The sequence below is a fragment of the Patagioenas fasciata genome, chromosome W, assembly GCF_037038585.1.
Source record: "Patagioenas fasciata isolate bPatFas1 chromosome W, bPatFas1.hap1, whole genome shotgun sequence".
Taxonomy (NCBI): Eukaryota; Metazoa; Chordata; class Aves; order Columbiformes; family Columbidae; genus Patagioenas; species Patagioenas fasciata.
In genome coordinates, this window is record NC_092559.1 from 61,526,582 (window position 1) to 61,814,939 (window position 288,358).

The 288,358-nt window shown below is 42.2% G+C and overlaps 1 pseudogene; it reads right to left on the reverse strand.

Moving 5' to 3' along the window:
• Positions 1-110,793: 110,793 nt before the first annotated feature.
• On the reverse strand, positions 110,794-230,347 carry LOC136114557 (fibroblast growth factor 10-like; annotated as a pseudogene).
• Between the last annotated feature and the right edge of the window lie 58,011 nt (positions 230,348-288,358).

Consider the following 288,358-nt stretch of genomic DNA (forward strand, 5'->3'; position numbering starts at 1 on the left):
CATATTTCTTAGGTTTTGGCACAGCTGAGGAAAGAGCTCATCATTTTACCTCCTTGCTGAAGTCAGTCTTTTCACACTGGTCAGCTTTTGGGGGTCAGAGCGCTCAGTGCTTCTCTGGGTCAGACTGGTACTGATTTGGGTGTGGAGTGGAGCCAGGCTGGTTTGATGTGGAGTTCAAACTGATTTGTTTTCGTGCTGAGCTGGACGTCTTGCCATCTCAGATGGGGGTGAGAGGGAGGTTTTATTCCCCCTCACGCCCCTCCCCTAAGCAATGTTACTGCTAGAGAACTGTAATACTGCATGAAGGAGTCTGAGGGTGAAATTTAAAGGCATCACCAGTGGATCCATAGTTCTAGTGAAGCTGGGAAATTAAACAGAAATATTATATATATATCTATGTATATATATAGACTTATTCTGTGGTAACTGGTTGTAAGAGACTTCTTAGTAAATTCGCTGTGCTAGTTTTTGAGGTCATGGAAGAAAATGAAAGAAAAACTGTTTTTTGAGACTAATAGAATGCCAAATTTGGAACAAAGTTTTAATACATGAATTCTTGTAGTTGCCAGAAAGCCCTATACCTCTCTTGGGTCAAGATTTGTTAAGTAAATTGTAAGCTGAAATAATGTTTTCTGAGAATTCTGTTTAGTTGCATGTCCTACAAGAAACTGCTTAGATGGTGCAGATCTACTTGTGCAAGTGAAAAGTCTCCAAGGAAATTTTGAATGCTGTATTTCCACTAATATTAAGAGCCAATGTTTCAATAAAGCAAACACTGCACTGATAGATCTGAAACAGGACTTCGATCCGGTAAGGGGAAACAATATCCAATAAATACGACAACCAAAATGGAGTTAGAGATTTTGAGGAATAAATTTATGACAACCTTACAGGCTGACTGCATTCGATTGGACTTGCAGATTTGTCTGTTTATAGCTACAACATAGAAAAAAACTGTGGCTCTTGTGGGACAGTATGATGAGATTGCTAACAGACTGATATACTGATTGTTACTCTGATCAAGAAAAGCAGGGAATGAATTTAAGTCTCAATAGACCATGATCCTTTTGTCCTACATGTACCATTTGTGAAGTTTAATTTTTATTTTTTTTATTTGCAATCTATGTCTTTGTAAATTGCACTAACTGATTTTCTTAACAGCACAGCTTTTGGCATGCATAAATGTAAAATGTAAATTGCTCAGAACCTGTAATTCTTTAACATCAGGTCATAGGCCATACTTGTATCTGGTCTGATTCTACATACTTGCACAGTTTTTGTTGGTGGTTCTGGGACATCTGGTAAAGCTGTAGTGGTTTGGTGTGAAGATAACAATCGGCATCATGCTGTAATAATTATTGAAGGTTCAACCCAATTAGTAGAACTTGGCGCAGCTTTACATTACTTAGAGCTTTTTAAGGAGGAACCTCTAAATTTGATTTGTGATTCTGAGTACGTAGTCAAGGTCCAACGTACATATCTGATTCTGAACTGTGTTTTTTTTTTTTCTTTTTTTTTAAAAAAAAGGGGGAGAAGTAGGGAAAACACCACAAAACCAATTGTCAAAAGTATTGTATGTGATGAAACACTTTGCAAGTATGACCCAAAAACATGCTAAATCAGAAAGAACCTACATTAGTTGTGGTCAAATCACTAGTTAATGGTCAAAGGAAAAGGCCACATCAATTGATAACCTGGGGGAGAGGCTATGCTTGTGTCCTTACAGATCAAGGGCCGCAATGGTTGCCAGCATGAAATGTGAAATCTGTGTTATCTTCCTGACAATGATTGCTGCATCTGCTGCGCTTTGGATGCCTGCACAGACAAAGACTAACGTGGATTACTTTAGCCAACATGGCTGGCCAGGACTCTACATGCCTAGCTATGGCATCTCCGGAAAACCTGTTCCACACATGCTTGGTTGGCATCCCCCTTGATGACTACAGCAGCATCACATGACTGTTTCAAAATAGTGGTCGGTGCAAAGGCATTGCAACGAACTGTAATAATACCAACATGGCACTTTGGATTAATTGCCTCCTGGAAGCAGATATTGAACCACAGGAACTGGAATTGCCTGCATCTATGTCAATGGACGCTTGTATCAACCTGGTTTGTGAAAAGTGTCAGAACAATATACGAGAACATGAATGGATAAGACTGCAAAATGTTAATGCTACCCTTGGTGACTATAGAAATGAAACTCGTTGGTGCAACACCTCGCAGAAGAACCCAAGGGGTGTCATTGATAATGTGGGACAGCGACCCCAAAAACCTCCTGTATGGTGTATTCTTGATCTGTGGAGATAGAGCCTGACCAGCAATTCCTTCTAATGCTGTTGGAAGACTGTGTATTTTGGGACTATTAACTCTCTTAACGCCCAATGTATCTATGATAATAGATCACAGAAGAGCAAGACGAGAAAAATACTTTTTGCATGTATATGAGTCAAATGTGATGATAATGTAGACTTTTGGGGATCAGGGTTAAGGGTTTTAGAACCTCATGTATCTGGTGTTGGCACAGCTAAAGCTTTAGATACTTTAGAAAAATTAGGATGCTGGTTAGTTAAGCAAACTAACAGAACTTCTAAGGCTTTAAGTGGACTTTTGTTAGATGTAGATTCTGTAAGCCATGCCACATGGCAGAGTAGAGCCGCGATAGACTTTTTGTTATTAGCATTGCTTAGTGGTTGGGGGTTTTTAGGATGGTTGCTATCAGTAGTGAAAACGGGACTGACTGTTTTGATGATTGTTGTGGTTGTGTTACTAATGTTGCCATGCATGATTTCTCTGCTGCAAAGGGCCCTGCAGTGGACAATGAAGGCAACTTTTTTTAGCACAAAAACAAAAAGGGGGAATTGTGGGGGACTACGGTGGGTCCGTGGATTCCCTGACGGAGGACATGGGAACAGAAATTAGCCTTGAAGATATGAAGGCCTACCCATGAGAAAGATGGGAGTAAAGGAGTATCGGGAGATATTAAGGATGTACCCGTGAGAGAGAAGGGAGTAAAAGAGTAACACTGATGATAGCAAAATTAGCCAATGAGATTTTACTGCTGTAACTTGTAACCAATAGTGAAGAGACACATGAATTGGTAAAACTGTATAAAAATGCACTTGTGGCAATAAATGGCATCTACTACTTTCATCCTGGAAGAACTTGGTCCATGTCGTTTGTCCGTCTCAACCACGACACACAGGACAGGCAGGACCCTCGGTCAACAGAAAGGGTCTTCAGCCAAGGAAGTGCCCAGGCCCAGAGAAGCTGAGAAGCTTCTGGACCATTCTTGTAATCACCACACACAGATCTGACCAGACTATTGAAACGGAGAAATTGGTATACATGAATTTGGCAGCTTCTCTTCACTATAATGTAGGAAACAATTACCTTGCCAATGTAATAGGCCCAGGTAGGATCTCTCAGCATAGCATATTCTAATAACGATTTTGCAAGACTGGGTGTTCTACCTTGATGTACAGTTTAGTAGAAATTTACTGTGTAGACGGCAATGTATTGTGTAACTCGACACAGTTAAGAATGTGTACAATGGGGTCAGCTTAACTAGCAGAGATAACCGGACCCTGCATCCTTGGTGGATGAGATAACAGGAGCCTCCAGCACGCAAGGAGGAGACAATCCAACCAGGTCTGCAGTTTGGGCTTCAGCCAACTCAGCATACCAGACCAAAGGTTAAAAGTTTACAGTGAAGGAGACTGCGAGCCTTCATCCAAAAGACTCCAGCCCGCGACCACCAGATGACAACGTGCATGCGCCAAGAGGAGAAACCCTATGATAATGAGTTCTGAGAAATGATTATAATAACCACTCCTGTTCCTGGAACTAATCCAACCCCTATTCTGAATACGTATGATGTGTTAACATAAAATAGCTACCTTTTGAAGCAAAAGGTTTGAAAGCTTTGGGAAGCAATTCCCTTGCACCCTGGTGCCAGAATAAAAATACCTGCTTTGTAAATCATCTCGAGTTCTAGAGTTTATTCCACACGTCAACCTAAAGGTAGGCACACATAATAGGGTAACCCAGGTGCAACCTGGAAAATTGTGTTTCTTATGGTCATAGCCTTAGCACATGGATGGGAGGAAAATTGGCGTGGGCAAGATCTGAATAAAACCATGGGGGGGACGCTTTAAATTGGTGCTTTGGAATCAAACCAATCAGAGTATATATATTACATTGCTCACTTCTGCAGGAGAGAGCTTTAAGTTTGTAGTAATTAACCAAAACCTTTCTGAAATTCTATCAAGGAAATTAAGTTATGTCCACCTTGACATGTTTTGGTCCATCTGGACCTTCTGGGTGACCTTTTGGTCCCTTTGGTCCTTTTGGTCCTTCTGGGTGACAAGCCTGGGCAGCACTTACAACCTCAGCAAGATTCTGTGATTCTGTGAAGAAACCCAAAAGAGAAGACAAATGCTACAGCTGCAGTGACCGGGGTCACCACGCCAAAGAATGCAAGCTCCCGTCGCAGCCCAGAAGATGCCTTTTCTGCTGGAGCACTAGCCATATGGTTGCCAGCTGCCCCAAAAGAGCTTAACAGCACAGCGGACAAATGCCCGGAGCCTGACTTTTGCATTAACATTAAAAATCTGTTTAAGGATAGAGATGGGTTTTCTCAGGTAGAAGTAGCCTTCTTACCTGTGGCCAGAGAAAACATAGGTAAAGAATCATCACATTAGTAAAAGAATTTACTAACCTCTTAGAAAAGGGGAGAATGATATAGGGAATTAACGATTAACTAATTAACACTTAAAGAACTAAGGAGCTAAGACTTAGAAATCTAACCCTTAACCCACATCACTATTGCCTAGCCTTGCTTAGCTTTGTGTAACTTATTGTACGAGAAACAGGAGTTTGCTGACGCCTTGCAAAGATAAAAAACCTTGGGTGCATCCTTGGTGCATCCTTGGGTGAACTACATAACAGAAACTTGGGCACAGGAGAGGAGATACACCAGTTTTAACCAACTCAGCAGTTTGAGTCCTAACCAACTCATTACACTGGACCAAAGGTGACCATGTACAGAGAAGGAGACGTGAGTTCATGATGACTGCGCAGCTGCAACCAGGAGGGGCCAGAGGTGGAGACTATGGAAATGGTCTCCCGGAACTCGTAATAAGAATCGCCTTCTTGGGGACGGGTTATGAATATGTATAGGCGTTCCTAAAACTTTCATGAATATGTAACACTTTACTGCATTTAACCAAGCTCACAGCTACTGAAAATTTACACGTCTCAGGTGGAAAAGATTCCCCCGTGTGTCCAGTGCTGTAAATACATACCTTCTTTACAATCTCAAGGGTTGTAAGGTCATTTCCGTGCCTCACTTCCTTAAGCTTTCCTTACAGTAAAATGGAGCCCCGCTGAACACGCCCTTTGAGTTGGTCTTCTTCGGAGCAGCGAGTATGAAGTTGTCACGGAGGCACCCCAAAAATCAACTCAGGCAGGCAACAAGCTCCAAACAGACTTTATTCTAACCACAGCTGTTGAACAGAAACCACCTACAGACAGGGTTTATCCAAACTTATTCAGCATTCTGATAACATTATACAACACAGGTTCGGATACTGGTTAGGAGTTCAATAACTATGCTTTTTTAGTCGATGTACACATAATTTTAATCAAGTAAATCCAAATTAAATTCCAGCAAATAAGAAGATTCTAGCCCATGGAAGTATGGAGAGATCTTTTACCTAGGCAAAATGTGATTATCTTTGCAGAGAGTCTGACCAACACAGTAGGACTAATGTGTGTTCCAAGTTAGAAGGGTGGTGTTGTGGAGAGTTTTTGGAAGAAAGAGGACATGGGCTGTGTGCTGTGAACAAGCCAGAGCGTGATGTGGTTGTGGTGCAGGCTAGGACCTACACGGAAGGTTTTTCTGGAGACACCAAAGACAGAATGGAAGTAAACAGAAGCTGGTCTGCCCTCGACCCAGGCTGCAGGAGGGGCGCTGTCATCACTACGCATGAACAGTTTGTGGACAGTGCCCTGCAGCTAATCACCATAGTGGGGGGGGGAGAGTGACTGTAGAGAGTAACCAATCGTAGCCTGCGCTTGCCGCGTGGCCATTGGGTAAAGAGTATATAAGGGTTGTAAAAACGTGCTCTCGCGGACATTGATATTCAGTGTTGTTAGACGTTCATTAAAGGGTATTGATGTTAAACTCACATTGAGCTAGATTCATTACTCTCGCCGGTCCGCAATTCTGTACTCAAAGAAATCCTGCCGTGCCAAGTTTTTTCATTCTCCCACATTTTGGTAGCAGAAGATGGTTCGCAAAAGCAGGATCTCCGGAGTGCCATTTACTGCGGTAAGCAGCATTCATTAAAAGACGGAGTCAAATCGGGTTGTAGGAGAGTGTGCTTTGTCCAGTAACAAAAGACAAGCACCAGACGAGCTGGCCACTCGCCTCCAACTTAAGACCGCGTTGATTAGATAATGGAACTTGAAACAGCTGCGGCACTGTTGACGACTATTCTCTCTAAGAGAGGTATTGAATTGTCACAGGAAAAATTAATCACATTGATTAGATAAGCCCAGAAGTGGGGACAATTTGGAGAAATTCCACTTTTGTTTTCCCCAACAGAATGGAGATTATTGGGGGATACTATGTGGGATAAGACTATCAGAGGGGAAGAAGAGAAAGAAATTAAAGCTCTGAGAGATTTGTGGAGAACCGTGTTAGAATCATTGGAAGTAATGAAGTCAGAACAAGGCGCTGCCCTGGGAGCCGTGAGGGCGCTTGCCCCAGAACAAACCTGGACTGATAAAACTTGTCGGCCAAAAGAGAAGAGGGGCCTGTGGGTTACTCTGTGGGGTCTGCCTGCCGTTCAGGGTGGTCGAGGGGTCCCGGTTCAGCCAATACTCTCGCAATCCGATCTGCGGTGGGAATTGGAAGCTTTACCGTCCTCAAACAAAGAACCGGAAGTTTCCCTGTCTGAGTCTCTGGGGCAATGTGAGAAGAAAGCGGAAGTGCAACTAGGGGTCTGTCCGGATGTGGGAGGCCCTGAGTGCCGCCCTCCTCCTACAGCTCCGCCTCTGCCCTACCCCGAGTCAGACACGCCCCCCTCTGAGACTATCCCGTCAGCCGGGCCAGGCCGCGGCGCCAGGGGCTTTCATATTAGCTGCATTTTCCTGGAAAACCAGATACATGTTTTGGTAAACATAGCAATGGAATGTAAAGTTATTGATAGGCATGGATGTACCTCTCGCGAGAGAAACAGGTTACCAAGAAACTGACCAATGGAGTATGACATCCCAGTCACGTGAATACTTCATATAAAAGTGGGAGATCACAAGGATCTCACCCCTTTTTCCTCATGGCTGACATTAGGAGAGGACCTTGCTAGTCGTCCCTGCGAACTGAGGCCTAGTGACAGAGTGAATCCAGCTCCGGTTGGTTGCAGAGTCCAGTCCAGGACTTCAGGTGCTGGCTCTGCAGTTGCTGGGACTTAGAAGATCGGTTTTGTATATTTCGTATTATTTTCTCTATTCTTATTAGTAGCATTAATAAAACATTTTTAACTTTTCCAGCTCTATTCTCTCTGTCCTTCTTTCCCTCCCGATCGCCTGTCCTTAGTGGGAAGGGGGGAGAGGGAGGGGCTGAAGGGGGAAGAGGGGGAGAGTGGGCTAACAATACATCTGCCATGGTTTTATTGTCACCCCGCAATCAAAACCTCGACACAGTGGAAAAATAGCTTATATGATTTAATGCTTTAAATATTCTGCAGAAAGTGGAGGTTCAGAATCTCATTGGTGATATAGCTGCTTTAAAGGGGCTCTTGAGAGACTTATTTTCTATAGTGCAGACACTGTGGTAGTCTGCTGTAATGTCATCTTTGGGGATCCTTCTGGAAGTCTTGTTGTGAGAGGCAAACTGGAATGGAGTTGAGACCAAAGAACCTGCTGTGATATGAATACACTGTGCAGCACTGAAGAGTCTGGGAGACTCTGAGGTCAATATAGAAATCCTGGTGCCACCTGTCCTGAGATGTGAGTAAAAGGTAACGTCTGAGAGGTCTTGAGACATCAGAGTAGATCCGGAGGAGCTTGCTCATCTCACTTGCCACCTCACAAATTGTGCTATAGCTTGCCTGTGCAATGTATATGCATACGACACACATCCGTCTGCATCCATTGAGAATGCATCTCACTTTACTAGACTTAAACTAACAACCCTAAAGCTAATATGTAAAGTCTATTGGAAGTCTAAATAAGCAGTGAAAATATATGAGTGAATGCTACAGAAAACAAAACATAGAGCGTTTTCAGAGATAATGATAAGGAAAAATAATGAGACATATTGTTAGTCTCTGACTCCAAGAAGCAATTTGGGAAGAAAAAGCTCATGGATGGATCAGGATGTTTAAAATTCTAGATTCACTGTGCCTGGAAAACTGGTACTTTATGTAAAAATCAGCATAGGAAAGTAAAATGTCATATGGGTTTCCTTTTCAAAGTAGAATCACACCTGAACATTGCATGAAGGACTAAAGACTTCAGATGAAAGATTCAGAAAATTCTTTTTTTTCTGTAACACAGCAGAGAAATTTATAGAAAACAACTTATGGATAATAAGAATAAGATCATTGTCAATGCTTTTTCCTGGGATATACTCCTAAAAATCTAATTAAATGTTTTGCTGATTCTGCCTTCAGATCTTCAGTTGTGGAAGAGATAATCAAAGCATCACAGTATTTATTTCTAGTGCCTTTGATAACTGCCTGTATCTGTAAGTTGTGCTTCAATGACTAAGATGTGAAGTCTGCTTGTTTTGTTTTAAGTTTCATCCAGAACTGTTTGTTTGCTTTTTCCATTCTTGCTATAATTATTCGCACAATTTGTGAGGTCAATGCAGTGCAAGATATAGAGATAAGAAATCTCTGGCTGGTTTCCTAAAGATGCTGACCACCTGTTTTGCCATGAATGTAAAAGGAAATGTAGGGATTCATCATGTTTCTGATAGTAAGGACTCATTCATTTTACGCTATTTGCTTGATTACTGAATATTTCCAGACATTTCCCACAGTTATGGTCAGTCAATCAATATAAAAGAGAAGCAAAAATAGTAAAGAGAAAAAAAAAAAAAGGAGCAATAAAGGGACCAGAAAGAAAAGTTCAAATCAAAGGAAAAAACAAAAGAAAATAAAAAAAAACCAAACCAAACAAAAACCAAAAAACACCAAAAAGACCCCAAATCAAATCAAAACAAATAAAAATCCAAACCAAAATAAAATAAAACGAACAAAACATCAAAAATAAACAAAAAAACAACAATCAAAGAAAAGCAACAAAAACCTAAACCAAACAAAAAACGGGCAAAAAACCAAACCAAACCAACAAACAAAAAAACAAACCAAACCAAACAAATCCCAAACAACAATCCAAAGAAGAAGAAGGAAAAAATCAGAACCTTACCAGGGAGGTTTTCAGAAGAAGCAATATGTGGAAGAGAGAGAACCATTATATATGTAACAAGGTGGATGGATGATGGCAGGGCGGTGGATGTGGTCTACCTTGACTTCAGTAAAGCCTTTGACAGAGTCCTTCACAGCATCCTCACAGCTAAATTGAGGAGGTGTGGTCTAGACAATAGAGTAACGAGGTGGGTTGAAAACTGGCTTAAAGAGAGAAGCCAGAGAGTGGTGGTCAATGGTGCGGAGTCTGGTTGGAGGCCAGTATCTAGTGGAGTGCCTCAGGGGTCAGTACTGGGGCCAATATTATTCAATATATTCATTAACGATTTAGACGAGGGAATTGAGTGTACTATCAGCAAGTTTGCTGATGACACTAAGCTGGGAGGAGTGGCTGACATGCCAGAAGGTTGTGCTGCCATCCAGCGGGACCTGGACAGGCTGGAGAGTTGGGCGGGGGATAACCTGATGGAATTTAACAAGGCAAAGCGTAGAGTCCTGCATCTGGGCAGGAACAACCCCAGGTTCCAGTATAGGTTGGGGAATGACCTATTAGAGAGCAGTGTAGGGGAAAGGGACCTGGGGGTCCTGGTGGACAACAGGATGACCATGAGCCAGCACTGTGCCCTTGTGGCCAGGAAGGCTAATGGCATCCTTGGGTGTATTACAAGGAGGGTGGTCAGTAGATTGAGAGAGGTCCTCCTTCCCCTCTACTCCGCCCTGGTGAGACCCCATCTGGAATATTGTGTCCAGTTCTGGGCCCCTCAGTTCAAGAAGGACAGGGAACTGCTGGAGAGGGTCCAGCGTAGGGCTACAGAGATGATTAAGGGAGTGGAGCACCTCCCTTATGAAGAAAGGCTGAGGGAGTTGGGGCTCTTTAGTTTGGAGAAGAGGAGACTGAGGGGTGACCTTATTAATGTTTATAAATATATAAAGGGTGAGTGCCACGAGGATGGAGCCAGGCTCTTCTCAGTGGCAAACAATGATAGGACAAGGGGCAATGGGATCAAGCTGGAACACAAGAGGTTCCACTTAAATTTGAGAAAGAACTTCTCAGTGAGGGTAACAGAGCACTGGAACAGACTACCCAGGGAGGTTGTGGAGTCTCCTTCCCTGGAGACATTCAAAGCCCGCCTGGACACGTTCCTGTGCGACCTCACCTAGGTGTTCCTGCTCCAGCAGGGGGATTCGACTAGATGATCTTTTGAGGTCCCTTCCAATCCCAAACATACTGTGATACTGTGATACTGTGATATACAGAATCTGGAAATGCATACTAGGCAGATATACAGCTTTGGCTTAACAACAAGAGAGCCTGAGACCTGACTCACTGTTGGATTCATATACCTCCTATATTACTCAAAACTGAGACCCTGGATTTACAAGCTCAATCTGCATTTATTGAGACTGCAACAATGAATGCTCTTAGTCTCAAACCAGACACAGGGCTGTGCCACAGCTCTGTTCCCACTTCACACGGGAGTGCAGTCATGGACCTAGTTTCAGTCCACATTGGGATGAGATCAAGTCGCTAAGTTTGGAATTATATTTTAGCTCATCTGTTCCTTGGTTATGGATCATTTATATCCAGGTTTTTAGTTTGTACTCTGTCATCTTTTGTCTGTCCATTGCCCCTCTGATTATTGATATTGAGTCTGGGGACTGGGCTGGGTTGGGTTTGGGTTGGGTTGCATCCATACTCACTTCCATTGCTGGTGAATTTTTAATCATTTCTCTCCCAAAATAGATGGAAATATTTGTTTACTACAGTCTTATGGCAGGAATCTTACAGAAAATAAATTAATTTTACTTTAGAGTGAAAGCATCACAAAAGCCTGTGCCAGTAGGAAGGAGAGTAGACATCACTAAATGAAAAACCTTCATGTTACTTCCAAACAGTGGTGTCACATTAAAAATCCACAGGGGCGTGGACTGCTTGTAAAAGGGTTTTTTCCACCTTGAAAAAAAATTCCTTTTTCCATAGTTTCCATTCACAATTTAATTTTTTCCCAAAGCATCTTTTATAGTTGATTTTCTTATTCCTGTGCACCAAAATGAGGATCTTGGATTGAAGGAGGGTTCAAAACTACTTTAAAACCTTTTTTGCATTATTTTCTTGGACTGATCATCAGCCACAGAAAAAGTGCATCAGTAGCTAAGCCTTGTTGCTTATTCTATGGTGTAGGAAGGACTGTGATTAAAGCTGTTCTTGTTATAAAATGATGCACTTAAAATTGAAGGAAACAATTTTGCTCATATTCAGTAGAGCTGCTAACGTAGTTCTTCTCTGTAATGTACATTTTTTTCATCAAAGCTGGTGGAGCAGTTCTGAATAGCAGACCTAAGGTAGTATCCCTGTAGATAATAACTTGGCTAGGGAGAATTATGTAGCAGAAAGATTGATCCGAGACATATGTGGGTTGTTGTTAAACTGGATTTGTTACTTAGACAGTAAGCTATCAGTTATTATGTTTTCTATTAATTCACAGGGCTGTTGTTTTCTGAGCCGAGAAGGACTTGTGGGCAATGTGATGGCTGCAGGCTGTCTTAGACACAATTATCATGAAATGATGGAGTTTTCGACTCCTGGAAAAGTAAGGAGGGAGGTCAGAAGAACTGCTAACTTGGACTTCCAGAGGGCAGACTTTGATCTGTTTAGGAGATTGGTTAACAAGAAGGAAAACTTAAAGGTGCAGGAGCAGGCTGTCCCCATGTGGACAGAGAGATGACTGGAACTCAAGAATAAAAGGAGCGTTACTTTATGACCTTTGGAAGAAGGGGCAGGCAACTCAGGAGGATTACAAGGATGTTATGAAGCTATGCAGGGAGAAAATTAGAAGGGCTGAAGCCCACCTAGCACTGAATCTGACTGCTGTCATAAAAGGCAACAAACAAATGTTTCTATAAATACATGAACAACAAAAGGAGGGCTAAGGAGACTCTCTACCCTCTGGTGTATGCAGGTGTGAACATAGTGACAGAGGATGAGTGAAAGGCTGAAGTACTAAACGCCACCTTTGCCTCAGTCTTTAATAGTAAGACCAGTTGTGCTCTAGGTACACAGCCCTCTGAGGTGGGAGACAAGGACAGCAAGCAGAATGAAACCCCCATAATCCAAGGGGAAATCATTACCTGCTACACCACGTAGACACACACGTCTATGGGGCCAGATGAGATCCACCAAAGGGTTCTGAGGGAGCTGGTGGAAGTGCTCACCAAGCCATTTTCAAATATTTATAAGGAGTCCTGCCTAACTGGGGAGGTCCCAGTTGACTGGAAGTTGACATTTACAAGAAGGGTCGGAAGGAAGATCTGGGAAATTATAGGCCAGTCAGCCTGATCTTGGTGCCAGGGAAGATTATGGCACAGATCATCATGAGTGACATCACGTGCCACATACAGGACAACTCGGAGATCAGGCCCAGCCAGCATGGGTTTATGAAAGTCAAGTCCTGCTTGACCAACTTGATCTCCTTCTATGACACGGTAACCTACTTAGTGCATGAGGGAAAGGCTGTGGATGTTGTATACTTAGACTTCAGTAAAGCCTTTGACACTGTTTCCCACAGCATTCTCCTGGAGAAACTGGCTGCTCATGGCTTGAATTGGTTTACTCTGGGTAAAGAACTGGCTGGATGGCCAGTCTCAAAGAGTTGTGGTGAATTGAGTTAAAGCCGGTTGGCAGCTGGCCACAAGTGGTGTTTCCAAGGGCTCAGTATTGGGGTCAGTTCTCTTTAATATCTTTCTCAATGATCTGGATGAGGTGATCGATTGTACCCTCAGTAAGTTTGCAGATGACACCAAGTTGGGTGGGAGTGCTGATCTGCTTGAGGGTAGGAAGGCTCTACAGAGGGATCTGGACCAAAACAAATATGTGGCCAAAATCCCCTATCCATATTGCCTATGCAGTAAGTTACTTTAAAAGTTTTCAACAATTATTTGTGTTAGAGATGGCTTTTAAAATGTGGTGTTCTTCTTTTAGTGTTTAAGTGCTTCAGATATCCCTTGGACAAGTGCAGATAATTAATTAAAGCAAAGATTTCCCAGAGTCTCATGAAAGCACACTTGTCAGGCAATCTTTACTATTATTTTAATCTCCATTGTTTCACAGATTTTTTAATGTTAATCTTGTCTTCCCCTTTTTACCGTTCCAGGCAATTTTGTGACAGAATTGAAAGTGGAGGATGTTGAGACAGACAGCACGAGGCATGACACTGCTCGAGCTCTCCTAGCCTATGTACAGTTTTATGTGCTTCTAATTATGAATGTGTGGGAGTTCTGTCAAAAAAGCTGGGCATGTAGTTCCTTTTGTTCTTCTGTGTCTGTTGCAGTTTATACTTTAAATGGGATGCAAATGTGATTTATAGTGTATGGCATGATGCAGTTAGGGAAAATTGTTCTTTTCAAGGCAACACAAACATGATGAGGGGAAAGAGTGCACATGAACAACATGTTCCTCTCAATGGAGAAGAAACACTCCTGTAAAACTCACAGAGATAGAGGAGAGTAAAAAACATGTGAGAAAGTCCTCTTCAAAAAAGGAGAAAAATGTCAATGGCTTACTTCCACTGCATCTAAAAATACATACCATTGCAAGGCAGAGCTGTGAGTGATCAAAGATAACAGTCTTTCAGAATCACACTGAAGTGTGAGAAGCATCGTGATGACATGGAAAGTGCTATATACTCACCAGCAAAGCATGCATCATAACACCAGGGGTTGCCTTCTGATGAGCCCAATGCTGGGTAGCACAGCTTAAAGCAATCCTGCATGAAGATTCACATGGGGTCCTATCCTGCCCCCCAGTAATGTAAAAAAAGTGTTTCCAGGCTTGCAGTCACTTATCCGATCATAAAAGAGGAAGACACAGTACTGTGACAGGGAAGAAAATATGGATAAACTGTGTGACCTGGGAAAGGTAAAGCATAAGAAAAACATGCCTATTCCTTTTAAAAATATCACTACATAAACAGGCAGAAGATTCTTATGATTTATTCCACATCACAATGGGCTACTAATGAAGTGCACTTCACATTTAATTTAACAAATATGAAGTATAAGGTATATAAAGAATTAAACATATTTGACGGCTTGTTCTTTATACAACTGCTGTTTCCTGATATATACGCTTAGAAAAACTGAAAAAAAATTGCAAGGAAAACTAATAGAATACACTGCTTTTTCCTTCTCTAATTAAATGGGAGATTATTTTGGACCAAGGTGCACAATCTGAAGTGCAGGCTTTCAGTGCAGAGGTGATCATCCCAAGCAAAGGTTTGGAAAGGGAAAGCCTTCTAATTCTAAGGATATTATAATGCAGAGTGACTTGAAACTCCCTCAAAAAGACATAACTCAAGCTGCTTATTTTGCAGAATCACAGAATGGTTAGGGTTGGAAGGGACCTCTGGAGATCATCTAGTCCAACTCACCTGCTAAAGCAGGTTCATCTAGGGCAGATCACACAGGAATGCATCCAAGCGGGTCTTGAATGTCTCCAGAGAAGGAGACTCCACAACCTCTCTGGGCAGCCTGTTTCAGTGCTCTGTCATCCTCAAAGTAAAGTAGTTTTTTCTCATATTCACATGTGTTGGAGCGATAAAGGACTCAGTATTCCGATTCAATGTGAATCACGCAAAACCATTTATTACAGAAACAAGCCTCCTTATATACACAACTATTCTCTAATCACGCGTCCACGCTCCAAGCATGGATTCGCTAAATGAGTATCACGGGCAGTCCACACGCTGGAGCCCCACCGATGATAGGTCCGACGACTCACGTCATGCTGAGGCCCTGTTAATGAAGAAACGCCCCTCTTTCTCACAGCAGATTCTGTTCTCAGCTTCTCGAAGTGGCCTTGAGATTCCTTTGGACCTGACTAATTCAACAACATATCTCCTTCTAACGAAACCCCTCCACACACATGGAACCTTCTTTGCTTCAGTCTGTGCCCGTTGCCCCTCATCCTATTGTTGGGCATCACTGAAAAGAGTCTGGTCCCATCCTCTTGACATCCACTCTTGAGATATTTATAAGCATTTATAAGATTCCCCTCTCAGCCTTCTCCAGGCTGAATAGATTCAGTTCTCTCAGTCTTTCCTCATAAGAAAGATGCTCCAGACTCCTCAGCATCTTTGTAGCCCTCCCCTGGACTCCCTCCAGTAATTCCTTGTCCTTCTTAAACTGGGGATTCCAGAACTGCACACAGTTCTCTAGATGCAGCCTCACCAGGGCAGAGTAGAAAGGGAGGATAACTGTGGGGGACTACGGTGGGTCCGTGGATTCCCTGATGGAGGGCATGGGAACAGAAATTAGCCTTGAAGATATGAAAGCCTACCCGTGAGTAAAGGAGTATCCGGAGATGTTAAGGATGTACCCGTGAGAGAGAAGGGAGTAGAAGAGTAACACTGATGATAGCAAAATTAGCCAATGAGATGTTACTGCTGTAACTTGTAACCAATAGTGAAGAGACACATGAATTGATAAAACTGTATAAAAATGCACTTGTGGCAATAAATGGCATCTACTACTTTCATCCTGGAAGAACTTGGTCCATGTCGTTTGTCCGTCTCAACCATGACATATGGTGACCCCGACGTGATCCTGCCTGAAGAGGATCTCGCATGAAGAGGAGACAGCGTGAAGCTGTGACAGCCGAAGAAGAGCTGTGGAGACGGAGCCCGGTACAGCTGATAGAGCAGCTGAGGAGAGCTGCCGAAGATCCGGATCGTTGAAAAGACACCACACTAAGAGTTGGTGAGCTACTGGGAATGGGGCGGGGTGGAACTTACCTAAAGAAGAGGGTATTATATTATCTACATGAAAGTTGCTTCTGAAGAAGGAGGGTATTAGCCCTCTGGAACTGACTTTACGAAGGAAGGACTGTGTTACTATGGGGCAAAGCACTAGTGAAAGATGCAAAGAAACAACTGAACTGTTTACAACATGTCACTTGTTGCTAGAGACTTTCACAGGATTAAAAGAGCAACGGGAACATGCAGAGACAGCAGGGAGGAACGGTCTTTCTGGCTCTCCTGGGCCAGATTCGGAGGAAAAGGCGAGATTAAGTATTACTCCGACCTCCCCTGTTACTAATGATTCGTCAACACCGCCCAAGTCCATATTACCTGATACGGATAAGGATCCGCGACACTTTCTTGGAAAGTTAAAAGGAATTGAGGAGGAGTGTACGTGTGGCCCCGAGATCAGACAAAAATTATGAAAGAGTCGTATACATATGTGTGGCCCCGAGATCAGATAAAAGCTATGAAAGACTCACATAAAAAAAACAGTGTTGGGTTATATACAATCTCGGGAGGGATCCCCGGAGCACCGGTCAGAGCAGTGCGTTCAACCGACTGCTCCGCTGTCATCAATCACGGTTCAAACGTCTGCTCCACCATCATCAATCACGGTTCCGCCGTCTGCGTCACCGTCATTAATCACAGTTCAACCGCTACCTGGCTAAGCAGTAAGTTGTTCAAAGTTGCAATGCTAAAATCGAGATATCGTCTTGAATAAGTGTAACTCTGATGTGTCTGCATATTTGAACTTGGTATTTGGTTTTCATATCTGAGCTCAGCATTTTAATTTGCATATTTGTATTTGGTACCAAAAAGAATTTTGTTCGGGGAGATAATTACAAAATAGGAACCGGTTCCACTGCTAAAATTCCACCTTGCTCCCCCTTAGGATGCATCCTTCCGCATTAGAGTAATTGCTTATATTGTTATGTAGTAATTTTGAGACCGGAAAAGAATTTAAATTGTTAAACTCTGCTTTGCATTGGAAAAAAAAAAAAAAAAGACAAGCACTTAAATGGCATGATGGATGTGAACTTGGTATTGTATGAAGTTGTATTTAAAAGTTGCTAGAATATGAACTGATTTGGATGTAAGAAAGTGGAATAATGGATTGATGTTTAATATGCTGTTTTTTGACATCTGTAACTGGTGAAAGGTAAATGAGACTGAGGAATGTAACTATTGCTGAGCTACTTGGAATTCCATATGAAGTGTATTAAAGTTGGAATGAAATGGGAAAAGAAAAAAGCAAAATATCCCAGGCCTGTGTCGAGCTGCGAGGAGTTTGCCAGAGCCTCCTACTTCATACCAGCGATTACGCCAGCTGCGTGGCCTTGGCTATATCTAAACTGCAGCAAGAAAAAAAAAAAAAAGGAAAAACCTGTTTTCCGGCTGCTAAACAGAGAAAGGGGGACTTTACTACCCCCGCTCTGTCTTTTATTTTCCCTGGAGTATTGTCATCAATCCTTGTTGTGGCGCTGTGTTGCTTCTCGGCTTTGAATCAGGAGTTGTTGGTGTTGTTTCATTTTGCTTCTGTCTTGTTTCTTAGCTTTTGGCACAGCTGAGGAAAGAGCTCATAATTTTCCCTCCTTGCTGAAGTCAGTCTTTTCACACTGGTCAGCTTTTGGGGGTCAGAGCGCTCAGTGCTTCTCTGGGTCAGACTGGTACTGATTTGGGTGTGGAGTGGAGCCAGGCTGGTTTGATGTGGAGTTCAAACTGATTTGTTTTCATGCTGAGCTGGACGTCTTGCCATCTCAGATGGGGGTGAGAGGGAGGTTTTATTCCCCCCCCGCGCCCCTCCCCTAAGCAGTGTTACTGCTAGACACCTGTAATACTGCATGAAGGAGTCTGAGGGTGAAATTTAAAGGCATCACCAGTGGATCCATAGTTCTAATGAAGCTGGGAAATCAAACAAAAATATTATATATATATATATATGTATATATAGACTCATTCTGTGGTAAATGGTTGTAAGAGACTTCTTAGTAAATTCACTGTGCTAGTTTTTGAGGTCATGGGAGAGAACAAAAGAAAAGCTGTGTTTTGAGACCAATAGAATGCCAAATTTGGAACAACGTTTTAATACATGAATTCTTGGATTTGCCAGAAAGCTCTATATCTCTCTTGGATCAAGATCTGTTAAGTAAATTGTAAGCTGAAATAATGTTTTCTGAGAATTCTGTTTAGTTGCATGTCCTACAAGAAGCTGCTTAGATGATGCAGATCTACTTGTGTAAGTGAGAAATCTCCAAGGAAATTTTGAATGCTGTATTTCCACTAATATTAAGAGCCAATGTTTTGATAAAGCAAACACTGCACTGATAGATCTGAAACAGGACTTCAATCCGGTAAGGGAAAACAATATCCAATAAATATGACAGCCAAAATGGAGTTAGAGATTTTGAGGAATAAATTTATGACAACCTTACAGGCTGACTGCATTCGATTGGACTTGCAGATTTGTCTGTTTATAGCTACAACATAGAAAAAAACTGTGGCTCTTGTGGGACAGTATGATGAGATTGCTAACAGACTGATATACTGATTGTTACTCTGATCAAGAAAAACAGGGAATGAATTTAAGTCTCAATAGGCCATGATCCTTTTGTCATACATGTACCATTTGTGAAGTTTAATTTTGATTTTTTTTTTATTTGCAATCTATGTCTTTATAAATTGCACTAGCTGGTTTTCTTAACAGCACAGCTTTTGGCATGCCTAAATGTAAAATGTAAATTGTTGCAGACCTTGCAATTCTTTAACATCAGGTCATAGGCCATACTTGTATCTGGTCTGATCCTACATACTTGCACAGTTTTTTGCTGATGGTTCTGGGAAGTCTCATAAAGCTGTAGTGGTTTGGTGTGAAGATAACAATTGCCATCATTCTGTAAAAATTATTGAAGGTTCAACCCAATTAGTAGAACTTGGCGCAGCTTTACATTACTTAGAGCTTTTTAAGGAGGAACCTCTAAATTTGATTTGTGATTCTGAGTACGTGGTCAAGGTCCAACGTACATATCTGATTCTGAACTGTGTTTTTGTTTTTTTCTTTTTTTAAACAAAAAGGGGGGAGAAGTAGGGAAAACACCACAAAACCAATTGTCAAAAGCATTGTATGTGATGAAACACTTTGCAAGTATGACCCAAAAACATGCTAAATCAGAAAGAACCTACATTAGTTGTGGTCAAATCACTAGTTAATGGTCAAAGGAAAAGGCCACATCAATTGATAACCTGGGGGAGAGGCTATGCTTGTGTCCTTACAGATCAAGGGCCGCAATGGTTGCCAGCATGAAATGTGAAATCTGTGTTATCTTCCTGACAATGATTGCTGCATCTGCTGCGCTTTGGATGCCTGCACAGACAAAGACTAACGTGGATTACTTTAGGCAACATGACTGGCCAGGACTCTATATGCCTAGCTATGGCATCTCCGGAAAACCTGTTCCACACATGCTTGGTTGGCATCCCCCTTGATGACTACAGCAGCATCACACAACTGTTTCAAAATAGTGGTCGGTGCAGAGGCATTGCAACGAACTGTAATAATACCAACATGACACTTTGGATTAGTTGCCTCCTGGAAGCAGATATTGAACCACAGGAACTGGAATTGCTGGCATCTATGTCCATGGACGCTTGTATCAACCTGGTTTGTGAAAAGTGTCAGAACAATATACGAGAACATGAATGGATAAACTGCAAAATGTTAGTGCTACCCTTGGTGACTATAGAAATGAAACTCGATGGTGTAACGCCTCGCAGAAGAATCTAAGGGGTGTCATTGATAATTTGGGACAGCGACCCCAAAAACCTCCTGTATGGTGTATTCTTGATCTGTGGAGATAGAGCCTGATCAGGAATTCCTTCTAATGCTGTTGGAGGACCATGTAGTTTGGGACGGTTAACTCTCTTAACGCCCAATGTATCTATGACAATAGATCACAGAAGAGCAAGACGAGAAAAATACTTTTTGCATGTATATGAGTCAAATGTGATGATAATGTAGACTTTTGGGGATCAAGGTTAAGGGTTTTAGAACCTCCTCTATCTGGTGTTGGCGTAGCTAAAGCTTTAAATACTTTAGAAAAATTAGGATGCTGGTTAGTTAAGCAAACTAACAGAACTTCTAAGGCTTTAAGTGGACTTTTGTTAGATGTAGATTCTGTAAGACATGCCACATGGCAGAGTAGAGCCGCGATAGACTTTTTGTTATTAGCATTACTTAGTGGTTGGGGGTTTTTAGGATGGTTGCTATCAGTAGTGAAAACGGGACTGATTGTTTTGATGATTGTTGTGGTTGTGTTACTAATGTTGCCATGCATGATTTCTCTGCTGCCAAGGGCCCTGCAGCGGACAATGAAGGCAATTTTTTTTAGCACAAAAACAAAAAGGGGGAATTGTGGGGGACTACGGTGGGTCCGTGGATTCTGTGACAGAGGACATGGGAACAGAAATTAGCCTTGAAGATATGAAAGCCTACCCGTGAGTAAAGGAGTATCCGGAGATGTTAAGGATGTACCCGTGAGAGAGAAGGGAGTAGAAGAGTAACACCGATGATAGCAAAATTAGCCAATGAGATGTTACTGCTGTAACTTGTAACCAATAGTGAAGAGACACATGAACTGGTAAAACTGTATAAAAATGCACTTGTGGCAATAAATGGCATCTACTACTTTCATCCTGGAAGAACTTGGTCCATGTTGTTTGTCCGTCTCAACCACGACAGATAACCTCCCTCGACCTGCTGGTCATGCTCTTCTTAATGCACCCCAGGATACCATTGCCTTCTTGGCTACAAGGGCACATTGCTGACTCATGGTCAACCTGTTGTCGACTCCCAGGTCCCTCTCCACAGTGCTGCTTTCCCGCAGGTCAGCTTCTAACCTGTAGTGGTGCCTGGGGTTATTCCTCCCCAGATGCAGGACCCTACACTTGCCCTTGTTGAATTTCATCAGGTTCTTCTCTGCCCAGTCCTCCAGCCTGTCCAGGTCTCGCTGAATGGCAGCATAGCCTTCTGGTGTATCAACCCTTCCTCCCAGCTTGGTATCATCAGCAACATTGCTGAGGGTGCACTCAGTCTCTTCATCCATGTAATTGATGAACAGGTTGAACAAGACTGGACCTAATACTGACCCCTGGGGAACCTGACTAACTACAGACCTCTAATTACTACTGGTCATTAGAATAATAGACAATGTATGAACCTGAAATGAAACACAGAGATGACTTGTGGAAAGAATGAATACACAGATATGTAATCCGAAAGACAAAGATAGGAAGAAAATATTTAATTAAAAGCAGGTATTCCGAAAATAGTGCTTTGTAGTAAATGCCTGAACTCTGCAAAGCTCAATCAGTGAGTGGCAGGTTGTTCACAGAGGTATTTTTTCTCTGTGTAATTAAGTCTTATCTTGCAGTGGGTTAAAAAAAATCTTCAGGGTGTTTGGATTCTTACTGGACTACCTGTTTGGGAAGGACAAGACTGGATCTATGGGTAACTCCCAGCCCTGAAACGCTACAGCTCTCGGTTGCTAAATTCTTTGCTTTAGAGCTAGGGAAAAAGAGAATAAAGAAAAAAGTGGTTCCGAAAGAAAATGGATTTTTGAGTATGACAATAAGAAATAAACAAGCAATACTAGAAGTATACATTGTCTGCAATATGCATTATATTTGCTTGCAGGAAAAGGCAGGAAAATAGTTTGGTGTTTAGAAGAGAGAGGAAAGTGAAAACATGTGAGGGAAAGCAGAACTTTTTCAAGGCACTTTGATATATGGTTTGTAACCCTAAGCAGACACCTGCTCTTTAGCACCAGAAATATCTGGAAAGACCTTCTAGAATTTTGCTCAACTCCTTGTTTCAAGTGTCCCCTATCTCACTCCATGAACACACACATACACAAGAAAATGCTGTGCTATGACAAGAAAATTAGAACCACTTCTGCCTCATGGTATGCAGATTTTACTGGTTTATATTGCTTCATTCCTGATGTTTCACCCACTTAAATAGTTCACAAAACATTTGGTTTGTGTACATTAATGCAAAACACAGTTGTCCTGGTTTTGTTAAAAAAAAGATCAGTTTCTCTTTTAGTGAATTTTCCTTTCAGCTAAGTTCTTCTAAGTAACTGTACTTTTTCTGAATTTGGTTGCATGTTTTTTCAGACGCTGTCGCTCCGGAACTGATAACGGCAGCAATGGTATGCAAAAGAGACCCAGGTTTAGACTTATTGCTATGGCAACCAAGGTTACTGATAAATTTTGCACGTCCCATAAGTGAGAGGGGCGTATTTGCAAGGAGAGGTGAACAGAACAGGTGACTAAAATTGACCAACTAAGTATTCCATCCCATACATGTCATACACCCTATACACACTCTACTGGAAGTTTCATGCGTTCTTACTCTCCCCATTTCAGGTATTTACTGTTTACAGCTGTGGAAATTCCATATTTTGGCACCTTTCAGTTGTGAGATCTAGTGATTTTTAGATTTTAAACTGATTTAAATGAATATATACATGTGAATTTTTGAAGTAGCTTGGTCTCAAAAACTTACAGTCTCCTTTGTTTAAGGTGGCAGCCAATGTACATGGAATGCTCCTTCTAAGCTGAAAATTTGAAAACCTATAATGGCAGAAGGAATACTGTACTAATTTGCCTTTCCTTTTAGAAATCTACTAACTTTACTAAAACTCTTTAATGTGAAGAGAAGCAGGAAGATCCCCTGTGAAATACGCAATGGTTTGTGCCATTTGTGGCCTTGTCTTGATCTCTGCATAATTTGATTCTCAAATTAGCACAGGGATCTGCAGTTGTATATCTAATTCAAAATATTTAAGTATGGACAAGTCAGTTATTTTGTGGGATAATAAATTCCCCCAACTCCACAGATGCTCTATTTATTTTTTTGAACTTTAAAAGTGGGAATGGAGATAATTTGCCTTTGCAGAAATGCCACAGAATGCAGTAAATTCACCTGTAGTTGCACTGGGAGTGAGCTTAGCCCATGTTTCTTATGCCTTTTCTGAATGATGTAGGCAGGGCATTTAGAGTGAATCTAAGAGTAATATTCCTAGCAATCTGGTTTGTTGTAATAGTGGTATTGCCTTGTCCCCAGATAATTCCTCCTCTCTTCCCTGCTGAAATCCCAGTCAAGCAGAGCTCTGAGGTAGTCAAGTCACATGTTTTCTCTTCTTGGCTGTGCGCTAGGCTACACACCATTGCTGAAACCTGACCCTGTCCCCACAGCCTGGCTCCAGAGCTCCTGCATCCTGTTGTCCTTTGCCTCCATTTCCAGCTTGTTCCACCTGCAAGGCAGCACCCTCACCTTGCATTTCACTGCATTCCTGTGGAAACCATGATTGCCCAGCCCCTCTGTCTTTGCTCCATCCTTGTAGCATTTTGAGCCATGGACTGAGTGAGGAGGACATCTCCAGCCTCACAGACACAGTGACTGTGGCTGAGGCTCCCTGTACAGACAGTGCCACGTTTTGCTGCCTCAAGGACACTGAATTCAGGTTTGCAGTGGTGGGCCCACAGCTCCCCAGGAAGGTTGGTTTCAGGGAGCTCTGCGAAATGGCTGTCAATAGGATTTTGGGATCTCCCTTTTCCCTGACTGCTCCCCTGACTTCCCATATACTCTGATTTGTTGGAAAGTAAAACGTGGGAAAGCAAGATGTGCGGTTCCAGCCACCTGGATGATAAAGGAAGATCAACACTAACATGACCATCTGGACGGTCAAAGACATAATACTAACATAATAATATATAAAGGGCCTTGGACAAATTATTTTGAAGTACATTTCTCATAACTGTAAAAAGTTATAGCCCAGACTCATGAGAATGGTATCTTGGGCCAGATAACTGCCCCCAAGTGCATGGGTTGTGTGAATGTCCTTGGGCCTGGTCTGTGAATGAGTGGAAAAACAAGTGAGACAAACATCACATGAGTTTAGTGTGTTCTTAATAACAATTAGTGGAAAACCACCTTTTGTAAACATCTTAGTCCAGGACCGTACCTGTAAATCCTATGAATTGTCAATGGTGAATAAAGAAGGCGGCCTAGGTCAGCTCTCTGTTTGGTACGAAGTGGGAGGCTTTGGCAAACTCCTCAGTTACAATGAGCTGAGTTTTATACATAATTCCAATTAGCTCAACAGTTGTTACGTTTCTCAGCCCCATTTACCTTTCACAATTTACCGATGTCAAAATACAGTATATTAAACATCAATCTATTATTCCATTTTCCTAGATCCAAATCAGTTCATATTCTAGTAACTTTTAAATACCACCTCATACAATACCAAGTTTACATTCACCATAGCATTTAGGTGGCTTTTTTGTTTGTTTGTTTTTGTGGGGTTTTTTTGTTGTTTTTATTTTTGTTTTTGTTTTGCTTTTCTGGTCTCAAAATTACTAGATAAAAATATAAGCAATTACTCTAATGCATAAGGATGCATCCTAAGGGAGAGCAAGGTGGAATTTTAGCAGTGGAACCGGTTCCCATTTTGTAATTATCTCCCCAAACAAAATTCTTTTGGTACAAAATATAAATATGCAAACTAAAATACTGAGCTCAGATATGAAAACCAAATACCAAGTTCAAATATGCAGATGGATCAGAGTTACACTTACTCAAGACAATATCTCGATTTTTGCATTGCACCTTTGAACTGCTTACTGCTCAGCTAGGCAGAGGTACCGCTGGGTCTCCCTGACAAAACAGGTCAGTGTGCACTGGAGCCCAACCGGCACCCGCCCCCCCCGCCGCCGCAGCAGCAAGCTGGACCGGGTAAGTTTTTTATTAGTGTCTCATCTGGTGTGCTACAACTGTTATTCCAAAACCAGGATTCTTTACTTGGTGTGCATACAAAAGAGCCAAGTTTAGTACACCAAGATGAGACATAGCCTATCACAGAGTTGTGCAAGTCTGAATGCTGGAATAAAGCTAGCATGCTAGAAAGAAAAGTAACAGCTGTCACGCACAAAATCTTATCACATTCATGCAGTAAAGAACTGAATTACTCACGATCTTCTGTATTATCACAAAACGCACATTCTGAGTCCATGGATTCTCATTAGCGGATTCTCCACTAGTATGGGCAGCCAAAGTATCGGTAAAGCCAACACTACACTGACAGAACTCAAACAGGACTTTGTTCTGGTAAGGAAAAACAATATCCAATAGACATGAAAGCCAAAATGGTCTCACAGCTAATGCCATTTAGCAGACTGCTGTTACATATGTCTCATCTTTTGGTCGTTTGAAACATGTACATGTTTCTAGAGATACTTTTTCCGGTATGCTTTGTGCATCTGCGCATACAAGTGACAAAAGCAGAGATATTCAGCCCCACTGGACCTGCTGTTTTGCTATACTGGGAGTGCCACAACAGATTAAAACTGACAACGGTCCTGGATACACTGCTAGATCCACGCAATATTTTTTACAGCAATGGGGTGGTTTGCATGTCACAGGTATTCCACATTCTCCCACTGGACAGGCTATCATTGAAGGAGCACATTCCACACAGAAACAGATGTTATTAAAACAAAAAAGGGGGAATATGATGCCTCAAGAACAATTAGACAATGCACTATATGCTTTAATTTTTTTGAATCGTACTATGCCTTCCTCTTCTATCGCAGCAGTGGAAAAACACACATGTTCCATATTCACTGTCTCAGAGACAGTTGGCTTTATCGAAACATTGGCTGTTAATACTAGTGGAAATACAACATTCGAAATTTCCTTGGAGATTTCTCACTTGCAGCAAGCAGATCTGCACCATCCAAGCAGCTTCTTTTAGGACATGCAACTAAACAGAATTCTCAGAAAACGTTTTTTGAGATTACAATTTACTTAACAAATCTTGACCCAAAAGAGGTATAGGGCTTTCTGGCAAATACAACAATTCAGCTATTAAAACTTTGTTCCAAATTTAACATTTCATTGGTTTAAAAAAATGGTCTTTCTTTCTTTCCCATAATCTCAAAAACTATCAGAGTGAATTTACTAAGAAGTCTTTTACAACTAGTTACCACAGAATAAGTCTATTAACAAATTTATCGTTTAATTTCCCAGTTTTATTAGAACTACAGATCTGCTAGGAATGCCTTTAAATTTCGCCCTCAGACTGCTCCATTCAGTATTACAACATTGCTGCAGTTGAGGGGAGAGAAAACCCCCTTTTCACTGCCTTGAAAGTGGGCAGCCAGGTTTTTCCATATTTTTTTTCTTTTTCTTTCTTGCTGCAGTTTAGATACAGGCAAGGCCACACAGGTGACGTGTTGGAACGACAAAGGACTCAGCACTCCGATTCAATGTGAATCACGCAAAGCCATTTATTACAGAAACATGTCTCCTTATATACGCAACTATTCTCTAATCACGAATCCACGCTCCAAGCAAAACCCTTGCGGAAGGCGTAAAAAGTTCAAGACATATAATGCTTTGCTTAGTCTGTCATGTGAAGTAGTACAGTCAGTTCCCCCTTTTTGTTTGTCAAGCTGATGCTTGAGAGTTCGATTCATCCTTTCTACCAAGGCCTGACCAGTAGGGGAATTTGGTATCCCTGTAATATGCTTAACACCCCACAATTGAAAAAAGGTGGCAGTAGCTTTGGCGATATAACCAGGTGCGTTGTCTGTCTTGACCTGTGCAGGAACTCCCAAAGCTGCAAAAGCAGAACGTAAATGTCGTTGCACATGTGAACTAGTTTCACCAGTCTGAGCAGTGGCCCATTTGGCGAAAGGATATGTATCAATAGACATATGCACATACTTCAGCCTGCCAAATTCGGGGACATGTGTGACAGCCATTTGCCACAATTCCAAGGCTCCTAATCCTCTTGGATTGACTCCTGCACCCAGTCCTACTGAGATGCGCTAACAATCTGCGCAACTTTTAACAATACCTCGGGCTTCACTTTCGGACAATGAAAATTGCTGCTGTAAGAGCTGAGCAGACTGATGGAGGAAACTATGAGAGTGTATTGCTTGCCCAAACCTATCTATTGGAGGTGGAACCCAGGCAGGAGATACAAGAAAATCAGCTCGGCGGTTTCCTTCAGCTAAATCGCCTTGAATTGTCAGATGACTACGGATATGTGTTATGAAGTATCGGTGTTGTCTCTCTTTGACCAACAACCATAGTTGCTTGAACAAAGACATCAGTTGTGCATCCTGAACCTCTTTGAGCAATGATCTTTCAATGCGAGCTACCACACCTACCACATACAAAGAATCACAAACAATATTCACTGGGCTATGAGCAAATCTGATAAACACTTCTATTACAGCCCTGAGTTCCAAATGCGGAGTTGATCCTTTCAGTTCAGTTAGTATCACATCTTGCCATTTTCCATCTGTTTTCCATGTAATTGCTGCTTTCTGCATTTTACCCCCTGCGTTAGTGAACACTGTGGGTCCTTTAACAGGAAATTCTGAGAGAAGAGGGGGACCCTCCTCCATTGATCCCATATTCAAAACTGACATTAACTTGTGTGGAGGGGAAAATGTCTTAATTGAAGCTTGAGAATCTAATAACGCAAACCGAAAAGGTAAGGAGTTCTGCAAAGCCCACTGTAACTCTTCTGAAACGAGGGGAACAATGATATATGCAGGCTCAGCCCCTGAAATTTCAACTATTCTCTGCCTACCTTTCATTATAAGCTGAGCAAAGACCTCGACCCTGGTTGTAATGGTTCGTTTGAGTCGAAAATGCAAAAACACCCACTCTAAGATCTTTAGCGGCTCCTTACCAGTTGTCCATTGCATTATGAGAGCAAAAGGATAGTTAGTATTGTTTACAATTAGTAGTCCGATTACATAATCTGGGTTCCACCTATGGCTGAAAGCTTTTACAAGTTTGGACATAATCTTTTTCAGAGCAGCTTCCACCTCAGCAGTAAGCGTTCTAGGAGAGCTAATGTCACTATCCCCTTTTAGCAGTTTTACAATTGGAGCCAAATCCTCATTAGTGATCCCACAAATGGTCCGGACCCAATTCAGATCACCCACTAGTTTCTGCACATCATTTAAAGATTGAATTACAGGCCGACATACTGTTTTCTGAGGTTTCACTGTGGACTGAGAAATTTCCCAACCAAGATATTTCCATGTTGGTTGAATTTGTACCTTTTCTGGAGCAATTTGCAATCCTCTATGCTGCAATGTATCAGATACTTCATTTATCAACAAATCAGTTGAAAAAGTTTCCCCAGCTATTAATATGTCATCCATGCAGTGGTAAATCACTAACTCAGGATGAGATTTTCTGATTGATTGCAAGACCCAAGCTACATAAATTTGACACATAGTTGGGGAATTTTTCATTCCTTGTGGCAAAACTACCCATTGATACCTTTTTGCAGGTTCAGCCTTATTTACAGAATGTATGGAAAATGCAAAACGTTTACAGTCATCAGGATGCAAAGCAATGGTGAAAAAACAATCTTTCAAGTCAATTATTAAGATCTGCCAATTTTCTGGAATCATGACAGGGGATGGTAATCTCGGCTGTAATGCTCCCATGTCTTCCACGGTATCATTAATTTTTCGAAGATCATGTAACAACCTCCATTTCTTTGATTTTTTCTGAATAGTAAACACAGGAGTATTCCAGGGACTTGTAGACGGCTCTAAACGTTCTTTTTCAAGCTGTTCCTGTACTAGCTCTTCAACATGGGCGAGTTTTTCTTTACTGAGTGGCCATTGATTTATCCATACTGGATCATCATTTTTCCACTCTAATTTCAGTACTGGTCGCCCATCATCAGTGGTCGCTTCTAGAAATGCTGTTGTTTTGTCACCAGAGTTGCTCCTAGTTGTCCTAACACATCCCGTCCTAATAGAGAAACAGGGATAAACATCACATTCATGCAGTAAAGAACTAAATTACTCATGTTCTTCTGTATTATCACAAAATGCACATTTTGAGTCAACGGAATCTCATGATTTAACAGACTGTGAACTTATCGTACCATATAACAAAGACCTATCAAAATTGCAACATGCTTAAACAGATACCCACAAAGAAAACAGGTTAATAAGGAAAGCATCTTGCAGACTTTAACAAGTTTTCTGATCTGTGTGTTATCAGTTAAGTCTCTCTCAGCTTGTTGAAGTTCAAATCGCCCCACCTGTAAAACTGTCTGAAAAGATTTAATGATTTCTTGTCCGAGTGCTTTCCTATGTTTTAAAACACCTCCCAATACCGATTTTTTAGGAACACAACTGAAAACAATCATTCCTGACCCCATCTTGCAAGTAAAAACCTTGAGGGGGCGGGGGGGAGGCAGGGAGGCGGGGGGGAAGCACAGGGTTGCTTGCAGCCTGAGTGGGAAGAGCAGGCAGAAGGTTTTATGGCGCACTTAAAAACAACTAGTAAAACAATTAACTCACATTCCTGACAAGCTGCTTGATTTTCAGACAGACGGTACACAAGAACACATAATATGTACTGTAAAACTCGCAAATAACATGCTGATAGCAAACATTAGCATTCTCTACCGCTAATTTCAACACCAGTGCTTCCTTAACTTCTAAGTTTTCAACCTGCTTATTGATGATCTCTTGAAGGTGGTCAATAAATTGCATGTAATTCTCATTGGGACCCTGATTAATAGTTGCAAATGATTTGGCTGCTTTGTTGGTTTCAGGCACCTCTCTCATAGCTTGATATTGCTGACTGTTGGATTCACTCGCTAATAGCTGATCTGATCTTTCACACAGTTCTTTTGCCCAGTTCTTATCCGGTGACTCCTTCTGTTCTCTTGTAGGAGTTAGAAGGGTAGAAGGCGGTAAAGGCGGACACGAATCAGTAAAAGAATTGATATTACACTTATTTACGAATTTAGTATTCTCAACTTTCACCAGTCCTTTTGACAAATTATCTGACTCCAGTTCTTTGGGCTTCTTGGTCTCTCCAGGGTCGTGTGATGGTACAGGAGGCCATCCACTCGGTAATTTTCCTCCCTCCGCCTCAGACTGTTGTATCATCGGGGGTGCCGAAGGCACAACAGGGCATGGAGCAGGAAGGGTATCGAAAACACGAACTGGGTAAGCTTCACAGTTATTTTTAGAGTTCTTATCAGGCTGTAACGCTGCAAAAATTCCAGTAACCGCAGCCCACTCAGCCTTAAATTCTTTTAAGGTGGAAATTATAAGCTTCCATGTAGTCGCTAATGATTTAGCTTCTTTATCTCCGTCGCTAACCTTATCCCATAATTTCTGCCCTATATCGTCCCAAAGTTCAATTTTAAAAGCTTTCTCAGCTTCTGTCGGGTAGCCGTTAGTTCTACACCAAACCAACAGTCTATGTATGTTACTTTCTTCATATTTAAGTCCTCTCATAGAGAGAATATGCAGGAGGATTTTAACTATAGCTTCTTCCTCAGAGGATATATTCTGCCCCATGACTTCACTCTTCCCTCCTCCTGCTCCCAGCCGCTCACCTTTCCCGGGGCCTTCTTCAACAAAATTTATCCACGGAACGTCCGTACGTCTCCGCCCGGCTCTCAGTCCAGCTGATCCGCCTCCGGCTGGGCCGCTCCAGGCTTTTCCCCGACCTTAGTGAGACGCCGTTCGGAGTATCACGTCGGGGTCACCATTTGTTGGAATGATAAAGGACTCAGCACTCCGATTCAATGTGAATCACGCAAAAGCCATTTATTACAGACACATGTCTCCTTATATACGCAACTATTTTCTAATCACGAATCCACGCTCCAAGCATGGATTCGCTAAATGAGTATCATGGGCAGTCCACACGCTGGAGCCCCACCGATGATAGGTCCAATGACTCACGCCATGCTGAGGCCCTGTTAATGAAGAAACGCCCCTCTTTCTCACAGCAGATTCTGTTCTCAGCTTCTCAAAGTGGCCTTGAGATTCCTTTGGGCCTGACTAATTCAACAACATATCTCCTTCTAACGAAACCCCTTCACAGTGATGTTAATTGCTGGTGCTAATTGGGAGCTGCCTGGGAGCTGCCAGGGAGCTAAGTTTATCTTGCATATTGACACAGGCCTGAAATTTATGTTCAAACAGTACAGCACAGGCCTGGGATATTTTGCTTTTTTATTTTCCCATTTCATTCCAGCCATAATACTCTCTATATGCAATTCTAATTAGCTGACCAATAGTTACGTTCCTCTGCCCCATGTACCTTTTGCAATTTCTTACATATGTCAATAAACAGCATATTAACCATCAATCCATTACTTTAATTTGCCTAGATCCAAATCAGGTCATATGCTAGCAACTTTTAAATACAACCTCCTCCAAGTTCACATCCATCATAGCATTTAGTTTTCTTTCCCATACCTCCAACAAACACACAAATTCAATGCAAATCAGAGTTTAACTACTTAAATTCTTTTCTGGTCTCAAAATTATTAAATAACAGTAAGAGCAATTACTCTAATGCATAAGGATGCATCCTGAGGAGGAGCAAGGTGGTATTTTAGTAGCGGAACCGATTCCCACTTTGTAATTATCTCCTCAAACAAAATTCTTTTGGTACCAAATATAAATATGCAAATTAAAATACTGAGCTCAGATATGAAAACCAAATACCAAGTTCAAATATGCAGATGGATCACAATTACACTAACTCAAGACAATATCTCGATTTTTGCATTACACCTTTGAAAAGTAACAGCTGTCACACACAAAATCTTATCACATTCATGTACTAAACAACTGAATTACTCATGGTCTTCTGTATAATCACAAAATGTCCATATTGAGTCAACGGATTCTCATGATTTAGCAGTCTGTGAACTTACTGTACCATGTAACAGGCAAACACTTATTTAAACTGTAACATGCCTTAACAGATACCTACAAAGGAAACAGGTTAATAAGGAAAAGTATCTCGCAGAGTTCAGCAAGTTTTCTCTGACCTGTGTGTTATCAGTTAATTCTCTGCCAGCTTGTTGAAGTTCAAAGCATTCCACCTGTAAAACTGTCTGGAATGATTCAATGATCAATGATTTTTGTCCTGCTCTTCTCACTTTAGAAACAACAAAGTGTTATACTTCAAGGTTCTATTCTCCAGACACTTTTCCCAATCATTTAACTTATACAGCACCACGATTGATTACAATATTTCACAAGATCTTTCTTCCTCATATTTCCAAGTGTTTTCCTATGTTCTAAAACACCTCCCAATACTAATTTCTTAGGAACATGACTGGAAACAGTCGTTCCTGACCCCATCTCGTAAGTAAAAACCATGAGAAGAGGGAGGGAGGAGGGGGAAGCATGGAGCGGCTTGCTGCACAAGTGGGAAAAGTAGGGAGAAGGCTTACAGTGCACTTGTAGAAACAATATCACAAGGAAACAACTGTAACAACAACCAGTAAAACAATAAACTCACATTCCTGACAAGCTGCTTGACTTTCAGAAAGGCGATACACAGAAGCACGTATTCCGTCATGTTCTGGTGGTTGTTATGGTTTGTAAGTAACTGGAAAGGTGAAAAAAAAATTGCCATGCTCCATAGCCTTTTCACAGCATTTTGCATCACCCCTTTGTGTTCTGCTGTCTTAGTCATGAAGGGGTTACTGGGTGCTGTATAAGTATCATTAAAATCAGGCAAAGGAGGTGCTGAGGGCAGAGTTTTAGACTCCTGACCCAGCTCCACACAAATTCCGGCCTTATCTTTACACAGCTGTGATAGCATTAATGATTGATGTAAAACTGACTCTTTTTTGAGATCTACAGAGTTTGACTCAAAAGAATTAGTGCTGTCAAGACTCAAATCATTAGCAACATGCTCATTTGTGTCTTTCTGTCCATTCTCCCCTGTTTGCCCTTGCAGTGTGTGCTCTGCTCACTGCAACTGCGATAGTGCAGAGTACACAAATCTCCAAGTAATGTGTAAACTATTGGGAACTGAATTGTTTTGCGTGTGTAGATATTCCCCGACCTGTTTCCAAATTTTACTGTCAAACGTCCCCTCACTCGGAAACCAAGCACAATGCTCTTTCACCCATACCAGGAGCAAAGCTACCTGCTTCTCAGACATATCATACCCAGAAGAACGTAATAGCTGCAGCAAAACCTGCAAATACAATTTATGTTCCTGAGAAGCGGCTTGCCCCATACTAACGCAATCCCACAGCTCTCTCATTCAATGAGGACTGCTTGCCCCTATCTATACCGTAACAATTAATGTAGCTACAAATAAAATTTACTCACCCGTCGGATTGCATGGTCACCGCCAAACACACTGCTTGATGAAGAGCCTCCAGGGGTCACACACACGGGGCACCATTTGTGGCGATTAGGAACGACATATACCAGGACGCATACAGAAATTCACGCAGAGACAGAGATCTTGTTCAGGAAGGAGCGTAGAGCCTGGCCAAACAGAGAGCTGACCTAGGGCACCTTCTTTCTTCACCATTGACAGTTTATAGGATTTACAGGTACGGGCCTGGACTAATATGTTTACAAAAGGACATTCACACATCCCATGCACTTGGGGGTGTTTATCCAGCCCGAGATACCATTTTTGCGAGTCTGGGCTATAACTTTTTACAATTATGAGAAACGTACTTGCTTAGCTCCATCTCGTTACGATGTTTTCTTACATTCAAATGCCATTTTCTTTACTCTTATTGAAGAGGCAGCTTTATGCTTTGAAGTGTTCAGGAATAAGCTGAAGAAGGGTTGGAAGGTCAGCCAGTGAGCTTAAAGAATGGCAGTTTCCTTCTGTCTCACCTCATTCCTGCTTCTTCAGAGCAGCAACACAACAATATTTTAAATCTATTAGGTTTGCATTGCTGAAATTTGCTGTTTGATATTGGAATACATTGTTAACTAAATGTGGTTATGTTATACATCATTTTAATGTGCTTTTCTAGCTTGATTTTTTTTGCTACTGACTTACTACATGCTGTTTATTTTATATTTATTTTAGACTATGGAAATAATGTTAGGCAAAAAGCAAATCCGAGTGATTTTCTTATTCACATAATCACAGAAAATCACAGAATCACAGAATGTAAAGGATTGGAAGGGACCTTGAAAGGTCATCTAGTCCAATCCCCCTACCAGAGCAGGAACACCTAGATGAGGCTACACAGGAAGGCGTCCAGGCAGGTTTTGAATGTCTCCAGAGAAGGAGACTCCACAATCCCCCTGGGCAGCCTTTTCCAGTGTTCTGTTACCCTCACTAAGAAGAAGTTTCTTCTCATATTTAAGTGGAACCTCCTGTGTTCCAGTTTGAACCCATTGCCCCTTGTCCTACTGTTGGCTGTCACCGAGAAGAGCCTGGCTCCATCCTCGTGACACTCAACCTTTACATATTTATAAACATTAATGAGGTCACCCCTCAGTCTTCTCTTCTCCAAGCTAAAGAGATCCAGCTTCTTCAGCCTTTCCTCATAAGGGAGATGCTCCACTCAGTCAATTCTGTGTCTCTGCACTGGACTCTCTCCAGCAGTCCCCTGTCCTTCTTGAACTGAGGGGCCCAGAACTGGACACAATATTCCAGATGGGGTCTCACCAGGGCAGAGTAGAGGGGAAGGAGAACCCTCTCGACCTACTAACCACTCCCCTTCTAATACACCCCAGGATGCCATTGGCCTTCCAGGCCACAAGGGCACAGTGCTGGCTCATGGTCATCCTACTGTCCACCAGGACCCCCAGGTCCCTTTCCCCTATACTGCTGTCTAACTGGTCATTTGCCAACTTATACTGGAACCTGGGGTTGTTCCTACCCAGATGCAAGACTCTACAATTGCCCTTGTTATATTTCATTAAATTTTTCCCTGTCCAACTCTCCAGCCTGTCCAGGTCTCGCTGGATGGCGGCACAGCCTTCTGGCATGTCAGCCACGCTTCCCAGTTTTGTGTCACAGGAAACTTGCTGACGGGGCACTCTATTCCCTCATCCAAATCACTGATGAATATACTGAATGTTACTGGTCCCAGTACTGACCCTTGAGGCACTCCACCAGATACAGGCCTCCAACTAGACTCTGTCGCATTGACCACAACTCTCTGGCTTCTTCCCTTCAGCCAGTTCACAGTCCACCTCACTACCTGATCGTCCAGACCACACTTCCTCAGTTTAGCTGTGAGGATGCTGTGGGAGACTGTATCATATGCTTTACTGAAATCATGGTAGACCACAACCACTGCTTTGCCATCATTCAGCCACCTGGTTATGTCCTCATAAAAGTCAATGAGGTTGGTCAAGCATGATTTCCCCTTGGTGAAGCCATGTTGACTGCCCCTAAAGACCCTCTTATCCTTGATATGCCTTGAGATGGCACTAAGGATAACTTTTTCCATCACCTTTCCAGGGATGGAGGTGAGGTTGACTAATCTATAGTTACCCAGGACCTCCTTCTTGCCCTTTTTGAAGACTGGAATGACATTTGCTTTCCTCCAGTCCTCAGGCACCTCTCCCATTTCCCACAACTTAGTGTCAAAGGTTTGATTGCAGGGTGACAATAAACTGTGGCAGATGCATTGTTAACCCCCTCTCCCTTCCCTTTCCCCCTTTAGCCCCCCCTCTTCCCTCTTCCCACTAAGGACAGAGAGGAAAAGATGGAAAAAAATAAAAATGTTTTACTAATGCTACTAATAAAATAGATAAAATAATACAAAATATACAAAACCAATCTTGAAAATCCTAGCAACTGCTCCAGCAGATGTAGGACCAGCACCTGGAAGACCTGGAATGGACTCTGCAGCCAACCGGAACTGGATTCACTCTGTCACTAGGCCTCAGTTCGCAGGGGCGACTCACAAAGTCCTCTCCCAGTGTCAGCCACAGGGAAAAAGGGAAGAGAACCTTGTGATCTCCCACTTTTATATGGGATGGAATACTTGGTTGGTCAGTTTTGGTCACCAGTTCACTGCTTGTCCCTCTCACGGGATGTGCATCCTTATAAGCAACCTTGCATTCCATTGCTATGTCTACCAAAACATGTATCTAGCTTTCAGAAAAGTGCAGTTAGTAAGAAGACTTTAGGTGACAGGAAAATTCACTAAAAGAGAAACTTGGTTTTAACAAAACCAGACACTTAGCAAAGATGATGGAGAGTGGCCTAGCAATAACTTCAGCCAGCTCCCTCAGCACCCACAGGTGCATCCCATTTGGACCCATGGATTCATGGATATCCAGATTGCTTAATTGGTCCCTAACCCAGTCCTCATCAACCAAGGCAAACTCCTCCATTGTCCTGACTTCCTCTGGGGCCTCTGGCAGTGTAGACAGAGACAAAGAAGGCATTCAGTAACTCTGCCTTCTCTGTATCTTCTGTCACCAGGGCACCCACCATCAGTGGGTATGCATTGCCTCTGGGGTTAGTTTTATCTACCATGTATTTGAAGAAGCTCTTTCTGTTGTCCTTGACTCTTCTCACCAGGTTTAATTCTAAGGAGGCCTTGGCTTTCCTAGTTGCCTCCCTACACCCTCTGACAACAGCCTTATATTCTTCCCAAGTATCCAGCCCCTACTTCCATGATCTGTAAACTCTTCTCTTCCACTTGAGCTTACCCAGTGGTTCCCTGTTTAACCATGCAGGTCTCCTGGCTCCCTTCCTTGACTTCCTACATGTCGGGATGCTCTGATCTTGATCTTGAAAGAAGCAGTCCCTGAATGCTAACCGACTGTCTTTGGCCCCTTTGCCTTCAAGTACCCTTGCCCACGGGATTTCCCCTAGCAATTGTTTAAAAGGCCAAAATTCACCCTACTGAAGTCCAGGGTTGCAATTCTGCTTGCTATTCTGTTCCCGCCACATGAGATCCTGAACTCCACCATTTCATGGTTGCTGCAACCAAGGCAGCCCTCAACCTTTACCACTTCAACCAGATCCTCCTTGTTAGTAAGGATGAGATCCAGCAGTACTCCTCTCCTGTTGGAACGATAAAGGACTCAGCACTCCGATTCAATGTGAATCACGCAAAGCCATTTATTACAGAAACATGTCTCCTTATATACGCAACTATTCTCTAATCACGAATCCACGCTCCAAGCATGGATTCGCTAAATGAGTATCATGGGCAGTCCACACGCTGGAGCCCCACCGATGATAGGTCTGATGACTCACGCCATTCTGAGGCCCTGTTGATGAAGAAACGCCCCTCTTTCTCACAGCAGATTCTGTTCTCAGCTTCTCAAAGTGGCCTTGAGATTCCTTTGGGCCTGACTAATCCAACAACACATCTCCTTCTAACGAAACCCCTCCACACTCTCCTAGGTAGCTCCTCCACCATTTCCATCAGGAAGTTATCATCTATGCACTGGAGGAACTTCCTGGACTGTGGACGACTGGCTGAGTAATCCTTCCAGCAACATCAGGGAAGTTCAAATCCCCCACCACAACCAGGGTGTGTGACTATGAGGCTGCTCTCAGCTGTCTGTAGAAGGCCTCATCAACTTCCTCACCCTGATCTGGTGGCCTGTTATAATAGCTTTAGTCCTGGGTTGTGTTTCACTGATTTATGTGATTTTAGTTAAGTCAGTGATGTATTTCTACTCATTGTTAACATATGTTGGGAGTATGCATTTTTGGAATTCTTCGCTAGAAGCAAAAAAAAATTAAAGACACTTGTACCTTTTGTTTTCTCAGTTTCAGGAGTGAGGTTTTAGGAGAGCTGTTTATCTATTCTCTACCTGTGTCATTAGAGCAAATTACAGATGCTTTTAGGAATTTTGAATATCCCTGGACCTTTGAGAGAAGCTTGTTGGTATTATTTGGTCTCTGGAATGTGTGTCAATCTTTGCTGGTGATAAAACTGTTTAGGAGGACTGCAGCAATTCAAACTTCTGTGGCAGGAGTTGCCACTTTTAAAGCTACAAGCATTGCAGTCACTGAAATGCCCGTGACAGCTACTGCACACCCCTCGACAGACTCTGCAGCAACTCCAGTTCCTGACTTGGATACAGCAGCCACTAGAATTGCAACGTCATTTTCTGAATTCACTTAAACCTCCACACCATGTAATGTGGCCATTCAGACTTGAGCAGTATTAGTTGCCCCAAAAACGAGGAAGCAAAAGAAAGCACAATTGGAATCCATTTTGAAGGAAGATGAAGAAGAAGAGCAGGGAGAGGAAGCAGAGGGTCCTTCTACAGAAGAGCAAGGAGAGGGAATAGGGTGTACTATCAGCAAGTTTGCTGATGACACCAAGCTGGGAGGAGTGGCTGACATGCCAGAAGGCTGTGCCGCCATCCAGCGAGACCTGGACAGGCTGAAGAGTTGGGCAGGGAAAAATTTAATGAAATATAACAAGGGCAATTGTAGAGTCTTGCATCTGGGTAGGAACAACCCCAGGTTCCAGTATAAGTTGGTGAATGACCAGTTAGAGAGCAGTGTAGGGGAAAGGGACCTGGGGGTCCTGGTGGACAACAGGATGACCATGAGCCAGCACTGTGCCCTTGTGGCCTGGAAGGCCAATGGCATCCTGGGATGTATTAGAAGGGGGGTGGTTAGTAGGTCCAGAGAGGTTCTCCTTCCCCTCTACTCTGCCCTGGTGAGACCCCATCTGGAATATTGTGTCCAGTTCTGGGCCCCTCAGTTCAAGAAGGACAGGGAAATGCTGGAGAGGGTCTAGCGCAGAGCCACAAAGATGATTAAGGGAGTGGAGTATCTCCTTTATGAGGAAAGGCTGAGGGAGCTGGGGCACTTTAGCTTGGAGGAGACTGAGGGGTGACCTCATTAATGTTTACAGATATATAAAGGTTGAGTGTCACGAGGATGGAGACAGGCTCTTCTCGGTGACAACCAATGATAGGACAAGGGGTAATGGGTTCAAACTGGAACACAAGAGGTTCCACTTAGATTTGAGAAGAAACGTCTTCTCAGTGAGGGTAACAGAACACTGGAACAGGTTGCCCAGGGAGGTTGTTGAGTCCCCTACTCTGGAGACATTCAAAACCCACCTGGACACCATCCTGTGTAACCTCATCTATGTGTTCCTGCTCCAGCAGGGGGATTGGACTAGATGGTCTTTCGAGGTCCCTTCCAATCCTAACATTCTATGATTCTGTGAGAGGTTGTTTCTGGAATAGAACAAGGTGATGATGAAGAAGAATCAGAGGAGGAAGAAGGGGGCCCTTCTACAGCTCCTACTACAGCCCTTCTTAAACTCCATCCACTGCTACCCCTGTATTTTATAGCAAATCAACCAGTGGGTCCTTCTAAAACAAAGTGACCAGTAAAGGACAAGCTAATAGAACGGTCCTTATGTCTGAAGGAGCTGAGGACTGTGAAACAAGACTTTAGTTGTTGTGAAGGCGAGTCAATTGTCACTTGGCTCATTCGATGCTGGGATAACGGGGCTAATTGTTTGGACTTAGATGTCGGTGAAGCCAGTCAGTTGGGATCCCTGGCCAGACATGGTGGCATTGATAAGGCAATTGCAAAGAAGAAACAAAGTCAAAGCCTCTGGATAATAATTTTGTCAGCAGTAAAAATCAGGTACCCTTTAAAAGATATCATATGCCACTCAACCAAATGGACTACTATGGAGAGAGGTATTAGGTATGTAAGAGAACTGGTGTGTACACATACGCAGGCACGTTGCAAGAAGAGCCAGAGGCCACGGATGCATTTGCAAAGAGCAAGTTTTATTTTAGTTACCTCTCTACTGAGGGATCTCCGAAACCACACCTAAGCTCCCAGGCAGAGGTGACTCAAGTGGGGATGCAGGCACTGGTGAAGTTCAGCCCTGCTGGAAGAACACTGGGTCTGCTGAGCTCGCCTGTATTTCAAGGCTTCAGGCAGGCGCAGCCTCCTGTTCTTTTTCACAACAAAGCAGGAATCTTAGACATAGTGATAAGGTGCCTGGAGTTTCTCACAGGCCTATGTTATCTAACACAGAGGTTCTACTCATCAAGCACACAAGGTCAGTAAAACAATTAGTGTGATGTATGTGCTTTTTCTACAGACAGGTGCAAGTCACTTGAGCGTATTTACATTTAACTAACCTCCTCGCCAAATCTTCCACTATATCCCCATACAGCTGGTTGTGGGAGAAATAATTCATAGTGACCCACAGACAACTATAGATCCTGATGAAGTGCCCTGTACCTGAGTGTTGAGCATTGATAAGGATCATGGCTGAAAACACTGTGACTAGTTCAGCCAGGAGAAGACCCATTCAGGGCAGGGGGAACTGCAATCTACACATGAACAACGAGCTAACGAGCCACAGATCAGGCCGGCTGACTGACAGGAGATGGAGGATGTGCTGGAGGGTACACAGCCCCATCTCCCGATATGCCCAGCTTGGCAAACAAAGGGGAAAAGTTGAGACCCTTTATCATGGCTCAGGACTTGTCCAGACTTGTCCCTCTTTCGCAATCACCGCTTCTGCCCACCCCCCCAGACTTTACTCTGGGAGCTATAAAAAACTCACCCAAAACCAGCATGATCTGGGAGGGAACACCAGTTTCACCAGGGCCTATCAGTCTTCACCAAGGGAATACCAGCTCGGCCTCACCAAGAGAATACCAGCACCCTGAGGACCCTCACTCTGAACCAGACATCGGAAGACGCTGCGCTCCTGACCCCAGCATCCTCAGTGTGGAACACCAAGGCCACACATCATCGTACAAGTCCTGTCATCCACACTGCGGGGCCGTAAGAGACTGGATCCCTCACTCTTTTCTTTCTTCTAATCTTCCTTTCTCTCTGCTCTTTCCTTCTCTCCTTTTTTCTATACCCCCCACTTCTCTGTCTCTCCTTCAGTATATATATATTACTCTCTTTCTCTCTCCCTTATACCTTAGTTTTCTTCCTTCCCTACCACTCTCTTCCTCTCTTTCCCTTTTGAACATATAAGGATAACACCATCTTTAAGCTCTGCTGTTGATTTCTGGTTAAATTTCATATTATAGCTACTGATGGTTGCCAATATATTGCTCGTAGTAGGACTTTCACTGTTAATGTGTTGATAAGTTCTGTTATACTTTTGCCAAGTCACCATTCGCTGTAACCAATATTCCAACAAGTACTTTTAGTAAAACTCACAATTGAATTGGACCCTGGAGGTGATTGTCTGTCATTCACTTCACATAACCGCGCAGAATTAACCCAGAGATAACTCACACCTGGTCTCATCTGTTGAGCCAGGACGCGTGTCGCGTCTAGAGTTAAATCATTCCTCATCCCATCTGTTGGGATGGGACACCGAGGTATGCGGAAGTTTGTGCAGAGCACACCACTGTCTTGTGCCCACACTTTAGGATTACTCACCCTTTCAAAAGAGGATCAGTCAACTGTGGGTGAAGTAGCAGACATGTTACGGCAGTATGAGGACACTCTTTCTTCTCCCCTACAAGCCTGTGTCGCAGATGTGGAAAAACTGTGTGACAAATTGTCCAAGAGGGAGGACAGATCCTACTCATCACATGCATGGGCCCCAGTCTCAGTTATTAGGAGAAGACGCCCTTCTGCAGCATCAGTCTGAGAGAAATGCAACATGTCATAAGGTGAATTATGTTTTTTTCTGCATGAAGGGAGAAGATATGAGTAATTGGCATGGAAAACCCACTGCTGACCTAGAGGCACAAGTACGTAAGCTGAAAAAGAAAGCTCCCAAGGGAAAAGCTGCTCCAGTTCCCAGTGGGAGGCTTTCCAGCCAGAGTAGGAGGGATTCTTGTGTCTCCCTACCGGAGACTGTGCAAAGCACCAATTGCATTGATCTCACAACGGGCTCGAATAGGGAAACCTAATCATCCGTGGATCTTAGAAAGGATCACAGACTGGCCGGAAGGCAAAGATTTTGGAGTATCACCTGAAGAAGAGGAGGTGATGCGTCCTGAGGAAGCCCCACCCTATAATGAATTACCAGAGACTGAAAAGTAATATGCGCTGTTCACTGATGGATCTTGTCGTCTTGTAGGAAAACATCAGAAGTGGAAGTCTGCTGTATGGAGTCCTACGCAAGAAGTCACAGAGACTGATGAGGGACGAGGTGCATCAAGTTAGTTTACAGAGGTAAAAGCCATAGAGTTGGCATTGGACATTGCTGAAAGAGAAAAGTGGCCAGTACTTTATCTCTACATGGACTCATGGATGGTGGCAAATGCCTTGTGGGGGTGGAAGCAAAATAACTGGCAGCACAGAAGCAAGCCTATTTGGGCTGCCCCAATGCAGCAGGACATTGCTGTTTGACTACAGAACCTGACCGTAAAAGTATGGCATGTGGATGCCCATGTGCCTAAAAGTCGAGCCACTGAGGAACATCGAAACAACCAGCAAGCAGATCAGGCTGCTAAGATTAAAGTAGCTGAGGTGGATTTGGACTGGCAACATAAAGGTGAACTTTTCCTAGCTCAATGGGCCCACGATGCTTCAGGGCCAGCAAGGAAGGGATGCAACATATAAATGGGCTCGGGACCGAGGGGTGAACATTATTTCGCATGTTTATCCATGACTGTGAAACATGTGCTGCAATCAGTCAAGACAAAAGGTTAAAGCCTGTGTGTTATGGGGGGCAGTGGTTGAAATATAAATACAAGGAGGCCTGGCAGATTGTATATATTAAACTCCCTAGAACATGCCAAGGCAAGCGCTATGTGCTTACAATGGTGGAAGCAACCACGGGATGGCTGGAAACATATCCTGTGTCTCATGCCACTGCCCGGAACACTATCCTGGGCCTTGAAAAGCAAGTTCTGTGGTGACATAGTAGTCCAGAAAGAATTGAGTCAGACAATGGGACTCATTTTAAAAATAGTTTCATAACCAAGTGGGCCAAAGAACATGGTATTGAATGGATATATCATATCTCCTATCATGCACCAGCCTCTGGGAAGATTGAGTGATATAATGGTTTGTCGAAAACTACTCTGAAGCCAATGGGAGGTGGAACTTTTAAAAATTGGGAGAAGAATTTGGCACAAGCCACCTGATTAGTTAACACCAGGGAATCAATCAATTGAGCTGGCCTTGCTCAGTCAGAGTTTTTACATACAGTGGAAGGGGATAAAGTCCCTGTGGTGCATGGAAGGAACACGTTAGGAAAAGCTGTCTGGATTGTTCCTGCTTTGGGCAAAGGCAAACCCATTCGTGGGATTGTTTTTGCTCAAGGGCCTGGATATACTTGATGGGTGATGCTTAAGGATGGTGAAGTCTGATGTATACCTCAAGGAAATTTGATTCTGGGTGAGAATAAAAAATTTCAAACTGTATGAGGGAAATTGCTGCATGACACTAAGAGTGCTCCATAAGTGTCTTTCAGGTTGATGCAGTGGTGGTGATGAACCCTGAGCTAACCTCATCGAGTGGTGTCCAGTAACTTGCCTGAGACTGACATCTCTGACTTAAAATTCATGGGCACAAACTGCACCAGATTGTGCATCATCTCTCCTGCCTAGAGAGAGACTGCTGTGATAGAGAGACTTGCACTCATGAACTAATGATATACATATTTTTGTGTGCGTGTACATACATTTGAAGACAGGCAGAAAGCAGTAGTGATTTGGGTATGACTCAAATGGTATGGTATAAGGGGTGGAATGTCCTGGTTTTGTTAAAAACAAGAGCAGTTCTCTTTTAGTGATTTTTCTTTCAGCTAAGTTCTTCTAGGTGGCTGTACTTTTCTGAGTTTTAGCCTGCATATTTTTCCTGGGATGCTGTACTCGGTGCTGATAAGAAGACCAAAGGAACGCTGAAGAAGTTCATGTTTAGTTTTATTACTATGGTAGCCAAGAAAGATTGATAAGTTTTCCCACATTCTGTTGTGAGAGGGGCGTGTTTGAGGAGGGGTGGATGGAACAGGTGACTTAAATTGACCAAATGAGTATTCCATCCCATAATTGTCATACCCCCTATGTAAGAGGGTGATCACAAAGGTCAAGCTCTCTTTGATTATGGCTGGCATCTAGAGAGGACCCTGCCTGTCTACCTGTGGTCTATAGGCCTCAGGCCCTGTAATCCCTGCAACCAGTTTCCTGTTTGCTGTGAAGTCCCACCCATGACTTCCGGGGGCCTGACCTACACTTGCTGTAGCCATGCCAGCTCTGGACACCCAGCTCCGCCGCTGCTGGTGTGACGTCAACTCCACACTGAGCACTCAAGATTGGGTTTGTATATTTTGTATATATTCTGTATTTATTAGTAGCATTAGTAAAAGCCTTTAAAACTTTCCAACTTGAAGTCTAAGTCTCTCTTCCTTCCTCCTTATCTTTCCTATCATCTTTCTGATCTAAAGGAAGGAGGTGGCAGAAGGTAAGGGGATAACAGGGAGCATCTGCCTTGGTTTATTGCTGCCTTGCCTTAAACCTTGACACACACCCACAACAGTATAATCTGTACCAGCCTGCTCCTTAATTCTCACCCACAGACTCTCAACTCGCTCCTCATCCGCCCCTGGACAGTACTCAATACATTGAAGTCGCTCTCTCACATGAAGAGTGACTCCACCACCTTGCCTGGCTGGCCTGTCTTTCCTGAAAAGGACATAGCCATCCATGACCACATTCCAGTCATGTGAGCTGTCCCACCATGTCTCTGTAATTGCCACCAGATCATAATCTCCTGCCCCAACACAGGTTTCTAACTCCTCCTGCTTATTCCCCATGCTGCGTGCATTGGTGTACAGGCATTTCAGGGAGCAAAGTGAGCACACTGATTTCACCCTAGGGGTATGGGAGGCCTCCCAGTCTTCAGCAATTCTAGAGTGCTGCTCCACTGATGCAATCCCAGCTACCACCCCACCTCCCTTTGAATCTAGTTTAAAGCTCTCCAAATGAGCCCTGCTAATTCCTGTCCCAGCGTATTTTTGCCCCTGTGAGATAAACTTTTCCCACGTATCACTGTCTGGACTGGCGTCTTATAAAACCAACCGTTATCAAAGAATCCAAAGCCCTGCCTGTAGCACCAGTCTGGTAGCCAAGCATTTATGGACTGGATTCTTCTATTCCATCCCACGTCATAACCCAAAAATGGAAGGAGGGAAGAGAAAATCACTTGCGCCCCAGACTCTTTCACCAACCATCCCAAGGCCCTGAAGTCTTTCTTCATTCCCCTCAGACTACAGGATGCATCTTCCTTCCCATCTGTAGTGGGTAGTAGTCCATTGAGTACATCAGGCTGGGGAGTGCCCTGATGATATCCCTGATCTGGGCTCCAGGTAGACTACACACTTCCATATGATGAGGGTCAACTCTGCATATTGGGCCCTCTGTTCCTCTCAGAAGGGAATTATCTACTACAGTTACCCTTCTTTCTTTCTTCTCAGAGGCAATCTTGAGGTGTGGAGTCAACTGCCTCTTCCTATATGACCTCATAGGCAGGCCTTCCACTGAGGTGCGAATGACCTTACAACCCTTGAAGTTATAAGGAAGGTATGCATTTATTTACGACGCCGGACACACAGGGAATCATTTCACCTAATGCGTGTGTAAAATTACAGTAGCTGTGAACTTGGTTAAATGCAGTAAAGTGTTACATATTCATGAAAGTTCTAGGAACGCCTATACATATTCATAACCTGTCCCCGAGAAGGCAGTTCCTATTACAATGAGTTCCAGGAGACCATTTCCAGAGTCTCCACCTCCGTCTCCTCCTGGTTGCAGCTGCGCAGTGATTGTGAACCTGAGTCTTCTTTCTCTGTACACGGTCACCTTTGGTCCAGTGTGATGAGTTGGTTAGGTCTCAGACTGCTGAGTTGGTTAAAACTGGCATATCTCCTGTCCTGTGCCCAAGTTTCTGTAATCTAGTTCACCCAAGGATGCACCCAAGGATTATTATTTTTGCAAGGCGTCAGTGAAGTCCTGTTTTTCATACAATAAGTTACACAAAATTAAGCAAGGCTAGGCAATAGTGATGTGGGTTAAAGGGTTAGCTCTTTAAGTGTCTTTAGTGATGTGGGGTAGGGTTAGTTCTTTAAGTGTCAAGTGTTAGTTTTAAGTGTTAATTAGTTAATTGTCAATTCCCTGTATCATCACCACATCCTCATCTACCTCTCCTTCAAGATTCAGGGCCTCAAACCTATTACAGAGGGGCACCTGGGGAAGCAAAGCTGGTAGGGAGGGGGGTTGCCCGTGACACCAAACTGGAACTCGTCTTTTTGGTCCCCTACCTCTGCCCAACAGCAACAGGGCAGGGGCTGTCCCAGGTGTCCCCCCTCTGTCTGATAGGGTGGGGGGTCCATCACCTTTTGGGGGGGTATCTCCCTGGGGTCTTTCTGGATGGCACGCCAGGGAGTTGCTCCACCAGTCTATCTCATTTTAACGTTCCCTGATGGTCCTCAGTCTCTTGACCTCCTCCTTAAGTTCCACCACCATGCTGAGCAGATCTTGCACCAGCTCACACCTCACACAGGTGGAATGCTGGCCTTCCTTCCCCGGCAGCAGCAGGCTCTGGCATTCCTTGCAGCCAGAGACCTGAACAGCCACAGTTCGGAGCAGGCCCTCTGTCTGGATTGCCACAGTCTTTTTGTGACAAGCTCTCTGTCTGGAGGACACCATGGTAAACTGCAGTCTGAGAGACTGCCAATAGGTGAGATGGTCTACCAAACAAGGAGGGACAGAACCTCTGCACACTGCTGCATGAGCTACCACACCCACAGCTGTAGTACAGTGTGGGTGGTACTCACTTGCTTCACACACTGGTCTCACTTCCCAGCACCTGGTGGGCAGCAACACATCACTGCCCTCCCCGAGGCTTTTTCAAGGTTAGGGGGCGGGGGTGTGATCGCTATTACCGTGGCAACACCCACAACACAACTGCTCTAGCAAGAGCTGTCAGGTGCTGTCGAGTCCCACAACTCCCCTGTACCTCGGGATCTGCTGATGTGCCTCTAAATCACAGAATCACAAGTTCAAAATGGGTCGTAAAGCAGCAGAGACAACTCACAACATCAACAACACATTTGTCCCAGGAACTGCTAACGAATGTACAGTGGTTCAAGAAGTTTCGCAAAGGAGATGAGAGACTTGAACATGAGGACCATAGTGGCCAGCCATTGGAAACTGACAACGACCAATTGAGAGCAATCATCAAAGCTGATCCTGTTATAACTAGATGAGAAGTTGCCAAAGAACTCAACATCGATCATTCTAAGGTTGTTCGGCATATGAAGTAAATTGGAAAGGTGAAAAAGCTTTCTGAATCCCTGTGAAACTATTCCATCTGAGAAGGATGCTCAGCAAATCCATGAGATACACTGAAATCTGCAACACCTGCAGCCATCATTGGTCAGTGGAAAGGGCTTGATTTTCCTCCACGACAACGCCCAACTGCATGTCACACGAGCAATGTTTCAGAAGTGGAACAAATTGGTCTACACAGTTCTGCCTTATCTGCCATATTCACCTGACCTCTTGAGGTAACTGAAATAAATTTGTTCTTTGCAAACTCTATTTGTCCCATGTTTATCCTGCTGTTTATTACCAATATGCCCTACCAAACAATCCACCTTATCCTGCAGCCCAGAGCATCGCTCTGATTGAGATGCAATTACTTCATGAGTGATCATCTTTGCCTCTTTTGAAGTCTTGGTTGCATCCTTTAAAGTCACAACTTCCTTCTCTAAGTCCGCCACTTTACTCTGTAATACAACAGCTTCATGGTTAAGAGATCTAAGACCACCAGCAAATAGACATCCCAATCTCCCCGCTAATTTGCGAGAAGATTTACAAGCCACTCTCCATGGAAACTTTAGCATGGCCGTGTCAATTACTTGGGGGGTAACAACTGCCCCTTCATCAATCTCTGGCCATGCCTCTGGCAGAGCCAATTCATATAGGAGAGAAGCCACGGGGGTCCAGGGCTCCGTACTGGGCCATCCCAGAACATGGGGAGTCACCCTCAATGCCTCCCCTGTACCTGATGTTTTTTTAAAAAGCCATAGCATGGCTGTTTCTAGCGACTGCCGACCATGCCAAATGTGAGCACAGGTGCAGGTGGGTCGCAAGAAGAGCCAGAGACCACAGATGTAATTGCAAAGAGCAAATTTATTTTAGTTACCTCGATACCAGGGGATCTCTGAAGTAGCACCTGAGCTCCTGGCCAGAGGCAATGCAAGCGGGGATGCAGGCACTGCAAATGTTCAGTCCTGGTAGAAGATCATCGGGCCGGCTGCATTCACCTGTATTTCAAGGCTTAGAGCAGACGCAGCCTCCTGGTGTGCTCTGCTCTTTCTCACAACAAAGCAGGAATCTCAGGCACAATGATAAGGTGCCTTAGAGTTTCTCACAGGCCTATGTTATCTAACACAGAGGTTCTACTTGTCAAGCACACAAGGTCAGTAAAACAATTAGTGTGATGTATGTGTTTTCTTTATACCCCAGCTGCAGGTCACTTGAGCATGTTTACATTTCTCCTCCCTGCTACTCTTCCACAGTTTCCATATGTACCCTCATTGTAAAAAATGTCTTCCTTATATCTAGTCTGAATCTCCCCTCTTTTAGTTTAAAACCATTACCCCTGGATGGAGTATTACAGGTGGGGTCTCACCAGAGCACAGTAGAGGGGCAGAATCACTTCACTTGGTCTGCTGGCCATGCTTCTTGTTATGAAACTCAAGAAACAGTTGGCTTTCTGGACTGTGAGTGCACATTACCAGCTCATGTCCAATTTTTCATCCACCAGTACCCTCAAGTCCTTCTCTGCAGGGCTACTCTCAATCCCTTCATCCCTCAGACTGTATTGATACCAGGAGTTGCCCAGATCTTGCACTTGGCCTTGAGGTTCATATGGGCCCACTTCTTGAACTTGTTCAGGTCCAGGTCCCTCTGGATGGCATCCCTTCCCTCAGATGTGTCAACTGCACCACTCATCTTGGTGTCATCCGCAAATTTGCTGAGGGTGCACTCAATCCTACATGTACATGTACAATTTAAAATATCTTTTTCTTTATTTCAAAACTTTGTTGTAGTCACCTGAATAATTTTCTTGTGGATAAATATCACTTGGATGGAGGAGTTTGCAGGATCACCTTTGGTCTCCTTGAAGTTGCCCAGGCACTTTCAGTTGGACAAACTCTGCACAGCCTAGCTTTTATGAATTATGTTTGTTTTTTATTTTTCCCTTATCAAGATGACCAGTCATATGTTTCATAAGTAGTTTTTTGATTAAGAGTGTGGCAAATGAGCTCCATTCATTCCTTGTTTGGTTTGCCACCCTTCCTGGGTACTAACACTTAATTAGTCATTGTCCAATCTGAGGAATTTGAGTGGCTTGTTGTTTTTGTTTGTTTATTCCATCCCATCGATAAGTAGAGCAGTGTAAGATGTATCTTCAAACATAACATATTCCTGCTCTGGCAGGGGGATTGGACTAGATGATCTTTCAAGGTCTCTTCCAATCCCTAACATTCTGTGATTCTGTGATGATGTGAAATGTCCATGTTGTAAAACTGCTCATTATGGATAACAGAAGTTAAAACATTGCACCATTATTAAATTCATATTGATTGTGCAATGAGAGACAACACTCTTCTAAATTACTTCTCAGAAAAAGAGAGGGACAGATTGAAATTGTAGCTAGGAATATCTCTGAAGTTTGAAGGTGAAATTAAACTCTCTTCTAGGAAAAAGGAAAGTAGGATAAAATTTGAAAATACAATGTATTTAAGCCATTTTCAAATAAAACTGTCTGAAAATCAACAACTGCAGTTGTATAGGGCTCATGCAACTGTTGTGCTGTCAGCCTAGACACATACTACCCATTCTTCTGAGCATTAGTTTTCTAGTTTGGGTTTCACTGAATAAAAATTTAAAAATAAAATTCAAGTTCTAGAAAGATTTCTATGTAGGCAAAAATACCAGCCTTGTTCCCTTTTGTTAAAGTCAACATCTGCTAAGCTTCACAATTTCTGGCTTTATTGTGAATATTTCCAGTTACTGCAAACTAGGTAATGCTTTGTTTTTGTTTTTTTTTTTTTCCCCTTTTACTTAGCATATTTTGCTGTAGTGATAAGAAAAGAGCCAAGTAACGATGTTTTAAAGTACTATTTTGTTTGGATCAATTCAAACCAAGACTTGACAGCTTGTATTTCTATGAACTATTTTCTTTCACTTTTTTTTTAAATTAAAAGAACTTAAAAATCTCTTCTGCTGGAAGCTAAGCCTTTTGGTACCCACTGATAGTGTCCAAATGTGCATAGTTTTTTGCACATTCAAGCATTTATAGCTGCTGTCCAGAAAGATATACCAAATAAGTTCATGCTGCTCACATATATTGCAACTTCAGAGCATATATTGCTCTCTCTCCAGAGAAGGAGACTCCACAACCCCCCTGGGCAGCCTGTTTCAGTGTTCTGTCACCCTCACTGTGAGGAAGTTTCTTCTCAAATTTAAGTGGAATCTCCTATGTTCCAGTTTGCACCCATTGCCCCTTGTCTTACCATTGGTTGTCACTGAGAAGAGCCTGGCTCCATCCTCATGACACTCACCCTTTACATATTTATAAACATTAATGAGGTCACCCCTAAGTCTCCTCTTCTTCAAGCTAAAGAGACCTAGTTCCTTCAGCCTTTCCTCATAAGGGAGATGCTCCACTCCCTTAATCATCTTTGTGTCTCTGTGCTGGACCGTCTCCAGCAGTTCCCTGTCCTTGAATTGAGGGGCCCAGAACTGAACACAATATTCCAGATGGGGTCTCACCAGGGCAGAGTAGAGGGGGAGGAGAACCTCTCTCACCCTACTAGTCTTGGGAAGTCTTGGGAAACAGGAGAGGTGCTCGAGGACTGGAAGAAAGCAAATGTCACTCTGGTCTTCAAAAAGGGCAAGAAGGAGGACCCGGGTAACTATAGACTGGTCAGCCTCACCTCTGTCCCTGGGAAAGTAATGGAACAGCTTATCCTTGGTGCCATCTCAAGGCATATCAAGGATAAGAGGGTTATTGGGGCAGTCAGCATGGCTTTACCAAGGGTAAGTCATGCTTGACCAACCTCATAGCCTTTTATGAGACTGTAACATGGTGGATGGATGATGGCAGAGCAGTGGATGTGGTCTACCTTGACTTCAGTAAAGCCTTTGACAGAGTCTCCCACAGCATCCTCACAGCTAAATTGAGGAGGTGTGGTCTAGACAAGAGAGTAGTGAGGTGGGTTGCAAACTGGCTTAAGGAGAGAAGCCAGAGAGTGGTAGTCAATGGTGCGGAGTCTAGTTGGAGGTCGATATCCAGTGGAGTGACTCAGGGGTCAGTACTGGGGCCAATATTATTCAATATATTCGTTGATGATTTGGATGAGGGAATAGAGTGCACTATCAGCAAGTTTGCCGATGACACTAAGCTGGGAGGAGGGGCTGACACGCCAGAAGGCTGTGCTGCCATCCAGCGGGACCTGGACAGGCTGCAGAGTTGGGCGGGGAATTGCGAGGGAGAAAACTCATGGACTCCACACAATCCAATATGAATTCAAGTGAAGCCATTTATTACAGAAACCAGCCTCCTTATATATGCAGTTGTTTCCTGATCACGCGTTCACGGTCCAAGCACGCATTAGCTGATTTGATATTGTCCATGGTCACGAGATGTCCATGCGCCCGAGTCTCACTGCTGTTTTTCAGGGTGCTGTTTTTCAGCCTTCGAGCTGACCTTGAAATTCCTTTGAGCCTGGCTCGTTCAGAAATAAATCTCCATCTAATAGAAACCCATCCACACAACAACCTCAATAAAATCCCTCAAATCTCCCACAATTCCCCCTTTTTGTTTTTGAACCAGTCAGGCCTTGTTTACAATGCGCGGAATCATCTTTGAAATACACTGCAGCATGCAACATATGATTAACAACGATTACAGGTACATATAACGTAGCAAAGCCTTACATAATAAGATCAAACAACTACCCACTGTTGGAACGATAAAGGACTAAGCACTCCGATTCAATGTGAATCACGCAAAGCCATTTATTACAGAAACATGTCTCCTTATATACTATACCATAGAACAGGCAAAGACTTATGTAACTGTAACACATGTTTAAACAGATATCTACAAAGAAAACAGGCTAATATTAACGCTACAATCAGTACTAATAAACCTCCTAGAATACAATTAAATTTTTTATAAGATTCTATTTCAGTCCAAGTGCAATTCATTAAGTTTTCTTAAGTTTTAGTTTTAAAGGAGTGATCTCTTCTGATTTCCACCCAGTCTCTGTACTTTTCTTTCTTCTAGTGTAGTGAATCTAGGAACTGACTCCAGACTTGATCTCCAGGTCAGAAGGGATGTACATGCATATCCATTGCCACAGGTGCTTTCTCCTGGATATACATATGTAATTGTTGGAACGATAAGGGACTCAGCACTCCGATTGAATGTGAATCACGCAAAGCCATTTATTACAGAAACAAACCTCCTTATATACGCAACTATTCTCTAATCACGAATCCACGCTCCAAGCATGGATTGGCTAAATGAGTATCATGGGCAGTCCACACGCTGGAGCCCCACCGATGATAGGTCCGACGACTCACGCCATGCTGAGGCCCTGTTAATGAAGAAACGCCCCTCTTTCTCACAGCAGATTCTGTTCTCAGCTTCTCAAAGTGGCCTTGAGATTCCTTTGGGCCTGACTAATTCAACAACATATCTCCTTCTAACGAAACCCCTCCACAATTCCCCCTTTTTGTTCTTGAACTAGTCAGGCCCCTTAAACAGCATGCTGAATTGTCTTTGAAATACAATGCAACATAGGACACGTGATTAACAACATAATTACAATTACATATAATGTAACTAAACCTTACTTAATAAGATTAAACAGCTATCTGCTTATACTCAAACCTTCATATCATATGTAAAACCTTAATTCTACTTATGACAGCCTTACCAACGCACTATTTCAGAATAGTCAGACAACTTAATACAATATATTCTCTTAAATTCCTAAAAGATCTATAGCTGCGCAGTTTATAGAGTAACGTACTTAATACCATCAGCATATGCTAATTATTGACTTAATATCTTAAAACTTATATTAACCTATTCATATGCTAATTATTGAGTTACTATCTTAAAACTTATATTAACCTATTTAAAAGATCTATAGCTTAATCTCAATATCTCTTTTAAAACCTTACCAGTTGCTAAATTAGGTTACCATGGTAGAAATATCTTATACTTTTACCTTATCTATGCATAGGTTATCTAATTGTAATATCACCCTTTTGGAACTCTTACTATCTGTTCAAATTAGCATTCTCTATGGAAGGTACCTTATCTGTTTACTAATAAGCTTTTAGACCACTGGGTCTAGGAGCATCTATAACACTGAATAAGAATTCATGGTTTACATTTGAGACAATTCTCACAACTTATCTCCCTCCTGTCCTTCTGCATCTGTCGAATCTTTGTTGTCTTTATTCAGCCATGGCTTGATCCATTTCGCAGGAATCCATTTTGATCCTTGGTCTGTAATGACACAAGCACAACCCTTTCCCCAAGTTATTAATTGGAAAGGACCCTCCCATTCACCAGTAACTCCATTGCGTATTTTGACCTGACATTGATTTTCTCTAAGGTCTGTCAAGTGTCCTTTTAAGCTTGTTCCATGACGAATCATAGGTGGAATGTCGAACCCTTGCGGAAGGCGTAAAAAGTTCAAGACATATAATGCTTTGCTTAGTCTGTCATGTGGAGTAGTACAGTCAGTTCCCCCTTTTTGTTTGTCAAGCTGATGCTTGAGAGTTCGATTCATCCTTTCTACCAAGGCCTGACCAGTAGGGGAATTTGGTATCCCTGTAATATGCTTAACACCGCACAATTGAAAAAAGGTGGCAGTAGCTTTGGCGATATAACCAGGTGCGTTGTCTGTCTTGACCTGTGCAGGAACTCCCAAAGCTGCAAAAGCAGAACGTAAATGTCGTTGCACATGCGAACTAGTTTCACCAGTCTGAGCAGTGGCCCATATGGCGAAAGAATATGTATTAATCGACACATGCACATACTTCAGCCTGCCAAATTCGGGGACATGTGTGACAGCCATTTGCCACAATTCCAAGGCTCCTAATCCTCTTGGATTGACTCCTGCACCCAGTCCTACTGAGATGCGCTGACAATCTGCGCAACTTTTAACAATACCTCGGGCTTCACTTTCGGACAATGAAAATTGCCGCTGTAAGAGCTGAGCAGGCTGATGGAGGAAACTATGAGAGCGTACTGCTTGCCCAAACCTATCTACTGGAGGTGGAACCCAGGCAGGAGATACAAGAAAATCAGCTCGGCGGTTTCCTTCAGCTAAATCACCTTGAATTGTCAGATGACTACGGATATGTGTTATGAAGTATCGGTGTTGTCTCTCTTTGACCAACAACCATAGTTGCTTGAACAAAGACATCAGTTGTGCATCCTGAACCTCTTTGAGCAATGATCTTTCAATGCGAGCTACCACACCTACCACATACAAAGAATCACAAACAATATTCACTGGGCTATGAGCAAATCTGATAAACACTTCGATTACAGCCCTGAGTTCCAAATGCGGAGTTGATCCTTTCAGGTCAGTTAGTATCACATCTTGCCATTTTCCATCTGTTTTCCATGTAATTGCTGCTTTCTGCATTTTACCCCCTGTGTCAGTGAACACTGTGGGTCCTTTAACAGGAAATTCTGAGAGAAGAGGGGGACCCTCCTCCATTGATCCCATATTCAAAACTGACATTAACTTGTGTAGAGGGGAAAATGTCTTAATTAAAGCTTGAGAATCTAATAACGCAATCTGAAAAGGTTAGGGATTCTGCAAAGCCCACTGTAAATACTCTGAAACGAGGGGAACAATGATATATGCAGGCTCATCCCCTGAAATTTCAACTATTCTCTGCCTACCTTTCATTATAAGCTGAGCAAAGACCTCAACCCTGGTTGTAATGGTTCGTTTGAGTTGAAAAGGCAAAAACACCCACTCTAAGATCTTTATGATTGCATTATGAGAGCAAAAGGATAGTTAGTATTGTTTACAATTAGTAGTCCGATTACATAATCTGGGTTCCACCTATGGCTGAAAGCTTTTACAAGTTTGGACATAATCTTTTTCAGAGCAGCTTCCGCCTCAGCAGTAAGCGTTCTAGGAGAGCTAATGTCACTATCCCCTTTTAGCAGTTTTACAATTGGAGCTAAATCCTCATTAGTGATCCCACAAATGGTCCAGACCCAATTCAGATCACCCACTAGTTTCTGCATGTCATTTAAGGACTGAATGACAGGCCGACATACTATTTTCTGAGGTTTCACTGTGGACTGAGAAATTTCCCAACCAAGATATATAGTTGGGGAATTTTTCATTCCCTGTGGCAAAACTACCCATTGATACCTTTTCGCAGGTTCAACCTTATTTACAGAATTTATGGAAAATGCAAAACGTTTACAGTCATCAGGATGCAAAGCAATGGTGAAAAAACAATCTTTCAAGTCAATTATTAAGATCTGCCAATTTTCTGGAATCATGACAGGGGATGATAATCCCGACTGTAATGCTCCCATGTCTTCCATGGTATCATTAATTTTTCGAAGATCATGTAACAACCTCCATTTCTTTGATTTTTTCTGAATAGTAAACACAGGAGTATTCCAGGGACTTGTAGACGTCTCTAAATGCCCTTTTTCAAGCTGTTCCTGTACCAGATCTTCGACATGGGCGAGTTTTTCTTTACTGAGCGGCCATTGATTTATCCATACTGGATCATCATTTTTCCACTGTAATTTCAGTACTGGTCGCCCATCATCATCAATGGCCGCTTCTATAAATTTTCTTGTTTTGTCACCAGAGTTGCTCCTAGTTGTCCTAACACATCTCGTCCTAATAGAGAAACAGGGATAGACATCACATAAGGTCGTACAGAACATAGTGAATCATCAGATAACTTCATTTGTAAATGATATTTGCTCACCTGGATACTCTGCATACCCCTAACACCCATGACTGGTATTTGCGGAGACTCGAGAGGCCACCAAGCTGGCCAATCTTTTTTGCTGATAATAGTCACATCAGCACCTGTGTCTACCAGAATTTCAAAAGTCTGTGAATGGCCAGTTTTGTCTAAAAGAGTCACCTTTTCCATTGGCTTTGCCTTACTAATGTCTAGAGCTAAATACAATTCTGCATTGTCAGTAGAATCAAAGCTTCCTTCTGCACACCCTTTAATTGAAACTTTTGGGACTTTTGCTTTAAATGGAACCAACTGACCTATCTTTGATCCTTTGGGAATGTGGACTGGTGGACTAAAAGAGTCCATACCATAACTGAAATGATACCGGCAAAATCTGCATCAATTATATCTGGAAGTATCAAAATGCCTTTTCTAGTGACAGATGATCTCCCTAGAAGCAAAGCACTTAAACCACGCCCTAATGGTCCAGTCATGTTTGTTGGTATGCATTGTACCCGAGTGTCAATTAATGTTACATCTTTCACAGTTTCTACATCCACTCTGGCACTCCCTGAAGTGGCAGCGGTGACTGTGTCCAAGCAGCCTGAGACCTCACTTGTGTCGTTGCGCCAGGTCTCGGTGCGCTCGTTTCCCCGTTTCCCGGTGCCTGCCCACTTTTATGAAGACTAGACTTACAGTCTTTAGCTTTGTGTCCAAATTTTCCACAGCGGTGACATACATTATTGTCTATTGGACCTGTAACCCTCTTATCTGATCTGCGGTAAGTCTGATTGACATGACATTGGAATCTGTAATGCCCTGTTTTTCCACATTTGAAACAAACTGGGCCTGGTCTATTCAGATTGTGAGCTAACAGGGGCTCAATAGCAGCCGCAAATGCAGAAGCCATAAGACCAAATTTTTCTTCGTCTGAGCCCACCCTGGCACAAGCATCCATCATCTCAGCTATTGAGCTATGCTTTGGTAAAGCAAGCAAAATTCTCAACTGCGAGTGTCATAAGCAAAGGTTCTTTTACATTGGTATCAATCGGTGCCCTATCCAAGGCTTCCCTTAGGCGGTCAAGAAAAGCCATATACAATTCATTGTCCTTTTGCTTTACCTGAGAGTACGGAGGGACTGCTTTACCTTCTTCCGGTAGAGTTCGGAAAACATCTCTTGCAAGAGAGGAACTCTGCCGCAAGATCGCAGTATTTAACCGTACCTGCGCTTGAGGGTTAGCAAATTCTCCTGACCCTATCAGCTTATCTTTCAAAGCAAGGCGTAAGGGGTCTCCCTCCTCACGGTCTAAATTAAGAATAGATGCTTCCTCACAAGCATCAATCCACCTACTTCTCCAGAGAACTTCTTGCATTGGTGTTAGGAGCAACGTAGCTAGCTGACGACAATCTTAAGGAGTTAATATTTGCCCATCAAAGAGAGTATTAATAAAGCCTTGTGTATATTTTCCATGTAAGCCATACTGCTGCACCACTTTTCTAGCCTCTTTTATCTCCTCCCAACGCAACCCAGCCCACCCAGGACTTTGATTACCCTGTTCGTCTTGCTGGTAAATGACTGGGTATGTACTTGTTATTTCACCTTCTATCATTGCATTTCTGATAATTCCTCGCCAATGTTTTTTAAGGTCATAATTATCCGTAGAACCGAAGCCCCTTGACGCACCCCCCGACGCACCCCCCTTCTTGTCACCATCAAAACAATCGCCTTTCTGAGTGCTGGATTCTTTCACTAATAACTGATATATTTTTTCACACAGTTATTTTGTCCAGTTCTTATCCGGCGACTCCTTCTGTTCTCTTGTAGGAGTTGGAAGGGTGGAAGGCGGTGAAGGCGGACACGAATCAGTAAAAGAATTGATATTACACTTATTTATGACTTTAGCATTCTCAACTTTCACCAGTCCTTTTGACAAATTATCTGACTCCAGTTCTTTGGACTTCTTGGTCTCTCTAGGGTCGTGTGATGGTACAGGAGACCATCCACTCCGTAATTTTCCTCCCTCCACCCCAGACTGCTGTATCATCGGGGGTGCCGAAGGCACAACAGGGCATGGAGTAAGGAGGGTATCGAAAACACGAACTGGGTAAGCTTCACAGTTATTTTTAGAGTTCTTATCAGGTTGCAACGCTGCAAAAATTCCCGTAACCGCAGCCTGCTCAGCCTTAAATTCTTTTAAGGTGGAAATTATAAGCTTCCATGTAGTCGCTAATGATTTAGCTTCTTTATCTCCGTCGCTAACCTTATCCCATAATTTCTGCCCTATATCGTCCCAAAGTTCAATTTTAAAAGCTTTCTCAGCTTCTGTCGGGTAGCCGTTAGTTCTACACCAAACCAACAGTCTACGTATGTTACTTTCTTCATATTTAAGTCCTCTCATAGAGAGAATATGCAGGAGGAGTTTAACAATAGCTTCTTCCTCTGAGGATATATTCTGCCCCATAACTTCACTCTTCCCTCCTCCTGCTCCCAGCCGCTCACCTTTCCCGGGGCCTTCTTCAACAAAATTTATCTGTGGAACGTCCGTACACCTCCGCCCGGCTCTCAGTCCAGCTGAGCCGCCTCCGGCTGGGCCGCTCCAGGCTTTTCCCTGACCTTAGTGAGCCGCCGTTCGGAGTATCACGTCGGGGTCACCATTTGTTGGAACGATAAAGGACTCAGCATTCCGATTCAATGTGAATCACTCAAAGCCATTTATTACAGAAACATGTCTCCTTATATACGCAACTATTCTCTAATCATGAATCCACGCTCCAAGCATGGATTCGCTAAATGAACATCATGGGCAGTCCACATGCTGGAGCCCCACCAATGATAGCTCCGACGACTCACGCCATGCTGAGGCCCTGTTAATGAGGAAACGCCCCTCTTTCTCAGAGCAGATTCTGTTCTCAGCTTCTCGAAGTGGCCTGGAGATTCCTTTGGGCCTGACTAATTCAACAACACATCTCCTTCTAACGAAACCCCTCCACAACCCACCATTTGTCAAACCCTAATTCTACTATGACAATCTTATTAACATGCTGGGTTAGTTTTTCTAAGGTACTATGAATAGATCCAGAATGATTAAACATGTTAATACAACATCTTTCTCTTAAATTCATCACAACCATGTCCTTACGATAACAACAAAAATCTATAGCAACATGATTTTGAAGTATAACATGCCTAATACCATCAACATGTACTATTAATTGAGTTAGTATCTCAGCAGTTAGATTAGCCTGTTTAAAAGACCAATAGCTTAACTTTGATACGTCTCCTAAAGCTTTACCAGCTGCTAGACTAGGGAGAAGGAGTGCAGTATATACTATGGTAGGAATGTCTCATAATTTTACCTCATTTTTGCATTGACTATCTAAGTGTAGTATCACCCTTTTGACTCTCCTGCTGTTTGCTCAAATTGCCATTCTCCACAGAAGGTACACTACCTGCTTACTAATAGGCTTTTAGACCACCAGGTCTGTGAGCATATATAACACTGAATCAGGATCCACGGTTTACATCTGAAACAGTCCTCACAACTTCTCTCTCTCCTGTCCATCTGCATCCATTGAATCTTTGTTGAATCCACTTCAATCCTCGGCCTGTAATGACACAAACATAACCATGGTTTTGGGCCATACTTGCAAAGTGTTTCATCACAGGGCAAATTTGGGCTGCACCCCTTAGATATAAGTGATTCATCACATACAATGCTTTTGACAATTGGTTTTGTGGTGTTTTCCCTACTTCTTCCCCCTTTTTGTTTAAAAAAAAAAAACAAATACAGTTCAGAATCAGATGCATGCATTGGACCTTGACTATGTACTCAGAATAACAAACCAAATTTAAAGGTTCCTCCTTAAAAAGCTCTAAGTAATGTAAAGCTGCGCCAAGTTCTGCTAATTGGGTTGAACCTTCAATAATTTTTACAGAATGATGCCAATTGTAATCTTCATGCCAGACCACTTCAACTTTATGAGACTTCCCAGAACCATCAACAAAAACTCTGCAAATATGTAGGATCAGACCAAATACAAGTATGGTCTGTGACCTGATGTTAAAGACTTGCAGGTTCTGCATCAATTTACATTTATGCATGCCAAAAGCTGTGCTGGTAAAAAAATCAGCTAGTGCAATTTACAAAGATGTAGATTGCAAATAAAAAAAATCAAAATTAAATTTCACAAATGGTACATGTATGACAAAAGGATCATAGCCTATTAAGACTTAAATTGATTCCCTGCATTTCTTGATCAGAGTAACAATCGGTATATCAGTCTGTTAGCATTCTCATCATACTGTCCCACAATAGCCACAGGTTGTTTCTATGTTGTAGCTATAAATGGACAAATCTGCAAGTCCAATCAAATGCAGTCAGCCTGTAAGGTTGTCATAAATTTATTCTTCAAAGTTTCTAACTCCATTTTAGCTGTCATATTTATTGGATATTGCTTTCCCTTACCGGATCGAAGTTCTGTTTCAGATCTATCAGTGTAGTATTTGCTTTATCATAACATTGGCTGTTAATACTAGTGGAAATACAGCATTTGAAATTTCCTTGGAGATTTCTCACTTGCAGCAAGCAGATCTGCACCATCCAAGCAGCTTCTTGTAGGCCATGCAACTAAACAGAATTCTCAGAAAATGTTATTTGAGCTTACAATTTTCTTAAGGAATCTTGACCCAAGAGAGGTATAGGGCTTTCTGGCAACTACAAGAATTCATGTATTAAAACTTTGTTCCAAATTTGGCATTCTATTGGTCTCAAAAAACAGCCTTTCTTTCGTTCTCTCCCATGACCTCAAAAACTAGCACAGTGAATTTACTAAGAAGTCTCTTACAACCAGTTAGCACAGAATAAGTCTATTATAAAAAAAAAAAAAAAAAAAAAATTGGTTTAATTTCCCAGCTTCATTAGAACTATGGATCCACTGGCAATGCCTTTAGATTTCATCCCTTAGACTCCTTGATGCAGTAACATTGCTGGGGGGGAGTAAAACCTCCCTCCCTCCACCATCTAGCATGGCAGGATCTCCAGCCTAGCATGAAAACAAATCAGTTCGAACTCCACATCAAACCAGCCTGGCTCCACTCCACACCCAAATCAGTACCACTCTGACCCAGAGAAGCACTGAGCGCTCTGACCCCCAAAAGCTGACCAGTGTGAAAAGACTGACTTCAGCAAGGAGGGAAAATTATGAGCTCTTTCCTCAGATGTGCCAAAACCTAGGAAACAAGACAGAAACAAAAAGAAACATCACCAACAACCCCTGATTTAAAGCTGAGAAGCAACACAGTGTCACAACAAGGATGTATGACAATACTACAGGAAAAACAAAAGACAGAGCGGGGGGAGTAAAGACCCCCTTTCTGCGCTTAGTGGTGGGAAAACAGGTTTTTTCATATTTTTTTTTTTTTTCTTTCACTTCTTGCTGCAGTTCAGATATAGCCAAAGCCACGCAGCTGGTGTAATCGCTGGTACGAAGTGGGAGGCTCTGGCAAACTCCTCGGTTACAATGAGCTGAGCTTTATACAAAATTCCAATTAGCTCAAGAGTTGTTACGTTTCTCAGCCCCATTTACATTTCACAATTTACAGATGTCAAAATACAGCATATTAAACATCAGTCCATTATTCCGTTTTCCTAGATCCAAACCAGTTCACATTCTAGAAACTTTTAAATACAACCTCATAAAATACCAAGTTGACATCCATCATAGCATTTAGGTGTTTGTTTTTCTTTTTTTTTTTCCTTTTTCTTCTTCTTTTTTTTTTTTCTTTTCAATGCAAAGCAGAGTTTAACAATTTAAATTCTTTTCTGGTCTCAAAATTACTAGATAACAATATAAGGAATTACTCTAATGTATAAGGTGGAATTTTAGCAGTGGAACCGGTTCCCATTTTGTAATTACCTCCCCAAACAAAATTTTTTTCGTACCAAATACAAATATGCAAACTAAAATACTGAGCTCAGATATGAAAATCAAATACCAAGTTCAAATATGCAGATAGATCAGAGTTACACTTATTCAAGACAATATCTCAATTTTTGCATTGCACCTTTGGGCTGCTTACTGCTCAGCCAGGCAGAGGTACCGCTGGGTCTCCCTGACAAAACAGGTCAGTGCGTGCTGGAGCCCAATCGGCACCCGCCCCCCGCCACTGCAGCAAGCTGGACTGGGCAAGGCTTTTATTAGTGTCTCATCTGGTGCGCTACAACTGTGATTCCAAAACCAGGATTCTTTACTTGGTGTGCATACAAAAGAGCCAAACCCAGCACACTGAGATGAGACACAGCCTATCACAGAGTTGCGCAAGTCTGGATATTGGAATACAGCTAGTATACTAGAAAGAAAAGTAACAGCTGTCACACACAGAATACTAATATCACGTTCACACAGTAAGGAACTAAATTACTCATGATCTTTTGTATTATCACAAAACGCACATTTTGAATCAACGGATTCTCATGATTTAACAGTCTGTGAACTTACTGTACCATATAACAGACAAAGACCTATTAAACTATAATATTCTTAAACAGACACCTACAAAGAAAACAGTTTAATAAGGAAAGTATCTTGCAGACTTCAGCAAGTTTACTGTGACCTGTATGTTATCAGTTGACTCTTTCTCAGCTTGTTGAAGTTCAAACCGTTCCGCCTGTAAAACTGTCTGAAATGATTTAATGATCTCTTGTAGGGATTTATTTTGTCCTGCTCTTCTCACCTTGTTAGCAATCAGGACACATAACCACGGGCGTAGTTATATGCGGTGCTTTATTTCAGCGCTGGGAAACCAGGGGTTCGCACCCAAAGCTGGCTTCAGTGGTCAGTTTAAGTTGCACAGTATTTATACAGTCCATTCACATACATATTCATATATTCATTAGGATCATTAGTAATAGTTACTCAACATTTATTGCAACATCGATTGCAACACCTTGGAACTACTTTGATCATGCGCAGTGTCCTCTGGTGGTCTTTCGGGGAGCCTTCAGGATGAAGTAAGTAGTCTTCATTGCTTCTGTCCTTTTCACCTTTGGGTATCGCACATGCGCACTACTCTATAATTGTGTAACTGCTGACTAGCTTAATTTCCAGAGATACTGTATATATTTCTTCTCATTCTAGGCATGTTTGGGCTAAGATAAAAGCTAGGTTGATAAGATAAGAGTATACTCAAATCCCTTATTAGGTAAAACACAATATGCAAAGGATGAATCAGTTTTGTACCTGTTCCAGAAGGGAACATCTTGTAAAATTGATTCTGTTACTAACATTTCCCCTCTTTGAAAATGCTTTTCTATTCTTAGACAATGCATTTTCATCTCAATCAACTTCTTCAATTATTGATTCATTTACTACTATTTGATTGGTAATTAGGCAGATGTGACAGTTCGAGTCGCGCTTCTTCATAAGCTGGAGGGTTATCAAATATAGGATTAACATAATTCCTACTCAGGACACTGAAAATGCGATTATTCCTAGCATTTGTTTGACTAATTACACACTTAATACCTACATACAATAAGCAAAGAAGTACAATCACAATTGCAAGTACAACTACGCTTTCTAGTAGTGAATGTACCCATCCTCCCAAATTTAAACCAAATGTATTCAACAGAGCTCCTATCCAGCTCTGTTCTGCATCCTGCTTTTCTTTTTGCAGCTCCATCTCTGTTTGGGTCAGTTGGGAAATGTCCTTCTCAACCTCTGAAGTTACGTCTGGAATATAGATGCAGCAACGATCAATTCTGTCTTTCAAATACCCACAGACAGCATTTTCTTTCAATAACATTATGTCAAGTGTCATTCTATTCTGCAAGGTCATTTTAGTCGTAGCCTGTAATTGTATATTAAGTTCCCAAAAACCTTTCTTAGTTATTCTAGCCAATCGATCCATTTGCCTGATCAGTTCATCAATCATTTCTCTGTTTTTGTATGCCACAATTGGTGCAAAGAAAGATTCTAGTGCTCAGCCGAATTTAACACTGCTTGATGGTTCGTGCCACACATCATCTTCATCTATTTCTTGTTTGTGCCTAACATGTAGAAGTTCTTGCCTATTTTTCAAGGGTGACTTTTTCCAAATGGGACATAGGGTTGGCAGTCCCAAGGTAATTTCCCTTACTGGTCCTGCTATTGGTAACTGTGTTGTCCAGGTTCCATCATTTAAGGCCCAAACTAGATGTCCCACACTACCTACAACGCCTCTACAATCAATTCTATCTCCATCGATGCCTATCTTGGTTGCTTCCTTTGGATCCAATTGTTTCTGACAAATGCAACCCGCAATTACTGCAACTTTAACGATGGATATAGGTACCTCTCTCATATCTGTCTGGCAGGTTATTACTCGTGAACAATTCCACCATGGTACTGTCGTTCCTCCTGTTACATTGGACCACCGTACACACCATGGAATTGCTTCACTATATTGATATTGTTGTACAATACTCAATGTCCACATGTTACTCCATGATTCAGTTATATTTTTGTTATCCTGATCTTTGCATTCCCAGTAGGTCCGTTCAACCTTTTCATATACCGTCTCTTTGGTCCATCTTTCTTTGAGAGCTACTTTTCCTCTGATTCTCACTGGTTTGTGTCCTGTTTTCACCCATCGTTCAGTTGGCACTTGCTCTATTTTAGTGCGAGATTCACATGCTATTTTACCTGTTCTATTTGTTTCTGGTAGGGTGGTAGATATTATTCCCCACTGTATTGGGTCTTTGGCTGATTTTGGAATGGGAAGGCAAGCAGTGATGCTACTGGTATTCTGAGTCAATGCAAAGTCTCGAATCAGTCCTATCATCATATTCTCTGCCTGATTCTGTACACTCTGTACCACCTGTGGTATTTGGGTGCTTTCGTTATTATCTACTGCTCTTCGTGGCCTAATTTGCAATTCCGTTTGAATAGTCTCATTTTCCCACTGTTTATCAGAGGCCTTGTGGAATAGAGTGGCACTTCCCCCTCCAATTTTCAAAAGTACAAACACTCTAACCAAAATCAAAGCTCGGTAATGTAAACCAGACATTACTGCAATGTAATCTTGAGTGTGGTAGGACCCACTATTTGCGATTGCAACAGCCTTGGGACTCTTTTCACTTGGGTATAGTGTATCCAGGAGTCTATTCCAGCAACTTTGACTGCGGTAAATGTAGTTAGGAGTACTTGATAGGGTCCGTCCCAAAGTTCTTTTAAGGGTTCTTCATTCCAAGTTCTTATATACACCGTGTCTCCAGGCTCTATATCATGTACTGGATTCTCAAGCGCTTGTGGGCGATTCCACACTAGTGTGGATCGATTCAATGTCCTGCCAAGAGACAACACATAATTGTACAAGTCTTGATTACCTTTTACATGGACACTTGGATTTGGATCCGGTGCTTCATATGGCTTGCCATACAGAATTTCGTATGGACTTACTGACATCCTGCTCCTAGGTTTAATCCTAATACGCACCAACGCTATTGGTAAGGCCTGAGGCCATTGAATTTTTGCTTCCTGACAGATCTTGCTAAGTTGCCTTTTTAGGGTTTGATTCATTTTCTCCACTTGTCCACTAGACTGGGGTCTCCATGGGGTATGTAACTCCCACTTAATTCCCAAACATCTGCTGACCTCCTTTACCAATTGTGCAACAAAGTGCGGTCCCCTATAGGATGATATCCTCAGTGGTACCCCAAATCTAGGGATTATTTCCTTTAGTAACCATTTTACAGTTTCTTTTGCCTGGTTGGTGCGACAAGGGAAAGCTTCCGGCCATCCTGAAAAGGTATCTACCCCAACTAGAATATATTTAAATCCTCGAGTTCTGGGGAGTTCCGCATAATGTACTTGCCAATAATATCCGGGTTGAATGTCTGTTTTAATTTTCCCCATTTATATTTTTCTTTTTACTAAAGGATTATTTTTCAAGCAAATTTCACACTTAGCTGTAATAGACTTTGCCATTGTTAACATCTGGACCGAGATAATTTGTTTTCTTAGATAAGCTACCAATGCTTCTGCACCCCAGTGACACTTCTGGTGTTCCGTCTGAAGTATTCCTCTCATAATAGTGGTTGGCACCACTACTTGTCCATTGGTGGTTACATACCACCCAGAATTATTCTTGCTGGCTCTTACTAGACTTGCCAATTTTTCATCTTCTATTGAATATTTAGGTGGCTCTGAAGGTAATAAATCAATTGCTCTTACCTTCTGGGAGACAAGACCCACCATTGTTCTCACTTGCTGTGCCACCGACCAAGCTGTTTGATCAGCAAGCCGATTTCCCCCAATAATTTTCGATGTTCCACTTTCATGAGCTTTACAGTGCCTTATAGCAACTTGCAATGGTTTCTGAATGGCATTAATCAAGTTCAGTATCTCCTCCTGGTACTTAATGTTTGTTCCTTGTGAAGAGAGCAGTCCCCGCTCTTTCCAAAGGGCTCCATGCACATGAACAACTCCGAAAGCATATTTTGAGTCAGTCCATATGTTAACTTTCTTGTTCTCGCTGAGTTCCAATGCCCTGGTTAAGGCGATTAATTCCGCTTTTTGTGCTGAGGTGTTTGGTGGTAAGGGTTTAGCCTCAATTACTGTCTTGACATTAGTGATCGCATATCCTGCATACCGTACTCCACTTTCCACAAAGCTACTGCCATCAGTAAAAAGTTCCCAGTCAGTTTCTGCCAGCGGGGTATCTTTCAAAACAGGGCGACTTGCATGGGTGTATTCGATGACTTCCACACAATCATGTTCCAGATCTCCTTCTTCAGTATCTGCACCCAAAAACTCAGCAGGATTCACTAGGTTAGTAGTTTTTAGAACAACATCATCTTGTTCTGTCAGAATTACCTGGTATTTCATCATTCTGCTTGGGGAAAGCCAATGGCCCCCCTTTTGTTCCAATACTGTTGTCACTCTATGGGATACAAACACTTCTATCCTTTTTCCCACAGTTAGTTTTCGGACTTCCTGGACTAGTATTACTGTAGCAGCTACCGCCGGTAAGCACGCCGGCCACCCAGCACTTACCGGATCTAGTTGTTTAGAAAAATAGCCAACAGGTCTTTTCCAGGATCTCAGTCGTTGGGTTAATACTCCCAAGGCAAGTCTTTGTCGCTCGTGTACAAACAACTGGAAATCTTTGCTCAAGTCTGGCAGGCCCAAAGCAGGTTCCTGCATCAAAGCTTGTTTCAATTTTTGGAAAGCTTCTTGTTGTGGTTTTCCCCACACTAAGGTCTTATTCTTCTGTGCCTCATATAAAGGTTTGGCAATAAGTCCATAGTCCATGATACAGAGCCTGCACCATCCTGTCATTCCTAAAAAAGATCTTAATTCATATAAGTTTCGTGGTTCTGAGATAGCACAGATAGCATGCACACGGTTTGTACCCAATTTTCGCTGTCCTTGAGAGAGCTCGCATCCTAAATAAATCACAGTCTCGGATGCAATCTGAGCTTTATTTTTCGATACTTTGTACCCATTCATTCCCAATTGGTTCAGTATTTCAATCGTTACCTGGATGCAGAGTTCTCGTGTCTCAGTCGCAATCAAAATGTCATCCACGTATTGTAGCAACAGGTACCGTTGTCGAGGGATCGCGATGTGACCTTTCGTAGTCCATTCCTCAAGTTCCTTGGCTAATTGATTTCCAAAGATGGTTGGGCTATTCTTGAATCCTTGTGGAAGGCATGTCCAGGTTAATTGAGTTTTCCTTCCATTGTGTGGATTTTCCCATTCAAAGGCAAATAGCTTTTTGCTTTCCTGGTCGAGGGGTATGCAGAAAAAGGTATCTTTTAAATCAAGTACTGTAAACCATTTATATTTCTCTTTCACAGATGTTAACAAGGTATATGGATTTGCAACTACCGGATAAATGTCCTTAGTGATCTGGTTTACAGCCCGCAAATCTTGGACTAATCAATAATTACCATCAGGCTTCTTTACTGGAAAAATTGGAGTATTATATTCTGATTCACATTCCTCTAGAATTCCATACCTCAAGAATTTTTCAATTAGAGGCACTATTCCTAACCTAGCTTCTAGTTTCAGTGGGTACTACCTCAACTGTACTGGCTTGGCATCTTCCTTCAGTTCCACTTTAACGGGCTGGGCTGTTTTCGATTTCCCAGGTATGTCAGTCTCCCATACCGTAGGGATCACAGCCTCCTCCACAGCTTGTGGTACCTCCGCTACCGGGTTTTCTCTTAATAGCAGAACTTGTCCTACCTTAGATTCTGGAATTTTCATTACCAGGTTTCCATCCTCGAATGGTATTACAGCATCCAATTTAGTCAATAAATCCCATCCTAAAAGGGAAACTGGACAGTCTGGAACATATAAGAACTCATGGGTTAATTCCTTTTCTCCAAAACACAGATCTAAGGGTTGTAGGAATGGCCGTACTTCTATCTTCCCTGTGGCACCAACAATCGTTGTCGTTTTATGACCTACTGTTCCCTGTAAAGAATTTAGCACAGAATAAGTAGCCCCTGTATCCACTAAAAATCTCACATCCTGGTCCCCCACTTGTATTGTCACCAGGGACTCCTTATTCTGGGCATCCATTTTCGTGCTGCCATATAGTCAGCTGTTGTTACTATATTCTCCCGACACCATAGTTTGTACTGCATTTCCTACTTCATTTGGTACCCAATTCGTAGAACCCGGACGGTTCGAGCATTCATTTTTCCAGTGTCCTTCCTCCCTGCAATAAGCACATTGATTTAAACCAAGCCTTACAACAGGTCTCAAAGGAGTTCCCTGAACATTCCGAAAACCGCGCCCTCGGCCGTCTCTAGTTCCTCTACCACGGACTCCTATTCCTACTCCCCTGACTTGTCCTTGGACCAGGGCCAACAAGTCTTGTTGATGACGCCTCGACTATTCCTTTTCTCTATTATTATAAACTTTGCAGGCTGTTTCTAACACAACATCCAGATCTCGTAATTGCGCTCCCTCCAGTTTCTGTAATTTCTTTTGAATATCATCCTGAGACTGTCCCAAAAAGATTAAAGCCATCTGAACCCTTGTTTGTTCTGTTTCAGTATCTAAATCTGTATATCTCTTTGCAGTTTCCTTTAATCTTTCTAAAAAGGCTGAAGGGGATTCGTTCTTTTCCTGCTTAACACTATACAATTTTGACCAATTCATTTGTTTTGGCATAGCAGTCTGAACACCAATTAATAACCAGTCCTGATACCTCCGGAGGTGAAACTGACCACCTCCAGTATTATAATCCCACCGGGGATCCTCCTTTAGAAAATTTTCATCAACATTACCGCCCACTATCCCATTTCGAATATCCCCCCTTACTTTATCTCTTGCTACCCCTATAACCATATCTTTTTCTATAGAGTCCATTAATGTGTCAAGAATCACTTGCAAATCATCCCAATCAGGATTCTGCGTTTTAATTATCATTTTAATTACCCTTGCAACCTTGTCTGGGTTTTCCCGGTAAGGACCAGCTGATTCTTTCTGGATCACTAAATCTCCTGGTGAAAATGGGACTTTTACATAAACCGGCTCCCCCCCCACTCCTACCGCTTGTCTTAGGGGTGCTATTACATTTGACGGTCCACCCCCCTTTTGGGCTTCCTTTTCTCTGTTCCTAGTCCTGTGGGATATTGGTGTAGGTGTTACTCCTTTTACACCGGCTGCTGCCCCCTCATCACCACTGGAAGCGGTATCACTTTCAGTAAGACGCACGGGTGCCGAGGGTTTAAGGGGTTTAGGTGCAGAGGGTTCTGTTTCTGAAGGCGCAACATCAAGACACGGCAGATCTAATTTTAAAGCGTTACCGCTACTGTTCTCTACAGCCAAACACGTCATGCATTTCTTTTCTGCCGTACATCCCATACATTTATCATTAGTACCGCTCCTCCGGACTAACATTAACCCACATTCCTTCCTCCAGTCCTGTTTTTGTTCAAGACAGAAAAAGAGATCCACGTACTGTACCTCGTCCCATTTACCTTCCCTTTGACAAAACCTCATTAATTCAACAATAGTTCCATGTTCTAAAGTACCCTCCGGTGGCCACCGTACTTCATTAGGCAAGTCATATTCAGGCCAGCAGTGAGTATAATATTTAATTCATTTCTTTTTACTCATTGATTGTCCAAATCCAGCCTCCTTCCAATGTTTCAACAAACAATCTAATGGTGACATTTTTGTACCACACATATCAACACAAAGAGTAACACACAGACGATTAATACGGAATGATAACACACAGATAACTTTACCAGAACAACCGTAAATACAGATCAAATCACCAAATTCAACAGCAAATACAGATCAAATTACCAAGACTACAGACCAGGTGCTGAATAGCATAAATAACCAGACCTGGTGCGTGCAAATAACCAGACCAGACCAGGTGCTGAGCCTGCGGCATAAATAACCAGACCAGATGCCGAACCTGCAGAGGTTTCCCTCTGTCTAATGAACGGCTGCCTAGGCAATACCCCGGGAGCTCCCTGCCCAACCGAGCGTGGCTTTCGCCATGTCTGACCGGAAGGCTACCAGATGCCTGACCAGCAGGCTACCAGACCAGAACCAGACCAGAAGGGTACCAAATAATCCAGATAAAGCAACAGATAAAGCACCTTCTTACCAGCCAGAGGTCCGTCGTGAGCAGCGGAGGGTCGGTCGCATCCGATGCAGTCCCCAAGTATACGTTGGTGCTAGCCGGAGCAGGATCGAGACGCGATCCGTCTCAGTGCTCGCGAGGTCCCATCTGGGTCGCCAAAATGTTAGCAGTCAGGACACATAACCACGGGCGTAGTTATATGCGGTGCTTTATTTCAGCGCTGGGAAACCAGGGGTTCGCACCCAAAGCTGGCTTCAACGGTCAGTTTAAGTTGCAGAGTATTTATACAGTCCATTCACATACATATTCATATATTCATTAGGATCATTAGGATATGTAATAGTTACTCAACATTTATTGCAACATAGATTGCAACACTTTGGAATTACTTTGTCATGCGCAGTGTCCTCTGGTGGTCTTTCGGGGGTCTTCAGGATGAAGTAAGTAGTCTTCATCGCTTCTGTCCTTTTCACCTTTGGGTACCGCACATGCGCACTACTCTATAATTGCATAACTGCTGACTAGCTTAATTTCCAGAGATACTGTATATATTTCTTCTCATTCTAGGCGTATTTGGGCTAAGATAAATGCTAGGTTGATAAGATAAGAGTATACTCAAATCCCTTATTAGGTAAAACACAATATGCAAAGGATGAATCGGTTTTGCACCTGTTCCAGAAGGGAACATCTTGTAAAATTGATTCTGTTACTAACAGCCTTAAAAACAACATTAATTGCAACAAAGTGTTATACTTAAAGATTCTATTCTCCGGACACTTTTCCCAATCATTTAACTTACACAGCAGCCACCATTAATTACAATATTTCACAAGATCTTCCTTCCTCATATTTCCAAGTGCTTTCCTATGTTTTAAAACACCTCCCAATACCAATTTCTCATGAACACAACTGAAAACAGTCATTCCTGACCCCATCTCTTAAGTAAAAACCATGAGAAGAGGCAGGGAGGGGGGGAAAACACAGGGCTGCTTGCAGCACGAGTGGGAAAAGTGGAGAGAAAGTTTTACGGTGTACTTATACCACAAAGAAACAATTCTAACAACAACCAGTTAAACAATTAACTCGCGTTCCTGACAAACTACTTGATTTTCAGAGAGAAAATACACAGAAGCAATTAATGTGTTCTGTAAAACTTGCAAATAACATGCTGATCGCAAACGTTAGCATTCTCTACTGCTGATTTCAACACCAGTGCTTCCTTAACTTCTAAGTTTTCAGCCTGCTTATTGATAGCCTCTTGAAGATGGTCAATAAATTGCATGTAATTCTCACTGGGACCCTGATAGTAGTTATAAAAGATTTGGCTGCTTTGTTGGTTTCAGACACCTCTACTGTAGCTTGATATGAAAGGTCTCAGGATTTCAGAAACTAATAGCGCCTGTAATTGTGGTGTGTCAATTAGTGTCTGTTCCAAGAGCTGGGATACCTGCCTCTTTCAACGAGTCCCCATTGTTCCATTCTAAATGATCTATAGCTGTTACATTGCATAGGTCTAATTTTGCTTGAGTCTTTCATAGTTTTTATCTGATCTCGGGGAACATGTACACATGCCCTTTTTCCTGTTAACTCAAAAAAAAAAATGCTGCAGACCTTCATCCGAGTCCGAGTCCTCAGATAATGCGGACTTGAATGGTGCTGGAGAATCGTTGGTAACAGGGGGGTTCGGAACAGTGCACATTCTTGCCAATACTTTCTAGCATCATAATTATTCCTGTAACCCGAGTCCCCAGGAGCACCCCCTTTCCCGTCACGATCATCATGACTGCATTGCTGACTGTTGGATTCACTCGCTATTAGCTGATCTAATCTTTCACACAGTTCTGTTATCCATTTCTTATCCAGTGACTCCTTCTGCTTTCTCGTGGAAGTTGGAGGGTTAAAAGGCAGTAAAGGAAGGTACAAATTGGTAAAAGGACAGATAATACACTTGTTTACCTGTTGAGTATTGATAAGGATCATGGCTGAAAACACTGTGACTAGTTCAGCTAGAAGAAGACACATTCAGAGCAGGAGGCACTGTGATCTGCACATCAACACGAGCTAACGAGCCACAGATCAGGCTGGTTGACCAGGAGATGGAGGATGTGCTGGAGGGCACATAGCCCCATCTCCTGATATGCCCAGCTTGGCAAACAAAGGGGAAAAGTTGAGACCCCTTTATCATGGCCCAGGACTTGTCGAAACTTGTTGATCTTTTGCAATCACCATTTCCCCCTGGATTTCTGCATGCCACGAAGTGGAGACCCCTCAGCATGGCTCAGGACTTGTCCAGACTTGTCCCTCTTTTGCAATCACCACTTCTGCCCCGCCCCTCCCTCCCCCCGCCCCGACTTTTCCTCTACTCTGGGAGCTATAAAAGGCTCACCCTAAAACAACACATGGAGGGGAATACCAGTCTCACCAAGAGAACATCAGCTTCACCAGGGCCTACCAGGCTTCACCAAGGGAATACCAGCTTGGCCTCACCAAGAGAATACCAGCACCCTGAGGACCCTCACTCTGAACCAGACATCGGAGGACGCTGCGCTCCTGACCCCAGCATCCTCAATGTGGAACACCAAGGCCACACATCATCGTACAAGTCCTGTCATCCACACTGCGGGGCCGTAAGAGACTGGATCCCTCACTCTTTTCTTTCTTCTAATCTTCCTTTCTCTCTGCTCTTTCCTTCTCTCCTTTTTTCTATACCCACATCTCTTTACCTCTCCTTCCATGTATATATATACATATATTACTCTCTTTCTCTCTCCCTTATACCTTAGTTTTTTTCCTTCTCTACCACTCTCTTTCTCTCTTCCCCTTTTGAACATATAAGGATAACACCATCTTTAAGCTCTGCTGTTGATTTCTGGTTATATTTCATGTTATAGCTACTGATGGTTGCCAATATATCGCTCGTAGTAGGACTTCCGCTGCTAATGTGTTGAGAAGTTCTGCTATGCTTTTGCCAAGTCACCATTCACTGTAACCAATATTCCAACAAGTACTTTTAGTAAAACTCACAATTGAATTGGACCCTGGAGGTGATTGTCTGTCATTCACTTCACATAACCGCGCAGAATTAACCCAGAGTTAACTCACACCTGGTCTCATCTGTTGAGTCAGGGCACGTGTCGTGTCTAGAGTTAACTCATCCCTCATCCCATCTGTTGGGACGGGACATTACGACCTTAGCATTCTCAGCTTTCACAGGTTCTTTGGGCAAGTTGTCTGACTCCAATCCTCTGGACTTGCTGTTCTCACCAGAGCTGGGCAATGGTACAGGAGGCCACCCGCTCGGCATTTTCCTCCCCCCGCCCCGGACTGCTGAACTATCGGGGGTGCCGAAAGCACAGCAGGGAATGGAATAGGGAGGGTATCAAAGACACGAACTGGGTAAACTTCACAGCAACTTTCAGGATACTTATCAAGGCTGCAACACTGCAAAAATTCTGGCAGCAGCAGACCGTTCAGCCTTAAGATCTTTTAAAGTATCACGGGCACCCCGCTCTCTGCCTGCTTTGCCTCCCCAGGTGCCCCTCCGTAATAGGTTTGAGGCCCTGGATCTTGAAGAAGAGGTAGGTGAGGAGGTGGTGCCAAGCCTGCCTACAAGATCACATAGGAAGAGGCGGTTGACTACACAACTTAAGACTGCCTCTGATAAGAAAGAAAGAAGGGTGATTGTAATAGGAAATTCCCTTCTGAAAGGAACAGAGGGCCCAATATGCAGGGTTGACCCTCATCTTAGGGAAGTCTGTAGTCTACCTGGAGCCCCGATCAAGGATATTGCTAGAGAGCTCCCCAGACTGGTGCACCCGACAGACTACTACCCACTGCTGGTCTTCCAGACAGATGGGGAGGAAGCTCCTTCCCGTAGTCTGAGGGGAATGAAGAACGATTTCAAGGTCTTGGGAAGGATGGTGAAAGACTCAGGGGCTCAAGTGATCTTCTCTTCGCTCCTTCCATCTTCAAGTGACGATGTGGGGTGGAATGGGAAATTTCAATCTCTAAATGGTTGGCTCCAAGACTGGTGCTACAGGCAGGGCTTTGGTTTTTTTGATAATGGCTGGTTTTATAAGACTCCAGTCCGGACAGTGTTACGCGGGAAAGGCTTATCTCGCAGAGGCAAAAGGATGCTGGGGCAGGAATTAGCTGGGCTCATTTGGAGAGATTTAAACTAGGCTCGAAGGGGGATGGGGTTGTAGTTGGGCTTGTCCCAGTGGGGCAGCATTCTAAAACGAATGAGGACCGGGTGGCCTCCTGTGCCCCTAGGGAGAAATTGGTGTGCTCTGCTCGCTCCCTGAAATGCCTGTACACCAATGCGCACAGCACGGGGAATAAGCAGGAGGAGTTAGAATCCTATGTTCGGTCGGGAGATTATGATCTGGTGGCAATTACAGAAACGTGGTGGGACAGTTCACATGACTGGAATGTGGTCATGGATGGCTACGCCCTTTTCAGGAAAGACAGGCCAGCCAGGCGTGGTGGTGGAGTTGCTCTCTATGTGAGAGAGCAACTGCAATGTACTAAATTCTGCCCAGGAGCAGATGAGGAACGAGTTGAGAGTGTATGGGTCAGGATCAAGAGACAGGCTGGCAGGGGTGATACGGTTGTAGGTGTCTATTATAGGCCACCAGATCAGGCTGAGGAAGTTGATGAGGCCTTCTATGCGCAGCTGAGAGTGGCCTCGCGGTCACAGGCCCTGGTTGTTGTGGGTGATTTTAACTTTCCTGATGTTTGCTGGAAGGACCATTCAGCCAGCCAGCCACAGTCCAGGAGGTTCCTCCAGTGCATTGATGATAACTTCCTCATGCAGATGGTGGAGGAGCCGACTAGGAGAGGTGCACTGCTGGATCTCATCCTCACTAACAAAGAGGGTCTGGTCGAAGCAGTAAAGATTGAGGGCTGCCTGGGTTGCAGTGACCACGAGATGGTGGAGTTCAGCATCTCGTGTGGCAGGAACAGAATAGCAAGTAGAATTGCAACCCTGGACTTTAGCAGGGCTAACTTCGGCCTTTTCAAGCAATTGCTGGGGGAAATCCCATGGGCAAGACTGCTTGAAGGAAAAGGGGCCCAAGAGAGCTGGATCGCATTCAGAGATTGCTTCTTCCATGCTCAGGATCAGAGCATCCCCACACGTAGGAAGTCGAGGAAGGGAGCCAGGAGGCCTGTGTGGTTGAATAGGGATCTGTTGGGTATGTTCAAGCAGAAGAGGAGAGTTTACAGGTCATGGAAGCAGGGGCTGGCCACTTGGGAGGAATATAAGGCTGCTCTTAGAGGATGTAGGAAGGCAGCTAGGATAGCCAAGGCCTCCTTAGAATTACAGCTGGCAAGAGGGGTCAAGGACAGCAAGAAGAACTTTTTCAAATACATAGCAGATAAAACTAATACCAGAGGCAATGTAGGCCCACTGATGAATGAGGTGGGTAACCTGGTGGCGGAAGACACAGAGAAGGCAGAACTGCTGAATGCCTTCTTTGTCTCTGTCTACTATGCTGGAGGCTGTCCTGGGGAACCCTGTACCCCTGAGACCCCGGATGAAGCCAGGTCAATGGAGGAGTTTGCTTTAGTGGATGAGGACTGGGTTAGGGAGCAATTAAATAGTCTGGGCATCCATAAATCCATGGGTCCAGATGGGATGCATCCGCGGGTGCTGAGGGAGCTGGCTGAAGTAATTGCTGGACTGCTCTCCATCATTTTTGCCAAGTCTTGGGAAATGGAAGAGGTGCCCGAGGATTGGAGGAAAGCAAATGTCACTCCAGTCTTCAAAAAGGGCAAGAAGGAGGACCCAGGTAATTATAGATGGGTCATCCTCACCTCTGTCCCTGGGCAAGTAATGGAACAGCTTATCCTTGGTGTCATCTCAAGGGATATCAGGGATAAGAGGGTCATTAGGAGCAGTCAGTATGGCTTTACCAAGGGTAAGTCATGCTTGACCAACCTCATAGCCTTTTATGAGAATGTAACAAGGTGGATGGATGATGGAAGAGCGGTGGATGTGGTCTACCTTGACTTCAGTAAAGCCTTTGACACAGTCTCTCACAGCATCCTCACAGCTAAATTGAGGAGGTGTGGTCTAGACAATAGAGTAGTGAGGTGGGTTGCAAACTGGCTTAAAGAGAGAAGCCAGAGAGCGATGGTCAATGGTGCGGAGTCTAGTTGGAGGCCAGTATCCAGTGGAGTGCCTCAGGGGTCAGTACTGGGGCCGATATTATTCAATATATTAATTAACGTTTTGGATGAGGGAATTGAGTGTACTATCAGCAAGTTTGCTGATGACACTAAGCTGGGAGGAGTGGCTGACACGCCAGAAGACTGTGCTGCCATCCAGCGGGACCTGGACAGGCTGGAGAGTTGGGCGGGGAATAACCTGATGAAATTTAACAAGGGAAAGTGTAGAGTCCTGCATGTGGGCAGGAAGAACCCCAGGTTCCAGTATAGGTTGGGAAATTACAGTGTAGGGGAAAGGGACCTGGGGGTCCTGGTGGACAACAGGATGACCATGAGCCAGCACTGTGCCCTTGTGGCCAGGGAGGCCAATGGCATCCTCGGGTGTATTACAAGGAGGGTGGTCAGTAGATCGAGAGAGGTCCTCCTTCCCCTCTACTCCGCCCTGGTGAGACCCCATCTAGAATATTGTGTCCAGTTCTGGGCCCCTCAGTTCAAGAAGGACAGGGAACTGCTGGAGAGGGTCCAGCGTAGGGCAACAAAGATGATTAAGGGAGTGGAGCACCTCCCTTATGAAGAAAGGCTGAGGGAGCTGGGGCTGTTTAGTTTGGAGGAGACTGAGGGGTGACCTTATTAATGTTTATAAATATATAAAGGGTGAGTGCCACGAGGATGGAGCCAGGCTCTTCTCGGTGGCAAACAATGATAGGACAAGGAGTAATGGGATCAAGCTGGAACACAAGAGGTTCCACTTAAATTTGAGAAAGAACTTCTTCTCAGTGAGGGTGACAGAGCACTGGAACAGGCTGCCCAGGGAGGTTGTGGAGTCTCCTTCCCTGGAGACATTGAAAGCCCTCCTGGACACATTCCTGTGCGACCTCACCTAGGCGTTCCTGCTCCAGCAGGGGGATTGGACTAGATGATCTTTCGAGATTCCTTCCAATCCCAAACATACTGTGATACTGTGATAAGCTTCCATGTAATTACTAATGATTTAGCTTCTTTATCTCCATTGCTGACTTTATCCCATAATTTCTGTCCTATATCGTCCCAAAGTTCAAGTTTAAGTTTTGAGTCACTAATGCTCCTAACAGTCTTTTCAGGTTTTGATTGCTTCACTGTGGTAATTATCAGTTTCCAGGTGGTTACAAGGCCAAGAATATATTTTTCACTGTGACTAATTGCCTTCCACAACACAGCTCCCACTTTTTTCCAAGTCTCTGTTTGAAAACCTCCTAACAGGTCAGCAGAAAACCCATTGCCTCTGCACCAAATTAATAGTCTTTTGAGGTTACTCTCCTCATACTTCACCCCTCTCTTAGAGAGAATATGTGAGAGGAGCTGCAGTATTTCTTCTTTAAAAATATTCTGGCCCATCTCCTCTCGCCCCCAGCTGCTCACCTCTTTGGGTGTCTGTTGCAACCATATCAGATCCTTTATCCCTCCTCTGTCGCTTCTGTAGCGATCAATCAGGAGTCACGCAGCCCGCAGACTGCGTCCCGGTCACAGTCCAGACGAGCCATTCCAGCTGAGGCTCGCTCCCCGCAGCAGTTGTCCGCCTTCCGTAAATTCTCCTTATGGATCACGTTGGGGTCACAACTTGCGAGGGCGAAATCTCATGAACTCCACACAATCCAATATGAATTCAAGCGAAACCATTTATTACAGAAGCAAGCCTCCTTATATACGCAGTTATTTCCTGATCACGCGTCCACGGTCCAAGCATGCATTAGCTGATTGTGTATTGTCCATGTTCACGAGCTGTCCGCGCACCCGAGTCTCACTGCTGTTTTTCAGGGTGCTGTTTTTCAGCCTTCGAGCTGACCTTGAAATTCCTTTGAGTCTGGCTCGTTCAGAAATAAATCTCCATCTTATAGAAACCCATCCACACAACAATCTCAATAAAATCCCTCAAATCTCCCACAGGAAATAACCTGATTAAATTTAACAAGGGCAAGTGTAGAGTCCTGCATGTGGGCAGGAGTAACCCCAGGTTCCAGTATAGGTTGGGAAATTACATATTAGAGAGCAGTGTAGGGGAAAGGGACCTGGGGGTCCTGGTGGACAACAGGATGACCATGAGCCAGCACTGTGCCCTTGTGGCCAGGAAGGCCAATGGCATCCTCGGGTGTATCAGAAGGGGGGTGGTCAGTAGATCGAGAGAGGTCCTCCTTCCCCTCTACTCTGCCCTGCTGAGACCCCATCTGGAATATTGTGTCCAGTTCTGGGCCCCTCAGTTCAAGAAGGAGAGGGAACTGCTGGAGAGGGTCCAGCGTAGGGCAACAAAGATGATTAAGGGAGTGGAGCACCTCCCTTATGAAGAAAGGCTGAGGGAGCTGGGTCTCTTGAGTTTGGAGAAGAGGAGACTGAGGGGTGACCTTATTAATGTATAAAGGGTGAGTGCCACGAGGATGGAGCCAGGCTCTTCTCGGTGGCAAACAATGATAGGACAAGGAGTCATGGGATCAAGCTGAAACACAAGAGGTTCCACTTAAATTTGAGAAGAAACTTCTTCTCTCAGTGAGGGTGACAGAGCACTGGAACAGGCTGCCCAGGGAGGTTGTGGAGTCTCCTTCCCTGGAGGCATTCAAAACCCGCCTGGACATGTTCCTGTGCGACCTCACCTAGGCGTTCCTGCTCCAGCAGGGGGATTGGACTAGATGATCTTTTGAGGTCCCTTCCAATCCCAAACATACTGTGATACTGTGATACTAACCACCCCCCTTCTAATACACCCCAGGATGCCACTGCCTTTTTGGTCATAAGGGCACATATACAAACATACATTTTAGGGGATTTGGAGGAAGGAATTAGAGTAATTTGTGGAATTCAGGCACATGAAGTGAAAGCAAGGGCATTCCTGTTAGAAACCTGGCTTCAGCTAGTGTCTGCCTAACCACTTTTGAGTCTAATGAATAGCAATGGAGCCTGGTGTTAAGAAGTGCAGCGATGAGGAACAATTCATACAGATGCAGACAGAGACACACAGGCACAGAGTTCTTGGTAGCAGTGAGAGTAGAGCTAGGCAGAGCTGATCCAGGCTGAGCTGATTTTTATTAAGACTTTTCCTTTTATAGGTTTACAGATACGGGGCTGGACCAAGAGGCTACACAGGGTGTTTTTTCAAAAAATGTTATCCCAAACACACCACACTCATGTTGTGACTGTTTTCAGTCACATTCCCATGCATATCTTGTGGGCAGCATTCCGACCCACTCATTCACATGTCCAGGCCCAACATTCACACATCATACATACGGGAGTGGTCTTCCAACCCCAAATTTCATTCTCACTGGCCTGGGCTATCACTCCTTACACTCATAATAAACATACTTCTATATAACCTGTCCAAGGCTGTTTAGTTGGACCTGCACATCCTGCCGTTCCCACAAAGAAGTGCAGGGAATCATCAAAAGTAATAAAACTGAGATTAGACCAAAGCAGCATCTGGGAATGAAGTTTTAAGTTGCAGACAGGAATGTGTACTAATTATTGCATTGTTAATATCTTGCATGTGTTGGTTGAGTACAGGTGGTGTGACTAAGGGAAGGTAGTAGCACAGCCCGTAGCCCTGGATTTTGTCCATCACAGATTCTGTATTAAATCTCCAGCTGCTTTATAACTTTCCTAATACAACATATTCCCATGCAAAATCTGTCTGTCTGACTGAGCACACTACTTCTTTCAGATGTCACTAAATTTATGTAACAGCCTAGGGTTCCTGCTAAACTGGACTGAAAGCTTAGAAGAGTTGGACAGTGTTTCACTGCTACTAAAATATTTGCATTGTGTACATCAGACACTCAAGTTCATCAATGTGCTTTGATTGTTTCTTTCCTGTATGTACAGGAGGAACATTTAGTTGAGATGATGTTGCAGCATTACCTTCACACAGCATTCCAAGGTGTCTTTTATCCTTAGGGAAGACTGTTCTTCAGTCTGTTCTTCCTTTTTATAGATCAGCAGACTTTGAAGCATTGTTTTGTTTTCTGTACAAGGTGTGCCAAAGAAATACAGAGCGAGCATACTTCACCAGCCAAAAAAACCCTCTTCATCCTGAATTTTACATGTATATTATCTGAAGTATCCAAGTTGTGAAATTAAGCATAATACTAATCAACCCGTTGAATGGAATAATATTTAGTGTTTGTACTTCAAGTTTTCAAAGCTATAGTGACATAAGCTAATTAATTTTCTGGAAGCACAGGAAGCAATAAAAATCTTGTAGTGCTTTGAATGTGATGTAGCAGGATAACATAATCAGCTTACATGTCTGCATGAGAAACAGTCTTGAATAGTAGCTGGAGTAATAGTGTAGTAAGTGAAGCCATCATTTTTCTCTATGAAGCCTTCCAAATTCGATGCTTTTGCCATCAATATCCGTTTAAAATGCAGAAAATTCACCTGTTACCATCATTGCTGTTTGCATCATTCTCAGTTTATGTCCTGTTCTGCTATTTACTATCAATGAAAAATCATAGGATTATGCCAAGGGTATTTGTTTCTCCCACCTAGTAGCCTTGTGAAGCTCTCACGGAAATTTTTTATTTCTCGTGTCAGTCTGAATGTTGCCTTCATGTTAGGGAAATATTTTAATTGCTTTTAAGTTGCACGAAATGGCATTTGTCTTTCAAGAGTATTTGTCGGTATCAAATACTTCATGGACAGTCTGCTAATGTAGTTGTCAATCCATGATGAAAATTTTTGGTTAGAGTGAGTGACAAGCAAAGATGCACTGAAGGACCTCACATCAACATCCCTTTGACCTGAGAATGGAATTACATTTATGATTTCATCAAGAGCATATGTCAGGAACAATCACATTTTGTTGTGGCTCCTGTCACAGGGCCATTGAGAAAGAAGGTAGCAGGGTGCAGGCCACCAGCTTGATTATGGTGGTCTGGATGTGCCCTATGACATTTGGGATTTCCTCACCCCCATCTTAAGCTATCCAATGACCAGATGCTATCACACTAAAGAATTTACATTTGAAAAGAGAAAGGGGAAGTGTGCTGTAACTCTTCTGGGCTTTGTCCATTCTCCTGTGCGTTATTTTTACCAGGCTACCAGGACTCTGATTAGGTTTTTCCTATTCTTATTTTGCTCTCAGACTCTAGTAATGAGAAAGTGTGATTTCTTTTCCCTAACTCTGTGGATTTTGAAACATATCTTGTCACAATCTGTTTTGCTTTGTAACATATTTTACTTTGGACACAAGCACTCACCCATCTGATTCCAGTGGTAGCAGTGGTTTGGTCAGCCTCCTTGGTGCAGAGTGGGAACACTTGAAATCTTGAAATGTTTCCTGGACTAAAGAGATTGTTTCCCACCCAGCTCTCGCTAGCAGTCACATATTTATCCATGGAATCCTGTCCTGGTTTTGTTAAAAAACAAGTTTCTCTTTTAGTGAATTTGCCTGTCAGCTAAAGCCTTCATGTTAGCTGCATTTTCCTGGAGAACCCAACACATGTTTTGGTTAAACCTAGCAATGGAATGCAAACTTATTGATAAGCACGGATGGACATCTCGCGAGAGGGGCAACGAGAAAACTGATGACCGAGAGACTGACCAATGGTGTATAACATTCCATTCACGTGAATACTTCATATAAAAGTGGGAGATCACGAGAATCTCAGCCCTTTTTTGCCTTTTTCCTTCCCTTTTCCCTTTTTCCTCATGGCTGACATTAGGAGAGGACCTTGCTGGTCGTCCCTGCGAACTGAGGCCTAGTGAGAGACTGAATCCAGCTCCGGTTGGCTACAGAGTCTAATCCAGGACTTTGGGTGCTGGCTCTGCAGTTGCTGAGACTTACAAGATTGGTTTTGTATATTTTGTATTATTTTCTCTATTCTTATTAGTAGCATTAGTAAAACATCTTTAACTTTTCCAACTCTCTTCTCTCTGTCCTTCTTTCCCTCCCAATCGCCTGTCCTGAGTGGGAAGGGGGGAGAGGGAGGGGCAAAAGGGGGAAGTTGGGGGGAGAGGAGGTTAACAATACATCTGCCAGGGTTTGATTGTCACCCCGCAATCTTAACCCTCGACAAATCCCCATATGGCTTTGTGGGTGGTAATGTGTAGAGGGCAGCTTTCCCACCACAACAGTTTTCCCTAATACAGATGTATTTCTCTTTTGCTCTACAGAATTTTCTTAATCACTGCCAAACTTAGGCCTGGTGTTTGCATTAACTGTATGACGGAATAGCCTATATTGAACCTTACAGCTCCTTGTATACACATTTGTTACTTTTTGTCTTTAAAACTGGATAATTATTCTGAAAGTTTCCTCATCCTGACTAGAGGCAGAAGAGAATGTACAAAAACCTGGCACCAAGACTTGCATTACAAACTCCGGCCTGGAGGCAAATTGGTGACTCTCAGAGTTGAAAACCTCAGCCATACAGAAAGCAAAGAACCAACAAAAGCAGAGTCCTCTGGCTGACTCCTGTAGATGAGAGCGCTGAAGTGCTCTGTGTACATAGTATGGGGCAGACAGCAGTCAACTTTTAGCATCTTTGTCAGCTCTAAAGTAAGCACTCCTCAGAAATTCATGACACAAAAGTATGAGAGCAACAGGCTCACCCTGAAATTGATAACTACCAGTTTGAAAATGTCTTCCATTATATAAAGATTGGCCAGAACCAGACCAAGTGTCATATATCTTGCCCTGTTAACTTGTGAGCTGAATCCAGGAATTTGAGATGTGTACCTGTCTTTTGTTATTAATATGCTCCAAGGGGCTGAGAAGTCTTTTAGTCCCAGTCCAGTAGATACAGATCTTAGCTCAGTTAGAAGATGCCTCTCTGGCAAATACCACTTATTCTCATCCTTTGAGGAAATATTGTTCTTATACTGTGGGGGAAAAGGGAAAGAATAAGACATAGTTAATATATCCTGTCCTCACTTGATACTTAGGATGTAAGAGGCATTTAATGCACACTGTGGCCTTCCATTGCATCCTGATCCAAAGTCAAATGTTGTGATGGAGATAGCAGGTACTCACCTCTCATTCTCTTGTAAGGTGCATGGAGTACCACTATCCCACTCCCATCATACTCATGGGGCCTAAGTAGACTGTAGGCATCTCTGAGTTTTTCTTCATTTCATGGTGCTCATTGGAGTCTTCATCCCCTGTCCTGGATTTGGTTAAAACAAATTCTTTTAGTGAATTTTCCTTTCACCTAAGTTCTTCTAAGTAACTGCATTTTTCTGAAGTTGGCTGCATGTTTTTCAGACAGTGTCCTCTCCAGAGCTGATAACACCTGCTGTTTACAGTTTTACTGAGCTAATGGTAGGAAAGGTATGCAGAAAAGGCCCATGTTTATATTTTATTGATATAGTAGCCAAGGTCGCTGATAGACCTCCTATGTTCGACAAATGAGGGGTTGTAAAATCATTTGGGAGATTCAATATTGGTTTTGTATATTTTGCATTCTTTCTCTTGTTATTATAGTAAACCTGTTATAATTGTCCAACTTGTAAGTCTCTTTTCCTTTTCCTCCTTTTCCCTTTCCTTAGTGAGGAGGGCAGGGTTAATAGAGAGCATCTACCACACTTCATTTTTGCCCTGCAATAAATGGTGACATCCCCACAGACCCAAATTATTTTTAAAACAGTAGTTTTTAACAATATTATATTATGATCTTATATGAAATGTAAAAGCCGCTAGAAGTATAGCTGTCCATGCAAAAACCTCACAATGGCACGCCAATGCATATAATCTGTTTCAAGTCTGGATTTTTGTTTTTAATTTTAGGATTGCCTTCAAAGTATTTTTCTCCTTTGACTGTTTGAAAATACATGATCATATGCATTTTAGTTGGACCTAAATTCGCATCTCACCATGTTTTGTTATTTCATAAATGCTACTTCCTAGCATAATGAAATTACAAGCAAAACAGGAGGAAAGATTGGTTGAGTCTAAACTCTATATGGAAGTGTTAAACACTGCCATTCAGATACTGCCATTCAACTTTCTCTGATGGATACTGTTTAAGCAGAAAAAGATTAAACTTTGGTGTACTAAAGTACACCAAAGAAAATCAATCAGTTGTAATTAATAATTAATTTTATTTTAGTTCACATTAATAAGTTATCCCTACATTCACAATCTTTAGAAAACCAAAGCTGTGAATTAAAACTAGGTGCAAGTGTGTGTGTAAGCAAGCACCTAATGAATGCAACTTCCTTTTCTCTAATAAAATAGACAGTAAAAGAATTTGGTTTGCTGCTACTGCAATGAAAAGAACGATTGCCCTAAATTGTGTATGTTGTTTGCAAGTTAGAGACATTAGATAGGTTCTCATCTATAGTAACATTACAGAACCACAGAATCACAGAATGGTTAGGGTTGGAAGGGACCTCTGGAGATCATCTAGTCCAACCCATCTGCTAAAGCAGGTACACCTAGAGTAGATTGCACAGGAATGTGTCGAGGCGGGTTTTGAATGTCTCCAGAGAAGGAGACTCCACAACCTCTCTGGGCAGCCTGTTCCAGTGCTCTGTCACCCTCAAGGTAAAGAAGTTTTCCTCATATTCAGATGGAACTGCTACTCGCCATTGTAGGGAGGAAATTTGTGCTGTCAAAGCTCAATTGGAATTGAATCTGGCCAGTACTGTGAAGGACAATAAAAAAAGGCTTTTTAAAATATATTAATGGCAAAAGGCACACTAGAAATAACATTGGGCTGTTATTTGATGACTATGGTCACCTTATTAACAGGGACATAGACAAAGTTGAGATGTTTAATGCTTTCTTTGCCTCGGTCTTCAACACTGATGATAGACTTGGGGGCCCCCATAACCCTGGGCTAGAAAACCATGGCTGCAAGAATTATAAACTCCCAAACAATCCAGAACTTGTACAGGTTTTGGTATTCAGACTAGATCCCTACAAGTCAATGGGGCCTGATGGGATTCATCCAAGTGCACTTAAAGAGCTGTTTGATGTCATAGTGACATTTCTCTCTGTGATTTTTCAACGCACCTGGGAATCTGGAGAGGTCCCGGAAGACTGGAAGCTGGCAAACGTTGTCCCAATCTACAAGAAGGGCAACAGGGATGACCTGTGAAGGGTTTGGAGAGGAGCCGTAAAGTGACTTGATTCATTCAGCCTGCAGGAGACTAAGAGGAGTTACAGACCCAAGCCTGACAGTGTTCAAGAAGAGACTGGAAAACACCCTCAGACACATAGTGTGAACTGTGGGGTTGTCATCTGCAGGGACAGGAGTTTGACTCAATGATCCTTGTGGATCTCTTCCAACTCAGGACATTCTATGATCTGACGATGTCTATCTTGCCATTTTATTCCTAAAACTAAATCTCCTGTGCAGGTCCCTTGACCTTACTTATTTTTATAGCAAAACTGTTTATCAGAGGGATTTGGACTATTTTCTTCCCTTTCTCAAAAACTTCTTCTGCTGTATTGCCCCACATGATGTTTTCATCATTGTATTGCAGGTGTTCTGGAGCTTCACCCTGTTTAGATGCATTCTTGATCAGTCTTTGGCAATTGGTAGTGCTGGTGTACTGGATGCCCCTCCAAGTGAAAGCAAACTATCGCCTGCACTCTCCTGCCAAAAGAATTGAGAAAAATGCATTAGCAATATCATTTGTGGTATATCACTTGACTGCCTTTCACTCCAGTTCGTACTGAAGTTCTAGCATGTCTAGTATGGCAGCACTTAGCGGCAGCGTGACTTCATTCAGGCCAAGATAGTCTACTCTTAGCCTCCACTCTCCATTGGACTTCTGCACTGGTGATATGGAACTGGTAAACGGTGAACGAGTCTTACTGATCACTCCTTGGCTCTCCAGTCAATGAATCAGCTTATGGATGGGAATCAGAGAGTCTCGATTGGTGCAATATTGCTGACAGTGCACTGTCCTGGTAGGAATCAGCATCTGCTGTTCTTTGACCCTCAGCAACCCAACAACAGAAGGGTCTTCTGAGATACTGGGCAAGGTAGACAGCTGTTTAATGTCTTCTGTCTCCAAGGCTGCTATAAAAAAAGTCCAACAATACCTTTTTGGGTCCTTAAAATACCCTCTCCTGAGGTAGTCTATACCAAGGATGCACGGAGCCTTTAGGCCAGTCACAAGGGGCTGCTTTTGCCACTCATTCCCAGTTAGGCTCACTTCAGCCTCCAATACAGTTAGCTGTTGGCATGCCCCTGTCACTCCAGAAATACAGATGGGTTCTGCCTCTCTACAGCTCAATGGCATTAGGGTACACTATGCACTAGTGTCTACTAGAGCCTTATACTCCTGTGGGTCTGGTGTTCCAGGTCATCAAATCCACACAGTTCAATAAACCCAGCTGCCCCTTTCCTCCACCTGGCTGGAGGCAGGGCCTCTCTAGTCCTGATGATAGTATTTGTTACCGATGAATGCCTTTATGTGGCACATATGAGTTCGAATCTCATCCTTGATACTCGCTGCTTGTAAATACAAATCAGAATTTCCTTCCATAGTATCAGAAGTGAGATCAGCCCTTCTACTCTGTCTGGGAAATGTCCCACTGAGGACTGGAGCACCAGTTTTTCTGGAAGAACCTTTATTTGTGACTGTTTCTCCTTGCAACTCATGTACCTGTGCCTCTGGGTGAAGGTAAGTTTTCCATCCCACTTCCTCATATACTCTACTTGGTCATGCAAGTAAAACCACAGGGTGCCCGGTGGGGTGTACCCTCTATATCCCCAGCAGGGAAGAAGACCAGCCTTGTTAGCAATCAGAACACATAACCATGGGCATAGTTATATGTGGTGCTTTATTCCAGCGCTGGGAAACCAGGGGTTCGCACCCAAAACTAGCTTCAACGGTCAGTTTAAGTTGCACAGTATTTATACAGTCCATTCACATACATATTCATATATTCATTAGGATACGTAACAGTTACTCAACATTGATTGCAATATCGATTGCAACATCTTGGAACTACTTTGATCATGCGCAGTGTCCTCTGGTGGTCTTTTAGGTGGTCTTCAGGATGAAGTAAGTAGTCTTCATCGCTTCTGTCCTTTTCACCTTTGGGTACTGCACATGCGTGCTACTTCTATAGTTAGATAACTGCTGACTTGCTCAATCTCCAGAGATACTGTATATACTTCTTCTCATTCTAGGCATATTTGGGCTAAGATAAAAGCTAGGTTGATAAGATAGGAGTATACTCGAATTCCTTATTAGGTAAAACACGATATGCTTGAACATCCTTTCAGGGACAGTTCACAAAACTGATTCATCCTTTCAGGAACATTTTGTAAAACTGATTCTGTTACTAACAGCCTGGCTGAGCAGAGAGCTTTGGCTGGAACTCAGGAAGTAAAGGAGAATTTATGACCTTTCGAAGAAGGGGTGGGCAAATCAGGAGGACTACAAGGATGCCACGAAGTTATGCAGGGACAAAATTAAAAGGGTCAAAGCCCACCTCGAGTTGATTCTGGCTACTGCCATAAAAGGCAACAGAAAATGTTTTTATAAATACGCGGGCAACAAAAGGAGGGCTAAGGAGAATCTCCACCCTCTGGTGGATGCAGGGGGAAACACAGTGACAGAGGATGAGCGAAAGGCTGAGGTACTAAATGCCTTCTTTACCTCAGTCCTTAATAGTAAGACCAGTTATTCTAGGAGTACCCAACCCCCTGAGGTGGGAGACAGGGATGAGGAGCAGAATGAAGGCTAAATAATCCAAGGGGAAATGTTTAGTGACCTGCTACACCACTTACATATGCACACGACTATGGGGCCAGATAGAATCTACACAAGGGTGCTGAGGGAGCCGGTGGAGGTGTTCATCAAGCCACTTTCCATCATTTATCAGCAGTCCTGGCTAACCAGGGAGGCCCCAGTTGAGTGGAAGTTGGCAAACCATAGAATAGTTTGGGTTGGAAGGGACATTCAAAGGTCATCTAGTGCAACCCCCATGCAATAAGCAAGGACATCTTCAACTAGATCAGGATGCTCAGAGCCCCGTCCAGCCTGGCCTTGAATATTACCAGGGATGGGGCATCTATCACCTCTCTGGGCAACCTGTTCCAGTATTTTATCACCCTCATTGTAATATGGCACCCATCTACAAGAAGGGCCAGAAGGAGGATCCAGGAAATTACACCCTGTCAGTCTGACCTTGGTAATGGGGAAGGTCATGGAGCAGATCATCCTGAGTGCCATCATACCGCACATACAAGACAACCAAATGATCAGACCCAGTCAGCATGGGTTTATTAAAGGCAGGTCCTACTTGACTAATGTGATATCCCTCTATGACAAGGTGACCCACTTAGTGGATGAGGGAAAGGGTGTCAATGTTTTCTTCCTAGACTTTATTGAAGTCTTTGACACTGTTTCCTACAGCATTCTCCTGCAGAAACTGGCTGCTCATGGCTTGGATAGGAATACTCTTTGCTGGGTAAAAAGCTGGCTGGAGTGCCAGGCCCAAAGAGTAGTGGTGAATGGAGTTAAATCTAGTTGGCAGCTGGTCATGAATGGTGTTCCCCAGGGCTCAGTATTTGGGCCAGTTGTGTTTAATCTGCTTATCAGTGATCTGGAGAAGGGGATCGAGTGCAGCCTCAGTGAGTTTGCAGACAACACCGAGTTGGGTGGGAGCATTGATCTGCTTGAGGATAGGAAGGCTCCACAGAGGAATCTGGACCAGCTGGATCAATGAGCTGAGGCCAATTATATGAGGTTCAACAAGGCCAAGTGCTGGGTCCTGCACTTGGGTCACAACAAAGCCATGCAATGCTGCAGGTTTGGGAAAGAGTGGCTGGAAAGATGCCTGATGGAAAAGGACCTGGGGGCGCTGGTCAACAGCCAGCTGAATATGAGCCAGCAGTGTGACCAGGTGGCTAAAAAGGCCAACAGCGTCCTGATGTGTATCAAGAATAGTGTGGCCATCAGGACTAGGGAAATGATTGTCCCCCTTTACTCAGCACTGGTGAGGCCCCACCTTGAATACTCTGTTCAGTTTTGGGCCCTTCATCATAAGAAAGACATTGAGGTATCGGAGCGAGTGCAGAGGGTGACGAAGCTGGAGAAGTGTCTGTAGCACAAGTCTTATGAGGAGCAGCTGAGGAAACTGGGGCTGTTTAGCATGGAGAAAAGGAGGCTGAGGGGAGACCTTATCACTCTCTACAGCTATCTGTAGCATGGAGGGTGTTGGTCTCTTTTCCCAAGTAACAAGTGATAGGACAAGAGGAAATGGCCTCAAGTTGTGCCAGGGGATGTTTAGATTGGATATTAGGAAAAATTTCTTCATGGAAAGGGTTGTCAGGCATTGAAACAGGATGCCCAGGGAAGTGACTGAGTCACCATCCCTGGAGGTGTTTCAAAGATGTTTAGATGAGGTTCTTAGGGACATGGTTTAGTGCCCCTGTTAGCTTAACAGTTGGACTCAATGACATTGAGGGTCTCTTCCAACCAAAATGATTCTGCGATTCTATCCTCTCTTGAGCATTAATACACTTGCTCCTAATAGCTGAGATACTGATCCATACAGGCTGGGAGTAGGACATACCCTCTTTGAATTGCTGGAACTCCCTGGACATTTTTCTAAGATGTCAGATCCAGTAGTTTCTGAACAGCTGAGACGAGGAAATAGGACAGGTGTTCTTCATGTTGCTGGAGTTGACCAGCCAATTCCTCTGCCATTGTCACCTCTCTGTCTTTCCAGTTCAGTACTGTCACTGACTTTACATACGATAACGGTGGGCTCTGTACAACCTTCCGCCACATGGGTCATGAGCACTGGATTTCATCTGGATCTTTGAGTAACTGCACGTGGTCTAGGTCACTATAAATCACCTCTAGCACAGCTAATTCTCTCAGATACTGAATACCTCTCTCCACAGTAGTCTATTTGCCCAGGATTACATATAATATTTTCCTTGAAGTGATACCTTTCCTTTATGCCTGACAGGAGTTGTCTCCAGAGGTTGAGGGCTTGTGCCCCTTTTCCAATCACTTTGTCTATACATTTTGCCCTAGAAAGGGATTACAGCTGCTTGGCTTCCTTACCGTCTAATTCCAGGCTATTTGCCCCATTATCCCAGTGTCCTTGTTTTGGTTAAAACAAGACCAGTTCTCTGTTATAGAATTTTCCTTTCAACTAGGTTCTTCTAAGTAACTGCATTTTTCTGAAGTTAAAGTTGGCTGCATGTTTTTCAGATGCTCCGGAGCTGATAACGCCCATTGTCTACAGTTTTACGAACCTAACGGTAGGAATGGTACGCAGAAAAGGCCCAGGTTTATCTTTTATTGCTATAGGAGCCATGGCCACTGATAAACTTCATATGTCACATAAGTGAGAGGGTCATACCTGCAGGGAGGGGCAGACAGAACAGGTGACCCAAACTGACCAACAAGATATTCCATGCCATCCACATCATACACAGTTTAAAGCTAGGAGATCATGAGGATCTTTGTGGCAGGATGCAGATCTGGTTGCTGCAAGTGAGAAATCTCCAAGGAAATTTTGAATACTGTATTTCCACTAGTATTAACAGCCAATGTTTCACTACACTGACAGAACTGAAACAGGGCTTCGATTTTGTGGCAGGATGCAAACCCTCCCTCTCTCCCCTTCCCTCCTTCAGTATGGAAGGAGTAGGCACATCTCCCTTTCTCTCTGCTGTTTGAGGCTAACAGCTTCTTTTGTTTGGCCCCAGAGCACCCTGGCCAGGGCCATTAGGAGAAGGGAGTGCTGAGGCGCCAGGGAGCCGCTGGGCACCTGCGGGTGCAGAGAAGCTTCTGGAATGCCTACAGTCAGATCTGATCAGCCTATAAAAAAATGGGACTCTCGTCGAAACTCCACCCATTGTCGTGGGTCTCTCGGAGCACGAGCAAGATGCTGCCGCCGAGAGCCCTCCCCGGGATGGAGACTCCGCTTGCCTTGCCGCCACGTGTGTGAGTAAAACTTCTCGCAGGATTGCGAGTGTATTTATACTTTCCGTGCACATATGCATGTGTAACTTTCCATGCTCAATATGAGCACATGTAAAATTAATCCTCGCATAATCGCGGGTGTATTTTCCTCCCGTGCTTCCACATAAGCATGTGTAACTTTCCGTGCACATGTGCATGCGTACTTTCCATGCTTAATACAAGCACATGTACTTTCCGTGCACATTTGCACATGTAACTTTCCGTGCTCAATACAAGCACGTGTATAAATTATTTCCTCGCATAATCGCAAGTGTACTTTCCTCCCATGCTTCCACATAAGCATGTGTAATACTTCGTGCACATTTGCACGTATAAGTAAATTAACCCTCGCAGGATTGCGAGTGTATTATAAATTTACCCTCGCGGAATCGTGAGTGTACTAACTTTCCGTACTCACTACGAGTACGTGTATCTCTTTAAAAATAATCCCGCACCGTGTTCGGGCAAGTGTGTACTCCTCCCGGATTCAGAGACGGCTTCGGCATTGTTTTGGTGAAGCTATGTGCATGCACTCTGTGGACCGCCTGTTGTATTAGTTGCTGCCTCTTAATAATATTCCTCAACTGATATCTGAACCTGTATTTAAGTCACTTTTGGAGTGCTAAAACCCTGTTTCTCACTGGTTTAATAAAAGTTGTTTTGGACCCTGTTGTCCCTTGAACTAACCTCGGGGTGCCTCCATGACAATCTTGCTCTCTTTGTCCAGTGCTGGTGTCTGAAGAGTATCCTGCCTGTTCTCCTGCCTGCAATCCTAATCCTGGTTTCAGTCCATGGATCCCTGAATCCAGTTCCTGTCTACTGCTGAATCCAGTCCAGGACTTCCTGGTGTCTGCCCTGCAACTTCTGGCACAATTCCAGTCCCTGCAGCCAGTCCTTTCGGCAGGCTGTGCTACTTCAGGAAATTCTGTATTGTTTTTTTGCATTATTTTATGTCATGACTAGTATTATTAAGAAAGCTTTTTTTTTAACTTTTCAGCTTATAAGTCTCTTTCTCTCTCTTTCCCTTTCCTTAGTGGGGAAAGGTGGGGGTTAATAGAGAGCATCTGCCACATTTTATTGTTGCCCTGCAATAAATTGTGACGCCCAGCATTGGAGTGGTCAGGGGAAAATGTACTCGCCTGGATGAAGGCCGAAATCTTTTTGCTTATCTCGCAGCTCTCTCAGGGATAGGTTATTGTCTCCTCTTCTTCCTCTTCCTCCTCCCTTTCTCATGATGGCCCTGCTTTTTTGTCATCCCTTAATAAACAAGCTGACTTTCACTTCCAAGCTTTCTTCTTTTGTATAGGAGTGACTGATATCAACACTGATTGCTCCTCTGGCCCACCTGCAGTGCCTGTTGCAGGGGTTGGAGTAACCACAATGCTTGTCATGTTGTTGTCAGATCCAGAGACCGTCTCTTCCTTTTGAGGGTACCGAATAGTGTTAAACAGGGCTTGGTAGGTATGGGCCAGGCCCCAGCACATTGCAGTGATTTGTGTCTCCCTGGAATTGCCAGGGTGACAGCATACTTCTTTCAAATGTTCTGCTAGTTTTTCAGGATTCTGGACCTGTTCAGGGATGAAGTTCCAAAACACTGGAGGTGCCCACTGTCTTAGACATTTGCCCGTGCTATTCCACACACCCTGCCATTCATAACTATCTGGCCTCAGGGCAGATCTCTGGATGATATTCTGAAATTGCTTGCTAACCTTAGACAAAACTGGAACAATATGCAATATGCCCAAGAAATGCCAATAGAAGTATTAGGTTGGTGCAAAAGGAACTGTGGTTTTTGCATTGTTGAAATTTGCCATTTGATATTGAAATACATTCTTAAATAAATGTGGTTATGTAATACATCATATTAATGTGTTTTTATTGCTTTGTTTTTTGCTAATGACTCATTACTTGCTGTTTATTTTATATTTATTTTAGACTATGGGAATGATGTTAGACAAAAAGCAAATTCAAGCGATTTTCTTATTCGAGTTCAAAAAGGGTCGTAAAGCAGCAGACACAACTCACATCAACAATGCATTTGGCCCAGGAACTGCTAACAAATGTACAGTGCAGTGGTGGTTCAAGAAGTTTCGCAAAGGAGATGAGAGCCTTGAAGATGAGGAGCGTAGTGATCGGATTGTGACATGCGATGAAAAGTGGATTGTATATGACAACCCACAACGACCAGAGCAGTGGCTGGACTGAGAAGAACCTCTAATGCACTTCCCAAAGCCAAACTTGCACCCAGAAATGGTCATGATCACTGTTCGGTGGTCTGCTGCTGGTCTGAACCACTATAGCTTTCTGAATCCCTGTGAAACCATTCTATCTGAGAAGGATGCTCGGCAAATCAATGAGATGCACCAAAACCTGCAATGCCTGCAGCTAGCATTTGTCAACAGAAAGGGCACAATTCTTCTTCATGACAATGCCCGACTGCATGTCACACAACCACCACTTCAAAAGTGGAACAAATTGGGTTATGAAGTTTTGCCTCATCCGCCGTATTCACTTGACCTCTCGCCAACCGACCACCATTTCTTCAAGCATCTTGACAACTTTTTGCAGGGAAAATGCTTCCACGACCAGCAGGATGCAGAAAATGCTTTCCAAGAGTTTGTCGAATCCCGAAGCATGGATTTTTATGCTACAGGAATAAACAAACTTATTTCTCATTGGCAAAAATGTGTTGATTGTAATGTTTCCTATTTTGATTAATAAAGATGTGTTTGAGCCTAGTTATAATGATTTAAAATTCATAGTCCAAAACCGCAATTACTTTTGCACCAATCTAATATTTTAACTACTTAAGGATATTCAGGATACTGATAAGTTACTGTAATGAAGGAGGAAACATAATGGAAGAAGGAAGCAAAGGTGCCATTCTGTATTTCCTCCATATAAACCTTTCAGAGGAAGAAGTATAATTACTAATTGTCTCCATGAGATGGTGCCTGAAGTACAGTACTGACTTCAGTACAAAGCTCAAATAATACATTAAGCTCAAGGTCACTAATCTAATAACAAATTTCTCAGGCAAAACATCGTTAACCAAAAGTCAACACCAGTGAGAGCAGAGCCAGGCACAGCTGAGCTGAGCTGAGCCCTCTTTAATTAACTCTTTCTCAATTTATAGCTTTAAAGATATGGCCCTGGACCAAGAGGTTAAACAGGATGTTTTTTTCAAAAAATGCTATTCCAAACACACCACACTCATCTCATTACTGTTTTCAGTCACATTCTCATGCATATCTTTTAGGTGGTCTTCTGGTCCAACATTCACATACCCACACATCCATGGGGTGGTCTTCCAGCCCAAGATCCACACTCTCCTCCATGTATTTGTCAGGCGGTTTTCCAGCCCAGGCTATCATTCATCACAAACATACAACTCTTTATAACCTGTCCAAGGCTGCTTCGTTTTGACTGATTGCTGTGATTTAATCATGTTAGTATTAGTCTTCCTTGACCGTCCAGATGGTCATGTTAGTATTGATCTTCTTTTATCATCCAGGTGGCTGGAGCCATATGTCCTGCCATTCCCACAAACATGTATGGCAAAAACATGAACATAGTACAGATCAAATAAACTAATATTGAGAACAGAGAAATGAATATAATGACCTGCAACTGTTAACAGATATAAATTTCTTAATACACTGTAGTTAATCTGTTATTACCGTAAACTGTTCATGCCCCATGTTGAGTGCCAAAAAGATCTGTCATGGTTTAACCCCAGCTGGCAACTAGGACCATGCAGCCGCTCGCACCCTGTCCCCCCCCTCCCCCGCCCCAAGTGGCATGGGAGCGAGAATCAAAAGAGGGAAAAGAAAAAAAATAATGGGTTGAGATAAGAACAGTTTAATAGGACAGAAAAGGAAGAGAAAATAACAATAATAGTAATAGAATATACAAAACAAGTGATGCACAATGCAATTGCTCACTGCCCGTGACACCAATAGCCCATCACTTCCTGAGCAGTGATATTTTCCTCCCTGGCCAATTCCAGTTTATATACTGAGCATGATGTCATATGGTAAGGAATACCCCTTTGGCCAGCTTGGGTCAGCTGTCCTGGGTTTGTTTCCTCTCAGCTGCTTGTGCATCTGCAGCTTTATTCCTGAAAAGTCCTTGACTTGGCATAAACATTGCTTGGCAACAATCAAAACATCAGTGCGTTATCAACATTCTTCTCATTAATTCCAAAACACAGCACTATAACAGCTACTAGGAAGAAAATTAAGTCTGTCCCAGCTGACACCAGGACAAAAGGCCAGTTCAACATCCAAGCAGGCAACTTGAGGAAGCAGCAGAATTTCAAGAAATAGATATGTTAAAACTTTTGGATTAACTTCTGTCAGGGATATGATAATGGATCATAACTTAGACAAAAAGGCTGCAATAGAAAATTTTGTGATCACTTTTATATCTCCAGCTAACTGGTAAAAGTAATAAGGACTGTGCAAATAGAAAATTAACTGTAAATTTTCACAGAGATTCAGTAATTCATTGCTCTGTTGTTTTACTGGATAAGTTGACAAATTTTGTGACTCATTATTAATGATTCATAAACAACAAAGCCAGCACAGATTCTCTTAATTTTTATGTTCCTACAGCCAGCCATTGTCTTAATGATTAGACGAATAATGTTCAGCCAATTTGCAGATTCAGTGGAAAAACAGATGTGAATTTATGTTTAGCAAATTAGGCATATTGATTATAAGTTAGTTTTTCTTAATCTTTTGGGTTCTTTGTGAACTATCTACACAGAGAACATTCAAAATTATTGAATTAAATCAGAGACCTTATATGTAGCATAGAAAATGGTAATTATCACCAGAAAGGTATGTGGGATAACTTAGGGGTATATAAGGCAGCCAGCATTATATAATTCCTGCTACAGGATTTGTGAACTAGGGAATGAAAGCATAATAATAGCTAATAGGTCTCAAAGGAAATTTAGATCTTATGAAGTAAATAAGATTTTCTTTAATAAGATAAGTTTGATAGATAAAAGTAATCATATAGATATACTACATTTCATAAACTTTCTATTTAGCATCATATTGCAGTTACAAAAATCAACACTGTGAAATAGCAGTAAAACACATTTTAAATGATATATCAGTTGGTAAACAGCAATCAGAGAAACTGGATAGAGGGTTTAGACAGGAGTTCTAGAAGTAAGCATATTGGGCTTGATGATATTCAGGATTTTAATCAATGACCTGGAAATAAACATACACTTCCTACAGATCTGTACATACTAAGTTCATAAAAAACCATTCTGTGGCAAAAGATGGACTACCCTCATCCTCAGACTTATAAGTAGGGGTGATAAAACTAAAAAGTTTTGTTTTGCTTCTGTATAGTAGGATACTGTAGACACTGCCACATGAAAAAGTGCCTTAAGTATTATCAGAGGAAGAGTGATGTGCCTTATGCTCAGCAACTGAAAGAATGCTGTGTGTTCAGCAATGTTGAGAGTGACTTGTTTCTGGTCCTTCACAGAGAGTAAAACACTAGCTAGCACTGCCTGTTAGCTCCAGTGGAAAAAAGGTAGAATTGAAACAAAGATTTGCATTCAAGCCAGAGAAACACAAATTTTAAATAAAGTACGTAACTGGGAAAAAATGGACTCACTCTCACTTCAGGTAGTCCTGTCAAGACAAGATCATTTTTAAGAGGATACGCTTTAGTGAAACACAAATTAGGCTGTAGTCAGTAACGAACTGATTGAGCTAAATATAACTCCGACTAAGAAATTTGTGAAGATGAAGTGATATTCCCTTCCAGTTTCATGCTCTTTGGGTATACAAGAGAAAGATGAAGAAGATAATTGTCTTATTTGCAACAGTAATTATTGAAACATTATATGTCTGAATATGTGTGTAAAACTATTGGTCAAATAATTACTCATGATCAAAGGCACAACAGTCATAGGAATTTGGAAGCTGTGGCTCATTAAACAGTGTCAAGTTTTCAAATTGAGTTATCAGATTGCTTCTTGAACTGATGGAGTTCTCTTGGTCACTGAAGACAGTATGTTAAAGTACAGATAAATGCACCAACCCAGGTCTGCCAGCCCACTGTGCAGCCAGCTTCCTGCATTTTCTACTTCAGCCTTTTTCCTCTCATGTCTTGACCTCATTTGTTTTTTTCTGATCTTTTGTCTCCTCTTGCTCATATTGGTCTTTGTAGGAAGCAATATTTAGAGCAGAGTGGAGTCCTTACCTGAACATGTCACATAAAACACTGACTATGTCAGCTCTATTTGCCCTTTTTCCACTGTGTAAAGTACTTCCATTCTTTCCTTACATTGCCATTCTTCCAAATAGTGAAGCCTGAGAACAGCAGCCAAATAGAAAAACTACTTCCCTAATGGATTTTCTAAAGCATGGTCAATGATAGAGATCTGGTTTACCATGCATGCTCAACTGTCTCGATGTTCCCTGTAGAAGTGCCTGGATTGGCACAGGCTCCATATCATGTGCCTGGGGAGACACAAACTGCTGTACAGTCCCACAGTCAGTGCTGTGGCTCCATACAGAACCAGCTATATGCATTTGCAGAGGAATGAGAGAGTGTATCTTGTTCAGTTCTTTCTAGGTGGCAAGAAACCTGTTGTAGATTTCATGCTCAATAAAAAAAAAGACAGGAAACAGCACAAGATTTCTATGTCTTGCAATAGTACTGCCAGCTGTCATCTGTTTAATTAGGGTCATTGTTGTTACATGGTGCTGTTTCAAATGTGATCTGGCTCAAGTTAAGAAAGTTCTCCATATTTACATAAAACACAATAATGTTACCAGTAAAGTGTTTACAACACAGACTGAAACAAACAAATTCATATTTAATTTAATAATTAGAACCAAGTAGTAACTTGCTTCTAGGACTGGATTTGAAGAAAGTTTTAACTTCTCCCACAGGTTCATTCACTGCCCAAAACTTAAATTGAACCTTTTCTGTGAGGTTCTGCAAAGTTAATTTAACTAATTCTTCCCAGTACTCCTTATTTCCTCTTCTGTCCTTCCTGGTTTAGCCACATGTAAATTCTTCTGTCGCTTTTGTGATGTGATGCCTATATTTGCCTAGGAGTTTCTTGCAGTGATCCCCTATGCAGAAAACTCCTTACATGACCTCGCCAGACTTTGGGTATACCTTCTAAGTAAAGATTAAGGCTCTAATTTTGCTCTACAATACTGATATGATCCCTTTTATTCTCACGTAATATAGCTCTGAGCTAGCTATTTGTTTAAAGAAGTAACTAGAGGTAAAACATTTTCAATAAAAGTTTAATGTGTGGCTCTAAATCTATCCATCCTCTCATTCCTACAGCTCTTAGTCAAAAGAGTCGATCATGACACTTGTGAGCATCAGTGAGCATTTATGTTGGTCCTTACAGTGCATTGGCAAGGTTCATTTTATGTTCTTCTAAAATATATGTAATATTTTTTCCTAAAAACAACTATATTTGCATTATTATTGTGTTTTTCTCAGTAACTTTGTTTTCTAAATTAAAATAATGAAGTCCTGTTTAGAGATTGTATTTCAAACAGGTAAATATCAATTTATTTCTAATTCCTTCCTGATCTTACTGAGAAAGATATGCCTTGTTCTGAAATCACACTTTATGTCCTATTGCTGTTTGGCTCAGATGCCAGCTGTGCTGAGTCCCCTCATTTATAGTATTAAGGACACAGCTGCTAAAAATCATTCTTCTATCACAGGGCTTGTGCATCCTTTCATTCTCTTTTTATCTTTCACTACCTTTAAAGAAAAGGGATATGTTGAAGCTTTCTCTGATATGTATTACGTGATTTAATGGTCTCATAATACTAGCTGTGATTGTTGCCTCTGCCTTCAGTGTGTGTGCAGGTTTTTTTTCATGTTTCTTCCATCAGACTGAGGAAAAAAATAGCCACATGAAAATCTATACATTTTTTTACTTTATGTTTTTCTGAATCGCTCCTTGAAATCCACCTTTTCAGTAAGGACTACAACCCCATCCTCCCTGAAATGGATTGGAGGTATGCATAATGATATTTTCATTATAAAACTCTCATCTATTTATTGTTTTCTGTCATATTCCACCATTTGAGACAAGAGAAGTTTAATCATACTGGAGTAGCAACGTCTTCTCTCTTACCTTTTATTGTTTAGTACCTAAAACAATGAAGTTTTGATAACAGCTCTAGCTAGCAATTGTACTTTTCTATGAATAGTAAGAGAAATGGGAACACCTGCCTTAATGACTTTGAAGTACAAGGTTTCATAGTATAGATTTGTAAGAACTGTAAACTTTAGAGATGGACTTTATCGGATGTTGATTAAGCTAACTTCCTACTTAAGTTATAGAAAGTAAGAGGAAAGGGTAACATCAGTGCTCCTGTGGGGTGGAAAAAAATGAAAACATAGCAAGTTTGGCAGGAAACTACCAGTGATATAAATCTGTGTGTGTGGTATTTAAGACTAGAGGGTATAAATATTGTTACATGTTATATACATTACTGTAGAACTAATTTAAGAAAATGGAGTTTGGCCTGTGTAACATACTATATGTTTTGTGATATATCCATATCTTGTTAGAGTTACAGTTAACTGCAAGAATAATTTTACCCTCTTCTCCATGTATTTTAATTATGCTGAATCCTTGCCACACTTGCAGTCTAAGCAGTAACAGAACAGTCATGAACATTGTATATTTTCTCTCTTCTCTAGAACAGTTCTTCCTTTCAAGGCTTGTATAAAATGGTGCCACAAAGTGTGAGAAGAAACTGAGTGGCTGAGCTGCCCCCAATATAGAGGGCTCTCTATAGGGTCAGTCTGTTATTTGATCAAGTGCCACACTTATTTTAAAAATGAATGAAAGAAAATATACATGAAATGAACATTACAAATTATTAAGCTGCCAACAGATCAAAGACTTGTATTAAATAGAACAAATTTATTTGCTGGTTAATGTATAGTGCTTTTAGTGATAGCTGAAATACATTAAGGTTCTTGGGCAGTATCCACAAGTAAACTGATATTGGAACATAGCACATTTTCAGGAGGAGTAGGTTAATGGAGAGGTTTATTTACTGTGGCATTATTCTTTCAAGGACCACTGAAAAATATAGCAATTATCTATGAAAATTATCTGTTGCTTTAACAAGAAGTTACTAAATGTCAAAAGGAGGTGGATACTAACCTTTGCATATCTTAACTGTCTGGGTCAGTCTCACTTCCTGCAATCAGTGTGCAACGGAAGCTTGAGTCAGACCCAGATTGCATGTCTCTATAATGGTTAGCAAAAAGGGACCAAATATAATTTTGCTGACATTTCCTGGTCAAGTTTGTGCTCTGCAGAAAAAACTTACACTTGGCTGCTTTTAGTCACTCTGATTTCTTTTAGTTAGAAAGATTTTAGCTGCTTATGTTTCCTTCCTGTTCAATACTGCAACACACAGATGTGATGCATTTGGGGGGAGGGGAATGGATGGGACTGGATGCCTCAGGTTTTTTTTATAGGGTCTTTGCATGTTACTGGCTTGAGCTTGAGCCTGTTGGTAATAATTGAAAGTTACAACTGCAGCTGACTGCCTAGTGTTTTATATAGACTCAGTTGATGGTTTGTAGAAAATATTGCTATAAAGGACCTTGAAAGAGAGCTAGTCCATCCTTCTGTCTGTGGCAGAATCAAAAACCTAAAGCATTCCTGATGGCTATTACATGCATAAAACTTTGAAAGGAAGCTGTACAGTCTTCCTAATCAATTTACTTCAGAGCCCTTACTTTTAAGGTTTTTTCCAGATAGTTATTTAAACTTAGGTTTCTCTTCAGTTTGATAATTCTGTTCTTAAACTATCTGTGGTGAAAATAGGGAGCCTGTCCTATTTGCAGAATCCTTTTACATACATGTATATTTCAGGATAGTTACCATGGCTCCTCTCAAGCATTTGAACATTCCTCAACATAACAGAATAGTCCAACTGGACAGGTATCAAAATCAACACTAACAGTTTTGACTGGTCTCAACATATTTGAAGAACTAATTTGATGGTTCTGGAAATAGATTATTCAGTAGTAGGTGTTCTACCTCAAAGTCAGATGAGGCCAGATGTACAGGGTGGTATGGAAATGCTGTCACATGATGGTCACAAGCATTGTGGCTTTTGAGAAGAGTTCAACCTCTAGGATTTTCAATCCTGGATTATTTTGCAGAATTTGTTACTAGATACCTCTTTCATTGCAGTTTGATTTAGTAGTTTAATATAAACATTTTGGGCAGAAATGTTTAAGTATTTCTAACATAGCACCATAGTATTTTATTTTCTTGGACACAGATATTGCATGCAGAGTGGAAACTGAGGGTCTGGCTTTCTGGGGTGTGTTATATGTACCATGTCTATGTTTCACAAGTGATTTATACATATGCAGTCAGTCTGAATGGAGCTTGGTTGCTGTCATTTTCTGACTCAATCAAATTTGCCTCTCATTCTACATCTGTACATGTAATAAGAGTCAAGTTTCTTGAGACTTTAATGTGGAGAATGTTTAAGACACTAGAGTAGTCAGGGGGTCAAAGGGCATACCATTGATTCTTGAGAGTTGACTTCCTTGGTCTGGAAGCCCAGGCATTCATTTGCAACTTGATGGTGGCTTTCACTAGGAATATAGGCTGAACCTTGTTGCAGGATTTTATATTGAGGTACTTTAACTGTCCTGACACTGCACCTTTCCACTGCACCTCCCAATTACCATAGAAATGTAATAATTACAGCTATTAGCAAGACTTTTTCTCTCACACTATATCATTCACCTCAGAGCATTTAATGAGCATCATAATAATAGCAGACAGTATATGGTCACTTAAATATGGAGTGAGCTAAAAGATTCAAGCTTTAGAAGAGAGATGTCTCTGCTTACCCTACTAAATGAGTACTTAATGTTTATAAATATATAAAAGGTGAGTGCCACGAGGATGGAGTCAGGCTCTTCTCAGTGGCAAACAATGATAGGACAAGGGGCAATGGGATCAAGCTGGAACACAAGAGGTTCCACTTAAATTTGAGAAAGAACTTCTTCTCAGTGAGGGTAACAGAGCACTGGAACAGGCTACCCAGGGAGGTTGTGGAGTCTCCTTCCCTGGAGACATTCAAAGCCCGCCTGGACACATTCCTGTGCGACCTCACCTAGGCGTTCCTGCTCCAGCAGGGGGATTGGACTAGATGATCTTTTGAGGTCCCTTCCAATCCCAAACATACTGTGATACTTTATCCTTTACCTGACATAGAAAAGATTTAATTAATTCATTCATTTAACCATAGAATAGAATCATAGAATCATTTTGGTTGGAAAAGACCTTTAAGATCATCAAGTCCAACCATTCACCTAGTACTGTCAAGTCCAACTCTAAACCATGTCACTTAGAACCTCATCTATGCGTCTTCTAAACACCTCTAGGGATGGTTACTTCACCACTTCCCTGAGCAGCCTGTTCCAATGCCTGACAACCCTTTCCATGAAGAAATTTTTCCTAATATACAATCTAAACATCCCCTGGCACAACTTGAGGCCATTTCCTCTCGTCCTATCGCTTGCTACTTGGGAGAAGAGACCAACACCTTCCATGCTACAGCCTCATTTCAGATAGTTGTAGAGAGTGATAAGGTCTCCCCTCAGCCTCCTTTTCTCCATGCTAAACAGCCTCAGTTCCCTCAGCTGCTCCTCATAAGACTTGTGCTACAGACACTTCACCAACTTTGTTGCTCTTCTTTGGACACACTCCAACACCTCAATGTCTTTGTTGTAGTGAGAGGCCCAAAACTGCACACAGTATTTGAGGTGCGGCCTCACCAGTGCCGATTAAAGGGGGACAATCACTTCCCTAGTCCTGATGGCCACACTATTCTTGATACACATCAGGATGCTGTTGGCCTTTTTAGCCACCTGGTCACACTGCTGGCTCATATTCAGCTGGCTGTTGACCAGCGCCCCCAGGTCCTTTTCCATCAGGCATCTTTCCAGCCACTCTTTCCCAAACCTGCAGCATTGCATGGCTTTGTTGTGACCCAAGTGCAGAACCTGGCCCTTGCCGTGTCGAGCCTCATACAGTTGGCCTCAACCCATCAATCCAGCTGGTCCAGATTCCTCTGTAGAGCCTCGAAGAGATAAAAGGGCAATCTGAAGTGCTCACACAATTTTGTGACATACATCATGGAAACATTGACACAATGTGAGACTTCTCTTTAGTTTGGAGAAGAGGAGACTGAGGGGTGACCTTATTAATGTTTATAAATATATAAAGGGTGAGTGCCACGAGGATGGAGCCAGGCTCTTCTCAGTGGGAAACAATGATAGGACAAGGGGTAATGGGATCAAGCTGGAACACAAGAGGTTCCACTTAAATTTGAGAAAGAACTTCTTCTCAGTGAGGGTGACAGAGCACTGGAACAGGCTGCCCAGGGAGGTTGTGGAGTTTCCTTCCCTGGAGACATTCAAAACCTGCCTGGACACATTACTGTGCGACCCCTCCTAGGCGTTCCTGCTCCAGCAGGGGGATTGGACTAGATGATCTTTTGAGGTCCCTTCCAATCCCAAACATACTGTGATACTTCAATAATATTTCTAATGCAACAAAGTATGCAAATTACCTGGGCATCATGAAAATAATGGATAAGTGAATTGGCTGAATGTTTTGCAACTGTCATATATTATCACGTTTGGGTATGCCTCACTGAATAATACAAATTCCTGCATCTACAACATTAAATGTAATCTGGTTTTCAGCTATTTATAGCTAGATGAAAAGTGCAGATTCAGGTGTAGACCAGTGTTAGGCTTTTTCCCAGACTTCTGTGAAGACAGCAGATTAAAGCATTAAAAGTTCCTTGAGCAATTATTAAAACAATTTCATCATCAGAAGTTAATAATAATCATAGAACAACATTTATAACAAGCCACAAAATAGTTTGGATGGTGAAATAGTACACATGGAGCTTGGGTGAATTGCTACACCAAAGATACCCGCACACTTCACATTTCAGCAGTAATAAAGAACCTGTAATATCTTGATTCTTCATTTACTACATTATCACAAAGTAAATGGAATCTGAGCTTTGTAAATATAGAATCTGTTTTTTCCAGTGTGGTATATTATCTGTAAACTATCGGTGCCCTAAGTATTTTGCACAGAACTATACAATGGGGTACTTCCTGTGTTGTTTTTTTTTTTTCAGGTAATGCAATTCTCATAACCTTGTATTTGGACAGTGGTCTGATAGGACCTGTATTTCTGATGTTACCAGTTATTAAATTGCATGAGTTATTTTGCATTAGTAATGCTACTCTATATGATTTCATTAAAGGTCCTGGTGAGGCATATGAGGAGTGCAAATTCTCTTAATTTATACTGTGGTAACTTAGAGATTAGTGCTCCCTGATCCGTTGCTTGAGGCTTAATCGTAGTTTCTCTGTTTTGCCTTTCACAGTAGCATGTTGTCGAGGATTTTGATTGCGGGGTGACAATAAAACCCTGCCAGATGTATTAATCTCCTCTCCTCCACCCCTTCCCACTTTTTGCCCCTCCCTCTCCCCCCTTCCCACTAAGGACAGGCGATCGGGAGGAAAAGAAGGACAGAGAGAAGAGAGTTGGAAAAATTAAAAATGTTTTACTAATGCTACTAATAAGAATAGAGAAAATAATACAAAATATACAAAACCAATCTTGAAAGTCTTAGAAACTGCAGAGCTAGCACCCAAAGTCCTGGATTGGACTCTGCAGCCAACCGGAGCTGGATTCAGTCTCTCACTAGGCCTCAGTTCGCAGGGACAACCAGCAAGGTCCTCTCCTAATATTGGTCATAAGAAGAAGGGAAAAAAGGAAAAGGAGAAGAAGGGATGAGATCCTTGTTGTCTCCCACTTTTATATGAAGTATTCACGTGAACGGAATGTTATACATCGTTGGTCAGTTTCTTGGTCACCTGTTTCTTGTTACCCCTCTCGCGAGATATCCATCCATGCTTATCAATAACTTCGCATTCCATTGCTATGTTTACCAAAACATGTATCTGGTTCTCCAGGAAAATGCAGCTAATATGAAGGCTTTAGCTGACAGGCAAATTCACTAAAAGAGAAACTTGTTTTTTAACAAAACCAGGACGTGTTTTCTTTATGTTGTTGGGGTGAGCAAAGGGCATACTGTATATTCTTTTCTGGGATTAGTGAGTGAAAAGGTGCGGGAGATTTGAGGGATTTTCTTGAGGCTGAGTTGTGGAGGGGTTGCTGTTAGATGGAGATTTGTTACTGAACCAGCCAGGAATTTCAAGGCTGGGAACAGGACCTGCCGTGGGAGAGAAGCAACTCCGAAATAACAAGGCCCCAACGTGGTGTAAATCAATGGACCTATTAGCAGTGAGACTCGGGCGCGTGGACAGCCCGTGAACATGGACAATATCCAATCAGCTAATGCATGCTTGGAGCGTGGACGTGTGATCAGGAAATAACTGCATATATAAGGAGGCTTGTTTCTGTAATAAATGGCTTCGCTTGAATTCAGATTGAATTGTGTGGAGTCCATGAGTTTTCGCCCTCGCAAGAAGGCATCAGTCAGGTATCTGAGATTCACTGTGCTTCATTAGAAAATGGCAGCCCCTAAACTTAGTCCAAGAATACTCCTGTATAGTTAAACATGAGGTTCAAATATTTTTGAGCAGGTAAGCATAACTATAAATCATAATCTGATTGGTCCAAACCAATTAATTTTCCATATTCCATTTCTTGCCCATAATGTGATGGGAAACAGAACTTTTTTTTGCATATGTTTGTTATTTGCAGTTGCACTGAGATTGTTTCAATGAGCTTTTTCTCAGAACACCATCAGTAATCATATATTGACTATCTGCAGCAGAAAATGTGTTTATATTATGTGTTGTACTTCTCTTTCTCCAATTTAATAGGAAATTAGGAAGATAAATTCTGCCCCACAATCTAATTTAGGAGAGTGAATAATGAAACTTGATACTTCAGGAGAGGAGCTGTCTTCCTGCATTAGTTTCAAGATCACTCCTTGAAGCTGTCATGGTTGATTTTGTCAACAGAGAAAATCAGTTTCAACAGGGCCATGAATTACAAATTCGTGCTCATACACTGGTATATTATTATTGTATTACTAAAGCTTACTAGCCTTTAGTGAACTTCATAACCTGAAATATCTTGAATGAAGTCTTATATAAAATTTAACTAGTTTTACATATCTAAAGTTTACTTTAAAAATGTGAGTACATGTTCTTTTTCCTAAACCTCCTTGTTCTTTCATCAAATGTGCTTGCTTTAAATTAATTGCTTTTTCCACTGCATAAACTAGGTGGATTTGAATACTTACAGGAAGAATCTAAAGCATTTTGTTGTTATTAGTGTGGAGATAACTGAGTCATACATGTAAAAAAATAGTCTTACAAATGTTCAAGTGATTTTTTTTTTCTTATTTTGTTTATTTGGTTTAGTTTGGTTTTGTTTTGGAAATATACAGCACCAAACTACATCCTGTAGTACAGCAGATCTTCTCCCTTTTTGTTTTTATTGTGCAATACCATTTCAGGTTAATAAAACAAATGAGTGACAATACTCTTATTCTCTCTTCCCCACACTTTTTTTTTTTTTATTTAAATATAAAAATATACATTGCTGCTCAGTGATTTTTGTTTCCCTTTTCTTTTTTAAATCCCTCACCCTGTTTTCCTTTTGCTCAGGAGTCTGTTATGCTGAGGGTGGCAGAAAATAGAACTTATGTTCAACAATCTGTGATACCCTATCTAGAATGTCTGCAGTTTGCTCCCACCACAATGGGTATCACAGTATGCCAATCATGCAGGAATCATTGATTCCTTCAAGGATTTTTTTGTTTGTTTGTTTCACTGCTATTCATGTCCCAAATGGCTGCTGACTCACTTTGGAAGAGCGATATTTCCTGGTTTTGGCATCTGAGCAGCAAGGTGTTTTGAGTACTGTGATAATGTTTATGCATTATTTTTTCCCCTGACCAACTCTTCTAGGAAATTCTGTCAAAAGAGAATTTCATTTGTACCCTAAATGTTTTTTAAGTGGTCATCCAATACTGCATTTGTTCAGTCTCACACTGAATGCTCACTGCAGGTGGTCTATTATGTCTTGTCAGTTTTAATTATCAATTTCAAATTTTAAACAACAGAAACTTGATTTTATCATGGTAGTTAAGTTTTGCTGACCTTCAGTTATATTTAAAATGTTAAGTTCTTATTTCCCTTTCTGGAAAAATCTAATTTGTGAAGAAGCAGGCTGGAGATGAAGTACCATGAAATATAATGTTAGCTATTAGCTGAAATGTTGTCTCTTGAATGACTTCCTGGTTTTAAACCAGTTGACTTTATTTAAGGACAAGAAATATAATCTGACCATTTTGTATTTTATGGGAAAGATATTATTTTTTGCTTTTTAAAAATGGCTATTATTTAACAGATTAAGATGGAAGTGCTGGTTAAACATTGACTTAAATAAGTTATAGAATTCCAATACATTCCAGTATCACCTGACTTTATAGAGATTAAAATTATCAGAAAGACACATTAAGAAAGGCTCTCCTTTGTACTAAAATACAGTTTCCAAACAATAAATATAAAACCTTTTTCACAACAAAAAATATTGAAGATGAAACTGCAGCATCAATATAATCTCATACTTAAAGTATTTAAACATAATAATATTATACTACTTTTGTTTCTTACTACAGACACAACAAAGGCTATTTATTTAGTGGAATAAAGTGTTTGATGTATTGTTTTCTATTTATCTGCTCTAACAGAATGAATTTCAATATGGTTAGGTTGGTGAGCTATCCAGAGCTCTGTAATTTTAGAGTAAAGCAAAGCATAAAACAAATCTTATGTACCTTTACCTGAACAGACTTCACATTATGCTTAACTTTGTTATACTGCAATTACTCAAGTTAAGCCAGGGGACTAATAACACTTCATAAAAATGTGCTGGATATTATGTATTATTTTGAGCCTTCAGTTACCATGATGGATATGAAAGGCATGCCAAAGCTGCATACCAGCACAGCTTTTTGGTTAACTCTCATATATAATATACATGTGAGTAGTAATCTCTGATAAATGCATGAGCATGTTTTTGGATCTCCTATCCTTCAGTCCTTACTTAGCCATTTCTCCCACTTATATGTCCATGATTCTACAAACTGTTAACAAGGGCAAATGCACTGAATGGGTATATCAACTGAATAAGGAGTGCAAAACTGTGTTGCCTTCTTACTTACCTTTTGGAGGCCAGATTTTACACTTGGGAATTACATGATGTTTAATTTTGTTTGCAGTCTCAGTGGCTGTCCACATCTAGGTTCCAGCCCAATGCTTGCTCCTTAACTCCAAATTGAAATTGGTCAGATGAATATACACAAAGATGCATTGACACCCCAGTACAGATATGGCCCCTTGCTCAATTTCAAAATAGTAGAAAGACCCCTTGAACAAAGGATTTCTGAAGTTTGTTCCTGAGTGCTGATAAGTTGAAAAAATCTCTCCGACACGAAGACATACAGTACAATAAATCCAAGCACTGCTTGTTTGGTCTTTTTGCTTAAGTGCAAGGCAGTTTAGGAAAAAATAGATTATACACATTAAATTCTGCCTTTAAAGCATCGTCTAATGTCTATTCTCAGAATACTTATGAGGTTTTGACATTTTAACTGATCAACATCTGTGTACTGATGTCCTGGTTTTGTTAAAAAACAAGTTTCTCTTTTAGTGAATTTGCCTGTCAGCTAAAGCCTTCATATTAGCTGCATTTTCCTGGAGAACCAGATACATGTTTTGGTAAACATAGCAATGGAATGTGAAGTTACCGATAAGCATGGATGGACATCTCGCGAGAGGGGCAACGAGAAACAGGTGACCAAGAAACTGACTAACCATGTATAACATTCCATTCACGTGAATACTTCATATAAAAGTGGGAGATCACAAGGATCTCACCCCTTCTTCTCCTTTTCCTTTTTTCCCTTCTGCTTATGACCAATATTAGGAGAGGACCTTGCTAGTCGTCCCTGCGAACTGAGGCCTAGTGAGAGACTGAATCCAGCTCCGGTTGGCTGCAGAGTCCAATCCAGGACTTCGGGTGCTAGCTCTGCAGTTTCTAAGACTTTCAAGATTGGTTTTGTATATTTTGTATTATTTTCTCTATTCTTATTAGTAGCATTAGTAAAACATTTTTAATTTTTCCAACTCTCTTCTCTCTGTCCTTCTTCTCCTCCCGATCACCTGTCCTTAGTGGGAAGGGGGGAGAGGGAGGGGCAAAAGGGGAAAGTGGGGGGGAGAGGAGGTTAACAATACATCTGGCAGGGTTTTATTGTCACCCCGCAATCAAAACCCTCGTCAACTGAGAAAAATGGGAAATAACCAAAAAGCAAATTGAGTAAAACATTTCAAATTAAAAAGATATTTAACATTTTATTAAAAAAATAACTTAAAAATAAAAAGGAATGAAGTTAGAACATAGAAGCAAACTATACTATTAATTGTATTAGAACAGCTTTACACTGCTTATATTCCTTAATCCTATCCATACTTCCACTAATCTTCTCAAGAAATGTCCTTATTCTTGCATCTGCTCCAAGTGCTTCCAATAAATGCCAGCATGTCTAAATGTTTATTGGATCATTAGACTTGAATTAAGGTCTTTGATATGAGTTAATATTCTGTAAGTAACTTTCCCCATGAAGATCATTCAACAGATTGTCTCAGATCCCTTAAATTCTGTTGCAGAGACTGGAAAAAAAATTGTGCACACTGGAAATAGCTTCCATCCGCTTTGATCCAGCTTGTATCTTTATTTAGTTCAGTATCATATCTTATAATAAAAGTATTTCACGTGCCAGCAATGAGTACAAAACCTTCAAAGGCTTCCCATGCTCTCTTTACAAACAAGCAGATGTCTGCACTATTTTCTTGCATTTACTCTTGAAGAGAATTACCAAATATTCTTGATGTAAGAGCCTTTGGTTCAACTGCATGAGTAAAATAGTTCCTTCATCTATGGCTTTACTACCATTGGAAGAAAGTGAGCTGAACTGTTTTTTCTTCTTGTTTTCCATCCTGTCTTTGTGGCTCCCCTTCCATTCAGGGCCACGAACATTTGTGTTCCATTGTGCTTCCAGTTTAAGGATGCATATATCATACATCCATTTTATTATTTTCTTTCCTTCAATTTGCAATCACTGTTAAACTCTTTCTGTTAAAAGAAGAAAACAAATGCACAAATTCAGAATAAACATAATCTTTCAGAGTTGCAGCATACTGAAGGTAAATAATTTCAAAAAATATTTTGGAAGATTTGAGTCATCTGTATGTGATGCCCTTTTAGGATTCTACAGTGTATTTAAAAAAAAAAAAAAAAAAGTTTCACTGTGTCCATAGCATTTAAAGCAACATCAGACTGCAAAAAGTGAAACCAACAAAAGTCATGACTAATTGTTCAGTGTCTAATTACAGCAGTAAAATGATATAAATCACTCACAACCAAAATGAAACTTCCCGGTGTTAGAATATGGCAACGATAATAAATCATATTCTCAGTCATAAACGTAAAGTATGAGGTAGCAATTTCAGAATCATTCATCATATTCAAGTTCTAATAAATATAACCCTTAAATATCCTGAACCGAATTATTGATACCATATGTTAAACAAATATGCATGGCATAGGCCTACTTCTTATTTAAAGTAAGATCCTTTGCACCACATTGGCTGTGAAAAAAGGGCTTTTTTGGATGGGTGCAAATCCCTGTTATGCTGCTAAAATGGATGGGAAGCCTGTTTACTGACTAAAAAAGAATCATATATGGTTCTGTATCTTATTGACTAAGTAAAGTTCAAAGCATTTTTGTGTATGGTAACCGGGATGAAGGTTTTCTATTTTAAAAGGATAAACTGTTGTCAGTTTGTTAGAAAGAATAAAAATTAAAACCATGTAGAAGCATGTAGGGGAAGACTATTTTTTTTTCTATAATGTTAAATGTTCTTTTATGCAGATCATCTTCTTTATAATGAAACCAAGAATGCTTTGTTTTCACAAACAAGTAATTCCTACATATAAAAAACCCAGTTTCATCAAGTTACTTATGTTCCATTTAAAAAGCTTTTGAAAGTAGGGCATACTTAAATAACAACCAGAAATTAGCATTTTGTTTTTTTTTTTTGGAAAACAAGATGTTATTTCACAGCTCAGGCAGAAGCATATCAGAAACTCAGAGTATGATATACTAACTACATGTAATATTTTAATGTGTCTGTGAACAAGATGAGAAATATTTCTGAATAATAAAAGAATTTTAATTGTACACAAGTACTTCAGGAATGTTTTATATTTTATTATGATCAAAATCCTCATATCTTCAGCTAATAAAGATATAAAGTGTCCACTTAATAAAACGCACATGAGTATTTTTAAAAAGATATTTTCCATTCCTGTTAACTGGACTTAGAATTTTTAATCTAGTTAATGTTCAGTACTTAGATACAGTAAGAATTTTCAGATCTATAACTAATGTTTTACTTAGTTGCTGCTAAGATTCCAGAACACATGCTTATGTTTTCTGAACAGAATTGCACATATTCAAACTCAGTTTGGCTCCTAAAATGCACTTCAGTTTTGGAAAAAGTAATTAGTTGAACAAGGACTGATGGGGAAGACACTATCAAGTGAAGACTCTCTGCAAAATGACCCGTGATACTGTCTCTATTCCCAAAGCTACATACACAGAATCACAGAATATAAGGGATTGGAAGGGACCTCGAAAGATCATCTAGTCCAATCCCTCTGCCAGAGCATCTAGATGAGGTTACACAGGAAGGCATCCAGGCAGGTTTTGAATGTCTCCAGAGAAGGAGGCCCCACAACCTCCCTGGGCAGCCTGTTCCAGTGCTCTGTCACCCTCACTGTGAAGAAGTTTATTCTCAAATTTAAATAGAACCTCCTGTGTTCCAGTTTATACCCATTGCCCCTTGTCTTATCATTGGTTGTCACTGAGAAGAGCCTGGCTCCATCCTCATGACACTCACCCTTTACATATTTAAAAACATTAATGAGGTCACCTCTCAGTCTCCTCTTCTCAAAGCTAAAGAGACCCTTTCCTCATAAGGGAGATGCTCCACTCCCTTAATCATCTTTGTGGCTCTGTGCTGGACCGTCTCCAGCAGTTCCCTGTCCTTGAATTGAGGGGCCCAGAACTGGACACAATATTCCAGATGTGGTCTCACCAGGGCAGAGTAGAGGGGAAGGAGAACCTCTCTCGACCTACTAACCACTCCCCTTCTGATGCACCCCAGTGTGAGAGATATGAGGGATTTTCTTGAGGCTGAGTTGTGGATGGGGTTGCTGTTAGATGGAGATTTGTTACTGAACCAGCCAGGAATTTCAAGGCTGGGAACAGGACCTGCCATGGGAGAGAAGCAACTCGAAATAACAAGGCCCCAACGTGGTGTAAATCAACGGACGTATTAGCAGTGAGACTCGGGTGCGCAAACAGCCCGTGAACATGGACAATATCCGATAAGCCAATGCGTGTTTGGAACGTGGACGTGTGATCAAGAAATAACTGCATATATAAGGAGACTTGTCTCTGTAATAAATGACTTCGCTTGAATTCATATTGAATTGTGTGGATTCCATGAGTTTTCGCCCTCGCACCCCAGGATGCCGTTGGCCTTCCTGGCCACAAGGGAATAGTGCTGGCTCATGGTCATCCTGCTGTCCTCCAGGACCCCCAGGTCCCTTTCCCCTACACTGCTCTCTAATAAGTCATTCTCCAACTTATACTGGAACCTGATGCAAGACTCTACATTCGCCCTTGTTATATTTCATTAAATTTTTTCCCCGCCCAACTCTCCAGCCTGTCTGGTCTTTCTGGATGGCAGCACAGCCTTCTGGTGTGTCAACCACTCCTCCCAGTTTTTTATCATCAGCAAACTTGCTGACAGTGCACTCTCTTCCCTCATCCAAATCACTAATGAATATACTGAATATTACTGGTCCCAGTACTGACCCTTGAGGCACTCCACTAGATACAGGCCTCCAACTAGACTCCATCCCATTGATCACAACTCTCTGGCTTCTTTCCTTCAGGCAGTTCACAGTCCATCTCACTACACGATCATCCAGTCCACAGTTTAGCAGCAAGGATGCTGTGGGAGGCTGTGTCAGATGCTTTACTAAAATCAAGATAGACCATATCCACTGCTTAGCCATCATCTAGCCACCTGGTTATGTCCTCATAAAAGGCTACGAGGTTGGTTAAGCGTGACTTCCCCTTGGCGAAGCCATGTTGACTGCCCCTAATGGCCCTCTTATCCTTGATATGCCTTGAGATGGCACCAACGATAAGTTGCTCCATCACCTTCCCGGGGATGGTGGTGAGGCTGATTGGTCTATAGTTACACACGTCTTCCTTCTTGCCCTTTTTGAAGACTGGAGTGACATTTGTTTTTCTCCAGTCCTCAGGCACCTCTCCCGTTTCCCACAACTTCACAGAATCATAGAATGTTAGGGATTGGAAGGGACCTCAAAAGACCATCTAGTCCAATCCCCCTGCCGGAGTAGGAACACCTAGATGAGGTTACATAGGAAGGCGTCAAAGGTTTGATTGTAGGGTGACAATAAACCATGGCAGATGTACTGTTAACCTTCTCTCCCCTCCCTTTCCCCCTTTAGCCTCCCCCTCCCCTCTTCCGAACATGTATCTAGCTTTCAGAAAAGTGCAGTTAGTAAGAAGACTTTAGCTGACAGGAAAATTCACTAAAAGAGAAACTTGGTTTTAACAAAACCAGGACACTTAGCAAAAATGATGGACAGTGACCTAGCAATGTTGTGGTGGGGTTTCTTTGGTTGTTTGTGGTTTGATTTTTTTTTCCCCTGAAACTAGCAGTTACCCCAAATTTACACAAATACAATTGGAGTACATATGGAAAATTTTCAAATGATATCCAAATTCTGCTCAGTCAAAGCTTATCTGTCTGCTGATATATGTCTCTGTCTCTCTGTACTGCCCATAATCCTGTGTATTAATTCATACAGTCAATTTAAAGCTGGCTACTCTAGAAATTTTCTTCTTGGCAGTCATAGTTTGATAATTTAGTATGTCTCCTCTGTCAGATGAAATTTACAAGATTTTAAGTATGCTTTATTCCCCCAGAATTACTGATAAATGTGGCCATACTGCAGAAAAAAAAAAAAAAAAAAGAAAAGAAAAAAAACCACAAAAACAAAAAACAGAGAAGAATTTGTAGGACCCTCTCCATTGGCCACTAAATAAGAAACCTGACTGAAGCAGTAAGCATGATAAATCCCTAAGCATCTGCTTTGGTAAGATATAAGCCTAACAAGCATGAAGGAGCTTGTAGAGAGGGGGACTGTAGGAATGGCAGGATGTGTGCTTCCAGCTAAAGGGCCTTGGACAGGTTATACAGAAGTATATTTTTTATGAGTGTAAGGAGTGATAGCTCAGACCAGTGAGAATGATATCTCAGGCCAGAAAACCGCCACCATATATATGATGTGTGAATGTTGGGCCTGGGCATGTGAACGAGTAGGTTGGAACTCCGCCCACAAGATATGCACGGGAACATGACTGAAAACAGTCACAACATGAGTTTGGAACAACATTTTTTGAAAAAACGCCCTGTGTAACCTCCTGGTCCAGTCCCATATCTGTAAACCTATAAATGGAGAACTGTTAATAAAAGTCAACTCAGCCTGGCTCAGCTCTGCTCTGGTCTGCCTGGCTCTGCTTTCACTGCTAACAAGAACTCTGTGGCTGTGCGTCTCTGTCTGTGTCTGTATGAATCGTTCTCATTGCCGTAAACGGTTCCCCGTGTGAGCGTCTGACCCCTGTGAGGCTCTTCATCGAGCAGAGTGTATGTGGCGGCGGCCATGTAATCCAACGGGTGAGTAAATTTTTGTAGCCACACGATCCCTGGGTGTAACAGGGAAAGCAGCTCTCATTGAACAAGTGAGTTGAGCGATTACATTTGTAGTGGAACAAGCTGCTTCCCCCATACATAAACTATATCCGCGAGTTTTACAGTACATATTACGTGCTTCTGTGTATTGCCTTTCTGAAAATCAAGCAGCTTGTCAAGAATGTGAGTTCATTGTTTTATTGGTTGTTGTTACAGTTGTTTCTTTGTAGTATTGTTTGTGTATGCGTGCTGTAAGCCTTCTCCCTCCTTCTCCCACTTGTGCTGCAAGCAGCTCTGTGCTTGCCCCTCCTCCCTTCCTCTTCTCATCATTTTACTTATGAGGTGGGGTTCCTAAGAAATTGGTATTGGGAGGTGTTTTAAAACATAGAAAAGCACTTGGAGATATGAGGAAGGAGGATCTTGTGAAATATTGTAATCAATGGTGGCTGCTGTGTAAGTTAGATGATTAGGAAAAGTGGACGGAGAATAGAACCTTTAAGTATAATACTTTGTTGCAATTAATGTTGTTTTTAAAGCAAGAAGAGCAAGACAAAAATAAATCTGCACAAGAGATCATTAAATCATTTTAGACAGTTTTACAGGTGGAACAGTTTGAATTTCAACAAGCTGAGAGAGAATTAACTGATGACAAACGAATCACAGAAAACTTGCAGAACAGTTTCAATAAGTCTTTGCCTGTTATATGGTACAATAAGTTCACAGACTGTTAAATCACGAGAATCCATGGACTCAAAACATACATTTAGCTCTTTACTGTGTGAATGTGGTGATAAGATTTTGTGTGTGATAGCTGTTATTTTTCTTTCTAGCATACTAGCTTTATTACAGCATCCAGACTTGTGTAACTCTGTGATAGGCTGTGTCTCATCTCAGTGTACTAAATTTGGCTCTTTTGTATGCACACCATGTAAAGAATCCTGGTTTTGGGATAACAGTTGTAGCACCCCAGATGAGACGCTAATAAAAGCTTTGCCCAGTCCAGCTTACTAACAGCAGGGGGACAGGTGCCGATTGGGCTCCAGCACGCACTGACCTATTTTGTCAGGGAGACCCAGTGGTACCTCTACCTAGCTGAGCAGTAAGCGTCTCAAAGGTGCAATGCTAAAATCAGTATATTGTCTTGAATAAGTGTAATTGTTATCCATTTGCATATTTGAACTTGGTACTTGGTTTTCATATCTGAGCTCAGTATTTTAGTTTGCATATTGATACTTGGTACCAAAATTATTTGGGGAGATAATTACAAAATGGGAACCAGTTCTGGTACTAAAATACCACCTTGCTTCCCCTTAGGATGCATCCTTACACATTAGAGTAACTTTGTGGAGGAATACTCTGATAAAAGAAAGTTTGCAACAATATTGTATTCACTTGTGGCTTGAATGTGGGATTCTGGGTTACAGTGCTGTATTGCAATCAATGTTGTTCTGCAGAACTTTGGAAAAAACAGGATGCAGTACTCTAAGTTAATTTGCTCTTATTGTTATCTAATAATTTTGAGACCAGGAAAGAATTTAAGTTGTTAAACTCTGATTTGCATTGAATTTATGTGCTAGCTGGTGATATGAGAAAGAAAACTAAATGCTATGATGGATGTGAACTTGGGAGAGGTTGTATTTAAAAGCTGCTAGAATATCAAATGATTTGGAACCAGGAAAATGAAAATAATAGATTGATTAATATGCTGTTTATTGATACCTGTAAAAAACTGCAAAATGAAAATGGGACTGAGGAATGTGACTATTGTTCAGCTAATTGGAATTGCATATAAAGTGTGTTATGGCTGGAATGAAATGGAAAAATGAAAAAGCAAAATATCCCAGGCCTATGCTGGACAGCTTGAACATAAATTTCAGGCCTGTGTCAAGCTGCAAGATAAACTCAGCTCATTATAACCGAGGAGTCTGCCAGAGCCTGGCAGGTCCCACTTGGTATCAGCGATTACACCACCTGTGTGGCCTTGCATGTATCTAAACTGCAGCAAGAAAAGAAAGAGGGAAAAAAAAAACAAAAGCAAGCAGTGAAAGGGGGGCTTTCTCCCTGCCCCCTGCTGCAGCGATATTGCTGCTGGAGAACTGTAATACTGAATGAAGGACTCTGAAGGTAAAATTAAAGGCATCCCCAGCGGATCCGTAATTCTAATTAAGATGGGAAATTAAACCAAAAATCTTTTAATAGACTTATTCTGTGCTAACTGGTTGTAAGAGACTTCTTAGTAAATTCACTGTGCTAGTTTTTGAGGTCATGGGTGTGGGAGATTTGAGGGATTTTCTTGAGAGAGTCCATGAGTTTTCACCCTCACAACGGGAAAGAAAGGGAAGGAAAGAAGGAAGGAAGGAAGGAAGGAAGGAAGGAAGGAAGGAAGGAAGGAAGGAAGGAAGGAAGGAAGGAAGGAAGGAAGGCTATTTTTTGAAAGCAATGGAATGCCAAATTTGGAATAAAGTTTAATAGATGAATTCTCATATTTGCCAGAAAGCCCTATACGTCTCTTAGGTCAGGATTTGTTAAGTAAATTGCAAGCTCAAATAACATTTTCTGAGAATTCTCTTTAGTTGCATGTCCTACAAGAAGCTGCTTGGATGGTGCAGATCTGCTAGCTTCACATGAGAAATCTCCAAGGAAATTTCGAATGCTGTATTTCCACTAGTATGGACAGCTGAAGTATCTAGTAAAGCCAACACTACACTGATAGAACTGAAACAGTACTTGGAGCCAGTAAGAAAAAACAATATCCAGTAAACATGAAAGCCGAAATGGGGTTAGAGACTTTGATGAACAAGTTTATGACAACCTTACAGGCTGACTGCATTTGATTACACTTGCAGGTTTGTCTATTTATAGCTAGAACACAAAAACAACCTCTGGCTATTATGGGACAGTATGATGAGAAAGCAAATAGACTGATATATTTGGAAAGGATTTTTTTTTCTCAATTCTTTCCATAAAACTATTACTTAGCCTCTAGAATTGATTGTTACTCTGATAAAAAAAATGTCAGAGAGCGGATTCAGGTCTTACTAGGCCATGACCCATTTGTTATATGTACCATTTTTAAAATCTGATTTTGATTTTTTTTTTTTATTATTCGCAATCTACATCCTTGCAAATTGCACTAGCCGATTTTCTTAACAGCATAGTTTTTGGCATGCCTAAATGTAAATTGCTGCACAATCTGCATGTGTTTGACATCAGGTCACATACCATACTTGTATTTGGTCCGATTCCACATGCTTGCACAGTTTTTGTTGATGGATCAGGGAAATCTCTTAAAGCTTTACTGGTCTAGTGTGAAGATAATGATTGGCATTATTTTGTTAAAATTATTAATGGCTCAACCCAATTAGTAGAACTTGGTGCAGCTTTACATGCCTTAGAACTCAGAACTTCTAAATTTGATTTGTGATTCTGAGTATGTAGTCGAGGTCCTGCATCACATCCCCTCTGCCTTTCTTAGAGAAATCTTGCAACAGCAGCTCTTTGAAATGTTTTTATCATTGCAAACTGTATTACAGCTTTGCAGACACCTACTGTTTGTTACTCATATACACTCTCATATGACTTTACCAGGTCCCACAACAGAAGGAAATGCAGTTGCGGACTCTCATATTGTAGCTACAGTCCACTTCCTCTCTGCCAGGGCATCACATGCTTTCTTCCATCAAAATGCTGCTGCTTTAAAAAAGATGTTTCAACTGACAATCAAGCAAGCGAAATACATAGTTCGCTCTTGCCTGGAATGTCAAGGCCTTATTACAAATTTACACTCCCTTGGAGTTAACCCTCATGGGCTCACAGCTAATGCCATTTAGCAGACTGATGTTACATATGTCTCATTTTTTGGTCATTTGATATATGTACAGGTTTAGAAGAGAAGCTGTCAAATTCATGTATACTGTGATTAAGTTACAAAACACGTACCCATCATTAACCAATTGACATGAGATAAATGCTTTCTGACGACCTGCAAAACGAGGGGATATTTTTCAAGTTTTAGATCCTTCTGCATGACAAGAGGGAGACAGAAGATTGAGTGATACATTGTTTAGAAGCTTAGTTTATATTTAACTAATAATTCATAGATGTAAGTAAGAAACTAAACAATTATAATTAACATCATCAATTATTTCTTAGTATAGATGTATTGTATGTCAAATTTTTCAAAAATTGTAATGCATATGTAATAATTATGTGAATATAAGCAACACAAGAGCATCCAGTCTTTGGAGAACTTATGGAGGATGATCCCCAGTGTTCCCCAGCGCTGATAAAATAAAGAATGCCACTTAACAATATAACTGACTCTGCTATTAAGTTTATTTCTTTGTTTCAGTTTCTATAGTGTGGGGGGTTGCTGTTAGATGGAGATTTGTTACTGAACCAGCCAGGAATTTCAAGGTTGGGAACAGGACCTGCCGTGGGAGAGAAGCATCTCTGAAATAACAAGACTCCAATGTGGTGTAAATCAACGGACCTATCAGCAGTGAGACTTCAGCGCGTGGACAGCTCGTGAACATAGATGATATCCAATTAGCGAACGCATGCTTGGAACGTGGACGCGTGGTCAGAGAATAGTTGCATATATAAGGAGGCTTGTTTCTGTAATAAATGGCTTTGCGTGATTCACATTGAATCGGAATGCTGAGTCCTTTATCGTTCCAACAAATGGTGACCCCGACGTGATACTCTGAATGGCGTCTCACTACAATCGGGGAAAAGCCTGGAGCGGCCCAACCGGAGGCAGTTCAGCTGGACTGAGACCGGATGGAGGCGTACGGATGCCTGGGGGATAAATTTGTTGATGGATCACCGGAAAAGGTGAGCGGCTGGGGGCAGGAGGAGGGAAGAGTGAAGTTATGGAGCAAAACGTATTTTCTGAAGAACAAGTCATAGTTAAGCTCCTCCTGCATATTATCTCTGTGAGAGGACTTCAATATGGAGAAGGTAACATACGTAGACTGTTAATTTGGTGTAGAATTAACGGCTACCCGGGAGAAACCGAGAAGGCTTTTAAACGTTAACTTTGGGACGATAAAGGGCAGAAATTATGGAATAAGGTCAGCAATGGAGATGATAAAGAAGCTAAATCATTAGAAATTACATGGAAGCTTATAAAAGATCTTAAGGCTGAATGGTCTGCTGCTGCTGGAGTTTTTGTAGCGTTGCAGCCTGATAAGAATCCTGAAAGTCGCTGTGAAGTTTACCCGGTACGTGTCTTTGATACCTTCTCTACTCCATCCCCTGCTGTGCTTTTGGCACCCCTGATAGCTCAGCAGTCCGGGGCGGGGGGAGGAAAAATGCCGAGCGGGTGTACTCCTACACTATTACCCAGCCCTGATGAGAACAGCAAGTCCAAAGGACTGGAATCAGAAAACTTACCCAAATAACCTGTGAAAACTGAGAATGCTAAAGTTGAAAACAAGTCGTTTTACCAATTTGTGTCTGCTTTTACCGCCTTTTAACCCTCCAACTTCCATGAGAGTCGCTGGTTAAGAACTGGGCAAAAGAACTGTGTGAAAGATCAGATCAGCTATTAGTGAGTGAATCCAACAGTTGACTATGCGGCCATGATGATCGTGATGGGAAAGGGGGTGCGCTTGGGAACTCAGGTTATACGAATAATTATGATGCTAGAAAGTATTGGCGAGAATGTACACTGTTCCGAACCCCCCTGTTACTAATGATTCTCCAGCACCGTTCAAGTCTGCGTTATCTGATGACTTAGAAGAGGATGAGGGTTTGCAGCATTTTCTTGAAAAGCTAAAGGAGTATGTGTATGAGTTGCCCCAAGATCAGATAAGAACCATGAAAGACTCAAGCAAAAGTAGACCTATGCAATGTAACAGCTATAGATCATTTAGGACAGAACGATGGGGATTCATTGAAAGGGGAAGGTATCCCTCAACTCTTGGAACAGACACTAATTGACACACCACAATTACAGGCGCTATTAGTTTCTGAAATCCTGAGGCAGTCAGTAGACCTTGCATATCAAGCTATGAGAGAGGTGCCTGAAACCAACAAAGCAGCCAAATTATTTAAAACTATTAATCAGGATCCCAATGAGAATTACATGCAATTTATTGACCACCTTCAAGAGGCCATCAATAAGCAGGCTGAAAACTTACAAGTTAAGGAAGCACTGCTGTTGAAATTAGCAGTAGAGAATGCTGATGTTTGCTATCAACATGTTATTTGCGAGTTTTACAGTACATATGTGCTCCTATGTACTGCCTCTCTGAAAATCAAGCTCCTTGTCAGGAATGTGAGTTAATTGTTTAACTAGTTGTTTTTAAGTGCGCCGTAAAACCTTCTCCCCACTTCTCCCACTCGCGCTGCAAGCAGCCCTGTGCTTCCCCCTCTCCCTCCCTCTTCTCAAGGTTTTTACTTGCAAGATGGGGTCAGGAATGATTGTTTTTAGTTGTGTTCCTAAAAATCGATATTGGGAGGTGTTTTAAAACATAGGAAAGCACTCGGACAAGAAATCATTAAATCATTTCAGACAGTTTTACAGGTGGGGCAATTTGCACTTCAACAAGCTGAGAGAGAATTAACTGATAACACACAGGTCAGAAAACTTGTTAAAGCCTGCAAGATGCTTTCCTTATTAACCTGTTTTCTTTGTGGGTATCTGTTTAAGCATGTTGCAATTTTGGTAGATCTTTGTTATATGGTACGATAAGTTCACAGTCTGTTAAATCATGAGAATCCGTTGACTCAAAATGTGCATTTTGTGATAATACAGAAGATCATGAGTAGTTTAGCTTTTTACTGCATGAATGTGATGGTAAAATTTTGTGTGTAGTAGCTGTTATTTTTCTTTCTAGCACGCTAGCTTTATTCCAATATCCAGACTTGCGCAACTCTGTGATAGGCTGTGTCTCATCTCGATGTGCTGGATTTGGCTCTTTTGTATGCACACCAAGTAAAGAATCCTGGTTTTGGGATAAGAGTTGTAGCGCACCAGATGAGATACTAATAAAAACCTTGCCCAGTCCGGCTTGCTGCGGTGGCAGGGGTACAGGTGGTGGTTGGGCTCCAACGCGCACTGACCTGCTTTGTCAGGGTACCTCTGCCTGGCTGGGCAGTAGGCAGTTCAAAGGTGCAATGGAAAAATTGAGATTGTCTTAAATTAGTGTAACTGTGATCCATCTGCATATTTGAACTTGGTACTTGGTTTTCATATCTGAGCTCAGTATTTTAATTTGCATATTTATATTTGGTACCAAAAGAATTTTGTTTGGGGAGATAATTACAAAATGGGAACCGGTTCCACTGCTAAAATTTCACTGCTAAAATTCCAAATTGCTCCCCCTTAGGATGCATCCTTATGCATTAGAGTAATTGCTTATATTGTCATCTAGTAATTCTGAGATCAGAAAAGAATTTAAATTGTTAAACTCTGCTTTACATTGAAAAAAAACAAAAACAAAAACAAAAACAAAAACAAAAAAAAACACAAAAAAAAACAAAAAAACAAAAAAACAAAAAAACAAAAAAACAAAAAAACACCAACAACCAACCATCCACCTAAATGCTATGATGGCTATGATGGATGTAAACTTGGTATTGTATGAGGTTGTGTTTAAAAGCTGCAGGAATATGAACTTATTTGGAATCTAGGAAAATGGAATAATGCACTGATGCTTAATATAATGTTTTTTGACATCTATATATCGTAAAAGGTAAATGGAGCTGAGGAGTGTGGCAACTCCTGAGTTGGTTGGAATTGTGTATGAAGTGTGTTATGGTTGGAGTGAAATGCGAGAACAAAAAAGCAAAATATCCCAGGCCTGTGCCTGAACATGGATTTTGGGCCTGTGTGAAGCTGCCAGATAATATCAGGTCATTGCAATCAAGGAGTTTGCCAGAGCCTCCCACTTTGTGCCAGCGATTACACCAGCTGCATGGCCTTGGCTAGATCTGAACTGCAGCAAGAAGAGAAAGAAGAAAAAAAAAAAATGGAAAAACCTGTTTTCCCGCTGCTAAGCGGAGAAAGGGGGGCTTTACTCCCCCCGCTCTGTCTTTTTTTTTTTTTCCTGGAGTATTGTCATCCATCCTTGTTGTGGCACTGTGTTGCTTCTCAGCTTTGAATCAGGGGTTATTGGTGATGTTTCTTTTTGCTTCTGTCTTGTTTCCTAGGTTTTGACACATCTGGGGAGAGAGCTCATCATTTTACCTCCTTGCTGAAGTCACTCTTTACACACCGGTCAGCTTTGGGGAGGTCAGAGTGCTCAGTGCTTCTCTGGGTCAGACTGGTACTGATTTGGGTGTGGAGTGCAGCCAGGTTGGTTTGATGTGGAGTTCGAACTGATTTGTTTCATGCTGGGCTGGAGATTCTGCCATCTCAGATGGGGACGAGAAGGTTTTATTCCCCCCCACAGCAATGTTAGAGAACTGCTAGAGAACTGTAATACTGCATTAAGGAGTCTGAGGGTTGAAATTGAAAGGCATTACCAGTGGGTTCATAGTTCTAATGAAGCTGGGAAATTAAACAATTTATTTTTTTTTTAATAGACTTATTCTGTGGTAACTAGTTGTAAGAGACTTCTTAGTATATTCACCGTGCTAGTTTTTGAGGTCATGAGAGAGAACGAAAGAAAGGCTGTTTTTTGAGACCAATAGAATGCCAAATTTGGAACAAAGTTTTAATACATGAATTCTTGTAGTTGCCAGAAAGTCCTATACCTCTCTTGGGTCAGGATTTGTTAAGTAAATTGTAAGGTCAAATAACGTTTTCTGTTTAGTTGCATGGCCCATAAGAAGCTGCTTGGATGGTGCAGATCTGCTTACTGCAAGTGAGAAATCTCCAAGGAAATTTCAAATGCTGTATTTCCACTAGTATTAACAGCCAATGTTTCAATAAAGCAAACACTACAGTGATAGAACTGAAACAGGACTTCAATCCGGTAAGAGAAATCAATATCCAATAAATATGACAGCCAAAATGAAGTTAGAAACTTTGAGGAATAAATTTCTGAATGGCTGAATAAAGACAACAAAGATTCAATGGATGCAGATGGACAGGAGGGAGATAAGTTGTGAGGACTGTTTCAGATGTAAACCATGGATCCTAATTCAGTGTTATAGATGCTCACAGACCTGGTGGTCTAGAAGCCTATTAGCAAGCTGGTGTACCTCCTGTGGAGAATAGCAATTTGAGCAAGCAGAAGGAGATCCGAAGTGTGATATTACATTTAGATAGTCAATGCAAAAATGAGGTAAAATTATGAGACATTCCTACAAAATCTACAGAACCACGCAGTTATAAATTTTCTACTTTTACATTAGGATTATGGTTGTGCTGTATTAACTTGTTGGATTATTCTGAATCTATTAATAAGTGCTTTAGGCAAACTAGAACAGTATATTAATAAGATTTCCGTAGTAAAGTTAAGGTTTGACATATAGCTTATTAGTTTTGGACTAAGTGGGTAGTTGTTTGATCTTATTAAATAAGGCTTAATTGCATTATATGTAATTGTAATTATTGTGTTAATCATGTGCTGTATATTGCAGTGTATTTCAAAGATGATTCAGCGCGATGTAAATGGGGCCTGGCTGGTTCAAGATCAAAAAGGGGGAATTGTGGAGGGGTTGCTGTTAGATGGAGATTTGTTGCTGAACCAGCCAGGAATTTCAAGGTTGGGAACAGGACCTGCCGTGGGAGAGAAGCATCTCCAAAATAACAAAGCCCCAACGTGGTGTAAATCAACGGACCTATCAGCAGTGAGACTTCAGCGTGTGGACAACTCGTGAGCATAGATGATATCCAATTAGTGAATGCATGCTTGGAGCATGGACGCGTGATCAGAGAACAGTTGCATATATAAGGAGGCTTGTTTCTGTAATAAATGGCTTTGCGTGATTCACATTGAATTGGAATGCTGAGTCCTTTATCGTTCCAACACTATAGATGCTTTTTCAGGTATGTTTTGTGCATCTGCTTATATTAGTGAGAAAAGCAAGGATATTCAGTGCCACTTGCCCCGCTGTTTTGGTATGCTGGGTGTGCCACAACAGATTAAAACTGACAGTGGTCCTGGCTGCACTGCCAGATCCATGCAATATTTTTTATAGCATTGGGGCGTTTTGCATGTCACGGGTATTCTACATTCTCCCACTGGACAGGCCATTATTGAACAGGTGCATTCTACACTGAAACAAATGATATTAAAATGAAAAAGGAGGAATATGATGTTCCAGGAACAATTAGACAATGCAACATATACTTTAAACTTTTTGAATCATGCTCTGTCTCCCTCTTCTATCACAGCAGTGGAAAAACGCTTCTGTGCTCCAGATTCAGTGTCTCAGAGACCAATGGTTTTGTATCAGGACCCCCTGCACAACAGTCAATGGCAAGGGCCTGTAGAGTTAATCACCTGGGGAAGGGGATATGTGTGTTCTTCTTCCAACAGGACCGAGGTGGCTTCCTGTGAAATACCTTAAACCTTACTATGAGTTGGAGAAATGCGAGACAGAACACAATGCCAGAGATGCAATGTCTTTCCCTGCAGCAGAGGACAACAAAGAAACGGAAGAGACAAAAGGAAGAGGCCAATGATGTTACCTGGAGGCAGCTGAAGAAGTTACAACAAAATGCAAGGACTATGATGGCAGCTGCAGGTGCCCCCTCACTCCAGTTAACACCTTCTAAACCTATTTGACTATCATCTCCTGCAACCATGCAGTAAGGTTTTGTTTCATGATGATCAGTTTTGGCATGATTCCAGCTGTAGACAGAAAACATGTATATTGGGCTTACATCATGGATCCACCTCTTTTTAGACCTATAACATGGTGGGATCCTGAAGTTCCTCTCTCCAACAATGACACGCACTGGGTAGGTGGTGCATGGATACCACCAGAAGGTCAGTTGCTGGAAAAGAAGGATTGGCTTAAATTTAATCAAACACAACAGTATTTTGTTGAGACCCCTCTTTTATGTGCTTCTAACAAGCCAATTAACAATTGTTTGATGATGTCAGAGAAATTTCACTTGTTTTATCAACAATGAGAGAATGGAGGGGTAGTTCAAGGCAATTTAACTTTTATTTCCGTTCTGGGTCTTGAACACTGAGATGTAAGTTACTATTCTACTTTGAAACCCCCTGCTGACATTCCAACATGCAAGGTATCTAAAGTAACCACGGGAGATGTTTTGAGTTTTTACTGGGCCCCCTGTAAATTAGAGGCACCAGCATATCAGAATGGTACAAATTTACAGTATTGCGACTGGGGACTAACTGGTGAAAAATCTTCCAATGCGTTTGTTTTCCTGATCAGGATGGCTAACCAGACTCCTCCAATATTTGATAATAATTGTAATTGTTGTAATTTGCACTATTCTATTGTTTATTAGTAGGCTGATTTGTAATGATAATGTATAACAGGAAAATGACACATAAGGTATGATGATCCACAGTGGGCTTTCGAACTCACTAACATAATGCCCCCTTTTGACTTTGGAGGCAAGAGGTGACTGCACCATCACTCCAAAGTAGTTTGTCAGATGACTGTGGTCACAGGGTGGATTGTGTGGCAGTTGCACATGCCCCTGAGATCTGGGAGCCTTCAATGGGGCCGTTGATGGCTCTTTAGCACCTTTTGTGCCCCACTGTGCCTGTCCCCACGTACACATCCAGGGTGGTACGAAAGTGCTGTCAGTCACATCCTCCCCTGCCTCTGGGCAGGGTGACTTCACCTCCACCAACTGGTGGGGCAGGAGGGGTGGGACTCTCGGTCAGTTGACAGGGTCCTCAACAAAGGAGGTGTCCAGAGTAGCTGTGAAGCTTCTGGACTATGTTGTAATGCCCACAGCCACATCTGACCAGGCTATAAAAGGAGTCCCCACCGAAGGTCCCCTTTGAGTGGTCTTCTCGGAGCTGTGAGTCTGTGAACTGGAGCCCTCCCCTTTGACTGGGACACAGTCTGAGGAGACTTCCTGGGATTAAGAATGCCTCACCTTTTTGTTTGGATGAGTAGTTATATACTGGATATAGCCTTGAATGAGTCCTTGCCTAACCCAGGTGAGTGATTATTTCTTGTGGGTACCCTGGAGTGAGAGGCCTCTGGTATTATTTCTTGTGAGTGAATATGTGCATGTTGTGGATCCTCATTCTTCTTATGCTGTCGTACTCCAATAATCTCCTCAACTGATATCCGAACCTGTGTTTTTATGTTGTCGGAGTACTAAATAATTGTATAAACCTTGTTTCTAGTTAGTTTATTGGCTACACTTTTCTGGCTAGAATAAAGTCTGTTTTGGAACTTGTTGTCCACCTAAAACTGACTTTGGGGTGCCTCCATGACACAGATAAAAAAGGAGCCAAACTTCTTTCTGTAAAGACAACTTCTGCTGATACTGGAGACCACTCATCTCAGGGGAAGAATGAACCTCGATAGCTCTTCACACCTCTGCAGTAAGTATATGTGAAGCAGCCCTGTTGTGGATGGGAGATAGACAGAACACTTTGGCTACCAGAATAAAACTTTGTTGTGATTGGGAATATACTCAAAAGAATTTATGTGTAACACTGTCGAAATGGAATGATAATGTTTATGAGTGGACTCAAGTGAAACAGCATCTCCAGAGAATATTTTCAGCTGATGTGCAAGGCCTGGTTCAGGATTTAGCCAGTGCCCTGCAAAAACAATTGCATGATTTGCAAGAATTAACACTGCAAGACATAATGGATGACATTTTCTAATAGAGTAAAGTAGTTAGAACCAAAAACATGGGTTTCAGGCCTCAATCTGCATATATGGGTTTTTGTGGGAATTCTATGTGCTTGTGTAATATTTTTTCTTATAGTCCTTTGAATCATCTGGAGTGTAGTGACAGGACTCATCCTGGGGGGATGGGGTTGTCGCCAGCCTGGATAGAAGGTGAAGTCAAAGACAAAAGCGAAAAAAGGAATCCTATAAGAAGGTACCAGCCAATGAGCAATCGCTGACACGCGCGTGCAGAGCGCGTGGACAGTGCATGCAGCCAATCACGCTACTGTATAGCACATGCTGTAACCAATCATATTGTTGCAAGGCGCGTGGACAGGGCAGCTTTTGGTATAAAGCTAGCTCGGTCAGACAATGAAGTTGAATTCTGTCAACATCATATTGGTGCGTCAGGTTCTGTCTCTTGCATGGAAAGCAACACTGGAGAATGATACAGAATGTAAAGAAGAATAAAACCAGGGTACTTACTGCGCTCACTGTGAACCCAATGTTCAAAAACAAAAAAGGGGAAGATGTGGGAACAGCAGAACGTGCAGTTCCAGCTAAAGGGCCTTGGATAGCTTATACAGAAGTATGTTTTTTATGAGTGTAAGGAGTGATAGCCCAGGCCAGTGAGAATGATATCTCAGGCCAGAAAACTGCCCCCATATGTATGATGTGTGAATGTTGGGTCTGTGAATGAGTGGGTTGGAATGCTACCCACAAGATATGCATGGGAACGTGACTGAAAACAGTCACAACATGAGTGTGGTGTGTTTGGAATAACATTTTTTGAAAAAGCATCCTGTGTAACCTCTTGGTCAAGGCCTGTATCTGTAAACCTATAGAGAACTGTTAATAAAAGCTCAGCCTGGCTCATCTCTGCTCTGCTCTCGCTGCTAATAAGAACTCTGTGTCTGTGTGTCTCTGTCTGTGTCTGTATGAATCACTGTCATTGCTGCAGGGGGCTGCAGGTTTACCACAGGATTAAATTTTGATGAACAGGTAATTTCAGCTCTAATTAATAGTAATACACAGTCAACTGGGGTTTTCTGTAGGTAAGAGAGGGAACTGTGCCGACAACTGCAATCCATTTGGAAAACAAAAAGTACTTACAGAGTCATAGACCTTTCCTTTCTTGTTCATGGCTAATTAATAGTTTCTCTTAATGGACTTAACTACCGCAACTACAATTTCTACAGATGTTATCTCCAATATGCCTAAACAGAAAAGACCAAGTAATCTGAAAAATACTAAACCTCTAATATACAAAATATACAAAACTGACCAAACTTTGGCCATGTTCTCCAAGTCATTGCAAGAATATGCCCAAACATTGTTTCAACTAACGTTTCCTTTGTTAACTCTGCATTTTAAACCACATAAATACTGAAACAGCTGTATTCTTCATAGCATAGATTTTACTGAAATTTATCAAAAGAGACATCTGAGCCAAACCACTAAATTAAATCTATAGCATATGTCAATAAAATGTTAGATTTACCCCAATCTTCAAAAACAATGATGAAGTATTTATTCCCTGTAGGATAGTTAGATAAATTAAATCCCTTGGCTGCGCTGAGCTGATAGAAGTAATTTTTGGCAAGTGTGTTGACATTTTGGGATATAGTAAGACTAACCTTAATGGACACATTATCTTTGCCTTTCAGATAACAGAAACATTTTGCTGTGTTTGTAATAAATATGATTGCTTTCTTTAAAACAAACTCTTCCTGGGATATTGGATGGCTCAAGGGGTCAGTAAAGGGAGACAAAGCTTGTTATTTCTGTATTTTCTGCCCAAGAGCATACTGATTTGGGAGTAGTAGAAGTTACTACAACTTACATAGTGACATTAGAGATCCCTTTTCAGCTACTACTAGAGTAACTGGATGGCTATGTTGTTTGGGCATTGTGTCTTAATATAGGAGAAATATAGCTCCAACCAAATATCTTCTAAATGGTTTATCCAACCTTTCTTCTGATTTCTGAAGTAGCAGTAGTTAGAACAACAGTCCATCTGACTCAATGGTCATGACAGGTCTACTACTGGGGAAATTACAAGAGGGGAAAAAGTGTTGAGAAATTTTAAAAACATACTAGATCAAGCCAACAAACGATGTGATAAATAGATCATCTGGGAAAACACTGATGAGTTGCCAACTACTTAAAAAAAAAAAAGGAATCTGCAATAATTTACTCCTAAATCTGTTCTATGCTTTTTGTTTGAGTGAATGAGCCCAATTCAAGTTCAATATTAACCATTTAGCTTAAGTAGATGCACACCAAATGTAATGGATTATTTAGAGATATAAGATAGTATGATTTTTAGTGTACTCTTTGATTCATGTTTCTTGGTAGACTAGATTTGCTAAAATTTTAAGCTGTAAGGTCCTACTTGTATTTACCAAAAGTAACTGTAGACTACACTAAATGCCTGCAAGATAAAGCCCAACTTGCATTTTGCTGGGAAAAATGGAACTGATTGGGAAAACAACCATCCAAGGCTAATGCAGAGACATCAAAGACATCTGGAGAGTGGGCCCTATTTTTGCACTTTGCTGAGAAGAAAGGATTTATCCAGACAAAATGACACCTTCAAGGATATGGACCAAAACCAATGTCTACAACTGAACAAAACGAAGGCCCACGTGGAGTCAGGGAAAAAGGGTCCAATGGGAAGCAAAGGACCTGGTGATGAAATTTTGCTATTGGACTGGATCTTGGTGTGAATGGTCTGTAAAGACATAAGTTTGTAGTTTTCTATGCTTGGGCAGACCTCTGTGTAGCTACCCAGCTTGAGTAAGCCCTTCTGCTATTCTACTCCATTAAATTTTTTATATTCTGAAAATTTTGCTTCCTGGAAGTCTACTTTGCATGTGGTTATGGGTCTCCCCTGAAAGTTTGCCTTTGGAACTCTAAGTACAGGCTCCAGAGCGAACAGTTATCAGGGAAAGAAGAACCCTGAATGTTTGCGTCGTGACAGATATACACGTTGCCTGAGAGTTTGCCTCCGGAGCTTCAGAACACAGCCCCTGGAGCGAACAGTCCTCAGGGAGAGAAGACATCTGAAGATTTGCTTCGTGAACAAATACACGCTCCTGGAAAGAAGGTAAGCGATATTTGGTTTGGTATATCTCCCCCATGCAGTAAATAATAGAGCAAACCCGCCACCGAACTCTAAGGTCATGCTTCTCTTTAAAAAATCTAAACATTGTTCTGCAGCAAGCAGAACCCTAAATCACTCCCCCACAACACTTTCTTATAGGCTCCTTTTGAGTACTGAAAAACTGCAATAAGTTGTCCCAAAGCCTTCTCTTCTCCAGGCTGAAAAACCCCAACTCTCTCAGCCTTTCCTCATAGGAGAGGTGTTGCAGCCTTCTGATCATCTTGGTGGCCTCCTCTGGACCCTCTCCAACAGGCCCATGTACTGTGGGTTCCAGAGCTGGATGGAGTATTACAGGTGGGGTCTCACCAGAGCAGAGTAGAGGGGCAGAATCACTTCCCTTGGCCTGCTGGCCATGCTCCTTTTGATGCAGCCCAAGATATGATTGGCCTCCTGGGCTGCAAGCGCATGCTGCTGGCTCGTGTCCAATCTTTCATCCACCAGTACCCACAAGTCCTTTTTCTGCAGGGCTGCTCTCAATCCCTTCATCCCCCAGCCTGTATTGATACTGGGAATTGCTCCAACCCAGGTGCAGGACCTTGCACTTGGCCTTGTTGAACCTCATGAGATTTGCATGGGCCCACTTCTCAAGCTTGTCCTGGTCCCTCTGGATGGCATCTGTCAGATGAACAAGACACCGGAGGACGCTGCACATCACTGGATCTGAGACTGCAAACTCCATCACACATAAAGCGGAGCCATAAGGATGATGAAATCTTTCTCTCTCTCTTTCTTTCTTTCTTTCCCATACTTCTAATTTTTTTTGCTTTCCTTTGTATAAGTAACATAGTAACATAAGATCTACATCCCTGCATATGCCGCAAACTTTTTATGTTTACCAGTTGAACCTACGATAATGTAAATCCTTCTGCCACCAAATCATATACCATTTGGGCCAAGTTGCAAAATAAAAGACTTTTGTTTGTGGACCTTAAGTACTGTGTGTACTGTTTTTCAACCAAGGGGACCCACGAACCTGAGTCACTTCTCCCCCCACTCACATCTCTGGGCGGGACGTGACATCTTTTTGGCACAGCAGAGCAGGGTCCCCTTCTGTTGGAAGGTCCACTAGGAGTCTGTGGCAGTTGCACTTCCCCTCTCTGAGAACTTCTATGGCAGTTGTACATCCCTCTCTGAGAGCTGGAGCCTTCAATGGGGCAGTTAATAGCTCTTTTGCAGGACCCGGAATTGGCTGGACAGGGTTGTTAGCAGAGGAGGGGGGTGCAGAGAAGCTGAGAAGCTTCTGGAATGCCTATAGCCAGATCTGATCAGACTATAAAATGGGGTCCCCACTGAAGATTCCCTTTGTGTGGTCTTCTCAGAGCAGCAGGTCTGTGCCAGAGCCCTCCCCTTAGGCGGGAACGCCGCCTAAGGAAACTTCCTGGGACTGGGAGTGCCTCACCTCCTCGTTTGGGTCAGTGATAATTTAAGTCCTTGCTGATCAGACAAGTGTAGTCCTTGCCGAACCAGGCGAGTGTTTGGGTACCCAGGGCAGAGGGCTCTGGCTTTGTTTCTTGTGAGTGTGTGCATGCACATTATGGATCCTCATTATTCTCATTTGTTGCACCCCAATAATCTCCTCAACTGATATCTGAACCTTTATCTTATGTTATCGGAGTGCTAACTAATTTTGTAAACCCTGTTTTGGTCAGTTCGTTGGCTGTACTTTTGTGGCCAGAATAAAGTCTGTTTTGGGACTTGTTGTTCGCCTAAAACTAACTTTGGGGTCCCTCCGTGACAGAGTCACCAACTTTCTACCTCATAGAAAGAGGCAGGGGAAGTTGGGAAAGGATCTCTCAGCTATACAAGCCAGGAGAGATCCAGGGGGGTATGAAGTCTACCTCGAAAGAGGCAGAGAGAGTTGGGAGGTGACCTCTCAGCATTTTTACCGGGAGAGGTTCAAGCAGTGGTGAGCTATGGCGAACCGTGAAATGCCTGTTCTCGACTGCTTCCCTATCGCGGTTGAGATGGACAAAAGACATAGACCAAGTTCTTCCAGGATGAAAGTAGTAGATGCCATTTATTACCACAAGTGCATTTTTATACAGTTTTATCAATTCATGTGTCTCTTCACTACTGGTCACAAGCCACGGCAGTAACATCTCATTGGCTATTTCTACTATCATCAATGTTACTCTTTTACTCCCTTCTCTCTCATGGGTACATCCTTAATATCTCCAAATACTCCATTACTCCCATCTTTCTCATGGGTAGGCCTTAATATCTTCACGGCTAATTGCTGTTCCCATGCCGTCTGTCAGGGAATCCACGGATCCACCGTAGTCCCACAATTCCCCCTTTTTGCATTTGTGCTAAAAAAATTGCCTTCATTGTCCACTGCAGGGCCCTTTGCAGCAGAGAAATCATGCATGGCAACATTAGTAACACAACCACAGCAATCATCAAGACAATCAGTCCCATTTTCACTACTGATAACAGAAACCCTGAAAGCCCCCAATCACTAAACAATTTATTTAACAAATCCCTTCAAAATCTTCCTACCCATGTCCTTGAGCTAATAACAAAAAGTCTATTGCGGCTCTGTTCTGCAGCGTAGCATGTCTTACAGAATCTACATCTAACAAAAGTCCACTTAAAGCCTTAGAAGTTCTGTTAGTTTGCTTAGCTAGCCAACATCCTAATTTTTCTAAAGTATTTAAAGCTTTAGCTGTGCCAACACCAGGTACAAGAGATCCTAAAACCCTTAACCCTGATCCCCAAAAATCTACATTATCATCCCATTTTGACTCATAAACATGCAAAAAGTGTTTTTCCCATCTTGTTCTTCTGTGATCTATTATCATAGATACACTGGACATTAAGAGAGTTAATTGTCCCAAAATACACAGTCCTCCAACAGCATTAGAAGGAATTCCTGGCCAGGCTCTGTCTCCACAGATCAAGAATAAACCATGCAGGAGGTTTTGTGGTCGCTCTCCCACATTATCAACAGCACCCCTTGGACTCTTCTGTGAGGCATTACACCATCGAGTTTCATTTCTATAGTCACCAAGGGTAGAATTAACATTTTGCAGTTTTATCCATTTTTGTTCTCGTATATTGTTCTGACACTTTTCACAAACCAGCTGGATACAAGCGTCCATGGGCACAGATGACAGCAATTCCATTGCCTGTGGTTCAATATCTGTTTCTGGGAGGCAATTAATCCAAAGTGCCATGTTGGTATTATTACAGTTTGTTGCAATGCCTTTACACCAACCGCTATTTTGAAACAATAGTGTGATGCTGCTGTAGTCATCAAGGGGGATGCCAACCAAGTATGTGTGGAATGGGTTTTCCGGAGATGCCACAGCTAGGCATATAGAGTCCTGGTCAGTCATGTTGGTTAAAGTAATCCACATGTTAGTCTTTGTCTGTGCAGGCATCCAAAATGCAGCAGCTGCAGCAGTTATTGTCAGGAAGATAACATAGGTTTCGCATTTCGTGCTAGCAACCATTGCAACCCTTGATCTATAAAGACACACGCATAATCTTTTCCCCAGGTTATCAACTGATGTGGCCTTTTCCATTGACCACTAACTAGTGATTTGACCATAACTAATGTAGGTTCTTTCTGATTTAGCATGGTTTTGGGTCATACTTGCAAAGTGTTTCATCACAGTGCGAATTTGGGCTGCACCACTTAGATATAAATGATTCATCACATAAAATGCTTTTGACAATTGGTTTTGTGGTGTTTTCCCTACTTCTCCCCCCTTTTTGTTTCAAAAAAAAACCAAACAAAAAAACAAAAACAAAACAGTTCGGAATCAGATACTTGCATTCGACCTTGACTACGTACTCAGAATCACAAATCAAATTTAGAGGTTCCTCCTTAAAAAGCTCTAAGTAATGTAAAGCTGCGCCAAGTTCTGCTAATTGGGTTGAACCTTCAATAATTTTTACAGAATTATGCCAATTGTTATCTTCATGTCAGACCACTACAGCTTTATGAAACTTCCCAGAACCACCAACAAAAACTGTTCAAGTATGTAGGATCAGACCAGATACAACTGTGGTCTGTGACCTGATGTTAAAGACTTGCAGGTTCTGCATCAATTTACATTTAGGCATGCCAAAAACTGTGCTGTTAAAAAAATCAGCTAGTGCAATTTACAAGGACGTAGATTACAAATAAAAAAAAATGAAAATTAAATTTCGCAAATAGTACATATATGACAAAAGGATCATGGCCTATTAAGACTTATATTCATTCCCTGCATTTCTTGGTCAGAGTAACAATCGGTATATCAGTCTGTTAGCAATTTCATCATACTGTCCCACAGTAGCCACAGGTTGTTTCTATGTTGTAGCTAGAAACAGACAAATCTGCAAGTCCAGTTGAATGCAGTTAGCTTGTAAGATTGTCATAAATTTATTAAAGTTTCCAACTCCATTTCAGCTGTCATAATTATTGGATATTGTTTTCCCTTACCAGATCTGTCACGGAGGCACCCCGAGGTTAGTTTAAGGGACAACAGGGTCCAAAACAACGTTTATTAAACCGGTGAGAAACAGGGTTTTAGCACTCCAAAAGTGACTTAAATACAGGTTCAGATATCAGTTGAGGAAAATTATTAAGGGGCAGCAACTAATACAACAGGTGGTCCACAGAGTGCATGCCCATGGCATCACCCAAAACAACGCCGAAGCCGCCCCTGAGTCCAGGAGGAATACACACTTGCCTAAACACGGTGTGGGATTATTTTAAAGAGATACATGTACTCGTAGTGAGTACAGAAAGTGTACACTCGCGATTGTGCAAGGGTAAATTTATAATACACTTGCAATCCTGCAAGGTGCCCCTGAAGCCTCCAAACATCCCCCACACTGGCCGCAGATGCCCAGCGGCTCACTGGCGCCTCGGCACTCCCTCCTCCTAATGGCCCTGGCCAGGGTGCTCTGGGGCCAAACAAAAGAAACTGTTAGCCTCAAACAGAAGAGAGAGAGGGAGATGTGCCTACTCCTTCCATACTGAAGGAGGGAAGGGGAGAGAGGGGGGGTTTGACTCCTGCCACAAAATCGAAGCCCTGTTTCAGTTCTGTCAGTGTAGTGTTTGCTTTATCGAAACATTGGCTGTTAATACTAGTAGAAATACAGTGTTAGAAATTTCCTTGGAGATTTCTCACTTGTAGCAAGCAGATCTACACCATCCAAGCAGCTTTTTGTAGGACATGCAACTAAACAGAATTCTCAGAAAATGTTATTTGAACTTACAATTTACTTAACAAATCTTGACCCAAGAGAGGTATAGGGCTGTCGAGGGTTTAGATTGTGGGGTGACAATCAAACCCTGGCAGATGTACTGTTAACCTCCTCTCCCCCCCACTTCCCCCCTTTGCCGTTCCCTCTCCCCACTTCCCACTAAGGACAGGCGATCGGGAGGGAAAGAAGGACAGAATTGGAAAAATTGAAGATGTTTTACTAATACTACTAATAAGAATAGAGAAAATAATACAAAATATACAAAACTAATCTTGTAAGTCTCAGCAACTGCAGAGCCAGCACCCAAAGTCCTGGATTAGACTCTGTAGCCAACCCGAACTGGATTCAGTCTGTCACTAGGCCTCAGTTCGCAGGGACAACCAGCAAGGTCCTCTCCTAATGTCAGCCATGAGGAAAAAAGGGAAAGAAAAGGGAAAAAGGGACGAGATCCTCGTGATCTCCCACTTTTATATGAAGTATTCACGTGAATGGAATGTTATACACAGTTGGTCAGTCTCTTGGTCATCGGTTTCTCGTTGCCCCTCTCGCGAGATATCCATCCGTACTTATCAGGAAGTCTGCATTCCATTGCTAGGTTTACCAAAACATGTGTCTGGTTCCCCAGGAAAATGCAGCTAATATGAAGGCTTTAGCTGACAGGCAAAATTCACTAAAAGAGAAACTTGTTTTTTAACAAAACCAGGACAAGGGCTTTCTGGCAACTACAAGAATTCATATGGTAAAACTTTGTTCCAAATTTGACATTCCACTGGTCTCAAAAAACGGCCTTTCTCTCATTGTCTCCCATGATCTCAAAAACTAGCACGGTGAATTTACTAAAAGTATCTTACAACTAGTTACCACAGAATAAGTCTATTAAATTTTTTTTTGGTTTAATTTCCCCCTAAAGATGACCACTGTGAAAAGACTGACTTTAGCAAGTACGTAAAATGATGAGCTCTTTCCCCAGATGTGCCAGAAACTAAGGAACAAGACTGAAGTAAAAAGAAACAGCACCAACAACCCCTGATTCAAAGCCGAGAAGCAACGCAGTGCCACAACAAGGATGGATGACAATACTCCAAGAAAAAAAAGACAGAGCGGGGTAAATAAAGCCCCCCTTTCTCTGCTTAGTAGCAGGCAACCAGGTTTATCTTTTTTTTTTTTTTTTCTTTCTCTTCTTGCCACAGTTTAGATATAGCCAAGGCCATGCAGGTGGCGTAATCGCTGGTACAAAGTGGGAGGCTCTGGCAAACTCCTCAGTTACAATGACCTGAGTTTATCTTGCAGCTTGACACAGGCCTGACATTTATATTCAAACTGTACAACACAGGCCTGGGATATTTTGCTTTTTTCTTTTTCCATTTCATTCCAACCATAATACACTTTATATGCAATTCCAAGTAGCTCAGCAATAGTTACATTCCTTAGTTCTGTTTACCTTTTGCAATTTACAGATGTCAAAAACCAGCATATTAAACATCAATCCATTATTCCATTTTCTTAGATCCAAACCAGTTCATATTCTAGCAAGTTTTAAATACAACCTCATACAATACCAAGTTCACATCCATCATAGCATTTAGGGTTTGTTTTATTTCTGGTTTTGGTTTGGTTTGTTTTTTTTGTTTTGTTTTGTGTGTGTGTGTGGTTTGTTTGTTTGTTTGGTTTTTTTTTTCAATGCAAATCAGAGCTTAACAATTTAAATTCTTTTCTGGTCTCACGATTAGGAAATTAACTTACAGTACCGTACTTCACCCATTTTTTTACAAAGTTCTACAGAACAACATTAATTGCAATACAGCACTAAAACCCAGAATTCCACATTTAAGCCACATTCGAGTACAATATCATTTCAAGTTTTCTTTAAACAGAATATTTCCCCAAAAACTACTCTAATGTGTAAGGATGCATCCTAAGGGGGAACAAGGTGGAATTTTAGCAGTGGAACTGGTTCCCATTTCGTAATTATCTCCCCAAACAAAATTCTTTTGGTATCAAATGTATATATATGCAAACTAAAATACTGAGATCAGATATGAAAACCAAGTACCAAGTTCAAATATGCAGATGGATCACAGTTACACTTAATCAAGACAATATCTCAATTTTTGCATTGCACCTTTTAACTGCTTACTGCTCAGCTAGGTGGAGGCATCACTGGGTTTCTCCGACAAAACAGGTCAGCGCGCACTGGAGCCCAACCATCACTTGCCCCCCCACCGCCGCAGCAAGCTGGACTGGGCAAGGCTTTTATCAGTGTCTCATCTGGTACGCTATGACTGTTATCCCAAAACCAGGATTCTTTACCTACTGTACATACAAAAGAGACAAATTTAGTACACCAAGAGGAGACACAGCCTATCACAGAGTCTGAATAGCGGAATAAAGCTAGCATGCTGAATGCCTTCTTTGTTTGCTGAATGCCTTATTTGTCTCTGTCTACTCTGCTGGAGGCTGTCCTGGGGAACCCTGTACCCCTGAGACCCCAGATGAAGCCAGATCAATGGAGGAGTTTGCTTTAGTCGATGAGGACTGGGTTAGGGAGCAATTAAATAGTCTGGACATCCATAAATCCATGGGTCCAGATGGGATGCATCCGCGGGTGCTGAGGGAGCTGGTTGAAGTCATTGCTGGACCGCTCTCCATCATTTTTGCCAAGTCTTGGGAAACGGGAGAGGTGCCCGAGGACTGGAGGAAAGCAAATGTCACTCCGGTCTTCAAAAAGGGCAAGAAGGAGGACCCGGGTAATTATAGACCGGTCAGCCTCACCTCTGTCCCTGGGAAAGTAATGGAACAGCTTGTCCTTGGTGTCATCTCAAGACATATCAGGGATAAGAGGGTCATTAGGGGCAGTCAGCATGGCTTTACCAAGGGTAAGTCATGCTTGACCAACCTCATAGCCTTTTATGAGAATGTAACAAGGTGGATGGATGATGGCAGAGCGGTGGATGTGGTCTACCTTGACTTCAGTAAAGCCTTTGACACAGTCTCTCACAGCATCCTCACAGCTAAGTTGAGGAGGTGTGGTCTAGACAATAGAGTAGTGAGGTAGGTTGCAAACTGGCTTAAAGAGAGAAGCCAGAGAATGGTGGTCAATGGTGCGGAGTCCAGTTGGAGGCCAGTATCCAGTGGAGTGCCTCAGGGGTCAGTACTGGGGCCAATATTATTCAATATATTCATTAACGATTTAGATGAGGGAATTGAGTGTACTATCAGCAAGTTTGCTGATGACACCAAGCTGGGAGGAGTGGCTGACATGCCAGAAGGCTGTGCTGTCATCCAGCGGGACCTGGACAGGCTGGAGAGTTGGGCGGGAAATAACCTGATGAAATTTAACAAGGGAAAGTGTAGAGTCCTGCATCTGGGCAGGAACAACCCCAGGTTCCAGTATAGGTTGGGAAATTACATATTAGAGAGCAGTGTAGGGGAAAGGGACCTGGGGGTCCTGGTGGACAACAGGATGACCATGAGCCAGCACTGTGCCCTTGTGGTCAGGAAGGCCAATGGCATCCTAGGGTGTATTACAAGGAGGGTGGTCAGTAGATCGAGAGAGGTCCTCCTTCCCCTCTACTCCGCCCTGATGAGACCCCATCTGGAATATTGTGTCCAGTTCTGGGCCCCTCAGTTCAAGAAGGACAGGGAACTGCTGGAGAGGGTCCAGCGTAGGGCAACAAAGATGATTAAGGGAGTGGAGCACCTCCCTTATGAAGAAAGGCTGTGGGAGCTGAGTCTCTTTAGTTTGGAGAAGAGGAGACTGAGGGGTGACCTTATTAATGTTTATAAATATATAAAGGGTGAGTGCCACGAGGATGGAGCCAGGCTCTTCTCAGTGGCAAACAATGATAGGACAAGGAGTAATGGGATCAAGCTGGAACACAAGAGATTCCACTTAAATTTGAGAAAGAACTTCTTCTCAGTGAGGGTGACAGAGCACTGGAACAGGCTGCCCAGGGAGGTTGTGGATTCTCCTTCCCTGGAGACATTCAAAGCCCATCTGGACACATTCCTGTGCTACCTCACCTAGGCGTTCCTGCTCCAGCAGGGGGATTGGACTATATGATCTTTTGAGGTCCCTTCCAATCCCAAACATACTGTGATACTGTGATGCTAGAAAGAAAAGTAACAGCTACTACACACAAAATTTTACCATCACATTCACGCAGTAAAGAACTAAATTACTCATGATCTTCTGTATTATCACAAAATGCACATTTTGAGTCCATGGATTCTCATGATTTAACACTTTGTGAACTCACCGTACCACACAACAAAGGCCTACTAAAACTGCAACATGCTTAAACAGATACCCACAAAGAAAACAGGTTAATGAGGAAAGCATCTTGCAGACTTCAGCAAGTTTACTGTGACCTGTGTGTTATCAGTTAACTCTCTCTCAGCTTGTTGAGGTTCAATCCGTTCCACCTGTAAAACTGTCTATAGTGATCTAATGATCTCTTGTAGAGATTTATTTTGTCTTGCTTTTCTCGCCTTAAAAACAACATTAATTGCAACAAAATATTATACTTCAAGATTCTATCCTCCAGTCACTTTTCCCAATCATCTAACTGACACAGTAGCCACCACTTCCTTTCTCATATTTCCAAGTGCTTTCCTATGTTTTAAAACACCTCCCAATATGGATTTCTTAGGAATACGACTGAAAACAGTCATTTCCGACCCCATCTCATAAGTGAAGAGCATGAGAAGAGGGAGGAGGGGGAAGCACAGGGCTGCTTGCAGTGCAAGTGGGAAAAGTGGGGAGAAGGTTTTATGGCGTACTTATACCACAAAGAAACAATTCTAACAACAAACAGTAAAACAATTAACTCACATTCCTGACAAGCTGCTTTATTTTCAGAGAGGCAATACACAGAAGCACATAATATGTACTGTAAAACTCGCAGATAACATGTTGATAGCAAACATTAGCCATCTCTACTGCTAATTTCAACACCAGTGCTTCCTTAACTTCTGAGTTTTCAACCTGCTTATTGATGGCCTCTTGAAGGTGGTCAATAGATTGCATGTAATGCTCTATTGGACCCTGATAATAGTTGTAAATGATTTGGCTGCTTTGTCGGTTTCCGGCACCTTTATCATAGCTTGATATGCAAGGTGTGCTGACTGCCTCAGGATTTCAGAAACTTACCTGTAGCGGTTGAGACGGACAAAAGACATAGACCAAGTTCTTCCAGGATGAAAGTAGTAGATGCCATTTATTGCCACAAGTGCATTTTTATACAGTTTTGCCAATTCATGTGTCTCTTCACTATTGGTTACAAGTTACAGCAGTAACATCTCATTGGCTAATTTTGCTATCATCAATGTTACTCTTTTACTCCCTTTTCTCTCACGGGTACATCATTAACATCTCCGGATACTCCTTTACTCCCATCTTTCTCACAGGTAGGCCTTAATATCTTCAAGGTTAATTTCTGTTCCCATGCCTTCTATCAGGGAATCCACAGACCTATCGTAGTCCCACACTTCCCCATTTTTGAGGAACTGGAGGAGTACAAAGCATGTCCTTTTCTATTCAAAACGGTTTGGGCTGATAGTAACTGGAATGATCCAGAAGTGGTGGCAGAAAGAATTACTAAACTTGCTAAAAAGAAAAAAAACTGTGGCGGGGAAAGGGAAAAACCACATTGTGCTCAGTCCTAGGAGTGGCCCTGGTGGCCCCTCAAAGCACCAGGCACATGGACAAACAAACCAAGAAAGAAACAGTAAAGGTCCTACAGGACCAGTTAGCTGCAGAATGCAGTACCATTCAGCGGCTCCTTGCAGCTCTGTCAGATGCATTAGACCGGGAGAAAATCTTAGTGTCTGAACTGGAAGAATATAAGTGGGTAAAAAAATTACCAGACAAATCTTGATTCCGTTCCAGACAGTGAGCCCAGTTTTACCAGCCCAGCATAAGCAGCTGAGGAACAGGGTTTTAAACTCCTGTATCCACCTAAAGAATTGGAAATTACCTGGGAAGTATCTCATCCAGAGAATGAGGAGGCAACAATGAGGCCCCTCATTAAACCTGAATCTACTGATAACAGCCTGGTGTGCTCCTCACTGCTAATGATCAAAGAGAGTCACCTATTGGGCGGTGAAGCTGGACCCTTTAGAAAGGGGAGACCCAGTATGTATTGAAACCCCTGTTAGCAATCAGGACACTTAACCATTGATTCATTTACTACGATTTGATTGGTAATTAGGCAGATGTGACAGTTCGAGTTGTGCTTCTTCATAAGCTGGAGGGTTATCAAATATAGGATTAACATAATTCCTACTCAGGACACTGAAAATGCGATTATTCCTAGCACTTGTTTGACTAATTACACGCTTAATACCTACATGCAATAAGCAAAGAAGTACAATCACAATTGCAAGTACAACTACGCTTTCTAGTAGTGAATGTACCCATCCTCCCAAATTTAAACCAAATGTATTCAACAGAGCTCCTATCCAGCTCTGTTCTGCATCCTGCTTTTCTTTTTGCAGCTCCATCTCTGTTTGGGTCAGTTGGGAAATGTCCTTCTCAACCTCTGAAGTTACGTCTGGAATATAGATGCAGCAACGATCAATTCTGTCTTTCAAATACCCACAGACACCATTTTCTTTCAATAACATTATGTCAAGTGCCATCCTATTCTGCAAGGTCATTTTAGTCGTAGCCTGTAATTGTATATTAAGTTCCCGAAAACCTTTCTTAGTTATTCTAGGCAATCGATCCATTTGCCTGATCAATTTATCAATCATTTATCTATTCCTATAGGCTGAAATTGGTGCAAAGAAAGATTCTAGTGCCCAGACGAATTTAACACTGCTTGATGGTTCGTGCCACACATCGTCTTCATCTATCTCTTGTTTGTGCCTAACATGTAGAAGTTCTTGCCTATTTTTCAAGGGTGACTTTTTCCAAATGGGACATAGGGTTGGCAGTCCCAAAGTAATTTCCCTTACTGGTTGTATGGGGATATAGCGGAAGATTTGGCGAGGAGGTTAGTTAAATGTAAATACGCTCAAGTGACTTGCACCTGTCTGTAGAAAAAGCACACACATCACACTAATTGTCTTACTGACCTTGTGTGCTTGATGAGTAGAAGCTCTGTGTTAGATAACATAGGCCTGGGAGAAACTCTGGGCACCTTATCACTGTGTCTGAGATTCCTGCTTTGTTGTGAGAAAGAGCGGGAGGCTGCGCCTGCCTGAAGCCTTGAAATACAGGCGAGCTCAGCAGGCCCAGCGATCTTCCAGCAGGGCTGAACTGACCAGCGCCTGCGTCCCCGTTTGTGTCACCTCTGCCTGGGAGCTTAGGTGTGGGTTCGGATATCCCCCAGTAGAGAGGTAACTAAAATAAAACTTGCTCTTTGCAAATGCATCCGTGGCCTCTGGCTCTTCTTGCGATGTGCCTGCGTATGTGCACACACTGGTCCTGCTATTGGTAAATGTGTTGTCCAGGTCCCATCACTTAAGGCCCAAACTAGATGTCCCACACTACCTATAGTGCCTCTGCAATCAATTCTATCTCCATCGATGCCTATCTTGGTTGCTTCCTTTGGATCCAACTGTTTCTGACAAATGCAACCCGCAATTACTGCAACTTTAACGATGGACAAAGGTATCTCTTTCATATCTGTCTGGCAGGTTTATTACTCGTGAACAATTCCACCATGGTACTGTCATTCCTCCTGTTACATTGGACCACCGTACACACCATGGAATTGCTTCACTATATTGATATTGTTGTACAATACTCAATGTCCACATGTTACTCCATGATTCAGTTATATTTTTGTTATCCTGATCTTTGCATTCCCAATAGGCTCGTTCAGCCTTTTGGTTTACTATTTTGGTAGTCCACTTGTCATAGTAACACCAACCTACATTGTGGAATCGCCCTATTTTAACATATTTTGCCCCAGGTAATTTATCACACTCTTCTCTAGGTCCCACCCAGCTCTCTGGCTTCTTTATCCTTTGTTCGGTATGGACCTCTTCTATTCTAGTACAGGATTCACATGCTATTTTACCTGTTCTATTTATTTCTGGTAAAGTGGTAGATATTATTCCCCACTGTACTGGGTCTTCAGCTGATTTTGGAATGGGAAGGCAAGCAGTGATGCTACTGGCATTTTGAATCAGTGCGAAATCTCGAATTAGTCCTATCATCAGATTCTCTGCCTGATTCTGTACACTTTGTACTACCTGTGGTATCTGGGTACTTTCCTTATTATCTACTGCTCTTCGTGGCCTATTTTGTAATTCTATTCGAATAGTCTCATTTTTGTAATTATAAATTTTCCATGCGTCAGGCGGGCTTTCCCACTGTTTATCAAAGGCCTTGTGGAATAGAGTGGCACTTCCCCCTCCAATTTTCAAAAGTACAAACACTCTAACCAAAATCAAAGCTTGGTAATGTAAACCAGACATTACTGCAATGTAATCTTGAGTGTGGTAGGACCCACTATTTGTGATTGCCACAGCCTTGGGACTCTTTTCACTCGGGTGTAATGTATCCAGGAGTCTATTCCAGCAACCTTAATTGCGGTAAATTTAGTTAAGAGTACTTGATAGGGTCTGTCCCAACGTTCTTTTAAAGGTTCTTCATTCCAAGTTCTTATATACACCGTGTCTCCAGGCTCTACATCATGTACTGGATTCTCAAGCGCTAGTGGGTGATTCCACACTAGTGCGGATCTGAGTTGATTCAGTTTCCTACCAAGAGACAACACATAACTGTACAAATCCTGATTACCTTTTACATGTACACTTGGATTTGGGTTAGGTGCTTCACATGACTTGCCATACAGAATCTCGTATGGACTTACTGGCATTCCACTCCTAGGTTTAATCCTAATACGCAACAACGCTATTGGTAAGGCCTGAGGCCATTGAATTTTTGCTTCCTGACAGATGTTGCTAAGTTGCCTTTTTAGGGTATGATTCATTTTCTCCACTTGTCCACTAGACTGGGGTCTCCATGGGGTATGTAACTCCCACTTAATTCCCAAACATCTGCTGATTTCTTTTACCAATTGTGCAACAAAGTGCGGTCCCCTATCGGAGGATATCCCCAGTGGTACCCCAAATCTAGGGATTATTTCCTTTAGTAACCATTTTACAGTTTCTTTCGCCTGGTTGGTGCGACAAGGGAAAGCTTCCGGCCATCCTGAAAAGGTATCTACCCCAACTAGTAGGTATCTAAATCCTCGAGTTCTGGGGAGTTCCGCATAATCTATTTGCCAATAATCCCCAGGTTGAATGCCTGTCTTAATTTTCCCCATTTATATTTTTCTTTTTACTAAAGGATTATTTTTCAAGCAAATTTCACACTTATCTGTAATAGACTTTGCCATTGCTGACATCTGGACCGAGATAATTTGTTTTCTTAGATAAGTTACCAATGCTTCTGCACCCCAGTGACACTTCTGGTGTTCCGTCTGAAGTATTCCTCTCATAATAGTGGTTGGTACCACAACTTGTCCATTGGTGGCTCTTACTAGACTTGCCAATTTTTCATCTTCTATTGAATATTTAGGTGGCTCTGAAGGTAATAAATCAATTGCTCTTAACTTCTGGGAGACAAGACCCACCATTGTCCTCACTTGCCGTGCCACCGACCGAGCTGTTTGATCAGCAAGCCGATTTCTCCCAATACTTTTCAATGTTCCACTTTGATGAGCTTTACAGTGCCTTATAGCAACTTGCAATGGTTTTTGAATGGCATTAATCAAGTTTAGTATTTCCTTCTGGTACTTAATGTTTGTTCCTTGTGAAGAGAGCAGTCCCCTCTCTTTCCAAAGGGCTCCATGCACATGAACAACTCCGAAAGCATATTTTGAGTCAGTCCATATGTTAACTTTCTTGTTCTCGCTGAGTTCCAATGCCCTGGTTAAGGTGATTAATTCTGCTTTTTGTGCTGAGGTGTTTGGTGGTAAGGGTTTAGCCTCAATTACTGTCTTGACAGTAGTGATTGCATATCCTGCATACCATAGTCCACTTTCCACAAAGCTACTGCCATCAGTAAAAAGTTCCCAGTCAGTTTCTGCCAGCGGGGTGTCTTTCAAATCGAGGCGACTTGCATGGGTGTATTCGATGACTTCCACACAATCATGCTCCAGTTCTCCTTCTTCAGTATCTGCACCCAAAAACTCAGCAGGATTCATTAAGTTAGTAGTTTTTAGAACAACATCATCTTGTTCTGTCAGAATTACCTGGTATTTCATCATTCTGCTTGGGGAAAGCCAATGGCCTCCCTTTTGTTCCAATACTGTTGTCACCATATGGGATAAAAACACTTCTATCCTTTTTCCCATAGTTAATTTTCGGGCTTCCTGGACTAGTATTACTGTAGTAGCTACCGCCCGTGAGCACGCCGGCCACCCAGCACTTACCGGATCTAGCTGTTTAGAAAAATAGCCAGTAGGTCTTTTCCAGGATCCCAGTCATTGGGTTAATACTCCCAAGGCCAGTCACAGTATCACAGTATCACAGTATGTTTGGGATTGGAAGGGACCTCAAAAGATCATCTAGTCCAATCCCCCTGCTGGAGCAGGAACGCCTAGGTGAGGTCGCACAGGAATGTGTCCAGGCGGGCTTTGAATGTCTCCAGGGAAGGAGACTCCACAACCTCCCTGGGTAGCCTGTTCCAGTGCTCTGTTACCCTCACTGAGAAGTAGTTCTTTCTCAAATTTAAGTGGAACCTCTTGTGTTCCAGCTTGATCCCATTGCCCCTTGTCCTATCATTGTTTGCCACTGAGAAGAGCCTGACTCCATCCTCGTGGCACTCACCCTTTATATATTTATAAACATTAATAAGGTCACCCCTCAGTCTCCTCTTCTCCAAACTAAAGAGCCCCAGCTCCCTCAGCCTTTCTTCATAAGGGAGATGCTCCACTCCCTTAATCATCTTTGTTGCCCTACGCTGGACTCTCTCCAGCAGTTCCCTGTCCTTCTTGAACTGAGGGGCCCAGAACTGGACACAATATTCCAGATGGGGTCTCACCAGGGCGGAGTAGAGGGGAAGGAGGACCTCTCTCGATCTACTGACCACCCCCCTTGTAATACACCCAAGGATGCCATTAGCCTTCCTGGCCACAAGGGCACAGTGCTGGCTCATGGTCATCCTGTTGTCCACCAGGACCCCCAGGTCCCAAGTCTTTGTCGCTCGTGTACAAACAACTGGAAATCTTTGCTCAAGTCCGGCAGGCCCAAAGCAGATGCCTGCATCAAAGCCTGTTTTAGCTTTTGGAAGGCCTCACGTTGTGGCTTTCCCCACACGAATGTCTTATTCCCTTGTGCTTCGTACAAAGGTTTGGCAATCAACCCATAGTCCATTATCCAAAGTCTGCACCATCCTGTCATTCCTAAAAAGGATCTTAATTCATGTAAGTTTCATGGTTCTGAGATAGCACAGATAGCATGCACACGATTTATACCTAATTTTCGTTGTCCTTGAGAGAGCTCGCATCCTTAATAGATCACAGTCTCGGATGCAATCTGAGCTTTATTTTTCGATACTTTGTACCCATTCATTCCCAATTGGTTCAATATTTCAATCATTACCTGGATGCAGAGCCCTCGTGTCTCAGTCGCAATCAAAATGTCATCCACGTATTGTAGCAACAAGTACCGTTGTCGAGGGATCGCGATGTGACCTTTCGTAGTCCATTCCTCGAGTTCCTTGGCTAATTGATTTCCAGAGATGGTTGGGCTATTCTTGAATCCTTGCGGAAGGCGTGTCCAGGTTAATTGAGTTTTCCTTCCATTGTGTGGATTTTCCCATTCAAAAGCAAATAGCTTTTTGCTTTCCTGGTCGAGGGGTATGCAGAAGAAGGCATCTTTTAAATCAAGTACAGTAAACCATTTATATTTCTCTTTCATAGATGTTAACAAGGTATATGGATTTGCAACTACTGGATAAATGTCCTTAGTGATCTGGTTTACAGCCCGCAAATCTTGGACTAAGCGATAATTACCATCAGGTTTCTTTACTGGAAAAATTGGAGTATTATATTCTGATTCACATTCCTCTAGAATTCCATACCTCAAGAATTTTTCAATTAGAGATACTATTCCTAACCTAGCTTCTAGTTTCAGTGGGTACTGCCTCAACTGTACTGGCTTGGCGTCTTCCTTCAGTTCCACTTTAACGGGCTGGGCTGTTTTCGATTTCCCAGGTATGTCAGTCTCCCATACCCTAGGGATCACAGCCTCCTCCACAGCTTGTGGTATTTTCACTACTGGGTTTTCTCTTAATAGCAGAACTTGTCCTACCTTAGATTCTGGAATTTTCATTACCAGATTTCCATCCTCGAATGTTATTACAGCATCCAATTTGGTCAATAAATCCTGTCCTAAAAGGGAAACTGGACAGTCTGGAACATATAAGAACTCATGGGTTAATTCCTTTTCTCCAAAACACAGATCTAAGGGTTGTAGGAATGGCCGTACTTCTTCCTTTCCTGTGGCACCAACAATCCTTGTCGTTTTATGACCTACTGTTCCCTGTAAGGAATTTAGCACAGAATAGGTAGCCCCCGTGTCCACTAAAAATCTCACATTCTGGTCCCCCACTTGTATTGTCACCAGGGGCTCCTTATTCTGGGCATCCATTTTCGTGCTGCCATATAGTCAGCTGTTTTTACTATACTCTCCCAGCACCATAGTTTGTACTGCATTTCCTACTGCATTTGGTACCTGACTCATGGAACCCGGACGGTTCGGGCATTCATTTTTCCAGTGTCCTTCCTCCCTACAATAAGCACATTGATTTAAACCAAGCCTTACAACAGGTCTCAAAGGAGTTCCCTGAACATTCCGAAAACCGCGCCCTCGGCCGTCTCTAGTTCCTCTACCACGGACTCCTATTCCTACTCCCCTGCCTTGTCCTTGGACCAGGGCCAACAAGTCTTGTTGATGACGCCTCAACTGTTCCTTTTCTCTATTATTATAAACTTTCCAGGCTGTTTCTAACATAACATCCAGATCTCGCAATTGCGCCCCCTCCATTTCCTGTAATTTCTTTTGAATATCATCCTGAGACTGTCCCAAGAAGATTAAAGCCAACTGAACACTTGCTTGTTCTGTTTCAGTATCTAAATCCATATATCTCTTTGCAGTTTTCTTTAATCTTTCTAAAAAGGCTGAAGGGAATTCATTCTTTTCCTGCTTAACACTATACAATTTTGACCAATTCATTTGTTTTGGCATAGCAATCTGAACACCGATTAGTAACCAGTCCTGATACCTCCAGAGGCGATGCTGACCACCTCCAGTATTATAATCCCATTGGGGATCCTCCTTTGGAAAATTTTCATCAACATTACCGCCCGCTATCCCATTCCAAATATCTTCCCTTACTTTATCTCTTGCTACCCGTATAACCATATCTTTTTCTGTAGAATCCATTGATGTGTCAAGAATCACCTGCAAATCATCCCAATCAGGATTCTGCATTTTAATTATCATTTTAATTACCTTTGTAACCTTGTCTGGGTTTTCCCGGTAAGGACCAGCTGATTGTTTCCAGATCACTAAATCTCCTGGTGAAAACGGGACTTTTACATAAACTGGCTCTCCCTCCACTCCTACCGCTTGTCTTAGGGGTGCTATTACATTTGATGGTCCACCCCCCTTTTGGGCTTCCTTTTCTCTGTTCCTAGTCCTGTGGGATATTGGTGTAGTTATTACTCCTTTTACACTGGCTGCTGCCCCCTCATCACCACTGGAAGCGGTATCACTTTCAGTAAGACGCACAGGTGCCGAGGGTTTAAGGGGTTTAGGTGCAGAGGGTTCTGTTTCTGAAGGCGCAACATCAAGACACGGCAGATCTAATTTTAAAGCGTTACCGCTACTGTTTTCTATAGCCATACATGTCATGCATTTCTTTTCTGCCGTACATCCCATACATTTATCATTAGTACCGCTCCTCCGGACTAACATTAACCCACAATCCTTCCTCCAGTCCTGTTTTTGTTCAAGATAGAAAAAGAGATCCACGTACTGTACCTCGTCCCATTTACCTTCCCTTTGACAAAACCTCATTAATTCAACAATAGTTCCGTGGTCTAAAGTACCCTCCGGTGGCCACCGTACTTCATTAGGCAAGTCATATTCTGGCCACCAGTGAGTACAATATTCAATTAATTTCTTTTTACTCATTGATTGTCCAAATCCAGCCTCCTTCCAATGTTTCAACAAACAATCTAATGATGACATCTTTGTACCACACATATCAACACAAAAGAGTATCACACAGACGATTAACACAGAAAGATAACACACAGATAACTTTACCAGAACAACCGTAAATACGGATCAAATCACCAGTTTCAACAGTAAATACAGATCAAATTACCAGAACTACAGAACAGGTGTTGAACAGCATAAATAACCAGACCAGGTGCGCACAAATAACCAGACCAGACCAGGTGCCGAGCCTGTGACATAAATAACCAGACCAGACCAGATGCCGAACCTGCAGAGGTTTCCCTCTGTCTAACGGACGGCTACCTAGGCAATACCCCGGGAGCTCCCTGCCCAACTGAGCATGGCTTTCACCACGTCTGACCGACAGGCTACCAGACACCTGACCAGAAGGCTACCAGACCAGAACCAGACCAGATGGGTACCCAATAATCCAGATAAAGCACCTTCTTACCAGCCAGAGGTCTGTCGTGAGCAGCGGAGGATCGGTCGCGTCCGATGCACTCCCCAAGAATACCTCGGTGCTAGCCGGAGCAGGATCGAGACGTGATCCACCTCAGCAGTGCTCGCGAGGTCCACCTGGGTCGCCAAAATGTTAGCAATCAGGACACATAACCACAGGCGTAGTTATATGTGGTGCTTTATTTCAGCGCTGGGAAACCAGGGGTTCGCACCCAAAACTGGCTTCAGCGGTCAGTTTAAGTTGCACAGTATTTATACAATCCATTCACATACATATTCATATATTCATTAGGATCATTAGGATATGTAACAGTTACTCAACATTTATTGCAACATCGATTGCAACACCTTGGAACTACTTTGATCATGCACAGTGTCCTCTGGTGGTCTTTCAGGGAGTCTTCAGGATGAAGTAAGTAGTCTTCATCACTTCTGTCCTTTTCACCTTTGGGTACTGCACATGCATACTACTTATAGTTGCATAACTGCTGACTTGTTCAATTTCCAGAGATACTGTGTATATTTCTTCTCATTCTAGGCATATTTGGGCTAAGATAAATGCTAGATTGATAAGATAAGAGTATACTCGAATCCCTTGTTAGGTAAAACATGATGTGCTTGAACATCCTTTCAGGGACAGTTTACAAAACCGATTCATCCTTTCAGGAACATTTTGTAAAACTGATTCTGTTACTAACAGTATGTTTGGAGATTTTTTATTTTCTGTGTTAGCTTTCTTTTATCTTACAAGGGGCAAATGTATATTCATATGTTGTATAGGGCTAACACTGTTTTTGCTAGTGTGTAACCAGAATATACCAAACTTGGCTCGGGAATTGATACAAGGGTTATATATATTTGGAACTGAATTTGCAATGATTGCTTTGAATGTTAGAAAATATTAGAAAATTAGTTAAAACAACAAACAAACACACACCTACACCTGAATCAGTGAGAAACACGTGGAGAATCATTAAGTCCCCTTTTCTTGAACAGAAAGAGGAACAGCTGTGGAAAAGTGATGGCACATTGGTTGAATAATTCAAAACTTTGCATCAACTCCTGAGCAATATTACTTGGGGAAAATTGTAGAATCAAACTTATTATTAGCAGTGTAATGTTACCTCTGTTCCTATTCTTTGTATCATAATACCGAACTGGAGAGCTTTTCTAGGCAATGCAGCCATAGGACTGGTTTGACAGCTTGAGGCCTGGACCTTGTTTCAGCTCTCTCCTAGAATCATTGGGACTCACAGGTTGGTGAAAATGGCTTTTAGATATTGCTATGATGTTAATTTGTGGTTTCTTGTTTCTTATGCTTGGCATTGCTATTGTGAAATGTGTGATTTTGCAGCTCCTATCTCTACTACTCTAATGAAGACTACATAGACAATGTTTGAATTCTATCTCCCCCTTCCCTTCTTATCTTTTCTATCCTTTACCTGTCATGCCAAAATCTCCGCCCTGGGGGCGTGCACAATGTTTCAGCCACATGGTGATGTCAGAGTCTGATAAGGATAATGTCTGAAACATTGTGGCAAAACCAGTTCATCCAGCCACAGGAGATGATACATTCAGTATAGGGTGAATTGTGATTTACAAGCTAATGAGCCACAGACCAGGCTGGCTGGCTGATACAGGAGGTGGGGGACGTGCCGGAGGGCACATAGCTCCACCTTCTGATATGCCCAGCATGGCACAAAGGGAAAAGCTGAGACCCTTCCAGATGGCTGGAGACTTGTCAGTCTTTCACAATCCCATGAACCTGAGTCACTTCTCCCCCCACTCATACCTCTGGGCAGGACATGACAGCATCCCGTCCCTCAGGCGGTCAGCTGCACCACTCAGGTTGGTGTTATCCACAAAATTCCTGAGGATGCACTCTGTCCCACTGTCTATGTCATTGGTGAAGACATTAAATAGTACTGGTCCCAGTACGGACCCCTGAGGGACAACGCTTGTTACCAGTGTGCATCCAGACATTGTACCATTGACCACTCCTCTCTGGGTGCAACCATTCAGCCATTTTCTCATCCACTGAACACTCCACTCATCAAATTAATATCTCTCCAGCTTAGAGAGAAGGATGTTGTGTGGCACTGTGTCAAAGGCTTTACAGAAGTCCAGATAGATGGCATTTGTAGCCCTTTCTTTGTCCACTGATGTAGTTACTCCATCGTAGAAAGCCACTAGGTTGGTCAGGCAGGATTTGCTCTTGGTAAAGCCATGCTAGCTGTCTTAAATCACCTTCCTGTCCTCTGTGTACCTTAGCATAGCTTCTAGGAGGATCTGTTCCAGACAGAGCTGAGGCTGACAGGTTGGTAGTTCCTGGGGTCCTCCTTTCTACCCTTCTGAAAAATGGGTGTGATGTTTCCCTTTTTCCAGTCACTGGGGACTTCACCTGACTTCTCAAATATCATGGAGAGTGGCTTGGCAACTAAATCAGTCAATTCCCTCAGTTCTCTGGGATGCACCTCATCAGGTCCCATAGGCTTATGCATGTTCAGTTTCCTTAGGTGGTCACAAACCACATTTTCACTTTACAGTGGGTGAGACTTTGCTCCCCCAGTCCCTGTCTTGCAGTTCATTTTCCACTCAAGAGGTGTGGGAAGAGAGCTTGCCCATGAAGACTGAGGCAAATAAGTTGTTGTGTACCCCAGCCTTCTCCTTGTCTGTTGTTACCAGTCTTGCTCATCAGAGAGGGCACCCTTCATTTGACCTTCCTTTTTTGGTTTACATACCTGTAGAAACCCTTCTTGTTATTCTTTGTATCCCTTGCCAAGTTCAGCTCCAGCTGCACTTTGGCCTTCCTGACCCCCATCTCTGCACAAATGGGCACTGTCCCTAGGATACCTGTCCCTGCTTCCACTTCCTCTGCATTTCTTTCTTGCCCTTTAGTTTGACCAGCAGGTCTCGACTCAGCCATGCTGGCCTCTTTCCCTCCTTAACTGATTTCTTACACCTAGAAATCATGAGCTCTTGTGCTCTATGGAAAGCGTCCTTAAAGATCTGCCAGCTCTGTTCTGCTCCCTTGTCCCTGAGGGCAGTTTCCTAGGGGAACCTGTTGACTAACTCCTTGATGAGCTGGAAGTTGGCTTTCCTAAAATTCAGGGTCCTGACTTTACTCTTTGGCTGTCCCACATCCCTCAGGACTGCAAACTCCATGAGTGCGTGATCACTGCAGCCCAGGCTGCCTCCAATCTTGACATCACTAATTAGTTCTCTTGCATTGGTGATCATCAGGTCCAGTATTGCATCTCCCCTGGTAGGGCTGTGTGGGGGACTACGGTGGGTCCGTGGATTCCCTGACGGAGGGCATCGGAACAGAAATTAGCCTTGAAGATTGGTAAGAAGAATTGGTAAAACTGTATAAAAATGCACTTGTGGCAATAAATGGCATCTACTACTTTCATCCTGGAAGAACTTGGTCTATGTCATTTGTCCGTCTCAACCACGACAGGGCTGTCTATTATCTGTCTTAGGAAATTATCCTCAATGCACTCTAGGAGTCTCCTGGATTGCCTACAGCTCACCATGCTACTTTTCCAGCAGATGTTGGGGTGGTTGAAGTCCCCCAGCAGGACAAGAGCCTGTGAGTGTGATGCCCTCTGTAGCTGGAGTAAAAAGACTTTATTAATAGTCTCCCCCTGATTGGGGGGTCTGTAGTAGAGACCCACCACAACGCTTCCATTGCTGCCTTGGTGTCTCATTCTTACCCATAAGCTTTCAGACTGTTTGTGGCTATTCTTCATAGACAGCTCTTCACACTTTACCCATCTCTTGATGTATAGGGCAACCCATCCACCCTTCCTTCCTTGCCTGTCCCTTCTGAACAGCCTTTAGACATCTATCACCACACTCCAGTCATGGGATCCACCCAAGAAGTTTCAGTAATGGTCACTAGGTGGTAGCCGTCTAGCAGCATGGTGGCTTCCAACTTCTGTTTGTTGCCCATGCTGCATGCATTGGTGTAGAGGCACTTCAGCTGGGCTGTTGGCCACATCACCTTCTTAGAGGAACACCCTGTAATTCCTTTGAAGTATTTCAGAGGTGTTTTCCTATTGGCCTCTATTGCCTCAGGAGTCCCTGGCTCATCTCCATAAGACTTCAAGTGTGCTCCAGTGAGGCAAACACATCTCAAGGCCATCAGCTGAGGGTCTTTCCTAGCACCTCACCCTTCTATACTTGGTGTCTCATCCCACTACTTGTCACAGGCAAGCCTGATATCATTCCCCTCCACCATCACGTCTAGTTCAAAGCTGTGTCGATGAGCCCTGTGAGCTCAAGTGCAAAGACCCTCTTCTCCCTATGAGAAAGGTGAACTCCATCCTATGCCAGCAAAGCCAGTGCCCTGTAGGCCATGTCATTATCAAAAAACCCCAGACTGTGGCAGTGACATCAGCCACAGAGCTGTGTATTAATATAAACTGCATCTGTCTGTTTCTTCTAATATCACTGCCCGCAACTGGAAGGGGAGAGGAGAAAATAACCTGTGTTCCCGATTCCCTCACCAAACATCCCAAGATCCTGAAGTCTCTTTTGATCACCCTTGGACTAGGGGTTGCAACTTTGTCACCACCCACATGGAAGACCAGTAACAGGTAGTAAGTAGTCTGAGGGCCGTACCAGGCTAGGAAGTTTCTTGGCAATGTCCTTAACCCAGGTCCCAGAAAAGCAGCAGACTTCCCTAAGAGGAGGGTCTGTCCAGGATACTGGACCCTCTGTATCCCCCAGAAGGGAGTCACCTACAACTATAACCCTTCTTTTCTTTCTTATGGAGGTGGTCATAATACAGGGGGTAGGCCTTTCTGATCCTGTCAGCACCTGTGGTGTAGATATACCTTCGTTTCCCTCAGCCATTATCTGGCCTCCCATATCCAGAGCCTCATACCTGTTTCATAGAGGCACCTGGAAGGGCAGGGTGGGTAAGGTGGGGTTTCACCTGTGTGGTGGATGCACTTGACTCCCCCACAGCCAAACAAGCAGCAGTTTGGCCCAGGCTCAAGAGGAGGTAAGGGACTGAGCCGTAGCCAGGCCGAGAACTCCTTCCAGGAGACCCACAGGGAAGCAGAACAGCACACTGAACGCTGGTGGCTTGTGGGTGCAGGGGGTCTCGTACATACTTTTCCTACTATATGCAACTTGACTACATGTCAACCACTTCATTCTATAAATATGACAGCCTTCATGAGTCCACTTTGAGCTCATCACACTAATTTTTCTACTGACCTTGTGTGCTTGATGAGTAGAATCTCTGTGTTAGATAACATAGGCCTGTGAGAAACTCTAAGGCACATTATCATTGTGTCTGAGATTCCTGCTTTGTTGTGAGAAAGAGCAGAGCACAGCAGAAGGCTGCGGTGCCTGCTTGAAGCCTTGAAATACAGGTGAACACAGAAGGCCCAGTGATCTTCTACCAGGGCTGAATTCTGCAGTGCCTGTGTCTCCACTTGTGTCACCTCTGCCTGGGAGCTTAGGTGCTGTTTTGGAGATCCCCTGGTAGCAAGTGGGATAAAATAAATTTGTTCTTTGCAATTGCATTTGTGACCTCTGATTGTTTCTTGTGACCTGACTGTGTTGGCTCACACAGCAGTAAAGACCAGATATCCGTTTAAGGATGATATTGTATGCTCCCCAATGAAATGGACCACCATGGAGAAAGGTATTAGGTATCTGAGAGAATTGGCTGGGCGAGAGATAATTTACAGTGACCCACAGGCAATTGTAGATCCTGATGAAATAATATGGACTTGAGCTATACTGCAGAAGTTTGTGCAGAGTCCACCATCAGCTTATGCCCACACTTTGGGAATATTCATCATTGCAACAGGAGAAGAGGCACTAACTGTGAGTGAAGTAGTTAACAAAATGCATCAGTATGAAGACACTCTCTCTTCTCCCCTACAAGCCTGTGTCATGGCTGTGGAAAAACTGTGTGACAAACTGTCCAAGAGGGAGGATAGATCTCATTCTCCACCTGCATGGGACTGAGTCACAGCTATTAGGAGAAGATGCCCTTCTGCAGGACCTGCTTGAGAGAAATGAAACACATCATTAGGTGAATTGTGGTATTTCTTGTGTGACCAGGGGGAAGATATGAGTAAGTGGCATGGAAAAACCACTGCTGACCTAGAGGCACAAGTACGTGAGTTGAAAAAGAAAGCTCCTAAGACAAAAGCTGCTCTAGTTTACAGTGGCCGGCTTTCCGGCCAGGGTAGGTGGGATTCTTGTGTCTCCCTACTGAGGTGCGGAAATGACCTTACAACGCTTGAGGTTGTAAGGAAGATAGGTATTTTACCTATTTATTTACGACGTCGGACACACGGGGAATAATTTCACCTAATACGTGTGTAAAATTACAGTAGCTATGAGCTTGGTTAAATGCAGTAAAGTGTTACATATTCATGAAAGTTTTAGGAACGCCTATACATATTCATAACCTGTCCCCAAGAAGGTGGTTCTTATTACAATGAGTTCCGGGAGACCATTTCCATAGTCTCCACCTCCAGCTCCTCCTGGTTGCAGCTGCGCAGTGATCGTGAACCCGGGTCCTCTTTGTACACGGTCACCTTTGGTCCAGTGTGATGAGTTGGTTAGGTCTCAGACTGCTGAGCTGGTTAAAACTGGAGTATCTCCTGTCCTGTGCCCAATTTTCTATTATCTAGTTCACCCAAGGATGCACCAAGGATGTACCCAAGGATTATTATCTTTGCAAGGTATCAGTGAAGTCCTGTTTTTCATACAATAAGATACACAAAGCTAAGCAAGGCTAGGCAATAGTGATGTAGGTTAAAGAGTTAGATCTCTAAGTGTCTTTAAGTGTTAGTTAGTTAATTGTTAGTTAATTAATTGTTAATTCCCTGTATCACTACCAGAGTCAAGTAAAGAGAATTAGGTAGAGAAGAGGGACAATGATAACCGAGACTATTGGACTGTGTGGATTCGATGGCCTAGAACATCAGAACCATGTGAGTATAAAGCTCTGGTAGACACCAGTACACAGTGTACAATGATGCCATCAAATCATAAAGGGGCAGAATCCATCAGTATTTCTCAAATGACTGGGGAATCCAAGGAGCTGACTTGTATTAGAGGCTGAAGTGACCCTCACTGGAAATGAGTGTGAAAGGCACCCTATTTTGACTGGCCCAGATGTTCTGTGCATCCTTGGTGTAGACTGCCTAAGGAGAGGGTATTTTAAGGACCCAAAAGGAGATTCCCTGATCCCCATTCATAACCTGATCTGACAACTAGAGAATCAAGGAGTGATCAGTAAGACTCACCCACCTTTCAACAGTTATATACGGCCAGTGCCAAAGTCTAATGGAGAATGTAGTTAGACAGTAGACTATCATGGCCTAAATGAAGTTATGCCACCATTAAGTGCTGCCATACTGGACATGTTCAAACTCCAATATGAACTGGAGTCAAAGGCAGCCAAGTGGTATGCCACAACTGACATTGCTAATGCATTTTTCTCTATTCTTTTAGCAGCGGAATGCAGGCCACAGTTTGCCTTTACCCGGAGGGGTATCCAGTACACCTGGAATCGACTGCCCCAGGGGTGGAAACACAGCCCTACCATCTGCCATGGACTGTTCCAGACTGCACTGGAGCATGGTAAAGCTCCGGAACACCTATGATACATGGATGGCATCATTATATGGGGTGACACAGCAGCAGAAGTCTTCAAGAAAGGTGAGAGAATGATTCAAATTCTTTTTAAAGCTAGTTTTGCCATAAAGAGAGGTAAAGTCAAGGGACCTGCATGAGAGATTCAGTTTTTAGGAATTAAATGGCAAGATGGACATTGCCAGATCCTGATAAAGGGGATTAACAAAGTAGCAGCTATGTCCCCACCAACTAGCAAAAAGGAAACACAAGCCTTCTTAGGCATTGTGGGTTTCTGGAAAATTAATATTCCAGATTACAGCCAGATTGTGTGCCCTCTTTATCAAATGACCTGTAAGAAACATGATTTTCAGTGGGTCCTGAGCAATGACAAGCCTTTGAACAAATTAAACCAGAGATTGTATATGCAGTAGCCCTTGGACCAGTCCAGACAGGACAAGATATTAAGAATGTGCTCTTTACTGCAGTTGAGGACAATGGTTCTACTTGGAGCCTCTGGCAAAAGACACCAGGTGAAACTCGAGGTCAACCCTTAGGGTTTTGGAGTCAAGGATACAAAGGCTCCAAGGCCAACCACACTCCAGCTGAAAAAGAGGTATTGGCAGCATATGAAGGAGTTCCAGCTGCTTCAAAAGTAGTTGGTACTGAAGCACAGCTCCTCCTAGTACCCCAGTTGCCAGTATTAGGCTGGATGTTCAAGGATAAGGTTTCTTCTATTCATCATGTAACCAATGCAACATGGAGTAAGTGGATTGCATTAATCACACAGTGGGCTCGAATAGGAAAACCTAATCACCCAGGAATCTTAGAGATGATCACAGACTGACTGGAAGGCAAAGATTTTGGAGTGTCACCAGAAGAAGTGATGAGTGCTGAAGAACCCCCACCGTATAATGAATTGCCAGAGAATGAAAAGCAGTATGCCCTGTTTACTGATGGATCCTTCTGTCTTGTAGGAAAACATCGAAGATGGAAAGCTACTGTGTGTAGTCCTACATGACAAGTCACAGAAGCTGATGAGGGACAAGGTGAATCAAGCCAATTTTCAGAGGTAAAAGCCATACAGCTGGCCTTAGACACTGCTGAATGAGAAAAGTCACCAGTACTTTACACTGACTCATGGATGGTGACAAAAGCCCTGTGGGGGTGGTTAAAGCAGTGGAAGCAAAGTGGCAGTACAGAGACAAGCCCATTTGGGCTGCCCCATTGTGGAAGGACATTGCTGCCTGGCTAGAGAAACTACCTGTAAGAGTACATCATGTATATGCTCATGTACCTAAAAGTTGGGCCACTGAGGAACATCAAAATAATCAGCAAGTGCAGCGATGAGAATGATTCATACAGATGCAGACAGAGACGCACAGGCATAGAGTTCTTGTTAGCAGTGAGAGCAGAGCCAGGTAGAGCTGAGCTCTGTTTTATTAACAGTTCTCAATTTATATGTTTACAGATACAGGGCTGGACCAAGAGGTTAGACATTTTTTTAAAAAAAATGTTATTCTAAACACACAACACTCACGTTGTGACTGTTTTCAGTCACGTTCCCATGCATATCTTGTGGGTAGTTTTCCGACCTGAGATATCATTCTCACTGGCCTGGGCTATCACTTCTTACACTCAAAAAAACATACTTCTGTATAATCTGTCCAAGTCCCTTTAAGTGGAACTGCACAAGCAAGCAGATCAGCAGATCAGCCTGCTATGATTGAAGTAGCTGAGGTGAATTTAGACTGCCAACGAAGGTGAACTTTTTCTAGCTCAGTGAGCGCATGATGCTTCAGGTCATCAAGGAAAGGATGTAACATATAGATGGGCTCATGACCGAGGGGTGGATTTAACCATTGACACTATTGTACAGGTTATCCACAATTGTGAAACATGTGCCACGATTAGGCAAGCCAAATGTTTAAAACCTGTGTGATATGGAGGGAAGTGGGTGAAATATAAATATGGGGAGGTCTGGCAGATTGTCTGTATTATACTCCCTCAAACCTGCCAGAGCAAACACTATGTACTTCAAATTGTGGAAGCAACCACCAGATTACTGGAAACACATCCTGTACCTCATGCCACGGCCCAGAACACTATTCTGGGCCTTGAAAAGCAAGTCCTGGGACCTCTCCAGATTCCCAGGACCCATTGAAAAATCACAGAGAGAGGTCTCGCTATTACATCAGTCAGCTTTTTAAGTACCCTTGGATGAATCCCATCAGGCCCCACTGACTTGTAGGGATCTAGTTGAAGTAGGAAATCCTGTACAAGTTCTGGATTGATTTGGAGTTTATTGTTCATGCAGCCATGGTTTTCTAACTCACATGCCCCAGTTAACTGGCCTCTTATTTATCATTTCTCTAATTTTCAATGTTGTTTTGAGTTGTTAGTCAGTCCTCAAAAATCCTTGCAACTGTTCCAAGTTTCATATTGCCTTCAACATTTATAACCAAATTTTCAGTTCTTTCATTCAGGTTATTAATTAATTTTTATTAGGACATACCTTGAAGATACTCTTGTGGAGCATGATGCCTCTGTTCAGATTGTCAGTGAAAAACTGCTAGTTCCTGAGTATAGTTTTCCACACTGTAAGACTTTCACTTAAATTTTACTTGCTGATCTTGGTTAAGAGAATATCATTAGAGATGAGTTTCCAGAATCTATCCCAGATTTATGATAGCTACTGCTTCTCTCCTATACATGAAGATTTTATCACATCACAGATGAAAATTAGGTTGGTTTGGTATTACTTCTCTTTGATTGATTATCTTTGGTTAATAATTTCTTAGGTGTTTATAACATCTATTCTAAAATTATTTTTTTCTTAGGATATGTTGACTTGTCTCTAGGTCTTTGGTTTTTTGTTTCCTTTTTAAATAGAGGTATTATATTTACTACTTCCTCAATCATGTGGGGAGTTGTTTTTCTCCTCAAGTTTTCGGAATGAATCTCTAGAGGCTTGGCTGACCTACTCAGTAGTGTGAGTAAATTTTATCAAGTAAAAAGAGATAAATCACCCAACTAATTTTCCTCTTGTTCTTTTTATATTCCAGCCTATGTTAGCTTCTCTTTGGAGCTCATGTTTCTTTCCTGTGAAGACTGAAACAAAAAAGTCATTTCAAATATTACTTTGTATGATTCGTGTATCTGATTTTTTACAATTGCTTGGCCTCAGGCATTTCCATGGCTTAAAACTTTTCTCTCCAAAAAAATGTGTAAAAGTAAATATTTTCCATGCTATAATTTGACTTGCAATTACGCTCGATAATAAGCACTACAAAACTTAATATCATTGGGGGAAAATTCTCATTAGTAGTTAATTGTTTCTGGTTCTGTGCTCTTTAGGAACATAGAAAGGAAAACATAATAATAATCATTAAAGTAACAGCACACTTATTTTACAGCCATAACTCTGTAAACTTCAATAATTACATCTAATCCACTTTGATCACATCCACTTTAAAAGCATGGTTTTCAATACTCAAACCATTTCTAACTCATTATAATTAGAAACATTTTAAATATCAACTTGAGACGTGCCCTGTAGCTATGCATGCGCTCTCCTTACAGGTCCCAAAGGCTAGAAACCTATTCCAAATGGAACCCAAATATATGTAACTTAAATAAACTGTGTTTTTATAGTTTATGAAAGTGATCATTATATGCATGACAAGGCAACAGAAAACTGACTGGCTGTCATGCTCTGCACAGAGGGACTGTAAAAAATGAAAGAGTTTAGAGAACTGGGCTATCACCAACCGCATGAAGTTTAACAAGGGCAAGTGCCAGATTTTGCACCTGGCTGTACATACAGACTGAGGAATGAGATGCTACAAAGCAGCTCTGTGGAAAGGGATCTGGGGTTTCTGGTCAATGGCAAGCTGAACATGAGATAACAGTGTGCCCTGACAGCCAAGAGGGCCAACCATGTCCTGGGGTGCATCAAGCACAGCACTGCCAGCCAGCTGAGGGAGGTGATTGTCCTGCTCTACTTTGCACTGGTGTGGCCTCACCTGGTGTACTGTATGCAGTTCTGGGCACCACAGGATAAAAAGGATATAAAGCTACTGGAGAGTGTCCAGAAGAAAGCTACAAAGTTGGTGAAGGGTTTGGAGAGGAAGCCGTATGAGGAGCGGCTAAAGTAACTTGGTTTGTTCAGCCTGGAGAAGGGAGACTGAGGGGAGACCTCATTGTGGCCTACAGCTTCCTTACAAGGGGAGGAGGAAGGGTAGGCATCGATCTCTTCTCTCTGGCAAACAATGACAGAACCTGAGAGAATGGCAGGAAAAATTGCCAGAGGACATTTAGGTTGGACACTAGGAGAAGGTTCTTCACCCAGAGAGTAGTGGAGCACTGGAACAGGCTCCCCAGGGAGGTAGTCATGGCCCCAAGCCTGTCAGTATTCAAGAAGAGACTAGACGATGCACTCAGACACATGGTGCGAACTGTGGGGTTGTCATATGCAGGGACAGGAGTTGGACTCAATGATCCTTGTGGGTTCTGATCCTTCTGGACATTCTATGATTCTACGAACAACTGTTCCTAAATAATTCTGTACACTAATTCCAAATGTCCTCTGTTCTTATAAAAATGCTGGTAATATGAAGCAAAAGTTACAAAATATCCTAGAACTTGCGTGAAATTATGTGAAGCAATTTGTTAGGAAACAGAGAACTGGACAGAGTATCATATATATTGTCAAGGCAATACTGCAATGGATCCAAACACACCCTGCAATAAGAACCACAGGACTCTGGGACCAAATTCAACTTCTTTGCAGTGTGAGGCAGTGACCATTTTTCTGTAGCTGCATCATTTGTGTAAAAAGTTCTTAAAATGCACTTTAAAATTTGCAACCCTAGTTGTAGTCCTCTTAATATAGAGGAACAGGACCACCTTGAATCTTCCCTGTTCTGAGCCTTCCCCTTTCAGAGATGATCCTATATATGCGGCAATCCACAAGCAGTCTCTCTCTCCCTTGATGTTTCTTCTGTCTGCCAAAATATCTCAGATGAAAAGTGAGTTCAGCTGGATGGAATACGATGATGACTGAGAGCTTACAAAACTTACCAGTTTCCAAAATCATGACAAGAAGCTGCTGGGCCTGTAACTGGAGAAGGGGGAACTTGGTAATGTTCCTCTTAACTGAGTTTTCAGAACTTTGGTTTGCTCACCCTCCAGGGAGCTTCTCTGAAGGAGTTCCTTTGACTGGCATTGGCTTGGGTCAAACAAAGTTGGTGGTGAGATATAACATTAAAGATTTGCTAGTTCAAAAAGCTGCTCTTAGTAGGTGGCTTGAGGCAGTAAGAAGATTGGTTGTATGTGGTTTTGAAAGAGTGAAGTACCACTGACTCTATCCATTCTGTTTCACCATTTACACCTGTGTAAAGCAAGTTGAAAACATCCACAAATCAGAAGTTATAGTGTTATTCCTATCTTATTTTTTTTTCATAAGAATTACTGACAATAGAAAGTAGATGGTGGAGTAGAAGATGAATCAAACCTACAAACCGAATATGGGCTAAGCAAGACGCCTTCGGAAGCTTTTTCAATCAAGTGAAGTAGTTCCACTAAAATGCAATTTTCTTTGGAAAACAGCTTAAGATACAAATCTCACAACCCACGATGGCATGGCTATAGGCAGAAATCCAAAACAAGAATGAACCTAAACCCTAACCCAATCTTTGACTTAAAACTCGAGAAGGCTTTTAAACGTGAACTTTGGGATGATATAGGGCAGAAATTATGGGATAAGGTCAGCAATGGAGATAAAGAAGCTAAATCGTTAGCAACTACACGGAAGCTTATAATTGCCACCTTAAAAGATCTTAAGGCTGAAAGATATGCTCCTGCTGGAGTTTTTGCAACTTTGCAGCGTGATAAGAAACCTGAAAGTCGCTGTGAAGTTTACCTGGTTCGTGTCTTCGATACCCTCCCTACTCTATCCCCTGTTGTGCCTTCGGCACCCCCGATGATTCAGCAGTCCGGGGCGGGGGGAGGAAAAATGCCGAGCAAATGTCCTCCTACACTATTACCCAACCCTGATGAGAACAGCAAGTCCAAAGGATTGGAGTCAGACAACTTGCCTAAAGAACCTGTGAAAGCTGAGAATGCTAAAGTCGTAAACAAGAGTACTATTTGTCCTTTTACCAATTTGTGTCTGCTTTTACCGCCTTTTAACCCTCCAACTTCCATGAGAGAGCAGGAGTCACTGGATAAGAACTGGACAAAAGAACTGTGTGAAAGATCAGATCAGCTATTAGCGAGTGAATCCAACAGTTGGCTATGCGACCATGATGATCGTGATGGGAAAGGGGGTGCGCTTGGGAACTCAGGTTATATGAATAATTATGATGTTAGAAAGTATTGGCGAGAATGTGCACTGTTCCGAACCCCCCTGTTACTAATGATTCTCCAGCACCATTCAAGTCTGTGTTACCTGATGACTCGGATGAGGGTCTGCAGCATTTTTTTTTTTAAAGTTAACAGGAAAAAAGAGTATGTGTACGTGTTGCCCCGAGATCAGATAAAAACCATGAAAGACTCAAGCAAAAGTAGACCTATGCAATGTAACAGCTATAGATCATTTAGGACAGAATGATGGGGATTCGTTGAAAGGGGCGATTATCCCTCAACTCTTGGAAGAGACACTAATTGACACACCACAAATACAGGCGCTATTAGTTTCTGAAATCCTGAGGCAATCAGCAGACCTTGCATATGAAGCTATGATAAAGGTGCCTGAAACCAAAAAAGCAGCCAAATTATTTACAACTATTAATCAGGGTCCCAATGAAAATTACATGCAATTTCTTGACCATCTTCAAGAGGCTATCAATAAGCAGGTTGAAAACTTCGAAGTTAAGGAAGCACTGGTGTTTAAATTAGCAGTAGATTTCTAATGTTTGTGATCAACATGTTAGTTGCGAGTTTCACAGTATATATTATGTGCTCCTGTGTATTGCATCTCTGAAAATCAAGCAGCTCGTCAGGAACGTTAGTTAATTGGTTTACTAGTTGTTTTTAAGTGCGCCGTAAAACCTTCTCCCCATTTTTCCCACTCACGTTGCAAGCAGCCCTGTGCTTCCCCCTCTCCCTCCCTCTTCTCAAGGTTTTTACTTACAAGATGGGGTCAGGAATGATTGTTTTCAATCGTGTTCCTAAGTAATCGGTATTGGGAGGTGTTTTAAAACATAGGAAAGCACTTGGAAATATGAAGAAGGAAGATCTTCTAAAATATTGTAATTAATGGTGGCTGCTGTATAAGTTAAATGACTGGGAAAAGTGTCCGGAGAATAGAATCTTGAAGTATAACACTTTGTTGCAATTAATGTTGTTTTTAAGGTGAGAAGAGCAGGACAAAATAAATCCCTACAAGAGATCATTAAATCATTTCAGACAGTTTTACAGGCGGAATGGTTTGAACTTCCACAAGCTGAGAGAGAGTCAACCGATAACATACAGGTTACAGTAAACTTGCTGAAGTCCGCAAGATGCTTTCCTTATTAACCTGTTTACTTTCTGGGTATCTGTTTAAGTATGTTACAGTTTTGGTAGGTCTTTGTTATATGGTACGATGAGTTCACAGACTGTTAAATCATGAGAATCCATTGACTCAACATGTGCGTTTTGTGATAATACAGAAGATCATGAGTAATGTAGTTCTTTACTGAGTGAATGTGATGGTAAAATTTTTTGTGTAGTAGCTGTTACTTTTCTTTCCAGCATGCTAGCTTTATTTCAATATCCAGACTTGTGCAACTCTGAGATAGGCTGTGTCTCATCTCGATGTGCTGGGTTTGGCTCTTTTGTATGCACACCATGTAAAGAATCCTGGTTTTGGGATAACAGTTGTAGCGCACCAGATGCGACACTAATAAAAGCCTTGCCCAGTCCAGCTTGCTGTGGCGGCAGGGGGGGCGGGTGACGATTGGGTTCCAGCGCGCACTGACCTGTTTTGTCAGGGAGACCCAGCGGTACCTCCACGTGGCTGAGCAGTAAGCAATTCAAAGTTGCAATGCAAAAATGAGAGATTGTCTTAAATTAGTGTAACTGTGATCCATCTGCATATTTGAACTTGGTGTTTGGTTTTTATATCTGAGCTCAGTATTTTAATTTGCATATATATATATATATTTGGTACCAAAAGAATTTTGTTTGGGGAGATAATTACGAAATGGGAACCAGTTCCGCTGCTAAAATACCACCTTGCTCTCCCTTAGGATGCATCCTTATACATTAGAGTAATTGCTCATATTGTTATCTAACAGTTTTGAGAGCAGAAAATAATTTAAGTTGTTAAACTTTGATTTGCATTTAATTTATGTGCTAGTTGAGGTATGGGAAAGAAAACTAAATTCTATGATGGATGTGAACTTGGATGAAGTTGTATTTAAAAGTTGCTAGAATATGAAGTGATTTGAATTTAGGAAAGTGGAATAATGGATTGATGTTTAATGTGCTGGCTTTTGACATCTATAAATTTTTAAAGGTAAATGAAGTTAAGGAATCTAACTATTGCTGAGCTACTTGGAATTGCATATAAAGTGTATTATAGTTGGAATGAAATGGGAAAACAAAAAAGCAAAATATGCCACACCTGTGCTGAGCTGCAAGATAAACTCAGCACATTGTAACTGAGGAGTTTGCCAGAGCCTCCTACTTTGTACCAGCGATTACACCAGCTGCGTGGCCTTGGCTACATGTGAACTGCAGCAAGAAGAGAAAAAAAGAAAAGAAAAAAAAAAAAAAAAGGAAAAACCTGGCTGCCTGCTTTTAAAGTGGCGAAAGGGGGGGTTTTCTCTCCCCCCACTGCAGCGATGTTGTAATACTGAATGGAGAAGCCTGAGGGTGAAATTTAAAGGCATCCCTAGCATATTTGTAGTTCTAATGAATCTAGGAAATTAAACTAAAAATTTATTAATAGACATATTCTGTGGTAACTAGTTGTAAGAGACTTCTTTGTAAATTCACTCCGATAGTTTTTGAGGTCATGGGAAAGAATGAAAGAAAGGGCATTTTTGGAGACCAAGGGAAGGCCAAATTTGGAAAATAGTTTGACCAGATGAATTCTTGTATTTGCCAGAAAGCCCTATACCTCTCTTGGATCAAGATTTGTTAAGTAAATTGTAAGCTCAAACAATGTTTTCTGAGAATTCTGTTTAGTTGCATGTCCTACAAGAAGCTGCTTGGGTGGTGCAGATCTGCTTGCTCCAAGTGAGAAATCTCCAAGGAAATTTCATATGCTGTATTTCCACTAGTATTAACAGCCAATGTTTCAGTAAAGCAAACACTACACTGATAGAACTGAAACAGACTTCGATCTGGTAAGGGAAAAAAATATCCAATAAATATGACAGCCAAAATGGAGTTAGAAACTTTGAGGAATAAATTTCTGAAAACCTTAAAAGCTAACTGCATTCGACTGGACTTGCAGATTTGTCTATGAAACAACCTGTGGCTATTGTGGGACAGTATGATGAAAATGCTAACAGACTGATATACCGATTGTTACTCTGATCAAGAAATGCAGGGAATGAATTTAAGTCTTAATAGGCTATGATCCTTTTGTCATATATGTACCATTTGTGAAATTTAATTCTGATTTTTTATTTGCAATCTACATCCTTATAAATTGCACTAGGTGATTTTCTTAACAGCACAGCTTTTGGCATGCCTAAATGTAAATTGCTGCAGAACCTTCAAGTCTTTAACATCAGGTCACAGACCATACTTGTATGTGGTCTGATCCTACACACCTGAACAGCTTTTTGGTGGTTCTGGGAAGTCTCATAAAGCTGTAGTGGTCTGGCGTGAAGATAACAATTGGCATAATTCTGTAAAAATTATTGAAGGTTCAACCCAATTAGCAGAACTTGGCGCAGCTTTCCATTACTTAGAGCTTTTTAAGGAGGAACCTCTAAATTTGGTTTGTTATTCTGAGTACGTAGTCAAGATCCAACGCACGTATCTGCTTCCAAACTTTGTTTCACAGTACCACAGTATCACAGTATGTTTGGGATTGGAAGGGACCTCGAAAGATCATATAGTCCAATCCCCCTGCTGGAGCAGGAACGCCTAGGTGAGGTAGCACAGGAATGTGTCCAGGCGGGCTTTGAATGTCTCCAGGGAAGGAAACTCCACAACCTCCCTGGGCAGCCTGTTCCAGTGCTCTGTCACCCTCACTGAGAAGAAGTTCTTTCTCAAATTTAAGTGGAACCTCTTGTGTTCCAGCTTGATCCCATTACTCCTTGTCCTATCATTGTTTGCCACTGAGAAGAGCCTGGCTCCATTCTCATGGCACTCACCCTTTATATATTTATAAACATTAATAAGGTCACCCCTCAGTCTCCTCCAAAGAGACCCAGCTCCTTCAGCCTTTCTTCATAAGGGAGGTGCTCCACTCCCTTAATCATCTTTGTTGCCCTACGCTGGACCCTCTCCAGCAGTTCCCTGTCCTTCTTGAACTGAGGGGCCCAGAACCGGACACAATATTCCAGATGGGGTCTCACCAGGGCGGAATAGAGGCGAAGGAGGACCTCTCTCGATCTACTGACCACCCCCCTTGTAATACACCTGAGGATGCCATTGGCCTTCCTGGCCACAAGGGCACAGTGCTGGCTCATGGTCATCCTGTTGTCCACCAGGACCCCCAGGTCCCTTTCCCTTACACTGCTCTCTAATATGTAATTTCCCAACCTATACTGGAACCTGAGGTTGTTCCTGCCCACATGCAGGACTCTACACTTTCCCTTGTTAAATTTCATCAGGTTATTCCCCGCCCAGCTCTCCAGCCTGTCCAGGTCCCTCTGGATGGCAGCACAGCCTTCTGGCGTGTCAGCCACTCCTCCCAGCTTAGTGTCATCAGCAAACTTGCTGATAGTACACTCAATTCCCTTGTCCAAATCGTTAATGAATATATTGAATAATATTGGCCCCAGTACAGACCCCTGAGGCACTCCACTAGATACTGGCCTCCAACTAGACTCCGCACCATTTACCACCACTCTCTGGCTTCTCTCCTTAAGCCAGTTTGCAACCCACCTCACTACTCTATTGTCTAGACCACACCTCCTCAACTGAGCTGTGAGGATGCTGTGAGAGACTGTGTCAAAGGCTTTACTGAAGTCAAGGTAGACCACATCCACCGCTCTTCCATCATCCATCCACCATGTTACAGTCTCATAAAAGGCTATGAGGTTGGTCAAGCATGACTTACCCTTGGTAAAGCCATGCTGACTGCCCCTAATGACCCTCTTATCCCTGATATGCCTTGAGATGACACCAAGGATAAGGTGTTCCATTACTTTCCCAGGGACAGAGGTGAGGTTGACCGGTCTATAATTACCCGGGTCCTCCCTCTTGCCCTTTTTGAAGACTGGAGCGACATTTGCTTTCCTCCAGTCCTCGGGTACCTCTCCCATTTCCCAAGACTTGGCAAAAATGATGGAGAGCAGTCCAGCAATGACTTCAGCCAGCTCCCTCAGCACCCGCGGATGCACCCCATCTGGACCCATGGATTTATGGATGTCCAGACTATTTAATTGCTCCCTAACCCAGTCCTCATCGACTAAAGCAAACTCCTCCATTGACCTGGCTTCATCCGGGGTCTCAGGGGTACAGGGCTCCCCAGGACAGCCTCCAGCATAGTAGACAGAGACAAAGAAGGCATTCAGCAATTCTGCCTTCTCTGTGTCTTCCGCCACCAGGTTACCCACCTCATTCATCAGTGGGCCTACATTGCCTCTGGTATTAGTTTTATCTGCTATGTATTTGAAAAAGTTCTTTTTGCTGTCCTTGACCCCTCTTGCCAGCTGTAATTCTAAGGAGGCCTTGGCTATCCTAGCTGCCTTCCTACATCCTCTAGGAGCAGCCTTATATTCCTCCCAAGTGGCCAGCCCCTGCTTCCATGACCTGTAAACTCTCCTCTTCTGCTTGAGGATACCCAACAGATCCCTATTCAACCACACAGGCCTCCTGGCTCCCTTCCTCGACTTCCTACGTGTGGGGATGCTCTGATCCTGAGCATGGAAGAAGCAATCTCTGAATGCGATCCAGCTCTCTTGGGCCCCTTTTCCTTCAAGCAGTCTTGCCCATGGGATTTCCCCCAGCAATTGCTTGAAAAGGCCGAAGTTAGCCCTGCCAAAGTCCAGGGTTGCAATTCTACTTGCTATTCTGTTCCTGCCACACGAGATGCTGAACTCCACCATCTTGTGGTCACCGCAACCCAGGCAGCCCTCAACCTTTACTGCTTCGACCAGACCCTCTTTGTTAGTGAGGATGAGATCCAGCAGTGCACCTCTCCTAGTCGGCTCCTCCACCATCTGCATGAGGAAGTTATCATCAATGCACTGGAGGAACCTCCTGGACTGTGGCTGGCTGGCTGAATGGTCCTTCCAGCAAATATCAGGGAAGTTAAAATCACCCACAACAACCAGGGCCTGTGACTGGGAGGCCACTCTCAGCTGCGCATAGAAGGTCTCATCAACTTCCTCAGCCTGATCTGGTGGCCTGTAATAGACACATACAACCGTATCACCCCTGCCAGCCTGTCTCTTGATCCTGACCCATAGACTCTCAACTCGTTCCTCATCCGCTCCTGGGCAGAATTTAGTACATTGCAGTTGCTCTCTCACATAGAGAGCAACTCCACCACCACGCCTGGCTGGCCTGTCTTTCCTGAAAAGGGCATAGCCATCCATGACCACATTCCAGTCATGTGAACTGTCCCACCACATTTCTGTAATTGCCACCAGATCATAATCTCCCGACCGAACATAGGATTCTAACTCCTCCTGCTTATTCCCCATGCTGCGCGCATTGGCGTACAGGCATTTCAGGGAGCGAGCAGAGCACACCAATTTCTCCCTAGGGGCACAGGAGGCCACCCGGTCCTCATCAGTTTTAGAATGCTGCCCCACTGGGACAAGCCCAGCTACAACCCCATCCCCCTTCGAGCCTAGTTTAAATCTCTCCAAATGAGCCCAGCTAATTCCTGCCCCAGCATCCTTTTGCCCCTGTGAGATAAGCCTTTCCCGCGTAACACTGTCCGGACTGGAGTCTTATAAAACCAGCCATTATCAAAAAAACCAAAGCCCTGCCTGTAGCACCAGTCTTGGAGCCAACCATTTAGAGACTGAATTTTCCCATTCCACCCCACGTCGTCACTTGAAGAGGGAAGGAGCGAAGAGAAGATCACTTGAGCACCTGAGTCTTTCACCATCCTTCCCAAGACTTTGAAATAGTTCTTCATTCCCCTCAGACTACGGGAAGCAGCTTCCTCCCCATCTGTCTGGAAGACCAGCAGCGGGTAGTAGTCTGTCGGGTGCACCAGTCTGGGGAGCTCTCTAGCAATATCCTTGATCGGGGCTCCAGGTAGACTACAGACTTCCCTAAGATGAGGGTCAGCCCTGCATATTGGGCCCTCTGTTCCTTCCAGAAGGGAATTTCCTATTACAATCACCCTTCTTTCTTTCTTATCAGAGGCAGTCTTAAGTTGTGTAGTCAACCGCCTCTTCCTATGTGATCTTGTAGGCAGGCTTGGCACCACCTCCTCACCTACCTCTTCTTCAAGATCCAGGGCCTCAAACCTATTACGGAGGGGCACCTGGGGAGGCAAAGCAGGCAGGGAGGGAGGCTGCCCGTGATGCCGAACTGGAATACGCTTCCAACCCTCATCTTCTTTTAGGTCCCCTACCTCTGCCCGACAGCAACAAGGGTGGGGCTGTCTCAGGACCTCCGCCTCTGTCCGAGAGGGCAGGAGGTCCATCTCCTTTTTGGGGGTACCTCACTGGGGCCTTTCCGACTGGCACGTCAGAGTGTTACTCCACCAGTCAATCTCCCTTTCGCACTCCCTGATGGACCTCAGCGTCTCAACCTCCTCAAGTTTCACAACCATGTGGAGCAGATCTTGCATCTGCTCACACCTCACACAAGCAGAGTGCTGGCCTCCCTCCTCCGGCAGCAGCAGGCTCTGGCACTCCCTGCAGCCGGAGACCTGAACAGCCACCGTTCGGGACAGAACCTCAGTCTGCGTTGCCACAGTCTTTTTGAGACAAGCTCTCCTTCTGGAGGCGACCATCGTCATCAGCAGTCTGGGACGCTGGCAATAAGTCGGAGGGAATGACAAGCAACAAGTGCTCTCTGCATCCTGCTCCACAAGCTATCACACCCGCTGCACAAGCTGGTTGCTCCTCTCTGCACCTGGTGCTGCTGTTTGTTTGTTTGTTTTAAAAAAGGTGGGGAAGTAGGGGAAACACCACAAAACCAATTGTCAAAAGCATTGTATGTGATGAAATACTTTGCAAGTACGACCCAAAACCACGCTAAATCAGAAAGAACCTACATTAGTTATGGTCAAATCACTAGTCAATGGAAAAGGTCGCATCATTTGATAACCTGGGGAAAGGGACAAGTATCAAAGTGGATTCCTGCAAAATGGGTCAAGCCGTGGCTGAATAAAGACAACAAAGATTCAATGAATGCAGATGGATAGGAGGAAGATAAGTTGTGAGGACTGTTTCAGACGTAAACCATGAATCCTAATTCAGTGTTATAGATGCTCACAGACCTGGTGGTCCAGAACCCTATTAGCAAGCAGGTGGTGCACCTTCTGTGGAGAATGGCAATTTGAACAAACAGCAGGAGAGTCAAAAGGGCGATATTACACTTAGATAGTCAATGCAAAAATGAGGTAAAATTATGAGACATTCCTAGCATAGTACCTACTGCACTCTTTCTCACTGATCTAGCAGCTGGTAAAGCTTTAGGAAACATATCAAAGTTAAGCTATTGGTCTTTTCAATAGGTTAATCTAACTTCTGAAATACTAACTCAATTAATAGTAGATGTTGATGGTATTAGACATGTTGCTTTACAAAATCACGCAGTTATAAATGTTCTGCTTTTAACATTAGGATTATGGTTGTGCTGTATCAACTTGTTTGATTATTCTAAATCTATTACTAAGTGCTTTAGACAAACTAGAACTGTACATTAATAAGATTGCCGTAGTAAAGTTAAGGTTTGACATATAGCTTATAAGTTTTGGACTAAGTGAGTAGTTGTTTGATCTTATTAAATAAGACTTAATTGCATTATATGTAACTGTAATTATTGTGTTAATCATGTGCTGTATATTGCAGTGTATTTCAAAGATGATTCAGCGCGATGTAAATGAGGCCTGGCTGGTTCAAGAACAAAAAGGGGGAATTGTGGAGGGGTTGCTGTTAGATGGAGATTTGTTACTGAACCAGTCAGGAATTTCAAGGCCAACTCAAATGCTGAAAACAGGACCTGCTGTGGGAGAGAAGCAACTCTAAAATAACAAGGCCTCAACGTGATGTAAATCAACGGACCTATCAGCAGTGAGACTTCAGCGCGTTGACATCTTGTGAACATAGATGATATCCAATCAGTGAATGCATGATTGGAGCGTGAACGCGTGATCAGAGAATAGTTGCATATATAAGGAGGCTTGTTTCTGTAATAAATGGCTCTAGCGTGATTCACATTGAAGTCCTTTATTTAGTCCAACAGGTACCTGATTTTTACTGCTGACAAAATTATTCTCCAGAGGCTTTGACTTTGTTTATTCTTTGTAATTGCCTTATCAATGCCACCATCTTTAGCCAGGGATCCCAACTGACTGGCTTCACTGCCATCTAAGTCCAAACTATTAGCTCCATTGTCCCAGAATTGAATGAGCCAAGTGACAATTGGCTCACTTTCACAATGGTTTGTTTCACAGTTTTTAGCTCCTTCAGAGATAAGGAGCGTTCTATTAGCTCGTCCTTTGCTGGTCGCTTTGTTTTAGAAGGACCCACTGTTTGCTTTGCTGTGGTAGCCTGGGATCACAGTGGAAGGAGTTTAGAAAGGGCTGTGGGAGGAGGTATAGAAGTGCCCTCTTCTTCCTCTTCTGATTCTTCTTCATCATCACCTTGCTCTATTCCAGAAACAACCTCTCCCTCCTCTGTGGTAGAAGGACCCTCTGCTTCCTCTTCTTCATCTTCCTTCACAATGGATTCAATTTGTGCTTTCTTTTGCTTCCTCTTTGTTGGGGCAACCAATACTGCTGAAGTCTGAATGGCCACATTACATGCTGTGGGGGTCTGAGTAGATGCAGAAACTGACGTTGCAGTTGTAGTGGCTTCTGTATCCAAGTCAGAAACTGGAGTTGTTGCAGAGTCTGTTGAGGGGGGTGCAGTAGCTGTCACGGGCATTGTAGCTTTAAAAGCAGCAACTCCTGCTGCAGGAGTCAGAATCACTACAGTCCTCCTAAACAGTTTTATCAGCAGCAAAGACTGACACACATTCCAGAGACCCAATAATACCAACAAGCTTCTCTCAAAGGTCCAGGGATATTCAAAATTCCCAAAAGCATCTGTAATTTGCTCTAATGACACAGGCACAGAATAGTTAAATAGCTCTCCTAAAATCTCACTCCTGAAACTGAGAAAACAAAAGGCACAGGTCTCCTTAATTTCTTCTGCTTCTACTGGAGAATTCCAAAAATGCATACTCCCCAAGTATGATAATAATGAGTAGAAATATGTCATGGACTTAACTAAAATCGCGTAAATCAGTGATAACACAACCCAGGACCACAGCTATTATAACAAGTTCATCTCTATTTCCAAAAGTAATATTCTGCACAAAAACATAAAAAAGAAGAATTAACCCCCAAAAAGGCATTATTAAATCCAAATAGATTTGCAACAACATCCTTTAAAATCAAAACCAAACTCAAACCACAGTCTACTTTATGACCCGTAAAGCACACAGATCTATCATTTCCCAAAGTTTCCTCCCACCAGAGGATTCAAACACAGGCCCTGCACATCAAAGCCCAATGCTCTCTCACTCACGCTACCCGGTAAGCTGTTTACAGTAATCGTCAGATACTGCTCATAGTCTGTCTCAGTCAAAACCCCATCCCTGCTCTGGTGCAATAAAACCTGCCACGATTTCTCATGCACATCTGAGTCACGGCACCAATACAACCTGTCACGGTTTCTTTTATCTCATCCCCATACGCTCTCTCTCTCTGTATGGTCTCGTCTCCCCATATGGTCTCGTTTCTCCCCGTATGGTCTCCTTTCTTTTCCCTGTACAGTCTCTTTCCCCATATGGGCCACCAATTAAATCTGTCAAGATTTAAGGCAAGGTGGCAATAAACTGTGGCAGACGCTCCCTGTTATCCCCTCACTTTCCGCCACCCCTTTCCTTTAGATCGGAAAGATGATAGGAAAGATAAGGAGAAAGGAAGAGAGACTTAGACTTCAAGTTGGAAAGTTTTAAAGGGGTTTTACTAATGCTACTAATAAGTAGACAATATATATACAAAATATAGAAAACCAATCTCAAGTGCTCGATGTGGAGTTGGTGTCACTCCAGCAGCGGTGGAGCTGGGTGTGCAGAGCTGGCGGCTCCAGCAGGTGCAGGCCAGACCCCTGGAAGTCATGAGTGGGACTTCACAGCAAACAGGAAACCGGTTGCAGGGATGCAGGGCCTGAGGCCTGAAGATCACAGGAAGACAGACAGGGTCCTCTCTAGATGCCGGCCATGGTCGAAGAGAACTTGACTCTCGTGATCACCCTCTTATATAGGGGGTATGATGATTATGGGATGGAATACTTCCATTGGTCAGTTCTAGTCACCTGTTCCATCCACCCCTCCTCAAACACGCCCCTCTCACAATAGAACGTGGGAAAACTTATCAGTCTTTCTTAGCTACCATAGTAATAAATCTAAACACGAGTTTCTTCAGCATTGTGTTGGTCTCTTATCAGCACTGAATACAGCATTCTAGGAAAAATATGCAGGCTAAAACTCAGAAAAGTACAGCCACCTAGAAGAACTTAGCCGAAAGAAAAATCACTAAAAGAGAACCAGTCTTGTTTTTAACAAAACCAGGACACTTATCTACTGCTTTTATGACTTGAATTTCAGAGCAGATCAAGGACCACTCAACCAACACTCCTCTGCAGACCAAGTAAATGGAAGGGTGGCAGCAATAGGGTACATGGGAAGAGAGAATCTCATTAGCAATGCAATAGAGAGAGCAAAGGAGGAGTATAAGTTTTAAGTCCTCCAAGGGAGGACTTTAAGTTTAGCTACAATAATGGCACGAATCAATTTACACTAGAATACATCTTGACATATAACAGAAACAATTAATTCAGGAACATGGTTAATCTGCATTTTCCCCTCTAGTTAGTGATGGGAGATAGGCAACTCCAAAGAACAGTTCTGAATACCACCATTCCTGCCATTAAATGTTCAAAATTAGATGGGTTAAACTTAAGCAAAAGAAATGCAAGAAGTGACTTTGAGGACACATCTATACTGTCAGTTGAGTTCTGATCTACCCTCACCTTGTCTATCACTTTCATCACCAAGTTATCTTTCACATTCGTAATCCTTATGTTCACCTCCTGCATTCTACCATTTGTACAAGTTTAATTGTGAATAACAGCAAAGTGGAAGAAACTGGATGGAGTTAAGGTTGTTCCATTTATTGCTCATCCTAACACACCAGGAATAATATATAGGCAGTGGCACTGCAGAAGAAAGAGTCAAATGCCAGAAGTAGCTATCCATTACCTGCAGTCTCAGGAAAGGCAGGTCTTCACTGCTCAGGCAGTCAGCTGCTGCTCAGTCAGAAGCTCCTACCAGATACAGTACAAATGGGGCATAAATTCTAATTAAATGAAACCAATGACTACTTAAGCACTGGCAGGTATGAGCAGACAGAAGTGAGCCTGGATACTAAAGCAGTCAGAGTGTGTACGAACAGATGAAAAAAGATATCTGTATGAGACATTGCATGAAAGCTGTGAGACCTATTGTATTGGGTATGCATGGCAAGGTTTTGGTAGCAGGGAGCCTATAGGGGTGGCTTCTGTGAGAAGCTGCTAGAAGCTTCCCTTGTGTCTGATAGAGCCAATGCCAGCTGTCTCCAAGATGGAATCTCTGCTAGCCAAAGCTGAAACAATCAGCGACACTGGTAGCACCTCTGTGTTAACATATTTAAGAAAGGGGGAAAAGTCTGCTGCACAACAGCAACCAGAAGAGAGGACTGAGAATATGTGAAACAACTATGCAGACACCAAGACCAGTGAAGAAGAAGGAGGAGGAGGTGCTCCAGGCACAGAGATTCCCCTGCAGCCCATGGTGAAGACCATGGTAAAGCAAGCTGTCCCCCTGAAGCCATGGAGGCCCACAGTGGAGCAGATAGATATCTACCTGCAGCCCATGGAGAACCCAATACCAGAGCAGGTGGATGTGCCTGAAGGAGGCCATGACCCCATAGAGAGCCTGAGCTGCAGCAGGCACCTGGTAGGACCTGTGGGGAGAGGAACTCAAGATGGATCAGGTTTGCTGGCAGAACTTGTGACCCCATGGGGGACACACAGTGGAGCAATTCGTTCCTGAAGGACTGAATCCTGTGGAAAGGATATGTGGAAAGGACTCACGCTGGAGCAGTTCATGAAGAACTCCAGCCCATGGGAAGGACCCACATTGGAGAAGTTTGTGGAGGACTGCTCACATGGGAGGGACCCCATGCTGGATCCTGGGTGTAGTGGGCTACATAGGCAGGGCTCCTTCCTGTGCAACACTGGGGGGATGGGGTTGTTGCCAGCCCAGCCAGGAGGTGAAACTGTAGACAAAAGAAACAAAAGGAATCATATAAGAAGGTACCAGCCAATGAGCAATCGCCAACACGCGCGTGCAGAGCGCGCGGACAGTGCATACAGCAAATCACATTACTGTATAGCACGTGCTGTAACCAATCATATTGTTGTGAGGCGCGTGGACAGAGCAGCTTATGGTATAAAGCTAACTCGGTCAGACAATAAAGTTGAACTCTGAACACCATATTGGTATGTCAGGTTCCGTCTCTCGCATGGCAGCAACATTTTGGTGACCCTGATGTGATACTTCGTATCGAAGATGACTGCCAAAAGTGAAGAAGTGAGAGGGCCACCAGTGCCAGCAAAGGTAAGCCGAGCACTCGAAGAAAAGTGGAAAACAGGCCTACAGGAAATCAGGCAGCATGGGAAACGCGGCATCTGCGGAAAAAAAAAGCAGTAGTGAAAAGCATTCTGCAGCTGGCTGCACACACTGATAGAAACTTAGATCGAGACGCTGTTGAGCACCTTCTACCATTTGCTTAACAGAAAGGGTGTGTTCGAGCTAAGGATGAGTTTTTTTCTCTCGATATATGGGAGGAGATAGGGAGTGAACTATGGGAGGCTGTCACAAGGGGGAGCCGCGAGGCTTGTGATCTCGCCAGACCATGGCGGGAGATCAGGCTGCTGATGGAGGAAGTCTCGGGGGAACCAGAAGTGCATGCCGTTCCCCGAGAGCCGCCTGCCGCGCACTGCACCCCCTCTGAGAACTCTGAAAAGCCAATGCTGCTGGTATGCCCTGTATCAGACTTGGAGTTTTGGGGAGGCGGCGAGTCGCTTATACCCTCTGCACCCTTTGAGCCATTACCTGCCTCTGGGAACAAACGGCAGCAACCAGCAAGTTTCAACAACCCAGGACAAGTTAATCCAGCTGATGTGCCTCTGCCGGAAGAGTCGATGGAGCACTGCGACGGACAACAAAATTACCCTGACTTCCGGGATGAGGGACACTTGCAGAGTCTGAAGGACTTGTTGAGACAGCAGGAGGCGCAGATGCAAGAAGTGTTACAAGCAATGAAGCGGTTAGATGGGGGTGCAAGTAAAACTTTGCGGCTAATAGCATACAAAAAGGTGTCAGATGCAATTAAGGCCGGGTTGGAGGCAATTGGCTGGGAATGTGAAAAATGGGGGAAACAGGAATGGGAGGGAGCGGAACTGGACCTCATTCCTGAGGAGCTCCAAATAAAAAAGGAGCGAATACAAAAATGGGCAAAGCAATGTGTAGAAGATGGGATGTGGTCGCTGAGGGAAACGGATGAATATATGCGAGCGCGATATGGAAAAGGGCTAGAGACTGGGTCAGCAGATTGGTTCACGGATATGTGTCAACTCACTGATCCGCAGGGAAACACAGGGGAATTGTATAGTAGTAACAGTGATGACAATTCAGGTGCTGCTCCTGTGCATCAGGTTAGAGATATTCCTCAAGATCACTCTTATAATGCAGGGAAACACTGGCAAGGATAATCAGGGACGCAACCATCGAAGGGGTTATGTTACCTGGCAGTATTACAGCAATGCCGGTGTATGTGGATAATAGGGGACAACGGCAGTGATCTCCTTTTGACTGGAAAACAGTTAAGCACCTGCAGAGTGCAGTAATGCAGTATGGTATGGATAATAAGCATGTGATCCAGCTAATCAATTCCTTTTTCAAGGGGCAGGTACTAAATCTGATGGATATTCGGGCATTAATGGAGTTATTACTTCCCCCAACGGGGTATCTGATGTTCTTGGACAAGTGGCAGGGGAAGGTGGAACTGACCATATTAGAAAATGTTAATTTACCAGCTGATGATCCATTATGATTAGCTAGCATGGACCAATTACTGGGTCGTGGACAATACGCAGATGGTGCCATTCAGGCAGTGCTTCATCCAAGGATTTTACATCAAACGCAAGGGTTTGCCCTGGCGGCAGTGAAAGAATTACCAAATATAGGTATGCAAGGGCGAAAAATCATGGACTCCACACAATCCAATATGAATTCAAGCAAAGCCACTTGTTACAGAAACAAGCCTCCTTATATATACAGTTACTTCCTGATCACACGTCCACGCTCCAAGCATGCATTAGCTGATTGGATATTGTCTATGCTCATGAGCTGTCCACATGCCCGAGTCTCACTGCTAATAGGTCTGTTGATTTACGTTGTGTTTACAGCTTTCCAAGGTGGCCTTGAAATTCCTTTGGGCCTGACTAGTTTAATAACAAATCTCCATCTAATAGAAACCCAACCACACATTAACTTCAAGAAAATCCCTCAAATCTCCCACAATTCCCCCTTTTTGTTCTTGAACCAGCCAGGCCTTGTTTACAATGCACTAATCTTTGAAATACACTGCAACATGCAATAACATGATTAACAACATAATTACAGTTACATATAATGCAGTTAAGCCTTAATAAGATAAAAAAACCTACCCACCTATTCCCAAGCTTTTAAACCATTTGTCAAACCCTAATTCTACTATGACAACCTTATTAACTTGCTGTTTCAGTTTGTCTAAAGTACTGTGAATAGATTCAGAAGGATCAGACAAGTTAATACAACACATTCTCTCAGATTCTTCACAACCATGACCTAATATTAAAAGAGATCTATAACTGTGTGATTTTGTAGAGTAGCATGCCTAATACCATCAACATCTACTATTAATTGAGTTAGTATCTCAGAAGTTAGATTAGTCTGTTTAAAAGACCAATAGCTTAACATTTATATGTCTCCTAAAGCTTTACCAGCTGCTAGACTAGGGAGAAAGAGTGCAGTAGATATTATGGTAGGAACGTCCCATAATTTTACCTCCTTTTTACATTGACTATCTAAGTGTAATATCGCCCTTTTGGCTCTCCTGCTGTTTGTTCAAATTGCCATTCTCCACAGAAGGTACACCACCTGCTTGCTAATGGGCTTCTAGGCCACCAGGTCTGTGAGCATCTGTAACACTGAACTAGAATCCACGGTTTACATCTGAAACAGTCCTCACAACTTATCTCTCTCCTGTCCGTCTGCATCAGTTAAATCTTTGTTGTCTTTATTCAGCTATGGCTTGACCCATTTCGCGGGAATCCACTTCGATCCTTGGCCTGTAATGACACAAGCATAACCTTTTCTCCAAATTATTAATTGGAAAGGACCTTCCCATTCACCTGTAACACCACTATGCACTTTGACCTGACACTGATTTTCCCTAAGGTCTGCCAGATGGCCTTTTAAACTTGTTCCATGGCAAATCATAGGTGGAATATCGAACCCTTGGGGGAGGCGTAAAAAATTCAAAACATACAATGCTTTGCTCAGTCTGTCATGTGGAGTAGTGCTGTCACTTCCCCCTTTTTGTTCTTGTTTTTTTAAATAAACAAAAACAAAAAACAACACCACAGTTCGGAATCAGATATGTGCGTTGGACCTTGACTACGTACTCAGAATCACAAATCAAATTTAAAAAGCCCTAAGCTGCACCAAGTTCTGCTAATTGGGTTGAACCTTCAATAATTTTTACAGAATGATGCCAATTGTTATCTTCATACCAGACCACTACAGCTTTATGAAACTTCCCAGAACCACCAAAAAAACTGTGCAAGTATGTAGGATCAGACCAGATGCACATATGGCCTGTGACCTGATGTCAAAGACTTGCAGGTTCTGCAGCAATTTACATTTAGGCATGCCAAAAGCTGTGCTGTTAAGAAGATCACCTAGTGCAATTTACAAGGACATAGATTGCAACTAAAAAATCAGAATTAAATTTCACAAATGGTACATATATGACAAAAGGAACATGGCCTATTAAGACTTAAATTCATTCCCTGCATTTCTTGATCAGAGTAACAATCGGTATATCAGTCTGTTAGCAATCTCATCATACTGTCCCACAATAGCCACGGGTTACTTCATAAACAAATCTGCAAGTCCAATTGAATGCAGTCATCCTGTAAGGTTGTCACAAATTTATTCCTCAAAGTTTCTAACTCCATTTTGGCTGTCATATTTATTGGATATTGTTTTCCCTTACCAGATCGAAGTCTGTTTCAGTTCTATCAGTGTAGTGTTTGCTTTACTGAAACATTGGCTGTTAATACTAGTGGAAATACAGCATATGAAATTTCCTTGGAGATTTCTCACTTGGAGCAAGCAGATCTGCACCACCCAAGCAGCTTGTAGGACATGCAACTAAACAGAATTCTCAGAAAACATTGTTTGAGCTTACAATTTACTTAACAAATCTTGATCCAAGAGAGGTATAGGGCTTTCTGGCAAATACAAGAATTCATCTGGTCAAACTTTTTTTCCAAATTTGGCATTCTATTGTTCTCGAAAAACAGCCTTTCTTTCATTCTTTCCCATGACCTCAAAAACTAGCACGGTGAATTTACTAAGAAGTCTCTTACAACCAGTTACCACAGAGTCTATTAAAAATTTTTTTTGGTTTAATTTCCCAGCTTCATTAGAACTATGGATCCACTGACAATGCCTTTAAATTTCACCCTCAGACTCCTTCATGCAGTATTACAGTTCTCTAGCGGTAACATATTGCTGGGGGGGAGGCAGGGGGGAATAAAACCTCCCTCTTGCCCCCATCTGAGATGGCAAGATCTCAAGCCCAGCATGAAAACAAATCAGTTAGAACTCCACATCAAACCAACCCGGCTGCACTCCACACCCAAATTAGTACCACTCTGACCCAGAGAAGCACTGAGCACTCTGACCCCCCCTAAAGCTGACCAGTGTGAAAAGACTGACTTCAGCAAGGACGTAAAACGATGAGCTCTCTCTCCAGATGTGCCAAAACCTAGGAAAGAAGACTGAAGCAAAAAGAAACAGCACCAACAACCCCTGATTCAAAGCCGAGAAGCAACACAGAGCCACAACAAGGATGGATGGCAACACTCCAGGAAAAAAAAAACAACAAAAAAACACAAAAGTATGGGGGGGAATAAAGCTCCCCTTTATCTGCTCTAGCAGTGGGCACCCAGCTTTTTCTATTTTTTTTTTTTTCTTTCTGTTCTTGCTGCAGTTTAGATCTAGCCAAGGCCACACAGGTGGCGTAATCGCTGGTACAAAGTGGGAAGCTCTGGCAAACTCCTCGGTTGCAATGAGCTGAGTTTATCTTGCAGGTTGACACAGACCTGAAAGTTATGATGAAGCACAGACCTGGGATATTTTGCTTTTTTGTTTTCCCATTTCATTCCAAACACAATACACTTCATACGCAATTCCGATTAGCTCAACAGTTGTTATGTTCCTCAGCCCCATTTACGTTTTAAAATTTAGAGATGTCAAAAAGCAGTATATTAAACATCGATCCATTATTCCATTTTCCTAGATCCAAATCAGTTCATAGCAACTTTTAAATACAACCTCATACAATACCAAGTTCACATCCATCATAGCATTTAGGTCTGTGTTTTGGTTTTTTTTTTTCTTTTTTTTTTGTAATGTGAATCAGAGTTTAACAATTTAAATTCTTTTCTGGTCTCCAAATTACTAGATAACAATATAAGCAATTACTCTAATGTGGAAGGATGCATCCTAAGGGGGAGTAAGGTGGTATTTTAGCAGCAGAACCGGTTCCCCAAACAAAATTCTTCTGGTACCAAATATAAATATGCACATTAAAATACTGAGTTCAGATATGAAAACCAAATACCAAGTTCAAATATGCAGATAGAGCACAGTTACACTTATTCAAGACAATATCTCAATTTTTGCGTTGCACCTTTGGGCCGCCTACTGCTCAGCCAGGCAGAGGTACCGCTGGGTCTCCCTCACAAAACAGGTCAGTGTGCGCTGGAGCCCAATCGGCACCTGCCCCCCCACCGCCACAGCAAGCTGGACTGGGCAAGGCTTTTATTAGTGTCTCATCTGGGGTGCTACAACTGTTATCCCAAAACCAGGATTCTTTACTTGGTGTGCATACAAAAGAGTCAAATCCAGCACACTGAGATGAAACACAGCCTATCTCAGAGTTGTGCAAATCTGGATATTGAAATAAAGCCAGTATGCTAGAAAAAAAAAAATAACAGCTAGTACACAAAAAATTTTACCATCACATTCATGCGGTAAAGAACTAAATTACTCATGATCTTCTGTATTATCACAAAACGCACTTTTTGAGTTCATGGATTCTCATGATTTACCAGTCTATGAACTTACTGTACCATATAACAGACAAAGACCTATTAAACTGTAATATTCTTAAACAGATACCTACAAAGAAAACAGGTTAATAAGGAAAGCATCTTGCAGACTTCAGCAGGTTTCCTGTGACCTGTGTGTTATCAGTTAATTCTCTCTCAGCTTGTTGAAGTTCAAACCGTTCCGCCTGTAAAACTGTCTGAAATGATTTAATGATCTCTTGTAGAGATTTATTTTGTCCTACTCTTCTCACCTTAAAAAGGAAATTAATTGCAACAAAGTATTATACTTCAAGGTTCTATCCTCCAGCCACTTTTCCCAATCATTTAACTTGTACAGCAGCCACCATTAATTACAATATTTCACAAGATCTTCCTTCCTCCTATTTCCAAGTGCTTTCCTATGTCTTAAAACACCTCCCAATACCGATTTCTTAGGAACATAACTGAAAACAGTCATTCCTGACCCCATCTTGTAAGTAAAAACCATGAGAAGAGGGAGGGAGGGGGGAAGCACAGGGCTACTTGCAGCACAATTGGGAAAAGTGAGGAGAAGGTTTTACGGTGTGCTTATACCACAAAGAAACAATTCTAACAACAACCAGTAAAACAATTAACTCACATTCCTGACAAGCTGCTTTATTTTCAGAGAGGCAATACACCAGAGCACATAATATGTACTGTAAAACTCACAGATAACACATTGATAGCAAACATTAGCATTGTCTACTGCTAATTTCAACACCAGTGTGTCCTCAGTTTCTAAGTTTTCAAACTGCTTATTGATAGCCTCTTGAAGATGGTCAAGAAATTGCATGTAATTCTCATTGGGACCCTGATTAATAGTTGTAAATGATTTGGCTACTTTTTTGGTTTAAGGCACCTGTACCATAGCTTGATATGCAAGGTCTGTTGACTGCCTCAGGATTTCAGAAACTAATCGCACCTGTAATTGTGGTGTGCCAATTAGTGTCTGTTCCAAGAGTTGGGGCATACCCGCCTCTTTCAGCGCATCCCCATCGTTCTGTCCTAAATGATCTATAGCTGTTACATTGCATAGGTCTAATTTTGCTTGAGCCTTTCTTGGTTTTTATCTGATCTCGGAGCAACACGTACACATAGTCGTTTTCCTTTTAACTCTTCAAAAAAATTCTGCAAACCCTCATCCTCATACAAGTCATCAGATAACACGGATTTGAACAGTGCTGGTGTTAGCAACAGGAGGATTCAGAACAGTGCACATTCTCGCCAATAATTTCTAGCATCATAATTATTAGTATAACCTGAGTCCCCAGGCGCATCCCCTTTCCAGTCACGATCAGCACGGCCGCATTGCCGACTGCTGGATTCACTCGCTATTAGCTGACCTAATCCTTCACACAGTTCTTTTGTCCATTTCTTATCCAGTGACTCCTGCTCTCTCGTGGAAGTTGGAGGGTTAAAAGGCGGTAAAGGCACATACATAGGTACCCCCGTGCCACCCGATTCTACGATAAAGTAGGGTTCTGGGGAACCCTATATGAAGTTTGTGGACCATTTAAAAGAAGTCGTAGATACTTCTCCTAACCTGATTCCAGAGGCAAAAGCTGCTGTAGGGAAAGATTTGGCCATGATGAATGCAAACACCCAATGCCAACAGATATTAGACAGCTTGGGAAAAACTGCTTCTCTGGCAGAGATGGTGGAAGCTTGTACACAAGTACCGATTTTGCAACAGGAGGCAGAAAAGGCAAAAATACATGCTCGGGTCCACGCTACAGCCTTGGCTACAGCACTTTACAACATCTTAGGGCAATTAATGCAGTAATGAAAGATATGGGGGCACTGCAACCAGGTCTTTCTACCCCAACCATGCTTCCAAAAGACTGGGATATAATTGTCATTGATTTGAAGGACTGTTTTTTCACAATCCCATTGCACCCAGAGGACTGTGAAAAGTTTGCCTTTACTGTTCCAGTGCTTAATCATCAAGCTCCCACAAAAATATATCATTGGGTAGTGTTACCTCAGGGAATGAAAAATTCTCCTGCTATTTGCCAATGATATGTAGATTTGGCTTTAAAGTCATTTAGGCAACAACACCCTCAGATGATCATCTATCATTATATGGATGATATGTGCAATGAAAAGGAAATTAGTGAGGATACAATAATTCAGTTGATGAAGCAATTAGGTCAGTGGGGTCTGGTTGTGGCACCAGAAAAGGTACAGCGAACTGCACCATGGAAATATTTAGGGTATGAACTAACCCAGGCCATGACTAGACCTCAGAAGCTTACTATGAAAGCAAAGGTAGCAACCCTTCACGATGCAATGAAATTGGTAGGGGACTTGCAGTGGATAAGAAATGTTGTGTGAATTACAAATACAGATTTGCAACCATTGTTTAGTCTCCTTCATGGGGGATGAGACCCCCAAGAACCACGGTGCCTTACACCAGAAGCACAAAAAGCACTTGAGCAAATTGCAAGAAAAATTTCACAGAATACTGCTCAGCGGATAAGATCAGAATTGCCCATTACTCTTTATGTCTATAATACCAATAAGGAGGTGGCAGGACTTTTGACCCAGTGGAGTACGGAAGAAAAGGATTCATTGTTAGTATTAGAATGGATATTTCTAAACAATCAAAACCAAAAACCCATCATTCAGAGGTGGGAAGTCATTGCCCAAGTGGTAGTGAAAGGACTAAGCCGATATTTGACCTTGTCTGGGTCATATGTTGCTAAAATTGTGTTCCCCATTTCTCTCAATCTGTTTGAACAGATCCTTCTCAAACATGACAATCTTACCTTAGCTCTTGCCTGGATTCCAGTGCAGGTGGACAATCATTATCCATCGCATCCCATATTTAAAACCAACCTCCCCTTGGAGCCTATGTCAATTGTTAGTGAGCGTCCATTAGATGCCATAACCATTTTCATGGATGCGAGTAGTCTCTCACTCAAAGGAGTTTTTGTATGGTTTGAGAAAGGTCAGTGGCATTCACAGATTGTTGTAACTGAAGGATCAGTTCAAATTTTAGAGTTGCAAGCGGTGATAGCGGCATTACAAAAATGGCATAACTGCCCAATTAATCTGGTAGCAGATTCTCTTTATGTTGTGGGAGTTGTACAAAGAATACATAGAGCGCTTTTGCAACGAGTTTCCAACTCCTTGTTGTTTGAGGCATTATTAGATTTGTGGAACGTGTTAGATTATAGGACAGTGCCAGTATTTATAATGCATATAAAAAGCCATTCTATCCTGCCAGGTGGGCTAGTAGAGGGAAACAACATTATAGACAAACTCGTGGCAGTGACAGATGTATCTCCTTTTGAACAAGCCAGACAAGCTCACAAGTTCTTCCATCAGTCCTCAGCATCACTCCAAAAACAGTTTGGCCTTACCAAGGAACAAGCTCGATCCATTATCACAGCTTGTCCTGATTGTGCTCGCATAGTGCCTCTGCAACAAAAGGGAGTGAATCCTCGGGGCTTGCAGACAGGTCAGTTACGGCAAAGTGATATTACTGAATTTGTACCGTTTGGCCGACAAAAGTACATTCATGTGTCCATGGATACCTGTTCAGGACTGTTGTGGGCTACAGCTTTGACCTCAGCAAATGCAAAAGCGGTAAAGCATCATTTATTACAAGCTTTTACTGTCGTGGGTGTTCCTACACAGATCAAAACAGATAATGGTCCTGCATACCGTTCTGACACACTTGCAACCTTCCTTGTCCAGTGGAAGGTACAACACCTGTTTGGAGTCTCTTATAATTCTACTGGCCAGGCAATTATTGAGCGTGCACACCGCACCTTGAAAAACCTTTTGTCCATTCTGAAAAAACAAGGGGGAATTGGTGTGGGTCCAGAAGAGGTTTTAATGAAGGCATTGTATGTGCTGAACTGGCTTAATCCTAAAAGTGAGACTGAAATGGAACCTGTTGTTATGCACCATATCAAAAATGTCAAAGATATTTCCAAAAATGTGCCTAAGGTTAGTGTGTTTAATCTGATAACACAACAATGGGAAGGTCCTATGTCATTAATAACCTGGGGAAGGGGATATGCTTGTGTTTCTACAGGTAACCATAAAAATTCATGGATTCCTGCAAAGTGGGTGAGACCTTGGCTAGCTAACAAAGAAGAGACTGATTGCAATGATGACAACCCTTAACTTCAGAGGTGTTATCGCTTTTAGCAATGGATGTAGCCAGTGTTGAGCATACCACTTTGCAAAACAGGGCAGCGATTAATTTTTTGTTACTGGCCCATGGTCACGGTTGTGAAAAGTTTGATGGTATGTGTTGTTTGAACTTAAAAGACCATTCAGAATCTATACATAAAAAGATAAAAGATTTGCAGAACATGAAAATAACAGAAGATGTTGGGTTTTTTGGGTTGGATGCTTTGTTTGGTTAAAAGGAATATTAAAAACAGGTCTGTTCTTGTTAACTGTAATTGTATTAGCTTTAGTATTCTTACCCTGTATTTTGCACTGTCTTCAAAGCATGATACAGTGTGTTGTTAACATTATATTAAATAAAAGAGGGGGAGATATAGTGGGCTACATAGGCAGGACTCCTTCCTGTGCAACACTGGGGGGATGGGGTTGTTGCCAGCCCAGCCAGGAGGTGAAGCTGGAGACAAAAGAAACAAAAGGAATCATATAAGAAGGTACCAGCCAATGAGCAATCGCCGACAGGCGCATGCAGAGCACGTGGACAGTGCATGCAGCCAATCACGTTACTGTATAGCGTGTGCTGTAACCAATCATATTGTTGCGAGGTGCATGGACAGGGCAGCTTATGGTATAAAGCTAGCTCAGTCAGACAATAAAGTTGAACTCTGTGAACACCATATTGGTGTGTCAGGTTCCGTCTCTCGCATGGCAGCAACACCTGGGAAGAGTGTGAAGAGGAAGGAGTGGCAGAGACAATGTGTGATGAACTGACTGAAACCCCCACTCCCTGTCCCACTGTGCCACTCAGTAGGGAAGAGGTAGAGAAATTGTGAGTGAAGTTAAGCCTGGGAAGAAGGGAGGGGTGGGGGGAAGGTGTTTTAAGATTTTCTTTTATTTCTCATTACTCTGACTTTTGATTTGATATAAATTAAATTAATTTCCCCAAGTTGAGTCTGTTTTGCCTGTGACAGTAATTGTTGAGTGATCTCCCTATCCTTATCCTGACCCATGAGTCTTTGTCATATTTTTATCCCCTTGTCCATTTGAGGAGGGGGAGTCATAGAGCAGCTTTGGTGGGCACCTGGTATCCAGCCAAGGTCAACCCACCACACTTATGAAACTCATTGTGCTGCAGATGGCCCCTGATATTTGTCTCTCAAAAATCTTTATCCAAATGACAGGTTTGTTGCCTCCTGCTGAGACTGTCTGACACATACTGTAGCTATTGTTCTAGCTAAGGCTGCTCAGTTGCACATCAAAATGAGACGACAGTCTCATTCAACAGTTATGTTTAATTTTGGGCCTCATTTGTTCTTATGATGGATCTCAACTTGACTCTCTGTTATGCAAGAAAACAGGACTGGAAAAATATGGTCTCTTATTTGCTAGTCTCAAATACTTATTGTCTTGTGGAAGGTAGGAGACAGAAAACTGGCTAACAGTCATATTCATACCTAGAGTCATCTGTTGCATTCATGAGAGTGCTTGGTTCAATTTTCCTCAGATTATTACCTCTAGATACTTTACCCATAGCCCTCATATATATATGTGGTTTTTCTGTTCTGAGTGTCTGACATTGTGAAGACAGTGTGGCAGCTCACCAGTGTGGTGTTTGTGTAGTCTGATGCCAAGGTCATGTAGACATCCTCTTGTAGGACCTGGCATGAGAGTGTGTAAAACCAAAGGAATCATACGTGGCTTCATCTTCTCCATATTCCCTCTCAGGAGTCATCCCTGCAGTGAACTATGCTGAGAATTTTGTGGAGGTTCATCTCAGGAGGAAATAATTCATGCCAAAAAAAAGCTAAGAGTGAGCTAATATATATGCAGTGTGAAGGGTCAGGAGTGATGGATCCAAAAGCCACCTTATTTGACAGCATAGACCCAGCCTTAGACAGCTATGGAGATGAGCAGTTGAACAGAGCTGCCATATTTTTATCTGGGATTTTGCATGTGGAGACAAACACTTTTGAAAAATGTCAGAGCTATGGTGCATGTGCTGTTTGTACAGTCTGTGCACAGACAATAAACTTTCTATTTGTGGTGTCTTGTTTGTGCATGAACCGACTCCACAATTATAGTCCAGGAAGTATCAACTTTTCTATACATGTGCTGTGTAGCTGATGGATAGATAACAATAAATAAATAATGGGTTGAAAATAGGGAATAAAATAAATCAGTTTTCCCAGGAAAGAAATCAGCAAAGTCCTGGCATTGTCTATGCTCAACATATTCATTAATGATCCACAGTAATGGATTAATACTGCCATGACAAACCCTGCTGATTATACTAAAATATTCAGGATAGTAAATCTGAAAGGGAACTGGGAGTAACTGCAGAAGATTCTCAAGATTCAAGCTGACAGGGCAATAAAATACCAGATGTAGATGAATGTTGTAAAGTGATGCATACAGGGAAGAGTAATGTTAGGTTTATAAACATGGCATGTATTACAGAATGGCTTATAGCCCAGCTATCACTTCTCAGTCTTATAATAAATAAGAAAACAAAAATTAGTAATGTACAGGAAAGGAGTAGGGAATGTTTAGGAAATAGAAAATATAGCAAAAAAGTGCTTGCATTTTGAACATGCACACTGCCCTAGTCTCTCATCTCATAAAAGATGGTAGTAGAACTGGAAAAGCTGTGGGAAAGGGCAACATACATGATCAGAACTAAGGATTAACTATTGCATGAGGAATGAATAAAACCTAGGGCTTTGCAGGGTGGAACAGAAACGGCTTGAGTAGGGGAAATCTATAAAATTGTAGGCAACCTTGAGAAAGTGAAGAAGGAACAGCTATGCACTGTCTCTCAAATAGATGTTTAAAACAAAAGAAGGTATTTTTTTCGTGTTTGTTAGATTACAGCAGTCATTGGTGGGATGTCAGTTTACATGAACTGAAAAGCAATCAGAACAATTAATTCCAAAAATATGGTCCTCCAACAAATAAATAGGCACCATCATTAGTCTCTCAATTGCATGATGATGGATGCTAGAAAAGTATAATAGACAGTTATCACTATATGCTTGTTCTTCTCCTCCAGGTTTCTGCTATTGCTACTGTCAGAGACAGGAAACCAGACTGACCTTTAGTCCGAAGAGATGGGGTTGCCCTTTAATTTGTAACATATACATCCCCTCACACAGGAAAAATGGAAGAAAGCAGATAAACAGCTAGCAAAGATTTATAAAGAGCAAATTCTGTCAAATCTAATTTCATTTTATGACAATGTAACAGGTCATATCATGAAAAGATATATGTAGTTAGGTTTTTGACACTATCACATTACCTTATTATAAATACACTAGGTTCATATAAAACTGTATTTTAAGCAGTAAGAAAAACAGGCTAGAAAAACATATTGATAGACACATTCTCAGTGATTCACTGCCAAACTGAAATGAAGTATTGAGGGAACACAAATTCAGGATGAAGAAGGATGAGTTAGCCATTTTGCAGAAAATCCTCTGGGTGGCTAGTGGTCCACAACCTGGGTTTGAATGAACAACATGAAAAGTAAACATTTTCCTAACATGCCTAAACATGAACATAGTGTGTGAAACTGTACTGGTTTGACTGAAAATGAGTTAATTTTCTTCATGCAGTTCGAAATCTTTCTTTTTCCATAGCTACCACAGTCATTATTTGAACTTAGTTTGAGAACAAGAAGATAACACCCCGGGACAGAGTTAATGTTTTTAATTGCTCTGGTCTGAGAGTCAAGGACGTTCTGAGCGCTCTGCCCACAGGTGTGAGGCATCGAGGAAGGGGGGCATGGATGGGACAGACCTTGACTGACATCCAGACTGATCAATAAGAGTATTCCATCCCATTAGCATCATGCTTCATATTTAAGGAGAGTTGGGATCTTCCAGTATTCTCTTCACTCTTGGAGACCTGTCTGGGGGAGTTCTGTTCGGGACTTTTGTTATTTCAGCCTTTTGCCATCCTGCCATTTTGCAGAGGCCTCTGGACCTGTCTGCCTTTTTTCTCTTTTCTCTCTCTGGGATCGGCTGTTTGGGACCAGGGTGCTGTTTTCCTGGGATAACTTTCAAATACTTAAAATATATCTGGAAAGAGGAGGGGAATATTCCATGCAAGAAGCAACAGAAATGGACTCAACAGCACAGAAGAGTGTTAAGGAAGTTCCTTTTTCCTAGATTTCCCATAGCAGAGACTCAGGCATGGATCCCAGGAATTATTCTAAATTAAGTAATTTATTTGCAAGGTACAGCATAGAGCACCTTGATCTGGGTGCCTCCTAAAGAGGGACCCTCAGCAGAAAAAATCTTGGACAATTATACCCCCACAATCCAAGCTCCCACCTCCTGTGCATCACTCTGGGACAATTTCAAAATTAGAGTCTGGGGTCTCCCCATTCTTTGTGGGATGTTTTAATTTTCATCAGACAGGCTGTCAATTAAAGTTCTGACCTTCAGTTGCTATTTTGTGCCCGCAGCTGGAGAAAAGAAGTTCTTGGCAGTAGCCAAACATTCTTCTGTTAGATGTAATTCTGTCCCTTACCTCCAGGGATGCAGCTCCCCTTATCTTCTAGCTTGAAGACTTTGAGACCTTTTTTACTTAATCAAACAGAAAGTTCAAGGTTCACAGCTTGCACAAGTTATGCTAAGCAAACTTACTCATGCTAAGCAAATTCTATATTAGCAGTTTCTAAACAAATTCTATAAGCAGCATACTCAATAATTCAATAAGCTAAGGCAATCTACTTCCTAACAACAGTAAGAGAGGGCATTTAGAAAAGATTTTAATAAAGGTGGTGATAAATCTCTGTATTCATTAAAGATGGTTTGGAGTGTGTGTAGTCTTTAAGGACTTTCAGATCTTTAAGGACTCTTTCCATAGAACACAAGAGCTCTTGATCCCCAGGTGTAAGGAATCGGGTAAGGAAGGAAAGAGGCCAGCATGACTGAGTCAAGACCTGCTGATCAAACTAAAGGGAAATAAGGAAATTCACAGGCAATGGAAACAGGGACAGGTATTCTGGGAAGAATATAGGGACACTGCTTGGTTGTGCAGAGATGGGATCAGGAAGGCCAAGGCACAGCTGGAGCTGAACTTGGCAAGGGATGCAAAGAATAACAAGAAGGACTTCTACAGATATGTAAACAAAAAAAGCAAGGTCAAAGAAAGTGTAATCCCACTGATGAGCAAGACTGGTAAACTGGTAACAATGGATGAGGAGAAGGCTGAGGTACTCAACAATATCTTTGCCTCAGTTTTCACTGGCAAGCTGTCTTCTCACACCTCTTGAGTGGATGACCTGCAAGATGGACTGGGGGAGTAAAGTCCCTCCCACTGTAACTGAATATAATTATGACAACAATATTAGGCCTGTTATATTGATATTTGAAGGGACCTCTACTTAAAACAATAATAAACACTGAGCCCGTATACTGGTAAATCCTGCAGAACTTGAGATACAGTATCTGAAAGCTGGACTCCCAACTGTAGTTCCTACAAGGCTTACAAATTTGTGGGACTCATTTCACAAATCAGGATCAGAGACAGCAAGTGTCCTACAAAGCAAGGCATCAAGATCACAGAACCACATCTGAAAATTTGATTCTCATTGCCCATGTTCCTCTGCCCACATCTGGAGAAATATTGGTTTTCTATTCATCATTTTCATGATTCTTTTTCCCCTCAAGCCCACACTGTAATGTCTTCCTCTCTCCTTGTTGTAACCACTAACAAAACAGCTTGATAGAAAAAGATTAAGTTGAAAGATATGACTAAGAATCACAGTGGCTGCCTTTAAATTGTCAGTCTATTTATATACTTTCTTTATTTTGCTGTTTTGAAATCCGTGTGTCAAGACCATGCTCTGGGAGTTCCTTGCTGTGTGTAAACTAACACAACAATCCACAGTCACAAGACACTGTTAAATCTATTGTAATGCATCTGCACAATCATAATTCACTTCCATGACACTACAAAGTAATTGGACTGCCTGACCGCACTCAGTCCCACCAGTTGCATTGTCAACTGCCAATGAAAAAATGAAAGCCTTCAGAGAAAGCAGAAGATAACTAAACCAGTCTCTGGTAGAAAAGATGAAATCTGAATCCAGCTCCGGTTGGCTGCACCATCGTATAATACACTTTCAGAGACTGATAAGCAGTATGCACTGTTCACAGATGGATCCTGCCGTCTTGTAGGTAAACACTGAAGGTGGAAAGCTGCTGTGTGGAGTCCCACACGACAAGTTACAGAAGCCACTGAAGGACAAGGTGAATCCAGTCAGTTTGCAGAAGTGAAAGCCATCCAGCTGGCTTTGGACATTGCTGAACGAGAGAAGTGGCCAATACTTTATCTCTATACTGACTCATGGATGGTAGCAAATGCCTTGTGGGGGTGGCTACAGCAATGGAAGAAAAGCAACTGGCAGCGCAGAGGTAAACCCATTTGGGCTGTCACACTGTGGCAAGACATTACTGCTCGGCTGGAGAGCCTGCCTGTAAAAGTCCGTCATGTAGATGCTCATGTGCCTAAAAGTCGAGCCACTGAGGAACATCTAAACAACCAACAAGCGGATCAAAATGCTAAGATTAAAGTAGCTGAGGTGGACTTGGACTGGCAACATAAAGGTGAACTTTTCCTAGCTCGATGGGCCCATGATGCTTCAGGGCATCAAGGTAGAGACACAACATATAAATGGGCTCATGATCGAAGGGTGGACTTAACTATGGACAGGTTATTCATGAATGTGAAACTTGCACTGAAATCAAACAAGCTAAATGGTTAAAGCCTGTATGGTATGGGGGGCGATGGTTAAATTCTAAGTATGGAGAAGCTTGGCAGATGATTGATTATATTACACTTCCACAAACACGTCAAGGTAAGCACTATGTACTTAAAATGGTGGAAGCAACCACCGGATGGTTGGAAACATATGCCATACCTCATGCTACAGCCCGAAATACTATCTTAGGCCTTGAAAACCAAGTCCTTTGGTGACACAGTGCACCAGAAAGAATTGAATCAGACAATGGTGCTCATTTCAAAAACAGTATTATAGACAATTGGGCCAAAGAACATGGTATTGAGTGGGTATATCATATTCCATATCATGCACCAGCCTCTGGGAAAATTGAAAGGTACAATGGTTTGTTAAAAACTACACTAAAGGCACTTGGTGGTGGAACCTTTAAAAACTGGGATTCACATTTAGCAAAAGCCACTTGGTTGGTCAACACTAGGCAATCAGCTAATCGAGCTGGACCTGCCCAATCAGAAATTCTTTGTACTGTAGAAGGAGATCAAGTCCCTGTAGTACACATGAAAAATATGTTAGGAAAGGCAGTCTGGGTTACTCCTGCCTCAGGCAAAGGCAAGCCCATTCATGGGATTGTTTTTGCTCAAGGACTTGGCAGCACCTGATGGGTGATGCTTAAGGATGGAGAAGTTTGGTGTGTACCTCAAGGGGATTTGATTTTAGGTGAAAATACTCAATACAGAACTGCATGATGTGAATTGCCATACTAACAGTGTTTAATGAGTGTCTTTCAGATCAAGACAGTGATGATGAAACCAGAGCTAGCTTCTTCGAGTGGCACCTGACAACTTCTTCGAAGTTGATGTCTTTAGCCCACCAACAGTGGTCATGAGATGCACTAGATGTACCATTTTTCCTGCCCTGGGAGACTGTTGTGACAAATGAACTTAATGAACTTTTTCAAAGGATGGTCCACTGATTAAGATGAATTACTCCTGTGTATGTATGTACATATGTATATTTATAGTAGTAGTGATTAATTAGATTGTATTGATAGATTGTATTGATAAGGTTTAAGTATACTGTGAATGACATGTTAGAAGGGGTGGAATGTCCTGGTTTTGTTAAAACCAGGTTTCTCTTTTAGTGAATTTGCCTGTCTCCTAAAGCTTTCATATTAGTTGCATTTTACTGGAAAACCAGATACACGTTTTGGTAAACATAGCAATGGAATGCAAGGTTATTGATAAGGATGGATGCACATCTCGCGAGAGGGGCAACGAGAAACAGGTGACCAAGAAACTGACCAACTGTGTATAACATTCCATTCACGTGAATACTTCCTATAAAAGTGGGAGATCACAAGGATCTCATCCCTTTTTCCTTATGGTTGACATTAGGAGAGGACCTTGCTAGTCATCCCTGCGAACTGAGGCCTAGTGACAGAATTAATCCAGCTCCGGTTGGTTACAGAGTCTAGTCCAGGACTTTGGGTGCTGGCTCTGCAGTTGCTGGGACTTTCAAGATTGGTTTTGTATATTTTGTATTATTTTCTCTATTCTTATTAGTAGCATTAATAAAACATTTTTAATTTTTCCAACTCTCTTCTCTCTGTCCTTCTTTCCCTCCTGATCACCTGTCCTTTGTGGGAAGGGGGGAGAGGGAGGGGCTGAAGGGGGAGAGGATGTTAACAATACATCTGCCACGGTTTTATTGTCACCCCGCAATCAAACCTCGACAAAATACTAAGCAACAGCTAGTGCTCTGTAAAATATTTAATAAGACCGAGATTAAGAAATCCTAGTTGGCAAACCATCTTCTCAACTCTCTAGTATCTAAATGGAACAGTTCTGGTGCATGGAGTTCTAGCAAGTTGCCTGAAGGATCTCAAAGCTGTCAGTGCCACTGCTGCAAATGTCAGCCGACAAGACTCAGTGCCCACTGACCTCAGCAATCATGCAGACCTTTCTAACTGATCTTAACTCTTTGAATAGCAATTTCTGATTTCTAACATAAAATTCTAGTTGTGTGGGACAATAAAACAGAGAACCATGGCCACATTCCCAAATCAAATCAAATCAGGAAGACTGGAAGTTTCCACAGGCTGACCCAAGTTTATGCCAGATATATCCTTCCTCCTTAAATCTAATTTCAACAGGGGATGTCAGACAAATTGATAAATTACCAGACTGGCAGAGTTCTCTGCTGGTTCACCATTATTTCTTTGAAAAATTCTTAAGTCCAGTGCTCAGAAATAGAAATATTTTAATGAGCAGTATGCTCTAATTTATGAAGTCTTATCTCTTCTTCTGAGTTAATGTATCATGTGTAGAGCCAGTGATCAGTAGTGTCCCAAAATATACTGTAATCATCAGCTGATACTTCAGAAATTACTTGTTGGTGTGCTGGTTCTGACAAAATAGAAAAAGCTCTGAAAACTAACAATAAGTGTTCTTGCAGATCTGTGGCCAGTGGTTGATTTAATCTACCATTTTTCTTAGTGTAGAATTGATAATTTCTCTCTGTTTGCTTGCCTATTATCTCATAAGTGCTATATCTTTGTTTACATAAAGCTTCCAAGCTATTAATTAATGAACCTGAATGAAAATTTCCAGCAGATGCAAAATTTATTAGAAGACAACTAGCATGAATGTATAAACCTTACTTCTTCAAGAAATCTGGTTTACCTCTTAGTAACAAGTGAGCTAAAGCAAAACACTGATGAATTTGTTACAGGAGCACTGTAAAATGTCTTCCAACTCGGCCCTCATAAAATATTTCTTATCATATTCATTAAAAACAGGTTATTATCTGTTTACTGTTGACATACCCCTGAATGCGATTTCCCTTTTATGTACATATTAGTATAGGTATTACAATACCCTGAAAGAGTGCAGCCCTTATTCCAGGATCATTAGGTATCAGTGCCAGTAAGAACAGTTTGAGAAGCCAGTAAACCTCATTGGTTCAGGAGACTGTTAGTTTTGCAGTAGTGACCTAGCAGAATACTAGCAAAACTTGAAATAGGACTCAGATATCGGAGTTCTATTTCAGTGTTTTATCCAGTGAGGCTATGTTTAATAAGAGCAAAGATTTCTAATTATCTTAACTGATTTGAATATCAGTCTCCGATTCTCAGCTTAACAATTCCAGTGTTGTGGGACACAGAAAAGATTTACAGATGCCTTTTTGATTCATACGATAATTTAGGTTGGAAAAGGAGGTCATCTGTTCCAAACCCCCTGCTCAGAACAGGGCCAACTTCAAAGTTTCATTAAGTTGCTCTATTCCTTCTTTTTGGTATCTATTTTAATGCTCAGATGGCTGTCCTGGGAAAGAGTTGTCTTCCATGACTGAGGATCCTTAGAATCTCTTTATCTCAACAATTTTTTTCCAGAATTGGATCTGCCAAATGCAAACTGAAACCACAGTGGAAGCCACTATGGTTAAAACTGGCATCACATTAAGAATCTGGTCCTAATTCCACTGAAAATTAATGAAAATTCCCTTTCTGTTTCAAACTCAAATTTGAGAACTCAAGTCTAAAGTTGGACCTATGTTAGGAAAGATTTGCTGTTACAGTCATACTGGCAAATTTTCCTCACTTCTAAAATTATTTCTGTATTGAGGTTCCTGCTCATTTTAAAAAAAACAACCCATAATAACTGCCTAATGTAAAATACTCAGAGACTGAGGAGCACTCAATTTGAAGAAGCCGAAGCCAGGAAAATTCATTAAGAAAGCAAGCACAACATTTTAATTAAAAAATTGTGATCAGCCTTTGATACCAGATATCAAAAATAATTAAGATTCTCCATATATTGATGCATCTAGACCAAGACTAATGTCCTTCTGGGATATATGATTAGCTGAAGACTAATTATGGTCAAAGTGCAAGTTGCTATTATTTTTGTGGGAAATGCAATAGGCTGAGATATATAACCAGTCAGACTAGATGCTATGCATGTTTCCATACAATTAAGAACTCTAAAATTGCTGCATATTAGCATTTTTTAATCTATTTATTTATTTAGTTGTGGGTTTGTTTTTGTTTTGTTTGTTTGTTTTTTTATTTTTGTTTTTCTTTTTTGTTTTGTTTTGGTTGGTTTTTTTTGTTTGGTTGGTTTGGTTTGGTTTTTTAAAAATGTTGTATTTTCAGGTTAGAATTGTTGTAAAAAATGAGATTTCCCTCCAGAAACAAGCTTTTCCTACTGTTTCAAATTTTCACATCAATAAGCAGCAAAATAGTAAGTCACTCAAATCATGCAGCTTTATATGCTGCTAAAGATGGTGAAATGAGATACAGCACAGGTTAACAAAAGCATGTCTCACATGTTTAGTTTCTTAAGCCTTTGATGTGTTTCAAATATCAGTAGAGCCTCTTCCTTTTCTTCCCCATTGCAGTGCAAGTTCAAAGAAAACATATTATATAAAGGTTGAATTGTAACAAAAGCTTCCTAGCAGTTTTGAACTGCCACATACAGTTTTGACATAACTTTATTTATAAGAAATGCTATAATATCTGAGCTAAGATCACTAAATATTTTTTTTATAGTTGTTGATCATTTATCTAGCACAGAAAAAATAAATGAGAGTGGTGACGATAAAGTATAGATGCTTGGGGACATCAGTATACGGGCCATGTACTGGCTATAAGATTTATTGTGAAAAAATCAGTTCTATAAATCAAATGTAACAAGTAAGTTTAGTCAGAAGAAAGCAGAAAACCCTAAGCATGCAAAAATTTGTTTCAAGAAAAAAATAAATATTTTACCTACAACTGGATGTGAATGTCATTGCTCCTCACAAAAGAGATATACATAACTCATGTATGAAGGAATTACTAAATGCAGGTAACATGCTAGGAAAGGTAGAAATAGATGCAAAAATTTGAAGTCACTGTAAAATATCATCCCACAAAAGGAGGTGGAGAGAACATAACTTGCAAAATCCAAGAGGCAAGGCATTTTCAGTCTCCTTCCTCAAGTGTACACATTTTTAAGTAAGTTAATAACTTATTAGATTTATTTAGTCAGTATATGCTTTAATTTTAATATAAAAAGATAGTATGTTTGTTATTTCAGATAAATAGAGTGTGCCTAATTCTGCCATCTTTACCCCTAAAGATTCTCCTCCATTCTCCCTGTGTTGCTTTGCCTGAAACCGCAGAATGAATCAGTATTGTCCACAAAGCAGCACATTTACAATTACTTCTAGATATCCAAGGCAAAAATAGTGATTACTGACTTACACTTAAACTAAAGTAACTTTGGCATTCATTTCTGTATGGGGATATAGCAGAAGATTTGGCAAGGAGATGAGTTAAATGTAAATACACTCAAGTGACTTGCACCTGTCTGTAGAAAAAGCACATACATCACACTAATTGTTTTACTGACCTTGTGTGCTTGATGAGTAGAACCTCTGTGTTAGATAACATAGACCTGTGAGAAACTCTAGGCACCTTATCACTATGTCTGAGATTCCTGCTTTGTTGTGAGAAAGAGCGGGAGGCTGCGCCTGCCTGAAGCCTTGAAATACAGGCAAGTTCAGCAGGCCCAGTGATCTTCCAGCAGGGCTGAACTGACCAGCACCTGCGTCCCCGCTTGTGTCACCTCTGCCTGGGAGCTTAGGTGTGGGTTCGGAGATCCCCCAGTAGAGAGGTAACTAAAATAAAACTTGTTCTTTGCAATGCATTCGTGGCCTCTGGCTCTTCTTGCGACATGCCTACGCATGTGTACACAATTTCCTTCAAATGAGCAATGGTTTCAAACACAGTTTTTTGAACATCTGTGACAATTTTCTCACTAACACAGAGGATCTCGTGGGAGAACTGGCGATTGGTGGCTGCCTTGACCACAGCCACCACAAAGTTGTCAGGTTGAAAATCTATGCTAACAAGAGGAAAAGTGACAACAAGACCTCAACTCTGGATATGAGGAGAGCAGACATCAGGTTGCTCAGAGAACTATTTAGTAAGGTCCCCTGGGAAGAAGCTTTTGAAGGTGCTGGGGTCCATCAGTGTTGGTTGCTTTTCAGGTACCACCTCCTAAAAGCACAAGACCAGGCAATTTCAAAATGCCAAAAATCTAGCAGGTGAGGCAAGAACTCAGCTTGGTTGAGCAGGGATCTTCTTCCTGAACTATGGCAAAAAAAAAAATTAGATCGTCAGTGGAAGCAAGGTCAGGTGTCATGGGAGGACTACAGAGATGCTGCTTGTCACTATAGGGAGGAAATGCGTGCAGCCAAAACTCACAATTGAAGTTGGCCAGTATGGTGAGAACAATAAAAAGGGCTTTTTTAAATACGATAATGGTAAAAGGCAAACTAGAAATAACATTGACCCATTACTTGATGAGCATGGTCACCTTATAAACAGGGACACAGACAAAACCCAGACTTTTAATGCTTTCTTCACCTTGCTCTTCAATACTGAAATGGAATGAGAGGCCCCCATAGCCCTGGGCTAGAGAACCATGGCTGTGAGAACAATATCCCAATCAATCTGGAACTTGTGTGGGATTTGCTACTCCAGCTAGATCCCTACAAGTCAATGGGGCCTGATGGGGTTCATCCAAGGGTACTTAAAGAGTTGGCTGATGTCATGGCTGACCTCTGTGGTTTTTCAGTGCTCCTGGGAATCTGGAGAGGTCCCAGAGGACTGGAAGCTGGCAAATGTTGTCCCAATCTACAAGAAGGGCAACAGGGATGATCCCAGCAACTACAGTCCAGCCATCCTCACTTCTATCCTGGGCAAAATCATGGAGAAGATTGTTCCAGGAGTTATCAAAAAACATCTGAATGACAACGCAGTCATTGGTTTCAGCCAGCATGGGTTCATGAGAAGAACGTCCTGTTTAACAGACTTAATTTCTTTCCATGACAAGTTTACCCACCTGGTTGACCAAGGGAAGTCTGTTGATGTGATCTTTTTGGATTTCAGTAAAGCCTTTGATACTGTCTCTCACAGTATCCTCCTGGACAAGATGCCCAGCGTACAGCTGGATAAACACACAATGCAGTGGGTGAGCAATTGCCTGACAGGCTGGGCTCAAAGGGTTCTGGTAAATGGGATTATGTCAGCCTGGCAAACAGTCACTAGCGGGGTTCTGCAGGGATCCATCAGCACTCCGCAGTGTCTTTATAAATGACTGAGAATCAGGATTTGAGGGATTGCTTAGTAAGTTTGCTGATGACACAGAATTGGGAGGGGCTTTCGATACTCTTGAGGGCAGAGAGGCCCTGCAGAGGGATCTGGACAATTTGGAGAACTGGGCAATCACCAACTGCACGAAATTCAACAAGGGCAAGTGCCGGATTTTGCACCCGGGACACGGCAACCTCGGCTGTACATTCAGACTGGGGAAAGAGATGCTGGAAAGCAGCTCTGTAGAGAGGGATCTGGGGGTTCTGGTCGACAGCAAGTTGAAGATGAGCCAACAGTGTGCCCTGGCAGCCAAGAGAGCCACCCATGTCCTGGGGTGTATCAAACACAGCATTGCCAGCTGGGCAAGGGAGGTGATTGTCGTGCTCTACTCTGCACTGGCGCAGCCTCACCTGGAGCACTGTGTGCAGTTCTGGGCACCACAGTATAAAAAAGATATTAAGCTACTTGAGAGTGTCCAGAAGATGGCTACGATGTTGGTGAAGGGTTTGGAGAGGAAGTCGTATGAGGAACGGCTAAAGTCACTTGGTTTGTTCAGCCTGGAGGAGACCTCATCGCGGTTTATAGCTTCCTCACAAGGGGAGGAGGAAGGGTAGGTGCCGAATTCTTCTCTTTGGTGACCAATGACAGAATCCAATGGAATGGCAGGAAGATGTGCCAGGGGAGGTTTATGTTAGACATTAGGAAAAGAATCTTCACCCAGAGGGTGGCGGATCACTGGAACAGGCTCCCCAGGGAGGCAGTCATGGTCCCAAACCTGTCAGTATTCAAGAGACTGGATAATGCCCTCAGACACATGGTGTGAACTATGGAATTGTCCTATGCAGGGACAGGAGTTGGACTCGATGATCCTTGTGGATCCCTTCCAACTCAGGACATTCTCTGTTTCTGTGATTTACTTATCTAGTTTATTTTTCATTTAATAAATATCGTTTATAAGAAACAGCATAATAGGACTTTGGGGAGCAGTCGATGGGCTGATCCTATCTTCCCCACCCTCAGGAGGACACTCTTGGGTAAGATTTGTGCACTTAGTCATACCAAGTTTTCCCAGGGACACTTAAACTTTAAGCTTGTATTTGTAATCACATTAACAGTGCTATACAGTCATCTTAGAATTTATATATACATGGTACCAACACTTATTTCTTGCAGCTTACATTTGTATTTCAACTAAAGTGTATTTTTGCAACTAAAGTGTGTTTTTGAAGACATTGTATCTATCAACGGCATCTGAAAGAACTTGCACCTGTTGCTTTAATAAACCTCATTATTTGTGGATCTAGTAATGAGAATTTTTCATTAAATGCGCCCAGACCTGTAGTATATAATTGTACTATTCATGAGTCTGTGCAGCATATAGATTCGATGATCATGACTGGCTGGCACGAATTGTGAATCTAGTTGTGCGAATTCAACATTAATGCAGTCAGACTTACAGTATGTATTATGCTATTTTTAAATCTGTGTGCCGGACCGGCCATTGAGCATGATCAGACTTATAGTGCCAACTTGAGGTTATTTGCATCACTCAGGAGTTCAGCCTAGCCACCTTGCACAGGGCTTAAGTTCTGCCAAAATGATCATCTTAATGCAACAGACATGGATGAAACACCTTGCATAAGAGATTTAGCAGAGAAAATAATTTCTTCATAATGATTTGTTCAACTTATGTCAATGAGTCATCCACTGAAAGTTAACAAGTGATTGGGATTTTGAAAGAAAGTATAATTTGTATCATGAAATAAATAAATGATTAAAACCAACATTTCAGAAGATGAATTCTACTACTTTTAAAAACCCGAGGGAAACAGTATCCAGAAACAGCCAGTTTAATACATTAACTGCATACACTTCTCTTGCTTAATAAGTTAATACTAAATGCAAAGCATGTTTTGACAAATTCTTTGTTTCCAACAATGTTATTTAGTGTAATTTAACTAACAAAATGATGTTAAATTGTTGGATTTTGTTGTGTATTTTTTTGTTACACGCCCATTTCTTTCCAAATGTGGCTTGACATAAGCCATATGTAAATAATTATCTTGTAAATAACTAACTTATCCTCCACCATTTTCTAGCAAAACCAAAAAGGAAAAACTAATAATTGGAATAATTTTTCATTAAGCCATATAACTAGGCTGTTCTAACTATGTGGTTAGCAAGAGGAGTGTTAAACAGTACCAAGCAGTGAGAACCAACATAATGACTAAAACAAACAAATGCAAAATGATTGGATTTAAATTAAATATTCCTTTTGGATGCCTTAAATCATGATAATATAGAGTGGGGTAGTAAAACTGAGTTATTTGTTATGTGAAGCAACCACATCATATATTCAGTTCATAAACTGATAATCCTTAATTCCTGCTTCGATTTTTGCTGAAAGTGCAGCTCAAAATCTCCTGTATTGTACTGTTAAAAAAAAATCCAGCAAAATTGTAGAGGATCAGTTTTTACCTATTTTCTTCTGCATCATTAGTCTCTTTTATTTTAAACAGTCATCTTGTCTCTTTCCATATCTATAGGGTTACCCCTTTTGTCATCCTGCTTAGATATTTTAAGAGAAGTCTTATATCATCTTTCAGCCTTTCTTTTGCTTGGTTAAACAAGTTAGTTTTGTTCAGATTAGCTGATGAAACAGTTCCTCTCCATGTCAGAGCTATGCACAGACTCTTGTCTGCCTCAACTCCCATTTCCATTTTTTCTTGACTAGAAACATGCATTTTATGTGAAATGATCTCTTAACAGTACTTTGTAGAATGGACCCACAATTACTCTACCTCTACAGCAAATCTCTAATGCAGAACACTAGAGACTTGCTTTTATATTTTCCATGGCTGTATCACATTAGAAATTCTTATTCAGTCTGTGATGAAGATGTAAGCTGAAATCCTGCTTTCAGATTAATCAATAGTTGCCTATAATATATATTCTTGTTACTAGCCCATAATGGTGTCTTGCTCTTTACACTGTCAAATTTCCTCCCACCTCTCCACTCACTAGTCTCATAAAATACTTCCCATATACTACTACTGCTTTATAGTTGCAAGATTTCCCAATGTCACAGTGCTGAGACTATGCTTTCTTAAGTGCTTATACAGCACGTCACAAAATGGCTCTTGTGGTCCCAGAATCCAGCTTCTTCATACAAAGAAAAAAAAAACACCAAACAACTAGAAACAATGAAAGAACAGCTTCACATCTTTTGGATGTACTTTAAAAAATATTCAATACTTCTTTTTATGATAAGACTAAATCGGGTTAACAGACTGAAGCATAGGAGGTTCCATCTGAATATGAGGAAAAACTTCTTTACCTTGAGGGTGACAGAGCACTGGAACAGGCTGCCCAGAAAGGCCGTAGAGTCTCCTTCTCTGGAGACATTCAAGACCCACCTGTACACATTCCTGGGCAATCTATTCTAGGTGTACCTGCTTTAGCAGGTGGGTTAGACTAGATGATCTCCAGAGGTCTCTTCCAACCCCATCCATTCTGTGATTCTGTGACTTTGTAGGACCTCCCTGTTTTAGGTCAAGAGCCATAAACCACTCTCTGCCTACCTAGAGCTCTTAAACTGCCACAGACTGGATGTCTGCAGGTGAGAGAGGCTGTCTGGAAGTGCCCATGCTGTGGAAGAGAGAGCATTCTGGAAGTGTAGTAAAGATGTTGCTGATACCATGCATAGACTGTTGTTCCACACAAATTGTCTGCTGAAGCTATTCAGTAGGAATGGTTCCAATACTAGTGTTTTAGCTTTGAAGTTTATGCAGATAAAGAGAGAGTTTACAAGGTAGTTGCAGGGCACAAAGGATGAGGAGCTTATTGTGTGAATTCAGAATGCTCCTGCCTCTGCACTGCAGCTTGAAGTACAATTTATTTTTTTTTTTTTAATTTTCCTCTTTATCCCACAAGTGACATTTTCCTTTGGCTATTTCAGTCTTCTGTAAAGTTGACATCTGCAACTTTTTCCAGGATTGGCACAACCCACAAAAAAACTGGTATTTTCTCCTGGACTAGGTTCTAAGGTGGTATTATTACTTTTATAAGGTGCTGAAATGATATTCTTGGTACAAATTGAAATCACACTGTGAATAAATTAGCTACTTCACATTGCCAATTTGAGAGAAATACAAGGAATACATAACCAAGATACTGAACTGCTGCACTTCAGTATGGGATCAAAACTCCATCATCTCTGTTCAAAATCAAAATTATTTTGGTGATTTTATACCAAATGTCATTCCTTTCAACACCCCCTTTACTTTTTTACTTCTAAAACATCCTGAATCTGTTATGAATCATGACTAAAGGGAAAAAAAATCTGTACTACCCAGTCTTTACATTATTTCATGTCATACCTCTCTCAGTGGCAGTACCAGATATTTCAAATTCTGCTGTAAAAATTCTTCCTGGCTACATAGTGATGAAGTTTGATCTCAGTGTCCCTAGAAACTTTTAGATTTCAACTGCTGAGAAATCGAGACATTAAAATATCCCTAATTTCAGTAGGAATGAAGACATTCTTTCTTGCACTGGCAAAAAAGCCTCCTGTCTCCAGCTGCTCATCACTATCCCCAGATGGAACTTAGCTGCTCTCCAAACACTCCAGTGTACACTTGCTTTAGATAATATCAACCAGGACAGCTGAAATCTTGTATTTAAGTTAGTAATGCTAATCTGGGTGATTCTGCATGGAATGCTCACATGAGCTGATGAGACTTAGTAACCTCCAGCAGAGGTATGGGTACAGGCATCCACAGCCTTAAATTTCTCAGTGTCTTTGCAAATAGATACTTGAATCCTTGATTGCAATAGTATCTTAATTCTTTTAAATGCCAGAACTGTTTCTCCTGCCTTTCTGTAGGGAATTTTCTTTTGTTCCTGAGTGAATACCTTTTCTTCAGTTAAAACTCTTCTAAGCACTAATTCCTCTATAAAAGCTTAACAATGTGAGAAGAAAGCAATTACAATTATGAATTTAGAATCCATATGCAAAATCTGCTGGCTTTGAGACTGTGCACTCCCTAAAGGACAGACTCTTTCCAGTTCGTATCAGTGGTGAATACATTAACAGCACTTAAAACATTTATCTTTCATGATAGTTACGGTTATGATTGAACTCGATCTTGAGGGTTACTTCCAACTGAAATGTTTCTATGATTCTATGGTAAAACAAAGTTCCCAAACTCTTCCAAAGGATAGCTTATGGGTTATCAGCAGCTCCTATCTTTGCTCATAAAGAACAATTAATTTTAAATTTTTGTTAATTTTCTTGACTCCACTGGCTAGAGGACATCTTACTAAGAGGAGCCAGATTCCAATACCTCTGTATTTAGACAAAATTTCATATTGTCCATTCTCAATCATTTCTGTAAACTTTTTTCTACTTTTTGTATCTTTAGTGTTAACGTCATCATTTAATCTATCATACATATACATCTATGTTGGAGACATATTCTGCTATACAAAATAAACAGAATTACACTTTACCCTTTAATGGCTATTTCTATTACAAACATGAATGTCATCCTTTGTGTTGTGAACACAAAATAAGGAACAGAATAGAATCATCAGTCCAGGGATTTATGGGGGAATAAGTTTGAATAAAGATAAAAGAGATAAAATCCAGGTCTTTAAACTCTCTGCCTCAGTCCCTGTCTCTGAAAAAGAGGAAAATAACCCAGCCATATTTCAAGGTTTAGTTAGCTAATGTCTGTAGAGATGAAAAAGCCTAACACTGAACAGCAAATATAGGATCTGTAGCATGGTATTTCTAGATTTTCTTTAACAAGTGAGAATTCTGACTACTTTTTACTTTTACTTTTGCTGCAACTCAACAAACTTTCTGCCACTACTTATCAAAAGTAAACATGTAGTTACTGCTCCAAGTATAGATGTATCACTACAGTAAAACAGTCTGTTGGTCTAACACAGGACTCTGTAATACTGTCTTTTTATAAAGAGCTCTTATCCAGTTGAAAAGTTCACCTTATCATATTGGTTCAGAGGTATTTTAAATTTTTGTTCCTAATGAAAGCCAATTAGAAAAATGAGGGCAAGAGGTCAGATATACATCTGGTCTCCCTATTTAACATAGAGGTTTATCTTTTGCATGTTGCTGATGAGAATTTAGGAGACCACAAAGGAAGAGAAAAACTTTCCTGCCCTAACACTTTTTTTTTCTGTTATGAAAACGGTAGTCTCCATTTCTCATTTGATATATGAAATAGCTCTGCCATAAAATCCCATATTTTTCAGCTTTGTGTTTAATTATTGGAGCCAAGAAAAGTAAGTGAAGAAATATGACAGATCTTACTTGAGCTGACACTGTGTAAAAAGTAGGCTATGGCAGACATGACTCTCATATTTAAGTGAATTTGTCTGCTTCCTTTTAAAAAGGAGGAGTAGAAAAGGAGGGATTAACAAGCCACCAAGGACCTGCTGTAAGATTCTGACCCTTTTAGTGGCTTGTGACATATGACTTATGGATACCAGCTCTTCTTCAAAATCAGAATACAAATCTACCATTTGGATGAGGAATGTAAAAAAAAAGTAGAGTAACAACAAAAAACTCTGCTACAAGGTCTTGTTAACTAGAATTCATTATCAAGGTATGTTGTAGTAATAAATTCGACGAATCCAGACGCCGGCATAAGCTCTTTGATCGAATGGGCGGGCCGGGCGAGAGTAAGGAGTCTAATTCAATGTGAATTTACCATCCGTACTCTTTAATGAACTCTTAACAACACTGAATATCAATGTCCCCGAGACCACGTTTTTCCAAGCCTTATATACTCTGTACCAAAAGGCCATGCGGCAAGCGCAGGCTACAATTGGTTACACTTACAGTCACTCATCCCCCCCCACTATGGTGATTAGCTGCAGGGCACTGTTCACAGACTGTTCATGCGCAGCGGCAACGCCCCTCCTGCAGCCTGGGTCGAGGGCAGAGCAGCTTCTGTTTACTTTCCTTCTGCCTTTGGTGTCTCAGGGAAATCCTTCCGTGTAGCACAGCCGCATCAAGCCCTGGCTTGTTCACAGCACACAGCCAGAGACTCTCCACAATTCCTCCTTTTTTTTTTTTTTTTTTTTTCTTTTTGGACAAGCCAGGATTGATTAGCTGTGTGTTCTAATCCTTCTTTGATATGTGATAAAAAAAAAACAACTTATACATAACATATAAATAACAACAATCAACATAAACAGTGCACTTTGCAATAAACCTGAGGTATTTCATTGCCATTTAAATATCGCAATGGATTGATTAAATAAATTCCAAGAACTTTGATTTAAAGATACTCAACTTATAACAAACGATGTGCTGGGTGTTGATAAACTTACTCAAGAGGTAGTGGTGTTTAAAGATCTACTTATATAACTATAGTACACATACATGTCACAGCTAAATCAATGCAAAGGTTACGCCTCACTCTGTGACCTCCGAAGGTTCTGTTGCAGGGAGTTGATTTGGTTGAGTTTGTTTCAACTCCGGCTTTACTGCTGGCTTGGAACCCACAATGGACCTTGATCTGTGGAGAGACACATATACCCTCTACCATTAAAAATAACAGGTACTGGTCCCTTCCACAATCCAGTGGTGGGATCACGATATCTCACCATGAATTCCGGTAAAGTGTTTTTCCTTCCTAGTCTGATCTGATAATGATGAATGATCACAGGAGGCTCCTCATGATCTCCAGTTAAACATAAATAATTCAAGGTAAACAACACCTTTGCTAAACGCTGTTGACAATCTAACTCTTCCTGCTTCTGTTTGTTCAAATACCCTTTAATCATTTGATGTGCTCTCTCGATGATTCCTTGGCCTGTTGGGGAATGAGGTATACCTGTAACGTGTTTCACTCCCCATTTCATTAGAAAAGTTCTAACTTTCTGGCTAACATAGGCAGGGCCATTGTCTGTCTTAATCTGTTCTGGGACACCCATTACAGCAAAACAAGCTGTGAGATGTTTACATACATGTAGTGCTTTTTCTCCTGGTAAAGCAGTAGCCCATATCATTTTTGAAAAAGTGTCAATTGTGACATGCACATATTTAAGTCTTCCGAATTCTGGCACATGTGTCACATCCATTTGCCACACTTCTAAGGCTTTTAAACCTCGAGGATTGACACCGATTCCTATACCTAACATCTGGCTTCCACACTGAGGACATGCCTGTACAATACTTCTTGCTTCATTTAAAGTTAAATCGAATTGTCTTTGGAGACCTCTGGCATTTTGATGAAAGCTCTCATGACTTTGTCTCGCTTGTTGGAATTTATCTGTTGGAGGCATGTGCTGTACTGAACTTACTAAACTATCTGCAATTTGATTTCCTTCACCTAGACCAAGATTCCATTGATGACTGCGGATGTGAATCACACAGCAGGGTTCTTTTCTTTGATTTAAAATGGTTCTCAATTGTACAAACAATTTTCCTAATCGAGGATTATTCAATTGTCTTAGCAGAGCATTTTCCATTCTGGGTATTACACCTGCTACATACAAAGAATCTGTGACAACATTTAAAGCAGATTTCAGCCAATTATTTAAGGCCCATGTTACTGCTGTGAGCTCTAAAGTCTGCAATGAATCCTCTTTTGAACCTTCAATTAAATGTTGTTTCCATTGACTATTCTCTTGCCAGACACATGCTGCCTGGTGTCTTCGTTTTCCTGCATCTGTATATACTGTAAGGCCTTCAACAGGTTTTGCTTTTACTTTGCTTCTCACTAACCACTGATTTGTTCTAAGGAATTGCCATAGTTTACCTTTTGGTTGTCGTGAATGTACCTTGCCTATAAATCCTAATAATGCATTCTGTATAGGCACAGAATGTCTCAGCCACCATTCTAAATCTGCTCCATTTATCGGAATACTGATGTCATCTGGTTCCTGACCGCTAATTTCTAGTATTCGAGATCTTCCTTTTCGAATCAGTTCTCCAATTGCTTCTGGTCTCGTTTGAATACTGAATTTTGGTTGGACACTGAGAAAAATCCATTCTAATAATCGTAAATCATTTTCTGTTTTCAATCTGACAGTGGCACAAAAGGAAGAATCTGTAGCAACATCTATGGGGAATTCCCCGTCTTTGTTTTGCCACTGGCAGATGATTGCACACGGATGTTCTAGATTGCTAATAAGGAGGGAAATTGGTCGATCAGAAAGTCTTCGGCTAGACCAATTTGTCTGTACTTTTGTATAATATCAGAAAGACATTTGAGATGCACGGACTCTAAGCTTATTTTCTTAGCTGGATCACCTCCTTTTAGAAGTGAAGTAAGAGGTGCTATATCATTGTTAGTAATGCCTACGCAATTTCTAATCCATTGTATGTCCCCTAACAATTTTTGGACATCATTTAATGTTTGTAAATCAGCATGTAATTCAGTTTTTTGTGGACGAATCTGTGCATCACAAATGGACCAACCAAGGTATTTCCAAGGTGCAGACTTTTGAACTTTCTCTGGAGCTATGACCAACCCCTTTTCTTTGAGTTTGATCGTAATTTGGACTATGGAACGTTCTGTGAACTCAGCTTGTTGACAGAACAGAATATCATCCATATAATGATAAATAATTGTTTGTTTCCATGATGCACGAATAGGTTGAAGTGCCCATGCAACATACATTTGGCACAGTGTAGGAGAATTTTTCATACCTTGCGGTAGCACTACCCACTCATACCTTTTAGCTGGTTCCGCTTTGTTTACTGAAGGTAGTGTAAATGCAAAACGCTGTGTATCTTGTTCATGTAAAGGAATGGTAAAGAAACAATCCTTTAAATCTGTAATTAGAATATGCCAATTTTCTGGTAACATTACAGGTGATGGTAATCCAGGTTGTAAAGCACCCATGGCTTGCATTTGATCATTTACCTTTCGCAAGTCATGTAATAATCGCCACTTTCCACTCTTTTTTGGTATTACAAAAATTGGGGTATTCCATGGACTAGTAGAAGGCTTGATATGGCCTGCAACTAATTGCTCTTCTACTAATTCACGTGCCTTTTGCAGTAGCTCTTCTGTTAATGGCCACTGGTCAACCCAAACTGGGCTATCTGTTAACCAGGTCAATGGAGGGTTGGGCAACTGCTTTCCAGTGACCACTAAGGAAAAGGTGAAGTAGTTAACACGGCACCAAGTTGCCCCAAGACGTCACGGCCAATAAGCGCCTCAAGGCTGCTTGGCAATTCCATTACATACACCCTAAGGATAACACATTGACCTTCAGGGAAACTAATGGAAATGGGATCAACACTTATATTTGGAGTAGTTTGACCCCCTACTCCAGCTACAGTGGAAGAGATTGATTTTTGAAGTTTCCAATTTCGTGGTCATTTGAATTGACTAATGATGGAGACATCAGCTCCAGTATCAAGCATTGCATTTACCTCTACAACAACAGTAGAATCAGATTGAAATAGTTGCACACGTAATATGGGACGCTGAGTCATTGATGAGGTGAAGCAAACTGCAGGACCTGTCGATCCAAATCCTTTATCACGCCTTTCTGTTGAGGATGCTGGAGGAACTCCTGGAAGCATTGGTAGGCAGTTTTCCAATGCTACTACCTGAGCTATTCTACTCCCAGAAGGAATAAAAATTGGCGGATGCAGAGTGTAGGCCAGGATTTGAAAAGTTCCTGTGAAATCTGCATCAATTATACCTGGTATTACTATAAGACCCTTGATACTAGCAGAAGAACGGCCAATCAATAGGCCTCCAATGAGACTATCTTGTCTAAATAAAGGTCCTTTAGCATTAGTTGGTATTCTATGAACTGCAGTATTGGTCAATGTTATATCTACTGCTGTCTCCACATCAACTCCGAGGCTTCCTGCGGTGCTTGGCTTGTTGAGGTGAAAGAAGCCTGGTTCACGGTTGGTCGCTGACTGTGATACAGGTTCGGAGATGTTCTTTGTGTCCTCGCGCGCACTCCGTTCGCGCTCACTTGACCGTTTCCCGATCTCCGGCAAATTTTTGTAGCATGAGTGTTAGACTGGCATCTGTCACACCAAACTGCTGCAGTACAGTTCGTTCGGACGTGTTCTTTACTTCCACAGCGATGACAGGAATTGTATGATGATTTACAGAATTTATTTGTTGATCGCTGAACTGCTGCTACAACTGGTTGCATTGTAGATGAGACTTGCTGGCTAACTTGTCGAAGAGATCTCTGCATGACCCCTTCGAAAGCGGCAGCCATCACCTCTGCACTTTGGTGTTCTTCTGATCTGGCTACTCGTGTCAGCATTTGTTCTACTGATGATCCTGGTGGTAGAGTTGCTAATATTTGTTTAGTCTTTGAGTTTGCATTATCAAAAGCTAGCAGCCGAAACATTTGATTTTTCATTTCTTCTGATAAGTCCGGATTTTGCATTACTCCTTCATGTAGCTGGTCAATAAAATGTGAGAAATCTTCTGTGGTGCCTTGGCGTATTCCGCTGAATGAGGGAGCTAATGGTCCTGGTAAGGTTAAGAAGGCATCTAGGGCAAGTTGTGCAGCTTTCCGGTGAATTTCAGCTGTAAATCGCAGTTGAACTTCTATGGTAGCATACTGTCCACAACCTGTATAGGCATCAGGTACCACATTGGTTAATGGGTCATTTGGACTGGTGTGTTTTGCTGTTTCTTGCTGCGCTCGTTGATACCAGGCTGATTCCCACAGGAGGAATTGCGCTGGAGTTAATAATAGGCGCATTAAATTTTGACAGTCCATGGGACACAATAAATCAGCGGTAAAAATCCAATGCAGTATTTGTCTGGTCGCTTCTGAACGTATACCATAGTTGGTGATTGTTTGTTTTGCTTGCTGCAAAATTTTCCAATCGTGTGGTTCCCATACCGCTGTCTGAGTGTTCATATTTTGAATTACCGGTAGGGCTAATTTTGCTGGAGACCAATCACCTTCTAGGATGGCATCCTTGATGACCCCTGACCATCTGCCACGTCGGGGCTGTGGCTGGTCAGTAGAATCTATAGGTACCTTTGATTGCATTGTTTGTGAAGGGTAAGCTGGTTTTTGAAACTCAATCTGTTCCTTATTTTTCTCTACATTTGACACTCTTAAGTTAAGTTGTTCGAGCTTGTTGGTAATAACTTGCAGTAACTGCTCTACTGCTTGGGGTGAGCCCAATGATGTAGGAGGCTCACAAAAAACTTCCGCGGGTGCTTGCAGAGGCAAAGTTTGAGGCGGCCCCAGCCCCGGCGGCGGCCCGGCCGGTCCGGGCGCGGCCCTCACGCTTTTCTCGGAGGGAGGGGGGGCGTCCGGCTCGGGGCAGGGCAGAGGCGGAGCGGTAGGAGGAGGGCGGCACTCAGGGCCTCCCACGTCCGGACAGTCGACTAGTTGCACTTCCGCTTTCTTGGCACATTGCCCCAGAGACTCGGAGGGGGAAACTTCCGGTCCTTTGTTTACGAGCCGCGAAGTTTCTAATCCGCGTTGCAGATCGGATTGTGAAAGTATTGGCTGAGCCGGGACCCCGCGACCACCCCGAACGGCAGGCAGACCCCACAGAGTAGCCCACAGGCCCCTCTTTTCTTTTGGACGACAAGTTTTATCAGTCCAGGTTTGTTCTGGGACAAGCGCCTCCGCGGCTCTTAGGGCGGCACATTGTTCCAATTTCATAACTTCTAATGATTCTAATACGGTTTTCCACAATTCTCTCACAGCTTTAATTTCTTTCTCTTCTTCCCCTCTGATAGTTTGGTCCCACATAGTGTCCCCCACTGATCTCCATTACGTTGGAGAAAACAAAAGTGGAACTTCTCCAAAGTGTCCCCACTTCTGAGCTAAAAAAATCAATGTGATTAGCTTTTCCTGTGACGATTCAATACCTCTCTTAGAGAGAATAGTCGTCAGCAGTGCCGCGGCTGTTTCAATATCCATTATCTTATCAGCACGGTCTTAACCGTAGGAGGCGAGTGGCCAGCTCGATGGTGCCCGTCTTTTGATATCGGACTAAGCACACACTCATACACCCCGGCTTCGCTCCATTTTTATGAACACTGCTTACCGCAGTAATGTCGATCCGGAGCGTTATGCTTTGCTAACGAACCATCCTCTGCTACCATTTGTTGTAGTAATAAATTCGACGAATCCAGACGCCGGCATAAGCTCTTTGATCGAATGGGCGGGCCGGGCGAGAGTAAGGAGTCTAATTCAATGTGAATTTACCATCCGTACTCTTTAATGAACTCTTAACAACACTGAATATCAATGTCCCTGAGACCACGTTTTTCCAAGCCTTATATACTCTGTACCAAAAGGCCATGCGGCAAGCGCAGGCTACAATTGGTTACACTTACAGTCACTCATCCCCCCCCACTATGGTGATTAGCTGCAGGGCACTGTTCACAGACTGTTCATGCGCAGCGGCAACGCCCCTCCTGCAGCCTGGGTCGAGGGCAGAGCAGCTTCTGTTTACTTTCCTTCTGCCTTTGGTGTCTCAGGGAAATCCTTCCGTGTAGCACAGCCGCATCAAGCCCTGGCTTGTTCATAGCACACAGCCAGAGACTCTCCACAAAGGTATTTATTGGAACAGGAGAATGAGATAAATAACTGACTAAATTCTGAGATTATTATTAGATATCTAAAAACCCCTAATACGTGTCATCCTTTGCTGGGTAAAGCATATGCTATGGTCCTCCTGAAGGCATTAATCTAATGTGTCCAGATACTGCAATAATGATATAGGTTTCTACTTATTCTCAAGATGTTTCACATCATGAGAGCTTTTATATCATCCATTTGATAGAGGGAGCTCTCAGAGGTGCTCACATCAATAGCTACACAATTTTTACACCTGAAAATATGTGTGCTCTTTAGTTGTTAGTGCTCGTACAGATTCTTTGGAAAATTCATCTTATGTGGTCCATTAGTTGCATCATCATGCAATCTCGTCTTGCATTGTCTTTAAGCATGTAACAGAAGTTTTGCACTTAGAACTTCCGTAGCTTGACACACAAAACACATCTGTAAACGAAGAGGTTATATATATTTATGACTGACTATTGTGAAAAGCAAAAAGCATGATCTGGCTGGTGGTCTTCCAATGAAATATTTCTGAAAATTTTTAGATCTCATGCACTGGAAGAAAGATACTGAAACTATCATTAAAAAATATCTAGTTGAAAATACAACAATACGAACATTAGAAAATGCCAGATTGCAGTTTACTCAAACAACAAAAATATGTTCCCACCTCCATTACAGACTTAATGAGAAGTGTCTGGTAAGCTCAGCTATAACTTCTGCTATTAAGCACAAGGTAACAGAAAGTAGTTAGATGTTTTTACGTACTGGTTTTCCTGCTCATCATTATAGATATTTCCTGAGTCTGCATTAGTGTGTGAGCACAGATACTTGCACCCCTCATATCTGTGGCTCCCTTTTTAAGGATTTTAAACTGTATTTAAGGTTTGGAGGTCCTTGGATAAGAGCGCTAACACTTCCTCCATCTGCATGGCAGAAATTTTTTTTGGTAGTATTATTGAATTTAATAGTTCAGACAGCACTAAAGATCTTCCTGAATATAAGCACTGTGGTTTGCTTTTTTTATTTCTTTCATTTTGGACACAGGAGTTACTATAATTCAGTCTGTACTGAAAAGCTAGATGAGGCTTTGTTATGCCCTCAGTACAGCTGAAAACAAAAAGGTTACATCTTGCTGACCTTTATGATCTACTGTGCACATTTACAAAATCAGCAAAACCAAAAAAGGAAGAGCTCCACAGAAAAATTATTATAGATATTTTACAATGGTATTTGTCTCCAATTCCTCATCTTTGCAAAATGTTTCCTGTTTCATAAGCAGAATCAGCTGCAAGCAGAGTCCACAAATGCATGTGTGACAGAACTGAAGGAATAAACCAAGCATGGTGAATTTTGAGCAAATCCGGATAATGCTTTGAGGAATTATTTGGTGTGTGGTCTGAGTCAAGAAGCCACAGAGAGGTGGAAGTTAATCTTATGTACTCCCCAGCTGCAGGTATGTCTTTTTCGGAGCAGACTGCAGCAGGAGACACAGAAATGACCAAGAGACCAGATTAAAACCACATGAGCCAAGTGTCAGCCTCATTATATGTATTCTCACTAAAATTGAAAAGACTTTAACTTGGATGGCTGTCATTTCAAAGAGAAGTTGTGACATGTAAAAGTAACTGTAATAAGTTGAACTGAAAGAAGAATGTCTGTGACACTAAAGGGAAGTAATAATAATAATTATTTAAAAAGACTAGGAAAAGGAATGAAAACCAAATAATTTCAGTAGCTCAGCTCACGCAGTAAGCTCTATACTCTTTCTGCTGCTTCTTTTCATGTTGCCATTTAATTTTGCAGATATGGATCCTCAGTGAGCATGAAACTTCTGTATTGCAGGTTTTAGTACTAGTATTCTGACAAAGAAAGCTGTCCTGTCATCAGAATGTGGGCCATGTGCACTGCTTTGCTTCCCCTGAGGCAGGGGAGAAGAACGCAGTGAAGTCAGCTAAGATTCAGGTCCAGGGGAAAGTTTTTGATACCTTCTTTGCTTCCAAGGGACAGGTGCCACAGGCATTAAGATAATTCATGTGGATGGAAGAGGTACTTCCAGATCAACATGATTTACACTTTTAATGTTTACCTCCAGGAAAATCATAGGAAAAAAAATAAGTATCTAGGAAATACACAGAGAAAAAACATTGTTTTCTTGAAGTCAAAAGACAGCTTCAGTGAACATGAAGAGCTTTAGCATATCCTAAAATGTTGTAAAAATGTATAAAAAGGTGGTACTAAAAATGCAGCCTTATAAAATCCACTTCATATTAGTCATCCTGTATCCTATTCTCAAGCATATATTCCCTTGCTCACTGTAGTAACAGTTACTGAATACAAGTTTGTAACTATGCAACTACTTCAAATCTTAAAGACAAGCTTACAAAATATGACATACTTGATAACACTAAACATATCAGTCATAAAAATACCCTATTCCATCCACAAAAGATTAAATCATAGAATGTCCTGAGCTGGAAGGGACCCATAAGGATCATTCAGTCCAACTCCCGTCCCTGCATAGGAAAACCCCAGAATTCATACCATGTTTCTAAGGGCATTGACCAAATGTTTCTTGAATACTGCCAGGCTTGGGGCCATGACTACTTCCCTGGGGAGCCTGTTTCGGTGATCCACCACCCTCTGGGTGAAGATTCTTTTCCTAATGTCCAACCTAAACCTCCCCTGGCACATCTTCTTGCTATTCCCTCAGATCCTATCATTGGTCAACAGAAATAAGAGATCAGCACCTACACCTCCTCCTCCCCTTGTGAGGGAACCATAGACCGCGATACAGTCTCTCAGTCTTTTTTATCCAGGCTGAACAGACCCAGTGACTTTAGATGCTTCTCATACGGATTCTCCTCTAAATCCTACAACAACTTGGTAGCCCTCTTCTGGAAACTCTCTAGTAGCATAATATCTTTTTTTATCCCAGAACTGCACACAGTGCTCCAGGTGAGGCTGCGCCAGTGCAGAGTAGAGCACGACAATCACCTCCCTCGCCCAGCTGGCAATGCTGTGTTTGATACACCCCAGGACATGGGTGGCTCTCTTGGCTGCCAGGGCACACTGTTGGCTCATCTTCAACTTGCTGTCGACCAGAACCCCCAGATCCCTCTCTACAGAGCTGCTTTCCAGCATCTCTTTCCCCAGTCTGAATGTACAGCCAAGGTTGCCGTGTCCTGGGTGCAAAATCCGGCACTTGCCCTTGTTGAATTTCGTGCAGTTGGTGATTGCCCAGTTCTCCAAATTGTCCAGATCCCTCTGCAGGGCCTCTCTGCCTTTGAGAGTGTCAAAAGCTCCACCTAATTTTGTGTCATCGGCAAACTTACTTAGTATTCCCTCGAGTCCTGTGTCCAAGTCATTTATGAAGACATTGAAGAGTACTGGCCCTAAGATGGATCCTTGCAGAACCCCGCTAGTAACAGGTTTCCAACCTGACATAACCCCATAGAACCCTTTGAGCTCGGCCCGTCAGGCAATTGCTCACCCACTACATTGTGTGTTTATCCAGCTGTACGCTGGGCATCTTGTCCAGGAGGATACTGTGAGAGACAGTATCAAAGGCTTTACTGAAACCCAAAAAGATCACATCAACAGACTTCCCTTGGTCAACTAGGTAGGTAAACTTGTCATAAAAATAAATTAAGTTGGTCAAGCAAGACTTTCCCCTTATGAACCCATGTTGGCTGGGACCAATGACTGCAATATCATTCAGATGTTTTTCAATAACTCCCAGGATAATCTTCTCCATAATTTTGCCAGGAACAGAAGTGAGGCTGACAGGCCTGTAGTTGCTGGGATCATCCCTGTTGCCCTTCTTGTAGATTGGGACAGCATTTGCCATCTTCCAGTCAACTGAGACCTCCCCAGATTCCCAGGAGCACTGAAAAACCACAGAGAGGTGTCTCACTATGACATCAGCCAGCTCTTTAAGTACCCTTGGATGAACCCCATCAGGCCCCATTGATTTGTAGGGATCTAGCTGGAGTAGCAAATCCTGCACAAGTTCCAGATTGATTTGGATTATATTGTTCTCACAGCCATGGTTCTCTAGCCCAGGGCTATGGGGGCCTCTGATTCCATCTTTGGTGTTGAAGAGCAAGGTGAAGAAAGCATTAAACATCTTGGCTTTGTCTGTGTTCCTGTTTATGAGGTGACCATGCTCATCAAGTATTGGGCCAATGTTATTTCTGGTTTGCCTTTTGCCATTATCGTATTTTATAAAACCCTTTTTATTGTCCCTCACAGTACTGGCCAGCTTCAAGTATAATTGAGTTTTGGCCGCACTTATTTCCTCCCTGCAGTGGCAAGCAGCATCTCTGTAGTCCTCTCATGACGCCTGACCTTGCTTCCACTGACCATATACTTTCTTTTTACACCGTAGTTCAAGAAGAAGATCCCTGTTCAGCCAAGACAGTTTTTACGTTGCCTGCTTGACTTTCAACATTTTGGAATTGCCTGGTCTTGTGCTTTTAGGAGGTGGTACCTGAAAAGCAACCAACACTGATGGACCCCAGCACCTTTAAAAGCTTCTTCCCAGGGGACCTTACTAAATAGTTCTCTGAGCAACCTGATATCTGCTCTCCTCATATCCAGAGTTGAGGTCTTGCTGTCAGTTTTCCTCCTGTTAGCATAGATTTTGTGGTAACTAGGAAGCCACCAATCACCACTTCTCCTATGAGACCCTCTCTGCTAGTGAGCAGTGTCCTGTCTCCACAGATGGGATGAGGGATGAGTTAACTCTGAACATGACATGTGCCCTGACTCAATAGATGAGACCAGATGTGAGTTAACTCTGGGTTAATTCTGCGTGGTTATGTGAAGCAAATGACAGACAATCACTTCAGGGGTCCAATTCAAATATGAGTTTACTAAAAGCACGTATTGGAATACCAATTACAGCAAATAGTGGCTTGGCAAAAGTATAACAGCAAAAGTCACAGTATCACAGTATCACAGTATGTTTGGGATTGGAAGGGACCTCAAAAGATCATCTAGTCCAAACCCCCTGCTGGAGCAGGAACGCCTAGGAGAGGTCGCACAGGAATGTGTCCAGGTGGGCTTTGAATGTCTCCAGGGAAGGAGACTCCACAACCCCCCTGGGCAGCCTGTTCCAGTGCTCTGTCACCCTCACTAAGAAGAAGTTCTTTCTCAAATTTAAGTGGAACCTCTTGTGTTCCAGCTTGACCCATTACCCCTTGTCCTATCATTGTTTGCCACTGAGAAGAGCCTGGCTCCATCCTCGTGGCACTCACCCTTTATATATTTATAAACATTAATAAGGTCACCCCTCAGTCTCCTCTTCTCCAAACTAAAGAGACCCAGCTCCCTCAGCCTTTCTTCATAAGGGAGGTGCTCCACTCCCTTAATCATCTTTGTTGCCCTACGCTGGACCCTCTCCAGCAGTTCCCTGTCCTTCTTGAACTGAGGGGCCCAGAACTGGACACAATATTCCAGATGGGGTCTCACCAGGGCGGAGTAGAGGCGAAGGAGGACCTCTCTCGATCTACTGACCACCCTCCTTGTAATACACCCTAGGATGCCATTGGCCTTCCTGGCCACAAGGGCACAGTGCTGGCTCATGGTCATCCTGTTGTCCACCAGGACCCCCAGGTCCCTTTCCCCTACACTGCTCTCTAATATGTAATTTCCCAACCTATACTGGAACCTGGGGTTGTTCCTGCCCAGATGCAGGACTCTACACTTTCCCTTGTTAAATTTCATCAGGTTATTTCCCGCCCAACTCTCCAGCCTGTATAGGTCCCGCTGGATGGCAAAACAGCCTTCTGGCGTGTCAGCCACTCCTCCCAGCTTAGTGTCATCAGCAAACTTGCTGATAGTACACTCAATTCCCTCATCTAAATCGTTAATGAATATATTGAATAATATTGGCCCCAGTACTGACCCCTGAGGCACTCCACTAGATACTGGCCTCCAACTGGACTCCGCACCATTGACCACCACTCTCTGGTTTCTCTCCTTAAGCCAGTTTGCAACCCACCTCACTACTCTCTTGTCTAGACCACACCTCCTCAATTGAGCTGTGAGGATGCTGTGAGAGACTGTGTCAAAGGCTTTACTGAAGTCAAGGTAGACCACATCCACCACTCTGCCATCATCCATCCACCTTGTTACATTCTCATAAAAGGCTATGAGGTTGGTCAAGCATGACTTACCCTTGGTAAAGCCATGCTGACTGCTCCTAATGACCCTCTTATCCCTGATATGCCTTGAGATGACACCAAGGACAAGCTGTTCCATTACTTTCCCAGGGACAGAGGTGAGGCTGACCGGTCTATAATTACCCAGGTCCTCCTTCTTGCCCTTTTTGAAGACTGGAGTGACATTTGCTTTCCTCCAATCCTCGAGCACCTCTCCCGTTTCCCAAGACTTGGCAAAAATGATGGTGAGCAGTCCACCAATGACTTCAGCCAGCTCCCTCAGCACCCGTGGATGCATCCCATCTGGACCCATAGACTTATGGATGTCCATACTATTTAATTGCTCCCTAACCCAGTCCTCATCCACTAAAGCAAACTCCTCCATTGACCTGGTTTCATCCGGGGTCTCAGGGGTACAGGATTCCCCAGGACAGCCTCCAGTAGAGTAGACAGAGACAAAGAAGGCATTCAGCAATTCTGCCTTGTCTGTGTCTTCTGCCACCAGGTTACCCACCTCATTCATCAGTGGGCCTACATTGCCTCTGGTATTAGTTTTATCTGCTATGTATTTGAAAAAGTTCTTCTTGCTGTCCTTGACCCCTCTTGCCAGCTGTAATTCTAAGGAGGCCTTGGCTATCCTAGCTGCCTTCCTACATCCTCTAGGAGCAGCCTTATATTCCTCCCAAGTGGCCAGCCCCTGCTTCCATGACCTGTAAACTCTCCTCTTCTGCTTGAGGATACCCAACAGATCCCTATTCAACCACACAGGCCTCCTGGCTCCCTTTCTCAACTTCCTACGTGTGGGGATGCTCTGATCCTGAGCATGGAAGAATGCGATCCAGCTCTCTTGGGCCCCTTTTCCTTCAAGCAGTCTTGCCCATGGGATTTCCCCCAGCAATTGCTTGAAAAGGCCGAAGTTAGCCCTGCCAAAGTCCAGGGTTGCAATTCTACTTGCTATTCTGTTCCTTCCACACGAGATGCTGAACTCCACCATCTCGTGGTCACTGCAACCCAGGCAGCCCTCAACCTTTACTGCTTCGACCAGACCCTCTTTGTTAGTGAGGATGAGATCCAGCAGTGCACCTCTCCTAGTCGGCTCCTCCACCATCTGCATGAGGAATTTATCATCAATGCACTGGAGGAACCTCCTGGACTGTGGCTGGCTGGCTGAATGGTCCTTCCAGCAAATATCAGGGAAGTTAAAATCACCCACAACAACCAGGGCCTGTGACTGTGAGGGCACTCTCAGCTGCGCATAGAAGGCCTCATCAACTTCCTCAGCCTGATCTGATGGCCTGTAATAGACACCTACAACCGTATCACCCCTGCCAGCCTGTCTCTTGATCCTGACCCATAGACTCTCAACTCGTTCCTCATCCGCTCCTGGGCAGAATTTAGTACATTGCAGTTGCTCTCTCACATAGAGAGCAACTCCACCACCACGCCTGGCTGGCCTGTCTTTCCTGAAAAGGGCGTAGCCATCCATGACCACATTCCAGTCATGTGAACTGTCCCACCACGTTTCTGTGATTGCCACCAGATCATAATCTCCCGACCGAACATAGGATTCTAACTCCTCCTGCTTATTCCCCATGCTGCGCGCATTGGCGTACAGGCATTTCAGGGAGCGAGCAGAGCACACCAATTTCTCCCTAGGGGCACAGGAGGCCACCCGGTCCTCATCCGTTTTAGAATGCTGCCCCACTGGGGCAAACCCAGCTACAACCCCATCCCCCTTCGAGCCTAGTTTAAAGCTCTCCAAATGAGCCCAGCTAATTCTTGCCGCAGCATCCTTTTGCCCCTGCGAGATAAGCCTTTCCCGCGTAACGCTGTCCGGACTGGGGTCTTATAAAACCAGCCATTATCAAAAAAAACAAAGCCCTGCCTGTAGCACCAGTCTTGGAGCCAACCATTTAGAGACTGAATTTTCCCATTCCACCCCACATCGTCACTTGAAGAGGGAAGGAGTCCTCCTACAAGCGATGTATTTGCAATCATTCATAGCTATAATAAAATACTTAACAATAATCCAACAGCAGAGCTTAAGATGATGTTACTCTTATATGTTCAAAAGGAAAAGAAAGAAAGAGAGTGGTAGAGAGGGAAGGAAAACTAAGGTATAAGACAGAGAGAAACAGAGTAAGATATCACGGAAGGAGAGACAAAGAAATAGGGATATAGAAAAAAAGAGAGAAGGAAAGAGCAGAGAGAAAGGAAGAAAGAAAAGGGTGAGGGATCCAGCCACTCTTACGGCTCCACAGCATGGATGGCGAGACTTGTATGATGATGTATGACCTCTGGTGTCCCACGACGAGGATGCTGGGGTTTGTAGTTCAGGAGTGCATCATCCTCTGGTGTCTGGTCCAGTTCCCGTGGCGAGGCTGGTGGGTGGAGGGTCCTCAGGGTGGTGGGTTCCCTACCAGTGCTGTTTTAGGTGAGCTTTTTTATAGTCCTCTGAGTAGAGGAAAGTCCAGGGGGAAGGGGTGATTGGAAAGATGTACAAGTCTCGACAAGTCTTGGGCCATGTTGAAGGGTCTCAGTTTTTCCCCTTTGTGTGCCAAGCTGGGCATATCAGAAGATGGAGCTATGTGCTCTCCGGCATGTCCCCCACCTCTGGTATCGGCCAGCCGGCCTGGGCTGTGGCTTGTTAGCTTGTTGTTGATATGTAAATCGCAGTTCACCCTATACTGAATGTGTCATCTACTGCTACAATGTTTGAGGCATGATTCCTTTTAGCCTTTGACAGTCCTGGGGCTGGAGGAACTAGTTTTGCCACAGTGTTTCGGCCATGATCCTTATCAATACACAACAAGCAGCAAATCTAGGAAGGCACCCTTATTGGTCATTTCCTTAAGTACCTGTTCCAAGAAGTTATCGTCCAGATAGTTTAGGAATCTTCTGGACCTGTTTGTCCCAGCAGTATGATATTCCCAGTTGACATCTGGCAAGTTGAAGTCCCCCATAAGGACAAGGGCAGATAACTTAGAGGCTTCACTTAGTTCCTCACGGTCATCCTGCTGTCCACCAGGACCCCCAGGTCCCTTTCCCCTACACTGCTCTCTAATAGGTCGTTCCCCAACTTATACTGGAACCTGGGGTTGTTCCTGCCCAGATGCAAGACTCTACACTTTCCCTTGTTATATTTCATTACATTTTTCCCTGCCCAACTCTCCAACCTGTCCAGGTCTCGCTGGATGGCAGCACAGCCTTCTGGCATGTCAGCCACTCCTCCCAGTTTCATGTCATCAGCAAACTTGCTGACAGTGCACTCTATTCCCTCATCCAAGTTGTTGGCCTTGAAATACAGGTGAGCGCAGCCAGCCCAGTGATCTTCTATCAGGGCTGAAGTTAGCAGCGCCCATGTCCCTGTTTGCGTCACCTCTGGCTGGGAGCTTAGGTGCTACTTCGGAGATTCCCCAATAGCGAGGTAACTAAAATAAATTTGCTCTTTGCAATTACATCCATGGCCTCTGGCTCTTCTTGTGACCTGCCTGCATTTGTGTACACAGTCACTATTATTTGTTTAGGAAAGCATGGTTTTGACAGAGGAACTTAGACATTAAATAGCCTTTAATGTTAAACAGACTACAATTTTGTGGGCTGGCTGGCTGGATAACCCTTTGCATGTAATTGCATAGTTTAGACTACCTTAATGATCCCACATATATGCATGGAATAAGTCCAACTGGGGATTAAAATGGCATTCTGGTTTTACATCTACATGTGAGATTATGAAAAGCATAGATTTTATGAATCACTTGCAACATTTTGCTACACAGACACCCTTGAAACTAAGGTACAGTGATTATTTACTTAAATGGTCTCAACCTATGTGCTTTTAAAGAAAACACAATTTCCCACTGCAAATTATAATGACTGTTAAAGAAGAACATACAAATGTTTGATCGATCTTCTTCTAGAAAGATCCTAATTGCTTTGTATTTAAAGATGTTGTACACTATGCCTGACTTTGTGATCTAAGTGTCGTTAGCAAGATGCAAGCTTTAAGATAATGGGAGTTGTCGAGGGTTAAGATTGCGGGGTGACAATCAAACCCTGGCAGATGTGTTGTTAACCTCCTCTTCCCCCCCCCCCACTTCCCCCTTTTGCCCCTCCCTCTCCCCCCTTCCCACTCAGGACAGGCGATCGGGAGGGAAAGAAGGACAGAGAGAAGAGAGTTGGAAAAGTTAAAGATGTTTTACTAATGCTACTAATAAGAATAGAGAAAATAATACAAAATATACAAAACCAATCTTGTAAGTCTCAGCAACTGCAGAGCCAGCACCCAAAGTCCTGGATTAGACTCTGTAGCCAACCGGAGCTGGATTCAGTCTGTCGCTAGGCCTCAGTTCACAGGGACGACCAGCAAGGTCCTCTCCTAATGTCAGCCATGAGGAAAAAAAAAGGGAAAAGGGGAAAGGCAAAGGGACGAGATCCTCGTGATCTCCCACTTTTATATGAAGTATTCACGTGAATGGAATGTTATACACCGTTGGTCAGTCTCTCGATCACCAGTTTCTCGTTGCCCCTCTCGCGAGATGTCCATCCGTGCTTATCAATAAGTTTGCATTCCATTGCTAGGTTTAACCAAAACATGTGTTGGGTTCTCCAGGAAAATGCAGCTAATATGAAGGCTTTAGCTGACAGGCAAAAATTCACTAAAAGATAAACTTGTTTTTTAACAAAACCAGGACAGGAGTCTTTTCTTAACTGGACGTAAACCTGGGGGACAGGATACAGCCATGTATAACAATGGCATTTGTTTGCATTTACATGAAAAAAAAAATACATTATTCTTTCTTTCAGTAGATACTCTGCAGATATGACAATAAGCATGACATCGCCAAGAATGCCAGTTCTCTTTCTGATACACTGCCTGGAAAACTGGAACACACACACACACACACACAAACAAACAAAAAAACCCACACAAAAACAAACAAACAAACAAAAAAATCACACTATAGTTACAGGGGGTTGTTCTTGCATATAGACCGAGAGAGTTGAAAGATTTATATGTGTATTTTAGTGTATTCTACCTCTTTGAAAGATCTCACAGAAGCTCAGGCATGTGTGCAATTGCAATTTTACTCACTGAACAGTTCTGTTAGCTATGTGGGACTGCTCAGATGAGTAGTTATTTCTCTGAATATACTGTTCTCAGATTGTGCCCCTTATAGCCTTTTTGGCAGCAATATTCTACACAGAATGGCTCGGTGTTCTCAGAAATGCAGACAAAGCTTTCAGAATACCATTTTAGGGGATTTACACTGTCCTCCTCCACAAATAAGAGTAATCCAAGAAATACAATGTTAGGACAATAGTTCCACACAAATTAATCAAAGTGAAGCCTTCATCATAGCTCTGTTTTTCAAGAATTTGGTTTTTCATGAAATATAGAAAGGGAGGTGGTAAGATTCAGCTACTTTGATATCTAAAGTTTTTACATACATCAAGTGCATGATAAAGTATGAAGTTGCAAGGTGGAGCAAGTGAAGTAGTGACAACACGATACAACAGCTCTCTCCTTTTTTGCAAGCCTATATTATGGGTATTTAATAAAAAACCAGCAATATCTATCATACAGCATGGCAACCTGCTGAAGTACACCATACTTTACACATTAGCTAACAAAGGATCCACTTAAACTTAATTTGTTTAAATTTAACAGAAGATTTATCCCCAGGTGTAACTGGATTTATTTAAAACAGTCTAAGAACCAAAACATGGTTCTCCACCAGTGAAATAAGTTAGAGAGTTTCCTGCAACACATGCATAGCAGAGCTTATTTTTTCAGCATGTTCCTATAGTGGGATGCAGTCACTTAAATTACAATGCAATATATTGTGGCGATTACGAATGACGCATACCAGGACGCAGACAGAAATTCACACAGAGGCAGAGATCTTGTTCCGGAAGGAGCGCAGAGCCTGGCCAAGCTGAGAGCTGACTTAGGCCTAGGCTAACTTCTTTATTCACCATTTACAATTTTTATAGGACTAGGATGTTTACAAAAGGTGTTTTTCCACTAATTGTTTTTAAAAACACACTAAACTCATGTGATGTTTGTCTCACTTGTTTTTCCACTCGTTCACAGACCAGGCCCAAGGACATTCACACATCCCAGACACTTGGGGGCGGTTATCCGGCCCGAGATACCATTCTCACGAGTCTGGGCGATAACTTTTTGCAATTATGAGAAAGATACTTCAAAGTAATCTGTCCAAGGCCTTTTATATATTATTATGTTAGTATTATATCTTCGACCGTCCAGATGGCCATGTTAGTATTGATCTTCCTTTATCATCCAGGTCGCAGGAACCGCACATCTTGCTTTCCCACATTTTACTTTCCAACAATATATTGTGATTTACTGTAGTTACTTCAGTTTGAAATTGCACAGGCAGGAAAATCAGAAAAAAAAGGGTACATTTCTAGCACTGACAGTCAAAAATACATTACTGGAAGCATGCTATTACTAAAAGCCTAATTAATACTATAGAAAAGCTTGAAACTACAGTCATGGAAATGGCCATATGACTTTTAATTTGAAATAATTTATTTTGTTGTTGTTTTTTTTTTTTTTTAAAAAAAAGGCAATGAAATGCATGAGGTCTGTGGGAATCCAGCCCCAGATGCTTACAGTGGAGGAAGTAGTAAGTAGTATAGTGGTGCCACAACCCGGGAGCCACAGGGCACAGCACACACGCCAGCAATGTGGCATGCATAAACATCGCTTTACCGTGGGTAGCTCCGCCCTGGCTCTCAGTGCCCGCCAGATACCCCCATGGTGGAGAGGAAACCCAGACAAAATCCCAGCTTGAAGGAAAACCCCTTTTGTCTAGTTCAGGGAGAAGAGTCTGTGCGTGTGGTGGAAATTGATGCACTGTTTCAATAAAGTGTTCTTGTCAGGTCACTTTAATGACAGAAGATAATGATTTTCAGATTCGCAAGAAAATGCCCTGCCACATCCTTACAAATCTTTCTAATTTGATGTTCTTCCAGGCAAAGAAACAAACTGTGCTGGGCAAAGCCATTTGCAAAACAAACGTAACCAGAGAGATTTGCAGATATGGGGTGGTAGGGAGTGACATCCCAGAGAAGTCAGCCCACCCCACCTCGCCTCTGCCCCGCACCCCCTCCCCACCAAGGCATCACCTTCCCCTTCCCTCCCCAGTGAGAGGGCTTGGGTGCTTGGGTTGCTGCGCCCACCACAACTGGGGTGCTCAGGGGAGTGGAGGAGGACGGGCAGCAGCCACTGCCCTGCACCGCAGCAGCAGAGCAGTACTTACTGAAGGAGCAGTTCTCCTTCTTGGTGCCGCTGACCTTGCTGTTCTTCTCAATCTTGAGAAAGTACTTGTTGTAAGAGTAGAGCTTCCTCTTGCACACATCTTGGAGGTGATTGTAGCTTTGCACATCTCCCCACACTGGAAGGAGAGAAGAAGGACAAGGGCAAAGAGGAGAATGATGAAGAGGAATTGGTGGCCTCCAGAGATAGTATGTCTTGGCCAAGGTCATGGCAGGTGACAGGCACAGAAGACACCAAGAAGAGCAGCAGCAAGCAGCAACAAGGCAGGTGGGAAAATGCTGAGTCACCATTTATCAGTATCCATTTGCACATTGTACTGAGACTCTAGGCGCTTGAAAATGTCTTATCAAATGAAACATACTGGAAGGGTAAGACCTGGTAAAAGGCAAGTAGAGAGCCAGTGGTTGCTGCTCCTAGTTAGATCCCTCTGAGCTTTGATGTGGCCTGAAATAAGTGTACCAACATCCATAACTTGGGGACAAATCACCTCAGAAGTTGCTGCCTTTTAATCTTTTCTGTTGTTCCTCAGAAAAAAGAGCTGTTGTTTTTTTTCTGGGGGGATTGCTATGGTTAATCCTCTTTCCTTTTTCTCTCCCCCCCCCCTCCCGACACACTCCCCAGCCTGGTTTGAGACTTCCCAGTAGTTGTTTTGTTCTCTTCCTCACTCCTTTCTTCACCATCTTAGATGCAGAAAGGTCTGAAAAATAGATGACAGCAAAGTCAACAACAACAAAAATAATAAATAACCAGCAGAAAAGAATGCTGGAAGGGATTTTTCACACACCTCTCTTTACACACACACACTCGCACTTTGTGGTCTTGTACCTTCTTCTGATCCCCACCCCCTTGCCTTTTTGCAAATCTCAAACCAGTTGCACAATTCATCCTTTCTCATTGACAGCCCTAGAGAAGACAATTTCTTTGTTTTGCTTTGAATTCTCCAGAACGGTATTAAAAGAGGGAAATAGAAATCCCAACTTGTCTCTCCCTCTTCAGTTGTAAACGAGGTTGGAAGCTGTAGCCTAAATGTCAGCGATTACAAGTCAGATGTGGGATGTGGCTCTGATGGTCAACCCTTATTTGCAGGGGGTCAAGCAGGGGTGGGACATCTGAAATCCTACAGTTGGAGTGAGTGAGACCCTTCTTGTCTTTAAAGAAATCAGGGCCCTAAATGACCATTTTCTAATTGCTGACATGACTCATTTACTGAATCACGCATCTGACTTCAAAGCAAAAGGGGCTTTATTGGGATTGCAAAGGTTTCCTCATAAAATCTGACTGAATGTTTTACCTTTTCCTTTGCCAGAAAGAAACAAAATTTCCATTTTTAAAGCTATTTTAAATCAATTTTTCAAGCTATTATTTTCCTGGAAGGGTGTATATTGGTTTTTCCTTTGATTCCATCTCTCCCAATAGATTTGTTATTTCACATACTGAATGTTATGACGGATTCATATTTCTAGTCCATTACTGAACCAACTTTCCCAGTAATTAACAGGCATCTTCCATATGATGTACTATCTTTTAACACCAGGATAAGGGATCAGGGACTGACAGATTATGGACAGCATGCAAAACACTAAATTTTGGTTCAGTATTTAGTATTATAAAATAACTGTTTTGGAATGCAAGTAGGTGGAACATTCACAAAGAGAACAGAGTAGCAGAGAAATTAAGTGGTACAGAAACGTAGTGAGTTACTCCATACATAAAACCAGAACTTTTTTGAAGTAGAGGTAGTTTAATAACACAGATCAGTAGAATGCAATGGAAAACTGCCTATGCAATTACATTTGGCATTTGGCGTCAATCTTAATTTAGAAATCAGAAAATGCAGAAAAGGACAAATAGTTCTAAAATTAGACTCATTCATTAGACTAGGGTGTTAAATATATTGTTAACTTCACAACAGAAAATAGAAATTATTTTCTCCAATTATGGTGTTTATTCTGGAGAGAGTTGGCTCCTAAATTTGTGTTCAGCTTCTGTGGGGTGACATTTAAACAGTCTTAAATATGAAACCATTTAATGTTAGAATCAATATGATTTATGATGTTGTTTATGGTACTTCAGAGTATCAGAGTATTTATTCTGCATGTATTTGCACTGAGTGCAAAGCATTTCAGAAAATTTTTGGTGAATCTGATTTAGGCTTTCCTTTTGTGGCAACTAATAAAAAGAGAAATAAAATCAAAATGAAAAGGAAAAGCCTACTCTTTGATGAATACCTGACAGCTTACATGTACATCTACAAAGCTGATGCCAGTGTTTGCTTGCTGTCTAGGTCAGGAAAGGTACAACATGTAATTTCTAAAAGTGAAGTTATTTTGATTCCAACAGCTTAAATCATAAATTGTTACTGTAATGCCTTAAAACTATACATTTGAAGAAACCTTTCATTTTTTCTCTTTTTCCTGTCAAATGCTGGAAAATACAATGAATTGGCATTTTAGGATCTCTGGTGGCAGGAGAAAAAAGCAGTGTGGGGGTCAAACATATATTTAACTCCTAATCCTTTAAAAAATAGGCATCCTCTTGAATTTAATCTTCTCAAGAAGAGTTTCTACAAAAAGTAGAAAATATATTTTAAGGATTTTATTTTGGGCTGTTTTCTTTCCAAAGAATGTTCAGGGAAATGAATTGTGCAGGTGGATTTTAATTAAAAATAGTCTAAACAAAATATATTTTATACTTCTAGCAATTGCTTATGTAATTTTTTTTACTTTTGATCAGCAAGGATGGATGCTTTTGAGTTATTTTTCTCCCCTGTGGTAAGTAGATGACTGGGATCAGAGGAGGAATATTTTAAAGTAGTTAGAATAGGTTTTGCCTTGTATGGTTTATCTTAGGCAAGGCATTATCTTTTCTGGTGTTGTAAATAAGTTCAGTTTATGCCTTTGAGTATTAATACCATCATCTTACTCTCAGATGTTGCCAGCCCCTCAGTTTGGATTGCTAGATAGCAATCATGACCATTTGCTGCTTACAGTATGATAAGAGATGCACATGCATCTTCTGGTCATGGGACCCAATTCTGTTCTTATTCAAGGTGTTGGGAAATTTGCCAGTGATTTCATTAAGAGAGCTTTGGGCCAGGAATGTCACTTCCAGAGAAGCAGCTCTACCAGAAATGAGGCAATGAACGCCAAATGTAAGTGATGGCTCAGATGTCTCTTTCTATATCTCAGTTCTGAACTGCAGAGCTTGACAGCGTTATAAAACACTAATATCAGTTATAAAGAAAAGGCGGTGACACATAATGTCCACAATCACCAACAAGCAATGAGATGAGCCATTTGATTTGAGATGCAGTGCTACTTGCTGAAACCTTTACACTGTGGAGTTCAAGTCCACCAACAACAGGGATTGAAGGCCATTGCATTTTATAGAATCATAGAATCATTTTGGTTGGAAGAGACCCTCAGGATAATCGAGTCCAACCATATCCTAACTCTAGCCCTAAATCTTGTCCCTAAGAACCTCATCTATACACCTTTTAAACACCTGCAGGGATGGTGACTCCACCACTTCCCTGGGCAGCCTGTTCCAGTGCTTCACAACCCTTTACAAAGAATCACACACAGAATCGACTGGGTTGGAAAAGACCTCAGAGATCATCAAGTCCAACCCTTGGTCCAACTCCAGTCCGTTTACTAGATCATGGCACTAAGTGCCATGTCCAATCTCAGTTTAAATACCTCCAGGGACAGTGAGTCCACCACCTCCCAGGGCAGGTCACTCTCTCTGTCAAGAATTTCTTTCTAATATCCAGCCTAAATTTCCCCTGGCAGAGTTTAAGCCCATGCCCCCTTGTCCTATTGCTAACTGCCTGGGAGAAGAGACCAATCCCCACCTGGCTAGAACTTCCCTTCAGGTAGTTATAGAGAGTGATGAGGTCACCTCTAAGCCTCCTCTTCTCCAGACTAAACAACCTCAGCTCCCTCAGCCTCTCCTCATAGGTCTTGTGTTCAAGTCCCTTCACCAGTCTTGTTGCTCTTCTCTGGACCCGCTCCAGCACTTCAATATCTTTCCTGAACTGAGGGGCCCAGAACTGAACACAATACTCCAGGTGTGGCCTCACCTATGCAGAGTACAGGGGAAGGATCACTGCCCTTGTCCTGCTGACCACGCTATTTTTGATACAAGACAGGATACCATTGGCCTTCTTGGCCACCTGGGCACACTGTTGGCTCATGTTGAGCTTCCGGTCAATTAGTACCCCCAGGTCCCTTTCTGCCTGACTGCTCTCCAGCCACTCTGTGCCCAGCCTGTAGCGCTGCAGGGGGTTGTTGTGGCCAAAGTGCAGGACCCAGCACTTGGCCTTGTTGAACTTCATCCCATTGGAATCGACCCATTTTTCCAGTCTATCCAGATCCCTCTGCAAAGCCCTCCTGCCTTCCAGCAGGTTGACACTCCCTCCCAACTTGGTGTCATCAGCAAATTTGCTGATGATGGTCTCAATCCGCTCATCTAAATCATCAATAAAGATGTTAAACAGGACTGGACCCAACACTGACCCCTGGGGGACACTGACTGGCTGCCAGCTAGATGCAGCCCCATTCACCAGCACTATCTGGGCCCAGCCCTTCAGCCAGTTCTTAACCCAGCAGAGAGTACACTTGTCCAAGCCATGGGCTACCAGCTTTTGCAGGAGTATATTATGGGAGACAGTGTCAAAGGCTTTGCTGAAGTCTAGATAGACCACATCTACAGCTTTCCCCTCATCCACCAGGTGGGTCACCTGATCATAAAAGGAGATCAGGTTGGTCAGACAGGACCTGCCCCTCCTAAACCCATGCTGGCTGGGTCTGATCAGGGGACAAGCAAAAAGGATCTGAATTGGTGAAGAAAGGATTTTTATGAACTAGATTGTGTTTACATTTCCAAACTGATCCTAGTCACTTGTAGTTTCTCTATGGGAAATTTTTTTTATGCAATGCTGAAAGTTGCTGTGGGATTTGCACTTGAATATAATAAATTGAGCTTGATTGGTGTGCAATTTGGAGGCTGCAAATTAAACACTTAAAGTCTTGGTGAAGACTATTGTATGGGAATATAGTGGAAGAATGGTGAGGAGGTTGGTTAAATGTAAATATGCTCAAATGACCGGCAACTATCTGTAGAAAAAGCACATACATCACACTAATTGTTTTACTGACCTTGTGGGCTTGACAAGTAGAACCTCTGTGTTAAATAACATAGGCCTGTGAGAAACTCTAAGGCACCTTATCACTGTGTCTGAGATTCCTGCTTTGTTATGAGAACGAGTGTGAGGCTGTGCCTGCTTGAAGCCTTGAAATACAGGCTAATGCAGCAGGCCCAGTGATCTCCTACCAGGGCTGAATTGCTGCAGTGTGTGTCCCCACTTGTGTTACCTCTGCATGGGAGCTTAAGTGCTACTTTGGAGATCCCCCAGTACAGAGGTAACTAAAATAAAACTTGCTCTTTTCAAATGCATTCACGGTCTCTGGCCCTTCTTGCGACGTGCCTGCATTGGTTCACACATTTGGCGTTAGTCGACAGTCGCTAGAAACAGCCATGCTGTGGTTTGCAAAAACACCAAGGACAGGGGAGGCCTCGAGGGTGACTCCCCAAATTCCAGGATGGCCTGGTACGGAGCGCTGGGCCCCCGTGACTGCTCTCCTATCCGAACTGGCTCCGCTGGAGGCATGGCCTGAGATTGATGATGGAGCGGTGATTACCCCCCATGTGATTGAAGTAGCTATGCTAAAGTTTCCATGGAGAGCGACACTGACTTCTCACAAATTAGTGGTGAGATTGAGATTGTTATTTATTACTAGTCTTAGAGGTTTTGATCATGAAGTTGTTGCATTGCAGAGTAAAATAACAGAATTGGAAAAGAAGGTTGGGATTTTACAGGATGCAAAGGTGATCACACAAGAACTAATTACTGTTCAAGCAGAGCGGTGCTATGAGCCACAAGATAATGTAGACTGGTTGCTAGTGTGTATTACTAAGGAACAAAGGGATAAATATGGAAAAAGTGAGTTTTTGAGTTCTCAGGTTTGTGCTCTTACCACAAAACACTCTTGGAATCCCAAGGAATGGGATGGAAATATTTGGAGTGAATCCTCAGACTCCAATATTGAGATCGAATTTGATCCTGAGTTAAATGTCAGGGAGTGGTGGGAACACAACCCCCCATACAAATGATACAGCAGCAGGAACAAGCAGATGAGGGGGGCAGATCACGTGTACTCACTCTCCAAAGGAGTTAACAGCATTTTCAGAGATCGCTCAGAAGAAGAGTGGGGAAGGAATACAGGCACGGTTTTGGCCAGCTTGGGATAGCAGAGCTGCGTCTATCCATTTATTAGCAGATGAAAAAAATGTATTAAGCCCTATAGCCAATGATGATCAGATACAACAATGATATGCTGAGCTGCAAAGTGTCAGAGGTCCTGACAGGCAAGATATTATTGCATCTACATTATATCAATGTTTATGTGCAGCAATTATAACAGCATATGCTGAACCTGTTGAATCTGTGTTGTCCCTTGGTGCACAATGGAGGAGGATATTGATTTAGTGCAGCAGATGGGAGTGCCAGCAGTGACAAATCCTATGGGTAATGCAGGCACTCTAGCAAATACCTTGATGGGAATTGGAGCTGTAATTTCAGGACCGTCTGTTTGGGTGGTGTATAAAGGAAAGCCAGCAAAACCAAAAGGAGTTACAGCACAAGTGATGCAAACACAAATGTGGAATGATTTAGTACAAGTTGCTATCCCACGATCAGAAATGGGTGGGATCATACCATCAGCAATGTTTTGCCGCTAGCAAAAGTTAATGCTTATGAAAAAAAGCCAATCAGCCCTAGCCACACCGCCAATACTGCATCCACCCTCCACCCCACCTGCCACCTCGATGCAAGACCAGTTTACCTTTACTTGGCAACAAAAGCAATATACTTGACGAGTATTGTCTCAGAGATACAAATACAGTCCCTCCGTTTGCCACCAAATGATAGTAGCTGATATAGCACTATGGTTGGATACTGTTACTGTTTGACATTATATAGATGATCTAATCTATTGATTATGGCAGTGTCACAGCAAGAAACTAAAGCAGCTGCTGAGTTTTTGAAGGTGCATTTACAGGACCAAGGCTGGGCAATTAATCTGACTAAAATGCAGGGTCCTAGTGCTACTGTACTATTTTTAGAAATAGTTTGGCATGGACAGTTTAGAGAAATACCAGATAAGGTACAGCACACACTCCAGCAGTTTTCTGTACCAGCTGCAGTAAAACAATTACATGCCTTTTTAGGATTTTCAGGGCATTGGAGAACTTTTATCCCTACATCTTCTGTGGAGGAGGATTCCCCTTGTGAAGGGTTAATAGAAGAGCATGATAAAGTTGATCCACTTGAGTCTCAAAACAGTAAGGAAGCAGATAATATGATCTCTGTCAAGCTGCATGCTCAAGCTCTAAATGTGCATATAGCTTGTGGACATGGATCAGCTTATACTGCACACACATGGGACACTGCTCACAATCCAACCCCCTTGCTATTATATACTTGCAAAACATGCACACGTCATTGTGCTACTTTTACACAGCTACATTTAAGAGCATGGGAAAAGATAAAACGTGGTCAGTGGGCCTTGAATACCTGTCAGGTCGATTATATGGGCCCCCTACCCCCATCTAGGGGGTGATTATATGTATACATTGCTGTGGATACAGTGTCAGGACTAACTACAGGGGAAACTGAATTATTCACACCAATGGATTGTGAAGTGGGACTGCAGCCTATTGATCTAGATGTAAAAATTCATATAATAACACTTGAGAATACTGTATGGTTTTGTACCCTGACTTCTCCTCTTATGTTACATCTTTTGCTAATATCAGATTCCCAAGTTCTTGTATTTCAGGTACTTTCAGTGAACATCTGTGTTTTATCTAGAGGAGACAGCATTGGAACAATGTTACTGGTGTCACAAACCCAACATCCAACTGAAGTCCAATCTGAAAAACTGCAGGCCACGACTTTCCAGTCTGTGTGGGTGATTACCCCCCACCAGGTTGTTAAACTGTCACGGAGGCACCCCAAGGTTAGTTTAAGGGACAACAGGGTCCAAAACAACTTTTATTAAACCAGTGAGAAACAGGGTTTTAGCACTCCAAAAGTGACTTAAAAACAGCTTGCAGGCATACATACAAGCTTCTCCATGGTTAGGAGGACTTATGATTTCCTAGTTAATTTTTTAACCACTTTAGGAAGATAGAACATGTTTTGATATTGGAAGAAATACACAGCTTCTATTAAATCCATTGCAATAACCAGAGAGTAAGAAAACATCTAAGATTGTATTTTTTTGTTGACAAAATGATCATTAGATCATCTTACAGATTTTCTCGAATTCCTGTTGCCAATGCTAAATAAATGCTTAACAAATTTTCTTGTCCAGATAGAGCTATTTCAACACAGACTTTATTCAAAACCTCCTGGTGAGTATTTTGTGTATGTTTGTCCCTTTACTTATCCACAGAGGATGATCTGTTGTGGCCCCTGACCACAAAATTTTTACTCTCTGCATCAAACCGCTGCTGAGCCTGCTGCAGTCCATAGTTCAGGATGTCAAGGTCATCTTGTTGGTTTTGTTTTGTTTTGGTTTTGTCTTATTTTTGATTTAGAGTATAGCTGAACATAACAGAGTATTGATTAAATAATCTAGTTAAATTAATTGTATGTAGAACTGAAACTATTATGTGACTGAATCTTTGCAAGTTCAAAGAAAATCTGTTTGTCACCATAATGTGACTTCTCAGGCTTCACTGGGTTGCTTCTCACACTATCAATCAAATACAGAGTCCTCTGTAATCATTATACAGTGCCTCTGAGCTCAACCTACTAGCTGGGTCCCAATGATTACTGAAGAGATGGGTTTCTACAGTCCTGGCAAGAACATTCTCCATCCAAAGCAGAACATGCATTCTTCTCTCAAAAATCATCTGTTTCTTCTGGGTCTTCTCAATATCCTCTTCCACACTCTTCCCCTCTGCCCAGCAATTTGCAGTGATATAATACGTCTAAAGAATATACATAGGAATCTAGATCCTAGGAATTACATTCAAGGTCCCTTTGAATTCTATCTCATTTCCAGGCTCAGCAGCGAAACTGATTCTATTTTCCCAAAATCTCTGTACCTCCTCACAGTTCCTCCTTTTTTTTTAGGCTTTTACATTTTGCATGTATTGTATTCTGGTTGTGTATGTGGATGACAATGGAAGGTGAGATAATCGCATACACTTGACTCTGGTTTAATTTTAATTTTAACAATCCTAGCTGAACCTAGTAACAACGAAGCCACAGGCATGCAAAACCAGCAAAATTATAGACTGTTGAGGGAATCTGAGTATAGAATCATAGAATCATTTTGGTTGGGAGAAGAGACCAACACCCTCCATGCTACAACCTCCATTCACGTAGTTGTAGACAACAATAAGGTCTCCCCTCAGCCTCCTTTTCTCAAGGCTAAACAGCCCCAGCTCCCTCAACTACTCCACATAAGACTTGTGCTCCAGGCCCCTCACCAACTTCGTCACCCTCCTTTGCACTCTCTCTAGTACCTCAATGTTCATCTTATGATGAGGGGCACAAAAGTGAACACAGTATTCAAGGTGGGGCCTCACCAGGGCCGAGTACAGTGGCACAATCACTTCTCTAGTCCTGCTGGTCACACTATTCCTGATACAAGCCAGGATGCTGTTGGCCTTTTTTGTCCACCTGGGAACACTGCTGGCTCATAAACAGATCCCGTTCTGCCAAGCAACTTTCCAGCCACTCTTCCCCAAGCCTGTAGCGTTGCCTGGGTTTGTTGTGACCCAAATGCAGGATCCGGCACTTGGCCTTGTTGAACCTCATACAATTGGGTTCATCCCAATGATCCAGCTGGTCAAGATCCCTCTGTATGACCTTCCTACCCTTCAGCAGATCAATACTCCCACCCAATTTGGTGTCATCTGCAAACTTACTAAGGGTGCACTCAATCCCCTCATCCAGATCATTGATAAAGAGATTAAACAGAACTGGCCCCAATACTGATCCCTGGGGAACACCACTTGTGATCGGTCACCAACTGGATTTGGCTCCGTTCACCACAACTCTTTGGGCCCAGCCATCCAGTCAGTTATTTAGCCATCTAAGTGTACACCCATCCAGGCCATGAGCTGTCAGCTTCTCCAGGAGAATGCTGTGGGATATGGTGTCAAAGGCTTTATGTAAGTCTAAGTACACAACATCCACAGCCTTTCCCTCATCTGCTAGGTGGGTCACCTTGTCATAGAAGGAGATGCAGTTGGTCAAACAGGACCTGCCTTTCATAAACCCATGTTGACTGGGCCTGATCACATGGTTTTCTTGTATCTGCCATGTGATGTTACTCAGAATGATCTGTTCTGTGACCTTCCCCAGCACCGAGGTTAGACTGACAGGACTGTAATTCCCTGGATCCTCCTTCCAGCCCCTCTTGTAGATGGGTGTCATGTTAGCCAACTTCCAGTCAACTGGGACCTCCCCAATTAGCCAAGATTGCTGACAGATAATGGAAAGTGGCTTAGTGATCACCTCTGCCAGCTCTCTCAGCACCCTCCTGTGGGAAACTACAGCAGGTCTGTGGAATCCTTGACAGAGAGTATGGGAATAGAGATCAGCCTTGAAGACATTAAGGTTTACCCTTGAGAAGGATGGGAGTAAAGGAGTATCCACAGATATTAAGTTGTACCCATGAGAGAGAAGGGAGTAGAAGAGTAACATGGATGACAGAGGGGCAACGAGAAACCGGTGACCAAGAGACTGACCAACTGTGTATAACATGCCATTCACGTGAATACTTCATATATAAGTGGGAGATCACGAGGATCTCGTCCCTTTTGCCCTTTTCCTTTTCCCTTCTGCTTATGGACGACATTAGGAGAGGACCTTGCGAGTTGTCCCTGCGAACTGAAGCCTAGTGAGAGACTGAATCCAGCTCCGGTTGGCTACAGAGTCTAGTCCAGGACTTTTGGTGCTGGCTCTGCAGTTGCTGAGACTTTCAAGATTGGTTTTGTATATTTTGTATTATTTTCTCTATTCTTATTAGTAGCATTAGTAAAACATCTTTAATTTTTCCAACTCTCTTCTCTCTGTCCTTCTTTCCCTCCCGATCGCCTGTCCTGAGTGGGAAGGGGGGAGAGGGTGGGCAAAAGGGGGAAGTGGCGGGGGGGAGAGGAGGTTAACAATACATCTGCCAGGGTTTGATTGTCACCCCGCAATCTTAACCCTCAACAGCATGTTAAAAGTCATACTACATTGCCAGGTTTCATAACAGAAGGAAACGCAAAAGCAGATTCTCTAGTTTCAGCGGTGACTTTAGGTCCTGTTCCTGACGTTAAGCAACAGGCAATAGCCTCACATCATTTCTATCACCAAGGTTACTGTGCTTTGAGGTGATAATTTGGCATCTCAAATTCTGAGACATGTACTATTGTTGCCGCATGCCCTGATTGTCAAGGTCAGCATATTCCTACCTATTATGGCACCAGTCCCCATGGCCTTCAAACCTTGCAAATTTGGCAAACCGATATCACGCATGTACCTGAATTTGGGCGCTTGAAGTATGTTCATGTCTCTATAGACACCTTCTCTTCTACTGTTGTTGCCACTGCTCATACTGCAGAATCTGTACGAGATGTAATACGTCATTGGCAGCGTGCGTTTTCCTTCTTGGGCGTTCCGCAACAGGTAAAAACAGACAATGACTCAGCATGTGTATCCCAGAAAGTTGCTTCATTTCTACAGCTTTGGGGAGTATCTCATGTTACAGGTATTCCTCACTCTCCCACAGGGCAAGGCATTGTGGAATGCGCTCATGGAACACTCAAGCGTTTTCTTCAAAAACAAAAAGGGGGAATGTTGGGTGAACCACCTGATGCACGCTTGGCTAAAGCCACATATGTTTTAAACTTTTTGCATGTTTCTGATAATGTCCAGATGCCACCCATTCTACGTCATTTTTCCTCTTTAGTGGCTCAAGAGAGGATGGGTCCAGGGGCAAAAGTGTTGGTGCGGGATTTGCGCACGGGACAATGGATGGGTCCACATGAATTATTAACCTGGGGGAGAGGCTATGCTTGTGTCTCTACAGATCAAGGACTGCAATGGTTGCCTTCCTAACAATGATTGCTGCAGCTGCTGCATCTTAGATGCCTTCACAGACAAAGACTAACATGTGGATTACTTTAGCCAACATGACTGGCCAGGACTCCATATGTACTCTATGGTATCTCCGGAAAACCCGTTCCACACATGCTTGGTTGGCATCCCCCTTGACGACTACAGCAGCATCACACAACTGTTTCAAAATAGTGGTTGGTGCAAAGGCATTTCAACAAACTGTAATAATACCAGCATGGCACTTTGGATTAATTGTCTCCCAGAAATAGACATTGAACCACAGGAACTGGAATTGCTGGGATCTGTGCCCATGGATGCTTGTATCCAGCTGATTTGTGAAAAGTGTCAGGACCATATGCTAAAGCATGAATGGATAAGACTGCAAAACGTTAATGCTACCCTTGACGACTACAGAAATGAAACTTGTTGGTACAATGCCTTGCAGAAGAATCCAAGGGGTGTCGTTAATAATGTGGGACAGTAACCCCGAAAACTCCCGTATGGTGGATTCTTGATCTGCGGAGATAGAGCCTGGCCAGGAATTCCTTCTAATGTTGTTGGAGGACCATGTAGTTTGGGACGATTAACTCTCTTAATGCCCAATGTATCCATGACAGTAGATCACAGAAAAGCAACATGGGAAAAATGCTTTTTGCATGCATATAAGTCAAAATGTGATGATAATGTAGATTTTTGGGGATCAGGGTTAAGGGTTTTAGGATCTCTTGTACCTGGTGTTGGCACAGCTAAAGCTTTAAATACTTTAGAAAAATTAGGATGTTGGCTAGCTAAGCAAACTAACAGAACTTCTAAGGCTTTAAGTGGACTTTTGTTAGACGTAGATTCTGCAAGACGTGCTACACTGCAGAATAGAGCCGCAATAGACTTTTTGTTATTACCTCAAGGACACGGGTATGAAGATTTTGATGGTATGTGCTGTATGAACTTGTCAGATCATTCTGAGTCAATTCATAAAAGTATACAATTGTTGAAAGAGGGAGTACAAAAGTTACAAGTTGATGATAGATGGGATTGGTTAAATAAATTGTTTAGTAGCTGGGAGCTTTCAGGGTGGTTGTTATCAGTAGTGAAAATGGGACTGATCGTTCTGATGACCATTGTGGTTGTGTTACTAATGTTGCCATGCATGATTTCTCTGCTGCAAAGGGCCCTGCAGCAGACAATGAAGGCGACTTTTTTGACACAAATGCAAAAAGGGGGAATTGTGGGAAACTACAGCAGGTCTGTGGAATCCTTGACAGAGAGTATGGGAATAGAGATCAACCTTGAAGATATTAAGGTTTATCCTTGAGAAGGATGGGAGTAAAGGAGTATCCGGAGATATTAAGTTGTACCCGTGAGAGAAAAGGGATGTACCCATGAGAGAGAAGAGTAACATGGATGACAGCAAAATTAGTCAATGAGATGTTACTGCTGTAACTTGTAACCAATAGTGAAGAGACACATGAATTGGTAAAACTGTATAAAAATGCACTTGTGGCAATAAATGCCATCTGCTACTTTCATCCTGGAAGAACTTGGTCTATGTCGTTTGTCCATCTCAACCGTGACATCTGGTGACCCCGACGTGATCCTGCACGAAGAAGGATCTCGCATGAAGAAGAGACAACGGTGAAGCTGTGACAGTCGAAGACGAGCTGTGGAGATGGAACCCGGTACAGCTGATAGAGCAGCAGGGGGGAGCTGCCAAATATCCAGATCCTTGAAAAGACACCACACCAAGAGTAGGTGAGCTACCAGGAACATGGCAGGGAACTTATCTAAAGAAGAGGGTGTTATATTATCTACATGGAAGCTGCTTCTGAAGAAGCGGGGTGTTAGCCTTCCGGAACTGACTTTAAGAAAAATGTTACTATGGGGCAAGACACAAGGTTTAGAGGTTAAATCGGTGACAGCATTTAGTGTGTCACAATGGATGGACTTAGGAGATAAACTGTTTGATAATTCTACCCAAGGGTCCAAAGAAGCAACTGAACTGTTAACAATGTGGCGCTTGTTATTAGAGACTTTGAAAGAGTTAAAAGAGCAACAGGATCAGGTAGAGGCGGTGGAGAGGGGTGGTCTTCCTGGCTCTCCTGGGCCAGATTTGGAGGAAAAGGTGAGATTATGTACTATTCCGAGCCCCCCTGTTACTAAAGATTCATCAACACTGCCCCAGTCCATGTTATCTGATTATATGGTGTGTGCACAAGCACAGGCACGTCGCAAGAAGAGCCAGAGGCCACGAATGCAATTGCAAAGAGCAAGTTTTATTTTAGTTATCTCTCTACTGGGGTATCTCTGTAGCCACACCTAAGCTCCCAGGCAGAGGCGGTCTAAGCAGGGACGCAGGCGCCAATAAGTTTAGCCCTGCTGGAAGATCGTTAGGCCAGCTACGCTTGCCTATATTTAAAGGCTTAGAGCAGATGCAGCTTCTTGCTGTGCTCTGTTCTTTCTCACAGCAAAGCAGGAATCTCAGACATGATAAGGTACTGTAGGGTTTCTCTCAGGCCTATGTTATCTCACACAGAGGTTCTACTTGTCAAGCACACAAGGTCAGTAAAACAATTAGTGTGATGTATGTGCTTTCTTTATACCCCAGCTGCGGGTCACTTGAGCGTGTTTACCTTTCTCCTCCTCGCCCAATCTTCCGCAATTCCCATACATATGGATAAGGGTCCGCAGCACTCTCTTGGAAAGTTAAAAGGAATAGATGAGGAACGTATGTATGTGTGGCCCCGAGATCATACAAAAGCTATGAAAGACTCACATGAAAAAGCAGCGTTGGGTTATATACGATCTCAGGAGGAGCCCCCGGAGCACCCGTCAGAGTGGCGCGTTCAACTGTCTGCTCCGCCGCCATCAATTGTGGTTCCATCATATGCGCCACCACCATTAATCACAGTTCAAACTTCTGCCCCGCCGCTATCAGTCACGGAAGGAAAAAGTGGACATTTTTTTTCCTATTCTCTCTTGCCTAGAGATTCAGATGAGGAGGATTGTCCTGTGGTGAGCCAGAGTGAGTCCAATAACATAATTCCTATAAATTCGGGTCCCCTCAACCTGCCCCTCCCCACTCCAGCGCTGCTGCAGAGCAAATTCCTGAGGGTGGGGGTGGAGCTTTAGAGCGTTAACCAAATTTTCCAAAAAGCTGGGATTTACCTCCAACTTCGATTACAGTTAGACCACGGGACCCTGTGCATTTTTGGAAAAAGATGAAGGGTAAAGCTATGGAAATAGGAGACTGGGATCTATCAGAAAATATATTGGTTCCTTCCCCTGTTGCCGAGCTGCCACTTGTCGAATCTGCTGGATCTATGGCGTTTCCTGTAGTATATAATAATCCTGCAGGGGGGGAGCCCCACGAGCACGTTCCTTATTCCTGGAAAGTAATTCAAGATTTGCAAAAAGCTACTGCCCAATACGGCCCTAATTCCCCTGCAGTTATACAACTGTTTTGTTTGTTATCCATGGAAGCTATGACTCCCTATGATATTTCTCAGTTAGCTCAGATATTATTTTTCAACCTGTAAAGCTCGCGGTGTTTCGAAGTATTTGGTGACAAAGGGCTGAGGCACAAGCAGTGGTAAACATACAATACCCAGACACTTATCCCCCTTCTGTTAGTGGTGTGGATGTATTGCTGGGCTTGGGACAGTATACTAATCTGCAACTTCAAGCGCAATGGCCTCCTCCGGTGCTTGAGCAAGTGAAGGCCATAGGGATGGAGGCTATAATTAGAACAGTGGAGTTGGCAGAACCAAAACAAAGATACACCGCTATCAAGCAGGGTCCTAAAGAGCCGTTTCTTTCCTTTGTTGAAAAATTACAAGCGGCTGTCGAACGTCAGGTGTTTGATGCGCACCTTTGGGGACTGTTAGCAAAACATCTAGCTCGTGATAATGCTAATGCAGATTGCCAGAAACTGACTGAAACTTTGCCAGGGGATCCAACTTTAAAAGCAATGATTACTGCTTGTGCCAAGGTCGGTTCAGTGGAACATAAAATGACTGCACTTGCTGCTGCTGTGGCAATAACAAGAATACAAGATCAAAAGTGCTATGAATTTGGTCAGAATGGTCATGTAAGACTTGTCTGTCCATGTAAAAACAAACAGGTTTCAAAAGCTGTAAGCAGACCTGGCTATGATACAGCCTCAGTAATTTGCTTCGAATGTGGAAAAAAGGGACATTTTTCTAGGCAGTGTCATTCTAAGTATCATTCTAACGGACAGCTACTCCAACAGGGAAACAACAAGAAGAGCGCGAAGGGACGCGCACAGACACAAATGCCCCCTTCAAAAACGCTTTGCAACCCTGGCAATCCGTTTCTGGGGTCAGTGCACAGGCAGCCCTCTGTGACACACTATCAGGAAAAACCAGCGGAACAGCTGGGATGGATGTATCCACTGCCCACACAGTAACTATAACAACTCAAGAGGTGCATAAAGTGCCCCTGGATGCTTGGGGGCCAATTGGCAGGGGACTGAGTGCTTTGTTAATAGGACGATGAAGTAGTACCCTGCAAGGATTAATGGTACACGTGGGGTTATTGATGCAGACTATATAGGACAAATTTGTGCCTTGGTTTCCACAGCGACCCCACCTGTGACAATACAGAAAGGAACACGTTTAGCTCAACTTGTGCCTTTTTTGAGTTCTGTTCCTAGGACTGAGCAAGTTCTTCGTGGGGACAGTGGATTTGGTTCAACTGCAAAGCCACTTGTTTTTTGGTCTCAAACAGTGTCAGAAAAAAGACCACAAATGGTTTGTGCACTCATAATGAATGCTTTTGTCCCCAGCCAGGTGAAGCTTACTGGACTGCTTGATACAGGAGCAGATGTCACCATAATTTTGTAACAAGACTGGCCTCCTTCTTGACCCTTGGTTTCAAATGCTGTGGGGGTGATGGGACTAGGCGGAGTCACAAATGATTTGATGTCAGCTAAACCGATAGTGATTGCTAATCCTGAAAATCAAAGGGCTACAGTGAGACCTTATGTGACCTCAGCCCCACTGAACTTGTGGGGAGGGATTGCTTAGGGCAGTGGGGAGTATGGATAACTACGGATTTTTAGCGGGGGTCACTGTGATGCAGGGTGTTTCTCGGCCCACTTTCGCACTAAGATGGTTAACTGCAAGACCGGTATGGGTCGATCAGTGGCCCCTTGCTCTGAAAAAACTTACAACCCTGCAATCTCTTGCGATGGAACAGCTAGCTGCGGGACACACAGAGATTTCATATAGCCCTTGGAATACTCCTGTGTTTGTTATCGAAAAGAAATCTGGAAAATGGAGATTATTACATGACCTATGAAAGGTTAATGAGGTTATGGCAACTATGGGAGTTTTGCAACCAGGTTTAGCTTCTCCAACAGTTATTCCAATGCAATGGGAAATCGTTGTAATAGATTTGAAAGATTGTTTCTTTACTATTCCTTTAGCAGAACAAGACACGGAAAAGTTTGCCTTTACTGTTCCATCTGTAAATAATGGAGAGCCAGCAAAAATGTATCATTGGAAAGTGCTTCCACAAGGGATGAAAAATTCACCTACCATATGTCAGTGATATGTGGCAAAAGCTCTGAGTCCGGTACGTGCTTTGTTTCCATCAGGGTATTGCTTTCATTATATGGATGACATCTTGTTGGCTGCAGTGACGCCACAAGAATTGGGTGAAATGGAAAATAAAGCACGTGAGTCATTAAATCAGTATGGGCTGGTTGTTGCACCTGAGAAGGTGCAATGACAACAACCATGGCTTTATTAGGGCATGAAAATTTTGGATCAGACGATAACACCACAACCTATAAAGTTCCAAGTAAAAATCAGAACACTGAATGATGTGGAAAAATTGGCAGGAATGATCAATTGGGTGAGGCCTTATGCAGGAATCCCCTCTTCTCAATTGCAGCCATTGTTCAACCTGTTACGAGGAGACACTAATATTTCTGCCCCTCGTACTTTGAACGGAAGCACAGCAGGTAATTGTGGAAATTGAACAAGCAATCAGTAAGAAACATGTATGGAGAATTTATTTGACAGTGCCTGTACAAACAATTGCTTTGATTGATCAATGCATTCCTTTTGCCATGATCGCACAATGGCATGAGAAATGGGGAGATCCTTTACATATCTTAGAGCGGGTCTTTTTGCCAGTCAAGTCAAAAAAGACAGCCCCAGGTCTTTTTGAACTGGTGGCTCAGGTGATTATTAAAATCAGATCACGTTGCATGGAATTAATGGCAAGAGACCCAGAAATGATCGTGCTTCCTGTGCACAGTCATTATTTTGAATGGTGTATGGTTAATAGTTCTGCACTACAAGCAGCTATGATGAATTATACGGGTCAAATCAGTTATCATTTGCCCTCACATCCAGTGATTAAATTAGGCAGTCAGGTAAGATTTGGTCAGAAGCAACTGAATCAATCGAGCCCAGTAAATGGACCTACAGTATCCTGGAAGAACTTGGTCCACGTCGTTTGTCCGTCTCAACCACGACACCCTTCAGTGTATCCCATCTGGCCCCATAGACTTGTGGGTGTCTAAGTGGTGTAGCAGGTCTCTAACCATTTCCCCTTGGATTATTGGGGCTTCATTCTGCTCCCCATCCCTGTCTTCTGGGTCAGGGGGCTGGGTACCTGGAGCAGAACTGTTCTGACTTTTAAAGACTGAAGCAAAGAAGGCATTTAGTACCTCAGCTCTTCCCTCATCTTCTGTCACTATGTTTCCCCCCGCATCCATCAGGGGATGGAGAGTCTCCTTAGTCCTCCTCTTGTTTCTGATATGTTTATATAAGCATTTTTTGTTCCCTTTTACAGCAGTAGCTAGGCTCAGCTCTAGTTGGGCTTTGACTCTTCTAATTTTCTCCCTGCATAACCTCACAGAATTCCTGTATTCCTCTTGAGTAGCCTACCCCTCCTTCCAAAGGTTATAAATTCTCTTTTTATTTCTAAGTTCCAGCCGCAGCTGGAAAGAATTATGTCTCAAACACTGTCACAAAACCATTTCCTCCAGCTGCAGGAGATGGGACATTTTCAGAGACTGAAAAGAATCACGCCTCAAACATTGTGGCCTAATACCAGGAGATGGGATATTCAGGATAAGGTGAATTGCGATTTACATACCAAAACAACCTAAGGACCCACAGATAAAGGCCTAAAGGCCAGCTGGCTGATAGTAGGAGGTGGGGGACATGCTGGAGGGCACGTAGCTCCATCTTCTGATAGTCCCAGCAAGGCATAAAGGGAAAAACTGAGACCCTTCAAGATGGCTGAGACTTGTCTATTTTTTTGCAATCATCCCCCAGACTTTTCTATCTTTCACAATAACACCTCCGCAAAAGACCAAAAATTACACAGGCAGGCAACCCAGAGGGCTATAAAAACGCTCACCTATACCAGCAGTGGCAGGGAACCCACCATCCCAAGGAGCACTCCACCCACCAGCTTCATCGCAGAAACTGAACCAGACTCCTGAGGACGCTGCACTCCCAAACTGCAATCCCCAGAATCCTCGTCGCAGGACACTGGAGGCCACACATCACAGGACCCAGACTACAAGTCCCATCATCCATGTATGGAGCTGTAAGGGTGGTGGAATGCCTTACTTTATTTCTTCCTTTCTTTTTTGTTCTCTTCTTTCTTTCCTTCTCTTTTCCTTTCCTATATCCCTATTTCTTTGCCTCTCCTTCAATGAGTAGTATAATAACATAAGGCTTACAACCCCACATGTGCCATAAACTCCTTTATGTAAATCCTTTAGCTGTTAAACTGTTCACCAATTAGGCTTAAGTATCATAAATCTTTCTGCTGCTAATCATCTGCTAACTGGGCCGAGCTACAAAATAAAAGGTGTTGTTTTTCTTCTTTATGGACCTTAAGTATTGTGTATACTGTTTTCTAACCAAGGGGACCCACGAACCTGAGTCACCTCTCCCCCCCACTCATACCTCTGTGTGGGATGTGACAGCAGCTTTCTATGCAACCAGACTGGCCTTCTTCCCCCCTGGCTCACCTTCCGGTATACGAGGATAGCCTGCTCCTATGCCTCTAAGTTTACCTTCTTGAAGAGAGTCCATCCTTCCTGGACTCCTTTGTCCTTCAGGACTGCCTCCCAAGGGACTCTGCCAACCAGCCTTCTGAACAGGTCAAGAAGTCCAAAGTAGCAGTTTTGCTGACCACCCTTCTAACTTCTCCAAGGATAGAAAACTCAATCATTTCATGATCTTGTAGATCATTCTTTTAGATGGGTGTCACATTTATTAACGTCCAGTCAACTGGGACCTTCTCAGTTAGCCAGGACTGCTGATAAATAATTGAAAGTGGCTTGGTGAGCACCTCTGCCAGCTCCCTCAGAACCCTTGGGTAGATTGAAACTTCATTGCTGCATACATAAAGAATCAGTAATGGGTAATAATCTGAGGGCTGTACCAGGGTAGGAAGACTTCTCCTCACATTTTTAACCCAAGCGCCAAAGAGGCAGCAGACTTCCCAGAAACGTGCATATTGGACCTTCTGTTCCCCTCATAAGAGAGTCTCCTATGTCAATGACCTGTCTTTTTTTCTTTATGGAAGTGATTTTGACACAGGGCACACGCTGACTTAACCTTGGCAACACCTCCAACCTCAATGAACCATGGTCCTCATTGTTAGCAATCAGGACACATAACCACGGACGTAGTTATATGCGGTGCTTTATTTCAGCGCTGGGAAACCAGGGGTTCGCACCCAAAGCTGGCTTCGAACAGCTGATTCAGACCATACCTTATTATACAAGTTAGTCACATACATATTCATTACACCCCTGACAACCATTAGCATATCCCGCACCTATTCTAACACAAACTTTCTATCTAAAAGATGCTATAATTATCAGTTATTTTCTACGGTACCAACTTTAAAAGAATATATCGTAAATCTATGTCCACCTTAAGAATAAGGCTCGGTTACAGTTACCTGCCTTATAAGAATATACCATAAATCTATGTCAGCTTTAAGAACAGAGTTTGGTTACTGATTACAAGAGTTCTATGGCTACAGGGCTGGTTGCTATCCTAATATTAATTCAACTGTAACAGATCCAGCGATATTCAGGGAAGACCCATTCTGTCCTGTTCCATGGAAAAAAACATCTTGTAAGGTTGATTACTATCATCTTCCCCCCTTTGAAAATCCTTTTCTTTAGACAATGGATTTTCACTTTAAACAACCTCTTCAATTATTGATTTGATTGGTGATTTGGCAAATGTGACAGTTCATAAGCTGGAGGGCTAACTGGATGGCTGTCAAATACAGGATTAGCATAATTCCTACTCAGGACACTAAAAATGCGGTTATTCTTAGCATCTGTTTGACTAATTACGCGTTTAATACCTACATATAATAAACAAAGAAGTATAATCACAACTGTAAGTACAAATAAACTTTCTAGTAGTGAATGTACCCATCCTCCTAAATTTAAACCAAATGAATCCAACAGAGCTCCTATCCAACTCTGTTCTGCATCCTGTTTTTCCTTTTGCAGCTCCATCTCTGTTTGGGTCAGTTGAGAAACGTCGTTCTCGACCTCCAAAGTTACATTTGGAATATGGATGCAGCAATGATCAATTCTGTCTTTCAAATATCCACAGACACCATTTTCTTTCAATAGCATTATGTTGAGTGCCATTCTATTCTGCAAGGTCATTTTAGTCGTAGCCTGTAATTGTATATTAAGTTCCCGAAAACCTTTTTTAGTTATTCTGGCCAATCGATCCATTTGCCCGATCAATTTATCAATCATTTCTCTGTTTCTGTATGCCGCAATTGGTGCAAAGAAAGATTCTAGTGCCCAGACGAATTTAACACTGCTTGATGGTTCGTGCCACACATCGTCTTCATCTATTTCTCGTTTGTGCCTAACATGTAGAAGTTCTTGCCCATTTTTCAAGGGACACTTTTTCCAAATAGGACATAGGGTTGGCAGTCCCAAAGTAATTTCCCTTACTGGTCCTGCTATTGGTAAATGCGTTGTCCAGGTCCCATCACTTAAGGCCCAAACCAGATGTCCCACACTACCTATAACGCCTCTACAATCAATTCTATCTCCATCGATACCTACCTTGGTTCCTTCCTTTGGATCCAATTGTTTCTGACAAATGCAACCTGCAATTACTGCAACCTTAACGATGGATATAGGTATCTCCCTCATATCTGTCTGGCAAGTTATTACTCGTGAACAATTCCACCATGGTACTGTTGTTCCTCCTGTTACATTGGACCACCATACACACCATGGAAATGCTTCACTATATTGGTATTGTTGTACAATACTCAGTGTCCACATGTTACTCCATGATTCAGTTATATTTTTATTATCCTGATCTTTGCATTCCCAGTAGGTCCGTTCAACCGTTTGGTTTACTATTTTGGTAGTCCACTTGTCATAATAACACCAACCTATATTTTTAAATTGTCCTATTTTAATATATTTTACCCCAGGTAATTTTAAACAATCCTCCCTCGGCCCTGATGTTTTCCATTTTCCTTGTTCTTTTACCTTTTGTTCTGTTGGGACAACTTCTTTTCTAGTGCGGGATTCGCATGCTATTTCACCAGTTCTATTTATTTCTGGTAGGGTGGTAGATATTATTCCCCACTGTATTGGGTCTTCAGCTGATTTTGGAATTGGAAGGCAAACAGTGATGCTACTGGTATTCTGAGTCAGTGTGAAATCTCGAATTAATCCTATCATCAGATTCTCTGCCCGATTCTGTACGCTTTGTACCACCTGTGGTATCTGGGTACTTTCGTTATTGCCTACTGCTCTTCGTGACCTAATTTGCAATTTCGTTTGAATAGTCTCATTTTCCCACTGTCTATCAGAGGCCTTGTGGAATAGAGTGGCACTTCCCTCTCCAGTTTTCAAAAGTACAAACACTCTAACCAAGATCAGAATTCAGTAATGCAAACCAGACATTATTGCGATGTAATCTTGAGCGAGGTAGGACCTACTATCTGCGATTTCCACAGTCTTGGGACTCTTTTCACTCGGGTATAGTGTATCCAGGAGTCTACTCCAGCAACTTTGACTGCGGTGAATGTAGTTAGGAGTACTTGATAGGGTCCGTCCCAATGCTCTTTTAAGGGTTCTTCATTCCAAGTTCTTAGATACACCGTGTCTCCAGGCTCTATATCATGTACCGGATTCTCGAGCACTAGTGGGCGATTCCACACTAGTGCGGATCTGAGTCAATTCAATGTCCTGCCAAGAGACAACACATAATTGTACAAGTCCTGATTTCCTTTCACATGTACATCTGGGTCTGGGTTTGGTGCTTCATATGGTTTGCCATACAAAATCTCGTATGGACTTACTGACATCCCACTCCTAGGTTTAATCCTAATATGCAACAATGCTATTGGCAATGCCTGAGGTCATTGAATTTTTGCTTCCTGACAGATCTTGCTAAGTTGCCTTTTTAGGGTTTGATTCATTTTCTCCACTTGTCCACTAGACTGGGGTCTCCATGGGGTATGTAATTCCCACTTAATTCCCAAACATCTGCTGATTTCTTTTACCAATTGTGCAACAAAGTGTGGTCCCCTATCGGATGATATCCCCAGTGGTACCCCAAATCTAGGGATTATTTCCTTTAGTAACCATTTTACAGTTTCTTTCGCCTGGTTGGTGCGACAAGGGAAAGCTTCCGGCCATCCTGAAAAGGTATCTACCCCAACTAGTATATACCTGAATCCTCGGGTTCTGGGAAGTTCCGCATAGTCTATTTGCCAATAATCCCCAGGTTGTATGCCTGTCTTTATTTTCCCCATTTCTATTTTTCTTTTTACTAAAGGATTATTTTTCAAGCAAATTTCACACTTAGCTGTGATAGACTTTGCCATTGTTAACATCTGGACCGAGATAATTCGATTTCTTAAATAAGTTACCAATGCTTCTGCACCCCAGTGACACTTCTGGTGTTCCGTCTGAAGTATTCCTCTCATAATAGTGGTTGGTACCACAACTTGTCCATTGGTGGTTACATACCACCCAGAATTATTCTTACTGGCTCTTACTAGACTTGCCAATTTTTTAATCTTCTGTAGAATATTTAGGTGGTTCTGAAGGTAATAAATCAATTGCTCTTACCTTCTGGGAGACAAGACCCACCATTGTCCTCACTTGCCGTGCTACTGACCGAGCTGTTTGATCAGCAAGCCGATTTCCCTCGATGATTTTTGATGTTCCACTTTGATGAGCTTTACAGTGCATTACAGCAACTTGTGATGGTTTTTGAATGGCCTTAATCAGGTTCAGTATTTCCTCCTGGTACTTAATGTTTGTTCCTTGTGAAGAGAGCAGTCCCCGCTCTTTCCAAAGGGCTCCATGCACATGAACAACTCCGAAAGCATATTTTGAATCAATCCATATATTAACTTTCTTGTTTTCACTGAGTTCCAATGCCCTGGTTAAGGCGATTAATTCCGCTTTTTGTGCTGAGGTGTTTGATGGTAAGGGCTTAGCCTCAATTACTGTCTTGGCAGTAGTAATTGCATATCCTGCATACCACATTCTGTTCTCCACAACGCTACTGCCATCAGTAAAGAGTTCCCAGTCAGTTTCTGCCAGCGGAGTGTCTTGCAAAGCAGGGCGACTTGCGTGGGTATATTCGATGACTTCCACGCAATCATGTTCTAGGTCTCCTTCTTCAGTACCTGCACCCAAAAACTCAGCAGGATTCACTAGGTTAGTAGTTTTTAGAACAACATCATCTTGTTCTGTCAGAATTACCTGGTATTTCATCATTCTGCTTGGGGAAAGCCAATGGCCCCCCTTTTGTTCCAGTACTGTTGTCACCATATGGGATACAAACACTTCTATCCTTTTTCCCATAGTTAATTTTCAGACCTCTTGGATCAGTATTACTGTAGCAGCTACTGCCCGTAAGCACGCTGGCCACCCAGCACTTACCGGATCTAGCTGTTTAGAAAAATAGCCGACAGGTCTTTTCCAGGATCCCAGTCGTTGGGTTAATACCCCCAAGGCAAGTCTTTGTCGCTCATGTACAAACAACTGGAAATCTTTGCTCAAGTCTGGCAGGTCCAAGGCAGGTGCCTGCATCAAAGCCTGTTTTAGCTTTTGGAAGGCTTCACGTTGTGGTTTTCCTCACATGAACGTCTTATTCCCTTGTGCTTCATATAAAGGTTTAGCAATCAACCCATAGTCCATAATCCAAAGTCTGCACCATCCTGTCATTCCTAAAAAGGATCTTAATTCATGTAAGTTTCGTGGTTCTGAAACAGCACAGATAGCATGCACACGGTTTGTACCTAATTTCCGCTGTCCTTGAGAAAGCTCGCATCCTAAATAAATCACAGTCTCGGATGCAATCTGAGCTTTACTTTTCGATACTTTGTACCCATTCATTCCCAATTGGTTCAGTATTTCAGTCATTACCTGGATGCAGAGTTCTCGTGTCTCAGTCGCGATCAAAATGTCGTCTACGTATTGTAGCAACAGGTACCGTTGTCGAGGGATCACGATGTGACCTTTCGTAGTCCATTCCTCGAGTTCCTTGGCCAACTGATTTCCAAAAATAGTTGGGCTATTCTTGAATCCTTGCAGAAGACGTGTCCAGGTTAACTGAGTTTTCCTTCCCTTGTGTGGATTTTCCCATTCAAAGGCAAATAACTTTTTGCTTTCCTGGTCGAGGGGTATGCAGAAGAAGGCATCTTTTAAATCAAGTACAGTAAACCATTTATAGTTCTCCTTCACAGATGTTAACAAGGTATATGGGTTTGCAACTATCGGATAAATGTCCTTAGTGATTTGGTTTACAACCCGCAAATCTTGGACTAATCGGTAACTACCATCAGGCTTCTTTACTGGAAAAATTGGAGTATTATATTCTGATTCACATTCCTCTAGAATTCCATATCTCAAAAATTTTTCAATTAGAGGAACTATTCCTAACCTAGCTTCTAATTTCAGTGGGTACTGTCTCAACTGTACTGGCCTGTCATCTTCCTTTAATTCCACTTTAACGGGCTGGGCTGTTTTCGATTTCCCAGGTATGTCAATCGTCCATACCGTGGGGATCACCGCCTCCTCCACAGCTTGTGTTATTTCCACTACCGGGTTTTCTTTTAATAATAGAATTTGTCCTACCTTGGATTCTGGAATTTTCATTACCAGATTTCCATTCTCGAATGTTATCACAGCATCCAATTTGGTCAATAAATCCCGTCCTAGAAGGGAAACTGGACAGTCTGGAACATATAAGAACTCATGGGTTAATTCCTTTTCTCCAAAACACAGATCTAAGGGTTGCAGGAATGGCTGTACTTCTTCCCTCCCTGTGGCACTAACAATCGTTGTCGTTTTATGACCTATTGTTCCCTGTAAGGAATTTAGCACAGAATAAGTAGCCCCTGTATCCACTAAAAATCTCACATCCTGGTCCCCCACTTGTATTGTCACCAGGGGTTCCTTATTCTGGGTATCTGTTCTTGTGCTGCCATATAGTCAGCTGTTATTATTATACTCCCCCAACACCGTAGTTTGTATTGCATTCCCTGCTGCACTTGGTACCTGACTCGTGGAGCCCGGACGGTTTGGGCATTCATTTTTCCCATGTCCTTCCTCCTTACAATAAGCACATTGATTTATATCAAGCTTTACAATAGGTCTTAAAGGAGTTCCCTGAACATTCCGAAAACCGCGTCCTCGACCACCTCTAGTTCCTCTGCCACGGACTTCCATTCCTATTCCCCTACCTTGCCCTTGGACCAGGGCCAACAAGTCTTGCTGAGAATGCCTCGACTGTTCTTTTTCTCTATTATTATAAACTTTCCAGGCTGTTTCTAACATAACATCCAGATCTCGTAATTGTGCCCCCTCCAGTCTTGTAAGGTTGATTACTATCATCATCATTGTTCAGTTCCACTTGAAGAGCCTTGTAGCTATTATGCAGGGCACCTGGGGAAGTGGGGTAGTCACAGAGGAGAGGTGCCTGCTTGTGCTGGACACAAACTTGTTTTCATTCCCCTCTGTTCCTTAAGTCACCACATTCTGCTGGGTGAAAAGAGGGTAGCAAATCCTCCAGATCATGCTTCCTGTCTACCTTGACAAGCATGACCCAGGGAAGGCAGGGTGTGATTACCGTAACCTATATTGCAGACTCCTTTTTGCAGGGATTTTTGCTTGTGGCAACTGGACAAAAGCATATGGGTGTGGGAATGGCAGGGCTTGTGGTTCCGGTCACCCGGATGATAAAGGAAGATCAATACTAACATGACCATCTGGACAGTCAAAGAAGACTAATACTAACATGATTAAATCACAGCAATTAGTCAAAACACAAGGCAACCTTGACAGGTTACAAAGGATTGTGTGTGTGTGAAGGAGTGATAGCCCAGACCAGTGAGAATGATATCTCGGGCCAGAACACCGCCCCCAGTATGTATGAGGTGTGAATGCTGGGCCTTGGCGTGTGTGTTTGGAATAACATTTTTTGAAAAAAAACGTCCTGTTTAACCTCTTGGTCCAGGCCCGTAACTGAAAAGCTATAAATTGAGAAAGGCTAATTAAAGAAGGCTCAGCTCGGCTCAGTTCTGCCTGATTCTGCTCTCACTGTCCGTGTCCCTGTCTGCGCCTCTGTATGCATTGTTCTCCATCGCCTCACATCCGTGTTGAGCACTCTGGGAAGAGTATAGGGACACTGCCCGGTTATGCAGAGATGGGATCAAGAAGGCCAAGGCGCAGCTGGAGTTGAACTTGACAAGGGATGCGAAAAATAACAAGAAGGGCTTCTACAGGTATGTCAATCAGAAAAGGAAGGTCAAAAAAACCATACCCCCACTGAGGAGGAAGGTTGGTAAACTGGTAACAACAGACGAGGAGAAGACTGAGGTACTCAACAACTTATTTGCCTCAGTCTTCATGGGCAAGCTCTCTTCCCACACTTCTCAAGTGGAAAATGAACTGCAAGACAAGGACTGGGGGAGCAAAGTCCCTCCCACTGCAAGTGAGGTCAGGTTTGTGACCACTTAAGGAATATGTTCATGGGACCTGATGAGGTGCATCCCAGAGTCCTGAGGGAATTGGCTGATGTAGTTGCCAAGCCACTCTCCATGATATTTGAGAAGTCATGGCAGTCAGGTGAAGTCCCCAGTGACTGGAAAAAGGGAAACATCACACCCATTTTTCAGAAGGGTAGAAAGGAGGACCCTGGGAACTACCAACCTGTCAGCCTCACCTCTGTGCCTGGGAAGATCATGGAACAGATCCTCCTAGAAGCTATGCTAAGGCACATGGAGGACAGGGCTGGCAATTGTTGAAAGAATAAGAAAGTAGGGAACTAAAGAGGTTGGAAGGCTTTGAAAGCCTTGAGAGATCAACGTACATTGGGAAAATTAATGTCGGGGAAGGTACAGAGAAAGTAGGCAGAGGGAGAAACGGACAGTAGCAAGTTTTGAAAAAGACTGACGGGAACCTGGAATGAACAAAAACAAGTGGAATTTTTGGTAGATTGCCAATAAGTAACAATTACATAGTAGGTAAAGGGAGCCACTGGTCAAAGTGAAAGGGAGTGTTTTTGTGAACCTTTGAAATACAAATTGGATAAACAAGTAGGCATTCATAAATTTTTATATATGTCCAATTCCCCAAAACCTCTTTTGGGGAGAAATTTGTTGGAACAAATGGATGCAGTAATCAGATTTGAAAAAGGAGAAATTACTCTGGAGGTAAATGATCAGCAATATATGTGAATAATGGACTTGCTTTTAGCAGCTGTTCCCACAGAAGGCAAGAGTAGTGAAGAAGTCATAAACCAAGTGTATCCTGGGGTATGGGCTACTGATGTGCCTGGAAGGGCCAAAATTGCCCCACCTGTCGAGGTAAGGATAAAGGGAGGACAGGGAAGGAATTCAGCCAGTAATAGAGAAATTCCTGCAAACCGGGTTATAAACAAAATAACAGAGGACCTCTGCCCAGTGGTAGCAAACCCATACACCTTTCTGACTGTATTAACCCTGATTTGATTTGGTTTACTGTTTTAGATTTAAAAGATGCCTTTTTGCCTCCCTCTCCATGAAGCCAGCCAGACAATATTTACGTAAAACCCAGCTCACACGGACAGTGTTGCCACAAGGATTTAAGAACAGCCCGACAATATTTGGAAATCAGCTCGCTGAAGATCTTGAATCTTGGGAAGCCCCCTTTGATGAAGGACAGATGCTACAATATGTAGATGACATTTTGATCGCTACCAAAACAAAGGAGACATGCATAACCTGGACCGTAAGTTTATTGAACTTTTTGGGGCTCCAAGGATACCGGGTATCACAGAAGAAAGCCCAGATGATACAGCAACAAGTAACTTATTTGGGCTATGAAATTAGTGCAGGGCAGAGGACCCTGGGACAGGCTTGAAAGGAGGCTATATGCCAAGCTCCAAAGCCTCAAACTGTAAAAGAATTACGGACCTTTTTGGGCATGACAGGGTGGTGCTGGTTGTGGATTTATGATTATGGATTGCTTGTCAAGCCATTGTATGTACTAACAGCCACAGATCAGGAACACCTGCAATGGAATAAAGAAGCTACACGAGCCTTTGAAGGACTTAAAAAGGCTTTGATGTCAGCCCCTACTTTAGGACTCCCAGATGTGAGTAAACCATTTTTTCCATTCTCTCATGAGAAGCAGCGAATAGACTTGGGTATACTGGCACAGGATCTTGGCCCGTACCAACAAGCAGTGGCCTATTTCTCCAAACAATTAGACACAACTGCAAAGGGGTGGCCTGGATGCCTACAGGCAGTTGCAGTGGTGGTACTGAACATACAGGAGACCCGGAAATTTACCATGGGTCAGAGAATGACTGTGCTAGTATCCCACATGGTGTCTACAGTTCTAGAAGCAAAAGGGAGACATTGGCTTTCCCCACGAAGATTTCTCAAATATCAGGCTATAATGGTGGAACAAGATGATGTAGAAATCATCGTCACTAACATTGTCAATCCAGCTTCTTTCCTCAGTGGTAACGTTGGAGAACCAGTTCATCACGATTGCCTAGAGACCATCGAAGCAACATACTCCAGCCCACCAGATCTAAAGGACAGTCCTATGGAAAACACTGAAAACTGGTTTACAGATGAAAGCAGCAATATCCTGAACAGTGAAAGGCATGCTGGTTATGCTATAGTCATGAAGTGATGGAATCTGGACCTCCGCCTAGAAGTACTTCTGTACAACAGGCAGAAATAATTGCCCTTATTCGTGCTCTGGAAGTAGCTCAAGGTAAAATGATTAACATCTATATGGACTCTAAGTACGCTTTCGGGGTCGTGCATGTGCACAGAGCAATTTGGAAAGAAAGAGGACTCTTGAACTCTCAAGGCAAACATATCAAACATGCAAACGAGATATTGAAATTATTGGAAGCAGTTCAACTTCCTAAGAAGGTGGCAATCATGCATATTGAGGCACACCAGAAAGTGAGCTCGGAATTGGGAAAAGGAAATGAGCTGGCGGACAGAGAGGCAAAACTGGCAGCTAAACAAAAAGTAAAAGTAAGAAAGTGCCCTAATCCCTGATGGACCAGTCTCTTTAGAAGGTAAACCAGAGTATACTAAGGAAGTTTGGAAACTTACTATAGATTTAGAGGAATCATATAATTAGGAAGGGCGGGCTCACACCCCACAGGGAAAACCTATTGCTACCTCTTATTTAGTTTGGCCTTTAGTAAGGGAAGAGCACAGAAAAAAAGACATTGGGGAGCAGAAGCACTATATAAAGATTTTATCAAAAAATAGTAGCTAGAAATTTGTATACTACTGGAAGACAGGTGACACAGCAATGCAGTCTTTGCCTCCAGACTAATACTAAGAATATACCCAAGCCAGAAATGGGTCAAATTGGGAAAGGAAATGGACCTGGGCAACGATGGCAAATTGATTTTTCAGAACTCTCAAGAAAAGGGGGGTACTGATATTTGTTGGTACTAACTGATACCTTTTCAGGTTGGCCAGAAGCATTCCCCACCAGAACAGCAAAAGTTTGGGAGATGGCTAGAACATTAGTACAGAAATAACACCAAGGTTTGGAGTTCCAGCTGTTACACCCTCTGATAGAGGGCTATGTTTTATTTCAAAAGTTGCACAGCAAATCAGTCAGTACTTGGGAATAGACTGGCAACTACATACCCCTTATCGTCCTCAATCCAGTGGCCAGGTAGAAAAAATGAATCATCTAATTAAACAACAAATTGTAAAATTAGGGCAGGAGGCGAACCTGGCTTGGCCTCAATCTTTGCCTTTGGTCCTCTTGCGTATACGAACAAGACCAACGGCAAAGGAAGGTTTGAGTCTTTCTGAAATCCTGTATGAGAAACCCTATAGTGTACAAAAGGGGATGTCTGCACAAGTAGGGGATGAAATTATGACTTCTTATATGGTGGCACTGGGTAAACAACAAAATTGGGAAATGTGTTTGGGACTCGGAGTAGGGGTTTGGATGGGCCTGTACATAATATCCAACTGGGAGATTATGTGTATGTGAAGTCTCTTGCAGAAAAGACTTTGGAACCTGTCATGGTCCATTTGGTGATGGACTCGTGATGGTTCGTTTACCTTGATCTCGAAGCGCAAAATTAAGGCAACCAAAATGCCAAGGGATTATAATTCAAACAAACAGTGTTACTTTATTATTTTGCCCATAAAGCAGCATGCGATAGTGAGAGAGTAAGAAAAAGGGAAAGGAAAAAAAAAAAAGAAAAAGGGAAAGAAAAATAAAAAGATGGGAATGAGGATTGGTTTACCACTAGATGAGTTCCAAAGGCGTCCCTCTGGTCTCCGGTCCCGTAGAGTCCTGCCAGTCCTCCGTCGTGGTTCAGGATCCTCTGGTGGGAAGATCTTAACAGTGTCAATTCGGGAGTCATCTCTTATGTTTCTTCACCCCACCTTGTTCCCATTGTTTGAGGCCAGACATCGCCTTTGTTTCGCAACCCAGGCTTAAACTGCGCAGGCACAAAAAGTCCTCGCTTCTCTTGCCAGGACCCATCTGTGTTTGTGTGGTCTCACGTTCAGGAGTCTCTTTCTGGTCCATGGGGTGACTTCAGGACCCTTGGTGAGCTTCTGGGCATGCTCTTCTTCGTTGGCCTTTGTTTGAGGGAGGAGGTGGGGGACAGGTGTGACTGAGGCTGCAGGTGAGAATCCATCTTCTGGAGGGCAGCTATTGTCCCTGGGTTGGAGAGACCCGCATTGTGGGATTTTCTTGAAGTTAATGTGTGGATGGGTTTCTATTAGATGGAGATTTGCTATTAAAGTAGCTAGGCCCAAAAGAATTTCAAGGCCACCTTGGAAAGCTGAAAACACAACGTAAATCAACAGACCTATTAGCAGTGAGACTTGGGCGCGTGAACAGCTCGTGAACATGGACAATATCCAATCAGCTAATGCATGTTTGGAGCGTGGACGCGTGATCAGGAAATAACTGCATATATAAGGAGGCTTGTTTCTGTAATAAATGGCTTCACTTGAATTCATACTGGATTGTGTGGAGTCCATGATTTTTTGCCTTCGCACCGCATAACAATCCCTTTTAGGAGGTGGGAGCTAGCTTGGCTGAGGCAGCAGGCAAAGTCCATACAGCAGCCATTGTTAGCAGTAGCCCCCAGGTCGGAGAGACCTGTGCAACACAGTTCTTCTCCTCAGGCCTCTCTACAAGTCACTGTCCATCTGTTCTTTCTGTCAGGGCCTCAGTTCTCTCAGTTCCTGATGGTAAATGTTTCAGGCAAATACTGCTCCATCTTCAGACCGACTCTTACAGAACCACAATAGGAAGGTCCATTTCAAGTCCTCCTGACATCCTTCACTGCCATCAAGATTAAAGAACAGAATGCCCGGATCTGGCATTCTAGAGTGAAGAAAGCCTGCAAAGCACCATGAAGGGTAACCCAGGTGCAACCTGGAAAATTCTATTTCTTATGGTCATAGCCTTAGCACATGGGTGGGATGACAACTTGTTGGAACGATAAAGGACTCAGCACTCCGATTCAATGTGAATCACGCCAAAGCCATTTATTACAGACACATGTCTCCTTATATACGCAACTATTCTCTAATCACGAATCCACGCTCCAAGCATGGATTCGCTAAATGAGTATCATGGGCAGTCCACACGCTGGAGCCCCACCGATGATAGGTCCGACGACTCACGCCATGCTGAGGCCCTGTTAATGAAGAAACGCCCCTCTTTCTCACAGCAGATTCTGTTCTCAGCTTCTCGAAGTGGCCTTGAGATTCCTTTGGGCCTGACTAATTCAACAACATATCTCCTTCTAACGAAACCCCTTCACAATTCCCCCTTTTTGTTCTTGAACTAGTCAGGCCCCTTAAACAGCATGCTGAATCGTCTTTGAAATACACTGCAACATAGGACACGTGATTAACAACATAATTACAATTACATATAATGTAGCTAAACCTTACTTAATAAGATTAAACAACTATCTGCTTATACTCAAACCTTCATATCATATATAAAACCTTAATTCTACTTATGACAACCTTAACAATGCACTATTTTAGAATAGTCAGACAACTTAATACAATATATTCTCTTAAATTCCTAAAAGATCTATAACTGCGCAGTTTATAGAGTAACGTACTTAATACCATCAGCATATGCTAATTATTGACTTAATATCTTAAAACTTATATTAACCTATTCATATGCTAATTATTGAATTAATATCTTAAAACTTATATTAACCTATTTAAAAGATCTATAGCTTAATCTTAATATCTCTTTTAAAACCTTACCAGTTGCTAAATTAGGTTACCATGGTAGAAATATCTTATACTTTTACCTTATCTATGCATAGATTATCTAATTGTAATATCACCCTTTTGGAACTCTTACTATCTGTTCAAATTGGCATTCTCTATGGAAGGTACCTTATCTGTTTACTAATAAGCTTTTAGACCACTGGGTCTAAGAGCATCTATAACACTGAATAAGAATTCATGGTTTACATTTGAGACAATTCTCACAACTTATCTCCCTCCTGTCCTTCTGCATCTGTCGAATCTTTGTTGTCTTTATTCAGCCATGGCTTGATCCATTTCGCAGGAATCCATTTTGATCCTTGTTCTATAATGACACAAGCATAACCCTTTCCCCAAGTTATTAATTGGAAAGGACCCTCCCATTCACCAGTAACTCCATTGCGTATTTTGACCTGACATTGATTTTCTCTAAGGTCTGTCAAGTGTCCTTTTAAGCTTGTTCCATGACGAATCATAGGTGGAATGTCGAACCCTTGCGGAAGGCGTAAAAAGTTCAAGACATATAATGCTTTGCTTAGTCTGTCATGTGGAGTAGTACAGTCAGTTCCCCCTTTTTGTTTGTCAAGCTGATGCTTGAGAGTTCGATTCATCCGTTCTACCAAGGCCTGACCAGTAGGAGAATTTGGTATCCCTGTAATGTGCTTAGCACCCCACAACTGAAAAAAGGTGGCAGTAGCTTTGGCGATATAACCAGGTGCGTTGTCTGTCTTGACCTGTGCAGGAACTCCCAAAGCTGCAAAAGCAGAACGTAAATGTCGTTGCACATGTGAACTAGTTTCACCAGTCTGAGCAGTGGCCCATATGGCGAAAGAATATGTATCAATAGACATATGCACATACTTCAGCCTGCCAAATTCAGGGACATGTGTGACGTCCATTTGCCACAATTCCAAGGCTCCTAATCCTCTTGGATTGACTCCTGCACCCAGCCCTACTGAGATGCGCTGACAATCTGCACAACTTTTAACAAAACCTCGGGCTTCACTTTCGGACAATGAAAATTGCCGCTGTAAGACCTGAGCAGACTGATGGAGGAAACTATGAGAGCGTACTGCTTGCCCAAACCTATCTACTGGAGGTGGAACCCAGGCAGGAGATACAAGAAAATCAGCTCGGCGGTTTCCTTCAGCTAAATCGCCTTGAATTGTCAGATGACTACGGATATGTGTTATGAAGTATCGGTGTTGTCTCTCTTCGACCAACAACCATAGTTGCTTGAACAAAGACATCAGTTGTGCATCCTGAACCTCTTTGAGCAATGATCTTTCAATGCGAGCTACCACACCTACCACATACAAAGAATCGCAAACAATATTCACTGGGCTATGAGCAAATCTGATAAACACTTCTATTACAGCCCTGAGTTCCAAATGCTGAGTTGATCCTTTCAGGTCAGTTAGTATCACATCGTGCCATTTTCCATCTGTTTTCCATGTAATTGCTGCTTTCTGCATTTTACCCCCTGCGTCAGTGAACACTGTGGGTCCTTTAACAGGAAATTCTGAGAGAAGAGGGGGACCCTCCTCCATTGATCCCATATTCAAAACTGACATTAACTTGTGTGGAGGGGAAAATGTCTTAATTAAAGCCTGAGAATCTAATAACGCAATCTGAAAAGGTAAGGAGTTCTGCAAAGCCCACTGTAAATATTCTGAAACGAGGGGAACAATGATATATGCAGGCTCAGCCCCTGAAATTTCAACTATTCTCTGCCTACCTTTCATTATAAGCTGAGCAAAGACCTCAACCCTGGTTGTAATGGTTCGTTTGAGTCGAAAATGCAAAAACACCCACTCTAAGATCTTTAACGGCTCCTTACCAGTTGTCCATTGCATTATGAGAGCAAAAGGATAGTTAGTATTGTTTACAATTAGTAGTCCGATTACATAATCTGGGTTCCACCTATGGCTGAAAGCTTTTACAAGTTTGGACATAATCTTTTTCAGAGCAGCTTCCGCCTCAGCAGTAAGCGTTCTAGGAGAGCTGATGTCACTATCCCCTTTTAGCAGTTTTACAATTGGAGCTAAATCCTCATTAGTGATCCCACAAATGCTCCGGACCCAATTCAGATCACCCACTAGTTTCTGCACATCATTTAAGGATTGAATGACAGGCCGACATACTATTTTCTGAGGTTTCACTGTGGACTGAGAAATTTCCCAACCAAGATATTTCCACGCTGGTTGAATTTGTACCTTTTCTGGAGCAATTTGCAATCCTCTATGCTGCAAGGTATCAGATACTTCATTTATCAACAAATCAGTCGAAAAAGTTTCCCCAGCTATTAATATGTCATCCATGTAGTGGTAAATCACTAACTCAGGATGAGATTTTCTGATTGATTGCAAGGCCCAAGCTACATAAATTTGACACATAGTTGGGGAATTTTTCATTCCCTGTGGCAAAACTACCCATTGATACCTTTTCGCAGGTTCAGCCTTATTTACAGAATTTATGGAAAATGCAAAACTTTTACAGTCATCAGGATGCAAAGCAATGGTGAAAAAACAATCTTTCAAGTCAATTATTAAGATCTGCCAATTTTCTGGAATCATGACAGGGGATGGTAATCCCGGCTGTAATGCTCCCATGTCTTCCATGGTATCATTAATTTTTCGAAGATCCTGTAACAACCTCCATTTCTTTGTTTTTTTTCTGAATAGTAAACACAGGAGTATTCCAGGGACTTGTAGACGGCTCTAAATGCCCTTTTTCAAGCTGTTCCTGTACTAGCTCTTCGACATGGGCGAGTTTTTCTTTACTGAGCGGCCACTGATTTACCCATACTGGATCATCATTTTTCCACTGTAATTTAAGTACTGGTCGCCCATCATCAATGGCTGCTTCTAGAAATGCTGTTGTTTTGTCACCAGAGTTGCTCCTAGTTGTCCTAACACATCCCGTCCTAATAGAGAAACAGGGATAGACATCACATTCACGCAGTAAAGAACTAAATTACTCATGTTCTTCTGTATTATCACAAAATGCACATTTTGAGTCAACGGAATCTCATGATTTAACAGACTGTGAACTTATCGTACCATGTAACAAAGACCTATCAAAATTGCAACATTCTTAAACAGATACCCACAAAGAAAACAGGTTAATAAGGAAAGCATCTTGCAGACTTTAACAAGTTTTCTGACCTGTGTGTTATCAGTTAAGTCTCTCTCAGCTTGTTGAAGTTCAAATCGCCCTGCCTGTAAAACTGTCTGAAAAGATTTAATGATTTCTTGTCCGAGTGCTTTTCTATGTTTTAAAACACCTCCCAATACCGATTTTTTAGGAACACAACTGAAAACAATCATTCCTGACCCCATCTTGCAAGTAAAAACCTTGAGGCGGGGGGGGGGGGGTGGGGGGGAAGCAAAGGGCTGCTTGCAGCCTGAGTGGGAAGAGCAGGCAGAAGGTTTTATGGCGCACTTAAAAACAACTAGTGAAACAATTAACTCACATTCCTGACAAGCTGCTTGATTTTCAGAGAGACGGTACACAGGAACACATAATATGTACTGTAAAACTCGCAAATAACATGCTGATAGCAAACATTAGCATTTTCTACTGCTAATTTCAACACCAGTGCTTCCTTAACTTCTAAGTTTTCAATCTGCTTATTGATGGTCTCTTGAAGGTGGTCAATAAATTGCATGTAATTCTCATTGGGACCCTGATTAACAGTTGCAAATGATTTGGCTGCTTTGTTGGTTTCAGGCACCTCTCTCATAGCTTGATATTGCTGACTGTTGGATTCACTCACTAATAGCTGATCTGATCTTTCACACAGTTCTTTTGCCCAGTTCTTATCCGGCGGCTCCTTCTGTTCTCTTGTAGGAGTTAGAAGGATAGAAAGCGGTGAAGGCGGACACAAATCAGTAAAAGAATTGATATTACACTTATTTACGACTTTAGCATTCTCAACTTTCACCAGTCCTTTTGACAAATTATCTGACTCCAGTTCTTTGGACTTCTTGGTCTCTCCAGGGTCGTGTGATGGTACAGGAGGCCATCCACTTGGTAATTTTCCTCCCTCCGCCCCAGACTGTTGTATCATCGGGGGTGCCGAAGGCACAACAGGGCATGGAGCAGGAAGGGTATCGAAAACACGAACTGGATAAGCTTCACAGTTATTTTTAGAGTTCTTATCAGGCTGTAACGCTGCAAAAATTCCAGTAACCGCAGCCCGCTCAGCCTTAAATTCTTTTAAGGTGGAAATTATAAGCTTCCATGTAGTCGCTAATGATTTAGCTTCTTTATCTCCGTCGCTAACCTTATCCCATAATTTCTGCCCTATATCGTCCCAAAGTTCAATTTTAAAAGCTTTCTCAGCTTCTGTCGGGTAGCCGTTAGTTCTACAGCAAACCAACAGTCTACGTATGTTACTTTCTTCATATTTAAGTCCTCTCATAGAGAGAATATGCAGGAGGATCTTAACTATAGCTTCTTCCTCTGAGGATATATTCTGCCCCATAACTTCACTCTTCCCTCCTCCTGCTCCCAGCCGCTCACCTTTCCCGGGGCCTTCTTCAACAAAATTTATCCGCGGAACGTCCGTACGTCTCCGCCCGGCTCTCAGTCCAGCTGAGCCGCCTCCGGCTGGGCCGCTCCAGGCTTTTCCCCGACCTTAGTGAGACGCCGTTCGGAGTATCACGTCGGGGTCACCATTTGTTGGAACGATAAAGGACTCAGCACTCCGATTCAATGTGAATCACGCCAAAGCCATTTATTACAGACACGTCTCCTTATATACGCAACTATTCTCTAATCACGAATCCACGCTCCAAGCATGGATTCGCTAAATGAGTATCATGGGCAGTCCACACGCTGGAGGCCCACCGATGATAGGTCCGACGACTCACGCCATGCTGAGGCCCTGTTAATGAAGAAACGTCCCTCTTTCTCACAGCAGATTCTGTTCTCAGCTTCTTGAAGTGGCCTTGAGATTCCTTTGGGCCTGACTAATTCAACAACATATCTCCTTCTAACGAAACCCCTTCACAACAACTGGCATGGGCAAGATCTGAATAAAACCATGGGGGGGATGCTTTAAATTGGTGCTTTGGAATCAAACCAAGAGTACCCACTTCTGCAGGAGAGAGTTTTAAGTTTGTAGTAATTAACCAAAAACTTTCTGAAATTCTATCAAATAAATTAGGTTATGTCCACCTTGACATGTTTTGGTCCTTCTGGGTAACCTTTTGGTCCTTTTGGTCCTTCTGGTCCTTCTGGGTGACCTACCTGGGTGACACTTACTACCTCGGCAAGAAGAAACCCAAAAGAGAAGACAAATGCTACAACTGCAGTGAGAGGGGTCACTACGCCAAAGAATGCAAGCTCTCGTCACAGCCCAAAAGATGCCTTTTCTGCTGGAGCACCAGCCATATGGTCGCTAGCTGCCCCGAAAGAGCTTAGCAGCGCAGCGGACAAACGCCGGGAGCCTGACTTTTGCATTAACATTAAAAGTCTGTTTAAGGATAGAGATGGGTTTTCTCAAGTAGAAGTAGCCTTCTTACCTGTGACCGGAGAAAACATAGATAAAGAATCATCATATTAGTAAAAGAATTTACTAACCTCTTAGAAAAGGGGGGATTGATACAGGGAATTAAGTAATTAACACTTAAAGAACTAACACTTAAAGAACTAAGGAGCTAACACTTAGAGAGCTAACCCTTAACCCACATCACAGTTGCCTAGCTTTGCTTAGCTTTGTGCAACTTCTTGTATCAGAAACAGGATCTTGCTGATGACTTCACAGGCCTTGCAAAGATAAAAAACCTTGGGTACATCCTTGGTGCATTCTTGGGTGAACTAGATAACAGAAACTTGGGCACAGGACAGGAGATATGCCAGTTCTAACCAAGTCAGCATTGCGAGTCCCAACCAACTCATCACACCAGGCCAAAGGTAACCGTGTACAGAGAAGGAGACCCGGGTTCACGATCACTGCACAGGTGCAACCAGGAGGAGCCGAAGGTGGAGACTATGGAAACGATCTCCCAGAACTCATTGTAATCAGAACTGCCTTCTTGGGGACAGGTTATTAATATGTATAGGCGTTCCTAAAACTTTCATGCATATGTAACACTTTACTGCATTTAACCAAGCTCACAGCTACTGGAAATTGGCACACATTTAGGTGAAATTATTCCCCATGTGTCCGGCATTGTAAATACATACCTTCTTTACAATCTCAAGGGTTGTAAGGTCATTTCTGTGCCTCAATTTCATACTATTGGCCCCACCATCCCAGCATCAAATCAGCCAAATGACAATTGGCTTACCTTCATGACAGCTAAAATCTTGTTTCACACTTCTCAACTCCTTCAGAGAGAAGGAACAGATTTTTATCTCTTCCTTTACTGATTGCTCTGCTTCAGAAGGACTCTCTTCCTGGTTTTCAGTTGCCAGTTGTTGGAGTTGCAGTGGCAGCAGTAACTGTTGTCAGCATTGGCATTACTGCAGTGCCCAAGTTAGTAACTGGAGTGGCTGCTGTAGGTCTGGTCAGCATTGGAGTGACTGCAGTACTGATGTTAAGAGATGGAGTGGCTACTGTAACTGTCATTGAGGACAGAATGGCTGCAGGGCCCATGGCAGAGGTTGCAGTAGCTGTTGTAGGTGTCGTCAGAATTGACGTGGCTATAATGTCTGTTGTCAGGGTTGCATTGGCCATAGTATCTGTAGTCAAAGGTGATGTGGCTGCAGGATCTGTCATGGGAGTTTGAGCGGCTGGATCGCTACCTGTCTGGGTTGCAGCATCTACAGTATCTGTTGCGGGGACTGCAGTGGCTGCAGGATCTGTCATTGGAGTTTGAGTAGCTGCAGTGCATGTTGCTGAGGCTTCAATAGCCACAACACCTGTCGCAGAAGTTAGAATCGCTACAATCCTCCTAAGTAGTTTTACCATCAGCAAAGGCTGACGCACATTCCAGAGACCCAGTAATACCAATAAGCTTTGCTCGATTTCCCAGGGATTTTCAAAATTCTCAAAACCATCTGTAATTTGCCCTAATGAAAAAGGCAAAAAGTAGTTGAATAGCTCTTCTAAAAATCACTCCTCCAACTGAAAAAAACCCAAAAGGTACTATTCTCTTTAATTTCTCTTATTTCTACTGGAGGGCTTCAAAAGTACATGCTCCCAGAGTATAACTGAATATAAATACATCATCGGTTTAACTATAACTATATAGATCAATGCTACACAACCCAGCAACAAAGCAATTATATCAACTTTATACCAACTTCCAGAGATGATGTTCTGCACATAAACACTAACGAGGAATATCTACCCCAAAAAAAGGCGTCATTGAATACAACCAAGTGCGTAAATAATACAAATAATACCAGATTTGCAACAGCATCCTTTAAATCAAGATAATAACTGCAATATGCTTTAACAAAATGACCTGTGAATCACACAGATCTATTGTTTTTTCACCCCTCTGAAACTTTCAAAGAAAAACCTGATACTCTCAAGTGAGTTTTCTGAGGTCTCCTCCCACTGGAGGCAGCGTTAGATCTTGTACTGCTCAGATCAAAAATCCGATGCTCTCCTGCTTGCACTACCTCGGAAGCTGTTTAGGCAAATTGTCAGAGAATCCTCTCAAAGTAAAATTTGCTAAAAGAGAACCGGTCTTGTTTTCAACAAAACCAGGACACAGCTCAAGCTCTCTGTTCAGCCAGGCCAGTCTTCTTCCCCTCTAGCTCATCTTTCAGCACACAGGGACGATCTGCTCCTATACCTTTAAGATTTCCTTCTTGAATAATGTCCATCCTTCCTGGCCTCCTTTGCCCTTCAGGACTGCCCCCCAAGGGATTCTGTCAACCAACCACCAAAGCAGGTCAAAGACTGCCCTCCAAAAGTCCAGGGTACCAGTTCTGCTGACCCCCCTCCTTCTATGAGAATCGAAAACTCTATCATTACATGATCACTGTGCCCAAGATGGCCTCCAACCATCACATTGCCCACAAGTCCTTCTCTGTTTCCAAACAACAGGTCCAGCAGAGTGCCTTCTGCATTTGGCTCACTGAACAACTGTGTCAAGAAGTTATCATAGCTGAAAAATATAACAGAAGTATCTGAGGCAGTGTCATGGTTTAACCCCAGCCAGCAACTAAGCACCACACAACCACTTGCTCACTCCCATCTGGTGGGATGGGAGAAAGAATCAGAAGAGTAAAAGTGAGAACTCATGGGTTGACATAAAGGCAGTTTAACAGGTAAAATAAAAACTGCACACACAAGTAAAGCAAAACAATGAATACATTCACTGCTTCCCATCTCCAGGAAAGCAGGGCTCCATCATGTGTAACAGTTACTTGGGAAAACAATTGCCGTAACTCCAAATGTCTCCAAATGTTCTCCCAGCTTTATATACTGAGCATGATGTCATATGGTATGGAATATCCTTTTGGTCAGTTGTCCTGGCTGTGTCTCCTCCTAACCTTTTGTGCACTCTCTGCCTTCTCGTTATCAGGCCAGTATGAGAAACTGAAAAGGCCTTGACTGTTTAGCAACAACTAAAACACTAGTTTATTATCAACATTATTCTCATGCTAAATCCTAAATACAGCACTATACCAGCTACTAGGAAGAAAATTAACTCTATCCCATCCAAAACCAGGATAGGGAGAAAAAGCAGTGTGACTTTTTAGCTTTCTCAATAGGTCAGTTAATACCTTATCTTTTAAATTCAGATGACATTACTGTAGTTAAAGTGAATATCAACAGAAGAAGCTGAAGATAAAATGAACAAAATCATAAGTAACAAGAAGATCTATTTGTTACTGCTTTAGATCAGTAGCTTTGAGCATAATGTTTCTTTGGTTATAGATAGATGCAAAACTATCATCACTAGAGCCTTTCTAGTCACATATTGGTTTACTATCCTTATAAACACGATTATCTGGTTTCAAAATAATTTTAATGGAATACACAGATTTTACTGAATAAAACTTAAGTTCAGAAGGAATTATCATCATCTAAATTAGTATATTGTCTGTGTGATTATTGTCACCCTTCCATAGTGCTTGCATTTCCAAAATGTGCATAACCTACTAGAAATTTTAGCAGTTATCTAATTCAAAGTTGCTATCCATGTTTGGCCTTGACTTTAATCATCTGAACAGTGAGCCATTAACATTTGTTGTGTGCCTGTATCATGTCATAGAGTTGGGATCTCATTGAGATGCTGCATCTTTAATACTGGTAAAAAAAAAAAAAGGCATTGCTTTCAGAATGAAAGCAAAAGAGTAAATTTAGGTTTGAACATGCAGGAAGTTCAAGTGTTGCAGATGGTTCCTATCAAAAGGATGATATCTGGATGTAGTATTATTGGAAAACTAAATATTTATAAAATAATTTGGGCTTGTATTTAAAGGTCATCTAATTAAACAAATAAGTAACATTAAATCAGTCAGAAACGTTCTTAAAACATTGGCTTGTGCCATTTACAATTAGCCAGTAGAAAGTTTACTCATACTTCTGACATGTGACGAAGTGTTACTTTTAAAGTAATAAAAAGGTTTAAACTGTGTCAGGGTAATATTTAAATGGGAATTGAGAACTGACTTTGAGTCATATTTGGCATGATATCCTACTGTTGAGGGTTTAGATTGTGGGGTGACAATCAGACCCTGGCAGATGTATTGTTAACCTCCTCTCCCTCCCACTTCCCCCCTTTTTAGCCCCTCCCTCTCCCCCCTTCCCACTAAGGACAGGCGATCGGGAAGGAAAGAAGGACAGAGAGAAGAGAGTTGGAAAAGTTAAAGATGTTTTACTAATGCTACTAATAAGAATAGAGAAAATAATACAAAATATACAAAACCAATCTTGAAAATCTCAGCAACTGCAGAGCCAGCACCCAAAGTCCTGGATTAGACTCTGTAGCCAACCGGAGCTAGATTCAGTCTCTCACCAGGCCTCAGTTCGCAGGGACAACTAGCAAGGTCCTCTCCCAATGTCGGTCATAAGCAGAAGGGGGAAAGGGACGAGATCCTTGTGATCTCCCACTTTTATATGAAGTATTCACGTGAATGGAATGTTATACACAGTTGGTCAGTTTCTTGGTCACCAGTTTCTCGTTGTCCCTCTCGGGAGATGTGAATCTGTCCTTATCAATAAGTTTGCATTCCATTGCTATGTTTACCAAAACATGTATCTCGTTTTCCAGGAAAATGCAGCTAATATGAAGGCTTTAGCTGGCAGTCAAAATTCACTAAAAGAGAAACTTGTTTTTTAACAAAACCAGGACACCTACTTTTCCTCCTAATGGTAGAAGTTACTGCTGAATTTCTCACAGAAGTGTTCTTTGGACACAGACAAATTCTACCCAGATTTACATTCTGGAATTCCAAGCAAAGCCAGTAGGGATGCAAACTACAGTCCAGCAGCTATCTGCCAAAAGGTGAAATGCTGTGATGTGTTTGTTTGCCATCAGGATACTGCTGTGCCAAAAACTAAGATTAAAGTTATCCCAAACACTTTTTCAAAGCCACTGCTCTTACTTTGAACATTTAAGGTAGTATTTACTTCAGAGAAACACTAATTTGAATGCAGGGATCAAATTAACTCTTTATGCAATTTAGCACCTTTGTAGTACAGCATTTGTAAAGGAACAGATAACTTAGTGGCTTCAGAGGAAGGGTTTTAATGAGACAGGGTGTGGCTTTTCTTTTTTTTCTGTTTAAAGGATGGTACCAGTTGTATCTGATCATCGTAGTACCCGCTATTCTTTTGTTGGTGTTGACAGTGGTTGTTTCAGCTTCATTTAATACCTTCTCGATTTTTGCTACAGAAAAGATGATTACATATGGTCCTGCAGTGAAATGTTTGCCCATTTGCCAAATTATGCAAAATTAATTAACAAATACATACCAACAAAAGTGCTCCCCTTAACTATAACAAGCCAACAAGCTATAAGAAGTTCTTAGCCCAATACAGCAAAATTTTATAAAGCCCTGGCAGAATTATACACAGCAGTTTCAGTTGTAGAAACAATTCCAAACACTTCATGCCCAGAAAACTTTTAGTTTTGGTTTGCAATGCTCAAATCTATCTACAACAGGGTTTGTATTGATCTAAACTGGTTTCAGTTTGGAGGTAATTTTGTTAGCATAAAACAGAATCAATGAAATTTCAGTTATACTTGACTCCTCTTGTCCATTCCGGACATGGCTCTGCTCCTGAAAAAAATTAAATGACAAGGAAATACAGCATATGCCCAAATCTTTTTCTGCACCATAAACCAGATAGTAATATATGGGTTCCTGTTCCTGTGTCAACGATAGTCTTCAGCAAAATTCCCATGGATACAAAACCACATTTTGTCGTATCCTCTTGACACAATATGTAACAATATCCAGCAAGGTTAATACTCTACATAATGTATTTGAACATTTGAACCTCAGTTATTTTTAGACATATAATTCTCTAAGCCTTTCTGTGTTACTGTAAGGACACTTTGGTCATCACATTTTTTCCCCACCCAAAGTAAGCTGGAATAATATCTGTCAAGAGCTCAGAACTCGTTACAGAGTAGACTGAGAGATTGCCATCAACCCCAACAGACTACAGAGTTCCTCCTACTATTAACACACAGAAAGAGGCTGAGATTTTCAGTTTAATACAAACTTCATAGCCTTAAAAATATTTGTAAAGATGAATTTGAATTCCATTGTAATTCACCTATTTAATACAAAGTTAAATCCATGTGAGACAGCAAAACATGCCTGCCCATTAAGGTTGTTTCCATCTTTCAAGGATTTCAGTCCTTCCCTAATTATAGGAAATTGCAAAACTCCTGATCATTTCACTGGGTGAAGAATCAGATCCTTTCAGATCTTTACCAGGGACTACATCCTGCTATGCATGTTTTTACGTTAGAATAAATCCATATAATCCAAAAGTATTTTTGCAATAGAACTTAACGGGAAAAATGAGGCCTATAACAACAGAATCCAGAGTAGACAGTACTGTTTTCTCAATCCCTAGCATCTTGCTGTCTTATTCAGTCCCAACAGGCTAGTTATAATCCATTTCATAGGCTTCAGGATGTAGGAAAGATCCAACAGTATTTAGCTGAAAAAATATGAAATGTGCAAGTTGGGCAGGGCATCTCATTTGCTTCATTAACAAGCCCTAAGCATGCATGTGCTCAGCTGAGTGTCATGCTCAATCACACTGTAGGGCATCATAGTAACCAAAGCAGCTCTCACTGTAGTTGCTTTGTGTCCTTATCAGACTGTGCTGTCTCTTCATCTCAGTAAAAGTAGTCAAATTCTCCACTTGGGCACACCTTACAAAACACTAAAGTCTTGGTATACAACCATTTCTAACACTTCCATAATTAGCTTGAGCTCTGACTTGGAGGGGGTTGGGGAAGGAGCAGGAGGAGAGAAAAATCTGTGTGTTAAATATTGTAAGACTTCCACTATTTTATATGTAACATCAGAAAGAGAATTTCTGCATAAGATCATTAATTTCCTTATCACATAAGTTAACCAAAAGCACTTCAACCCCAGGCAACCAACATGCTACAAAAAGAATATTAAGAGGGTATAAAAGCATCCCACTTGATGTGAGTCAGCCTGGGTAAAAGACACATGCCACAAGACTCTTATGATATAAAATTTTGACTGTTTTCCTCTTTTTCCCACATAGTTTCGCAAGCTGGCACTACAAGTAATCAGGACATCACATTTCAATACAACACTAGTTATAGTTTAATTAATAATTCAGAAGCCACACAAAACTTAAGGATGGTTTGTATTATTAATGTATGCACTAAACATCATAAAGGGCTTGTCACATCAAGTTGATGACTGCTTATATTAGTATCCAACAGTTATCACTCAGTTAACAGAGTTCATCTTCCCAAACAAACTTGCCTACAGGCCTGGGTTAGCAAGGCTATTCCTATTTTGGCGATGCTGACCCTACTCAAGTTTATGCAGTAGACATGTGTCATGGTTTAACCCCAGCTGGCAACTAAGCACCACACAGCCACTTGCTTGCCTCCCTCCTGCAGTGGGATGGAGGAGAGAATCAAACAAGTAAATGTGAGAAAACTTGTGGGATGAGATAATGACAGTTTAATAGGTAAAGCAAAAGCCACACACACAAGCAAAGCAAAACAAGGAATTCATTCATTACTTCCCATCAGCAGGTAGGTGTTCAGCCATCTCCAGGAAAGCAGGGCTCCATTATGTGTAATGGTTACTTGGGAGGACAAATGCCATAACTCCAAACTCAAATTGAGTCCATCTTTTTGAAACACCCTGTACATTAAAAGTGACATGGGATCTGTTAGCTAAATATTTGTTAATTGCTTTTGCCAGAGCTATATGAATGAGAATTGCATTTGACGTTGTATTAAAAATACTTCTGGTGGAGAAAATGTCTGTGAAGAGTCTCAGAAGAAGAAACTGTTCTTTCCCTCAGAGACCCTACATGACTTATGGCAGAATTAAAAGTAATGGGGAACCAGCAGAGAAGCTCCCTACAATCTTCTTTGCAGAAAATTATGACTACATCTGTTTATACCAGACATGTGCATTACTCTGGAACCATATAGAGCTTTAAAGGAAGACAGGAAAAGAAACCAAGGTCCTAGGAGCCTCGATTTCACAAATGGGGCAATGAAAAATAAAATTTAAAATTTAAACAGAAGGGTACTGTAATAATTTTTAAAATGCATTCAACTACTCTCTTTAATGCTTGGCTTAGACGACAAGGGCTTTCTTTCTCAAGAAATAATAGTTTGACTGTTGACCTACTCCACTTGATTCCTTTTCACATTCCAGAAGGAAATTATAAATGTAATTGGAAAATAATTTGAAATTCTAGGTTGGCCTTGTGGGATATCTGATCTGCTGTTTAATTTAACCAGTTATATTCAAATGTTTAAAATCTGAGTACCTTTTACTCTTTCACATGCTAAGGAGCTGATGCAGTATCTGTAAAAATGGTCAGCTGTCTAGAGATGGCAAAGTGTCACGGAGGCACTCCGAGGCTAGTTTAAGGGACAACAGGGTCCAAAACGACTTTTATTAAACCGGTGAGAAACAGGGTTTTAGCACTCCAAAAGTGACTTAAATATAGGTTCGGGAAAATTATTAAGGGGCAGCAACTAGTACAACAGGCGGTCCACAGAGTGCATGCACGTGGCTTCACCCAAAACAATGCCGGAACCACCCCCGAGTCCCAGAGGAGTACACACTTGCCTGAACACGGTGCAGGATTATTCTTAAAGAGATACAGGTAAAGCGTACGCCCGCGATTCCGCAAGGGTAAATTTATAATACACTCGCAATTCTGTGAGGGTTAATTTACTTACACGTGCGAATGTGCACGGAATACTACACGTGCTTATGTGGAAGCACGGGAGGAAAATACACTCGCGATTGTGCGAGGAAATAAAGTTATACGTGCTTGTATTAAGCACGGGAAGTTACACATGCATATGTGCATGGAAAGGATAAATATACTTGCAATCCTGCGAGAAGTTTTACTCACACACGTGGCGTCAAAGCAAGCGGGGTCTCCATCCCGGGGAGGGGGGGTCTCGGCGGCAGCATCTTCAGCTCGCCACTCCAAGAGACCAGCGACAATGGGCTCAGTCTCGACGAGAGAGTCCCGTTTTTATACTGGCTAATCAGACCTGACTGTAGGCATTCTAGAAGCTTCTCTGCACCCCCACACCGCGTGTGGGGTGCCCCTGAAGCCTCCAAACATCCCCCACACCGGTCACAGGTGCCCAGCAGCTCACTGGTGCCTTGGCAATCCCTTCTCCTAATGGCCCTGGCCAGAGTGCTCTGGGTCAAACAAAAGAAGCTGTTAGCCTCAAGTAGCAGAGAGAGGGAGATGTGCCTACTCCCTCCATACTGAAGGAGGTGGGGGGAGAGAGGGGGGTTTGCATTCTGCCACACAAAGGTAATTTCATATATGTTTGCAGCACTTCTTATGGAAGGAAAGTTTTCAATTTCTGTTGGAATATGTAAGAAACAGAGACATAAGCAAACATGCATTAACTACTTTGTTCCATACTGGATTTAATATAAACTACAGTCACATTCTCTCCCATTTCAAATATTAGCCTTCATATGGATGTTCAATTTTTCTAAGTTATAAAGGCTACCTTCTGAATGCATTTGACTCAGGCATATACAAGGGAGAAGGAAGGGTCAGAATGACATCCCATGTAGGATGGTACTAATGTGTAGGGGATCAAGCTACACCAACCTCCCTGTCATAACCAGTTGATGACCGATCAAAATGCCAGTATTCTACCCTTATGTATGGGGATATAGTGGAAGATTTGGCGAGGAGGTTAGTTAAATGTAAATATGCTCAAGTGACTTGCACCTGTCTGTAGAAAAAGCACATACATCACACTAATTTTTCTACTGACCTTGTGTGCTTGATGAGTAGAACCTCTGTGTTAGATAACATAGGCCTGTGAGAAACTCCAGGCACCTTATCACTATGTCTGAGATTCCTGCTTTGTTGTGAGAAAGAGCAGGAGGCTGCACCTGTCTGAAGCCTTGAAATACAGGCGAGCTCAGCAGGCCCAGCGATCTTCCAACAGGGCTAAACTGACCAGCGCCTGCGTCCCAGTTTGTGTCACCTCTGCCTGGGAGCTTAGGTGTGGGTTCGGAGATCCCCCAGTAGAGAGGTAACTAAAATAAAACTTGCTCTTTGCAAATGCATTTGTGGCCTCTGGCTCTTCTTGCGACGTGCCTGCGTATGTGTACACACCTTAGCTAGATTCCAGCTATGATTCAGAAACATAAAGTAAACCTTTATAGAGCCAGGACTCATGTTATGCCACATACTCTATGAAATGCAGATATGACTATGCCCAAAACTCATGTATGAGAGATTAATCCTCTCCTTGTCCAGTCTTCCTAGTACTCTGCCTAATATTGTCTAGACACTAGTATTTTGTTTCACCTTAGCAAAACATGAATGTAGCCATCCACTCCACACCAATCTTATAATACCAGATAACATAGATAACATTTTAATTAATGAAACTGCTTCTAAATACCACTGATATGCCTTCTACTATACATAACACTTTTTTTTTTTTTCAGGGTTTATTACTTCAGATATGGCTCTATTATATAATTCTTACTACTGATTAGACAGAGCACAGAATCATACCAGCTTGGACTGAAGGATCTATGTTAGAAACAGTTGCACAAGCATTGTGAAAACTAGTTGTATCAACACAAGAAAAAATATCTTTTAGGTTGAATTATGAAAAAAATTTATAGAATTATTTTTCGCCTGCAAAAAGACTATAAATATGAATTGTACTTCTGGAAACCATTTTAACAAGCAGTTAAACTGAATGTTATTGGGGCAGTCAACAAACCATGTAATTTCCCAGAATAATAGTTGGCTATTTTCTGAACTGTAGACATTCATGACATGTTTGTGAATCCTTGAAAAACTGACATTTACAGTGGCAGATGAAGTTTTGTTAAAATAACCATAGCATATGGCAGAGTTTCTAGATGAATTTCCTTTTTATATTTGTTTTATGAGAAGAAAATATAGTTTGAACAGCTGTGCTAAAATTCTGAGAAATTATTTTTGAAGGTAAATTGACAGCAGCCTTGCACTGGATATCAGTTGGGTCTAACATATGATTTAAATAAAAAATAATAGCTGAACTGAAAATTACATTGGATCACAGTTCAGTTTGAAGCAATCCTATGTATTGCTGCTTTGAATTCTACAAAATCTTTTAGTTGGTCTAGTATATGCCTCAGACAACATATTAGCTACTAATTATGAGTCGTCAGCATTCACAGGGAAATTGTTCTTCAGACACTGTGTCATGAAATTTCTCATTTCTTACCTTTGAAGTTACAAGCTTTCTGCTTGAAATGTTTCTATTTCCTTAATTTCATTTCAGCAGACTTAGCTACTGGGCATTGCCTGCAGTCAGTGGTTTTTTTTAAATTCTGGGGTGTTCTAAGAACTATTACCCTGAAGCTTCTTGACTTGCATCCCCAGGGCAATCTAGAAATAGCCTTCCCATTCTTAGTGTATTGTTATCCAGTCACAACCAATGTGATCAAGTGTAGTAGCACCAGATGCTGAGGATGACAACTCATTGCCAACATGACATCAACAGGAGTTTCAGCAATACCATAAACTTTTTCAGTCAGATTTCTTATGTGAGGTTCTTAAAATCTTTCTGTTTGCAATTGTACTGCATCAATGGAGGTTTTTCTATTTGATAAATAGGGTGTAAAAATGTTTTCCACATGAGAGTATGCACTGTTGCAACAAGCAGTCAAAAGATGCCTTTCTTATGCCATTATTTCAACACTGAAATATATAGCTAGACTCCACCCATGGTACATGGCACGTGTTTTCATAATCTTGCAGTAATTAATTCTGTACAAACAATGCACCCTTCTGGTCATGGAGATGTTTTTTAAGCCAAGAACATTTCCTATTAACGATATCTGGATACACTAAACCTGAATAGCTTCTTGAGAAAGTAAATGTAACTTTGATTCAGCTGTACAGGTATTTGCTGTAATACTGAACAATTATCTAAATAAGCTGAACCATATGTGGCTGTCTCCTGACTGTGTCACAAAGGTCGATGTTTAGAAGCCTGGATCTGGGGAGATTCTTATTCCTGTTACTCCCTGTCTCCAGTATAAGGTGTCCATGCAGTTTGGGATGAGATTATGTTCACTACAATGTACTGCTCATTGACAGTTTTCTTGAGCAATGGTCTAAAGGTGTCAAGGAAGCAAAGTACGCAGAGGTAATGCTAAGTGGACTCATCACCGGAAAGTGAAGACAAACTTTTGGGCTCTCTGTTCATTCAACTTTTTCCTGGGAGTGAAGGTAACATTTGCATTTTGAGCTGCAAGTCCCAATGTGTGGATGAGTATTATGAGATAGATTACATAGAGGAAAGACAAAGAGTAGTTTTCTTTTCTGTGTACTGGAAAGACAAAATGGAACTTGGCTTCTGGAATTTTTTTGTTTAATTTACTATAGTTGATTATTTCTTCAAAGGTACTAATAGTACATAGTACTGGCTATGTCTGTGTCTTCAGCTCTGTGTCACTCCTATACTCTGAAAGTATGTGCCTTGTGTTGACAAGCAAATATCACCTTGCACTGACAAGTAAATATCTCCATATATGGAAAATCTGAGTTCCGACCTTTAGCTCCAGCTCTGCAGGAATACTGCACTACCACTCAAGTTCAGAGTCCTTGTACTATTTGTTACATGGGAGGGATATAAAAATCAACCTGAATTCAAGTTCTAAGCAAGAAAGTCTCACAGACTAGTAACATGAAAAGCACTACTGGTAGACAAGTTTTTATAAACAAACTTGTACCACTAGCATTTTTTGCCTCATCTTCCTCACAAACTATTAAGAGGACTCAAGCTCCCAACTTCACTGTCAGAGAAAATGCTGACACCTTAAGGTCTGTTTTTTCTAGTTTTACATCTCTTAATGATTCTTTTCTTCTCATCTTCCTAGTCAAAGAGGAAGCTAAAGAATGCAAAGGTTATATCTATTTACAAAACTTTACATCCACATATTCAGAATATCTCTTATGGCAGGCAATATCTTATTACACTGGCCCAGAAATGCACTGAAGTAAGGATGGAAACTTTCCTGTTTAGGCACCTGAGACTCTGAGATCTCAAGTGACCTCTGAGACTACAGTTAAAAAATAATATAATGCGTGATGCAAGAACTAGGAGCAACAGAGTCATTTAATGAAAATTTAGTTAGAAAGTCTGCAGAAATAACTGCTTCCAAAAGCTATGGAATACTTTCTTTATGAAAGATTTTTTTTTCTGTTGCTTTATGGAGACAACATTGACTAACTAAGCATACAAACTGAAGTTATTAACAGCATTATTATTGTTGTTAGTTGTGTGAATAGGCTTAGGGGATAATTAGCTACACGTTCGGGATGTCAATCAAAAGTGCTTGAAAACTGTGAGCTCAAGAGCTGGATGTCATGTTCATGTAGACAAAACCTAAATGATACAGATATGCAAAGATGTAAAGGATAAAGAAGCATGAATCAAACAATGGACTTGGCATAAATGATGTTTGGTGTGCCCTTTTCTTCTGTACTGCAGCAGCTCGTACATCTTGCTTTGCTTCCTATTGCGAGCTGACAAGAAACAGACATTCTCTGTCTTCAGATGGCAGATGGACTGAGACACTAAATATCTGCTGCCTCGACTTTCCTCTGTTTGAAATAGCTCATAGCTACTTAATTGTAGTAAATAAAAAACCACATGCTAGAAATAAACATGGCCAAATGTAACTAGTATAAAACAGCACTGTATCTCCATGTACTGCACTTTCATTGTGTATGCATGTGTGTCCTGAGGAGTATATCTGTATATGCTCAAGCTCAAGATCACACACAAGCCAAAGCAATTTGAATGTCCATGCAATCTGTTTTTTGTCTTGTATTTTACCTCTTTCAGTAAGCAAGCCCAACTGATTTCCCAGTCAGGGAAACTCTGGTATGAAGAGAAGAGGGGAATCAGACTGATTCATATTCAGGTTTTGTTCCTAAAGACAGTCTAGGTCTTAATGGTTTGGAAAATGAGGGCATAGTACTACAGGTTGTGCTGACAGAGTACTAGAGCCTGATTTACAGTTGTCTGTAGCATTGTACTTGCTCGCACAGAGGCTGAATTTTTCATCATATGAAGACTTTGAAAAAGACAGGCAGTGCTTCAGGTTAAATGGACATAGGTAAGGAAATATGAAATGTTGAAGTTATGTTCCATATTTTTCTATAAATAAAGAAACCAAACAAAGCAACTAAATCAAAGGTCACATCTCTGCCCTGAATTTTTATAATCACTCTAGTTACAACTAAGAATATAATGATGAAAAAAATGAGCAAAAATCACCTCATTTTTTCCTGTTTTTATTACTCTGTGTTGATGTACTTAAATAAAATAATTTTGATAACATTGTGAGATCACAGGAGAGAACTGAGTCAGCGTCAGTCTATTTTCCTGTTTGTTCATACACTTCAGTGTCAGTCACTTTTTTTTTTGTAAACACTTTTAAACTCCAATAGAGAAGGAACTCTGAAGCCATATTAAAATAAATAAAGGTTCAGAACATACTATTTAATATGTGTTCTATCAGAAAATGTATTTTATTTTAAATGCACCACTTCATGAAAATGACAATTGATCATGTAGCTTCATGCTTGGGTGGGATGAAAGCTGTTGCCTCAATACATATTTCAAAGAGAACAGGAGGACTTCTCCACTTTATTTTGCTACATAAGTAGAAGTGTGTTCATATCCCAGTCACTAGTGAGATCCTTGGACTGATGGTTGATGAGGAGAACAGGTATTTAGCATATAATTTTAGCTGACAAAAAGGACATAGTTACTGAAAGTCAGAAAGCAAACGGCATGTTAGAGGCAATAGAAGCAGCTGAAGAATATAGTCATCAGTTACACAGTTGCTTCTTTTGTTATTTCCCATTCACTGAGATTTTATTTTTTGAAAACAATTTTTTTTTTTCTGATTAGTAATCATGTACATTTGTTATGAATAAACAGCCAAAGAGGAACTGCTGCATTTAAAACCAATCTCAAACTCCAGACTCATGCTCATGGTTCATTTGTTGATTATTAAACATTTACAACTAGTGGCTCATAAATCCCTTTTATTGTCCTGCATGGAAGGACTACCAATGAGAAGATGGATATTGCCTTGAGTGGAATCTGATGAAAATTGGAATGACTTCTTACATTCATATCACTGCTTTTCAGTGTGAAAGTTATAGATGATCATGAACTCAAGAGGATGATGAGGGAAGTATAGGTCAAAATCAAACTAATATCACATTTCTACATCTGCATAATAAAAACCAACATTCACCCTGATAGGTTATATATAGAAAAATGAGTGTTTTTGTTGAAACATGAACTATATGTTTTTAACCCACTATAAATTCACCCTTCAGTTGTGAAATAGCCAGAAAGAGCCACTTCACTAGGGACTAAATCATGCAAGATAATGAGGACTAAGCAGAGGAAGTTCATTCAGTAAAATGACCAAGCAAAGCTTTAAAATTATGTATCATTTAATAACATTTATAGAATTTATTATCTTTGTTCCCCATTGCAACAGTGCCTATCTTGTCTGTGATGATTCTTGTATAGTTGGGTCTTTAATCCAGAATGAGTCTGTGAAAACTGGGTACTATCTTGTTTTCTTGTTGTTAACTTTATCTGTTGGAAGTACCTTAACCTAAAAGTGAATGTTTGAATGCATACCAGGCATATGAATAAAATCTATAGGGACTGTAATTAAAGACAGGTCCCACAGATGCCAGATTTTCTTCAAGGTGCTTGGGAATGGAATTGCTGAGATCTCTTCTTTAGGAACATATGCTATAATGGTTACATTAGGGATCTCCTGGCTCCATGGGAAACATGGAGCCATCCCAAACAACTTAAAGGTTAACTTCTGACAGTGGAAGCATTCTACATTTTATTTACAACAGGCAAACGAAGAGCAAGATCCTGAAGGAGTAGAGAGTCAGCTACTGCTTTTGTATGGTGTACAATTTTGCATGGTTCTAGTCCTCTTGGAAGCCTCTGCGTATTGCCATGTAAAGTTTTAAAAACAATGGGAATAATTTTATGTCACCTTGTCTTCATATCTGTTAGGACTTTTCTAGTTGAATGCTTAAGATATGCTTTCTTATCTTAATTTTTCAATTGTATCTAATATTATATTACAAAACACACAAATTATGAATTATGTGCAAGGACAAATTAATTTAAAAGCATATATATCCAGCATTATTTTTAACTTGTGTCAAGCATCAGAAACTAAGTGAAACTTAGGGGATGCCAACATAATTCAAGCAACCTCATGTTGAAATATGTTGAGTTGGGGTGTTCTTGGGGTCTCATACAGAAATATTGTCTTGTATGCAGCAGTGGTATAGCTATATTATGTAGCGTTCCATCTGAACTAATCATCCCAGGATGAATGTCATAATGATGTGACAAAAATATTTATGATTCTGGAGTTAGCTCAGACTTGTATTCATCATGCTCCATTGTAAGATGTACACATAACTTTCATGGCTCACAATATGCAGGAAGTCAGATTAGATAGGTGACCTGGAGGTCAGCTTGGGCCCTCAGTTCTATTGGTCTATCATCTGCATATCAGAATAAACCATAAACATTTTAGAGGAAGTAGAAAAATAGCTCCATTATACACCGCATTAAGGGAATTAATTTCCACATGAGCCTAGAAAAAAAACCAAACAAATAAAACAAAACAAAAAAAACCAAAACAAAACAAAACAAAAAACACAACAACAACAACCACAAAACAAACAAAAACAAAAACAAAAAAACCCCACAAAACAAAAAAACTCAAACAAACAAAAAGCAAGGCATTCAAAATTTTGTATTTAGATAAGGTCAGAAAAAGAGAGGAAAAGATATCAAGATACTAACACATTATTTTTTTCTAAAGTTATTAAAGAGATTGAGATCATTGATTTGGGGAACATGTTGCTGTGAGGAAAGGAGAAAGGAAAAAAACCCACAAAACAAGCAGAAATCTTGCACAACAATTGCACTTTCCTATGTTTTGTTGCTGCCTGTGTTCTGTTCTCTTCTACTATATTCCACATGCTATCACCTCAATATTTTAACACCTTCCAATAATGCATTAAGCAAAATAGGTAACATCTGCCACATGTTCATTCTCACATCTCCCCCCAGTGGCAAATGCACAAGAAGCATTTTGGTTTGGGTTCATTTCAGTGATAGATTAATGATGCTACATGTTTATGGTAGAGACAAAAAAAAAATGCTGAGAAAATTACTTCAGAGCAGAAGGTAGCAAGCTAATTCTTCATCCCTGGGAAATGCATTGCTTGCTGTTGGATCAGCCCCTGAAAATGCCTGTCCTTTACACAGATAATTGTTAGTGCCATTGCCTCAGGAGCAGGAAGTTATTAAAGGAAGCCTGGAGCCTTAGGTGATAATGCTAATACAATGACTTTGGGTTATTGAACTCTATCAAATTTAATGGGTTGTTATCTTTACTGTAGAGAATAAGATGCAGGTTTGAGTTGTTTACAGTAGCCAGTATTACTAAAAGGACAATCTACAATGTTTTATACCAGTTGACATTTCCTAGACACTTAATGCTTCATGTCCAACTGAAGGAGATGAGAGTTTGAATAACTGAAGCTAAGTCATCATCTGCTAGTATATGACGGAATTATTTGGACAATGATGTTCCAGAAAGCATAGACTGGGGATAATATACTGTATAAGAGCTTTGCATCAATGAGGAATACGTGACCAGTCCCAAACCCTTGAATGAATTTATCAGTTTCGGGTACAAATGCCTTCAGCCAAATAAGACTGTAAATTTTATAAAGACTTTCCTTTGCCAAAGCATTGTTTACAGCAATGTTGCTGCTGTAAACATAGTAATCACTGTGACAGTCATTCAGACTCTGGAAATGAATCAAATGATGGTGAACCCATATCAGCATCAGTTGCCGTTGTAAGAAAGTCACTAGAAAGACTACTTGTGCAGCAGATGATGGCACAGGGGCCACAGGGCCAACATCAACCCAAGGGGCATCATCAGCCCAGGGAGGAGATGAAGTGACCACCACTCGGTCCTTTTCTCCAGGCAAGTTGAGAGATCTGCGAAAAGACTTTAGTCGTTGTGAAGGCGAGAATATTTTAACCTGACTGCTCCGACGCTGGGACAATGGGGCAGAAACAATTGAATTGGAAGGTGGTGAAGCCAGGCAGCTGGGATCTCTGTCAAAAGATTCCACCATTGATAGGGCAATTTCAAGAGAGCCTAACACCACTACCCTCTGGACTCGACTCCTGGCAGCTCTGAAAGTAAGATTTCCCTACAAGGAATATTGTATATGCACATTAGGGAAATGGAATACTACGGAGAGAGGTATCCAGTTCTGAGAGAATTAGCTGTGGGAGAGATCACCTATTTTGGACCAAACAGCCAAGAGGGGACAGACCCAGATAGAATCAATTGTACATGACCTCTGTGGCGCAGATTTGTACAAAGTGCACCACCTGCATATGCTAAGTCATTGGCAGGAATGGTCTGGTCAGCTGGAGGTGTACAAAATATTACTGAAGTAATCGAGCAGCTCCGGTACTTTGAGGACAGCCTTGCTGGTTCTCTACGGGCTTGTGTCTCTGCTGTGGAGAAACTGTGTGAAAAATCTGATGACCAGTTTG